The 240,186-nt window shown below is 53.2% G+C and overlaps 7 protein-coding genes and 2 long non-coding RNA genes across 24 annotated transcripts; 4 read left to right on the top strand and 5 right to left on the bottom strand.

Annotated features, from left to right (window-relative positions):
• Nucleotides 1-6,480: 6,480 nt before the first annotated feature.
• SCARA5 (scavenger receptor class A member 5) lies at nt 6,481-31,052 on the bottom strand. The gene is made up of 9 exons (XM_086875368.1): nt 30,272-31,052; nt 28,643-28,755; nt 24,831-24,959; nt 20,090-20,746; nt 16,367-16,456; nt 13,911-14,009; nt 10,265-10,318; nt 8,776-8,967; nt 6,481-8,183 (listed from the first exon to the last, which is right to left on the bottom strand). Exons 2-9 carry the CDS (start codon nt 28,752-28,754, stop codon nt 8,047-8,049), a joined length of 1,470 nt encoding a protein of 489 aa, XP_086731494.1. The 5' UTR covers nt 28,755; nt 30,272-31,052; the 3' UTR covers nt 6,481-8,046.
• A 4,998-nt stretch (nt 31,053-36,050) lies between these two features.
• OTOF (otoferlin) lies at nt 36,051-117,295 on the top strand. Of its 4 annotated transcripts, XM_086875361.1 has the most exons (51): nt 36,427-36,546; nt 40,243-40,301; nt 44,412-44,500; nt 51,341-51,440; nt 57,036-57,247; nt 63,261-63,296; nt 65,062-65,097; nt 65,660-65,680; nt 67,023-67,064; nt 69,698-69,736; nt 75,395-75,468; nt 77,015-77,141; nt 77,645-77,699; nt 78,339-78,470; nt 78,843-78,905; nt 79,701-79,785; nt 80,789-80,948; nt 82,120-82,306; nt 83,242-83,428; nt 84,559-84,782; nt 85,643-85,751; nt 86,208-86,391; nt 87,715-87,835; nt 88,916-89,016; nt 89,403-89,493; nt 90,488-90,604; nt 92,334-92,486; nt 92,923-93,112; nt 93,437-93,561; nt 94,084-94,218; nt 95,336-95,497; nt 96,420-96,539; nt 97,890-98,051; nt 98,699-98,861; nt 100,667-100,797; nt 101,497-101,526; nt 102,637-102,783; nt 103,143-103,209; nt 104,654-104,784; nt 105,555-105,689; nt 105,805-105,942; nt 107,296-107,423; nt 107,901-108,071; nt 108,609-108,769; nt 109,424-109,566; nt 110,307-110,395; nt 112,203-112,301; nt 113,806-114,047; nt 115,067-115,245; nt 115,407-115,507; nt 116,095-117,290. In XM_086875361.1, the coding sequence occupies exons 1-51, from the start codon at nt 36,468-36,470 to the stop codon at nt 116,273-116,275; spliced, it is 6,213 nt and encodes a 2,070-aa protein (XP_086731487.1). In that variant the 5' UTR covers nt 36,427-36,467; the 3' UTR covers nt 116,276-117,290. The 4 variants fall into 4 exon arrangements, with proteins under 4 accessions (XP_086731486.1, XP_086731487.1, XP_086731488.1 ...); XM_086875362.1 differs by lacking the exons at nt 63,261-63,296; nt 65,062-65,097; nt 65,660-65,680; nt 67,023-67,064 and having other exon boundaries at nt 36,428-36,546; nt 69,707-69,736; nt 100,727-100,797; XM_086875360.1 differs by lacking the exons at nt 63,261-63,296; nt 65,062-65,097; nt 65,660-65,680; nt 67,023-67,064; nt 69,698-69,736 and having other exon boundaries at nt 36,051-36,546; nt 116,095-117,295.
• A 2,003-nt stretch (nt 117,296-119,298) lies between these two features.
• LOC147654539 (interferon-induced very large GTPase 1-like) lies at nt 119,299-136,495 on the top strand. Of its 4 annotated transcripts, none has more exons than XM_086875354.1 (4): nt 119,299-119,434; nt 119,705-119,768; nt 124,162-124,345; nt 127,642-136,495. In XM_086875354.1, the coding sequence occupies exon 4, from the start codon at nt 127,644-127,646 to the stop codon at nt 134,973-134,975; it is 7,332 nt and encodes a 2,443-aa protein (XP_086731480.1). In that variant the 5' UTR covers nt 119,299-119,434; nt 119,705-119,768; nt 124,162-124,345; nt 127,642-127,643; the 3' UTR covers nt 134,976-136,495. The 4 variants fall into 4 exon arrangements, with proteins under 4 accessions (XP_086731480.1, XP_086731482.1, XP_086731481.1 ...); XM_086875355.1 differs by lacking the exons at nt 119,299-119,434; nt 119,705-119,768 and adding exons at nt 122,323-122,429; nt 123,499-123,694; XM_086875353.1 differs by lacking the exons at nt 119,299-119,434; nt 119,705-119,768 and adding an exon at nt 122,323-122,429.
• Nucleotides 136,496-145,950: 9,455 nt separating this feature from the next.
• LOC111927471 (interferon-induced very large GTPase 1-like) lies at nt 145,951-159,823 on the top strand. Of its 2 annotated transcripts, XM_086875357.1 has the most exons (3): nt 145,951-146,038; nt 147,413-147,596; nt 150,877-159,823. In XM_086875357.1, the coding sequence occupies exon 3, from the start codon at nt 150,879-150,881 to the stop codon at nt 158,181-158,183; it is 7,305 nt and encodes a 2,434-aa protein (XP_086731483.1). In that variant the 5' UTR covers nt 145,951-146,038; nt 147,413-147,596; nt 150,877-150,878; the 3' UTR covers nt 158,184-159,823. The 2 variants fall into 2 exon arrangements, with proteins under 2 accessions (XP_086731483.1, XP_086731484.1); XM_086875358.1 differs by lacking the exon at nt 147,413-147,596 and having other exon boundaries at nt 146,011-146,038.
• On the bottom strand, nt 149,527-160,864 carry LOC147654538 (uncharacterized). 2 transcript variants are annotated; one of them, XR_015282624.1, is made up of 4 exons: nt 160,705-160,864; nt 160,500-160,599; nt 157,086-157,307; nt 149,527-154,391 (listed from the first exon to the last, which is right to left on the bottom strand). It is a non-coding gene; the product is annotated as an uncharacterized LOC147654538 (long non-coding RNA). The 2 variants fall into 2 exon arrangements; XR_015282623.1 differs by having other exon boundaries at nt 149,527-156,736; nt 160,764-160,864.
• Nucleotides 160,865-162,624: 1,760 nt separating this feature from the next.
• SELENOI (selenoprotein I) lies at nt 162,625-191,527 on the bottom strand. Its single transcript, XM_086875352.1, has 10 exons — nt 191,354-191,527; nt 176,529-176,597; nt 176,152-176,260; nt 174,184-174,258; nt 173,182-173,444; nt 171,247-171,355; nt 169,776-169,824; nt 169,223-169,403; nt 168,254-168,436; nt 162,625-166,613 (listed from the first exon to the last, which is right to left on the bottom strand). Exons 1-10 carry the CDS (start codon nt 191,399-191,401, stop codon nt 166,497-166,499), a joined length of 1,203 nt encoding a protein of 400 aa, XP_086731478.1. The 5' UTR covers nt 191,402-191,527; the 3' UTR covers nt 162,625-166,496.
• LOC147654537 (uncharacterized) lies at nt 191,527-195,916 on the top strand. Its single transcript, XR_015282621.1, has 2 exons — nt 191,527-191,739; nt 192,471-195,916. It is a non-coding gene; the product is annotated as an uncharacterized LOC147654537 (long non-coding RNA).
• LOC111943246 (interferon-induced very large GTPase 1-like) lies at nt 193,289-206,620 on the bottom strand. Of its 5 annotated transcripts, XM_086875344.1 has the most exons (3): nt 206,190-206,620; nt 204,630-204,813; nt 193,289-202,376 (listed from the first exon to the last, which is right to left on the bottom strand). In XM_086875344.1, exon 3 carries the CDS (start codon nt 202,372-202,374, stop codon nt 195,106-195,108), a length of 7,269 nt encoding a protein of 2,422 aa, XP_086731470.1. In that variant the 5' UTR covers nt 202,375-202,376; nt 204,630-204,813; nt 206,190-206,620; the 3' UTR covers nt 193,289-195,105. The 5 variants fall into 5 exon arrangements, with proteins under 5 accessions (XP_086731470.1, XP_086731473.1, XP_086731471.1 ...); XM_086875347.1 differs by lacking the exon at nt 204,630-204,813 and having other exon boundaries at nt 206,190-206,260; XM_086875345.1 differs by lacking the exons at nt 204,630-204,813; nt 206,190-206,620 and adding an exon at nt 204,476-204,562.
• An 8,949-nt stretch (nt 206,621-215,569) lies between these two features.
• LOC111927333 (interferon-induced very large GTPase 1-like) lies at nt 215,570-232,110 on the bottom strand. Of its 4 annotated transcripts, none has more exons than XM_086875350.1 (4): nt 231,184-232,110; nt 229,923-230,117; nt 229,118-229,455; nt 215,570-225,404 (listed from the first exon to the last, which is right to left on the bottom strand). In XM_086875350.1, the coding sequence occupies exon 4, from the start codon at nt 225,400-225,402 to the stop codon at nt 218,101-218,103; it is 7,302 nt and encodes a 2,433-aa protein (XP_086731476.1). In that variant the 5' UTR covers nt 225,403-225,404; nt 229,118-229,455; nt 229,923-230,117; nt 231,184-232,110; the 3' UTR covers nt 215,570-218,100. The 4 variants fall into 4 exon arrangements, with proteins under 4 accessions (XP_086731476.1, XP_086731475.1, XP_086731474.1 ...); XM_086875349.1 differs by having other exon boundaries at nt 229,272-229,455; nt 231,184-231,268; XM_086875348.1 differs by lacking the exon at nt 229,923-230,117 and having other exon boundaries at nt 229,272-229,455; nt 231,184-231,340.
• Nucleotides 232,111-240,186: the final 8,076 nt, after the last annotated feature.

The following is a 240,186-nucleotide window of genomic DNA, read 5'->3' as shown; positions in this document are numbered from 1 at the left end:
TTCCCATAAAACCCATAAATCTCCATTAATCCCATAAACCCCATTAATCCCATTAACTCCCATAAAACCCCATAAACCCCATAAAACCCCATAAAACCCCATAAATCCCATGAACCCCATAAATTCCCATAAAACACATAAATCTCCATTAATCCCATAAACACCATTAATCCCATTAACTCCCATAAAACCCCATAAATCCCATAAAACCCCATAAATTCCCATAAAACCCATAAATCTCCATTAATCCCATATACCCCATTAATCCCATTAACTCCCATAAAACCCCATAAACCCCATAAAACCCCATAAATTCCTTTCAATCCTCATAAATCTCCATTAATCCCATAAATCTCCATCAATCCCATAAATCCCATAACCCCCCATCAATTCCCATAAATTCCATAAATCTCCATTAATCCCATAAACACCATTAATCCCATTAATCCCATAAAACCCCATTAATCCCATAAATCCCCATAAATCCCATTAACTCCCATGAATCCCCATAATCCCATAACCCCCGATAAATCCCCATAAACCCCATAAATGTCCATTAACCCCATAAACTCCCATAAAGTCCATAAACTCCCATGAACTCCATAAATTCCCATAAAACCCATAAATCTCCATTAATCCCATAAACACCATTAATCCCATTAATCCCATAAAACCCCATAAACTCCCATAAAACCCCATAAACCCCATAAAACCCCATAAATTCCCATAAAACCCATAAATCTCCATTAATCCCATAAACACCATTAATCCCATTAACTCCCATAAAACCCCATAAACCCCATAAAACCCCATAAATTCCTCTCAATCCTCATAAATCTCCATTAATCCCATAAATCTCCATCAATCCCATAAATCCCATAAACCCCCATCAATTCCCATAATTGATTGATTCCATAAATCTCCATTAATCCCATAAACACCATTAATCCCATTAATCCCATAAATCCCCATAAATCCCATTAACTCCCATGAATCACCATAACCCCCGATAAATCCCCATAAACCCCATAAATGTCCATTAACCCCATAAACTCCCATAAACTCCATAAATCCCATGAACCCCATAAATTCCCATAAAAACCATAAATCCCCATTAATCCCATAAACACTATTAATCCCATTAACTCCCATAAAACCCCATAAAACCTCATAAATTCCTCTCAATCCTCATAAATCTCGATTAATCCCATAAATCTCCATCAATCCCATAAATCCCATAAACCCCCATCAATTCCCATAAATTCCATAAATCTCCATTAATCCCATAAACACCATTAATCCCATTAATCCCATAAACTCCCATTAATCCCATAAATCCCCATAAATCCCATTAACTCCCATGAATCCCCATAATCCCATAACCCCCGATAAATCCCCATAAACCCCATAAATGTCCATTAACTCCATAAACTCCCATAAACTCCATAAATTCCATGGACCCCATAAATTCCCATAAAACCCATAAATCCCCATTAATCCCATAAACCCCATTAATCCCATTAACTCCCATAAAACCCCATAAACCCCATAAAACCCCATAAATTCCTTTCAATCCTCATAAATCTCGATTAATCCTGTAAATCTCCATCAATCCCATCAATCCCATAAACCCCCATCAATTCCCATAATTGATTGATTCCATGAATCTCCATTAATCCCATAAACACCATTAATCCCATTAATCCCATAAATCCCCATAAATCCCATTAACTCCCATGAATCACCATAACCCCCGATAAATCCCCATAAACCCCATAAATGTCCATTAACCCCATAAACTCCCATAAACTCCATAAATCCCATGAACCCCATAAATTCCCATAAAACCCATAAATCCCCATTAATCCCATAAACACCATTAATCCCATTAACTCCCATAAAACCCCATAAACTCCCATAAAACCCCATAAATCCCATGAACCCCATAAATTCCCATAAAACCCATAAATCCCCATTAATCCCATAAACACCATTAATCCCATTAATCCCATAAAACCCCATTAATCCCATAAATCCCTATAAATCCCATTAACTCCCATGAATCCCCATAATCCCATAACCCCCGATAAATCCCCATAAACCCCATAAATGTCCATTAACTCCATAAACTCCCATAAAGTCCATAAATCCCATGAACCCCATAAATTCCCATAAAACCCATAAATCCCCATTAATCCCATAAACACCATTAATCCCATTAATCCCATAAAACCCCATAAACTCCCATAAACTCCATAAACCACATAAAACCCCATAAATTCCCATAAAACCCATAAATCTCCATTAATCCCATAAACCCCATTAATCCCATTAACTCCCATAAAACCCCATAAAACCCCATAAATTCCTTTCAATCCTCATAAATCTCGATTAATCCCATAAATCTCCATCAATCCCATAAATCCCATAAACCCCCACAAATTCCCATAAATTCCATGAACCTCCATTAATCCCATAAACACCATTAATCCCATTAATCCCATAAACTCCCATTAATCCCATAAATCACCATAAATCCCATTAACTCGCATGAATCCCCATAACCCCCGATAAATCCCCATAAACCCCATAAATGTCCATTAACCCCATAAATTCCCATAAAAACCATAAATCCCCATTAATCCCATAAACACCATTAATCCCATTAATCCCATTAATCCCATAAAACCCAATAAACTCCCATAAAACCCCATAAACCCCATAAAACCCCATAAATTCCCATAAAACCCATAAATCTCCATTAATCCCATAAACCCCATTAATCCCATTAACTCCCATAAAACCCCATAAACCCCATAAAACCCCATAAATTCCTCTCAATCCTCATAAATCTCGATTAATCCCATAAATCTCCATCAATCCCATAAATCCCATAAACCCCCATCAATTCCCATAAATTCCATAAATCTCCATTGATCCCATAAACCCCATTAATCCCATTAACTCCCATAAAACCCCATAAATCCCATTAACTCCCATGAATCACCATAACCCCATAACCCCCAATAAATCCCCATAAACCCCATAAATGTCCATTAACCCCATAAACTCCCATAAACTCCATAAATCCCATGAACCCCATAAATTCCCATAAAAACCATAAATCCCCATTAATCCCATAAACACCATTAATCCCATTAATCCCATTAATCCCATAAAACCCCATAAACTCCCATAAAACCACATAAATTCCCATAAAACCCCATAAATTCCTTTCAATCCTCATAAATCTCGATTAATCCCATAAATCTGCATCAATCCCATAAATCCCATAAACCCCCATCAATTCCCATAAATTCCATAAATCTCCATTAATCCCATAAACACCATTAATCCCATTAATCCCATAAAACCCCATTAATCCCATAAATCCCCATAAATCCCATAAAACCCCATAAATCCCCATAATCCCATAACCCCCGATAAATCCCCATAAACCCCATAAATGTCCATTAACCCCATAAACTCCCATAAACTCCATAAATCCCATGAACCCCATAAATTCCCATAAAACCCATAAATCCCCATTAATCCCATAAACCCCATTAATCCCATTAATCCCATAAAACCCCATAAACTCCCATAAAACCCCATAAACCCCATAAAATCCCATAAAACCCATAAATCTCGATTAATCCCATAAACCCCATTAATCCCATTAACTCCCATAAAACCCCATAAACTCCCATAAAACCCCATAAACCCCATAAAACCCCATAAATTCCTGTCAATCCTCATAAATCTTGATTAATCCCATAAATCTCCATCAATCCCATAAATCCCATAAACCCCCATCAATTCCCATAATTGATTGATTCCATGAATCTCCATTAATCTCATAAACACCATTAATCCCATTAATCCCATAAATCCCCATAAATCCCATTAACTCCCATTAATCCCCATAATCCCATAACCCCCGATAAATCCCCATAAACCCCATAAATGTCCATTAACTCCATAAACTCCCATAAACTCCATAAATTCCATGAACCCCATAAATTCCCATAAAACCCATAAATCCCCATTAATCCCATAAACACCATTAATCCCATTAATCCCATAAAACCCCATAAACTCCCATAAAACCCCATAAACCCCATAAAACCCCATAAATTCCCATAAATTCCATAAATCTCCATTAATCCCATAAACACCATTAATCCCATTAATCCCATAAAACCCCATAAACTCCCATAAAACCCCATAAACCCCATAAAACCCCATAAATTCCTTTCAATCCTCATAAATCTCCATTAATCCCATAAATCTCCATCAATCCCATAAATCCCATAAACCCCCATCAATTCCCATAAATTCCATAAATCTCCATTAATCCCATAAACACCATTAATCCCATTAATCCCATAGAACCCCATTAATCCCATAAATCCCCATAAATCCCATTAACTCCCATGAATCCCCATAACCCCATAACCCCCGATAAATCCCCATAAACCCCATAAATGTCCATTAACTCCATAAACTCCCATAAACTCCATAAATTCCATGGACCCCATAAATTCCCATAAAACCCATAAATCCCCATTAATCCCATAAACCCCATTAATCCCATTAATCCCATAAAACCCCATAAACTCCCATAAAACCCCATAAACCCCATAAAATCCCATAAATTCCCATAAAACCCATAAATCTCGATTAATCCCATAAACCCCATTAATCCCATTAACTCCCATAAAACCCCATAAACCCCATAAAACCCCATAAATTCCTTTCAATCCTCATAAATCTCGATTAATCCCATAAATCTCCATCAATCCCATAAATCCCATAAACCCCCATCAATTCCCATAATTGATTGATTCCATGAATCTCCATTAATCCCATAAACACCATTAATCCCATTAATCCCATAAATCCCCATAAATCCCATTAACTCCCATTAATCCCCATAACCCCATAACCCCCGATAAATCCCCATAAACCCCATAAATGTCCATTAACCCCATAAATTCCCATAAAACCCATAAATCCCCATTAATCCCATAAACACTATTAATCCCATTAATCCCATTAATCCCATAAAACCCCATAAACCCCATAAAACCCCATAAATTCCCATAAAACCCATAAATCTCCATTAATCCCATAAACCCCATTAATCCTATTAACTCCCATAAAACCCCATAAACCCCATAAAACCCCATAAATTCCTCTCAATCATCATAAATCTCCATTAATCCCATAAATCTGCATCAATCCCATAAATCCCATAAACCCCCATCAATTCCCATAAATTCCATAAATCTCCATTAATCCCATAAACACCATTAATCCCATTAATCCCATAAATCCCCAAAAATCCCATTAACTCCCATGAATCCCCATAACCCCCGATAAATCCCCATAAACCCCATAAATGTCCATTAACCCCATAAACTCCCATAAACTCCATAAATCCCATGAACCCCATAAATTCCCATAAATCCCATAAACCCCCATCAATTCCCATAAATTCCATAAATCTCCATTAATCCCATAAACACCATTAATCCCATTAATCCCATAAATCCCCAAAAATCCCATTAACTCCCATGAATCCCCATAACCCCCGATAAATCCCCATAAACCCCATAAATGTCCATTAACCCCATAAACTCCCATAAACTCCATAAATCCCATGAACCCCATAAATTCCCATAAAACCCATAAATCCCCATTAATCCCATAAACACCATTAATCCCATTAATCCCATAAAACCCCATAAACCCCATAAAACCCCATAAACCCCATATAACCCCATAAATCCCAAAAAGCCCACAAATCACCATTAATCCCATAAATCTCCATCAATCCCATAAACGTGGTAAATCCCATTAGCTCCCATAAATCCCAACAAACCCCATAAATTCCCATCAATCCCATAAATTCCCAAAAGCCCCCATAAATTCACATAAACCCCCATAAATTCCCATAAATCCCCATTAATCCCATAAATCTCCATTAATCCCATAAACCCCATAAATGTGATAAATCCCATTAACTCTTTAAACCCCAAAAACCCCATAAATCCCATTAACTCCCATAAGACCCCGTAAATTCCCATAAAACCCATAAATCCTCATTAATCCCCAAAACGCCATAAATCCCATTAACTCCTTAAACCCAACAAACCCCATAAATCCCATGAACTCCCATAAAACCCCATAAATCCCTTTCAATCCCATAAACCCCATTAATCCCAAAACCCCATAAATCCCATTAACTCCATTAACTCCCCATAAATCCCATTAACTCCCATAAAACCCCATAAATCCCTTTCAATCCCATAAACCCCATTAATCCTAAAACCCCATAAATCCCATTAACTCCATTAACTCCACATAAATCCCATTAACTCCCATAAAACCCCATAAATTCCCATAAAACCTATAAATCCCACAAACCCCATAAATCCCATAAATCCCACAAACCCCACAGCTCTTTGGCCCAGCTGGAGAAGACCAAAATCCTTTATTTCCCTGGGAATGATCCCATTCCCGAGCCCGGCCGGGATCCCGGGATGGGAATTCCCGTTGGGATGGATTTGGGATTTTCCCTGGGGGTGGATTTGGGATTTTCCCTTTGGGATGGATTTGGGATTTTCCCTTTGGGATGGATTTGGGGTTTCCCTTAGGGATGGATTTGGGATTTCCCTGGGGGTGGATTTGGGATTTTCCCTTTGGGATGGATTTGGGATTTCCCTTTGGGATGGATTTGGGGTTTCCCTTTGGGATGGATTTGGGATTTTCCCTTTGGGATGGATTTGGGATTTTCCCTTTGGCACAGCTTTGGGGTTTTCCCTGGGGGTGGATTTGGGATTTTCCCTTTGGGATGGATTTGGGATTTCCCTTTGGGATGGATTTGGGATTTTTCCCTTTGGGATGGATTTGGGGTTTCCCTTTGGGATGGATTTGGGGTTTTTCCCTTTGGGATGGATTTGGGATTTTCCCTGGGGTGGATTTGGGGTTTCCCTTTGGGATGGATTTGGGATTTCCCTTTAGCACAGCTTTGGGGTTTCCCCTGGGGATGGATTTGGGGTCATCCCCTGGTCTTTTGGGATGGCTTTAGGATTTTCCCTTTGGGATGGCTTTGGGATTTTCCTCCCAGTCCCTTTGGGAAGGATTTGGGATTTTCCTTTGGGATGGATTTGGGGTCATTCTCTGGCCCTTTAGGATGGCTTTGGGATTTCCCCTGGGGATGGATTTGGCATTTCCCTTTAGCACAGCTTTGGGGTTCCCCGGGGACACTTTGGGGTTTCCCCTCAGATGCATTTTGGGGTCATTCCCTGGCCCTTTGGGATGGATTTGGGATTTTCCCTCAGGACAGCTTTGGGATTTCCCTTTTGGGTGGATTTGGGGTCCCCCTCAGGATGGATTTGGGATTTCCCCTCGGGATGGATTTGGGGTTTCCCTTCAGGATGGATTTGGGGTTTCCCTTGGAATGGGTTTGGGATGGGTTTGGGATTTCTCTTCGGGATGAGTTTGGGATTCCCCTCAGGTTGGATTTGGGGTTTCTCTTTGGAATGAATTTGGGATTTCCCCTCAGGTGGGATTTGGGATTCCCCTCAGGATGAATTTGGGGTTTCTCTTTGGGATGGATTTGGGATGGATTTGGGGTTTCCCCTCAGGTTTTATTTGGGGTTTCCCTTTGGGAAGAATTCGGGGTTTCTCTTTGGGATGGATTTGGGATTTCCCCTCAGGTCGGATTTGGGATTCCCCTCAGGCTGGATTTGGGGTTTCTCTTTGGGATGGATTTGGGATGGATTTGGGGTTTCCCCTCAGGTTTTATTTGGGGTTTCCCTTTGGGAAGAATTCGGGATTTCTCTTTGGGATGGATTTGGGGTTTCCCTTTGGGTTGGATTTGGGATTCCCCTCAGGCTGGATTTGGGGTTTCTCTTTGGAATGAATTTGGGATTTCCCCTCAGGTGGGATTTGGGATTCCCCTCAGGATGAATTTGGGGTTTCCCTTTGGGATGGATTTGGGATGGATTTGGGGTTTCCCTCGGGATGTCCCCGGGCTCAGTCCGTCCGGCAGCGCACTCCGGCGTCCTCGGCGTGGCCGCAGTTGGTTCTGCCCCACCCCGAGAAGCTGCAGAGCTCCAGGGAATCCTCGCTGCCCGTGCAGGACACGTCGTCCATCCAGATCTTCCCGGTGCCTGCGGACACGGAGAGAGAGCCTGGAATTCCCCGCCTCCGGAATATCCATGGATCCCCCCGGCCCTGGAGAGACCCTGGAGCCGCTCCTGGGGCTGGGAGAGCCGGGAATGTGCTGCCGGATTGGGAAAAGGGATCCCGGGAATCCTGGGAGCCGCTTCCCGAGGCTCCAGGGGCTGCGGGAGAGCTGGGATTTGGGAAAGGGCCGCAGGGCCAGGAGCCAGGGAATGGCTTCCCACTGGGAAAGGGGAGCTGGGAGCTCGGGAAGGAATTCCCGGAGAATCCCTGGGATCAATCCCCAAGGAAAGCTGGGATGGCCGGAGCACGGAGCAGCGAAGGCAGAACGCATCCCGAGGTCTCCTGAGGCGGGAACGTGGGACAGCAGCTCCGGAATTTTCCGGCCGCGCTCCTGGAGCGGCTTTTTCGGGATCCCCCATCTCCGAGAGGCCGGATCGAGGAGCTCAGAGGAACTCGGGAATCTCCAGCCAGGGAAGGGACCCCGGGGTTCACCCGCTCCCCACCCATCCCACCCCGGGAACGTCTCTGGAGCCGGACGGGGACGCCCCCGTTGGTTCCCGGAGCCGGGAGCGGCACCTTGGCCGAAGCGCGCCATGCGGAAGACGTCGGCGGCGCCGGGGAAGCCGAGCATGCGGCACGCCACGTCGCCGTCGCGCCGGTCCCAGCCGTCGTCGCACACCGAGCCCCAGCGGCGCTCGTGGAAGATCTCCAGGCGACCCTCGTGGGGGCCGGAGCCGTTCTGCAGCCGCACCGAGCCCTCGGCCGGAGCTGCGGGAACCAGAACCGACCCCGGGGGATGGCACCGGCACTGGGATGGCACCGGGATGGCACCGGGATGGCACCGGGATGGCACCCGCGGTGATGTCACCCATGGTGATGTCACCCACTGTGATGTCACCCATGGTGGATGATTGCCATCATTGTGGGTGATGGTGTCATCATCATCTGTGGTGACGTCACCCGTGGTGATGTCACCTGTGGTGATGTCACCCATGGTTGATGAGCATCGTCATCATCCGTGGTGACGTCATCCATGGTGACATTATCCACAGTGATGTCATCCATGATGATGTAACCCATGGTGATGTCTCCAGGGATGGTGACATCATCAAAGGGATGGTGATGTCATCCATGGTGACACCATCCAAGCTGGAATCTCCAGGAATGGTGACATCGTCCATGGTGACATTGTCATAATCCATTGTGGCATCATCCATGGTGATATCATCATCCATGGTGACATCATCATCATCAGCATCATCAGCATCATCATCATCATCATCATCATCATCATCATCATTGTCATCCCTGATGACATCATCACCATCCCTGGTGACATCATCGTCACCCTTGGTGACATCATCATAATCCATTGTGACATCATCCATGGTGACATTATCACCCCTGGTGACATCACCCCTGGTGACATCATCACCATCCCTGATGACATCATCACCATTCCCAGTGTCCCCATCCCTCGGTGCCCCCCCCGGAGCAGCTCCCGGCCATCCCAGCCCTGCTCCCGCCGCCGGATCCGGGTGGGAGCGGCATTCCCAAAAATCCCCGGGGATCGGCCCCGGTCACGGCCGGGCTCCGGCGGGGGCTGGGATGGGCCCGGGATTCCAGGGAATGTCCCCAGGCTGGGATGGGATGTCCCCGGTTCCATGGGATTCCAGGGAATGTCCCCAAGGATGGGATGCTCCCAAGCTGGGATTCCATGGGATTCCATGGGAATGTCCCTAGGCAGGGATGGGATGTCCCCAATTCCATGGGAATGGAATGGGCAGGGATGTCCCTGGGATGGCAGGACGGTGTCCCAAGCCTGCAGGACACCTCCGCCATTCCCGAACTCTTCCCTCCAACATTCCCGATCTCTTCCCTCCGCCATTCCCGGTCCTTTCCCGCTCCCCCCACCTCTCCCGCTTCCCGGCTCCTCCTCTCCCGGGCAGGAAAACCCCGGGAAGGTTTTCCCGGCAGCCTCTTTGTGTCAGGAATTTCCCAGCACTCCCCAGGCTCCGAATTCCCAAAGAATTCCTCGGGATGGATCCGGGATCCGGGAACTCACCGGTGCCGCCGGCAGCGCCTCGGTCGCCCTTGTCCCCCTTGGGGCCGCGCTCACCTGGGAAGGGAAGGAGCCGGAATTGTTGGGAATTCCCATCCCTGCTCCGGAAGGACGGGAAAATCCCAAAAATCCTCCGGGAGCGCGTCCCGGGGCAGAGGGAACCGAAGGCCTGGTGTTCCTGGAATTCCCGATCCCGTGAAAAGCAGCGAAACTCTGGATTTTGGGATGAAATTCCCGATTTGGGGTGGGAAATCCTCACTCGGGGCCCGGGCTCGGGGATTCCCAAATCCCTGTGGAAGCGCCGAGCCCGTGTCCATGGAAAAGGGCGATGCCGGGGAGCAGCTGGATAAACATTCCCGCCCATCCGATATCCCGGGAATGATTTCATATCCCAACGAGGCTTTAATTAACCCCGTTAATGAGCTCGCTAACGAGCTCTGTCATCCCTTGGCTCTCCCGGAGCCTCCTCCTCCCTCATTCCCAAGTTTTCCAGGACCGCGGGCTGGGATTTGCCGATCCCGGCTCGGCCCCATCCCGAGGAACGACAAACAACGCCCGGAGCGGCTCCGAAATCCGGGATCAAGGAAAACATCGGATGGAAAACGATCCCAAATCCCAGAGCTGGGCAGGAAATCCCCGCCCTTTCCCTGGGAGGCTCCGGGAGCGCGGGATGGCTCCGGGGGGATGTGTGGGATGAGGGAAAGCGGCCCGGAGCTGATGGGATCCAGATGGAAATCCCGGGAATGCGGCCAGGGATGCGGCTCCCGCCTCGGGATGCGGTCGGGATGCTGGAGCAGATCCAGCCTGGCCAGCGCAGGGAAAACGGGATTGGGAACGGGATGGGCTGGGAGAGAGGCTGGAATGATCCGGGAAAGGGCCTGGGATGATCCCAAAGTTGGGGCGGTGGGAAAAGGGGGAGCAGAGCAGCCCCGGATCCTGACACCGGATGGAGAAATTCCAGAGGAGGCCCCGGAGCTGCTCCGGGAGAGCCGGGAATGTGCGGCCGGATCAGGGAAGGATCCCGGGAATCCTGGGAGCCGCTTCCCGAGGCTCCAGGGGCTGCGGGAGAGCTGGGATTTGGGAAAGGGCTGCAGGGCCAGGAGCCAGGGAATGGCTTCCCACTGGGAAAGGGGAGCTGGGAGCTTGGGAAGGAATTCCCAGAGAATCCCTGGATCCCTGGCAGTGCCCAAGACCGAGCTGGAGGGATCCAGGGATCGCTGGGATCGCTGGGATTGGGGGATGTGGAAGAGGATTCCCATCCCTGCAGCATCCCTAAATCCCCAACTCATCCCAGTTTCCATCACCGCTCCGAGAATTCCGGGAATCCCGGGATGGGTCGGGTGTGAAGGGACCTTCAATCCCAGCCCATTCCAAGCCTGACACCTCCCGCTATCCCAGGCTGCTCCAGCCTTTCCTTGGACATTCCCAGGGATCCGGGGGCAGCCGCAGCTTCCCCGGCCTTCTCCAGATCCTCCTTTCCCCCTTTTCCCACCTCTCCCCTCTTCCCAGGGAATTCCTGCTGGGAATAACTCGGCGACTTCAGCTCCCGAAGTGTCGGGGCTGGAGAACATCCCAAAAAAATGGGATGGGATTCCCTGGGAGCCTGGAGGGAGCCTCGGGGCTGGGACAGAGCCCAGGAATTCCGGAGGAGCCTCTCCCGGTCCCTCCTGCCCCGGTGACCATCGGAGCGTTCCAGGCCGTTTTCCCGTCTTTTTTTTGGGGATTGTGGACAAATCTTAGTTCCGGACACCACGGGCTGAGACCCTCAGCTCTTCCCATGGATCCGCAGGGAATGACAGAGCCCAAAACCTTGGGAAAATCCCCAGGAGACTCCAGCAATCCCCATTTTCCCAGGTGGAATCAGGTTCCGCCTCCTGGAACATTCCCAAAAACTCCAGCCTGGGGATGTTCCGGAAGGAATCTTCTCTGATCCCCCTCCGAACTCATCCCGGAATTTCCCACCCCAGCTCGGATTTTTCCTGCTGTTTCCTCCTGGGTGTGTTTCCTTTTCCATGGAAAAGTGGGGGGGGGTGGACCTGTCCTTCCTTCCCAGGAGAATTTTTCTCGTTTGGGAATGAGGGAAAAAAATTCCTTCCCTGGGGCCACTTTGAGGGAAAACCCACGGGAAATGGGAAAACACCGAGCAGGGAAAGGACTCGGGGGAGGTTTAAACCTGGAATTTTCCACGAGGAGGCTCCTCCACACCCAAACCCCCCATCCCAGCATTCCTGGGATGCAATTCCCGGGGAACTGGGGGGGAAGGAAATCCTGGGAGAAGGATAGGACAGAAATCCGGGATTTAAGGCAAAGCCCAGCTTTGGATCCGTGCCCGGATCCGGGTCTGTTTCCCGTAAATTCCAGAGAATCCCAAAGAGCCTGAGCGCTGCCGGAGGCGTTGGATTTTCATTGGAAAAGGGGTTGGATTGAACGCCCGTCTCCGACATTCCCGATCTCCGGGAAGGGGAGGGGGATGGATTTTCGGGAGCCCTGTGGGTGACCCCATCCACTGGGACACGAGGGATGGGGATGGGATCCGGGAACGGCTTTGAGGTTTTCATGGAATTGTTGAGGTTGGAAAAGCCCTCGGAGCCCATCGAGTCTGGCGTCGGAGCCCCCATTCCCGAGGGATTGGAATCCATGGGAATGGGGCGCTGGGGGACGTGGATCGGGCTGGGAATGCTCAGAACGCGGAGAACTTTTCCAGCCTCAACAATTCCATGATTCTTTGCTGAGCAAATCCAGCACCAGGCTGGAGAATCCCAACCCAACCCGGCTGTGATTTTTGGGATTGCTTTTTGGATTTAAGGAGCCCTCAGCCAGTGGGAAAATCCCAACATTCCTGGTGCTCCAGGGGTGTATCCAGGGGTTTTCCAACCTCCTGGAGCAAGCTGGGATAGTGGAAGATGTGGAAGGACATGGAATCCAAGGATCTTTAAGGTCCCAATCCCAATCCCTATCCCAATCCCAATCCCAATCCCAATCCCAATCCAACCTTCTGGAGCAACCTAGGATAGTGGAAGATGTGGAAGGACATGTAATCCAAGGATCTTTAAGGTCCAATCCCAATCCCAATTGCTGTCCCAATCCCAATCCCAATCCCAATTGCTGTCCCAATCCCAATCCCAATCCCGATCCCAATCCCAATCCCGATCCCAATCCCAATCCCGATCACAATCCCAATCTCAGTCTCGATCCCAATCCCACTCCAGGTTTCCATTCCCTACAACTCCCAGCTCTTCCCAGCAGGAATTCTGAGGCTCAAAGGGCATTTTTTGGGATTGCAGCTTGGAATTTCCCATCCCGGGTGTCCGGGTCCAGACACTCCCGCCAAATCCCCACTTCCTACTCCCACGGTTTTCCCGGCTGTGGGAAGACCCAGGGACACCCCGGAAAAGAACCGGGAGATTATTCCCAAATCCCTGCTGGAGCCAGGCCTGGGAGGTCCCCAGGGAGCCCCATGGAATGGGAGGACATCCCAAATCCATCAGTTCCCTCTCCAGCGGGAATGGTTGGGACGGGGTCAGAACGGCAGTGTAGGAATTGTTGGGATTCCCGTTCCGCCAGGAGATCCAGAGGATCCCACGCTCTCCCTTCCCTTCATCCCGGGATCTCCTCCGCTCCCGGATCCCGGCCGGAATGGCGTCCGTACCTTTGAATCCGCGCGTTCCCGCGGGGCCGCGAGGGCCCAGCTCTCCCTGGTCCCCCTTCAATCCCTGCGGGCCGGGGGGTCCCCGCTCCCCGGGAAGGCCTGGAATGAGGATGAGGACACAAAATCAGCCGCTTCCAGCAGAATTCCACGCTCCCCATGGGCCGGAAACGCCAGGAGACCGTGGAGAGTCCGGCCCATCCTTTTCCTGTGCTTCCTCGGGATCCGGGATGGATTTATCCGGAGCTGAGGAATTTATGAGCGTCCCCAGGCTCGGATGGAGGAAATTGGGCTCCAAAGCTGGAGATTGAGGAAGGAAAACCAGGATCCATGCCAAGGAATTGGGATGTGTCCCCCAGGAGCCCCAGGTCTCCTGAATCCCTGTTGTCCCGGGGCTTGGATGTTTCTTGGAGAAGGAGGTGGATGAAAGCCCCTGGTGTGAGCATTCCTGATCTCCGGGAGGTGGGAATTGGGGCTGGAGTTTGGGAATTCCTTCACCGGGAACACATCCAAGCCTTGGAGGTGACCTTCATCCACATGGGACCTGGATCTGGATCTGGATTTGGACCTGGACCTGGACTTGGACCTGGACCTGGACCTGGACCTGGACCTGGACCTGGACCTGGACCTGGATTTGGACCTGGACCTGGATCTGGATCTGGATCTGGATCTGGATTTGGACCTGGACCTGGATCTGGACCTGGACCTGGACCTGGACCTGGACCTGGATCTGGATCTGGATCTGGACCTGGACCTGGATCTGGACCTGGATCTGGACCTGGATCTGGATCTGGAGTTGGACCTGGATCCAGGTCTGGATCCGGGATGGAGGGATGGAGCCTGCGCTGGAGGTGGGATCTGGAGGGAGCCCGGGATGATCCCACGGGAATGATCCAGCAGGGGCTCATCCCGAGCCCGAGCTGGGGTCGGATCCAAGCCTGGCTCCATCCCTGTGGATTCCCTGGGCCCTTCCTGGGCTGGGCTTTCCCAAACCTGAGCACCGTTTTCCTCTGGTTCGTGAGGAGGAATTCCCACCCCAGCTCCAGCAGGGATTATCCCAAACTCCAATTTTCCCTGCTGTGTCCATCCCAAGGAGGGGCAGGACCTGGATTTCTTTGTGGATTTTCCATGGAAAAGGGAATTTTCCTGGGATACACCTGAACCCAACCTCAGATCCAAAGGGTTGTGCCCACATCCCAAAAAACTCCAGGAGAAACCCTAAAAGCCGTGGCTGTTCCCACAGCTCTTCCCGGAGCCGAACCCTCCTGGGGTTCCTTTGTTTTTCTGTTTGAACAAGAAAAAAATGGGGAAAAAAAAAAGGAGTACCAAGGAAAAGAGCCAATGTAATTCCGAGGGTTGTTACACCCAAGGAAAACAGCCACGGATCCGTCAGCGCCAGGAATTCCAGCTGCAGGGAGAAGGAACACGGGCAGCTGGAGGGGCTGGCCGGGGCAGATCGGATTTCCAGGCTGGCTCAGTCACGCTGGGCTGGGCCCGGGAAGGAGAGATCCCAAAATCCCGGGGTTTGAGCCCAAAGCAATCCCAGCAAGTGGCTCAGAATCCTTGGAGCGGGGGATCCCAGGGATGGATCCGGATCTGGAGCTGGATCTGGAGGTGGATCGGACACCCGGAGTCCTGTGGGGTGGGTTTGGAGCAGGGGAGGACAGGGATTGGGCTGGACCTGGTCCTGGATATGGACCTGGACCTAGACCTGGTTCTGGTCCTGGTCCTGGTCCTGGTCCTGGATCTGGATCTGGTTCTGGAACTGGATCTGGATCCGGTTCCAGTCCTGGACTGGATCTAGACCTGGTCCTGGAATTGGATCTGGATCTGGATCCGGGTCTGGCTCTGGCTCCAGGGCTCCATCCTGCGGGATCCGAGCGGATCCCCGCTCCGGGCGGGATGGATCCGTCACCTCCGTGGGACCCAGTGGTTCCCAGGGGGATCCTCCGTTACACTCGGTGCCAGCATTCCCAGGATTCCCCTCAAATCCCAAACCGCCGGATCCAAGATTTCCTCAGGGTGGGAATGTGCTCTGGTGGGAATTCCTCCCAAAAACAATGGGATTAAGAAGGGGTGGTGGGAAAACCGGCATTCCCAACATTGGAAAAAACATCCCAGAAAAGTCTGGGAGCCGAGGCCCCTCTGCCGGGATCTGCCGGAGGGATCCAGCAGCAATTCCAGCCCTGTTGCCTCGGAAGGCTCCGTTTGGGAATGGGGCCGCCAATTCCTGGGAGAGCCCGGAATCTGGGAATATCAGCGTGGATTTCCTGGAGCCGGGTGGGCTGTGGCGTTTTCCCCTCCAGGATGGACATTCCAGGATCCGGGAGAGCGGATCCATCCCCGAGGGATGGGCCGGGAAGTCACCGGGAATGGTCCCACGGGCTTTGGATCAGCCCCTGGATGATGTCGGGATGGGATCGGGGGGATTTTGTGGAGGCCGGGAATGTTTTCCTCACCTCGGAGGCCGGGAAGGCCGGGAAGGCCGGGAAGGCCGGGCGGTCCCTCCATCCCTTCCGTGCCTCGGTCTCCTTTGGGTCCTGGTGGCCCTGGAAGACAACGGGAATCACATCCCGGATTCGGGAATGTGCAGCAGGACAGGGAGATCCAGGGATCCCCGAGAAACCTGGGAACAAAGCGGGGACAGAGGAGCTGCCGGAGCGGTTTTGTGATTTTAAACCTCCGGGATTTCTGGATGTTAAATCCCAAACTGGAATTCCACCGACCTGCTCCAAGTGCCAGGAAAATTCACCTGGAGGCTCCACCTTGAGCGCGACTCCGGGAATTTTCCTTTAGACCAAAAGCCGGGACACTCCCAATGAAACCATTGCAAGAAATCAGGGAAAATTTGGGAATGTTCCTAGAATCCCGGAATCCTGGGGGTTGGAAAGGATTTTAAGAATCATCCACTGGCAGGGACATTTGTCCAGCCGGGATGATCCTCTGGGAATTCTGGAGATGATCCTCGAGGAGAGGATTGGCAGTGGGATTTTGGTCAAATCCCGGGAACGAGTGGAAAATTCCAGTCCCGGGTTTTGTCCCTCATCCTGCAAAGGGTCAAATCCCAAAAGCTGGAAAGAATCGGGAGCCGAAACAATGGGAAGAAGGAATTTGAGGAGAAAAAAATAGAAGGGGGGGGGTGGGAAAGAATTCCTGGGATAAGGGAAAAGAGGGCAGGGAGAGGCTGGGAAGGGTCATTCCCACCCATCCAGGGGGAGCATCAGGAAGTGTTTTCCCAGAAATCCTAAAAGCCGGGAACTCGGGAAGCTGAGATCCAGCCAGGGCGATGGAAAAGGCTCAGGAGGAGCAGGGATGTGCAGTGGTTTTCATGGATCGGGAATTGGGCGCTGGGAATGTTCTGTTGGAATCCGTGGGATCCGGAGTGGGATCTGGAGTAGGTTCTGGAGCAGGATCCAGAGTGGGATCTGGAGCAGGATTCAGAGTGGGATCTGGAGTAGGATCTGGAACAGGATCCAGAGTGGGATCTGGAGTGGGATATGGAGTGGGATCTGGAGTGGGATCTGGAGTAGGATCTGGAGCAGGATCCAGAATGGGATCGGGAGCGGGATCTGGAGTGGGATCAGGAGCAGGATCCAGAGTGGGATCTGGAGTGGGATCTGGAGCAGGATCCAGAGTGGGATCTGGAGTGGGATCTGGAGCAGGATCCGGAGTGGGACCAGGAGTGGGATCTGGAGTGGGATCTGGAGTGGGACCAGGAGTGGGATCTGGAGCAGGATCGGGAGTAGGATCGGGAGTGGGATCCGGAATGGGATCCAGATCCATGTCAAGGCTGGGAAGCATCCTGGGCTGGCAATGGTCAAGGATGGGAAAGGATGATGGGAAATGTGGAATTCCCGGCCCTGACTGTCTCTGCCCCGGGTGGGAGCAGCTCCGGGGCTGAGGGGATGGAGGGATGGGTTAGGAATGGGAATGGACCCCGGATCGTGGGAATGGACCCTGGATCCTGGGAATGGACCCCAGATCCTGGAAAAAAATTCCAGACCCCTGAAATGGACTCCAGACCCTGGGAACAGACTCCAGACTCTGGGAACGGACCCCAGATCCTGGGAATGGAGCCCGGATCCTGGGAATGGACCCTTCCAGGGATGGGCCAGATGCAGATTTTCTGGAATTCCTGCTGGGATGGTCCCGTCCCAAGAGCAGCTCTTGGGACAGGAGCGGCCGGGCTGGAGGAAATCTGGGAAGGGTGGCTGGGAGAGGCTCCCGACCCTTCCCACAGCAGGCGGGAATTCCCATTCCTGCTGCATCCCGCCCTCCCGGCCTCCAATCCCTGAGGGATGGGATCCTCCTGTGGCCTTTGGGACCGGCTGGGATCCAGCAGATCCCACCCCGGGGTGGCGCGAGGGGATCTGGGCGGGCGGCGGATCCCAGGAATTCTCCCGAGACCCAGAACCCCTTCGTGTTCTCCTTCCCGAGGCACGGGAAGCGCTGGGAACAATCCCTGGATGCCCGAGAGGAGCCGGGGCCCTTCCTGAGCTGCCATCGGCCAAATCCGGGATCCAGGATCCAGATCCCGGGATAGCCGAGGATTCGGGGAGAAAGGGAAAGGCCGGGAATGGCTCGGCCAAATCCAGGAACACAACGGACTCACCCAAGGACATCTGGAGCTGGGATGAATCCAGCTGGGCACGAGGCCCCGGGAATTATCCATGGGATGGGAGGAGAGGGAAGTTCGGGATGCCAGGAATGTGTCAGGGCCGATAAATCCGGAGCTCGGGAAGGGATTTGGTTTGGGATAACGAGATTCCAGGGCTGGATCCCACCCTTGGTGGCTTCATCCCAGAGCGGGTGACGTCATTCCCGGGGATGGGGAGGGAAGAGCAGGATGCAGGAGTGGGGAAATAGGGAAATATTGAGGCAGAGGGATCCCAGAATCCCCAAAAAACGGGATTGGGAGCCGCTGTCCCCCAGGGATGAGGGAAAGGACCCTGGGAACTGTCCCGGGTATTCCAGGGGGATGGATCTCCTGGGGATCAACCACATCCGGCCCCTCCTGATCGGCAGCTGGAAAAGGGGAACAGCCCCGGCCTTTCCATCCAGAATTCCAGCGGGAATTCCCAGAGCTCCTGGGATTCTCCGTGGGGTTTCCCCCTCCCTGGCACAGGATTCCCAAGGAAGCTGTGGCTGCCCCTGGATTCTGGGAATGCCCAAGGCCAGGCTGGATGGGGTTTGGAGCAGCCTGGGACAGTGGGAGGTGTTGGAGTCGGAATGGGATTGAAGGGCCCTTCCCACCCAAACTCTTCCGGGATTTGGGAATGGCTGAGGCTGGAAAAGGAGGAGAAGGTGGGATGGGGGAAGTGGTTTCTTCTCTGCATCCTTGAGGGAGCCTTGGGAGCTTTCTTCCCACCCAGGGATGGGGAATGTTTGGAGACTCTGAGGGGATGGAGACACCCGAGCAGGGATGGACAGAGCTGGATCCGAGCCCAGGAGAGCCCTGGAGGGGCTGGAGCGTGTCCAGGGCAGGGAACGGAGCTGGGAAGGGGCTGGAGCCCCAGGAGAGGCTGAGGGAGCTGGGAAAGGGGCTCAGCCTGGAGAAAAGGAGGCTCCGGGGGCACCTTGTGGCTCTGCACAAGTCCCTGCCAGGAGGGGACAGCCAGGAGGGCTCGGGCTCTGCTCCCAGGGAACAGGGACAGGACAAGGGGAAATGGCCTCAGGCTGGGCCAGGGCAGGCTCAGGTGGGATATTGGGAACAATTCCTGCATGGAAAAGGCTGAGGAGAACTGGAGCAGGCCCAGGGGGGTTTTGGAGTCACCATCCTTGGAGGGATTAAAATCCATGTGGATTTGGGGGGACTCAGATCTGCAGTGGTGAATGGTTGGGGCACTGGGAGCACTGGGAGCACTGGGGCAGAGCACTGGGATCCCTCAGAGAGTTTTTCCAACCCCAACAACTCCACCGCTCCCTGACGGATTCCCCCAGCCCGGCCACACCCCAGAGATTTGGACCTCGGTGACACCACTCCATCCTCCCCGCAGGACCACAGGGAGACCCTTCCTGATCCTGACCCATTCCTGATCTCAGCCCGCTCCTGATCCCAGCCCATTCCTGATCCCGGCCTGCTCCCAATCCCGGTCCATTCCCGATCCCAGCCCACTCCTGATCCCAGCCCATTCCCGATCCCGGCCCATTCCTGCTCCCGGCCCATTCCCGATCCCGCTCACCGCGGATCACGGAGACGTTCCGGAGCGCCGCAGAATGCTCCCAGTCCTTCAGGCGCAGCTCCTCGGTGACGTTGTCGAGCAGGGCCAGCTCCAGCCTCAGCTGCCGCTCCACGGCCGCCTGCTCCATCCTCATCCTCCGCGCCTCCGCGCTGGCGTTGCCCAGGAGCCCCTGGAGATCCCGGAGCCGGGAGCGCTGCAGGCGGACGTCGTAGGAGAAGCTGCGGTTCATGGAATCCACGGCTCCTGCCAGCGCCGTCACCTGCTCGCCCAGGAGTTCCAGGCGCCCGCCCAGGTGGCCCAGGAGGTGCTGGTGGTGCTCCAGGAGCAGCCGGCTGCCGTTGGCGTCCACGGAGAGCCGGGACAGCTCCAGCTGGGCCGCGTCGCTCTGCCGGAGCAGGGAATCGCGGAGCCGGGCCACGGAGCGATCCGTCTGTCCGGCCTGGTCCCGCAGGCCGTGCAGGAACCCCTCCAGCCGCCGCAGAGAGTCCGAGTGGTTCTGCAGGAGCTCCTGGAGGCTCCAGACGTGCTCCAGGAGTTCTCCTCCCGTGGGAACGGGGAGCAGCAGCCGCAGCCGCAGGTCCCGGAAGGTCTCGTTGAGCCGCTGGACGTCACCCAGCAGAGCCTGCAGATCCTCGGGAGACGCGCAGGGTCGGGATGCTGGGATGGATGGATGGATGGATGGATGGATGATGGATGGATGGATGGATGGATGGATGATGGATGATGGATGGATGGATGGATGGATGGATGGATGGATGATGGATGGATGGATGGATGATGGATGGATGGATGATGGATGGATGGATGGATGGATGGATGGATGGATGATGGATGGATGATGGATGGATGGATGGATGGATGGATGGATGGATGGATGGATGATGGATGGATGGATGGATGATGGATGGATGGATGATGGATGGATGGATGGATGGATGGATGGATGATGGATGGATGGATGGATGGATGATGGATGGATGGATGATGGATGGATGGATGGATGATGGATGGATGGATGGATGATGGATGGATGGATGGATGGATGATGGATGGATGGATGGATGGATGGATGGATGATGGATGGATGGATGATGGATGATGGATGATGGATGATGGATGGATGGATGATGGATGATGGATGGATGATGGATGGATGGATGGATGGATGGATGGATGGATGGATGATGGATGATGGATGGATGGATGATGGATGGATGGATGGATGGATGATGGATGGATGGATGATGGATGGATGGATGATGGATGGATGGATGGATGGATGGATGGATGATGGATGGATGGATGATGGATGGATGATGGATGGATGATGGACGGACGGACAGACGGACGGATGGACGGATGGATGGATGGATGGATGGATGACGGATGGATGGAGGAGAGCGGTGGGAGGTCAGGAGGAGCTCTGGGATGTGGGATCCTGCCCCCCTCCCAGGGAATTCCCAGCTCCTCAAAGCCCAGAGGAGAAATTCCTGGCCCAAATTTTCCACTCCCAGGAGCTGAGGATGGAGAAGGGCGGCAGGATCCTGGAGTGCTCCAGGTGGGAAGGAAAAGCTCATCCCATTGGATAGGGACACTTCCCCTGATCCCAGGCTGCTCCAGCCTTTCCTTGGGCATTCCCTGGGATTCTCTGGGAATTCCTTCCCAAGCTCCCAGCTCCCCTTTCCCAGTGGGAAGCCATTCCCTGGCTCCTGGCCCTGCGGCCCTTTCCCAAATCCCAGCTCTCCCGCAGCCCCTGGAGCCTTGGGAAGCGGCTCCCAGGATTCCCTGGAGCTCAGGGTTTTCCTTGGAGCTTCATCCCACAGGATTTTCCTGCTAGGGAGGCAGAATTCAAGCCTGGAGCCATCCCAGCAGCTCCCAAGGATCCTGGAATGCTTCAGGTGGGAAGGGACCTTGGATCCCATCCCATTCCTGACCCCTCCCCTATCTCTGGCTGCTCCAAGCCCTGTCCAAGCTGGAATCCGGTCCCTCCAGGCATCTTTACAATCCCACAAATCCCAGAGTTTATCCGGAATTCCGGCTGGGATTCTTCTCCTGGGCCAGGCTGAGGTTTGGTTCCCTCTGCTCATCCCAGCTGGGCCCTGGGAGGGATCTGAGGGATTGGGATTGGGACTGGGATTGGGATTGGGATTGGGACTGGGATTGGGATTGGGTCTGGGATGGGGATTGGGATTGGGATTGGGATTGGGATTGGGATTGGGATTGGGACTGGGATGGGGATTGGGATTGGGACTGGGATTGGAATTGGGATTGGGACTGGGATTGGGATTGGGATTGGGATTGGGATTGGGATTGGGATTGGGATTGGGATTGATCCGGTGGGACAGATCCCACGGGAAGGATGGAGAAGTCCAGGGAAAGCCATTCCTTGAGGAGAAGCATGGGGATATTCGGATAAAACGTGGGGATATTTGGGATTTTGCCGTTATTTGGTAATAACAAGAGGGAACAGAGTTTTGCCAGGGGAAGTTCAGGCTGGAATTAGGAACAATTCCCTCATGGAAAAGGTGCCTCAGGGGTGGAATTCCCGTTCCTGTAGGGGTTAAATCCGTGTGGATGCGGCACTTGGGAACCTGGATCAGGGGAATGGTTGGTCTCCAGGAGATCCAAGGAGTTTTCCGACCCCAACGATCCCACAATTCCATGAAAAGGTTGGAGATCAGTCCCAGCCACAGGCTCAGAGGATTTTCAGTGGATTGTGGGGAGCAGGGATTTAGGGAATGCGAATTCCCAGGGGCCTGAGTTCCATGCGGAAAACTCCGGCTCCAGGGAGGAAAATCCCCCTTTCCCGCCACTCCCAGGCCTTTCCTTGGATTTTTGACACTTTTCCCAGCCTCTTTTCCAAGGAAGGTCCCGTGGCCCAGCTGGATCCCAAAGAATTCCCGGCCAAACCCTCTCCAGAACATTCCAGGACAGGTCGGACGGGGCTCGGAGCAAGCCGGGAGAGCGGGAAGCGTCCCATGGAATTGGAGACCCTTCCGTGTCCTTTCCCAGCGGAATCATTCCGTGATTCCCCTTCCCCTCGGACGGAGGAAATTCCCATCTCCATGTTTGTCTCCAGGAGCCCAGGAAGGGATTTTCCGTGGGAAATCCAAGCCCTCCGGCACCGAGGATGTCCGTGAACATTCCCGGTTTTCCAAGGAAGTTGAGGCTGTCTCTCCCTGCGCTTCCCAGCTGGATGTGATCCCGTTATCCCACACCGTCCCCTGCCCGTGGTTTTCCAGCTGGGATTGACCCAGCTCAGAATTCCAGGACTCGGCTGCATCCAAATCCAGAGGCTTGGCTTAAAATTCCAAACCTCTGGAAAACCACAGCCACAGAGACGATTCCCTGATTTCCCTCTCCCCTTCGCTTCCCCTTTCCAAGATTCCGGGTGACAAACCCCGGGGGGCGAAGCCGTTTTCCTGGGCTTTTCCTGGAATCCCGCCAGTCCCGCTGCTCCGGGAGGTGGGAATTGAAGGATTCCCGGTGCCGGAGGTTGTTGTTGTTGTTATTCCTGGAGCTCATCCCGAATCCCTCGCTCCGGGATCCGCCGGCCAACAACAACATCCAAACAATTCGCGGCTGGGAATCGCTGGGAGCTGCCTCGGAATTCCGGGAAAATTTTCCTCTGGCCTTTCCCAGCTCTTGGAGAGCAGCCGGGGGGATTTGGGGATGGGAAAGGGAGGAGTTCACATCCCTTCCCGCCACGGATAACGGGATAAACTCCGGGAAGGAGGGGTGGGAACAGGAAGCTGGTCCATGTTTCCTACCCGTCCGGGATGATCCTGGGATTTGGGATTCGACCGGGAATTCCCAAATTTCTGGACGAGGACGAGGGGGAAACAAGCCTGAGGCAGCAGGATCCCGTGGAATGCCAGGATGAGCCGTGGCATTCCCGAGGGGAATTCTGGGCATTCCCAAGGGGCTTTGCCATCCCTGCACTCACCAAAATTTGGGAAAGAGGAGGCGGAAGCCTTGGGAAGTGCCGGGATAACACCCTGCCCGCATCCCATCGTCCTGATCCCAGGAAATCCCGGCTGGGCACGAGCGATGGGAACAATTCCAGCTCCGGGCAGGCGCTTCCCGAACCCCTCCGGAGCCTCGGCATTCCCAGCGTTCCATCCTCAACCCCTGCGGCAATTCCAGCCTCTCCGAGATCCCAATCCCAGCCGCTCCCAGTGCTCCGTGCACAGTCGGAAGGATCCCACAGATCCCAGAAGAGATCTCAAGGATCCCAGCCTAGATCCCACGGATCCCAGCAGAGATCCCAACAATTCCAGCTGGAAGGATCCCACAGATTCCAGAAGAGATCCCAAGGATCCCAGCCTAGATCCCACGGATCCCAGCAGAGATCCCAACAATTCCAGCCGGAAGGATCCCACGGATCCCAGCAGAGATCCCAAGGATCCCAGCAGAGATCCCAGCAATTCCAGCTGGGAGGATCCCACGTATCTTAGCCTAGATCCCAAGGATTCCAACTTGGATGCCAAGGATCCCAGCAGAGATCCCACAGATCCCAGCCTAGTTCCCAACAATCCCAGCAGAGATCCCAAGGATCCCAATCTACATCCCAAATATCTCAACCTAGATCCCCACCTAGGTCCCAGCCAAGGAGCTCCTCGGAATTCTGCCGGATCCCAACTTTCCCTCCCCTGGAGGGTCTGGAAAACCCTTCCAGCAGGAATTCCAAGGAATTCCGTGGACGCTCCTGGCCCTGGGAGGATCCCAGGCCCGGCCTCACCTGCCAGGACGAAGATTCCCACCAGGATGAGGAGGACCAGGAGGTAAAGGCCCAGCACGGAATATTTCAGCGCCGCCGCCGAGCCCAGCCGGCCGCAGCATCCCGAGCTCTTCGCCTTCCGGCCGGGATCTGCAGGATAGAGCGGGAAGGGGCTCAGCGGATCCCTGGGAATGCCGTGGGAATGGTTGGGATCGGCCTGGCCGGGTGGGGAGGCACGAGGGGCTCCGGCCTTGGGAGCATCCGAGGAAAAGTTGGATGGGGTTGGAGCAGCCAGGGATAGGGGAGGGGTCAGGAATGGGATGGGATCCAAGGTCCCTTCCCACCTGAAGCATTCCAGGATCCTCGGGAGCTGCTGGGATGGCTCCAGGCTTGAATTCTGCTTCCCTGGCAGGCAAATCCCACGGGATGCAGCTCCAAGGAAAACCCTGAGCTCCAGGGAATCCTGGGAGCCGCTTCCCAAGGCTCCAGGGGCTGCGGGAGAGCTGGGATTTGGGAAAGGGCCGCAGGGCCAGGAGCCAGGGAATGGCTTCCCACTGGGAAAGGGGAGCTGGGAGCTCGGGAAGGAATTCCCAGAGAATCCCTGGGAACCTCCAAGGAAAGGCTGGGATGGGCTCGGAGCAGCCTGGGATAGGGAAAGTTGAGCTTTAAGGTCTCTTCCCACCACAACCATTCCCTGCTGGATCCTGGCAGGAGCAGCGGATTTCTGGGAGCAGCTTTTCCCAGCATTCCAGAGCCTCCCGGATTCCCCAAATCCGAGTTTCCCCCAGAAGACACCGGCAGAAGGAGGGGGAGAAGCCCAGAATTCCCAGCTGGATCCGTGGGTTCCTCCTTCCCGGTGTTTTGTGCTCCTTGGAGCTCCAGGGCTCCGATCCCACGGGAGAGGGAGAACCTCAAATCCAAACCCCCGGTGGAGACAGCGCTGATCCATGGCCGGATCCATGGAGCATTCCAGCCGGGATTTGGGATCTCATCCCATGACAATTCCCAGCTCCAGCTTCAGTCATTCCAGCCGGGATTTGGGATCTCATCCCACGCCAATTCCCAGCTCCAGCCTGGATCATTCCAGCTGGGATTTGTGATCTCATCCCACGCCAATTCCCAGCTCCAGCCTGGATCATTCCAGCCGGGATTTGGGATCTCATCCCACGCCAATTCCCAGCTCCAGCCTGGATCATTCCAGCTGGGATTTGTGATCTCATCCCAGGGCAATTCCCAGCTCCAGCTTCAGCCATTCCAGCCGGGATTTGGGATCCCATCCCATGACAATTCCAAGCTCCAGCCTGGCCCATTCCAGCCGGGATTTGGGATCCCATCCCATGGCAATTCCCAGCTCCAGCCTGGCCCATTCCAACTGGGATTTGGGATCTCATCCCAGGGCAATTCCCAGCTCCAGCTTCAGCCATTCCAGCCGGGATTTGGGATCCCATCCCATGACAATTCCCAGCTCCAGCCTGGCCCATTCCAGCCGGGATTTGTGATCTTATCCCAGGGCAATTCCCAGCTCCAGCCTGGATCAATCCAACTGGGATTTGGGATCTCATCCCACGCCAATTCCAAGCTCCAGCCTGGATCACTCCAGACGGGATTTGGGATCTTTTCCCAGGGCAATTCCCAGCTCCAGCCTGGCCCATCCCAGTGGGATGGAGCCGCTCCTTGGAATTCCGCCCTGGAACGCATGGATCGGGGGATCCCGGCATTCCCATCCCTGTCCTTCCCAAGCTCCATCCCAGGAAAACAGGGATGCTTGGAAAAGCCTCCAGCCGGGAAAGGCTCACGGTGGGCGGATCCCGAAACTCCCGAACCTTTGGAGCTGGGAATGCGCTCCGGGATCGAGGGGAGCGATCCCGAGGGAATCCGGGAAGCTCCGCCGGGATCTCCTCCCCCTCTTCCCACGCCAGAATTCCCGGAGCCATTCCCGGGATGAGGAGAGCGCCGATGTTTTCCCGACTTTCCGCCCTTCCCGCGGCTCCCGATCCAGCCGCTCCCATTCCCGGCCCCTGGAAGCGCGGCCGGGAGGGTTTGTCCACGGAAAGGGCCGGGATCCAAGGAAAAGCGAGCATTCCCTGCCCAGGCTCCGGGGAGCCGGGATTTGGAGTCCCCGAATCCCTGGAAAAGGGCCGGGAACGCCGATCCCTGGCGAGCGGAAGGTTTGGATCCCTCTCCCTGTGGATCCTCGGCTTTCCCGGCGGGAATTTCCCAGGAATTCGGGCGGGATCCGGGTGCTCCCGTGCTCAGGGATGGCTTCGCTCCCGCCCCTTCCCAGAAATCCCGCTCCAGAGGCTTCTCCCGTGGGAATGGCGCTCCCGGGAGGGTCATCCCCGCCTTGGGACCAGCCCTGAGAATTCCAGGCGGAATTCCATAAAATTCCCAAAGCCAGTTCCTCCAGCCTTTCCCAGGGACAGGGATTTGCTGGGAATTCTGGGATCGGTCCTGGACTCTTCCCTCCCGGCTTTTCCAGCTGTTTGCCGATGGGAAAGGCTGGGAAGAGCAGGGATATCAACATTTGGGAACGGGATCCACACCCAGGGGTCTCCTGGATGGGAAATTCCCGCCCTCTGGATCCAAAGGTGTCCCTACAGCCACAGAATTCCCCTTAGGATCACCTCCCTGAGCCCTTCGTGGCATTCCCAGAAGGAATTTATCCGGAGCTGGATGTTCCCAGCCCCTCCCCACCCCCCCGGCCGGGAATTCCTTCCCAAGCTCCCAGCTCCCCTTTCCCAGTGGGAAGCCATTCCCTGGCTCCTGGCCCTGCGGCCCTTTCCCAAATCCCAGCTCTCCCGCAGCCCCTGGAGCCTCGGGAAGCGGCTCCCAGGATTCCCGGGATCCTTCCCTGATCCGGCTGCACATTCCCGGCTCTCCCAGCCCGGGATTGGATCCAGCCCCATCCCGACTCCTCCTGGAGAAGGAATTTCGGGATCCAGGGGCATCACTGGGAATTCCCAACTCCAGGAAGGGTCTCCCTTCCCTTTTCCATCCCCGAATTCCATAAAAATCCCTCGGGACGGATCCTGAGTGTCCTCCGGGATGGTTTGGGTGGGAAGGGACCTCAAATCCCATCCCAGGGACACCTCCCATCATCCCAGGCTGCTCCAAGCCCCATCCCAGCTTTCCTTGGATGCTCCCGGGGCCGGGGGAGCCGCAGAATCCCTGGAAAAGCCGTGCCGGGGCCTTCCCAGGAGCATTCCAGCTGCTGCTCCCATTCCCGGGGCCGGGAATCCCGGAGCTGGAGCTCCTTCCTGAACCATCCCAGCTCCGGGAGCGCTCCCTGCTCCCATTCCCGCTGCGGGGCCGGAGAGGGAGCCAGAGGTGGAGCCAGAGGGGATCTGGAGGCAGATCCAGAGGTGGATCCAGAGGCAGATCCAGAGGTGAATCTTGAGGTGGATCCAGAGTTGAATACAAAGGTGGATCCAGAGGCAGATCTGGAGTGGATCCGGAGTGGATCCGAAGTGGATCTGGAGTGGATCCGGAGTGGATCCGAAGTGGATCGGGAGTGGATCCAGAGGTGGATCCAGAGGTGAATCTCAAGGTGGATCCAGAGTTGAATACAAAGGTGGATCCAGAGGCAGATCTGGAATGGATCCAGAAGGGGATCCAGAGGTGGATCCGAAGTAGATCTGGAGTGGATCTGGAGGTGGATCCGGAATGGATAAGGAGTGGATCCCGAGTGGATCCGGAGGTAGATCCAGAGTTGAATACAGATTCAGATCCAGAAGAAAATCAGGATCCGGAGTGGATCCTGAATGGATCCGGAGGTGGATCCTGAGCTGACCCCGAGTGGATCCCGAGTGGATCGGGAGCAGATCCGCCCTCACCGTCCTCGCAGAGGTTCAGCCTGGAGAGGCTCCTTCCCTCCAGGGGCTCCTCGGGGGCGGCTCCGCTGCGGCGCTCGGAGAAGGTGCGCAGCTGCAGCGCCTTGCTCTCCATCCTGCGGGAAAAGCGGGAATGTCCCACCGGATCCCGGCCTGGCAGGATCCCGATCCCGGCTCATCCTGCCCGCCTCAGGCTCCGGGGTGGAGCAGGTGAGGCCCCACCTGGAGAGACCCCAGAGCGGCTCCCGGGGCTGGGAGAGCCGGGAATGTGCAGCCGGATCAGGGAGGGATCCCGGGAATCCTGGGAGCCGCTTCCTGAGGCTCCAGGGGCTGCGGGAGAGCTGGGATTTGGGAAAGGGCCGCAGGGCCAGGAGCCAGGGAATGGCTTCCCACTGGGAAAGGGGAGCTGGGAGCTCGGGAAGGAATTCCCAGAGAATCCCTGGGAGCGTCCAAGGAAAGACTGGAGCAGCCTGGGATGGTGGGGTTGGAATGGGATGGGATTGAAGATCCCTGGATCTCACCCAAACCATTCCAGGATTCTGGGATCGAGGACACTCAGGATCCATCCCGAGGGATTTTTATGGAATTCAGGGATGGAAAAGAGAAGGGAGACCCTTCCTGGAGTCCCCAATTCTCAGGGAATTCCCAAAATTCCTTCTCCAGGAGGAGAATGGGAATGTCCAAGGAGCGGCTGGATGGGGTTTGGCGCAGGGACAGATCCATGGATTCTGTGTTCCCTGGGATTGTTGTCCCCCCCACCCCAGTTAAAGCATTCCCAGCTCCTGGTCCCACTTCCAAGGGGGAAACCCCATCCGTGGATTCCAGAGGGGGCTCTCAAACCCCCCCGGGAACGAGGATGGCGGGAACAGGGGCAGGAGCATCCCGGGGGAGCGGGGTACGGAGAAACCCCCGGCCGGGATTCTCCCGGGACACCGGGACGGGAACATTCCCGGGAATGCCGGGCCAAAAATCCCCACAGGGGTTTGGGGCAGGAATTCCCCTGGGGAAACGGGGACAGGGAGAAGCGGGATAGGAACCGGGATAGGAAACGGGATAGGAAACGGGACAGGGAGAACCGGGACAGGGAGAACCGGGACAGGGAGAACTGGGGTAGGAACCGGGATAGAAACCGGGACATGGAGAACCGGGATAAGAACTGGGATAGGGAGAAGCGGGATAGGAACTGGGGTAGGGAGAAGCGGGATAGGAACCTGGACAGGAACTGGGATAGGGAGAACCGGGACAGGGAGATCTGGGATAGGAACCAGGACAGGAACTGGGATCATCCCAGGGGCACCGGGACAGGGGGAACCGGGGCAGAGGAATTCGGGACTGGAGCATTCCCGGGAACTGGGGCTGGATCATCCCTGGGAGAGGCCGGAGCAGGGATTGGGGAACCGGGACAGGAACATCCCCTGGGACAGCCGGGACACGGGGACTGGGGACCGGAGCATTCCCGGGACTCAGGGACTGGGGACCGGAGCATCCCCGGGACTCGGGGACTGGGAACCGGAGCATTCCCGGGAATCAGGGATTGGGGACCGGAGCATTCCCGACATTCCCGGGGCCGCAGACCCTCCCTCCCCGCGCACCCCGGGGTTCCCCCGGCCCGGTCCCCCCGGTCCCGCTCACCCGCGGGATTTCCCGAGCTTCCCGTGGCCTCTTCCCGGGATTTCCCTCAGCGCCCGCGCTGTGTCCGGGCCGGGCCCGGGGCCCGAGGGGGGCGAGGGGAGGACCCGGGCGGCGGCGGCGGCGGCGGGGCCCGGCAGCCGCCCATGGGAGCGGGGCAGGGACCGAGCGGGGCTGGGACCGAGCGGGGCTGGGACCGAGCGGGGCTGGGGCTGAGCGGGGCTGGGGCTGAGCGGGGCTGGGACCGAGCGGGGCCGGGACCGAGCGGAGCTGGAACCGAGCAGGGCTGGGGCTGAGCGGAGTTGGAACCGAGCGGAGCTGGAACCGAGCGGGACCGGGACCGAGCGGAGCTGGAACCGAGCGGGGCTGGGACCGAGCGGGGCCGGGACCGAGCGGGGCCGGGACGGGGCCGGGACGGGGCCGGGACCGGGACCGGGACCGGGACCGAGCGGAGCTGGGACCGAGAGGGGCTGGGACCGAGTGGGGCTGGGACCGAGCGGGACCGAGCGGGGCTGGAACCGAGCGGGACCGAGCGAGACCGAGCGGGACCGAGCGGGGCTGGGACCGAGCGGGGCTGGGACCGAGCGGGGCTGGGACCGAGCGGAGTTGGAACCGAGCGGGGCTGGGGCTGAGCGGGACCGAGCGGGGCTGGAACCGAGCGGGGCCGGGACCGAGCGGGGCCGGGACCGAGCGAGGCTGGAACCGAGCGGGACCGAGCGGGGCTGGGGCTGAGCGGAGCTGGAACCGAGCGGGGCTGGAGCCGAGCGGGGCTGGGGCTGAGCGGGACCGAGCGGGGCTGGGACCGAGCGGGACCGAGCGGGGCTGGGACTGAGCGGGGCTGGGACCGAGCGGGGCTGGGGCTGGGGCTGAGCGGGGCCGCCCAGGCCGTGGCCTTTTGTAGGAACGGGAGCGGGGCTGCGCTCCCCCCGCCCCTTCCCTCCCTCCCTCCCTCCCTCCCTCCCTCCCTCCCTCCCTCCCTCCCTCCCTCCCTCCCTCCCTCCCTCCCTCCCTCCCTCCCTCCCTCCCTCCCTCCCGGCCCGCCCCGAGCCGGGAAAAACGGGGCTGGAACTCCTGGGATAACCGGGATAAGGGAAACCGGGACAGGGAGACTCTCCCGGGAAAAGCCGGACAGGGGGGACCGGGACAGGAGCGTTCCTCGGGAAAACCGGGATGGGAACATCTCCCGGGATAAACGGGACAGGGAGAAGAGGGGCAGGAGCATCCCCCGGGAAATCAGGTCATGGAGAGAGGGAATCGGGGCTGGAATATTCCCGGGAGAAGCGGGACAGGGAGAACCGAGGCAGAAATATTCCCGTGGGAACCGGGGCTGGAGTATTCCCGGGAAAATGGAAAGAGGGAATTGGGGCTGGAATATTCCCGGGAGAAGCGGGACAGGGAGAACCGAGGTTGGAATATTCCCGAGGGAATCGGGGCTGGAGTATCCCAAGGGCAGAGGAGCGGGAGCGCCCAAGAGTTCACTCCTTGGAAAAAGGCGGAGTTTCCCCTGGAATTCCTGCCCGGAGAGAAGGAGGCGGGTCCGCGTCCCAGCTCCAGGGAATTCCCATCCTTCCACTCCCAATTCCCGGCCCGCAGGAGAATCCCAAACCCCGGGAGTGGCGAGAGGAGCCGCCGGGGAAACTGAGGCACGGAGGGGGATGATCCCAAACTCCGGCCTCGCGGGAAGAGCTGGGAATGACGGTCCGGGATGAAGGGAAGGGCCCGGCTTCGTCTTTTCTCCAGGAAAGGCCAAAAATATTGGGAATTTTTGAGTGGATTTCGGGAGGTTTCGGCGGAATCGGGTTCCGGTGGCTTTTCCTCCTCCTCGCTTCCCATCCATGGATTTGTCCCGGGATTCCGGCCTGGGGGAGCCTCGCCCCTCTGGATTCTGCCGGAAAAGCGGGATGAGGTGGGGGGCGGAAAGGGATTGAAAAGAATTAAAATGGAATAAAACCCGCTCGGGAGCCGGGAATGACTCAAATCATCCCTGCGGCTCAAATCCCTTCCATGGAATTCTGGATTCCATGGAATTCTGGATTCCATGGAATTGCTGAGGCTGGGAAAGCCCTGGGCAGGGTGGGAGCAGGGAAGCGCCGGTGGATCCCAGCGGATTATTTGGGAATGTGGGGTGGGAAAAGGCCCCGATCCCAACCCTGTCCCGGCAATCCCGCGGATTCCACCGGGATCCAATCCCAAATCCTCCAGATCCTGTCTGGAAGTGCTCCAGGCCAGGCCGGAGCACGCTGGGATCAGGGAATGATTCCCAGCCCCTGGAATTTCGGGTCCCTTCCCACCAAAACCCTTCCACGCTGAGAATCCCGTGAGGAATTTCTCTTCCCGAGGATTCCCGCAGGAATTTCCTCTCTCCGAGCTCATTCCTCATTCCCGGCCCGTCCCATGGGGGGATTTTTTTTTTTTTAATGGAAAACCTTCAAGGCTGGAATTCCCAGGAATTTTCCCATGGGATTTGGATCCCGGTTGTGGCACCGAGCGAGGCTGGGTGAGAATTGGGGGCAATTCCCGCCTGGAAAGGTTTTCCAGCCCTTCCGGCTGTCCAGGGCCCCTCGGAATCCCTGGATTTGGGGGGACAGGGATGGGGGCTGGGAAGGGCTGGGTCTATGGGCTCCCAGGGATTTTCCAAGCGCAAGAATTCCATGGTTTTTCTGGCCACGCGCCCGGGAACCGCAACATTCCTTGGAGGATGATCCCAGGGAATCAGCGGATTCTGGGATGGGGTTTTTTTGGGAAGAGGATTCCAGGATCTTCCAGTCCCAGCCCCTTTTCCATGGGCAGGGGCACCTCGCGCTATCCCAGGATGCTCCAAGCCCATCCATGGGCACTCCAACCATCCAGGGATTCTCTGGGAATTCCAGCCCAGCCGGGAATTCCTTCCCAAATTCCCGCTTTGCCGTTTCCAACAGCTCCTTTCCATGATTTTCCCCGCCCCAATCCCAGCCCCAGCTGATCCCGATATTCCAGACTCGCGCCGGGATCGGGAGGGATCTCCCGGGAAAAATCCCACAGGAAACCCACAGAAATCCCACAAGGAATCACCCCTCGGGCCTGGAAAACCCCATGGATTCATGGAATTGTCCAGGCTGGAAAAGAGCTCTGAGAGCACCGAGTCTGGCGGGAGTTGGGACCTCTCCCTTTTCCCGGGAATCCTGAGGAGGAAAATTCCACCCTGGGGGCCCGGAAAGCGGGAATAGAGCTGGGATTGGGAAATTTCATGGAATTCTGGAATGGTTTGGGTGGGAGAGTGCCTAAATCCCATCCCATTCCAACCCCGACACCTCCCGCTATCCCAGGCTGGATCCATGGGATCCATGGATCTTCTATCCCATCCCATTCCAACCCCAATCCCAGGCTGCTCCAACCTTTCCTTGGATGCTGCCAGGGATTCTCTGGGAATTCCCAGCCGGGAATTCCTTCCCAAATTCCCGCTTTGCCGTTTCCAACAGTTCCTTTCCATGATTTTACCCGCCCCAATCCCAGCCCCAGCTGATCCCGATATTCCAGACTCGCGCCAGGATCGGGAGGGATCTCCCGGGAAAAATCCCACAGGAAACTCACAAAAATCCCACAAAAGAACCCCCCGGGAATGTCGGGATCCAGGGGAGGGATGGCGGGCTGGGATCTCGGGATGCAATTCCCGAGCTGCTGCCGCCCCCCAAAGGCCTCGCTCGGCACAGCCAGCCCGAGGGAGCCAAAAATCCATGGAAAAGCCGGGAAATGCCTCCCTTGGAATCGCAGCTTTGATCCCGGAGCCGTCCGAGGGCCGGAGGGAGGATTTGGGATCGCCCGTTCCAGGCGGGAACATCCCGGAAAGCCGGGAAGGAACTCGGGGATCAGATCCCGCTCCAGGGGGAGATCCCGCCCTTCCCATTAAAGATCCCGGAGAATTCCCGGATCCATCGCGCCTTTCCCTTCATTTTCCTCATTTTCCCCAAGTTTTTCTTCCTCTTTTTATTTTATTTTCCCTTTTTTTTTTCTTTCATTCCCACCTTTTCCTCCTTTTCTCCCTCTATTTTCCTCATTTCCCTTTGCTTTTCCCCCTTTTCCCCCTTTTCCCACACATTTTTACCCATTTTTCCCCTCGATTTTCCCTTTTTGTTTTTTCCTGTTTTTTTCCCCATTTTCCTGCTTTTCCCACCCATTTTACCCCCTTCCTCTCCGTTTTCCTTTTTCCTGATTTTTTCCTGGTTTTTCCTGGTTTTTTCCTGGTTTTCCCCCTTTTTCCTGCTTTTCCCACCCATTTTTACCCCTTCCCCTCAGTTTTCCCTTTTTCTGTTTTTTTTTTTCCCTAGTGTTCTGGTTTTTTCCTGGTTTTTCCCTTTTTCCTGGTTTTCCCTCCCATTTTATCCTCTTCCCGACAATTTTTCCTTTTCCTGGTTTTTTTCCCTGTTTTTGCCTCTTTTCTTGGTTTTTCCTCCCATTTTTTACCCCCTTTCCCCTCAATTTTCCCTTTCCATGTTTTTTTCCTGGTTTTTCCTGTTTTTTTCCTGTTTTTCTCTTTTTTTCCTGCTTTTCCCTCCCATTTTTACCCCCTTCCCCTCAATATTCCTTTTTCCTGATGTTTTCCTGGTGTTTTCCTGGTGTTTTTCCCGTTTTTTCCCCTCTTTTCCCGGTTTTCCCCCGTTTGAGGAGCAGCTTTGGCTGGAGCCCAGTTCTGGGGGGATTTCTCCTGATTTTGGGGTTTCTTTGGGGATTTGAGCTCGTTTTGGCTCCGGGGATGGAAACGATCCCAAAGAATCGCCGGGAATTCCGGAGGCAAAGCCGAAAATGGGGATTTTATGGGGAAAAGGGAAAAAGGGAAAGGGAAGGGAAAAGGAAAAGGGAAAAAGGAAAAAAAGGAAAAAAGGGGAAAAAGGAAAAGAAGGGAAAAGGGAAAAAAAGGGAAAAAAAAGGAAAAAAAGGGGAAAAAGGAAAAGAAGGGGAAAAGGAAAAAAAGGAAAAAAAGGAAAAAAATAAAAAAAGGAAAAAAAAGGAAAAAATAGGAAAAAATTGAAGAAAATGGAAGAAAAAAAAGGAAAAAAAAGGGGAAAAAAAGGAAAAAAAGGGAAAAAAGGGGAAAAAATAGGGAAAAAAAGGAAAAAGGGAAAAAGAAAAAAAGGAAAAAAGGGAAAAAGTGAAAAAATAGGAAAAAAAGGAAAAAGGGAAAAAGAAAAAAAGGAAAAAAGGGGAAAAAAAGGAAAAAAGGAAAAAAGAAAAGAGGAAAAAGGAAAGGAAAGGAAAGGAAAGGAAAGGAAAGGAAAGGAAAGGAAAGGAAAGGAAAGGAAAGGAAAGGAAAGGAAAGGAAAGGAAAGGAAAGGAAAGGAAAGGAAAGGAAAGGAAAGGAAAGGAAAGGAAAGGAAAGGAAAGGAAAGGAAAGGAAAGGAAAGGAAAGGAAAGGAAAGGAAAGGAAAGGAAAGGAAAGGAAAGGAAAGGAAAGGAAAGGAAAGGAAAGGAAAGGAAAGGAAAGGAAAGGAAAGGAAAGGAAAGGAAAGGAAAGGAAAGGAAAGGAAAGGAAAGGCGAATTGAGCGGGGAAGGGGAGGAGGAGGAGGAGGGAAGGTAGAGGGAGGGGAGGGGAGGAGGGAGAGGGAGGGGAGGGGAGGAGGGAGAGGGAGGGGCGGCCCCGCTGTTGAATAATTCAGCGCTGGGAGTGGGGGGAGCTCCGCGCCGGCACCGAGACCGCACCGAGCTCAGCTCCGGAGCGCCGCACCAGGACCGGCATCGGCACCGGCATCGGGATCGGGATCGGGACCGGCATCGGGCACCGGGACCGGGATCGGCATCGGCATCGGCGTCGGCATCGGCATCGGCATCGGGCACCGGGACCACCTCGGGCACCGGCACCGCATCAGGTACCGGGCTCTGCACCGGGACCGCCCCGCGCACCTCGCTCCTCGCATCGGCACCGGCACCGGCCCGGAACCAGCCCGGGCTCCGCTCCAGGACCGCGCCGGGACCACCCCGAGCTCTGCACCGAGCACCGGGACCGGCACCGCACCGAGACCGGCACCGCACCGAGACCACCCCGAGCTCTGCACCGAGCACCGGGACCGGCACCGCACCGAGACCACCCCGAGCTCTGCAGCGAGCGCCGGGACCGGCACCGGGAGCGGCACCGGGACCGCACCCAGAGCCCCGGGACGGCGCCGGGACCACCCCGAGCTCCCCGAACCGCGGCGGGCCCGGGCCCCGGCCCCATCCCGGCCCCCCATGGCTCTGGTGCTGCAGCTCCGCTCCGTCTCCGGCCTCCGCGGCAAAGGAGATCGCATCGCCAAGGCGGCGTTCCGGGGTACCGGGAATAACCGGGGAGAGGGGAGCGGGGAGAGGGGAGAGGGGAGAGGGGAGCGGGGAGAGGGGATTGGGGAGAGAGAACTGGGGAGAAGAGAGAGGGGAGAGGGGATTGGAGGAGAGGGGATTGGAGGAGAGGGATTTGGGGCATCGGGAATTTGGGATTGGGAACTGGGGATTGGGGAGAGGGATTAGGAAGAGGGAATTTGGGATCGGGAATTGGGGATTGGGAATTGGGGACTGGGGAGACGGATTAGGGAGAGGAATTGGGGATCGGGAGTTGGAGGAGAGGGATTTGGAGGATCGGGAATTGGAGGAGAGGGATTTGGGGACAGGAACTGGGGACTGGGAATGGGGGGAGAGGAATTGAGGACCGAGAATTTGGGATCAGGAATTGGAGAGGGATTTGGGGGATCGGGATTTGGAGACAGGAATTGGGGAGAGAGGGATCTGGAGCAGGAATTGAGGGGCGGGATTAAGTGGGGAGGGATGTGGGGGCAGGATTTGGGGGACAGGAACTGGGATCAAGATTTTAAGGCGGGATTTGGGGTCAGGAATTGGGGGCAGGGTTTGGAGGTGCAGGATTTTGGGAGGAGGATTGTGAAGCAGGATTTGGGGGGGGGGGGATTTGGAGGAGTGGGATTTGGGGATCAGGATTTTGGGAATCAGGATTTGGGGTCAGGATTTGGGGAGTCCCTGCATCCGTCCCTGCCTCAGTTTCCCCACACACGAGCCCAGAGCGGCGGATTTTTGGGATCCCCTCCCCCCGGGTTGATCCAGGGAAGAGGGGGTGAATTCCCGGGGTGGAATTCCCGGTTTGCGGGATCGAGGAGATCCCGAAGGAATCCTCCCCTTGTCCCGGGATCCGGGATCAGCCCGGATTTCTCCCGAGGATTCCGCAGCTTCCCGTTCCCACCGGGATCCGCGGCGGCTCCAGAGATTCCCGTGGGAAGGAGGGAAAATCCTCCCGGGATTCCCGGGAATTTCGGGAGCCGCCGGAGTTTTCCCGGGGAAAACTCGGGAAAAGCTCGGGATGGGATCGCAGCTCTTCCAGAGGCCGGGAATCCCTGGAGGCGGAGCGGGATGAGGGCAGGAGCAGCGGAATTCCAGGAATTCCATGGCCAGCCTGGATCAGCTTTCCCAGCTCTTAATGACCTTGGGATCATTAACCAGGGACAATTAACCCTCAGCTCCCCGCCGCGCTTCCAGCGCCAAGAGAATCCCTGGGAAAGGGCCGGAATTCCCGGAAAATCCACTGCAGAGCCCTGGGAGATCCCAAATTTCCAGTTCTGAACATTCCCGGTCCCGGATCCGGCCCGAATTCCCGGGGGGGGAATTTGGGAATGTCGGGATTTGGGTCTGGACAGGAGCCAGGGAATGGCTCCCACCGGGAAAGGGGAGCTCGGCCTGGGATCTTGGAATTCCCAGAGAATCCCTGGATCCCTGGCAGCGTCCAGGGAAAAGCTGGATCACCCTGGGATAGCGGGAAGTGTCGGGATTGGAATGGGATTGGATTGAAGGCCCCTTCCCACCCGAAGCATTCCGGGATGGAATTCCAAGGAATCCAGGGCAGCTGGAGCAGCGTCCTGAGGGTTTTTCCTGGTCTGTCCCTTCCATGAATTCCTGCGGAAAAGGGGGTTGAGTGTCAAGCCGGGGTGCACATTCCAGGTGGGAATTCCTTTTCCCAGGCTCCTCCAGGCCCTGGCCAGGAAAATCCGGCTGCTCCAAGGGGCTGGAAGCAGCTTGGGAAGCGATTCCGGGTGGGGTTGGATCCGGGAAGCGGATCCGGGTGGATCCATCGCTCAGATGTGCCTGGAGAGGGATTTGGGCTCGATCCAGACCTCGGATCCGCAGGGAAAAACCTTTGGCTCCAAAGGCTCCCAGCACCTTTCCCAAATTCCCAAGGGAAAGCGAGGCAGCGGCTCCATGGGAATTCCAGGGATGATGGCCGGGATCCTCTTGGGCACACAGCCGGAATGAGAGCTCTGGGCCTGGAATCCAGGCTGGAATCTGGGCTGGAATATTCCATGGGACACAGGAGCCGGTCTGGGATGAGGGGCCGGGAATAATCCGTAAGGATAAATAAATGGGATGATCCTTAGGGATCTCCCCGGCTCCCTGCGGATTCCGACAGCGGCAGGAACAGGGCATGGGGAGTTTTCCAGGCTCTTGGGATCATGGAATGGTTTGGGATGGAAGGGATCCCGGAGCTCATCCTGTTCCTCCCTGGCTCGGTTTCCCTGGGAATGTTCCGCTGTCCTCTGGGAATTCCGGGGAATTCTGGGAAATTCCATGGGAATTTGGGAATTCCAGGCAGCTCGGTGCTGCTGGCTCCTCATCCTCTCCAAGCCATTCCTCAAATCCCGGATGGAATTCTGGCTCTTGGATCAAAGCGGCGCTGCCCTGGGAATAATTCCTTGGGAATAATTCTTTGTGAATAATTCCCACCCAGGGGCAGCGGGATCCCTGTTCCCAGAGGGATTGAAATCCCTGCGGATGCGGCGCCCGGGGACGCGGATCAGGGAATGCTGGACTGGGTTTTTCCGACCGAAATCATTCCGTGTTTCCATGATTCCTTCCTCAATCCGGGCCTGGGATGGGATAGGATGGAATTCCAGGCCTGGAATGCGTCTGGTTGGAGCTCAGTCCCAAAATCCATTGGGAAAAAACGCCTCCAGAAAAGCTCTGGAGCCTCTCCCACGGAATGAGGAGCCCTCTCCCAGCTCCCAGCTGGATATTCCTCATTCCTCCGCTTTTCCCAGATCCCAGAGCCTGGAGCCGGAATTCCCTTCCCAATCCCGGCCCCGTCCGGCCTCTCCCTCCGGAGGCGCATCCCGAGGAGTGAAATCCGGGATGAAGCATTCCCGAGGCCAATGGTCCTTGGAGTGACGAGCTCCAAACCGGGGAAACTGAGGCACAAACGGAATTCCAGATCCATGGGAGCCACCGGGGTGGGTGGGCAGTGGATCCCCCTCTGGAAGTGGAGAGAAAAGATGGATTCCGTGGCCAAAATCCGCTCCCATCCTGGAATTCCGGGGGTTCCTCCCCAGCCGCAGCTCTGGATTTGACTCCGGCATTCCCAGCTTTGCCGTTGGGATTCTCCCGGTTTCCCACTGGGGATTTGGGAATGGGATTGGATCCCGGGATTGGATCCAAAGGGCTCCCGGATCCGTCGCGGATCCGTTTCTCCCCCTCCCTGATCCGCACACAGAAACGAACCAGGGATGGTTCTGGGATTTCCCAGGAATTCCGGTTTTCCAGCCTGCCTTGGGGGAAAAGGAAGGAAAACAGGGAATTTTCACCCCCCAGCCCATTCTTTGGGAAGCTCCAGCAGGATCCGAGCTCTGCTCCAGAGTCACTTTCCCATGGGAATTCCCACTTCGTTCCGGCTTAATTGTGTTTGTGTCCGGGGTTAATTAGGGAGCCGGGAATTAATAGATGGGAAGGAGCTGCCAGGAGAGGCTTCCACTCGGGAATGGGGCTGGAAAATGAGGGATACACTCATGGATACCCCTGGGGAGCAGCAGACAAAGATTCCACCGCCAGGAAAATTCGGGATTGGGAAGGGTTGGAGCAGGGATCAAAGGGGGCTCTCCCAGGGCGTGGAATTCCGGTGGAGCTTTCCCACCCGGCTCTTCCCCAAAATCCCAGCGTCTCCCAAGCTTTTATCCAGGTTTTCCCTCTTTTTCCTCTCCAGGACTTTCCTTCTACACCCGAGTGCTGGAAAACTGCGAGGACGAGGCCAAGTTTGACGAGGTAGGAGAAGTTTTCCATCCTTTTTTATCCCAGAAATCCCACTGGAATTTCCCGGGATTCCCCGTCCGGGTGAAATCCCCACTCCCAAGTTTTGTTCTTTGTCCTTTGCTCCAAGGTTTCTCCTGGATTCCTGGCTGGACACGGGCGGGAAAATCCCTAAGGAATTTTCCAAGCTGTGGATTAATGGAAAACTTAAAATTTTCCGTGTTTTCCACACTGAATTCTGGGGAAAAAATATTGTTTATCCAAGCTGGGAAAATCCTGCCGGGATTTTGGCTCCGTTTTCCCTTGTCTCAGGAGGAAAAAGTTGGGATTTTATTCCCCTCCCTGAAATTCCTTATTTTCCTTCGGGCACGGAATTCCCAGAGGAGCTGCGGCTGCCCCTGGATCCCTGGGAGTGTCCAGGAAAAAGCTGGGAATGAGCTGGGATAGGGAAACATTCCCTGCCCATGGAATGGGATTTGAGTTCCCGCCCAAACCATTCCCTGAACGCTTCCAGGCTTGGAGCATCCCAGATTTTTGGGAATTTTTCCCTTCCCTGGCTCCCTGTGGGATTTTTTCCCCCCCTGCTCCATTCACCATGAATGGTTGGGATCGCGTTGGAGCCGTGTCCGGCCCGGAATTCCAACATTTTTAGGGAAGAGAATCCCTCCTGGAGCAGCCGTTCCTGGACCCGGAGGATCCAATCCTTCCCACCGGGGGGAATATCCAGGGAATCCGTGCCGGCACAGGGAATCCCTGGGAGTATTTGAAGCTCAAACTGCTTGGATTATCCGTGGAAGATCCCAAATCCCGGGAACAGGGACAGGACAAGGGGAAACGGCTCCGGGCTGGGCCGGGGAAGCCGAGGTGGAATTTTGGGAACAATTCCCCATGGAAAAGGTGCTCAGGCCTTGGAAGGGGCTCCTGGGGAGTTTGGGGATCTCCATCCCTGGAGTTTTCCAAGGAATTCCTGGATGCGGCGCTCCGGGAATTGTCCTATTCCCGCTTCCCGCGTCTTGGATTCCATGATCCCAGAGGGGCTTTTCCAACCTCAGTAATCCCTGGATTCTGTGATCTCAGAGCTGGAGGAATCCAAGCTAATTCCCTCTTTTCCTGCCCCCTCTTCCCGACAATCGGGATCCGCCTCCGGGCAGGATTTGCCTTTCACGCTCCGCTGTTTCCCATTTATTCGGTTTCGCTCCATCTCTTTTCCAATTATTTTTCCCTTCCTTCCTTGACGGATTCCGCAAATCCTCTGCTGGATATTCCAGAGGCTGGGCACAGCTCCCCGATTAACCGGGACTGTTCTTGCTCCACGCTGCATCCCCAAGGATTTCATCCCGGAGGTCTCCCCCAGCCTGGGAGGGGAGGGAATCCCCGGGAACGGGGGAGCCCGAATTCCCAGGAGCTGAAGTTTCCTGGGATAATTTCGGACAGGCCCCGAGGGAGGAGCTGCTCCCATCGATTCCAGGGAATTCATGGAATTTTGGGTGGGAAGAGGCCTCGAAGCTCATCCCGTTCCCTTCCCTGATCCCAGGGCGCTCCGAGCCCCGTCCAGCCGGGCCTCGGGCACTTCCACAGCTTCTCTGGGAATTCTGTGCCTGGGCCTTCCCAGTTTTTTTCCCAGCACTTGGAAAATCCCTCGGATCGACCTGTGGCTCTTTTCCAGACTTGTTTTCCCCCTTTTCCTGTGGCAAACACCATCCCAGGGTTTAAGGGAATCCCTGGATTCGCGTCGCTCCCCACAATTTCTGCCTTTCCTTGGATTTGGAGCGGATTTCCTTGGATTCGGTGGATCCGGAGCCCCCAGGGCACATCCAGGATGGAGCTGGGACAGGGATGAGGGAGCCTGGCTGGAAAAATTCCCATTTTTTCCCTCCTCTCCCTGGGAAAAGGAGCCGAGGGCTGTTGGTGCAGAGCCCTGAAAAGTGGGAATGGGAGAATTCCTGGGGCCGGGGGGGTATTCCTGCAGAATTCCTGCTGGGAAAGGGCTGTCCGGAGGTGGAACCCCCATTCCTGGAGGGAATCCACGTGGATGCGGGGACACGGGTCAAAGGGCGCTGGGAATTCTTGGATTTGGCGATCTCTGAGGATTTTTCCAACCTGAGCAGCTCCTTGATTCCATAACCTTGGGATTTCCTGGGAATTTTAGCGCCAGATCCGATCCCTGGAGCATCAAAACCTTTGGAAAACCAACCAAAGAGGGGAAAAAGCAGGGGAAGGACAAAATCCCACCCCCGCAGGGAGAGCCTGGGATAAATCCCGCTGCGGGATCCGGAGCGATGCCGGATCCGGTGGCGCCGTTTCCCATTTCCTTCTCCATCCCCGCGATTTTTCCTTGGCTTCCTTGGCTCTGCAGACAAATGGAAGCCGGGAATAAATAGCTCGGGAATGAGCGTCGGGAAGTGCTGAGGAGGCACCGGCTCCTTCCTGGGAATTTGCTGGATGAGCAAATTCTCTTCCCCTGGTGCTCGATTCCGCTCTGCCGCTCCTGGGAGCGATCCCAGATCCTGGATCCGCTCCTCTGGAGCATTCCCAAGCCGGGAATGGGAAAGGAGAGGCTTGGGAAGGGGGGATGTGGGAATTCCAGAGGTCCTGGGGCTTGGAAAACCGGGAATGCAGGGGGTTGGGCGGACAGAGGGATTTGCCTTGGGAAGCAAGAAGAAAATAAGGAAGGGATTGTATTTTATGGGATCATGGAATGGTTTGGGTGTGGAGGGAATTTTAGGATCATCCCATTCCTACCCTGACACCTCCCACTACCCCAGGGTGATCCAGCCTGGCCTTGGACATTCCCAGGGATCCAGGGATTCTCTGGGAATTCCTTCCCAAGCTCCCAGCTCCCCTTTCCCAGTGGGAAGCCATTCCCTGGCTCCTGGCCCTGCGGCCCTTTCCCAAATCCCAGCTCTCCCGCAGCCCCTGGAGACTCGGGAAGCGGCTCCCAGGATTCCCGGGATCCTTCCCTGATCTGGCTGCACATTCCCAGCTCTCCCAGGCCGGCTCTGCATTCCCTGGATCCTCATCCAAAGGATGCATTTCTCTTTTCCACGTGTGTATCCATAAGAGCTGGCACTGGGCTCATCCTTAGGGACATCCCGATAAAACAGCCCCGAGCCTTTTCCTGGGAAAAGCGGCCGCTCTCCATCCTCATCCTCTCCACTGCAGCTCCTGGAACTCTCCTGCCCCATCCCGCTCCTCCTGTTCCCAAACCGCTCCTGGATCTTCCCATGCCTCATTTTCCCAGATAATCCTGGCTCATCCATCTCCTCTTTTTCCTGAAAACTCCTGGATCATCCTTGTCCTTATTTTCCTGAACACTCCTGGCTCATCCCTCTCCTTTTCCCAAAATGATCCTGGCTAATTCCAATTCCCCATTTTCCCAGCTAATCCTGGCTCTTCCCTCTCCTTTTCCCAAACCGCTCCCGGCTCTTCCCTCTCTTCCTTTCCCAAACTGCTCCCAGCTCATCCCTCTCCTCCTTTTCCCAAATAATCCTGGCTTCCATCTCTTCCTTTTCCTGAAAACTCCTGGATTATTCTTGTCCTTTTCCTGAACACTCCTGGCTCATCCCTCTCCTTTTCCCAACTAATCCTGGCTCTTCCCTCTCTTCCTTTCCCAAACTGCTCCCGGCTCATCCCTCTCCCTTTTCCCAAATAATCCTGGCTTCCATCTCCTCCTTTTCCCAAATAATCCTGGCTTCCATCTCTTCCTTTTCCTGAAAACTCCTGGATTATTCTTGTCCTTTTCCTGAACACTCCTGGCTCATCCCTCTCCTTTTCCCAACTAATCCTGGCTCTTCTCTCTCTTCCTTTCCCAAACTGCTCCCGGCTCATCCCTCTCCCTTTTCCCAAATAATCCTGGCTTCCATCTCTTCCTTTTCCTGAAAACTCCTGGATTATTCTTGTCCTTTTCCTGAACACTCCTGGCTCATCCCTCTCCTTTTCCCAACTAATCCTGGCTCATCCCTCTCCTCCTTTTCCCAAAAAACTCTTGGATCATCCTTGTCCTTCTTTTCCTGAACACTCCTGGTTCCTCTCTTTCCTTTTCCCAAAATGATCCTGGCTCATCCAATTCCTGCCATTCCCAAAATGCTCCCAGCTCATCCCGGCTCATCCCTCTTCTTTTCCCAGACTTTCCGCTGGCCAGTGGCGAGCAGCATTGATGGGAATGAGCTCCTGGAGATCCAAGTGTTCAACTACAGCAAGGTCTTCTCCAACAGGTGAGTCCCTTCTTCCCGAGGGCCCCGCCCATCCCATCCCGTTTCCCTTCGGAGCAGTTTCCTGGGAATTTCCGGGAATTCACCTCAGCATCAAGGTTTTTCCCAACTCACGCCAGGGTTTGGTGGTTTTTTTCCCCCATAAAATTTCTGTGTTTTAAAGGAAATTGGAATTTTTGGGGGTGGATAATCCGGCTGGAGGTTGATGCCGGGATGTGTTTTCCCAGATTTCCCAAATCCCGCAGGTGTTGGATTGATTGTGTCCAGGGAAATCGTGGCTGTCCCGTCCCTGGAAGTGTCCAAGGAAAGGTTGGAGGAGGCTTGGAGCTGCCTGGGATAGCGGGAGCTGTCGGGCTTGGAATCGGACAGGATTTCAGCTCCCTTCCCACATGGATCCATGGGGACACCTGGGAAAGAGGAGGATCCTGGGAATGCTGGGAGCCGCTTCCCGAGGCTCCAGGGGCTGCGGGAGAGCTGGGATTTGGGAAAGGGCCGCAGGGCCAGGAGCCAGGGAATGGCTTCCCACTGGGAAAGGGGAGCTGGGATTCTGGGAAGGAATTCCCGGATGGGAGGGTGGGGAAGAGAAGAGAGGAGCTGGTGCTGGGAACATCCCTCCGGGAATGCCGGGAATACCTGGAAAAGGAAATCCCACCAAAGTGAGGGAACATCCCTCTGGGAATACCTGGAAAAGGAAATCCCGTTAAAACAAGGCAGTGCTGGAACTCCAGGAAATCCTCCTTTTCCAGGAAAAACTGGGAGGAGAAGGAGAGTAGAGAGGAGGGAGAGAGTTAGGACCATCCCTCCAGGAATGCCGGGAATACCTGGAATGGGAAATCCCACTAAACCTCGGAATAAGTTGGATGAGTTTGGGATATTTCTGGGAAGATCCCTCCAGGAATACAACGGGAAAAAAATTACATGAAAGCAGGGCAGTGCTGGAACTCCGGCCTCTCCCCTGAATCTGCTGGGAGAGGAGGGAGAATTTTGGGAACAACCCTCTGGGAATGCCGGTAACACGTGGGAAGAGAAATCCCACGGTCCATAATTCCAGCCCGTCCTCCTTGTCCAGGAATGAGCTGGAGGAGGAGGAAGGGAGAGGACGTAGAGGATTGGGAACATCCCTCCAGGAATGATGGGAATGTCTGGAATAGGAATTCCCATAAAACCGAGGCAGGGCTGGAGCTCCGGAGGAGGAGGAGGAGGAGGAGGCTCGGGAGCTCCGGGGCTGGGAAAGCTGATCCGGGCGCTCCGTGAATAATTCACGTGCGGCTGATGAAGGCCGTTGATCAAAGGCCTGGAAAAAGGTGGGATACCTGATCCAGGACCTGATCCAGACCCTCCGGAATGACGAGGGAGTCACGTCCGAGCTGCTCCTTTTGTTCCCTGTCCCCGTGGCCGTCACCGGTGGCCAATTCCCGGGAATATGATCCTTGTTTGGTGCCTCTGGATCCCGCTGGGTTCATCCCGGCTCCGGAGGGGCCCCGGCAGCATTCCCAGGGTGCTGAGTATCCAAGGAAAAGGGCAGGGTTGGATGAGGGAGAAGCCACGTCATCCCAAAAATCCTGTCCCCAAGCTCCTGGATTGGGAATTTCCCGTCTGGGAATCTCTCCAGGACACATCCAAAGCGTCCAGGTGTGGCTGGGTGATTCCCAGGTGGAAATTCCCACTGGAAAAGCTCCACATGAGGGAATGATCAAAAACTGTGGGGCCTCCACATCCTGAAAAACATCTCAGGGGATTCCCATGGCATGAAATAATCCATCCGATCCTGGGAAATCCTGGGGTGAGCTGGGATGACCTGGGTGGGAATAGTGGGATCCTGTTGGAATTCTGTCATTTTCCACGGTCTCCTGGTCCCCTGGGAGAACTTCAGAACCCATCCAGGATGAGAGAAAATTCCTGGGATGTTTTCCCATGGGAGAGGTTGGATGGAGGGAAATTGAGATCCCAAATTTTTGGGGATTCTAGCGGGAAAAGTCACTCCAGGACACTCCCGAGGGATGCGGGAATGGGAATCACACCCAGGAGAAGGAAGCAAAGGGATGAATCCAAGAGGCAGCCGTGATCCGGTGGCTACGGAGCAGCATCCCCACGGAGCCATTCCCAAACTTTTGGGACAGCCTTTCCAAGTTTTCCTCATGCAGAAAGCAGGGATAACACCGGGCAGAGATCCCAATCCTTAGGGAATGTTTGCAAAGCCAGGGAGCTTTTTCTCCAGGGGGTTCCCTCTCCTCCTTGTCCCCGTTTTCCTCGGGATCTGTCCCGAAGCCACATTCCAAACCCGGAGCAGGGGGCACGGATGATTTCCCCCTGGAAAACCAATCCCATGGAGAAGAGGTGGGAGCTGCCCGACAGGGGAACGAAGAGCCGGATTCCCAAGGGTTTAATCCATCCCTGGAGTCTCCAGGATGAAAACGGAGCTCGGTGCCGTCCTTTGTTCTTCTCCAGCCGTGGAGATCCTGGCCTGGCTTGAGTCCTTTGTGTCTCTGGAGGGATCCTCCTTCCAGCCGCGGAAAATTATCTGGAGCAGGAGAACGGAAAGAATTGACTCTGGAGCTGGAGAATCCCTGTTGTCCGAAGCCTCCCCACGTGGATTTGGGGATGGAATTCCTGGCTGGGATGGAATTTCCTGGAGAGCTGAGGCTGCTCCATACCTGAAAATATCCAAAAAAAAATGTTGGATGGGGCTTGGAGCAATCTGGGATTGTAGAAGGTCAGGGTTGGAATGGGATCAGCCCTCAGGTCCTTCCCATCCAAACCATTCCGGGATTCCGTGCCGGAATCCTCGGTGCCCAATCCTGTGAGGCCCCTTCGGCTCCGGCCACATCAGATTTTGTGGAATTTTTCATTCCCGGATCAAAACCGGTCCAAACACGGAGCGAGAGCCTGAGCACACCCAAAGCGCCGCCTCGGAAACCTCATCCCGAATGGAATTTCCCGGCAGGATATCCCTGGTGGATTTTCCCGGCAGGATATTTCCAGGGGCTGGCTTCCCTCGTTATCCCGCTCCGCTCGCCTTCCAAAGGAAAATTCCTTCATGGAAATTTTTGCAAGAGTTTCCTGAAGAAAAAGGGGGAAGAAACTCGGCTGGAGCAGCTTTTAATTCCTGGGGGCTGCTGAGCTGGAGCTGCTGGAGTATCCCTGATTTCTCCAGGAATTCCAGGTGCAAATGGACCTTGAGTCATTACGGGCAAGCGGAGGGAAGGGGATAATTAGGGAGTTTTGGAAGCTCCGATTCCAAGGCACGAGGCAATTCCGGATGAAGCAGCAATTTGAGGAAGAAGGAAAAAGGCTCCTCATTCCAGAGGAATCTCCAGGCAGGAGCTGCAAGAGGAAGGAGCTGGAATTAATCAGGATTGCCCAAGCAGGGATCTGGACATCCATGGAAAAGCTGCAGGTTCCAAATGGGAATGGACACTTTCCAGGATCCCAAAGTGCTCCAAGTCCCGTCCAATCTGGCCTTGGACACTTCCCGGAGGGTTCAGCAGGATGATTCCATGGAAAGGGGTGGAATTCCACTGTTTTCCTTATCCCGCCTTTCCAGGGGTGTCTGGAAGTGGGGAGAAAAGCGGGATGGAGGTGCCAGGACTTGGCTCTTGTCAGTTTCCAGGGAGGGATGGATGGATGATGGATGGATTGATGATGGATGGATGGATGGATGGATGGATGGATGGATGGTGGATGATGGATGGATGGATGGATGATGGATGGATGATGGATGGATGGATGGATGATGGATGATGGATGGATGGATGATGGATGGATGATGGATGGATGGATGGATGGATGGATGGATGATGGATGGATGGATGGATGATGGATGGATGGATGGATGGATGATGGATGGATGGATGGATGATGGATGGATGGATGGATGGATGATGGATGGATGATGGATGGATGGATGGATGGATGGTGGATGATGGATGGATGGATGGATGGATGATGGATGATGGATGGATGGATGGATGGATGGATGATGGATGGATGGATGGATGATGGATGGATGGATGGATGGATGGATGATGGATGGATGGATGGATGATGGATGGATGGATGGATGATGGATGGATGGATGGATGGATGGATGGATGGATGGATGGATGAATGGATGGATGATGGATGGATGGATGATGGATGATGGATGATGGATGGATGATGGATGGATGGATGATGGATGATGGATGGATGGATGGATGGATGGATGATGGATGGATGGATGATGGATGGATGGATGGATGGATGGATGATGGATGATGGATGGATGGATGGATGGATGGATAGATGGATGGATGGATGATGGATGGATGATGGATGGATGGATGGATGGATGATGGATGGATGGATGGATGGATGGATGGATGGATGGATGATGGATGGATGGATGGATGGATGATGGATGACGGATGGATGATGGATGGATGGATGGATGGATGGATGGATGATGGATGGATGGATGGATGGATGATGGATGGATGATGGATGGATGGATGATGGATGGATGATGGATGGATGATGGATGATGATGGATGGATGATGGATGATGGATGGATGATGGATGGATGGATGGATGGATGGATGGATGGATGGATGATGGATGGATGATGGATGGATGATGGATGATGGATGGATGATGGATGGATGGATGAATGGATGGATGGATCCATGGATCCATGGATGGAGGGATGGAGATGCCATTCCCGAAAAAGAGCCTCTCCCTGGCTTCAGGAGCAGAACTCAGGATCAAACATTATCCCGAGGCTGAGGGAGCAGAGGAGGGAGAACAGGAATTCCTGGACTGGAGGATGCTCTTGGCACAGACAGCTGGAATTCTTTCCCTTGGAAAACGGCAGTGCTGGCAAAGCCTGGCAGGATTTACAGGATTCACCATCATCCCCCTCAGCGTGACCCTGGAATCACCTCAGGGATACAGGAGGCATCCTTGGAAGTTGGGATGCACCACGAGGGCAAATCCCAGGATTTGGAGCATCCCGGACCTCCCAATCCCAGGATTCCAGTGAGCTCCAGGTACGGAACCGGCCTGGCTGGGGTCGGAAAGCAGACCTGCTGCTCCGGGCTGATAAAATTACGGCTGACCCAGAAAAATTCCCTTTTTTCCATCAGCAGAAATGCCGGGGAAAGGAGGGAGCAGGGCCCCGATGAATTATGGAACGCCTGGAAGTGAACGGCTGCGCTGACAAATCCTGAATGTTTAATTCCGTCTGGCTCGGATCCTGCCGGGGGAAGCGGCTCGGGAAGGATCCGAGGGAGGACAAGGAGCTTCTCCGGGAATCTGTGCCAGGGCTCGCCACCTCCAGAGCCGGGAATTCCCTCCCGAGATCCCAGCTATCCCTGCCCTCCGCCGCAGGGCTGGGGATGGCTCCGAGTTTCCTGGTTTTGGCATGGATCCATGGAATGCTTTGGGTGGGAAGGGACCTTAAGGATCATCCCATTCCAACCTTGACACCTCCCACTGTCCCAGGCTGCTCCAAGCCCCATGCAGCCTGGATTTGGGCACTTCCAGGGATCCAGGGGCAGCTCCAGCTGCTCTGGGAATTCCAACCCAGCCCCTCCCAGCCAGGAATTCCTTCCCAAGATCCCTTTTCCCTGTGTCCTGTCCCTCCAGCCCTTGTCCCCAGTCACTCTCCTGGAGCCCCTTCAGGCCCTGGAGGGGCTCTGAGCTCTCCCTGCATCCTTCCCTTCTCCAGCTGGACATTCCCAGCTCTCCCAGCCTGGCTCCAGAGCCCTCGGAGCGGCTCCAGGGGAATATTCCAGGAGGAATTTCCCCTTCCTTCCTCAGCCCTCTCTGGGCATTGAGCACCAAAAGCACCTGGATCCACCTGGATCCAGGAGGAGCAGGGAAGCCACACCTGGGAATATTCTGGATTCCAAACAGGTTAAAAAAACACAAATCCAGGGATCCCTGCAGGAATCTGGAGCCCTGCAGGCTCTGCTCCTGAGGAATAGCTGGAATTGGCCTGGATGCTCCCGTTGGGACCCTCCCAGCTCAGGATATTCCATGGAATAAAGCCAGGATTTTCTCCAGGAATGCTTTCCAGAGCTGCTGCTGTTGCTGCTCTGGCAGGCAGGGAATGCTGCTGTTGTCCAATCCCTGAAATCCAGGTGGACACAGCCGCTTTCTCCTCGTCTTGGAGGTGAAGGAGGTTTCCATGGGATGCGCTGTTTTTTCCGGATTGGGAATCACAGAGCAAACAAAGGAGAGGTTTTCCTGTTCCACCCCCTGCAGGGCACCTCGGAGACAGAGCTCCGCCGGGAAGCCCTGGAGGGGCTGGAGTGTGTCCAGGGAAGGGCTCTGCTCCCAGGGAACGAGGGACAGGATGAGAGGGAACGGCCATGGGGAGGCTTGGGTTGGATATTGGGAAAAATTCCTTGGTGTCATTGGAGCCACCCGGGGCTGTGGAAGGAATCAGGTGGAACGGGATGAGCTCCAAGGTCCATTCCCACCCAAAGCATTCCGTGATCCCATGACGTGGTGCAGATGGATGAGGGACAGTCCCCGGTCCCTGTTTGAGTCACCGGCACGGAATCCAGCGTGGACGTTCCGTACGGAAAAGGCCACTTTGGGATCCCTCAGCTGCATCCCAGGAATTCAAGAGTGACGGTTCCCAAACCTCCTCCTCTCCTCATCCCAACAGCATTCCCTTGGAATGGCTCCTCCTTTTTCCATCATCTCCCCCGAGCCCTGAGCTGGGATCTCTCCTCTCCCTCTTCCTAAGGAAAACGGGAATCGGGGCCCCGCTCGGCTCCAGCAAAGCCCTTTTCCCACGGAAATCGGGTTCTGGCAGGGAGAATTCCCGGGATTTCCTCTCCTTTTCTCCGCAGGCTCATCGGGACCTTCCGGATGGTCCTGCAGAAGGTGGTGGCGGAAGGGCATCTGGAGGTGACGGACACGCTCATCGATGACAACAATTCCGCCATCCAGGTGGGTCCCCGAGGGGAACGGCCGGCATTCCCGGCATTCCCTGATCCGCTGGATCCGTGGGAACAGGGATTGCGGTGTTCCCACCCGGATCCCCAGCCTCCATCCCTGGAGCTCCTGCTCTGAGGGGGTGAGGTTAGGGAATGGCTGGAGGGTGCACGGAGGAGCCCGGGTTGGGAAAGCACGGGAGGTTTGGGAAGTTTGGGATGGGGGAAGAGCAGGGATGGATCCGGTCTGATCCGAGCACGGACAGGGAGAAGCCCAGGATGGAATCCCCGAATTCCAGACTGTTTTGGCTGGGAAAGGACTTTAAATCCCATCTCATTCCAAGCCTGACACCTCCCACTATCCCAGGGTGATCCAACCTCATTCCCAGGGATCCAGGGGCAGCTGCAGCTTCCCTGGGAATTCCAGCCTGGCCAGGAATTCCTTCCCAAGCTCCCAGCTCCCCTTTCCCAGTGGGAAGCCATTCCCTGGCTCCTGGCCCTGCGGCCCTTTCCCAAATCCCAGCTCTCCCGCAGCCCCTGGAGCCTCGGGAAGCGGCTCCCAGGATTCCCAGGATCCCTCCCTGATCCGGCTGCACATTCCCGGCTCTCCCAGCCTGGATCCAGATCCTGACATTGGATCCCTCCCACAGCCCAGCTCCTCTCCGAGAAGGAATTTCGGGATCAAGGGAATTCTCTCGGAATCTCGGGACTCCAGGAAGGGTCTCCCTTCCCCTCTCCTCCCTTCTACCTCCCCAACTTCCATAAAAATCCTGGATTCCGAGTGTCATTTATCATGGAAACATGGAATGCTTTGGGTTGAAAGGGACCTTAAAGCTCATCCCGTTCCACCCCCTGCCAGAGGGCAGGGCTGGGTGGGATTTTGGGAAGGAATTCCTGGCTGGGAGGGTGGGATGGGGCTGGACCGGAATTCCCAGAGCAGCTGCGGCTGCCCCTGGATCCCCGGGAATGTCCAAGGCCAGGTTGGAGCACCCTGGGATCGTGGGAAATGTCAGGGTTGGAATGAGGGGGGATTTAAGGGATTTAAGGTCTCTTCCCTCCCACAGCAGTCTGGAATTCCAGGATTCCCTCCCAAGCCCCGGCCAGGCCGGGAGGCCATCAGGAATTTCTTTGCCATCAGGAATTTGGGAGGATTCCGCCTCCACCCGCTGATTTTCCTCTCTACCCTCTGTGGCACTGAAGGATCCTAAAAATACGGGATTTTCCTCCTTTTGGGAGCCGTTTTAATCCGGCCGCTTCCCAAAAAAAAGACAGGGAGCAGCTGGAATTATTTTTTCCCAAGCACATCTGTACTCCTTGCGTTTTCCCTCCCTCCTCAGGCCTGGATTCCCGGTTTTTATTGCTTCCCTTCCCTCTCTCCACCCCCTCTCCCCGGAGAAGCCGCTTTGATGAAATCCCGCTCTCCTCCCTGCCAATTCCAAGAATTCCGCGCATCTTGCCCTGTCCTTGGTGCTGGATGAGGCGGCGGCTTCCCGGGAAAAGCTGATTTTTCATGGAAGCCCCGGGGCTGGAGATGGGGATCAGAAATAGCCGCGTTTCCAAAACTCGGTTTCCATGGGAAACGGCTCCCGGGAGATGGGAGCGCAGCGAGGGAAGCGGCGGCGGCTCCGAACGGGGGGAGCTTTTCCCTCGGGATGGGGGCTCGGGATGAGGGATGCGATCCCGGACTTGGGGGGGAGCTCATCCTGATTTTCCCAGAGGGGTGGGAATGATGGGATTCCAAGGGAATTGTCCAGGAGATCCAAGGTCTGGGGAAACAGAGTCAGAGGCCACGGAGCTGCTCCGAGGGCTGGAGAGCCGGGAATGTGCAGCCGGATCAGGGAAGGATCCCGGGAATCCTGGGAGCCGCTTCCCGAGGCTCCAGGGGCTGCGGGAGAGCTGGGATTTGGGAAAGGGCCGCAGGGCCAGGAGCCAGGGAATGGCTTCCCACTGGGAAAGGGGAGCTGGGAGCTCGGGAAGGAATTCCCGGAGAATCCCTGGGACCGTCCAAGGAAAGGCTGGAGCAGCCCGGGATCGGGGTGGGAATGGGATGGGATTGAAAATCCCTGGATCCCGTCCCAAAGCATTCTGGGTTTCTGGGATTGAGGACACTCAGGATCCATCCCAGGGGATTTTTATGGAATTCAGGGATGGAAAAGGGAAGGGAGACCCTTCCTGGAGTTCCCAATTCCCAGTGAAGCCCCTGGATCCCGAAATTCCTTCTCCAGGAGGAGTCGGGATGGGGCTGGATCCAATTCTGGGCTGGGAGAGCCGGGAATGTGCAGCCGGATCAGGGAAGGATCCCGGGAATCCTGGGAGCCGCTTCCCGAGGCTCCAGGGGCTGCGGGAGAGCTGGGATTTGGGAAAGGGCCGCAGGGCCAGGAGGCAGGGAATGGCTTCCCACTGGGAAAGGGGAGCTGGGAGCTTGGGAAGGAATTCCCGGCCGGGCTGGAATTCCCAGGGAAGCTGTGGCTGCCCCTGGATCCCTGGGAGCAAAGCCAAGTTGGATCACCCTGGGATAGCGGGAAGTGTCGGGATTGGAATGGGATGAGCTTTAAGGTCCTTTCCCATCCCGAGGATTTCCGGGAACATCCTCGTTTTCCCATCACGGAGGCCAAAGGAAAGGTTGGAAATGGTTTTCCTTTTTCCAGGCTGGCCGGGAACCGTCCCTGGCATCTCCCTCTCGACCTCATTCCCTTGGCCAGGAGATTGAAAACTCCTGGAATGCCGGAGCCGGGAGGGAAATTCCAGCTGTGTCCATTCTCCTCCAGGAGAAAAGCCAGGATGGCTCAGAAGGAATTTTTTTCTCAAGCAGCAGGGGGGGAAAATCCATAAAAAATCCATAAAAAAATCCATAAAAATCCATAAAAAATCTATTAAAAAAATCCATAAAAATCCATAAAAAATCTATTAAAAATTCCATTAAAAATCTATAAAAAATCCATAAAAATATATTAAAAATCCATTAAAAATCCATAAAAATATATATTAAAAAATCCATTAAAAATCCATAAAAATAAAAAAAATCCATAAAAAATCCATAAGAAATCCATAAAAAAAATCCATAAAAAATCCATAAAAACCCATAAAAATCCATAAAAATATATAAAAAATCCATAAAAATCCATAAAATTTAAAAAAATCCATTAAAAAAATCCATAAAAAATCCATAAGAAATCCATTAAAAAATCCATTAAAAAAATCCATAAAAATCCATTAAAAAATCTATTAAAAATCCATAAAAAAATCCATAAAAAATCCATGAAAAATCTATTTAAAATCCATAAAAATATATATATAAAAATTTTAAAAAATCCATAAAAATCCATTAAAATATATTAAAAAAATCCATACAAATTCATAAAAAATCCATTAAAATCCATTAAAAAATCCATAAAAATCCATAAAAAATCCATAAAAAATCCATAAATATCCATAAAAATCCATAAAAATATATAAAAAATTCATAAAAAAGCCATTAAAAATATAAAAAAATCCATAAAAATCCATAAAAATATATAAAAAATCCTTTAAAAATCCATTAAAAATTCCATAAAAAAATCTGTTAAAAACTCCACTTAAAATCCCCAGGGAAAAATCATCCCCTCCCCAGCTCTGCAGGGAATTTTCTCCTTCTTCATTTTCTTTCCCATTCCTTTGTTTCCAACGGGAATTTCTCCTCTTTCCAACCCACACCTCCTAATTGCACTTGCGAGGGATGATCCCACTCATCCCACAGACCTTTTGCTTCGTTAGATCCTTCTTTTTTTCCCTGCCTCAGAAGGATTTTTTAACCCCCAAATCCAGCTGGAAAAGGAGATTTTTAACCCCGCACAGCTGAAAATGTGAAAATCTGAATATTCCAACTTTTATCCCTGTTTTTTTCTCCTCTTTTCCTGGTTTTGGGGTTTTTTTTTTACATTTTCCAACAGCTTGGGGGGGGAGGATGGGAAATCAGTTGTGATTGACTCAAATTTGGATTTTTTTTCCCAAAAAAAAAAAAACCAAGAAAGAAGAGAAATCAATCCAGAGCTCCGTTCCCAGCTGGGACTGAGTCACCCTCCGGCTGTCACGTGCGGGATCCCTGTGGAATTGTCGCTCTCCTCCCAATCCTTGGATTCCCCTTCACCCCTGCACCTCCCCTTCAACAGGAACGTGGAAAAAAGGGAGAATTTCTGCAAGAAATTCCCACATCCCCCATTTTTTAACCTTTCTTTCTTTTCTTTTTCCCCCCTCTCATGTGCGTGCGTGTTTTTATCTGAAATCCATTGTTTTTGCACCCAAAATGACAGAGAATTTCTCCATGGAAGCGGAGTGGAGGTGGAAAAGTGATTTTTCCTTGGACTTCGATCTCAGCAGCAGCTGTTGGCTTTTCAAAAGAGACATTTTTTTAAGAGAGGGAATTTGGGCTTTTTGGGTGGCTTTTTCTCTCTTTTTTTTGCGATTTGCTTTGTCCAATTCTGAGCTTTTTAGAAGGATTTCAGCCACAGGAGAAAATCCCATGGATTTGATTCTGTTTGAAATGCAGGGAAAGGTTTTAGGCAGGAAAAAGAAAAAAAAAAAATTAGGGAGAAAAAGACCTGAAAGCTCCAAACCTGAATTTGCTGTTGCCTGGAGTGAATTGGGAATGGCCAGATGGAAAAGGGAGAGGAATTTATTCGGAGCTGGTCCATCCCAGGAAGTTTAGAGATTGGATATGGGATATTGGGAAGGAATTCCTGGCCTGGGGTGAGTTGGGAATGGCCAGATGGAAAAGGGACGGGAATTTATTCGGAGCTGGTCCATCCCAGGAGGTTTAGAGATTGGAGATGGGATACTGGGGAGGAATTCCTGGCTGGGAGTGTGCTGGGAATGGCCAGATGGAAAAGGGACAGGAATTTATTCGGAGCTGGTCCATCCCAGGAGGTTTAGAGATTGGATACGGGATATTGGGAAGGAATTCCTGGCTGGGAGGGTGGGGAGGGGCTGGGCTGGAATTCCCAGAGAATCCCTGAGAGTGTCCAAGGAAAGGTCGGGTGGGGCTTGGAGCAGCCTGGGATAGGGGAAGCTGGAATGGGAATTGGATGAGTTTTAAGGTCCCTTCCCACCCAAAGCATTCCAGGATTCCGTGATCCATGGAAGCTTGGGGTGACCCATCCAGTGCCAGCTCCTTCGTGTCCCCGAGTCCCACCACGGCCACACTGGGACATCCAAACCGGGACTGATCCAAGAGTTCCCAGGGATACCCATTCCCAAAAAAACCCTGCCCTGCCTGGAGACAGGACCGGGCTGGGGTAAAGCACCACAAATCCATGGATTAGCAGTATCCCAGGGGGAAATTCCCAACAAAGTGGTGGACCAGGGAGCACAGCTCCACCAGGAACTGGCTCCAGCTGCTCTTCTGGGATTTCCCTTCTCCTGGCTCTCCTGCAGCCGGTCCGGGATGCACCGGGAATTCCCGGTGAATCAGCACCGTGGTCGGATCCTCTCCAACCACGAGCTGCTCTCCATGTATCCAGGAACAGAGAAACTTTGGGATCAGCAAGGCTAAAACATCCAACAGCCGATGCTCTTCCCGATTTTTGGACTTCCCAGGATGTTCCCCGGATGCCGACGTTGTCTCCCTGTCTTTCAGACCAGCATCTCCATAGAGATCCACTACCAGGCTGTGGATGGCACCGTGGGCACCTGGAATGACAAGGAATTCCTGGAGACGCCCAGCGTGCACTCGGAAGGGGATGGAAGGTATTCCTTGGAGACCGACAGCCTCCTGTCTGGCCACCGGCACGGCTCCGACGTCTCTCCCGGGAAATCCAACCAGCAGGCCACGGAGAGGAGCTTCAGGAGGTAACGGGATGCAGAGCTCTTGGATGTGGGATTGGGAGGGCTTGGATCGTCGGGAGGTGATCCCAGTGCTGCTCCAAGGGGAATCTCCTGCCCTCGCAGGATCCATGGAACAGCTCCAGGTCAGGGTGGGATCCAGGTGGCCCCGGCAGCTGCTGGTGCTTCAGGACAGAGCTGAACTTCCAGGATTGTAGCACATGGACAGGAATTGTCATTCCATGGAGATCCCAAGGGGATAAAAGGTCTGGATGGAGGTCAGGGCTCGCCGGTGGATCCATGGAACAGCTCCATGAGGGTTGGATCCAGGTGATCTCAGCTGGATCTCCTGGTGGTCCCAGCTGGATCTCCTGGTGATCCCAGCTGGATCTCTCTCCTGGTGCTCCACGGCTGGAGCTGAGAGTTCCAGGACTGTGGCACATGGACAGGAAACATCAATCCACCCTGATCCCAAGGGGATGAAAAGGTCTGGACGGAGGTCAGGGCTCGCCGGTGGCTCCATGGAACAGCTCCATGTGATGATGGGATCCAGGTGGCCCCAGCAGCTCCTGGTGCTCCACAGCTGGAGATGAGAGTTCCAGGACTGTGGCACATGGACAGGAAGCGTCATTCCATCCTCCATCCATGATCCAGAGGGGATGGAGGGTCTGGCTCCTGGCCAGGCTTCACCGGTGGGATCTCAGGTGTCCATGGGTGCTCCCAGGATGGAGGTGGCTCCAGGGCAGCCCTTGGGATCTCAGTCACTCCCCAGGATAAGCGAAATCCCACACCCTGGGATTCCTGCTGGGAATTCCTGAGGAATCCCAGGGTGGGACAACTCCAGTTGTTCCAAGGGAAGTTCCAGTTTTCTGTTCCTTCGGGGATCCGTAGCTTTCCTTGGGAGCTGCCCCTGGATGGGAACAATCCCAGGGACTGAATCCCGACATCCCTGGACAGGAAGCTGCTGGGAGCAGTAGGAATCCCAGCCCAGTGACTGGGAATGTTGCAGGTGACTCCACTGGGATAAAGGGAGAGCTGGGATCAGTTCTCCATGAGCCTGCGGATACTCAGGGCACCATCCCTGGAGGTGTCCAAGGAATTCCTGGATGCGGCACTCAGTGCTCCAGGCTGGTGACAAGGTGGGGGTTGGGCACAGCTCAGACTCGATGATCCTGGAGGGATTTTCCAGCTTCTGGGATTCTGTAAATCCAGGAGGGATTCATGGAATGCTAAGGTGGCTTTCCAGGCAGCTTCCCACAGTTCTTGGAGTTGTGTTGTCCAGAGTGGCTTTGTCCGGGAGCTCTTGAATCCCTTGGAAAAGGGAGTACTTGGAAGAGGGGAGACATCAAAGCCCTGAACTTTCTGGAATTCTTAAGGAATGAGGAAGGGAGGCTCTGGAAGTGGGATGGGGGGGACAGTGAAGGCGGAGCTGGGTCCTGGTGTCACCCACGGCTCCCTCGGGAATGCCACATGGATCAACCGCTCCCACGGTGATGGATAAAGGCGGGCAATCCCTGTATTCCCAAACCATGGAATCACGGGATATCAGAACCGTTCCGGCTGGAAAACTCCGAGAGCACCGAGACCAAACATTCCCCCAGCACTGCCAAATCCCAAAATCCACACAGGAGCCCAGCCTGGAGCTGCGAATCCAAACAGAGCCCTTGGAATCAGCTGCTTTTTCCATCCCGTTTTTCCCTGTTTTGGAGCACATTCCATCTGGGATTAGCACTTTATTGTGGCCAAAAAAGGGGGGAAAACGGCTTTTTCCGCAGGGATGGGATGGAGAAAGAGGGAATATCCCTCTGATTGCTCACATCCCTCCCAGACAGTTCATTAACTGTGGGAACTGGGCTGAATCCAGGGAATTTTCAAGCAAATTGGAAGCACCACTTCATTTCCCGGCCCAGCGGGAATGCGCCGATGGATTAACCAGGCGGATGCCGGGCGGGGAGCCGGGAATGGCACGGCTGGAAGTGAGGGGGGGTCTGGGATGGGATATCAGGGATATCCACCTGTGCCACTGGAATTCAGGGATGCAGGGAGCACCATGGATGCTCCATCCCTGATGGAAGTGTCCGAGGAAAGGTCGGACGGGGTTTGGAGCAGCCCAGGACAGCGGGAGGTGTCCCTGCCCATGGGACAGGGTGGGATTTAAGGTCGCTTCCCACCCAGAGCAGTCTGGGATTCGAGGATTCCAGGGGATTGGAGGATGCTGCTGGGATGGCTCCAGGAGGGGTTTTCCAGTTTCTCATCAGATGAATCCTGTGGGATGCAGCTCTATGGGATCAGAGCAGAAAATGAAGGATCCAGGGAGCCGCTTCCCCACCCTGAAGGGGCTCCAGGAGAGCTGGAGAGGGACTTGGGAAAAAGGATGGAGGGCCAGGAGCCAGGGAATGGCTTCCCACTGGGAAAGGGTAGATTAGGGTGGGATCTTGGGAAGGAATTCCCAGCTGGGAGGGTGGGAAGGGCTGGAATTCCCAGGAAAGCTGCTGCTGCCCCATTTTAGGAAGTGTCATGGTATTTGCCGAGCGTGGGAGGCGCGGAGCCATGTCCTGGGTGGGGGTTCCAGGAATTTGGAACAATTCCTTCCGGGAAAGTGTTTTCCAGCCCTGGCCCAGCTGCCCAGGGCAGGGATGGATTCTCCATCCCCGGTGGGATTTCCAGTCCCTGAGGATGTGGCGCTTGGGGACGTGGATCAGGGGCAGTGCTGGGGGTGGCAGCTTTTTCCATCCATCCTGAGCCTTTCCAACCCAAAGGAGTCAGCAATTCCATGGTTTTGGAATCCCGAATCCCCGGAAGGGCAGGGCTGACACTTGTGGTGTTCCCAGCAGGATGGAAGAAGACGAGCTGTATTTCCACAGCGAGGATGAGCTCCTGGGAGAGGGGGATTCCCTGAGCCAGGGATCCCTGGACACGAGGTAGGGAGAGGCTCCGCAGTGCTGTGCTGCTCCTTGCCTTTTCCCGATGGATCTCCCACAGGAATTCTCCCTGAATTCCCATTCCTGGGCTGCTGGCGGGGAGGAGAAGCAATGGAACAGGCAGAGCAGCAGCCTTGGAATGGGATCCCGGATGGAGATCGGGATCCTGGCTGGGACAACTTCGAGGTGCCCTCCTGTCTCCATGTCCTGCTCCCAGATCCCGGGATCAGCCATTCCCATGGGAATGAGCTCCCTGTGTGTGCATGGAAGTTTGTTTGCTGTGGCTTTTCTTGGAGTGACAAAAAGAGTTTGGGGAGGAGCAGAGAAAGGGAATTTCAGGCAGAATCCCAAGGATCATCCCAAGAGGAGCTCAGCCACAGGAAGAAGCATTTTGGGAAAAGCTCCCGAATTCCTGTGGGATAAGGGATTCCAGGAAGGAATCACAAAGGGGCTCATAAAAACGGGATTTAACACTGGCTCTGCCTTGGATAGGGCAGAGTTGGACCAGGTGATCCCTGTAGGTCCCTTCCAACGGAAAATATCCTGTCCCATCCCAATCCCATCCCAATCCCATCCCAATCCCATCCCATCCTGTCTCATCCCAATCCCATCCCAATCCTGTCCCAATCCCATCCCATTATCCCATCCTATTATGCCATCCTATTATACCATCCCATTATCCCAATCCCATCCCAAGCCCATCCCAATCATGTCCCAATCCCATCCCATTATCCCATCCCAATCCCATCCCATTATCCCATCCCAATCCCATCCCATTATCCCAATCCCATCCCAGTTCCATCCCAATCCCATCCCATTATCCCATCCCAATCCCATCCCATTATCCCAATCCCATTATCCAAATCCCATTATCCCAATCCCATTATCCCAATCCCACCATTTCCCTGGCTGAGCCATGGATTCTGTTGGATACCAGGGCAGAGCCCAGACCTGGGCCTGGATCGTCCATCCCAGGATTCCCGCTCAGCCTGGATCAATCCTGGCTGGGAAGGGCAGGATTTTCCCCAACCCTTTTCCTAGGAAGTCAGGGATGAGGGAGGAAGTGGAGATAAAAGCTGGGAGAGGGAGATTCCCGAGGCAAAGCCGTTTGAATGAGGTTTTTAGGGATAACAGGAATAGGGGCATCCATTTGAGCAGCAGGAAGGGGATGACGCAGGGAATACCGGGAATCCCCTGGGATGGGAAAGGTTTATCCCCCATCCCAAACAATTCCCAGCTCTCAGCACCTCTGGGGGCATCAGTGGGGGTTTCATCCCTGTTTTCACTGAGCATCCCTGGAGGATTTTGCTCCAAGGAATGCCCGGCCTGGGACACGTGCTGGAATTTGCCAGGAATCCAAAGGGAAAAAAAAAGTGGGAATAAAAGAAAAGGAAGGTCAGGGGTTCCATATTCCCATTTTTGGGAAGGGTCCAAAGGTGCTTGGATGTGAACCATCCCTTGGAATCCAAGGAATCTGGTTAAAATTCCCTTGGGAACAAAAATGTCACAGCTCTTTGGAAGGCCTTTCCTTCTCCATACATTCCAGATCTGGGAAAAATCCGGATTGGGAGAACAAAAGTAGGAATTTCGGTGTTTCCAGACTTCCGATGGGAAGTTGAGTGGGATGGGGAGGGCGCCCGTCTCAGCCTTCCTCATCCTCATTCCCAATCCCATTCTCTGCGGAGCACCCGAGCGTGTCCCGGCACGTCCTTCCTCCGGCCCAGGGATCCCTCTGGATTCCCGGTGTTCTGCACGGATGGAAGGTTTGTGGGATACACAAGGAAAAGTGGGATAAGCAAGGCACGGAATTCCCTGTCCCGGGAATGTCCCAGGAGCAGCCTCAGGGATCACTGGCCAGGCCAGCGCACAGCCCTGGAGGCCGGGAATTGTGAAACCGTGGAATATTCATGGAATATTCATGGAATATTCAATGTTTAAAGCATGGAAGGGACCTTAAATCCCGCCCCTTTCCAATCCTGACACCTCCCACTATCCCAGGCTGCTCCAGCCCCAGGGATCCAGGACAAGCACAGCTGCCCTGGGAATTCCATCCCACCCCCTCCCAGACAGGAATTCCTTCCCAAAATCCCATTTAATCCAGCCTTTTGTTGTTTCAAACCTTTCCTGTCTATCCTGGCATTCCATCCCTTATCCAAAACCTGTTCCTGGATGCAGAGACTTGGTTGAATTTCCATCTTTTCCGATGACTAATCCCACGATCCCAGGCATTCCCTTCCCTGTCCTGAATTCCTCCCACCCAGCTCGGAGCCCCTTTTCCACCTGGAGAATTCCCGGGAATTCGGGCACAGAACCCGGAGAGGGTAAAGCCTGGAGATCCCAGATTTTGACAGCTCTGGAAGCAGAGGAAGATCCCTCTCCAGCAGGTCCAGGACATCCCTGTCCCATTCCCATGGAGCAGAGCATCCACATCAAGGACTTCGGGAATTGTGCCGATTCCAGGGGAAGCAGATCCATCTTTTCCTGTGCCGCTGCTGGATCCAGGCCGATCCCTTGCTCTGACACAGGGAATTTTGCACCTCCGTTCCCTCTTTCCCAGGGAATGTGTGACCCTCCCGTGCCCGCAGATCCATGGTGGACACCTCTGCTTGGGAATTTCCCAAAACTGGGGAATTTCCCTGTTGGCAGGACCCCCCCAGGAAGGAATCCCGCAGCTTTCCAAGGGATGGGAAGGGCTTTCCACCACTGGGATGATGGCAGAGCTTTCCAAGGGTTTCCAAAGGCTGGGAATTCCCTTTTCCTCCTTCCAGGAATCCTGGCATAGGGTACAGCACCTGCCCATTCCCACTTTTCCTTTGGGATCTGAGCAAACCCATCCCAAAGGAACGGAAGGAGCAGGGAAAGGAGATCAGGCAGGAGGGAACCGCTTGGAAAAGGTGGAATTTTGGCCAAATATCCCCCAAAATCCAGGCTGGGACAAACCTGGATCCTTTGGACAAAGTGGGAAGTGGCGTGAGGGGATCCTGGGATTCCAGCCATGCATGGAGTGCTTTGCTGTGCCGGAGTGTTCCCAAGTTTTTCCTGGATTATAAAGCAATGGAAGAGTCCTTTATCCTCACATCACAGCCAGAATTTTTCCTCTCTCCCTGTAAATTCCCAAGCCTTGGAGACGAAGCAGAAGAAGATCAGCATTCCAGGTAAATTCCCACAGCAGATCCCTCCCTTCCAGGGCTGATCCACTTCCAAAGTCCTGCTTCCCAAAGAAAATTCCTTAAATCCAGGAATACGCATCAATACGTTAGATTTCATTTTTGTGCTTCCCTGGGGGATCCCAAGTTCGGAATCTGCTCATCCCACACAGAATCCAGGGATGAAGGAGCCAGGCATGGGAGGTGGGAGCTTCCCATGTTCCAGGTCCCTGGAATGGCTTCGGCTCCTTGATCCATTGGGAGCTTTAACCAAACTCATCCATGAAAAAAATCACGGGAAGGGATCCAGAAGGGGGAAATAAAGAGTTAAAAAAATCCAACCTGGATAGAAAAAAAATCCCAGGAGATGAGAGGTCATTGGAAATGGAACAGGATCCTTCAAAAAGCTGGACTGGTGCTCCAAGGAGCGGAACAGAAAAGAACAGGAAAAATTGGATATTGGGAAGGAATTCTTCCCTGTAAGGGTGGAGAGTGGCTGGGATGGAATTCCCAGGGAAGCTGTGGCTGCCCCTGGATCCCTGGGAATGTCTAAGGCCAGGCTGGAGCCCCTGGGATAGCGGGAGTTGTCCCTGCCCATGTAATGGGATGGGATGAGGTTTTTTAAAGCCCTTTCCCACCCAAAACATTCTGGGATTCTGCAATCCCACGATTTATTCCCTGATGCAGACTCGCCCTTGGATTCCCAGGAAAAGTCAAGAGGGATGGGAACTTCCAGAGGCAGCTGAGGAATTGCCAAAACCTGGCTGAGCCCAGCTCCCAACCCCCCGGAACCTGAGATCCCGGGAAGCACCATCCGATAGGGGCCGTCTCTGAAATATTCATGGCCGGGACAGAGCTCGGAGCCGAAAGGAATCTGCTCCCGGTGAATTATTGATGGAAGCTTTTCTTCCGTGTCCCGGCGGATCCGAGCCTTGTCCGACCGCCTGTCGCTAATTATCCCTCTGGCACCTGCTCCAAAGTTGGGATCTGTGCCAGGCATGGGAGAACTTGGGCTGAAAACCCCCACAGGCTGCCCAGGGCCTTCCCATTCCCGTGTGGAGGTGGCGCTTGGGGACGTGGATCAGTGCTGGGAATGGCTGGGATTTGGGATAGTGGGAAATTCATCCGTGTCCAAATAGATAAGAAGGGGCCAAAATTCCCAAATCCGTGTGGCATTTGGGCACGGATCTTTGGGATGTCACAGTGCCACCACCAGGATGAACGGGAAATTTGGGATCCTTTCCATCCTGGGGAAAAAAAGCCCCACTCAAGGTTTTCCATCTTTTTTTCCCAACCCCTCCATTAAGTTTAATTAAATTACGTTGATCATTTAACTTGCCATTAAATTCCTTGGGGGAAAAAAAAATGCATCCCGAGGATCCTGAAAATCAGGGAAAGGTTCAAACCAATGGAGCAGGTTCTGCTCTGAGTCCCAGGACAGAGCTTCCAAAACCTGCAGATTTTTCCGGGAATGTCCAGGTGTAGGAGCTCTCCCAGATGGAGCAGGAGCAATGGATAACGTTGGAAGTGCTGGAGACAGCTCCTGTTCCTCAGGCCGGAAGCACAGATCCGGCCTCCAGCCGGGATTTTCCCGGGAATAGGGGGAGTGGAACGCCCTGGGCTGGAATCACAGCTGGAATTCCCTCCCTGGAGCAGCCGGAGCTTGGACACGGCCCCATCCTCCTGGGAAGGGGTGTCCCTGATCCCACAGGAATTCTGACACCGGGATTTGATTGGAATTTTTTTCTCTCTTTCTCTCCGGTGCCTCATCCAGGATTAAGTTTAACGATGGATACAAGGCAGTGGCAAGGTACCCAAATGTCCTGGTGGGCGGGATCCCAGATTTTGGGAGGGGCGGAATGATCTGGGATTTTGGGGGAATCCCAGTTTTGGGGGATTTCTCCCATTGCAGCCCATCCCATAAAGAGGTGCTGGTTCCGGCACAAAGCCAGGATTTGGGATACAGGTCAGCCGCATCCTGTGCTCCCTCTGCACCGGGATACCAGGAATTGTGGTGCCAGGACACAGGGAAAGGCTTCCCACCGCCAGAGGGCGGGGATAGATGGGATTTTGGGAAGGAATTCCTGTCTGGGAGGGTGAGGAGGGGCTGGGATGGAATTCTCAGAGAAGCTGTGGCTGCCCCTGGATCCCTGGGAGTGTCCAAGGCCAGGCTGGAGCAGCCTGGGATCGTGGAAAGTGTCAGGGTTGGAATGGGATGATCCTTAAGGTCCCTCCCACCCAGAGCATTCCTGGGATTTGAGGATCAGCCCCTCCCCCTGTCCCGCTCCCGTGGGCTGGGGGCGGCTGTGTCCGGTTGGGAATGTTCATTAATTCCTCACCTTCCTCCTGCTGGCTCCGTCTCCTCCCAACAGCGAAGACCCAGAAGATCCCAGGTATGGGACGTGGTGTCCCTGCTTCCCTTTGGGAATGGTGTGTGCATGGGCGGGAGCGGTCCCTGCATGGGGTTTGCATCCCAGGAAAGGGAAAGGGCCTTTTCTGGGATCACCCACCCCTGGGATTCCCTCTGTCCTTCCTAATCCCAGCAAGGAAAAAACTCCTTCCAGTCAGGGATGGCAGAAGGGGTTCCCAGAGTCATGTTTGTCTGTATTCCAAGCAATCCATGGATCCATCCTTCCTTCCCTCCTTCCATCCATGCATCATCCATCCATCCACCCAGCCATCCATCATCCATCCATCATCCATCCATCATCCATCCATCATCCATCCATCCATCATCCATCCATCCATCATTCATCCATCATCCATCCATCCATCATCCATCCATCATCCATCCATCCATCCATCATCCATCCATCATCCATCCATCCATCCATCCATCATCCATCCATCATCCATCCATCCATCATTCATCATCAATCCATCCATCCATCCATCATCCATCATCCATCCATCCATCCATCCATCCATCCATCATCCATCATCCATCCATCCATCCATCATCCATCCATCATCCATCCATCATCCATCTATCATCCATCATCCATCCATCCATCATCCATCCATCATCCATCCATCCATCCATCCATCCATCATCCATCCATCATCCATCCAGCCATCCATCCATCATCCATCCATCATCTATCCATCCATCCATCCATCCATCCATCCATCCATCCATCCATCATCCATCCATCATCCATCCATCCATCATCCATCCATCCATCATCCATCATCCATCATCCATCCATCATCCATCCATCCATCCATCCATCCATCCATCCATCATCCATCCATCCATCATCCATCCATCATCCATCCATCCATCCAGCCATCCATCATCCATCCATCCATCCAGCCAACCGTCTATCATCCATCCATCATCCATCCATCCATCATCCATCCATCCATCATCCATCCAGCCATCATCCATCCAGCCATCATCCATCCATCCATCCATCCATCATCCATCCATCATCCATCCATCCATCCATCATCCATCCATCCATCCATCCATCCATCCATCCATCCATCCATCCATCATCCCTCCATGGATCCATCCCTCATTCCAGCCCCACCAGTGCTGTCCTACCTCCGTTCCCAGTTCCCTGGGATCCTTGGGAAGCCCTGGCACAGGGAGCTCTCCCTCCGGGATGCTCCCGGATTGGCTGGGTTGGATTGCCCCGTGCATGTGGATGAGTTTGGCGTGAGAAGGTGGATGCGTGTCCATCCCTGGATCACAACTCATGGAATTGCTCCTTTGGATTGCAGAGCCAGGGCCAAAGGGAAAGAGAAAAAGCACCTGGTGTTGCCGTTCAGGTATCCTGATTCCCTGATCCCTGATTCCTGGTGTCATGCTCTGGCCCCTGGCAGCAGAATCCCCTGGGAGCAGCAGCAGGGCAGGACTGCGAGCCCATTTTCCCAAGGGAAGCGCTCCAAAGCCAGCTTGTTTGTGGGATAAAATGGGAATTCTCCAACTGTGCCCATTCCAGGCTCCCAGAGCCCGGGCTGGGGCTGTCCATGGTCACCTTTGGCTGGGAGAACAAGACTAGAAGGGCCCAGGGAAAAGGAAAGGAGGGAGAAAGAGGGATTTGGCACTGGCTGCTCCACCAGGCCCTTGGAAAAGGGTCCTGGATCCCTCAGGAAGTGCAGTCACCCACCCATATACCCGGATTCGAGTGCCAGGAATGGGGTGGATGCAGGAACTGGGAGAGGAAGGAGATGCAGGAAACACTTGGAGTAGGAGAAGGGAAACAGAGGAAAAAGAGGGACACACTTGGAATGCGCCGTGCTCCTGCATCCCTCATCCAGGCTGTTCTCCCTCCTGGAAGAGGGGAAGGACACAGGATCTGCACTTCCCTGTGCACTTCCCTCTCCCAAGGATGGATCACAAGGGTGGAACATTCCCGACCCTCTGCCTACCCTGAGATGGATCCTCAGGGATGGAATATTCCAGACCCTCTGCCCACTCTGGGATGGATCCTCAGGGATGGAACATTCCAGACCCTCTGCCCAGCCCAGGATGGATCCTCAGGGATGGGACATTCCCAGCCCTCTGCCCAGCCTGGGATGGATCCTCAGGGGTGGGACATTCCCAGCCCTCTGCCCAGCCAGGGATGGATCCCATCCCGACTCCAGGGAACATTCCATCCCTCTGTGCCCTCAGGGCAGTTTGGATCAGCAGGGAAGGTGATTTCCAGCTGGGCAGTGGGAGGGAAGGATCCCACCCAGTGAGATCTGAGGGATGCGATCCCACAGGGATCCCACCTTGAATCCCAGCCAATCCATCTCCAATCCATCTCCAGCACATCCAGCAGGAGCTGGACCAGATCCCTGAGCTCCAGGAAAAGGTGTGGGATGATTGAATTGCTCTCCTGGCAGCTTTTCCAATGCCGGGCTGGGGTTCGGTGCTCCCGGGAGGATCTCAGCTGGCAGGGGAATCATTTTTCCCGCTCTGCTCCTACAGCAGGAGTCAGGACAGGGAGAAAGCAGGAATACTTAGATGAGAGCAGGCTGATCCCTGCTGCTCTTCCCAGTTCCCCACCCGTGTCCCATTTTATGCTGGAGCTCCTCTGGAATTCTCTCAAAACCCATCCAGCAACACTTCAGTATTTGATTTTTTTTTCTCCTGGCTGGTTTTCCAGCAGCTCGGGCACAAGGAGCTGGAATTTCAGGCTCTGGAATCAGTCCCTTGTCCCCAGCCAGGCGGAGGAGCCGCTGTAATTAACTCCAGTCTCCTTAATTGCTTCCCGAGCCGCTTAATTGCTTTCTGCTCCCTAATTGCTGCGGGACAATGAGGGCGGTGAGCGGCGGAGAGGGAGGGAAAGGGGGGGAGAAGCAGGACCGGGAAAGAAAACAGGGAGGAAAAGGGGGAGGAAGGACCCGGGAGGAAAACTGGGAGGAAAATAGGGAGGAAAAGAGGGAAACAGGACCCGGGAGGAAAAGAGGGAGGAAAATAGGGAAAAGGACCGGGGAGAAAAATGGGGAGAAAAATAGGGAGGAAAACAGGGAAATAGGACCTGGGAGGAAAACTGGGAGGAAAATACAGAGGAAAACAAGGAGGAAAAGAGAAAAGCAGGAGAGGGGTGGAAAACAGAGGGAAAAATCGGGAGGCGAATCCAGGGGGGAAAATAGGGAGGAAAACAGAGAGGAGCAGGATCTGAGAGGAAAACAGGGAACAAAACTGGGGAGGAAAAAGAGGAAACAGGGAAGAAGGACCCAGGGGAGGAAAACAGGGAGGAAAACAGGGAGGCAGGACCTGCAGAGAGAAATATGGGAGAGAAGCAAAGCAGGAGCCAGGGAGCAGAGCAGGATCTCAAAGGGAAAAGGGAAGGATCGGTTGTGGAGTCGGGGCAGGAATGAGGAATTCCAGCTCCAGCCCATTCCCTGCAGCCCAGGCCCCTCTGGAGGGGGGATACAGATGCATCCCTGCGTTAGGAGAAGGAAAACCATTCCCCTCTCCAGAAAGGAGAAGCTTTGTCCCCTCCTGCCTAGGAGCTTTCCCAAACCCGGGAATGGGATCCGGGAATGCTGCATGTCTAGCACAGTGGTGCTGCATTAACAGCTCCAAACACGAATCCAGGGAATGTCCCTCGCTTCCAGCTCCAGTGCTGGGAGCTGGGCTCTCCTGAGCCACACAGGGATGTTTCCCACCTCGATTTTAAGCTGAGAGAGAGGAGGTTTGGATGGGATTTTGGGAAGGAATTCTTCCCTGGGAGGGTGGGGAGGGGCTGGGATGGAATTCCCAGAGAAGCTGTGCCTGCCCCTGGATCCCTGGAAGTGTCCAAGGCCAGGCTGGACAGGGTTTGGAGCAACCTGGGATAGTGGGGGGGTGTCCCTGCCCATGGCAGGGGTGGGATTAGGGATTTTAAAGGTCCCTTCCCACCCAAAGCATTCCATGATTCCCTGATTCCTCCGTTTGTTTGCCTTTTATTCCCTCGATATTCCACCAGCGGCTCCAGCAAGGGCAAGGAGAAGACCAAGGAGCAAAAGTAGGTTTGCTCTCCATGCTCCTCCTCCTCTCCATTCCCACTTTTCCAGCTGATCCCGTTGGTTTGCTCTCCCTGCTCCTTCTCCTCTCCATTCCCACTTTTCCCAGCTGATCCGGTTGCTGTGCTCTCCCTTCCCCTAAAGCCGGACCTGTCCACCCTGGGAAAACTTGGCTCTCTTGGATGTGTGGCCTCAGGTTTCGGAGCCTTCAGGGAATATTTATCCAAGAAAACCCCAAGGAATATTTATCTGGCAAATTCTTTGGAGGCTGGCAGTGCCTGAAGGGAACGGCTTCCTGAGGGAAGCCTGGATCCATGTGGATTGGGTGGCGGGAGTTTCCTGGCCTGGACATGGGCAGGGCAGGAGAAGTCTGGGTGCAGACAGGACTTTGATCCACCTTTTCTTTGGATATCAGGAAAAGGTTCTTCCCCCAGAGCTGGCTGGGCACTGGAACAGCTCCCCAGGGAATGGTGACATTCCCAAGGCCACCAGAGCTCTGGGAGCTCTTGGACAGGGACAGGGTGGCATTGCTGGGGTGTCCTGGGCATCCCGGTGGGTCCCTTCCCATTGGGAATTCTGTGATTCCGTGATCCGACAGCTCCTGTGCTCACATTGGACTGCCAGGTTTCTTCAGCTCCCGCCTTCCCTTTATTCCCAGCTGTTTTCATGGATACCAGACCGGGCTGTTCCCCCGGAAGCCAGATCCTCTGGCTCAAATTTAAACTCAGCTCCAGGGAATGATCCTGGAATCACCCCCGGGAACCATCCGAGAGGTCCCTCCTGTTCCTTGTTTTGTGGTTTAAGGATCAATTCACGGCACGTCCGTCCACAGACGGACCCTCCCAAATAACGGGATCAAGCAGGAGGCAGAGATGAGATGGAGAAGGAGGGAAATGTCCTCAGGGAGAGAGCAGAGTCAGGGAAAACGGGAAGAGATCTCCCAGCTCCGGGAAGAGACACAGAGGGATTGAGGGTCGGGATCTTCCCAAGGGTGGTGGGTGTAGGATGAACCCAGCAGAGGGATCTGTCCCCTGGAAGAACTGGAAGAATTCCTGACAGGTGGAATTCCTGCAAGGAAATGAGCCACGGGAATGCTGTTCCCTGCTCCCAACTCTCAGTAAAAGGCAGTGATTAAAGCATCCTTTTATCCATGGATAATTCACCAGGAATGGGATATTCATCTGGAAGCTGGCCAGGAGAGAGGCTGCTCCCAGCTCCCTGCAGTGGATCCAGAATCCCTGTGGATTCTGGAAATCCCCACGGGCAAAATCCTAGAGGACAAAGCCAAGAGGAGCAGCAGCAGGGTTTGTGGAATGGGAGATGATCCATGCTCAATCCCAGAAAATCCATGGGAAGAGCACTTCCAGAGGCTGGGTGGAGTCTCTGGTGTCTAAGATGGATTTAAACTTTGTTGGGAATTCATCCCGACTTGGGATCAGTATCAGGATGTTCCATCCTCCACCCCAAACTTGCCGGAAGCCAGGTGGGAAGCGATGGAGCGGCAGTGGCTCCTCTGGAGCTCCGGTTCTTCGGGAAAGCGGGAGAAGGATGGGTCCTGGCCTAGGAGGGCTCTCGGCGCAGTGGTGGCAGCTCAGGTTCCGCAGCTTCGCGGATCCTCATGGAATATTCATGTGGAGACGGTGTCAGCTCTCCGCCAGCCCCGGCTTCCCACCGGCGCCGTCAGGAGCGTGGCGGGAGCAGCGGAGGGATCGGGAAGATCCCACAAAACCCCCACTGTGCCCACGGAGGAAACTCGGAGGGATCCCCGATCCCTGCTCCATCCCCTCCAGCACTGGAATGGATGTGCCACCATAGAGGCTCCGCAATTCCCGCCTCAGCTCTTCCAGAACCTTCTCCTGCAGGGCCGGGTGAAGGTAGAAGCCGGGATGGGAAGGGGGAGGCGTTTGGGATTGGGCAGGGCTCACCTGGCTTGGGAAAGGGACGGGTGGGGATTGGGAAGGGGTTGGGAATTGGGATGAGCCACTGGGAAGCTGCTCCAGAACATTTAGGATGGCTCCGTCCGTCTTCATCCTCATCCTGCTCCTTCCCTTCTTCCCAGCACCTGCTGAGTGCTGCCAAAATCCACCAAAATCCACCAAAATCCACCAAAATCCGCCAAAATCCGCCGCTCCAGAATTTATTCCTTTGTCTCTTTTTTTCCTCTTATTCTTTTTTTCCTCCTCTTATTTTTCCTGTTGTTTTTTTTCCTTTTTTCCTCCCCTTGTTTTTTTTCCTGGTACTTTTTTCTCCTTTGGAGTTTTTTCCCCATTTTATTGTCAGCACTTTTTTTTATCCCAGCTGTTTTCTTTGCCCACATTTTTTCTTTCCTCTATTTTTTTCCTTTTTTTTTTAATTCCCTGCTGATTCCTCCTGGGGTTTCTTTCCCAAATTTTCCTGTCAATTTTTCTGGTTTTTTTGTTTTTTTTTTTTTGGGGGGGGGGGTTTTGTTTTTTTTTTTTCTATTTTCCCCCTGCTTTTCCCTCAGGTTTTTTCCCTCTTCACATTTTATTTTCCCTCACATTTTTCCCCCCCTTTTTTTTTCTTTTTTTCCCCTGCTTATTCCTCTTAGGGTTTTTCCCTAAATTTTTCTGGTTTTCCCTTTTTCTTTTCTAATTTTCCCCCCTCATTCCTCCATCCCTATTTTCCCATCTCCATTTTTCCCTCTCCATTTTTTCCTCCCCGTTCCCTCCCGTTTTCCCCCCAGTTTCTTTTCTTCCCAATTTTCCACTCCATTTTTCCATTTGCTTTTTCCTTTTCTCTCTCCTCATTTTACCTTTTCTCTTTTTTTCCTTTCCCCCCCTCTTTTCTTTATTTCCCCCTTTTCCTCCTTTTCTCTTTTTTGTTGCTTTTTCCAATTTTTCTTTATTTTCCCTTTTTTGTTTTAACCCTTTTCCCCCCTCTTCTTTTTCCCTTTTTTTTCCTCTTTCTCCCTTCTTTCCCCCTTTTTTGTTTCCGTTTTTTTCCCTTCCTCCATCACCCTCCAAACTCCGTTATTCCCTCCCATTCCCTTCCCAAGCCAGGATGGGCACGGATGCAGCATCTGGAATTCTGTTCCATGGAGGCACCTGGAGCCCTCTGGATTTTTCCCTCCCATCCACCTCACCCTGTGGATTTTCCAGAGGCTTTTCCCCATCTCCAGGTCCTTTAGGAACACCTGGAGCTGCAGATCCCAATCCCTTCCCTGCGTCCCCGCTCCAGCAGGGATGAGAGGCGTGATCCCGGCTCCCACATGGATCTCTTGGGAAGGGGCTGGGTTGGGATGGGCCTCAGCACACATTCCTGGATTCTGGATTGGATCAGGTGCTTAATCCCAGATTTTCTGATCTGAGGTATCCAAATCCTGGGTGTCTATGGATTTGGCAGCTGGGAGAGGACCCTGACAGGGTTTTCCCTGCGGAGTCCATCTCCAGCTGCTCCTCACTTTGGCTTTCCTTCCCATGGAGCCTCAGAAATTCCCAGGACAGGGATTTTATCCCTGAGCATCCACGAGCAAACGGCAGCTCTGGGACTGGAGGGATTTTTTTGCTCTCAAATTTTAAGAATTTCGTGGAAAAGACAGGAATGTAATCCAACCAACAGGGAGGTGTGGCTGGAAGGAATCTCCATGGCAGAGAGAGCAGTCTGGGAGCAGAATTCCAGAGCCTGAGCCGTGATTCCAACATTTCCTCATTAAATAAAATTAATTCATTAAATAAATAAGTTTGAGAAAAGCTCCCAAGGATCCCATCCCCTGGGTGCTTCCTGGTGGGATTACAGATCCAGAATCTTCATCCCTACCTTTTCTCCATGGAAAACTGCACCATCCTGGAGCATCCTGGGAATAAATCACAGCTCCCAGAGGCCGGAGTGTTGCTTTAGTCCCAGGTTTAAATAATTCCTGGATCTTATCCCAGTTGGATTCTCCTCCCTCAGATACGTTATTTTGCCATTCTCCTTAATTTTCTCCCCGCCTGCTCCGGCTCTCTCTGCAGAATTCCAGGGGTTGTTTCCAACCAGGATGCACCACAGTTGCAATTCCAGGGTTTCTTTGGCCTTGGGAAAAAATTCCCAAGGGTAAAACTTGACCCTTTGGCCCGATCCAGCGGTGGGACTGGGAAATCCCACAGGTTCCGTGGTGTTCCCTTGTGGGCAGCACATCCCAGTCCTGCAGAATCCAGGAGCTCTGGATCCCCTGGCAGCCAGCTGGAGGTCAGGTCTTGGTGAGAGGTGAGGTCCTGGCTGGAGGTGAGGTTATGGTTGGAGGTGAGGTCCGGGTTGGAGGTGAGGTCCTGGTTGGAGGTGAGGTTATGGTTGGAGGTGAGGTCCGGGTTGGAGGTGAGGTCCTGGTTGGAGGTGAGGTCCTGGTTGGAGGTGAGGTCCTGGTGAGAGGTGAGGTCCTGGCTGGAGGTGAGGTCCTGGTTGGAGGTGAGGTCCTGGTGAGAGGTGAGGTCCTGGCTGGAGGTGAGGTCCTGGTGAGAGGTGAGGTCATGGTGAGAGGTGAGGTCCTGGTTGGAGGTGAGGTCCTGGTTGGAGGTGAGGTCCTGGTTGGAGGTGAGGTCCTGGCTGGAGGTGAGGTCCTGGCTGGAGGTGAGGTCCTGGCTGGAGGTGAGGTCATGGTTGGAGGTGAGGTCCTGGTGAGAGGTGAGGTCCTGGTTGGAGGTGAGGCCATGGTGAGAGGTGAGGTCCCAGTTTGGAGCTGAGGTCCCAGTTTGGAGGTGATGTCCTGGCTGGAGGTGAGGTCTGAGTTTGGAGGTGAGGTCCCAGTTTGGAGCTGAGGTCCTGACTGGAGGTGAGGTCCAGACCGGAGGTGATGTCCTGGCTGGAGGTGAGGTCATGGTTGGAGGGGAGGTCTGAGTTTGGAGGTGAGGTCCCAGTTTGGAGGGCAGGTCCTGACTGGAGCTGAGGTCCAGTTTGGAGCCCCCGTTACTTCCAAGCTGCCCCAAGAACATCTCCAGCAAACTGGGAAAGGTTCCTGCCCTCCCACTGATGGGAATTAGAAATTAAAATTTATTAAAATTAAATCTCCAATTAAATTAATCTCCAATTAAAAACATTCCCCTTTCAGGGGTGGGGAAAGTTTGGGGTGGTTGAATTTTGGGTGTCTCAATTTTGGGGTGTTTGAATTTTGGGGTGTTTGGGTTTTGGGTGTTATTTGAATTTTGGGTCTTTGAATTTTTGGGTGTCTGAATTTTTGGGTGTGAATTTTGGGGTGTTTGGATTTTAGGGTGTCTGAATTCTTGGGTGTGAATTTTGGGGTGTCTGAATTATTGGAGTGTCCAAATTTTAGGGTGTCTGAATTTTAGGGTGTCTGAATTTTAGGATGTTTGAATTTTAGGGTGTTTAATTTTCAGTAGTTTCATTTTCCGGTGTCTCGGAGAGAAATTCCATGGACTGGGCGGGAGAGATGAGGAGTGGGAACACAACCAGGACTCCCAGCTAGGACTCTGCTGATGGGGAAGCAGAGTTATCCCAAACCGAGGCATTCCCAGAGACAAAAATGGGATCCAAGATTCCAGAGCCGTGAATTCCACTGCTCTCCTGACTGCCTCTGGAATATTCCCTGTTTTCAGCTGACATTTCCTCTTTTCCTTCTGGAAAAAATCTGTCCCGCCTCCCACGTCATGGAAAACACTAAAACACAGGAATTAATGGGAATTCTTGTTCTCCCTCTCTTCACCCAGAGCTGGAAAAGGAGTTTTTTCAGCCATGAAGCTTGGGAAGACACGTCCATCCAAGGATGAGCATCGGAAGCAAGGTACACTCATGGAATGATGGTGGATTCCTGGAAGTGGGAGAGGAAGGGCGGGCTGTTCCCCGGCTGGGGCTGGAATTGGATACCTCTGGAAAGGCAGGAGAGGGCAGCGATTGGAAATTCACTGCTCTTTCCATTCAGACCCCAGGATCAGTTTTCCACTGCAAGGAAAAGCAGGAATGTGCATCTACAGGCTGGGAAAAGCCTCGGTGTGGGTCGTGGTTCTGGGAAAAACTTCCCCTCTTTTCCAGCCAGGTTTGAGGACAGAAAAAGGGAATTTTGCCTGGGATGCTGGCATGGAAACCTGGGTGCTCTTCCCAGAACCTGGGTGTTCCCCTCGTGCTGAAAGCTCCCAGCAGGACCACGGGAAAACATCTGGGATGCAAAGGCAATTGGTCCTCCAGAAGTGTTTCCACAGGCTGGATTTATCCGTGGTCATGGAATGGTCACTGTGTGGTGTCTGCATGGCCGGGAGGCTCCTGATCCCACTCTTCCCAGGAACTTCCAGCTGTCCCACACCTTCCCTGGGCTGGGATTGTGATTCCGACCCTCGGCCGCTGGATAAGGGATGGGTGGATGTCCTGGACCTGCTGGCCAAGCCAGCATTCCCAATGTTCCATGGGTGCTTCCCCCTCCCATCTAGACTCCTCCTTTGGGTTAGATCAGGACCAGCCTGGCCTTGGAGCAGCCACAGCTGCTCTGGGAATTCCAGCCCAGCCCCTCCACACCTTTCCAGACTGGAATTCCTTCCCAAGATCCCACCCAATCTCCCTTTTTCCAGTGGGAGCCATTCCTTGTGTCCTTCCCCTCCAGGCCTTGTCCCCAATCTCTCTCCAGCTCTCCTGGAGCCCCTTTGGGTCCTGGAAGGGGCTCCAAGGATTCCCTGGATCCTTCCCTTCTCCAGGTGAACAGCCCCAGCTCTCCAAGCCTGGCTCCATGGCAGAGGGGCTCTGTGGTCACCTCTGGAGCGGCTCCAGCAGCTCCATGACCATCCTATGCTGAGGATCCAGAGCTGGAGGCAGCAATTCCCAGCTCCTGTGGCTCTGGCTCAGTCTCAACCTCCTGGCTGAGTCAAGGACACTCTTTCCCTCAGGAAAGGAACATTCCAGCAGCTCCTTCCAACAGGAACCCAGGAGTGGGGATGTGCCGGTGGGATCTGCGCTCCTGCAGTATTTCCTGTTGGGAATGACCCATTTCTCCCATTTTTTCACCCCTCTCTCTTCCAAGCCAAGGAATTGTTTGTCTTTGCAGCACCTCTTGTGCTCCTCAGATCTCCAGCTCAAATTCTCTCTCACCCCCTGAATTCAGGGCATTGTCATTATTCCTTATTTTTCCTTCCCAAAACCCTCTGCAGTAATTCTGCCCGGATGGAATTCCATGACATCTCTTTGATAACCCCTTCTCCGAGCAGCTTGTCCGAGACCCGACCCGGTTCCCATTGTTTTTGTCTTCCCGGCCGAGGGCATGGATTGGTTTCCTTTCTCTCAGCCTTGAATTATTCACTGATGGAAATTCAAACCGGAGCCATTCCTTTGTCCCCTTCCCGCAGACGATCTGGCTGTTCTGGAAACAGAAGACCTGGATAGAAAGGCCATGAGATACGGAGCAGGCCTGGAGCCAGACACCATCTCCCTGGCCTCTGTCACCGCTGTCACCACCAATGTCTCCAACAAAAGGTGAGATCCAAGGATTGTGCCAGTGGGAGGTGAGGACAGACATCCCAAAAATTCCCTGACACGGGGAATGTTGGAAATCGCTGTCTCCTGGAGTCTGTAGGCTGGTTTTTTTTGGAATATCTGACCTGCAGCAATGATCATCAGGGTTCTGTGGAGCCTCCCAGGGCTGAAGGAGCGTTGAGGGTGACCCTGCTCTTGTAGTGAGAGGGGTTTGGGACAAGGACCTGGAGGGGCAGGACACAGGGAATGGCTCCCCACTGCCAGAGGGCAGGGATGGATGGGATATTGGGAAGGAATTGTTCCCTGGGAGGGTCTGGGATGGAATTCCCAGAGAAGCTGTGGCTGATCCATCTCTGGAAGCGTCCCAGGCCAGGCTGGACAGGAGCAGCCTGGGATGGTGGTAGGTGTCAGGCTCCGGATGATCTTTTTCCTACCCAAACCATCCCATGATTCCATGAATTCCATCCGTGGTTTGACCAAGGGTTTCTACTGCCTCTCCCAAGGTCCAAGCCGGACATCAGGATGGAGCCGAGTGCTGGGAGGCCCATGGATTACCAGGTAGGTGACACCAACCTGCGCCCTCAGGGTCACAACCTGGGCTTGGGGACATGGTTTGCAGGGACTGAGTTCCTGGGGGTGGCTCTCAACTCACTTGGCTTGGGACCAGGACATCCCAAGAGCTGGAATTTCACTGGTGGAGCCATAAACTCGGGATTAAGTAATTGAGTAGGTTTTCTGTCCAGCATGTGAAACCCAGAGAGCCCAAACTAAGCCCAAATTAGGCTCCCCTGGAGGGTGTCTCCATGGAATTTCTCCTCCGAGCAACCTGGGATAGCAGGATGTGTGCCTGCCCCTGGCAGGGAGTGGAATGGAATGAGCTGTAAGGTCCCTCCCAATTCCCATTATGATCCCATTGTGTTTTCCAGCAGAAGTGAAGCCAGTGGGATCGCTCCCTCTGATCCCACAGCTTGCTTAAATCCATTGGACTTTCCACGTTGTGCCTGCACCCTGGGGCTGGAACATCTGGGGATTCCTGGGATCTCCTGCATCCCACACCCTGCCAGCCCCTCTTCCTCCTCCTCTGTGTCCCAGTGGGAATTGCACTGGGAATTCCCCTCAGTCAGAGGTGGGGGGGATGGGTGAAGGCAGCCTGGAGCTGTTCCCGGGACGCGGAATTTTGGGAATTTCTCTCCCCAGGTCAGCGTCACCATCATCGAGGCCCGGCAGCTGGTGGGGCTCAACATGGACCCCGTGGTGTGCGTGGAGGTGGGCGAGGAGAAGAAATACACGTCCATGAAGGAATCCACCAATTGTCCGTACTACAACGAGGTGGGTCCGGCCCCAGTGCTGCTCCAACTCCTCCGGGCAACTCCGCCCTTGATCCGCTGATTTCTCTCTTATCCATGGGGTTTTTTTGGGGGGTGAAATTCCTGTTGGAACCAGGTGAAATCTCAAAGCACGCAGGAGGAACGAAGCCTTTGCCCTCTAGAATTTTCTGATGGATGATTCCCAGGTTTTCCAAGAAATCTGCGCTTCCGTTGGCTCCCCACGCTCAGCAGGGGATCAGCGATCCATGTGGTCCCACGGATGCATCCCTGCTGGGCCAGGGGGTCCCGGAGCTCCCCCAGGCAGCCGCAGCTTCTCCGGGGGGTTCCCAATCCCGAGGGATCCCACCCCTCAGCATTCCTCTTTCCCTTCCAGTATTTCGTCTTCGATTTCCACGTCCCCCCAGATGTCATGTTCGACAAGATCATCAAGCTCTCCGTAAGTGTCCCCGATGGCCTCGTCCTTGTCCTGTCTGGGGGGCTCTGGAAACAAACAGCCCAATTTTGGGGCGGATTTAAGGTTCTTGATGATTCCCAACAGGAATTCTTTTCTGCCGAACCCCCGAATCCCATTTTTTCTGTTCCAACCTTCACTCCAGGTTCCGCACAGCTCCTGCTCTCCCTGCATCCCTTCGTGGGTGATCTCTGGTATTCCGGAGCCAGGCAAAACCAAACCTTGGAATTCATTTATTCCTGTGGAGAAGAAAGACCTTCCTGAACCTGCCAGGGAAATTCCTGGGCCATCAGAGCTGGGAATGCTGAGAGCAAAGCTGAGATTTCAGTCCACCCAAAACCTGGAGAAGATTTCCAGATCCCCTGCCCAATTAGGGAACATTAATTAGGACCATCCATATCCATCCTGATGCCAACTGGCTCTACAATTCTTCCCAATTTTCCTCAAATTCCGAGCATTCTAAAGGCTCTTCCCTCAGTTAAATTTCCCAGCGTTTGCTGCTGTAGAGGCTGGAAAAGGGATCTTGCTCCAAAAATTCATTTCTTTGCATTTTTTTGCTCATTCCAAATATAAACTTCATGGCAATTCCACCAATCAGGAGCTGCCAACCCCATTGGGCCTCTTGGTGTCCTCAGAATCCTCCCCAGACCAAGGAAAACTCCTCAGCTCCTTTCCCATCCGGCAGCGAAGACCTCTGGAATGGCTTTGTGGCTCCCAGGGAATTTTCCAGGAAATTTTCCAGGGAAAATTCCTGAGTGGTTTTCCCCTCTTGATTCCCAGGTGATCCACTCCAAGAACCTCCTGCGGAGCGGGACGTTGGTGGGGTCCTTCAAGATGGATGTTGGGACTGTTTATACCCAGCCTGGTGAGTGAGTGTTGTTTATAACAACAGAATTCCCGCGCAGAGTCTGTGCCGGCTCAGTGGGGTGAAATTCCTGGAAAAGGAATCAGGCAGGGGCTGGTTTCCTTGGAAAACACTTTCCCCAAAGTCCCCTGGACTCGCTTGTAGCTCAGGGAAGAGCACCCGGCTCCTCTGGACAAGGGTCTATATCCCATCCTGGAATCATGGAATCACGGGATGGTTTGGGAGTGGTGGGACTTTAAAGATAATTTAATTCCACCCCTGCCTTGGGCATTCCCACTATCCCAGAGAACTCCAGGCTCTGTCCAGCCTGGCCTTGGACACTGCCAGGGATCCAGGGGCTGCCACAGATGCTCTGGGAATTCCAGAGGAGCTCCCCACCCTCCCAGCCAGAAATTCCTTCCCAAGATCCCAGCCCCAGCTCCCCTTTCCCAGTGGAAGCCATTCCCTGGCTCCTTGCCCTCCAGCCCTTTCCCAAATCCCAGCTCTCCTTGAGCCCCTTGAGGCTTGGGAAGCAGCTCCGAGGATTCCCTGGATCCAGCTCTTCTCCAGCTCTCCTGAGTGCCACTGAGATCCCTCCTGGGTGCACTGCCTTGCCAGGGAAGAAGCCCCAGGTGACATTCCCAGGCAGGACATCAACATTCCAGACAGGAATTTCCAGGGCTGGATCCTTTGCCTGCATTTCATCCGAGCCAGGAACACACCTGGAAAAGGGAGAGGGGTGGATTAGAGCTGCTGATCATGGAGTCCAACCATCCCCAGTACTGCCAAGGCCACCACCGAGATGTCCCCAAGTGCCACATCCACACGGCCTTCAATCCCTCCGGTTTATCCCGGCGTTTCTCCACCTTCAATCTCACCAGAGACCCATTGGAAAACAAATTTCCCAGGGGTTTATTTGGATCCCTCAGGCTCAGGGCTGGTCCCACACCTTGCAAGGCCATGTCCTGGTGGCGTTGGCCGTGTCTGGTGGTGACAAAGGTCTCTCTTGTCCCCTGGGTTGCAGAGCACCAGTTCTACCACAAATGGGCCATCCTGTCTGACCCCGAGGACCTCACGGCCAGCCTCAAGGGCTACCTCAAGTGTGACATCGCCGTGGTGGGCAAAGGGGACAACATCAAGACCCCGCACAAGGCCAACGAGACGGACGAGGATGACATTGAGGGGTAGGAACCTGCTGGGATCTGCGTCTCCCCGGCTCCCTTGGGAATGGCTTTCCACCTCTCTTTCCCTTGGGTGGGATAGCAGGACCCAAACCTGGGGCTGGTGGCAAACGCCGAGCCGTGAGAGCAGAGGGACCGATTCGGGGCTTTTCTGAGAGGGAATGAGTGGTGCAGGTGCAGTTCCAGGTGATCTCCAGCACCCAGCTGTCCTTCCTGTGGGGTCAGAACTTCTGCTGCTGGTGGAACTCTATAGCAACACCAGCCTGGTGTCACCCAGCCTGATGTCCCCAGTCTTTACCTAACACTCCTGATGGATCCGGGGTGGGAAGATGGGATGGGATGGGATCTCATAATCCAAGGCAGAGCATAGAAGCCTGGATGAGGTTCCCCAGGCTGTGGACAGGGCTCCTGGACTTCCCAGAACATCCCAAAGGTCACAGAACAGAAATCAGGAGCTTTAAGGCTTGATTCCAACCCCAAAACTTTTCCAGCTAAATAAAATATCTCCATTTCAAATCTGCCTCTCAGGCACATCCCCACATGGAATCATGGAATGGTTTAGGTTGGAAAACACCTCTGGGATTGAGTCCATCCAGTCAGAAACCACCAGCACAGCACTCCTCACTTGCTGGGGTCTGAGGAGCCACCTCCAGAACTTTGGGCTTCATTCCATGCTGTAGTTGTGATGTTCTCCTAGTTGTTCCTAAAATCCTGGAATGGTTTGTTTTGGAAGGGATCTTCAAGATCACCTTGTTCCCACCCTCCTGCCATGGCCAGCGACACCTTCCACCAGACACTCACAACTCCAAGAATTCCTAGAATTCCCCTAGGAATATTTTGTTCACAGCATCCCCATGGGCTCATCTCTTCCTGCAGAGGAGGAAAGCCACATATCAAAAAAAACAAATGGAAAGAGCTCATTTCATCCCCAAAATCATACCCCCCAGCTCCCCTTGATAAGGAACAAACAACTCTTCCAGGATCCCATTCATTCCATTTCTGCGGAATGCAGTGGAAGTGGAAGGAGCTCGGAAAATGGAACAGCTTCTCTTTGGTCTTTTATGGGATCTCAGAGGTCGGAAAAGATCATCTGAGATCATCCCATCCAACCTTCAGTCTTCCCTGGCCACCCCACCCCAGCAGCTGTTCCCAACTCCACCCCCTGACATTCCAGGAACCTCCTGCTCCCGGACGGGGTCCCCCCAGAGCGGCAGTGGGCTCGGTTCTACATCAAGATCTACCGTGCCGAGGGGCTGCCGCGGATGAACACCAGCATCATGGCCAACGTCAAGAAGGCCCTCATCGGGGAGAACAAGGACCTGGTGGACCCCTATGTGCAGGTGGCCTTCGCGGGGCAGAAGGTGAGTGGGCAGGTCCCAGGGTGGCCACAGGAGGTGACACAGGAGGTGACACCAGCAGGGCCACCAGGAGGCCAGAGATGGTCTCGGTCATCCTTGCACAAGTCAGGATGGGCGTGGCATCACCTGGCACATCGGGATGGGTGTTGTGTGGTGTCACCTGGCACATCAAGATGGGCGTGGTGTCACCTGCCACATCAGGATGGGTGTGGTGTGGTGTCACCTGGCACATTGGGATGGGTGTGGTGTCACCTGGCACATCAAAATGGGTGTGGTGTCACTTGGCACATCAAAATGGGTGTGGTGTGGTGTCACCTGGCTCATCGGGATGGGCGTGGTGTCACATAGGGATAGATATGGTGTCATCTGGCACATCGGGATGGGTGTGGTGTCACCTGGCGCATCGGGATGGGTGTGGTGTGGTGTCCCCTGGTGCATCAGGATGGGCGTGGCATCACATGGGGATGGGCATGGTGTCACCTGGCACATCAAAATGGGTGTGGTGTCACCTGCCACATTGGGATGGGCATGGTGCCACCTGGCACATCAAAATGGGTGTGGCATCAAACGGGGATGGGCATGGTGTCACCTGCTACATCAGGATGGGCGTGGCATCACCTGACACATCAAAATGGGTGTGGCATCAAACGGGGATGGGCATGGTGTCACCTGGCACATCAGGATGGGTGTGGCATCACCTGGCACATCAGGATGGGTGTGGTGTCACCTGGCACATCAAAATGGGCGTGGTGTCACCTGCCACATTGGGATGGGCATGGCATCACCTTGTTTTCACTCTCCAGGATGGGTTTGATCCCTCTCCAGTTGAGGAAGGGGATTCCTTACTCAGGAATGGCTGGAAGGGAGCAGCTCAGGTGGCGAGGGATAGTTTGGAAGATCCAACCCTTGTCTGATATCCGTCGCTTCTCAATTCCCAGGGAAAGACATCCATACAAAAGAGCAGCTACGAGCCCCTCTGGAATGAACAAATCATCTTCACAGAGATGTTTCCCCCACTGTGCAAACGGATCAAGGTCCAGATCCGGGACTCGGACAAGGTCAACGACGTGGCCATCGGGACCCATTTCATCGATCTGAGGAAGATCTCCAATGAAGGGGACAAAGGTAAAATTGAAGTGGGGGCATTCCTTTAGCAGAGCTCCCAAAGTTTTCCAGGCTCCTCCCCACCCCTGGAATTCCTTGTTGCTCATCTGGAGAGACCCTGATGTCCTGAAATGTGAGAAGTTCCTGGACCAACACCCTGAAAACCAAGACCCATCACAGGACCTTCAGCCAATGCCTGAAAGCAGAGACACCCCAGAACAATTTGCTCTTCTGAAAATTCCATGGATGGGATGAGTGTTTTTCAGGCTCCCCATTCCCACACGTGGGCAAAGACGGGAAACCAGACATGGGACTGGAAAGGGGATAATGGGGGATTCTCCTTCCCCAGCCCTCGAAATGGGGAATTGCTGAAGACCTGCCCAGTTCCCATCACTGCCTTCCTGCAAATTTCCCTGGAAATAAAAACCCAGGAGGCTCCGGGGGGAGCTTTGGGTTCTGCACAACATCCTGAAATGAGAGGGCAGCTGAGGGGGAGCAGGGACAGGATGAGAAGGAACAGGGGAGGGTCAGGTTGGATTTTAGGAAAATTCCTTCCTGGAAGCAGCTGTTCATCCCTGGCATGGGTGGAGTTTCCATCCCTGGAGGGATTTAAAAGCCATTTGGATGTGGCACTTGGGGACATGGGTTAGTGGTGGCCTTGGCAATGCTGGGATCCGACGGAAAAACTGCTGGAAAAATCTGCAAATGCATTAGGCAGCAGATGGAGGTAAAAGACTTAAATCCTTCCACTCACCCTGGCTGGGCCAGGGCAGGCTCAGCTTGGCCAGCAGCAGGAATTTCTGCCTGGAAAGGGAGCTCAGGCCTTGGCAGGGGCTGCCCAGGGAGCTGCTGCAGTCTCATCCCTGGAGGTGTGCAGGGAATGTGTCCTGGATGTGGCACTCAGAGCTCTGGGCTGGGGACAAGGTGGGGATCAGGCACAGCTGGGGCTCCATGGGCTGGGAGGGATTTTCCAGCCTCAGGGATCCTGGGATTCCCTGAAAATTGTCTCCATGGATGGCGCAACCGCACTTCCATGGACACGCAAGAGCATAGCCCAGCCTGCGCCACCACACAGAGACCACGAGCCAACCACGAGCACCAAGATGTTCCCTTCTCCGTCCCCTTCCCACCTGCCCATTCCGTCCCTGCAGGTTTCCTGCCCACCTTCGGCCCCGCCTGGGTGAACATGTACGGCTCCACCCGGAACTACACCCTCATGGATGAGCACCAGGAACTCAACGAGGGCCTGGGCGAGGGCGTCTCCTTCCGCGCCCGGCTCCTGCTGGGCCTGGCCGTGGAGATCCTGGACACCACCAACCCCGAGATCAACAGCTCCACCGAGGTGCAGGTGGAGCAGGCCACGGCGGTGGCTGACGTAAGTGACCCCACAGATGTCCCCGTGACCCCGCAGCATCCCAGGGGGCAGTTTGGGGTCTCGGGAATATCGTACTGTTACCTTTGGTCTCACAAATCGAGGATTTCAAGTGTTGTCCCAGATATTCTGCATCCCACAGAGCAATGGAAGGAAATCTCACAGGACTCCAGGTTTTAGGATCATTCCAGTGCTCACTTCCCTTAGGAGAGCTGGGAATGTCAGCGACATTGTTTGTCTGGCACTGGCACAGCATTCCCAGAGAAGCTGTGGATGATCCATCCCTGGAAGTGTCCAAGGCCAGGCTGGACAGGGCTTGGAGCACCCTGGGATAGAGGAAGATGACCCTGCCCATGAAACCAGATGATCTTTAAGGTCCCTTCCCACCCAAGCCATTCCACGATTTCTATCAGCTCCTGAACTTAGGGATGTTTTTCCGTGTGGGAAATACACGCGGACAGTGACTCATCCCCTAATTCCAGTTGTTCCGCTCATATCCTGATGGGTTTCAATCAGAAACCAAGGATCTCACTGATTTACCAGCCAGGGGGAATGAAACCACCTGGAAACAGAACCATTCCGATTCCATGGGAGCATCCAGGCACCTGGATTTGTGTGCTTCGATCAGTTCGGTGGGGGTGAACTCAGGCTTGTATTCCTGAATTTCCCTGAGAGCCCCTCCTGGGCAAGGGGTGATGGGTCCCAACACAGTCCAAGGTTTAATTAAAAGATATTAAAATGAAACCTTTAATTAAACACTCCCTACAACGAGCCAAGAAATGGGAGTCAGAACCCTCCTGGTCCCTTTGGAAATGGCATCCCGAGGGATGGACCCTCAGCCCTGGGATCTCTTTCTCCTGCAGAACTGCAGCGGGAAGATGGAGGAATTCTTCCTCTTCGGAGCCTTCCTGGAGGCCACCATGATCGACAGGAAGATCGGGGACAAACCCATTAACTTTGAGGTCACCATAGGTTGGTTGTTGGTTCGGGGACTGTGATGGGTTGTGAAAATCAGAATCTGAAGCTGGGAGTGGGGTTTATTCCCAATTTTTCATTCCAACCCCTGCTAGAGCGGGTCTGGGGAGCGGGGAATGGCTCCTCCGTGGGCATGAGGGATGTGGGACCCCACGTCCCGTATTTTGTGCCTGATGGGCTGTGGCCAGGGGACCCGATCCCTCTCCCATCCTGGCTTTGTGCTCTGGAGACAGCAGCTCCAGGAGGGAATGTATTCCCAAAGGGATTGAGAGGGGACAGGAGCAGGGCACAGACACCTCTCCCTAATTTCCAGCTCCTGGATGTGGTTCCAGGAAGTCAAACTCTGACATTCTCTGTGATTCCAGCAGAGAAAACTTCTGACAACCCAAATTCAGTCCCAGAGCTGGGAGTTCCAACCCTGTGAACCGATTCCGTCTTTTTTTTCCCCTTGAGGTAACTATGGCAACCAGGTGGATGGCTCCAGCAAACCCCTCCTGCGGAGAAAGAAGGAGGGAGGGGATGGGGACGAGGAGGAGTCGGAGCTGCTCCAGAATTCCAGTGAGGATGAAGGTGGTGAGGATGGAGAGCTGGTCTCCGTTTCTTCATCCCAGCCCATGAAGCCTCTGGTCACGGACAGGTCAGTGTGTCCACCTGGGCACTGGGTCAGTGTGTCCACCTGGATTTGTGTGGTCAGTGTCATGGACAGGTCAGTGTGTCCACCTGGACACAGACAGGTCAGTGTGTCCACCTGGATTTGTGTGGTCACTGTGTCCACCTGTTCATGGACAGGTCAGTGTGTCCACCTGGAATTTTGTGGTCAGTGTGTCCACCTGGACACAGACAGGTCAGTGTGTCCACCTGGATTTGTGTGGTCAGTGTGTCCACCTGGTCACAGACAGGTCACTGTGTCCACCTGGATTTGTGTGGTCAGTGTGTCCACCTGGTGTGGCACTTGCGGACACGGGTCAGTGGTGGCCTGGGCAGTGAAATCTCAGATGGAAAAACTGCTGGAAAGATCTGCGAATGGATCAGGCAGGAGATTGGGACAATAATGCTCAAATCCTCTGCCTGTTGAGATGTGCCCAGGGAGGCCTGGATTTGCATCCCAAGGACTGGGATAAGAAAGATAATTGGATTTAAGATTATGAGATGCACTTCAAGTGGATTTCTATCAAGTTTTAGCAGTAGATTGGCATTAATTGAATTCACCATCGGATTAAATCAATTGGGAAAAGAAAACCCAGTGAAGTGTCTCCCTGGAATTCCCTCCCTGTTTCCATAAATATCCAGCAGAGTTAAGTCCCTCTGGAATTCCCTCCTCTGTTCCTCAGCTCTTTGTCCAGCTGAATCCCAAGGGGAGATGAGAAGTTCCGATGCTTTGGGGCCTCTCCCACCCCGTTTTCCCAAAAATCTCCAGCCTCTGGGAGCTGGGGGCCTCCCGCTCAACCACGGGGCACTGCTGACATCTGGTGGGAATACCCGGCAAGAGCTGGATTTGACTCCTGGTGATTCCAGGTGCAGCAGGATTCCCGTTTCCAGGTGGTGGATGCCGGCTCATGGCCAGCGCTCCAAGAGTGTGGATCGCCCTTCCTTTGGCAGTGCCGCCACCATTCCAAGGACAGGTTGGGCAGGGGTGGGAGCAGCTGGGAGAATCCCAGGATGGCCTGGGTGGGAAGGGATCTTAAAGATCACCCAGTTCCAGCCCCGACAGGTCCCAGTGTCCCAGGCTGCTCCAAGCCCCGTCCAGCCTGGCCTTGGCCATTCCCAGGGATGGGGCACTGCGCCCATCCATCCTGGGCCTGGCACCGGGAATGGCTTCGGGAGAAACGGAGCCTCTGCTCTCCAGGATGCAGCTCCTGAGCTCCTGTACCCCCTTTCCCAGAACGGCACATCCTGGGAGAGCACCGGGATGGGGTCCAGGTCAGGACCCCACGGAGTGTCCCTCCTGCCTCCCTTGCAGGAATTACTTCCACCTGCCCTACCTGGAGAAGAAGCCCTGCATCTACATCCGGAGCTGGTGGCAGGACCAGCGGCGCCGGCTCTACAACGCCAACATCATGGACAAGATCGCGGACAAACTGGTCAGGGGCAGACAGGGGTGGACAGGGATGGACAGGGATGGACAGGGATGGATGGGGTGGACAGGGATGGACAGGGAGGGACAGGGGTGGACAGAGATGGACAGGGGTGGACAGGGAGGGACAGGGGTGGATGGGGTGGTCAGGGAGGGACAGGGATGGACAGAGATGGACAGGGGTGGACAGGGATGAACAGTGGTAGTCAGGGATGTACAGGGACAGGGGCAGACAGGGAGGGTCAGGGGTGGACAGGGAGGGACAGAGGGGACACAGCAGGGATGTGGGACTGGCACAAGACACAGCCACATCCAGGCTCCCTGCACCTTGGTGCAAAGCAAGGACAGGCAGTACCTGGAAAGGGGGAAATTCCCAGGGAGGAATCACCAAATTCCAGCAGCTCCTTGGGAATTCTGTGGGTCAGATCCAAACATTCCCACAAAAGGGAACAGGAATGGGGAGGCTTTGTCACCTGGGCTGGAGGGGTGAAGCACTCATGTGGCAGACCCAGGGAAGGAAAAGCTCCAGTGATACCTTGGAGCCCCTTCCAGAGCTTAAAGGAGCTCTGGGAGAGCTGCAGAGGGACTTGGGACAAGCCTGGAGGGACAGAAGAAGGGGGAATGTGTATGAACTGGAAGAGGGGAGATTTGGGCAGGACATTGGGATGGAATTCTCCTCTGTGAGAGTGGGGAGGCCCTGCACAGGCTCCAAGGGATGGGGTTTGGAGCATCCTGGGATAGTGGAAGGTGTCTCTGCCCGTGGCAATGGAGTTGGAATTCAGTGATTCCCACCCAAACCATTCCATGGTTTCATGATTAAGTCTCAGTACATTCGCAAGGAGCCTTCGGGAGAGCTCCACATGAGCAGGACCATGGCAGGATCTGGGAAAGGTCCCCCTGACAGGTCCCTCCAAGAGGGTTTGGATCTTGGCCAGCTCAGTCCTTGAGGGCACCAGAGCCATTCCCAGCACCCAGAGCTGGGTCCCCAACCGTGTCCAGGGAAGCAGCTGGAGTTTCCCTCAGTGTGGGGTTGGATCAGGGGGTCCCTGGCCCCCCACCCCTCACACTGTCCCCATTGGTGCTGCAGGAGGAGGGGCTCAACGACGTGCAGGAGATGATCAAGACAGAGAAACCGCACCCAGAGCGCCGGCTCCGAGGGGTCCTGGAGGAGCTGAGCAGCGGCTGCCTGTGAGTGGCACGTGGGAAGGGTGGGAATGTCACCTCACCGTGCCCTGTCCTCGGGATGATGGAACAACATTCCATGACACTGGCACAGGACCGGATCTTTTGGGCTGGAGCACAGTGCTTCCGTCTGCACCCCAAAGCAGCGGTGAAAACATCAATCCTGTGGCCTCCACAGGCTGGTGGCTCCTGGCGGCACCTGATGACACCTCCTGTCCCTTCCTGACTCTGAGTCCACACTCTGAACCGGCCTCTCATCCACAGTTTTGTTGGAGATTGGAGGGAATGAGAGCGTTTCCCTCCAGGGACGTGGCTAGGCTGGCAGAGAGTTCCCTGGGAAGGGAATTCCCTGGGAATTCTCATGGGAATCACCGGGCGGCCTTTCCCCGCAGGCGCTTCCTGACCCTGGCTGACAAGGACCAGCATCACTCGTCCCGCACGAGGCTGGACCGGGAGAGGCTCAAATCCTGCATGCGGGAGCTGGTGAGTGGGATCTGGTCCCTAAAGGGGCTCCAGGAGAGCTGGAGAGGGACTGGGGACAAGGTCTGGAGGCCCAGGAGCCAGGGAATGGCTGCCAGTGCCAGAGGGCAGGGCTGGATGGGATTTGGGGCAGGAATTGTTCCCTGGCAGGGTGGGCAGGCCCTGGCACGGGTTGTTCAGGGAAGCTTTGGGAAGCGTGGAGGAGGATTCCTGAGCAGGAGCTGGAATTTGGTCCATGGACACTCCAGTTTCCAGTCCCTGGGGGTCGAGGGCTTGGGGTTTAATTCTGAGCAGAGGAGCCCAAAGCCCACTCAGGTCTCATCCAAGCCCCAGGTGTCACCGGGACCTCTCCTGCATCCCCTCCACCAGACTCTGGAAAGAAATTTGGGAGCACAGAGGAGCTGGAAAGGGGAATTTTGGGAATCCTGCAGAGCAGAGCTGCCCCAGAGACAGAAGTTTGGGGGTGATTTTGGGAACCCCACAGAGCACCCCAGGGACAGAGGTTTGGGGTGATTTTGGGAACCCCACAGAGCAGACATGGACAGAAGTTTAGGGGTGATTTTAGGAACCCCACAGAGCAGAGCTGCCCCAGGGACAGAGGTTTGGGGGTGGTGGCCCCACTCCTTGCCAAGGATGTGCAGGAGAGATGGACGAGGAGCTGGTGGCTTCTCCAGCTGGCACAGCAAAGGACACCAGCTTCAGTGGCCAGCTGCATCCTCAAGAGCCAGGAATTGTTAAATTCCATGCATTCCCATGGAAGTTCCAAGGATCAGGAGCTCGGTGACAGCAGGAGAGGCATCTTCCTTAAGCCACCCCAAAATTCTCCAAGCTCAGGTGACACCTTTGGGGTGACATCTTCTCCTGAGCTGTCTCTGCCCTCTCCAGGGCTCTCCCATGCCAAGGTCAACAAAAATGTGTCTGACAGTGTCCACCCTGGCGTGGTGAGATTGATTTCCTTTGTCCAAGCTGTGTCCTGATGTCCCGGCTGTCCCCACAGGAGAACATGGCCCAGCAGGCCACGGCCCTGCGCTCCCAGGTCAAGAGGAACACCATGAAGGACAAGCTGAAGTTGGTGCAGAACTTCCTGCAGAAACTGCGGTTCCTGGCAGACGAGGTGGGTCCTTCAAGGGCAGATGGGGCTCTGGCTGGGGCAGCTCATGGAGACAGAAAGCTGGGATGGATGGATGGATGGATGGATGGATGGATGGATGATGGATGGATAATGGATGATGGATGATGGATGGATGATGGATGGATGGATGATGGATGGATGATGGATGGATGGATGATGGATGGATGATGGATGGATGGATGATGGATGGATGGATGGATGATGGATGGATGGATGATGGATGATGGATGGATAGATGGATGGATGGATGGATGATGGATGGATGATGGATGGATGATGGATGGATGATGGATGGATGATGGATGAAGGATGGATGGATGATGGATGGATGATGGATGGATGATGGATGGATGGATGATGGATGGATGATGGATGGATGATGGATGGATGATGGATGGATGATGGATGGATGATGGATGGATGATGGATGGATGATGGATGGATGGATGGATGATGGATGGATGATGGATGGATGATGGATGGATGGATGGATGATGGATGGATGATGGATGAATGATGGATGATGGATGGATGGATGGATGGATGGATGGATGGATGATGAATGATGGATTGATGGATGGATTGATGGATGGATGGATGGATGGATGGATGGATGGATGGATGGATGGATGGATGATGGATGGATACCTCCAAGGGCAGGTGAGGTCTCTGCAAGGAGCCATTCCAAGTCCATGAGCTGCCCCATGACCCCTGTGTGCTCCTGGGTGGGAATGATCTCATGTAAAAGAAATTAAAGAGTTTCCCAGGCAGGGACAGAGCTGGGTCCTCCTGCAGCAGAGCTGGAGATGTTTCAGCAGGTCTCTGCCATGGAGGGATCCTGTGGATCCCTGGGAAATCAGGAAGTGGAAGATGAGACATCAAATCCCAGACTGGTTTGGGTGGGAAGAGATTTGAAATCCCATCCAGCTCCAACTCTGGCACCTTCCACCATCCCAGGTTGCTCCAAGCCCCATCCAGCCTGGCCTGGGATCCAGGGACAGCCACAGCTGCTCTGGGAATTCCAGCCCAGCCCCTCCACACCTTCCCAGCCAGGAATTCCTTCCCAATATCCCATCCAGCCCTGCCCTCTGGCACTGGGAGCCATTCCCTGGGTCCTGCCCCTCCAGGCCTTGTCCCCAGTCCCGCTCCCACTCTCCTGGAGCTCCTTTAGGTTCCGGAATGATTCCATGACATTTTTCCGGTTTAGGAGTGGCTCAGAGGGGGTTCTTGGCTCTCCCTGGAGCTGCAGCTGTTCCACCTCCTGCTTCCATTTCCCAGGGAAGGCTCCCAGCTCCATCCTTGGTTACAGCCAGGCCCTCCTTGGTCCTGACCCAATCCAGATTTGAGGAGTGATGGGCCCTGTCCAAACTGGGAACCTTTCCCTAGAAAGGGATAAAGGAATGGCCACTGCCTTCTCCTCCCCAAGGTCAGGGGAGGAGAGAAGGAAAACCTTCAGTCTTCCATGCCCAAATTTTTATTTTTTTTAAACTTTAACCAACATAAATCCCAGTTTCTTTCCTGACGGGCTTAGCTCTGAGCAGCTTTTTTGGAGTGGGAATCTCAAAACAGTTCCGGTCCCCCCCAGTGTGGCACCAGCCACACCCATCTTCCATGGAATCTGTTGGATTTGCCTCCAGCAGGTCTCCAGCCCCGCCTGTGCCTCCGTGGTCGGAGCTGGGGCACTGACAGGGCTCTCCTGTGGCATTCCCAGCCCCAGCACACGATTCCCGACGTTTTCATCTGGATGATGAGCAACAACAAGCGCATCGCCTACGCCCGCATCCCTTCCAAGGACATCCTGTACTCCATCGTGGACGAGGAGATGGGCAAGGACTGCGCCAAAGTGAAGACGGTTTTCCTCAAGGTGAGGATCCACCTGTCCCAGGGAAGCTGCAGCCAAGGGGAGGGAAAAGGAGGGAATTTGGGAGACGAGGATGAGAGTTTTGTATCCATTTTTGCTGGGCTTGAACATTGCAAGAATATGATTCATGCTTTGCTGCTAGGGGTGCAAATCTGCCCCTAGGGAGGTTGAAGCACCGACCTTACCCAGTCCACTAAGTGGGAAATGTTTGGGAAGAGGGAGATGTTTGATCCAGCTGGAGATCCAGAGAATTTCTGGCTTAGGAAAAGGAAACGACGGTGGGCAGAGGACAATGCACGAGCCAGAGCAGTGTCGTGATCCCAAAGGACTCTTGGGTTTAAACAACAGCAGCACAATGCCCCAAAGAGATTGGGTTCTCCAAGAGGGGTCTGTCCATATTCCCCATATCCACGTGAACTCTCCCATTCCTTGTGCCCAGCTCCCTGGGAAGAGGGGGTTCGGCCCGGCTGGATGGACAGTCCAGGCCAAGATGGAGATCTACCTGTGGCTGGGCCTCAACAAGCAGCGCAAGGACTACCTGAGCGGCCTCCCCTGCGGGTTTGAGGAGAAGAAAGTGCCCCGAGGCCAAAACCTGCCCTCCTTCCCACCCATCAGCCTCCTGTACACCAGTAAGGAGCTCCCATGGGATGGGGCATGGAGAGGGCGAGAGGGAGGGAGCCTGGCTGGACACCCCCTGGTCCAAGGGTTTCCAGGAGTTAAGGGGGAAATCGTTCCAGTTGCCTCAAGAGAGTTGTGGGGTGGGAATTGTGTCCCCTCATGACAATCCTATTCAGAGTTGTTGCCCACGCAACAAGGATGCCAAGGAAATCCCTATTTATTTGGGATTTACACTTTGAGTTGCGATCCTTCACCCATGAGCAAAACCAGGCTCCTGAGATGTCCCTTGGGCGGGCTCCCAGAGGCCATCCCATCCCATTCCCTCTCTCTTCCAGAGAAACAGGTGTTCCAGCTGCGAGCCCACATGTACCAAGCCAGGAGTCTGTTCGCAGCCGACAGCAGCGGCCTCTCGGATCCCTTTGCACGGGTCTTCTTCATCTCCCAGAGCCAGTGCACCGAGGTGAACATTTCTGGGATGCAGGCATGGAGGGATGCGGCTCTGCAGGCTCCACACTGCTCCCGTGGCACAGATCCCATGAACAAGGATTAGGCTGATCCCGTGCTCCTGTGGGGGGAGAGCAGCTCTGGAATTGGGCATTGACTCTTTCCAGGAGATCTCTCCCCAGGAGTCCATTCCCAATATATGTCCCACATCCCACTGGCTGTGATTCCCCATGATTCCCCGTGATTCCCTGTGATTCCCTGTGATTCCCTGTGATTCCCTGCCGGTTTAGGCAGAACTGGGTCATGCTAAAGTGATTTTTAGTCTTCCCAGTCCAAGGGTCTCCAAGCTTTATGAAGCCTGGACACTGGGAATAATCCAGCTCTGCTCATCTGCTATTGGATTGCTTCCCTCAGAAGAATCCTTGGGAAATTCCCAATGTCTCCCTGATCCAAAAAACACACAGCAGCCCCACCTGCCACCCTTTCCCAGGACCCTGGTCCATTCCTGCAGCAGTAGGAATCCCTCCCATTTTCCCAGGTTCTCAACGAGACCCTTTGCCCAACCTGGGACCAGCTCCTGGTGTTCGACAACGTGGAGCTGTACGGGGAAGCTCACGAGATGCGGGATGACCCCCCCATCATCGTCATCGAGATCTACGACCAGGACACCGTGGTAAGAAAATCCCACGGAATTGTGCGTGGTTTGGATGCCGGGATCTCTCCAGATTTGGAGGCAGAGGATTTGGGGAGCTTTTTTTCTCTCCTGATTCTTGGAAAATGGTCCTGTCACATCTACCATGGAGCTTCTGCTCATAAATCTCAGATGTGGCTTGATGTATCTTATTTTTGGAGAGGGAAGAAAGAGACTGCAGCCAAGGAGCCTTTCCATTTGGGAAAAGTGCTCATCCCTGGCCTCCTTGGTGTCCCAACCTTCAGCTGTCCCAAACCTCCTTCAAGGAGTCATGACTGAAAGTTTTCCCTGGGCTTTGGCAGACCAAAACCAGAGCACTGATGTCATTCCTGGTCTGACCATGATGGGGAGAATCGCAGGGGTAATTTGGGAATTCCCATGCTGGATCCCCAACCCTAAGTGCTCCTAGGGAGAACCGCAGGGCTAATCTTGGAATTCCCGTGTTGGATCCCCAACCCCAAGCACTCTTGTGGAGAACCGCAGGGCTAATCTTGGAATTCCTGTGTTGGATCTCCAAACCCAAGCGCTCCTGGGGAGAACCATGGAGCTAATTTTGGAATTCCTGTGTTGGATCCCCAACCCTAAGTTCTCCTGGAGAGAATCACAGGGATAATTTTAGAATTCCCATGTTGAATCCCCAACCCCAAGCACTCTTGTGGAGAACCACGGGGATAATCTTGGAATTCCCGTGTTGGATCTCCAACCACAGCGGCTCTTGCGGAGAACCACAGGGTAGTTTTGGAATTCCCATGTTGGATCTCCAACCCCAAGTGCTCCTGGGGAGAGAATCACAGGGATAATTTTAGAATTCCCATGTTGGATCCCCAACCCCAAGCACTCTCTTGGAGAACCACGGGGCTAATCTTGGAATTCCTGTATTGGATCTCCAACCCCAAGGGCTCCTGGGGAGAACCACAGGGCTAATCTTGGAATTCCTGTGTTGGATCTCCAACCACAGCGGCTCTTGTGAAGAACCACAGGGGTAATTTTGGAATTCCTATGTTGGATTTCCAACCCCAAGTGCTCCTGGGGAGACCCGCAACCTGTGTTGGATTGGCAACCTGTGTGGGATGCCCAACCCCAAGCACTCTTTCCGTAGGGAAAAGCCGATTTCATGGGCCGAACATTCGCCAAGCCGGTGGTGAAGATGTCGGATGAGCAGTACTGCCCCCCGCGCTTCCCGCCGCAGCTGGAATATTACCAGATCTACCGTGGCAACGCCACAGCTGGGGACCTGCTGGCCGCCTTCGAGCTGCTCCAGGTGCCAGCCGGACAAAGGGATGGGGAGAATGGATGCAGGGTTGGAAGAGAGAGGGACAACTGGGAATGACCAGGAATAACTGCCCCTTCACCTGGTTGTTGGTCTGCTGAGCCCTTGTAGTCTCTCTTGGATGGATCAACCACTTGTTCATCAAAGACACCTGCAAGTGTCCGAGGCCAGGCTGGATGAGGCTTGGAGCAGCCTGGAAAGGCAGAAGGTGCCCCTGCCTGTGGAATTCAGTGGTCTGCAAAGTCCCTCCCAGCCCAAACCATTCCATGATTCCTGGTCTGGGGCAATGCCAGAGTTATATTCTCCCACTTTTTTTTGTGCCTCCTGTTCTGAAAAAGCTGAAATGCTTTTCCTGTCTCCTTTTCCTGCCAGGGCAGGTGCTCATCCAAGCCCCTTTTCTCCTGATTTTCCTTGGACTGGGGGAATTGCTCACATGGAATATTTTATCTTTCCCAAGCCCTGGACTGGAAATGGGACCTTAAAGCTGCTCCTGGGCTGAGCTCCGGGACCACATCTCCATTTCCTACTACAGCTCAGCAGATGCAATTCCAGGATGGAGCAGCTCTGGGATGGGATACATTGGTGGGCTGAGAAGTTTGGGTTGCTCTGGGACTGTTCTGTGTGGAAGGACAGCAATTCCCAGCACCTTCTGCTCCTGTGTTTTCCTCTTCCCAGAGCACCTGCCCTGGGCTCTCAGCCCTCTGAGACACCCCAGATCCAACAACTGGGACCAGTTCCAGTTGGGACACAGCCCAGGTCCCTCCGGAATTCACCCCTGCCCATGGCAGGGGTTGATCATTGAGGTCCCTCCCAAGCCAAACCAATTGCGATTCCACAATTCTGTGAGAAGGACAAAAACCACTTCCCAGCATCTCAGAGTAGCAGATCCTAACCCGTGATCCATCTCCTGCAGATCGGCCCTGGGGGTAAATCAGACCTGCCCCCAATCGACGGCCCCACGGACATGGACCGAGGTCCCATCCTGCCGGTGCCTCTGGGAATTCGGCCGGTGCTGAGCAGATACAGAGTGGAGGTAACCAGTGTCCATGTGGAGGGCTGCCCGGGGCAGGAGAGCATCTCCAAGGGTGCTGGAAGGGCAGGAGGGAACTGGGAGTCAAGGATCTGTCCATGGTGGCCAGACTGGGAACCAGGCTGCAGCATCCCTAAAAAAACCAGGGAATTGGATCATTCCTTGCTGTCATACCTGGGAAGGACAGTGAGTGAGCAGTACCTGGGCTGAGATGAAGCCCAGGGAACGTTTGAGATGGACACAGAGCTGGATCATCTGCTCCCAAAGCAATCCCATATCTCAGATGTTCTGTACCCCATCAACCTCAGACAACAAGGATGGGATGCTTCTCATCTACCCATGGCAGGGAACGGAGCTGGGAAGGGGCTGGAGCCCCAGGAGAGGCTGAGGAAGCTGGGAAAGGGGCTCAGCCTGGAGAAAAGGAGGCTCCGGGGGCACCTTGTGGCTCTGCACAAGTCCCTGCCAGGAGGGGACAGCCAGGAGGGCTCGGGCTCTGCTCCCAGGGCACAGGGACAGGACAAGGGGAAATGGCCTCAGGCTGGGCCAGGGCAGGCTCAGCTTGGCCAGCAGCAGGAATTTCTCCCTGGAAAGGGAGCTCAGGCCTTGGCAGGGGCTGCCCAGGGAGCTGCTGCAGTCTCATCCCTGGAGGTGTGCAGGGAATTCCTGGATGTGGCACTCAGAGCTCTGGGCTGGGGACAAGGTGGGGATCAGGCACAGCTGGGGCTCCATGGGCTGGGAGGGATTTTCCAAACGATTCCATGGTTCCGTGATGTGTCCCATGAGGGCCCGTGTCCCTTGGAGGTCCCGGTGGACATCCATGACCCAGGCAACGCCCACAGGGATGTTCAGGGCACATCTCGGCCCCACATAAAGGTGTCTCTGCTCAGGTGAGGTGCCACTGACCAGGTCTCCAAAGGGATCTTGGCTCCTGGTTTTCCACACATTTGTGATAAATGAGTTGTTCTCCTCTCAATTTCAGTTGAGCCATGGGGAATGAGGAGGAGGGAAAAATCTCCATTTTGGGGAATTTTGGATGGTGGATGGTGGGACAGTGAAGTTTCCCCAGTGACACTGATTCCACTGGGACAAAGCGATGGCAGTGCTGCATCCAGAGCCACCACAGATGGACAGAGCTGCTCTGTGGATTCCCAGGGCAGGAAAAAGCCAGGAAGGGAGAAAAGCAGGAAAAAGGGTGTTGAGGGCAGCAGGCTGTCAGGAGGAGATGCCTCAGGGATCCACCACTGCCCTGTAATGACATCGACAGTGGGATCCCTCTCCATGGAGAACCAGCTCCCAGGGATTGTCCCTCTCACGTTCACATGCTCCCTTCTCCTCCTCCTCCTCCTGCCCTAGATCTTGTTCTGGGGGCTCAGGGACCTGAAGAGAGTGAACCTGGCCCAGGTGGACCGGCCCCGCGTGGACATTGAGTGTGCTGGGAAGGGTGTCCAGTCTGCCCTGATCCAGAACTACAAGAAAAACCCCAACTTCAGCACTTTGGTCAAGTGGTTCGAGGTGGTGAGTGTGGTCCCTTCCCTCTGATCCCTCAGCTGGAACCCACCAGAATTTCTGGACCCCACCGTGGCTCTGAACCTTTTACTCCAGTTTTCCCAAAACAATGGAACACATTGGACACCATTCCTTTCTTTACCTGAGGGCTCCCAAGCCATATTTTGCTGGAACAGCTCTGCCCTAATCCCTACTGCCTTTCCCAGCACGATCCCATTCCCAATCCCTACTGCCGTTCCCAGCACGATCCCATTCCCAATCCCTACTGCCTTTCCCAGCATGATCCCATTCCCAATCCCTACTGCCCTTCCCAGCGTAATCCCATTCCCAATCCCTACTGCCTTTCCCAGCATGATCCCATTCCTAATCCCTACTGCCCTTCCCAGCATGATCCCATTCCTAATCCCAGCTGTCCTTCCCAGCATGATCCCATTCCCAATCCCTACTGCCTTTCCCAGCATGATCCCATTCCCAATCCCTACTGCCCTTCCCAGTGTAATCCCATTCCCAATCCCTACTGCCCTTCCCAGCATGATCCCATTCCCAATCCCAACTGTCCTTCCCATCATGACCCCATTCCTAACCCCAGCTGTCCTTCCCAACCACCAAACCAGGTGCTCCCAGTCCGTGATAACCATCCCTCCTCTGCCTCCCAGGACCTCCCGGAGAACGAGCTGCTGCACCCGCCCCTGAACATCCGCGTGGTGGACTGCCGGGCCTTCGGGCGCTACACCCTGGTGGGCTCCCACACCGTCAGCTCCCTCCGCAAGTTCATCTACCGCCCACCCGATAAGAAAGCTCAGCACTGGAACATGGCAGGTACCAGGACTGGGACATGGGGACCTGGTCTGGGACATCCCTGGGGAGAAGAGGGAGGTGGGATGGGCTGTGAGGACCATGAGATGGTTGGCTAACCCACAGAACTTCTGGGTTTGTGTCCAGTCTCATCCAGAACTGCAGGACACACCCCAGCTTCAGCACTTTGGTGGTTCCAGGTGGTGAATCTCCACTTCCCTCTGAGTCCTCAGCTGGAACCCAGAATTCCTGGAGCCCAAGCTGTGGCTCTGAGCCCTTTGCTGTGGTTTCCTCACCAGGGTGAGGAGCCACAGGGTACAATCCACGATTTCCTGTTGATTTTTTGACCTCTGAGTCTTGCCTGCTCCCCAGTTCCTGTAAGACAAGAAAGGTTCACCTCCGACATCTCTGCAGCTTCAGGACTTGAGTCCCCAGATGCTCCTCAGGACTGGGACAGGATTTGGCCACACTCAGTCCCCGTGGGGGCTGTAAAGAGCAGAGGTCCAGGCCCCTCTCAACCCCAATCCATCATCTTCTGCAGCAAAACCTGGCCCAGACCCACTTCCCACCCATCCCAGTGGCCGAGGGCTTGGGAGCCATGGGAATTACTCCTCTCCTCCCAGCTTTGGGGCTGGAGGCTGGGCGAGATTCCCAAGTACATGTTTGGTTCTGTCCAGCTGGACCAGGGGTTGTGTCCAAGCCAACGGAATCTTTCAGGACAATTTTCCCTGCCTCTTCTCTGGACATTTCCTGCTTATCCTCTACCTTCCTTTGCTGTTTGTGGGATTTTGGTCCTGCCAAAGGCTCTGTGCTCATTTCCACTGCTCCAAACAAGGTGGTCCCACAGTGCTCCGGCCTAAATCCTGCGTGATCTCACCTGAGCTCAGTTTCTAGCCTGAATCCTGTAGGATCTTGTAACTTTTCTCTATAAAATTATTTTTAGTTTCTTTTTTCTCTTTCTCTGATTCTGCTGCACTTCTGTATTTTTCTTTCTCTTCTTGGATTTCTCAGTCTCCTCTGAGCCAAGCTCCTTTGGGATCCTCCCTCATGGGGAGTCCCGCTTATCTCAGTTCTTTAGGTTTAAAGAAAACTCCCGAACTCGTTAGAATCTTGTTTCTCATGTTTGTTAGAAGGTCATCACAAACCTGGCAGGTCTCTCCAGACTGGCTGCACAATTTAAATCACTGCAGTCTGGTACATTTCTTTCTTCTGATGGTACAAACAAGGCCTTGTGGCTCACTTTGGCTTTGAAAGCACAAAATGGCCTCAAACTACGCAGTTCTTTTATCTTTATACTTATTTTACCCAATTAACAACAGACACGTATATTATTTTTCTTAATGATCCAATGACCCATCACCTCTGTGCTGCACTGCAGCATTTTCTGTCCAATCATTCACTATCACCCCAAAACCTCTAGGAGAAGAACATGAAGGAGAAAGAAGAAGGAAAAGAAACAACATTCTAAATCCTCCATCTTGCCTTCTGCTTTCTAAACTAACTTTAAACTAACTTTTTCACCCAGTGACTTAAGAAATTCTCTAATCTACACACTCACACTTTTAGCTTTTCTATCTAACTTTGTTTTCATGTATCACCATGAAAACATGCTCATGAATTTTATATTGTATGAAATTCAGTGTTTTTCTGGATCTTAGAACTAAGTATAAGAAACAAAGGCACACACTCTGCGTCTCAGACTCCAACAGGTCTCACCTGAACTCTCTCATTTTCTGGCCTGAATCCTGTAGGATCTCGCCTGAACTATCGGTTTCTCCTCTCCACTGTCCCTCTCCCTTGTTCTTTCTCCTTTTCTGTCCTCTGTCCAGCCAAACACCTCAACGGCTGCCTGGCCATGACCAGCAGGGCCCATCGCTCTCGCCCCACAGGGGAGATCGTTGTCAACATGGAGCCCGAGGTTCCCATCAAGAAGATGGACACGATGGTGAAGCTGGAAGCTGTGAGTATCCGTGTGGCAGCACCTTTCCCCTCATGGAATTGCCAATTTCTGAGGGATTTCAACCTGAACTGGGTAGGCAGTGTGTCCCAGGGCTGTCGGGCTGTGTCACACTGAATGTCCCTGTGACTGTCTTTGTGCCCAGAATGGGAATTTCAACTCCTTTTCCCACCCTTCTGCTCCAGAGCTTCCTCCACAAAAACAGATTCCTGCCAAGCTGCTCCAGGGCTGGAGCCCCTCTGCCATGGAGCCAGGCTGGCAGAGCTGGGGGTGCTCACCTGGAGAAGGATCCAGGGAGAGCTCAGAGCCCCTTGCAGGGCCCAAAGGGGCTCCAGGAGAGCTGGAGAGGGACTGGGGACAAGGAATGGAGGGCCAGGAGCCAGGGAATGGCTTCCAGTGGCAGAGGGCAGGGCTGGATGGGATAATGGGAAGGAATTCCCAGCTGGGAGGATGGGAAGGGGCTGGGCTGGAATTCCCAGAGAAGCTGGGTTGCCATTTGTGTCCCCAAAAGTGTCCAAGGCCAGTTTGGACATGGGGGTTTGGAGCAGCCTGGGATGGTGGAATGGATGTCCCTGCCCATGAGAGGAGCTTTAGGGTCCCTTCCCACCCAAACCATTCTGGGGTTTGATGATTTGCGCTCAGCTGAGGGTGTGTCCTGAACCTGCTCTCCCTCTCCCTGTTCCCTTCCATCCCGGGCGGCAGAATTCTGATGCAGTGGTGAAGGTGGATGTGGTAAGTGATGGATCTTCTCTGCATCCCTGCTCCCAACTCTCTTGCTCCCTCCCCAACCCCTCCGTGACACTTCCAGCAGACCAGGCACCCTTCCCAGCCTGATCCAGGCAGGGACATCACCCCTCTGTCCCACGATGACACACACCAGCACTGTCCCCTCAAGAGATGTGGCAGTGGCCTCCTTCCTGCAGTCTGGGAAGCTCTTTTGGGCCAGGACTTCTCATCCCAGCTGTCCCAGGAGGAGCCGGACGGGCAGCGCCCTGTGGGAGGGATGCTGGGTATTCCCAGGTACCAGCTGGAAAAGGTTCCCTTGCTCCACTAAGTGGTCCCAAGGTGCTTTGGTGGGCACAGTTTGACTCTTGCCATGGAAGATTCCAGAGATGCAGCCCGGGAAATGCATGGAAAAATAGGGTGATGGAAATGTGGAGGTGTTGTGGGACTGCCCCATCTCTGGGTGTATCCAAGGCCAGGTTAGATGAGGCTTAGAATAACCTGGAACAGTGAAAAGTGTCAGGATTGGAATTGGATGAGTTTTACGGTCCCTTCCCACCCAAACCATTCCATGATTCTGGCACTGTCTCCATAGCCTCGGTCATCCTTGGCTGTTTTGTGCCTCAGTGGCTGTAAAAGGGAGAAAGTTCATGAAGCCCCCGAGCTCGGGGGGTTCTCTCTCCTCAGGTGCTTCAACCCCCACCTTCGTGCTTCCAGAAATTATTCCCTTTCACCTGATCCCTCCCCTTCCCTGCCTGTCACTAGAGGACAAGAAGTATAGAGCAAGCACACAAAGCAACCAGAGGTTTTTTCATGAGGCAAAAAACCTTTATTTTGGGGTTTTTCAACCCTTTTATAAGGTGTTCCGGTACAGGTTATCCTGATTGGTAGAGGGGACAACACCTCCCTCATCCCATTGGTGGGACAAGAGAGAAAACACTCTCAGAACATCTGTGTCTTGTTTTGGGAAACCAAAACAAGATTTTCACAACAGTCCTTGAGAGAGAAAAAGTTCCCAAAAGACTTGCCCTTGGTAACAATCAGCCCCTGAGAGCTTAAAATTCTCTCAGGTTCAGAAAATCATGTCCACACCTGTCTGTGCTTCCCTTGTCCCTCCAGACCGAGGAGGAGAAGGAGAAAAAGAAGAAGAAGAAGAAAGGAGGAGGAGGAGGAGGAGGTGGGGAGGAAGCGGAGGAGGAAGAACCGGATGAAAGCATGTTGGACTGGTGGTCCAAGTACTTTGCCTCCATTGAGACGATGAAGGAGGTGGGTGAGGAGCAGCAGTGAGGGGTACCTGGGGGAGATTGTTCCCTTCCTGCGAGGTCCCCCCTAATTCCAGCTCCTTCCAAAGCCCTGGGGCTGTGCTTCATCCCGTGACTCCTATGGAATCCCAAAATTGCTCAGTCTGGAAAAGCCCTTGGAGACCATTGAGTCCAACCATGCCCTGGCACTGCCAAGGCCACCACTGATCGTGTCCCCAAGTGCCACATCCATGTGGCTTCAAAATCCCTCTAGGGATGGGAACTCCATCACTGCCCTGGGCAGCTTTTCCAGGAAAATAATAATAATAAAAACTAATAAATAAAAATAAAAACTAATACCCCATGGCTTCCCTTCTTCCCCAGCAACTCCGGCAGCAGGAAGCAGCCGCGGCCGAAGCAGAGGAGAAGGAAGAGACGGAGATTGGAGAGGGTAAGGCTGGGAGAGAGAGAGGAAACACAGCAGGGAAAGGTGGGATCAGGATTCCTCTTGGTGCTTGGGCATCCCTTTGGGAATCTGGCACAGCAGACACTCCCAGCGTGTTGTGTTTTCCCAAAAAGGGTCAATTTTTGCGGGTGTTTTTCCCTGCGTGTTGAACTCTTTGTCTGCTGTCCTAAAGTGAGCAGTGAAGACAAATGCAATTTAGAGCACGTTCTCTCACCTAATTTATCAATTTTTATAATTTTATATGTCATGTATTATTTTTCACTTGTTATCCTTTTATAAAATCATGAGATGAATGATGCCCTGCGTTTTCCTCTGAAGGAAGTCGGGTTTGTAGGTCAGGTGGGCTTCTGACCTTGCCTAAATTTGGGGGAGACTAATTTTGTCCCAGAAATGATGCCGGGCAAGAGTCCTGGGACTGGTTAGTCAAGGGTGACTTTGTCCATCTGGTCATGCCACCAGCAGGGCTGGGAGAGGTATCCCTGAGGAATTCCACCCTTTCTCTCTGTATGCTCCATGTCCCCATGGCAGGGGGTTGTGTCCAGGTGACACAAAATCCTTCAGCTGAGTAAAATTCTGAGCCTGGTTTCTTTTGGAAGATTAATCTTCATATCCCGGGAAAAAATGAGGTCTTGTCTTGCTGAGCTTGGAGACAGCTCTGAGCAGGTTCTTCTGGGCTTGCACTGGTGTCCTCCGTGGTTTTCTTTCTGTCTCTTTTGAATGATCCATTTCCCTTGGCTCTCCCACTCCTTCCCCCTTTCCTTGTCCACGTGAGGTTTTCCCATCTGTCCACCCCCATGGATACCATCCAGCCCTCATGGAAGCTGGCAGAGGCACCAAGGGACAGGGGTTGCAGAGAGGGGAAGGAGCTCCCTTTGAATCCACCTTTTCCAGCAGCCTCTTCCCAGCTCTCCACGGCTGGTGGTTGTTCCAAGTGAGACTCCGGTGACCTGTGGCTACAGCTGGTCCTGGACAATCTGAGGGCAGCGGCGTCAAGCACTGTCCCCTCTGTATTCCCAGGCCGGGGTTCCACTCCCCAGGCTCCATAAATCAGGAGAAGTCTCTGGTAGGAGGAAGAAAAGGAGCTGCTGTGGGCGGGACGGGGTTTTCTCACCACTGTCAAAGTGCTCTGTCCATGTTTTGTATTCCTCGAAGTGATTCCTGCTCAGGTCAGCCCTGGAATTCCCTGCACAGAGATCTCTGGGCTCTGGGAGACGCTGAGATCCAGAGCCAAGGAAAGACAGGAGAGGGCTGGGATGGGACTTGCAGGCAGTGGCAGCTTTCATGCTCCTCTTCTTTGAAGGACCTTGTCCAATCCCTGCCACACCTCCCCCACCTCTCCTCACCCTCATTTCCATCCCCTCCCTCCCTTCCCTCCCTCAGAGGGAGGGGACTCAGAGTGATGCCAAACTTGGTGACTCTCCCCCGAAAGGCTCCAAGGCTCAGGTGAAGAACAAGGACAAGGACAAGTCCAAGGCACCCAAAGACGACAAGAAAAAGAAGCAGCAGCCTGTCCCCGAGCTCCCCGAGAAGAAGAACAAGCAGAAGATAGATGAACTCAAGGTACTGGGGGTGCTTCCAAGGAAATACCTCATTGTAGGGATGACATGCCTTGGGACATCTCTCCTAGGGATATATCCTGGGACAAGGCTTCCCAGCCTCTCTCCAAAGCTGGAAGGAGTCTGAGGTCACGAGAAAAGGGCTTATCCTGGGATGGGCTGATCCCAGGAGCAGCTTGGAGCTGTCCCAGCTCGGCGGGAGAGTTTTCCTGCCTGAATACAGGATTCTGGATGGGGGTGGGCTCTGGTACCGTGATCCCAAAGATTTCTCAGGATTGGTGTTGCTGGGGTTCAGACAAGGTTTAGACCTGGATCTTGCACAGAGATCCCACATTCCCTTTTTCCAGCTCAGTAATGCTGGAGATCCTTCTCCTTCCTAGAAAAATTAGGCACTGGGAGCTGAGGTGTCCATGCTTGCAGAATCCCAGGATCACTGAGGCTGGAAAAACCCTTCCAGACCATCAGGTCCAACCTGTGCCCAATCCCCACCTTGTCACCAGCCCAGGGCACTGAGTGCCACATCCTTGGACACCTTGGACACCTCCAGGGATGGGGACTCCAAACGTCCCTGGGCAGCCCCTGCCAAGGCCTGACCACACTTTCCATGAAGAAATTATTCCCAATATCCAATCTGACCCTCCCTGGCACAGCTTGAGGCCGTTTCCTCTTGCCCTGTCCCTTGTTCCTTCTGCGCTGATTTGAGTACTCACCACACCTTTTGATCACCTTTGTTTTTATCCCAAATTCCCTCCTTTTAACTCCCTGTCATCTCAGGTCTTCAACAAAGAGCTGGAAGCAGAGTTTGACAACTTTGAGGATTGGCTGCACACCTTCAACCTGCTCCGGGGGAAGATTGGGGACAACGACGACAACGCCACGGAGGAGGAGCGGATCGTGGGGAGGTTCAAAGTGAGTGGTTAGGAATGCCGGCCTGGACTTTGGCGAGGGTGTTTTGGGATGGGTTTACTTCCCTGGAGGCCCTGGGCAGCAGGACTCAGCCGGGCCGTGCCCTCCCTCGCACCAGGGCTCCATGTGTGTCTACAAAGTGCCGCTCCCCGATGACATCACCAAGGAGGCAGGATACGACCCCACCTTCGGGATGTTCCAGGGGATTCCCAGCAATGACCCCATCAATGTGCTGGTCCGAGTCTACATCGTGCGGGTGAGTGGGAATTGGGGGTGGGACAGGCGGGATCTGGCACTCCCTCCCACCTGGAGCTGGTCCTGGAGCCGTAGCGATGGTGGGATTCACCTGCAGTGCCTCGGGACCCAGGATGCAGCTCAAGGACTGAAGCAGCTCCTTGGTTATGGAATGGTTTGGGTTGGAAGGGACCTTAAAGTCCATCCTGCTCCACTCCCTGCTGTGGGAAGGGACACCTCCCACCATCCCAAGTTGTTCAGGGATATCCCAGGATATCCAGACCCTGAACGGTGTCTCCCAAGCTGTGTGCTCCCAGCACTAGGAACAGGACAGATCCAAGTTCCTGCCAGATCCAGAGGCCTCTCTCCAGCAGGTGGGATGGACCGGCGTGTCCTAGTGCCCAATTCCCATGGATAGTTTGGATCAGCCTGTACTGTGAGCTGTTGGTTCATTCCACAGCCACATCACCACCCCAGTGATGGTTCGGGATGGGAGAGAATGGGAGAAAAGAGAGTGGAATGGGATCTGGCAGGACTGAGGAGATCCATGTGAAGGTCATGGCACCTCCGTGATCATTGATGTGATCCAGCCCATGCACGGTTTTCCTTTATATATGGAAAAAGTCACTTCCTGACCCCTGAACTGGTCATTGCCCTGTCCCCAGGCATGGGGTTCTGCAGCCAGGCTCTTGTTGGGGAGCTTCCATGCTGCTGGAAGCACCTGGGCTGCCCTTTGCCACCACCTTGTCCCAGTGTATTACAAATGAACCACCTCTGGCTCCCTCTCCACCCAGAGGTGCTTCACACTGGGATAAGGAGTATCCCATCCATGACCAGGTTGGAAGAATGGACACCAACTTGGGGATGGGGGAGGTATGGCAGAACTTGGACAACTTTTTGGGGGTTTTTGGTCAACCCAAAACAACCAGCCGTGACTGGGTGGATGTGCTCTTGTTGCTGGGCCATACTTGGAGGTGGGACTGGAGAGTTTGGGGGTCCTCACCCCCTCTCTGGGGAGAATCCAGCATGGAGAGGACACAAGGAGAAGTGGATGGATGTCTTGGCATCCCCAGGTTCTTGCTGGGGGTGTTTCCTTAGAGTCTTTTTCTTGCCTGTGATGAGATTCCAGCGGTCACTGTGGTGACATCTCAGGACAAAGCCAGTTCCAACCTCTCCCTAAACTAGCACAGGGATTTACATGAGGCAGGAATACCCCCAGTTTAATCCAAGACATCCTGTTTCATCCCTGTTTGCATCCAAGACACTCAGTTTAGGAACTGAAGTGGCCGGGTGATCTCGGGGATGGAGAACAGGCCCATCCCGGAATCCTTGGCTGCTGTGGACAGCGCTGACCCACCCCATCCGTTCCCTCCAGGCCACGGACCTCCACCCGGCTGACATCAACGGGAAAGCCGATCCCTACATCGCCATCAAGCTGGGCAAGACGGACATCAAGGACAAGGAGAACTACATCTCCAAGCAGCTGAACCCCGTCTTTGGGAAGTGAGTCTGTGCCTGGAACTGCCGAGCTGAGCCTGAGCCCACCAGCCCTCAGGCCTGCAGCTGAGGTGTCCCATGGCTGCTCCTTCAGCTGGAACAATGGGATTTATCCCACAGTGTGGATGTCCTTCCAGGATGTCCTTCTTGGCCAGCGTGTGGTCAGTGTAGCACCAAGTGTTTTAGAGATGCACCTGGAGTTTATCAGATCAAGGTGAAACACACATTTAGGAATCATTAGACGCGAATTTGAGTGAGAATAATTCACAAACTCAGTTTCAGGGCTGTTGGGACACCCAGGTCAAGGACTTTCCCCGCCATCAAGGGCTGGTGGTTGAGTTAAACCCCACCTCAGATGTCCTGCGGTGATGGATGCAAATTGAACACCGTCCGTGGACTGGAGCAGACAGAGCTTCCCCACGGGTCTGTCCTGAGTGGCAGCCGGACCCTGCAGCAGCTTTTCTCTGCTTCCCCCAATCCCAGATCCTTCGACATCGAGGCCACCTTCCCCATGGAGTCCATGCTGACCGTGGCTGTGTACGACTGGGACTTGGTGGGCACTGACGACCTCATCGGGGAGACCAAGATAGACCTGGAGAATCGCTTCTACAGCAAGCACCGGGCCACCTGTGGCGTGTCCCAGACTTACTCCATGTACGGGAAAAGCCTTCCCTGCCCCACCTCCCACACAGAGCTCCCACGGGAATCTCCCCCCTTCACTGCCTGCTGGTCCTGGAATGACTTGGTTTGGGAAAAACCTTCATGCCGTCCAATCCCGCCAGGGGCAGTGATAAATGGAGGAGTCCGTGCTATCCCTGGTTTTGTGACCAGCCTTAGGGAGCAGTGGAATGGGTCATCAGGAGCCCAGGGCAGGAGGGAGGGACTGGGGGGACTGGTGGGAAGAGGGGTGAGGTCAGGGCTGAAATAGGAGCAGAGCAAACGGGGCGATGCCGAGCACCAGGAATCAAGCACCGGGAATTCCAGGTCTGAGACAAAGTGGGGTGGAAGGAGTTTGCAAAAGGGGCACAGAGGGATCAAGTCTGCTTTGAAGTTTCACCTTTGCTGCCTCAAATTCCTTCCCTGGGAATTCCGAGTGCTTCATGGTGGAGTGGGGTTTTTTCCTGGCAAAAGGGAAAAAAATTCCTTTGTCCTCCCAACCTTTTTTGGCTGATCTTGCCCTCCTGTTCCCAGCCACGGGTACAACACCTGGCGTGACCCCATGAAGCCCTCCCAAATCCTGTCCAAGCTGTGCAAAGAGGGAAAAGTGGACGGGCCGCACTTTGGGCCAGGGGGAAGAGTGAAAGTTGCCAACAGGGTCTTCACCGGCCCCACGGAGATCGAGGATGAAAATGGTATGGTCCTGTGGGATGGAGGTTCTGGAGGGTCTGGGGGGTCTCCTCATCATCCAGGGTTGGAATCTCAGGGGAGTTTGAATCATGGAGTGGTTTGAAATGGACTTTTGAAGGTCCAACCCCCCCAGACAGATGTGGTGGGCCCAGCCCTGCAGTCCCCATCCCAGTACGGGACCAGTTACAGAGTCCCACAGACCCTCCAGACCAGCGGGTTCCTCTTGGAACCAAGGACACCCATGGACACCCAAGCCTGCCTCTGGAAATGCCCTCCCAGCAGTGCATGGAGACACCTCCAGCATTTAGGGAATTGTTTTCCATGGGAATGCATCCCCAAACTGTGGGAGATGAGGGTTGTGTCCCAACACACTCAACGTGTGCCCAAGGAAGGGGGACACAGGCCAGGAGGGCTGAAGGAGAGAATGAAAACGTGGCCAGGGGACACAGGATTGGTTCCGACAGCGAAAACCGAACAGGGATCTGAACCTTCCACAGGGATTGGAGAGAGGAAGGAGGAGTTAGGAAGCGCCAGCTGAGGAACAGAGTGTTCCCAAGGGAAGGAGAGGATGAGGCAGTTGGAGGATGGGTGGAGGCCCCAGGTGCTTTGCTGTCCCCATGTCCCTGTCCCAGGTGTCCAAGCTCTCCTTTGTCCTCCAGGCCAGAAGAAGCCGACGGACGAGCACCTGGCGCTGGCCGTGCTGCGGCACTGGGAGGACATCCCGCGGGCCGGCTGCCGCCTCGTCCCCGAGCACGTGGAGACACGGCCACTGCTCAACCCTGACAAGCCGGGCATCGAGCAGGTCTCGCATTCCAACGGGAACGGGGGCGGCCCACGGGGGCCAAAATGGCCCCAACCCACCTCGGGATGGGCGGGTCACCCTGGGATACCAGCAGAGACCTCCAGTGCCCCCTGAGCCATCCTCGTCCATTTCACATCCCACAGTCCCTCCTGATTGCCCACGTATGGGCACCTGGGAGCAAAATTCCCAACAGATTCCCAAGCAGAAGGGATGGGAAGGCCCCCAGGCTGCTCCACAGTGCTGGGAATTCCCTGGAGACCCCGAACCTCCTGGAGTCCCCAGGAGGACTCTTGGCCCTTTTTGGGGGGAGGTCACAGCCCTGCTGAGTAAAGGGGGAGAGCAGGAACAGTTTGGCTCTGGTTGTTTCGCAGACCCCAATTTTGGTCAGAAATCTCCCAAAATCCAAGCCTAGGCTCTCTCTTTGGCAAGTTCCTGGAAGAGGTTTGGAGCAGAGGAGGGAAAGCTCCCCTTGGTGTTCAGCTCACCTGATTCAAGCTCACAGGGAGATCATGGAATCATGGAATGGTTTGGGTGGGAAGAGACCTTAAACCCCATCCAGCTCCACCCCCTGCCCTGAGACATTCCTGCAGGGGTGGAGAAGGATTCATGGCATGGGAAAAGCTTGTCCCGCTCCACATCTGGCATGGCCGGAGCGATGGCTGTGGGAAGAGGGGGACGCTGGTGGACAGGAGGGGACAGGAGGGACAAGGGGAGCTGACCGTGCCTCTCGCACCCCGCAGGGCCGCCTGGAGATGTGGGTGGACATGTTCCCCATGGATATGCCAGCGCCCGGCCCTGCCATCGACATTTCTCCCAGGAAACCAAAGAAGTAAGGAACAGCCCAGCCAACTGACCCCAGTGAAAACGTGAGGCTGGGGATGGAGCCTGGCTTCTCCTGCCTCCTGCTGCTGCTCCATGGTCAGCCCAGCCCTCTGCTTGGGCTCCTCAGCCATGCTGGCATTCCCAGAGATCCCAACAGGGGCAGCAGTTCCAGAGCTGCTCCTGAGGGTGGTATCCCACGCCTTCCATCCCCTGCAGCTCCCAATCTTTCTTGCCTGTGTGAACTGGGAAATTCCATCGTTCCCAGGCCTTGGTGCAGAGTGCCCAGCCCTGAGCCTCTCCTGGGTGGGGGCAGGGTTATCCCGGGGAAGTTTGGATGGGCTTTTCCAGGAGGTGATGGATGGAAGGGACGGGTGGCGGAGGCTACTGGGACTGCCGATGGTTCCAAGCAGGAAAGAGCAGGCACGGACTGCACATGGAGAGGGAAGAAGAAGGTTTCTTCCCTCAATATCCCTTCTAGTACTTTCTCAGCCTGCTGGCCTTGGTCCTCAGGCCCCTTTTCCTGCCCCCAGGGCTGGGATACAGGGATGGCACTGGGAATCCTGATGGGAGCCTCTTGTGCAGCCCAGGCAGCCGACACCTTGGGTGGAAAGAACATCCCTGGATCCCAGCTGGGAGAGGGAGCATGGGACAGGCAGGCACAGGCAGGAGGGGCTGGGAAAGGTGAAGGGATCCCATGGATGGGCTCAGCCAGGGCATTGCCAGAGGAAGATCCCAAAGGAGGGGGTTTCAGGAAGCTGTAAATCTGCTTCCCTCATCTGGAGACTCCCTGGTGCTTCCAGTGAGGTTCTGCAGCTGTGGCCATGTGTCCTGAGCCTCCCTCCAGCCTCCCCTCGCTGCGGGAGCCAGGATTCTGCTCCTCCTCCAATCATCTCCCACTGCAGGAGCCACTCCCCCCATCACCAAAATTCCCAAGCAGAAGGGATGGGAAAGTCCCCAGGCTGCTGCACAGTGCTGGGAATTCTCTGGAGACCCCGAACCTCCTGGAGTCCCCAGGAGGAGTCTGGGCCTGTTTTGGGGAGAGGTCACAGCCCTGTTGAGTAAAGGGGGACAGCAGGAAGAGTTGGGCTCTGGTTGTTTTGCAGACCCCAATTTTTGTCAGAAATCTCCCCAAATCCAAGCCCAGGCTGCCCCATTGAGCCTTTGGCAAGTTCCTGGCAGAGGAGGGAAAGCTTCCCTTGGTGCTCAGCTCACTTGGAGAGTCTGATCCAAGCTCACGTGGAGATTGTGGAATCATGGAATGGTTTGGGTGGGAAGAGACCTTAAAGCTCATCTTGTTCCACCCCCTGCCATGGGCAGGGAACCTCCCAGCATCCCAGGCTGCTCCAAGCCCCATCCCAGCCTTGGGCACTGCCAGGGATCCAGGGGCAGCCACAGCTGCTCTGGGAATTCCAGCCCAGCCCCTCCCCACCCTCCCAGAGAGGAATTCCTTCCCAATATCCCACCCCAATCTGCCTTTTTCCAGTGGGAGCCATTCCTTGTGTCCTGTCCCTCCATCCCTTGTCCCAAGTCCCTCTCCAGCTCTCCTGGAGCCCTGGTAAGGGGCTCTGAGATCTCCCTGGATCCTTCCCTTCTCCAGGTGAGCATTCCCAGCTCTCCCAGCCAGGAAGAGTCCCATCCCTGTAATCATCTCCATGGCTGAGATCCCCTCCTGATCCCTGGGATGGATCCCTGTGCGCAGTTCCCTGTTCCTGGCAGCCGGCTCTGCTTTCTGGCAGCATCACCCCATCCCCTCTTACCCCATTCCCCGTTTGTTCCCGTGCCTCACCTGCCTTTCCCTCCCTTCCCTCGGGCAGGTACGAGCTCAGGGTGATCGTGTGGAACACCGACGAGGTCATCCTGGAGGATGACGACTACTTCACCGGAGAGAAATCCAGCGACATTTTCGTCAGGGGGTAGGTACAGCCTGGAATTCCACCGGCGCCTCCTCCACCTCTCCCAGGGCGGGTGACAGGACTCACTGGGGTTGGAGCAGGGAGAAGGGCAGGACACGGGTGGTGCTGGTGGGCATCAGACCCTGATGCCTGGAGAAGCTGACCTGGAACAGAGTCTGGACAGAGTTAAAGGAATGAAGTATTTATTCCTCTGGTATTCCTACGGGTGTTATTAAAAGGCCTCCCAAGGATACACCTTGGGCAGTGCAAGAGCCCGGCCGTGGCTCCACCAAGATGGACTCTGAGCCACGAGTCTTCACACTTTTCTAAGTTTTGGTCCATTTCCATCTTGGGGTTAATTGTCCAATTCCAGCTGCAGGTGATGCAGTCCCATCCTCCCAGACTGCTCTCCTCAATTCTCTGCTGTTTACGCTTTTTGGGCCCGAGGCTGTATCGGTGTCCTTGGTTCTGGGGCTGGAAAAGGATTGTTTTGTCTGCCTGAGCTGTGAGGAGAGCGTGCTAATGCTTTGTATGAAGTTCAGAGTCACACTAAAGCAGTACAGAATCTAAAAAATATGAAAGCCGAAACTTCAGGCATCATTCGGTCCCCTCTGCCCCTCTCTGAACTCGTCCTGATGTCCCCTCATGGCACTTCCAGCCTGCCACCTCCACCTCCAGTCTGGAGCTTGTTCTGGTGGTTTGTTCCCGTCTCTGCTTCACCCTCCTTCAGCAGGAAGGGAAACCCCCTTCCAGAACTTCACCACCTCAGAGAGTCACAGAATCACGGAATGCTGAGGGTGGGAAAGGACTTGAAACCTCATCCCAGCCCTTGCCATGGGCAGGGACATCTTCCACTATCCCAGACTGCTCCAGGCCCTGGTCCTCACTCAACAGACAAATCCCATGGGATGCAGCTCCAAGGAACCCAAGCAAAACCCTGGCCTCTGAGGAGACCTTGGGGCCATCCCAGCAGCTCCATCCCTCTGGAATTTGAGGACCTTCCATCCCTAGACGTTTCCAAAGCCAGGCTGGACCAGTCTTGGGCACTGCCAGGGATCCAGGGGCAGCCACAGCTTCTCTGTGAACCTGTGCCAGGGCCTGCCCACCCTCCGAGGGAACAATTCCTGCCAAATATCCCAGCCAAATATTCCCTTTTCCAGGGGGAAGCCATTCCCTGTGTCCTGTCCCTCCAGGCCCTTGTCCAAAGTCCCTCTCCAGCTCTGTTCTGATCCCTTTCCATCCTGCTCTGCTCCCAGCTCCTGTACAATTCCTTAACATCTCCTGGTCCAGGGTAAACCCCCAGACAACCCCCTTGAATCTCCTTCTCCTCAAGTTCTCTGTCCCACCTGGGATCCTCCTGCCCCTTGGATTTTCTGCTGCAGCCACTGGAGCAGCCCCAGCCCCTTGGTCATAACTTTTAGGTCCTTCCAGTCCCGGAGGCACCCTGGCTGCCTGGACAGGGTGTCCCTGTCCCCTCTCCTGCCCCACCTAACCCTCTGACCCCTCTGACCCCCGGGCCCTGCAGGTGGCTGAAGGGGCAGCAGGAGGACAAGCAGGACACGGATGTCCACTACCACTCCCTCACCGGTGAAGGCAACTTCAACTGGCGCTACATCTTCCCCTTCGACTACCTGATGGCCGAGGAGAAGATTGTCATCTCCAAGAAGGAGTCCATGTTCTCCTGGGATGAGACCGAGTACAAGATCCCAGCCCGCCTCACCCTGCAGGTCTGGGACGCCGACCACTTCTCGGCCGATGATTTCCTGGGTACGTGGACGGTCCAGAGCATCCCAGAAACCCCATGAGCTGCTGCTGGATGGAGCAGGTGGGATGAGAGAGCAGGAAGGGTCTGCAGAGGGTTCTGGACAGGCTGGATCCATGGGCCAAGGCCAAGATCCAGGTCCTGAACTGGGGTCACACCAACCCCACCGAGCACTCCAGCCTGGGAAAAGTGGCTGGGAAGGGCCTGGGGGTGCTGTGCCAGCAGCTGGACAGGAGCCCAGGTGTGCCCAGGTGGGCAAGAGGCCACTGGCCCTGGGCTGGGCCAGCTCTGGGGTGGCAGCAGGGCCAGGGCAGTGCCCGTCCCCTGTGCTGGCACTGCTGGGGCACCTCCAGTGCTGGGGGCAGCTCTGGGCCCCTCCTGACACGAGAGCCCTGGAGGGGCTGGAGCGTGTCCAGGGCAGGGAACGGAGCTGGGAAGGGGCTGGAGCCCCAGGAGAGGCTGAGGGAGCTGGGAAAGGGGCTCAGCCTGGAGAAAAGGAGGCTCCAGGGGCACCTTGTGGCTCTGCACAAGTCCCTGCCAGGAGGGGACAGCCAGGAGGGCTCGGGCTCTGCTCCCAGGGCACAGGGACAGGACAAGGGGAAATGGCCTCAGGCTGGGCCAGGGCAGGCTCAGCTTGGCCAGCAGCAGGAATTTCTGCCTGGAAAGGGAGCTCAGGCCTTGGCAGGGGCTGCCCAGGGAGCTGCTGGAGTCTCATCCCTGGAGGTGTGCAGGGAATTCCTGGATGTGGCACTCAGAGCTCTGGGCTGGGGACAAGGTGGGGATCAGACACAGGTTGGACTCCAGGCTGGAAAAGCTGGGAGGGCTTTTCCAATGTTGATGTTTCCATGATTCTGAGATCCCTTTTCTCCACTGTTCTTGTAGCCAAGAACCCCCATGTTTCCTTGTCGGAGCTGGCTCAATCCAGCAGGATCTCCAGGGCAGGAGATGCTGGTCCAGCCCATCTCCAGCCAAGGTGTCAGCCTTTTCGGTGTGCCAACCTCTGTCGTCCCCTTTGTCCTGCCAGGAGCCATCGAGCTGGATCTGAACCGCTTCCCCCGGGGGGCCAAGACGTCCAAGCAGTGCAGCCTGGAGATGGTGACCAACGAGGCCGAGCTGCCCATGATCTCCATCTTCAAGCAGAAGCGGGTCAAGGGCTGGTGGCCCTTCGTGGCCAGGGACGAGAACGATGAGCTGGAGATCACCGTAAGGACGGGGAAGAGGGAGGGTTTGCTCCCCGGGGACCGCACTCTTTGTGGACACCCTACATCCCCCCACATGGCTTTGTTCCCTTGGGACCCTTCTGGCCTGGGGGGTGGAGGTGGGAGCACCTCCCAGGCCTCAGCACAGCTCTCTGCTCACTGCAGGGCAAAGTCGAGGCCGAGCTGCACCTTCTGACGGCAGAGGAGGCCGAGAAATCCCCCGCTGGGCTGGCTCGAAATGAGCCTGATCCCCTGGAGAAACCCAAGTGAGAAGAAGAAGCCTCTCTGCAGCAGGGACCTGGGGTTGTGGGCTTCTACTCCCGCCTGGAGTGCTGCATCCAGCTCCGAGCCCCAAAACAGGAATGACATGGACCTGTTGGAAAGGGGCTAGAGGAGGCCCCAGAGCTGCTCCAGGGCTGGAGCCCCTCTGCCATGGAACCAGGCTGGGAGAGCTGGGGGTGCTCACCTGGAGAAGGATCCAGGGAGAGCTCAGAGCCCCTTGCAGGGCCCAAAGGGGCTCCAGGAGAGCTGGAGAGGGACTGGGGACAAGGGCTGGAGGGCCAGGAGCCAGGGAATGGCTGCCAGTGGCAGAGGGCAGGGCTGGATGGGATTTTGGGCAGGAATTGTTCCCTGGCAGGGTGGGCAGGCCCTGGCACAGGGTGCCCAGAGCAGCTGGGGCTGCCCCTGGATCCCTGGCAGTGCCCAAGGCCAGGCTGGACACTGGGGCTTGGAGCAGCCTGGGACAGTGGGAGGTTCCTGTCCATGCCAGGGGGTGGAACAAGATGAGTTTCAAAGTGTGTGAACCCCTTTTCCGCGCTGATGAACTAACGATGGGTGTTTGGTTCCCCTGCAGCCGCCCAGACACATCGTTCATCTGGTTCCTGAACCCTCTCAAGTCCATCAAATACCTCATCTGCACCCGCTACAAGTGGCTCATCATCAAGATCGTGCTGGCCCTGCTGCTCCTCATCATGGTGGCCCTGTTCCTCTACAGCATGCCGGGATACATGGTCAAGAAGCTGCTGGGAGCATGAGGGGCGGGAGTCTCTCCTGCATCCCCAGCCCTTTGCACAACCTTCCCAGCTCCATGTCCCCATGTCTTCTCCTCCCCGTGACCTCTGGGCAGCCCTGGGGGGCATCTCCTCCCTGCTGCTGCCGCTGCCGGGTCTCCTCTTTGCATTCCCTCTCTGTGGGTCCCATTCAGGCTTTAATCCCAGGGAAATGGGGCGGGAGCAGGGCACAGATCTCCAGACCCTGCATCCCGCACCGGCGCTGGGAGAGGCGCCCAGCTGGCTCCTGTGGGAGCCTCCGAGGCCTCTGCCCACTGGGGTCATGGTTGGTGCCTTCCTGGGAATCAGGGGAAGGAGAGGGGAGCTGGGGCTGCATCACTTGGATGATTGTGGGAGTGCTCCAGAAAGGTTCCTTGGAGGGATGTTCAGGATCCAGCAGGGAGCTGGGATGGAGCAGCTGAGGACGTGCCAGCCCCACCAGAGTGAGGGCACAGAGCATCCCCAGTGCCTGTCCCCCGCTGCCAGCACCGTCCCTGCTCCGCTCAGAGCTCTGGAGGTCACATTCCCTGGCACGGGGGTCTGTCCCACCTCAGGAATGCTGGGCACGGTGCCCCAGCAGGCCCCGCAGAGAGCCCTGGGGTGGGCCAGGGGCAGACCCTGCCCTTTCCTCCCACGGCTCCAGCGGAGACCGGGACATGTCCCACAGCTCAGATGTCTTCCCAAGGTCGCCCACCCAGAGGTGGCTGTGGCTGGACATCCCCAGGGCTCACAGCTCCCCTGGCACTGTGCGAGCTCCTGGTGTCCCTCTGGATTCTCCGTGTATTTTGTTTGGCTTGGTGATTCTTGTGGCCGGAGTCCTTCTGGCCGTGTGTCCTCGGGAAGGGCTCTTTCCTCGGCTCTCCGCGATCTCCAGCTGCTGCAGAGCCGCCTTTCTCAGCTCCCGGTGTGCAAGACCCCCACTGAAGAACTGAGGACATCTCAGAGATGTTTTAATGAGGATATTACTATTCCGATCAGTCAATAAAAACCAGCTTTAACATCCGGGCTCTCGTGGTAGTGGGTGTCGTGGTTTGACACTGACCAAACGCCGGGCACCTACAAAAGCTGTTCCTTCAGGAAAAAAAATTAACAAAGGGTTTATGGGCTGAGATGAGGAGTGGGAGAAAAACACTCTAAGGGCAAAACAGGTTAAAATTTAAAGGTATGAAGAAAATTTGTTATAAACAGAGTCAGAGGAGGGTAACGAGAAATCAAAAAAGCTTTTAAAACACTCTCTTTCCCCATCAGGCCCTTCCTCTTTCCTGTGAACGGCTAATGCAGGGACTCAGATCCTTGGGGATACTGAGACATTTGTTGTGAGAAACGAGCTGGTTTTACACGCCTCTTCAAGACACGGTATTTCCTTGTGGGGTGTTTCTTCACCGAGCAGCTTCCCACACACGGCCACATGTGTAACTTTGCCCTAAAAAATCTTTTTCCTGTTTCTCTGATTTTGCTGTATTTCTTCTGTATTCTTCTTTCTCTTCCTGGATTTCTCAATCTCCTTTGGACTCAATTCTTTTGGGATCCTCCCTCGCGGGGAGCCCTGCTTATCTCAGTTCTTATGATTTGAAGAAAACTCCCGAGCGAGTTAGAATCTTGTTTCTCATGTTTATTAAAAGGTCATCACAAAATTTGACAGGTTTTTCTAGGCTGGCTGCACAAGTTTAAATCACTGTAATCTGGTACACTTCTTTCTTCTGATGGTACAAACAAGGCCTTGTGGCTCACTTTGGCTTTGAAAGCACAAAATGGCCTTGAACCACACAGTGCTTTTATCTTTATACCTATTTTTACCCAATTAACAACAGACACGTATATTATTTTTCTTAATGACCCAATGACCCATCACCTCTGTGCTGCACTGCGGCATTTTCTGACCAATCACTCACTATCACCCAAAAACCTCCAGGAGAAGAAGATGAAGAAGAAAGAAGAAGGGACAAGAGACAACGCCCTAAATCCTCAATCTTGTCTCCTGTTCTTTAAACTAACGTTTTCACCCAGTGACTTAAGAAAACTTTCTAATCTACACACTCACACTTTTAGCTTTTTCTATCTAACTTTAACAGTTGTTCTCATGTATCACCATGAAAACATGCTCGTGAATTTCATGTTATATGAAATTCAGTGTTCTTCTGGATCTTAGAACTAAGTATCAGAAACAAGGGCACACACTCTGTATCCCAGACTCCAACAACACGGCCACATGGCCAGCAGCACGCCTCAGTGTCCTTGTACGCGGGCAACCGCGTGCTGCTCGCTCGTCTGGCGGGCTCCTCTCCGGGATGCCTGTGGAGGCTGACCTGGAACAGAGTATGGGCAGAGCTAAAGGAATAAAGTGGATATTTATCAAAAAGACCTTCAAAAAATACACCTCGGGCAGTGCAAGAACCTGGCTGTGGCTCCACCCAAGGTGGACTCAAGATGGACCCAAGATGGATACAAGATCCGCAACAAGATGGACAACCGGTCACGAGTTTCACATTTTTATAAGTTTTGGTCCATATCTCCATATTTGGGTAAATTGTCCAATTACATCTTCAGATTGGGAAGTCCCCTACTCCCAGACTGCTCTCCTCAACTCGCTGCTGTTTACGCTTTTTTATGGTCCAGCCATCATCCCTAGGGTGTCTGCCACATTTTTTCTCCCAAGGTCAGGCGGAGACAAGCGTCTCTGAGCCGCCACGGCGCTCTGCAGGCGTATCCCAACACCAAATTCCTTCTCCCTCTCCAGTTTCCCACTCCGGTTTTGGTCAGCTCGTTACTCGAGATCTCCTTCTGTTGGCTCAGGGAGAGGAAGCTTTTCTCTGCTATTCCATGGGATCCTTCCCACAGGAAAAACAGTTTTCCCAGAACTGCTGTAGCCTGGGTCACCAGCCCAAGGGTTTAAGGATAGGCTGCTCCAGTTTGGAAGCAAGGGCTCTTCCTCTCTGCCTCCGGAAGCTAAATAGGGTTTGGTTTCCTCCAGCTAAACAAACACACCACAAATATTCAGTTTCAGTTTCACCTGGCTTAGGGTCACGGCATTCTTGTGACTCAGCCGTCTGAATCGGATCCTACGGGGCTGTCTTTTGGGGTCCCACCCCGAGGTCCAGCGGTTGCCTCAGTTTTCGTAACGGGTCTGGCTTCATTCACAGAATTGTAAGTCTGTACTAGCTTCAACTTTTACTCACAGCTTTTTTTTTTCTCTCTCTCTGTTCCTCCTGTAGCTGCTTCCTCATCTGTTCTATTTGCAAAGACAACAAAAACTCATTTGCTTCCCCACTTCCACTTCAGTCTTCACACCTTGTTTCTCTTTGACACTTTTTGGTACCAGTGAGCAGCTTCCAGACTAGAACATTTCACAAATAATTCCTTTATCTTTGTCGTCCTTTGAACGGCCTCTAGCACAGTTTGAATATTTTTCCACAGCTTCCTGGTCATGCCAATTATCCTGACGCCGAGAAACTGAGGCTTGGATTTATCCCGTGCCTTTGTGAGTAGTTAAGTGATATTTCTTGCCATCCTGAGGGCTACGCCAAATTGTCACGGACAGGTGTGTTCGAGATTGCTTAAAAAATCACTGGCAAAGGTATGAGAAAAAGTCAGATTTAATATTAACCAACAAAGCACAAGGGGTTCGTTGGCAAGATTCTCTCACAGCTAGGGCACAACAAGGGAAAGCAAAACCAAAACCAAAGAAAATGCAGACAATCAAAACAGATATTAATTGGGAATTATCTGGGGGGAGTGTGTGTGTGTGTGTGTGTGTGTAAAGACAAGGATAAAAAGGACTATGGTGGGCCTAAAAGCTTAACAACACTCAAATCTAACAGTACTTTAACTAAAGTTATACCTCAAGTCTAGTAATTTACCATAGGAAAACATTTAACTTAGACTCAACTTAAATTACAACTCAATTTATAGAATTATAAAATTCAATTATTTATTAAATATTATATAATTATACAATTGTATTACATTACATTATATATTATTTATAGTATATTATAGTATATTATAATTATACAATAATCATTAATATAATATATTATATATTATTATATAATATTATTATATAATATATAATTACATATTATATTATTATATATCATTAATATATAATTATATATAATTATATTATATAATCAATACATAATTATATATTATATATTATATATTAATATATAATTATACAATAATTATTATATATTATTATATTATGGTATATATTACATTAATTAAATATTATTAAATATTTATCATTATTAAATAAAAGTATGAAATAAATTTATTATACATTATATTGTACCATATCATATATTACATTGTCTTACATTGTATTATATTATATTATATTATATTATATTATATTATATTATATTATATTATATTATATTATATTATATTATATTATATTATATTATATTATATTATATTATATTATATTATATTATATTATATTATATTATATTATATTATTATATTACAAAACTCAATTATTTCTTAAAGTTAACAACCCCACAGAGCAATAACACTCAACATTTAACCTAAATTATAACTATAACTTTGACGTCAAATTTAGCAACTTAACAAAAGCACACCCTAGCAACAATTAGTTAATGTTTAACCACTTACCAGAAGACCAACACTTAGTAGCTTTTAAGTAACTATAACTATAGTTATATAACTATAACCTATAACTTAACCTTACAGACCTAGCTTACTTAGATATCTGAGGGTATTAAACATCTGTGAAAGCCTTCTATAGATGATATATTTCTATTTGTATATTATACATAAATATGTGTATATTATATGCATAATATTTTATATTATCTAGCCACAGAATATATTAATTTAATTCTTATTTAATTAAATATTAACAACTTAATATTAACAATTAGATAATAAAAATTAGTCATTTACTATTAACAATTTCATTTAATTAAATATTCAATTAACTAGTCCATTAATTAAATAAAAGTTAAATAATAGGGTTATTTATTTATTTATTTATTTAGCCAAACTAATGCCACAAAAGAACGTTTCTACTTTCATACCAATACTTAATTATTTTGTTTTATACTTCTTTGCCATACTGCAGACTTTTTTAGACAATCATATAGTGACACACAAAACTATTTATTCTGCTTTAAACTTCTCACTGCCTTTGTAACTACTTCTGTAGCTTAACTTTAAAACTTTACACTGCTTACCTTAATGTCTTTCCACTGGTGAACTCCAATTCTTCCTTACAGCTTTAAACCTGCAAGCCTTTTCCAAGGTCTCAGGTTGAACCCTGTGTCCACGCCTATGCTGGAGTTTGTGTACTCAAGATATTGAGATTTCTGCGCTTGAAATTCCCAAAACTGTGGTTTTGGGACAGCTCAGAAGGGTCTCATTTTGGACTGCAAGGGAGCGGGCTTCAGGCATGAGAGTGTTTCACCTGGCCAGAGTCTGGGTCGGCATTTTCTCTGAAAGGGTGAGAACAGGGATGCTTTGCCATTCAGGCCAGAGGAATATTTCCAAGGCGGGTCCTAAGAAAAGCAGGAGCTTGTTAGCAGCCCCTGGGAGCAGAGAGTGTTTCTGACAAGCTCAGGAAGAGCTGAGCCTAGGTGCTGTTTCCAGGGCCTAAGAGGCATTTTCTGAGCTCACACTGCAGCCTGGAAAGGAGGGAAGTGGGGGAACGCACCACCACAATCACTGCACTTTTATCACTGCTGAAGCAAACTGATAGATGATGCAACAGGAGAGAAAGTTATGGAGCACTCTCACTCCCTGAGAGTGGTGCTGTGCTCCCCCTGCTCCTTTTCCTGATGGAGCACCAGCCCCAGGAAGGGCTGAGAGCCTCACCTGCCCTCCAGGTACCAGCACAGCAGTCAAAAGGTCTGTGCAAAGAGCTGAGAGTTCTCTGAGAAGCAGCTCAAACCACGGCTGGTGAGGAAATCGGGCTCGAACTCAAATAATCGGACTCCAAAGGAGTGGTTTCGTTTTCACACTCGGCTTCTGTCAGAAGCCTGATTTCCTGGAATTGCCCCACTGCCTCTAGAAGAGGAAGCCGCACCCACCGGAGAGCCGGGGCTGCTTAAAGTGGGGCTGGGATCGGCTTCTGGCATCCCGGGAGCTGCGGGGCTCGGAGGGAGAAGGAGAGAAGGTAGGGCCCTGGGGAGGAGCTGTGCGGCCGGGAGCAGCGGGGAGCGGGATCTTGTTGCTCTCGTGGCTCCTGTTGCGGTGTTTTGGCACGGCCGGGGAGATGGCAGGGCAGGGGAAGAGCGCTGGGAGGGCAGCGGGCGGGCGGTGTCCGCTCCTCCGGGGGCTGCAGGAAGCCGCCGCTGCTGCAGCCGCTTTGGGGGGCTCGGGGGAGCCGTGTGCGCTGCGGGGCTGAGCTGCGAGGGGGCCGGGCTCAGAGGTGGCGCCGGATGGCTGCTGTGCCCCCCGGAGGGCAGGAGCCGTGGCACTGATGCCGGGGGCAGTGCTGGCCCCGAGCCGCTCCTTCGGCCGCTGGGCAGCTCCGTGGGGATGAGCGGCAGGCACGGCTCCTCCTGCCCTGTCCCCAAGCGCAGGGGCTCAGTTCTTCCTTTTGCTCCCCATGCAGGCCGGGTGGCATTCTCCTCTCTTCCAGTCGGAGCGTCACCGCGCAGAGCGCTCTGGGCTCTGGGCCAGCCCCACCAAGGGAGCGCTGTTCCCAGAGCCCCTTTCTTTCCCTGGGACACGGCTGGGGAAAACACTCTCGGGGGCTGTGCTGTGAAACGGCTGCACGCATTCCCATGGCCGCTCCTGCTGCCAGCCTTGCTGCTTCCCTCGTTTGCTTCCAAGGAGGAGCTCGATCCCGAGTTATGTCCTGAATGTGCTCAGTGCCTCTCTGTGGGCACGGACACAGTCGCATGGGCCTTTTTCCTATTCCTGCAGCAATGGGAAACCGTGCAGGGACTGCCAAGGGTGCCTGGGGGCGGCTTCAGGGCTGGAGTTATTGTTGTCCAGGGCAGCCTCTGGCTCCTGAGACTGAACCAGCGCTGGCAGCGCTCTGGTGGGAGAGAATTTGGGAGGGGACAGGGCTGGGACAAGTGGCCCGAGTGGACGAGCTTCAGCAGTGACCCTGAGGCATCAGCTCCCTTCCTGAGCAACTGTCCTGCCCTGAGGCTCTGCTGCGCAGGGAGCAGCTGGACATGTGCCCAAAGCAAACAATTGGTGTCTAAAGTTTCTCCTGTGCTTTGCCTGCACAGCTTTCCTCTTTCCTCTGCTGCTGAACTGCCCTTATCTGGAGCCAGAGGCTTTTCCTGCTTCTGCCTTCTCCATCGTGTCCCCATCCTGCTGGTGGGAGTGCACGGGCTCCTGCTGGGGGCTCAGTGCTTGGTGGGACCCAAGCCCAGCGCTGCTTCTCCCCCCTATTTGGGATCCTGAGCTTCCCCCCAGCAGCAGGTGCGTGATGTGGGCAGTGGTGGGACGGGGCCCGTGCTGCCCCACTGTCAGTGCTGTTCCCCTGGCTCTGCCCCCTCCACAGCTTGTGTGCTGCCTGAGAGCACAGATGTTCCCTGGACAGCCTCTCACCCAGCAGCGCCCACCAGTCCTTCTCCTCAGGGCTGCTCTCAATCCATTCTCTTCCCAGCTTGTGTCTGTGCCTGGAATTGCCTGCACCCAGGGGCAGCACCTGCACTTGGCCTTGTTGAGCTTCAGGGGCTTTGCTCCAGCTTCCTTCTGGTGGGGGAGCATGGATGTAGGTCCCAGGTGAAAGCCTGCTCTGCTCACCTCCCCACAAGAGCCCTGAGGAGTCTTTGCTGCCTGGGCAGTGTCCAGTGGAGGAGAAGGGTTGGCCTCCAGTGCTCCCTGGAATGAATCCTGTGTGCTCATGGCTTGCCTTCTCCTGACTGTCTGCTCTTCTCCTCTAGGATTTCAGGCCTTTCCTTCCTGATTCCTCCTGAGTTCTCCAGGGCTTCCCATCACCTTCTCCACACCCCACCATGTGCCCCAGGCGTGCCGCTGTGCTGTGCTGTGTCCCCTGAGCTGGGGCCCTCGGCTGCCGGTGTCTGCTGGGAAGCCAGGGCTGGGAGCAAGGGGAGCATCTGCTGAGAGGTGGGTGAGGGGAATCAGAGCCCACAGGCCTTGCACAGATTGCCCAAATCGGCAGGAACTCCCCAGGGAAAGCTGCCCCTGAAGGCTCTGGAAGGCTGCAGGGGCCCTTGGATCTACCCCCGAGTCCAAGCCCCTGAGATCAATACCTGTGTTGGTAAGGGAGTTGTGGCCTTGGTGGGACAGAAGCTGAATGGTCAGAAGAATTTTTTGCACTGAATAAATCGCTAGAGTATCCAAGTGAACGGAGACTGGGAGAGTTTTCAGGATTGTGTGACGGTGTCAAAAACCCCAAAGGCTGAAAGGCAGGTGAAAAGAACAGGCAAGGAGACCGGCTCCTTTTTAATGCCTTTATTGAGGTCAGCTCTAGCTGTAGACCCGAGGGGGTGCGCACACCACCACTGCTCAGGATGGATGACACAGAGGAGGAGGTGCTCAGCTTTGCCACATGGCACAGCTGGGGCTTCCATCCTCACAAGAGTCCCTGGGAAGACACTGGCTCGTTGAAAACCTAGGGTAGCCATGCATAGAGAGTGTTGGTTTACTTATGGTGGTGAGGTCCGGAACATCCATAAGTGGCTCAACATTCCCGTCATTTAAAGTTCAGTTTGAGCCATGGCTCTGGGGGTCTTTAGATGTTAATTCCACTTCCCCTGGGTGCAAACCCCCATGGGAGTTCGGTCATTTACATACTGGCTGGTGTCATCAGTTGCCATTAGGGGGTGCCAGGAGCAGCAGAGGCAAGACAAGGTAAGGTGGCATTTAACAAAGAAGGCTGTCACAACAACATCGGGCATAAGGTATTTAACAAAGGAGGTACCTTATGGTGACAACATTCAACTGGGTTAACATCTTTGTAGACAGATCATGACATCACATTTTGCTCTTTACACAGGTATCCAGTAAAAGGACCAGGTCTGTTAGGGTGAGAATCATGGAATGATGGAATGGCCTGAGTTGGGAGGGACACACCAGGGTCCTGGGAGAAGCAGGATTGAAAGCTTTACTGAAATCCAAAAAGCGCAAATTAACTGCCTCTCCTTAACTAAGTCCATTGGTTAATGTGCTGTGAAAGGAAATTTAGGGTTGGGTGCTGGACCTTCCCTCCTGAGTCAGTAGTGGCAGTGACTCATGACTGCCTGGTCCTTTGGGGGGTTTTCTATCAAAAGTGACCAGCACTGAGGGACCTGGTTTAAGAGACAGGTGTCTGCCAAGGAAGGCGGAGACCACCCTGGAATGGAGAATATGACCCTCTTCTCTCCATATTATTTTAATTTTGAAATGATGTGGCTTTCATGCAAAGCTAGGGGAAAGGGAACAATAGGAATTTCCTAGACTATATCTGTATACATCAAGGGCAGCAAACAACAGCAACAACCAAAAGCAGAAAGGCAAAGCCAGCCTTGTGTCCCTGCCGAGCCCGCGCCGCTGGGCTGCAGTTCCGGGCACGGCCAGCAGGGGCGCTGGTGGCTCCCGGCCGGGCCGGGCGGGTGCGATGATTCCCCCGCGGCTGCAGGGGGCGCTGTGGCGCGGGCTCGGCCGCCTCTCCGCTGCCAATGGCGGCTGGGGCGCCGCGCAGAGGAGAGTTGGCTTCCCCTGCACAGCCCGCGGGGAGCAGCCGCTCTCAGTGCCGCTGCAGGCCCGGGCCGGCGAATCCAAGGGTAGCAGAACAGCCGGAGCAGCGGGGGCTGGCCGGGGGAATCGCTCCTTTGTGCGCCTCACCGGCGATGGCCGGGCCTGAGGCCGGGCCTGCTGGGGCTGGGGGTGCTCCCAGCTCTCGGCACAGCTCGCAGCGGCTCCGGGCTCCCAAGCAGCAGAGGAGCAGAGAAGCAAGCTGGCAAGCCCTGGTCATGGTGCTGAAGCAAGAAAAAACCAAGAGGGGAGAAGAAGGAAAAAACCAAAAGGCAACAGGAGCTCATGACAGACCCACTGTGCCGCATGGCCCCTGTGTTGATCGCCCCTGATGGAAGGAAGAGCAGCCCCTGGCCCCAGCCCCACCCAGAGTCCTGGGCCACCCTTCACCCTTCGTCATATTCCTGAGTCGGGGGGCTACAGTGACAGCTCCCGACACAAACCAAAACTGAACTGGCTCTGGGTAAGAACCATCCCCAAGGCAGGACCCCAGCACCTTCCAGAGCCACTTCCCAGGGGCCCTTTGTAATTCACCCCTGAGCAGCCTGAAGCCTGCTCCCCTCAAGGCCAGGGTTGAAGGTTTGCTGGCACTTTTCATCCTGTCACCAGAGATTTGAAGTTCAGTGGCCATGTGGTGGCCGTGGCTGAGATGGCCACCAATGGGCGCTGGGCTGGAGAGACCCTCTGTGGTAACGAGCAAGAGATCGCAGAGGGCACCTGTCCAAGTTGGCTTCCAAAATCTCCAGTCCCCCTTGAAGGGCCACCAGGATACCCCAGGCACAGCTGTGGGCAGGGACAAGGTGGATTTTCCCCCTGATCTGGGGTGGGTCCCGAGTGTGCAGGGAAGCAGCTCCTGGGAAGAAGCATGAGTGGGGCGAGGAGGGGCTGCACTGGCAGCTGGAGCAGGAGCACAGCTCAGAGCCCGTGTGGCCGTGCCGGGCGTGGGGGGATGTGTCTGGGGAGTGTGGGGTGCCCTGGGGGGAGCGTGTGAGCGCTGCCTCCAGGTGCTGGGAGCAGCAGGCTGTGCCAGACAGTGAGCAGGGCAGCCGTGGGACTGGGCAGAGGGTGCAGGATGCAGGCTGGGGTGTTGGATGGGAAGGGAGGCTGTGCCAGTACTCGAGGGAGCCAGGAGTGCTCCTTGCTGTCTCCTCTTGTGTCGTGAGGGGTTCTGCTGGGAGGATGTGGGCAATGGTGAAGGCAGCAGCTTGTCCAGGGCAGGTTGTGTGGCTGAGTGAATCAGAGTGTACCTGTGTGTGTGAGAGTCTGTATGTATGCCTGTGTGTTTGTCTGTTTCTGTGTGTGTGTGTTTGTGTTTTTGTCTCTATGTCTCTCTCTGTGTATCTGTGTGTGTGTGTCTCTGTGTCTGTGTTTGTGTCTTTGTGCCTGTGTGTCTATTTCTGTGTGTGTCTCTGCGTATCTCTGTGTTTGTGTCTCTGTCTGTGTCATCTCTGAGATAAAGACTGAGCTTCAGGGTTGATCCTGCACACAGGAAAGCCACAGGCACATCCAGTGTGCTGGGAAGGGGACCCTGGCTCTTGTGCCAACCCAGGCCTGGCTCCAGCAGCCGGGTGGGAGCAATCCCCAGGGCCGCAGCTGCTGCAGAGCCTCTGCCAGAGGCTGGGGCCTCTGCCTGCACCTTAGGGAAAGTCTCTTTTCTTCTTCCACAGCCATGGCTTCGCAGGAGGACACACAGGAGGGGGATACAAAGGCACAGCTCTTGGCAAAGGCATTTCAGGATGAAGGGCTGGATGCTGGATACTGGCTGCCCAAAGTGTCACAGATCCTGGGAATCGAGTGCAGAGAAGCCCTGCAACATCTGGTGTACGAAGATTACCTCAAGCTGGAGTGTGAGGTAAGGCACCCCTGGGAGAAGAAGGCACTCCAGAAACTCCTGAAAATAAGAGATGACAAAAGAACCAGTAAAGATGTGCAGAAGGAGCACTTGGAGAAGAGAAAGGAGAAACAAGAATTGGCCAAAGAAGCCCTGAATGATCTGACAGAAATGCTCAACAGCCGCACCCACACCCAGGATGCTCTGAGGGAGAAAGCAGAGACTGTGTGGCAAGCCATGGAGATTCCCAAAGAGTTCTGGCCAGCACCAAAGGAACCCTTGGCGGATATGCTGGAGAGTATCCAGAAGCAGCTGGAGCAGCAGGAGTTGCCAGCAGGCAGGAGAGAGAACATCCCTGACGCGGAGGTGCTGAGGCGGGCATCAGGGGGACTGGCCCTGCAGGGCATCTACAGAACCAGCAGACCTGGAGATGCGTTGGCAAAGCGAGATCAGCTCCTCAGGGTTCCTGAGGGATTCCAGCTCACCGGTCCAGAGCAAGGATCGCTCCTTGAGAGGAAGGACTTCTCCTCCTCTGCAGCAGAATCCTCTTTCACCAAGTCCATGGAGCAGCTGGGGTTCAGCATGAGTGTTTCTGCCAAATTCAAGTTCTGGGGAATTAATCTGGGAACGGGTGTAGATGGAAGCAGCTCCTCACAGTCACAAGACAGCCACCAGTCCCGCTCTGAGCAGAGCTACTTTTGCAGCACCAGGTACCAGTACCTCCCTCTGGCCTCCTGCTACTTCCAAAGGCATCAGCTTTGCCTCACAGATGCAGCTCTGCGGGAGCTGCAAGACATGGAGCAGCTTTTGAGCTCCACTCAGGAAGAAGACAACCCTACCTTGCTGAATAGCATGTGTGAGAGGTTCTTCAGCAGGTTTGGGTCCCACGTAAACCAGGGTCCCCTCCACTTTGGGGGGATATTCTGGTGGAAGGCGTCTACGGAGGGATTCCGAGAGGAGCAGAGGGAAGAGATGAAGCGACAAACGTCTGAAGCTCTGAACAGCTTTGTCAGGGCCAGCTGGGGTGACTTCCTGGCCAGTGCTGCGGGGGCCCTGGATGTTTCTAAATCCAGCTCAAAGGCTTCTGTCCTGGGAAGAGCCGGAGAGGGTTCCCATACAGCGATTCAGCTCTACGTGGTCAACACAGGGGGCCCACCAGACACCGCTTCTCTTCCTCAGTGGAGAACGGGGCTCGTGTCTGATAACACAATGTGGTGCGTTATTGACCGTGGGTTTGAGCTGATCCCAGTGTGGGACGTCATCCTGTACAATCACAGCAGGGATTTTAAGTCCGTGGGCCAGATGAGCAGAGCCCTCAGGGCTGCGTACAAAGCGCTGACGAATCTGAGCGTTGGCAGCATTTTTGGAGAGGAACTGGGCAGTGCAGTGCAAGAGGCCAGAGATTTCATGAGGACTCTGAAGGCCTGGGAGGTGCCGGTGGATGAAAGGAAGCTTCTCATGCTGATGGAGCTAAAAGATGATCTGAATGCAAAAACCAGGAACCCCAGTGTGTGGATCAACATGTGCCTGTCAGACAAAGCCCTGCAGGACTTCCTGGTGAACACCGTGCGGATTTGCCAGGAGTCACCTCCAGAAAACACCACCTTTATCAAGGTAATATTGAAAAGCCTCCTGACTCCACATATCTACTCTGTCAAGGACTTCCCTGAGGCTTCCTTCATTATGCAATGGATCTTCCAGACGGAGCACCCACTTCCCAAATCTCCCAAAGTCTCTGAGCTTGAAGACCTCATCAAAACACTGCAGCAAATGAAGGAGCACATCCATGCTGTCTCCTACGCACCAGGAAGCTCTGCTTCCGCCATTCATGAAGCAAAGCGAGAAGCGACCCAGACCAGCAGCCTCGCCATTTATTCCTTACTCCAGTGTCTCCAGGAAAAGGCTCAGAAGGACATGGAACTGTTGGTGCTCTTGATTGTGAGCAGCACAGGGTACCAGGTGGAAAGCAGCACTTTTCAGCACCTCCTTGGACACCCAGAAATTGAGTACATGGCCAAGGAAATGGAAGCGGCGCACAAGGAGTACGTGAACCTGAAGGAGCAGGATGCTGACAGAGCTGAGGCCTCTCTTCTGCTGAAGGGTCTGACAGTGACACCAGAAAGTCAAGGGCTGTCCCCTGAGCAGAAGAGGGAGCGTTTAATTTTCATGGAAGATCACATGAAAGGCTTGTGGTCCACACGGATAAAGAATCTGCTCCAAAAGCACAGTGAAGACTGGGAGAGGCTGGAACAGGACTTGCATTCCTTGATCAGTGGGTGCTTGGATGACAACTGGGATGAAGAGAAGATGCAGAACATAATCAGAGACCTGGAAGACACTTTTCCATCACCTGAGCCTCCCAGTCACTCTCAAACCACCTCAGACAGCAGCCAATCCAAAGCAAATGAAGCCATCGCAAACCAGGAGTTCCTCCAGCTGCTCAAGCGCCTGGGACTGGAAAGTCACTATCCAAGAAGAATGGGGATGGGAGATTTCCACACCATCTGCAGGACATGTCTGCAGGACAGCCAGCCCAGCCAGGACACAGAACTGCCAGGTTACTTCCTGCAAAAGCTGTTAACCGTGGATTACCAAAAGATGAGGGACCTGACTTGCTGGGATGAGATCAACCCAGGCCTTGCACCTGTACCACAAATCAGAAAGCAAGAGGATGAAGAATCAGATTCCTTTGAAAAGTTTCTTGATAATCTGATGGGAACAGTGCCTGCACGTGCAAGCAGGGACAGCCATGTGCACCCCATGGACCTGCAGATGGCCATTTTCCACTGCGCTGATGACTTCCTGAGACAAACCCTTGCAACCAAGCTGGCCTTCTGCCAACTGGCGCTGCCTCTGCTGGTGCCCAACCCGTGCACTTCACGCATCGAGTTCCCACTCTACGCCCTCAGCCAAATCCAAAGGAGCTGGAAAGAGGTTGAGAAGTCAGGAGAGCAGGCCCAAACAAAGAGTTACAACAACAAACTCATCTTTCAGACACACACACCCATCGTGTCCTTCATCCGCATTGGCAGCTCGGCCTCCTCTTCCAAGTCTCAGCTCCTGAACGCTCTGCTGAGCGAACGCAAACACAACACTTTCTTCCACCGCCACTGCAGAGGCAGCACCAGGGAGCGTTTGCTGATGGAAGGGGTGGTGGAGATTGCCTGGTACTGCCCCCGTGGAAGCCCCGATGACACCTTTGAGCGCTGCGTGGCTTTCTGCAACCTGCATGGAGATGCCAGGAATCATGGAGCACAGCTGCAGTTCCTGCAGGAGATATCTGCTGTCAACGTGGCTCTGGTGTCTGATTCGGAGCACATGGACAGCAGGGGGAAAAAGCTTCTGCAGGACCTGTGGCAGTCACAAAGGCCGTTGCTTTGTCTTCTCACGGAAAAAGAGAACGCTGTAGAGGGCAAATCTGGCAAAATCATGACAATAGGGACCAGGAACAGAAACGAAGCAGAACTGGTGATCCAGCTGAGCAAAACAATTGGGAATCTCCTGGCAGGGTCTAATACACGTTTCAGCCTGGACGCCTGTGCAGACAAAGCTCGCCAGCAAGGATTCATAGTGGATGCAGATCAACCCGGGTGTGTGGCAGCCAAAGCAAAGGCAAAGGAGCTGGTGGAGCTTCTGAAGAAAGAGAAGCTATCAGAGATCAAATCCCAGCTGCTGCCGCTTCAAGGAAAACTGTGGTACCAGTGGTGCAAAAAGGACAAAGAACTCACTCGCTTGCAGGAGAAGGGGAACAAGAGCATTGAGCATCATCGCAGTCAAATTGAAAATGAGAAGAAATCACTAAGAAGAAAGCAACTTGAGCAAGCTTTCCCCCTCAACCCACTGATGAAATCATTCCTTAGCTTTCTCAAGGGCCAACCAGCAGATACCAAGAAATATTTCCTGCAGTGGATGAAGGTCTTCATGGATGAGATGTCCTGTGGTCGCCTTGAAGAACTGAGGAGAGTCTCTCATGAGTTATGGACTGAAATCTCAACAGGAAAGAAATACAAGAAAAATCCCAGTGTGAATGCTGAGTTCCTGAGTTACTTGGATGCTCTCTCTAGTGAAATCAACAATTCATCCATTGGCCTGGAGCACCTTCTGAGAGAGGTGGGGCAGATTTATGAAGCTCTGCAATTAATGGAGACAAATAATAGCAATTTTGCCAAACTGCCAGAAATTGCAGCAGAACTGATGGTTTTGGGTTACCCTGTGGAGCTGATGGATGGGGATGCTTCTTACCTGCCCTTACGCTGGGTGGGAGCCATCTTTGACAGCTTAATGGAGAGGCTGGGGGACAAACGAGTGTTTGTGCTCTCCGTGCTGGGCATCCAGAGCACAGGCAAGTCCACCCTGCTGAATGCCATGTTTGGTCTGCAGTTCAGCGTCAGCGCGGGGAGATGCACCCGCGGAGCCTTCATGCAGCTCATCCCAGTGGGCGAGGAGCTGCAGCAAGACTTGGGCTTTGATTTTGTGCTGGTGGTTGACACCGAGGGGCTCCGTGCCATTGAGATAGCCAATAAACAGTCCCTGAACCATGACAATGAGTTGGCCACCTTTGTCATTGGTGTTGGCAACATGACTGTGATCAATGTGTTTGGAGAGAACCCATCAGAAATGCAAGATGTTCTCCAGATCGCTGTGCAGGCTTTCCTGAGGATGAAGAAAGTCAATCTTTCCCCCAGCTGCCTCTTTGTCCACCAAAATGTGGGAGAAGCAACTGCCAAGGAGCAGAACATGGAAGGCCAAAGGCGTTTGCAAGTAAAGCTGGATGAAATGACCGTGATAGCTGCTCAGCAGGAATTCTGTGACATCTTGTCCTTCAGTGATGTCATTGGCTTTGATGTGAACACCCACATTCACTACTTTGCTCACCTGTGGGAAGGAAACCCCCCAATGGCACCACCCAACCCCACCTACAGCCAGAACGTCCAGCAACTAAAGAGCAAAATCCTCCAGGCTGCCAAGAAGCAGTCGCAGCGCAGCATATTGAGGCTCTCGAGCCTGAAAGATCGTATTGGTGACCTCTGGAATGCTTTGCTGAATGAAAACTTTGTTTTCAGCTTCAAGAATTCCCTGGAGATTGCTGTGTACAGGAAACTGGAAAGTGCCTTTAGTCGGTGGACCTGGAAGCTGAGGAGTCACATCTTAGACATACAGATGAGACTGGACAATCGAATTCGGAATGGGGACTTGCAGAATGTCACCAGAGAGCACCTTGAAAAGCTGGTGCAAGAGACAAGTGATGCCATTGAGAAAGAAGTGGAGAAGTATTTCAGTGAAGACAAAGACCATGAGACACTGATCCAGTGGAAATCAGGCACAGAGCTGAAGCTGAAAGAACTAAAAGAGACTCTTCTCCATGAAATGAAGAAGAAATGTGAGAGTCTTATAGAGCTACAGAAGGAGCAGAGGAAACTGGATGCAAGGAAGTTGGAATATGAAGATGAGCTCCTGAGAAGGAGTAGGGAGCTGGCTGTGACTCTGAAAGGGAAGAGCCTGAGTGAGAGAGAACTGAGAGACAACTTCACTCTTGTCTGGAACAAGTGGATTGCCGAAGTCTCCAGTGCTGCTCGTTCTCTGGAACGGGTGAATATCGATGCAGACATCGAAGAAGTCCTTCTAGAGCACTTTAAGGAGCCAGGTTTCCATGCATGGATCAGGTCATTTCCCAAAGGCAGTGGATTTTCTTTCGACTTAGAGAAACATGTCATGAAAAAAGAGAATTTTCGCTTTACCTCAGATCCCAGGAGCATTTCCAGTGATGATGCTATCAACTTTCAGCACATCACAGACAACATCATAGCGTGTGTCAAGGCAAACATTGATAAGAAGGAACAGGAGAAACGGGATTACAGTCGAAATTTTATCCATGAAATACTCAATGAAGTACAGAACGGTGTGAACTCCGTCCCCAGCCATGCCAAATGTACTTTTAACAGAGAGTACAGCATAGCTTTGTCTCTGTATCTGTGCAAAATGGCAGGGGAAAGGTTTAAAGCCATGCATGAAGCATTCCAAAAGGCAAATGACCCAGTTGTGTACCTGAGCAGCAAGAGAGAAGAGTTCTTCAAGTATTTCCAGATGTCCTGCCAAGGAGCCACTTCAATCACAACTTTTGCTGTTTTCCTTTGTGACAAGATTGAAGCAGCTCTTCGCTGGGCGGTCTATGAGAGGACATCTAAAGCCATCGCTGAGCATATGCAGGGCAAATTCCCAGATTTCAGGGGCAACAGAGCTGATCTGGAAATTTGCATCCTGAGATACCTGGCAGAACAAGAAAATTTTGAGTATTTCATAGAATACATTTTTTTCCCAAAAGAATTTTTTCAGAAATACATTGAGACACGAGTTACGAATTACTGTTTAGGTAAGAGTGGGAGACTGGAGAAGTTTTTAGGTTCCTCCCTCAATCTTCTGTACGGAAACATCCTGTCAGCTGTTTCTTTATCAACCCAAATTGTCAAAGACAGAAAAGACAGAGAGGACAAAGTCTCTCTTTGGCTGGATGAATTTTGCAGGGAACTGACAGAGGTGATCAACTTGCCCAGAAGTGACCTGAAGGGCATCGAGCACCAAGAGGTCAAAGATACTGAGTTCCTGAGCAGTGCCATGGCAGAAGCTCTGGATGACCTGAAGGACAGGCTCAGGAAAGAATTTGCTGGTGCTGATATGAGCTCGTTGGCAACGCAGCCTCACACCATCCTGGTGGAGCAGTTTTCGGGGTGCTGGGAGAAGTGTCCCTTTTGTAAGGCTGTCTGCACAAACACCATGCAGGGACATGATGGAGACCATCAAGCAGTCTTCCATCGCCCACGAGCGTTAGTGGGAGCCACGTTGTTTATACCGGTATTTCCTGGCTTCGATTTTAATACACGCAGACTTAGCATTGATATTTGTTCAAGCGCTGTTGCAAGTGACATGGAATTCAAATTAGATGATGGCCGATGGATTCGTTACCAATTATATCGTAATGCAGGACCTCCTTATTCCAATTGGAACATTCTTCCTGATTCATCTATGCTGGCGTACTGGAAATGGTTTGTTTGTCGTTTCAGGGCACAGCTGGAAGCTTTGTTCAAGAGAAAATTTCAGGCTGAAGGAAAAATTCCTGAGGCATGGCAGAGAATTACCAAGCAGGAAGCACTGGCCGAGCTGGACAGGCGTTAGGCCGCATCCCTGCGAAGGAAGAAACACAAGGACTTTGCAGTTTTGGAGAACTTTGCAGCAGGCTCTCCACAAATTCAGTTACAATGGTGACGCTCTCAAGCCAAATGAAGAGAATGGTATCCAACTGCTCCCAGGTTTGGTGAAATTAGGCGTGTTAATGTGGCTGTCACTCAGGAACTCCCTTGCTTGATGAGAAAGTCAGAATCCTCTTGCCTTCTTGCCATAAACATTTCCCTCTGCTTTGTCCTAGAGCTAAACCAAAGCCCCTCCTTGCAGTGATCGGTCTCATGGCCAAGCAAGGGCCATGGGCAAGGGCAGAGGCAGCACTCAGAGCACCCCTTGGATCAGGTGCTGTGAGACAGGAAGTGACAGTGCCCCCAAGGCATTTTTCCTGCAGCAAGGAGGTGTCCTGCTCTGAGAAAGAGCTGCAGGACCTGAGGTCATCTCCACACTGGCTGCAAGATGGGCTGCTTGGCTTTTGGGCATCATCCTTCCCTCCCTCACTGCAGCCTCCTGGATCAACTGAGGCCCTTCTCCCAGCAGGAGCCGTTGTGTCTCCAGGCTCAGGAAAGCAGGGACACGATGGCCCCGGGGCTCAGGCAGTGCTTTCACTCCCAGTCTCAGAGGTGCTGTGTCTCTGTCCAGGGCAGCCGCTCCTGCTCAGCTGCCTGGGGCTGCTGCCCTTCCCTGCAGCCCTCAGGCCTGCAAGGAGCTGCTCCTGCCCTTGGCCTCACTGCTGAGCAAAAGCCTTGGGAATGCCCCATGTGGAGAATCCTGCCTGCCAGCACCTTCCACAGCAGCCCTCGGGGCAGTGCTGGTGCTGTCCAGGCAGGCTGGTGGCACTGGAGCCGTGCTCTGGAGAAGGTGGCACCAGCTGGCTCTGGCCCAGGCAGGCGTGGAGGCTTTTGCTGTGCAGGTGCTGCAGCCCCGCTGGCAATGCGAGGGCCAAGCCCTGCTGGAGAGCTGGCTGAAGGGCTGCTTCAGCCTCATGCCCTGCAGGCTCTGCTAATAAAGGAGTTGATTTGGACCTCCCTGCTCTGTGTCCCCTTTGTGTTCAGGGCAGCCACAGCTGGGGGTGACTCGAGACAGGCAGGGGACAGGGGGTGGCACTGGGTGAATTACTGAGGCCTGAACAACGGGCCTTGCCTTAGGCCTGAACATTCGGCCCTGAGCCAAAGTTTCCCAGTGGGTGAACCTTTCCACCAAAAGTGATGTGTATCCACTCATTAGGGATGCATTATTAGCCATATGATAAATGTATCTGCTCATTAACAAAGCATCATTAACAATATGATCTCGTCCAGTTACCGAGACGGGCTCTCTGTTCCTTCACTGTGACAGGGGCTCCCCAGCTGATGTGTGGAGCTGGAGGATGGTAAAGTCTTGGGGTAACTGGAGATGTAATGTGTGTCATCTCACTGTATGCAATCTTTTGTAGTAACGATGATGTGCCTTGCTGAGCTCATCCTTTTGTGATTCCTGGCAGTTTTGCACTACAGTAAATTACACCTCTTCCTTAAGTTGGTGCCTGTTTCTTTTGTGCTGAGCCTGCTGCCTGGCAAACACTGGGTGAGGGTCTGGGAGCTGGGGTGTGGCAGCAGAGGCTCTGCTCCATTCAGGGCCTCTGCTCCAGGAGCAGCTTCACTGTCTGCAGGGACAGCAGAGAGGGCAGGAAGCCCCAAACCACAACACCCAGGGAAACCAATGTCTGTGGTAGGTGCCAAGGGAGGCAGCGCTGGGAAGCAGGGCTGGCCTGTCACACACAGGGAGGGCTGAGAAGGTTGATCCCAGCAAGGGTCTGTGCTCTGGAGCTGCTCAGCTGGGAACGAGCAGGACAGAAGGGGAAGGGGCCCAAACTCTGCCAAGCCCTGCCCTGGTCCAGCTGACCCAGAGCCAGTGACAGGAGCCAAAGCTGGGCCATGTCTGCGTGTGCTGCAAGGGCTGAGTGCCAGGGACTGGGGACACCTGGGCTGGGAGGGGATTTGGGTGGCTCCTGGAGCCAGACTGGGAGTGGAGGTGACCCTGGCCATGGTGTCACCTCCTGGGCTGAGTGGGGAATGTCCCAGTGCAGCTCCTGGAGTGAGTGGGGGGGACCCAGTGCCACAGCTGGGTGCAGAGGAGAGGACCCAGTGCAGCAAGGGGGGATGGCCTCAGGCCTGGGCTGGTGTCCCCAAGGCATCTAGCTCAAAACGGCCAAATAAATTTGGCCATATCAGACCCTCAAATTCAACCAGCTTAGAAAGAACACAAATCCCTGGATGGGGCAGGGATGGGTTGGATTCAGACCCAAGCACGGACCTCAGCCAGTGATGTTCAATCCAGAAAGCAGACACAGCACTGGTCAGGGAGCTGGGTGGTGCTAAAACCTTGGCCAATGAATTGTGTAGACCTGGGAGTTAAGAACAGACTATATAAGGAGGTTCTGAACAATAAAACATGCTGTTTGTCTGATGATCAAGAGAGAACTTGAGTCATGATTTCTGTCTCCAACCCACAATTTCATGTAACACCTTTACGTGCCATATATGCCTATGGAATATTAACCTTTATACCTATGCCTATGGAATATTAACCTTTACACTATGGGATATTAACCAAAATTAATAGCTGCAATTCATAAACACAATATATATGTTTCACCAGCAAGTAAATTGTCGCTCTATTATGGAACGGCTGGAAAGAGATGACACAGACTCTCATGGAGTCAGAACAGGAGAATTCCTTAGTTTATTGCTTCAGCTTTGTTTTATAGACTGGTTCATGGAAAATACAGAAAGGAAACTCTTATTGGTTAGTAAACTGCTACTTCACCATCATTGGTCAGTGGTGAACAACACCCTCTGACTTTCTCTTGCAAAGGCAACAAGAGACAGGAAAACAGCATCTGGCAGTTGTTTTCTGTCTCCAAGAATTGTTTTGATTCCTCCTTAAAACTTCCCAGGCTACTTTCTCAGGCTGGACTTGAGAAAGCTATGGGGCCTGCAGCTTTCTGCAGGTTCCCTGCAGCCTGCTCCAAAGCTAGCATCCACAGTAAATAGATTGAACTGAATAATAGAGTGACTCTGTCTCCAGCTCCCATTGCTGGTTTCATAAATTTTCTTGTTCCTTTTTCAGGTTTTGTTGCTCTTGTCTTCTACAATTTCAGTTCTTCTACCTGCTGAAGCAACATCCCTGCTTGCTGCTTCTCTCCCTCTTGTCTTGTTCTTTTCAATGCTTCCCTTAGTGCAGTTTTGTACTCATTTTCATAACTTTTCTTCTCTCTGAGTTGGGTCACCTGTTTTTGTTCTGTTGTGTTAGTTGATCACTCCAAGCCTCTCTTACGTGCCACTTGTGCAGCTCTGACTCCGCCTCACAGAGACTCACGTCGTTTTTTTTCCAGCGCTCCTCGTGCAACTTCCAGCAGCGACTTGAAAAAATTCCTTCTGCACTCTCTGGGGGCCGCACCACCAAATCTCTATCCATCTGTACCTTCTGCCCTAAACCAGGACACTTTTTTGCAGGTGTTTCTCTCTCCTCACTTAGCAGCTGCTCCTGCCATGTGTTCAGGGGGAACCCGGCACCGGTCCGGGACCTGGCCAGACTGCGGCCGTCCCTTGGCAGGGGGACACAGGGCTCGCTCTGCCACCCCTGCAGGGAGCTGCAGGCAGCACGAGCAGAAGCACGGCTGCTGTTCTCCCACACTCTAGCAAAAAAGGGCAGATGGCATGTTTGCTCCTGAGCGACCTCCTCCATGCCAAATAAGCAAAGTGCACAGCCTCACTCATGCTCTTTCATACCAAATAAGCAAAGTGCACTGAACAGCCACAAAGCTGTGAAACAGAGAAATTAACAAGAATCAAGCATCAAGAAATGCTTTGACTAAAAAGGGGGGGCCGACAAAACCGTGTGAAATGCCTAAAACATTTACTGTTCTCACAAAAACAGGATGAGAGCAAGACTACAAGGTAAGAAAAAGGGCTAGGGTGTGCAAACAGGACAAAGGGACCACAAGGTACGGGGTTCTTGGGACTCCTAAGCCAGGAAAAATGGTATCAAATTCTGGAAGAGTGCCAGAGGACAAAAAAGGAGCATGCATAAGGCGACAAAGTGAAAAGTTCAAATAAGATGAAAATTGCTTACCTCAGCCCCAAAGACACCCAGATGACCACCAGAGTGACCAACAAGGAGCAGTGTGCAGCCACAAAGAGGTGTGCAGCTAATTTTCATACGAAGCAGGGACAGGTGGGTTTAGGAGATGAGTAAGTATTAGGCGCATTGTCTAGTCCAAGTTTGTAGAGAATAAAAAGAGAGGGGCAAATCTCCGAGGGGGTGCATGGTTTTGGAGGAGATATTTACCATGTACTTCAATGCTGAATAAATACCTACCAGCTCTTATAACTTACTTTGTGCGTGTCGTGGTTTTAAAACAGTAACTAAAAAAATTACTTATTTCTTGCTGTGAGATATGGATTAGAGCAAGAGCAAAACAGGCTTAAAACTTAAAAAGGAATAAAGAATGTTTCTTAACAAACTACAAGAATAAGATCATCTGAATAAACTTCCAGAAAACCCTTTTTATCCCCTACTACCCACCATTCCATTGTTCACATGACAACAGAGACAAAAACTTTGGAACTTTGGTGTTTAAAACAGTCTCAATTCTTGCTAGAGTCTTTTCATCAGTCTTTGTAGAGAAACAGAAGTCTTCTTCTGCTAACCTATGGAGTTTCTCACAAGAAAACTATTTCTATTATAGCTTTCTATTTTTCTGATGCCATTTGCCTGGAAATCCTGTCATCAGTTCACTCCTCCCATTTCACATCACTCTGAGGTGTGTATGGGCCATGAGTCTAGGGATGTCATTTTAAGGATGAGTTATTCAAAGGCAAAAATCTTCTTCATCTGTCTCTGTGAGCTTTCCTGGAAACAGTTTTCTCATTGACCCCCAAGGCTTCAAATTTTCGCTTCACTCTGTTCCAGCACCTCACTGTATCACAATTACTCTACTTTTTACTCAAAATCCATACTTTGAACACTCCATTCCTCCCAATATACTCTGTCATGAATTAAAGGAGTTTTTTTCCAAGACCTTATTGTCCATCTCCATAGCTTTAACAGAAAAATATTTCAGCTTATAAAGCATCTCCTTATTCTCCACCTTTTCTGAAGCTTAATTCTTTTCTTTACTGTCTCTGATAGTTTATAAAGTCTCTTTACATGTTGATTACTCTCTTTTTTCTCTCTCTGGATAAAAGGATTAATCTGCAAGTCTCATCTGGGTAATGAAAGGGTTAAAATCTTTCCCAGGCTTTCTAGATGGTTCTGTGATCTCTGCCGGAGCAGCGGCTGGAGCTGTCTGTGATGGAAGATTCTTCATGGCTGCTCTGGAGAGTGTGGTCGCTGTCTCAGCCCGCCGCAGGTCAAGAGCTTTTTTTTCCTTTCCTTACTCGGCAGTCTCTGGTGAATTCCATCACGGCAAAAACTGCAGCCGAGCCAGGGACCGGCCTGGCCCGGCCAGAGCCCGGGGCAAGCCCTGCAGGCCCTCATCTCCTGGCCGGGAGCCGCGGCAGGCCCAGCCCAGCCCCTGCCTGGGCCGCATGGGCTGGGCAGGGAACAGGAGGCCAGCCAGAGCTCTGTTACCTTTCACAGCCAGAAAACAAAAAGACCAAGAGTGCTCTGACTTTACATCTTAAGGAGGTGTTTACAAGTTGACTTCACTTTTTTAATGGTCAAAACTGCTGTCAATTCTTAGAAATGACTGATAATTGGTCAGGAGGAAAGACTCCCATCAGCCACCAGCAGCTTCAATTTCCTTAGCTCCCAAAACCACCTTAAAGGTAAAGCCACCCCAAGACAGTGGGCTATAGAGAGTTTTCCTTCTGCATATCAGCTGGGCAGGGCAGCCCCCATCACAGCACCCTGCCCGATGATGCTGGCACAGCCTCCCTGGCTCTCCCCAGGGCGCAGCAACACCAGCCCCGTTGGCAGCAGCAGCGCTCGGAATGAACCCTCAGTCAGCCCCGCACCACCCTCGTAAAGAGGGAGGCGGCTGCCTGCCAAGGGAAACCGCGGCAGCGCATCCCCAGCAACCTGTCGCAGTCCACAACTGCAGGATCATGTCCAGGGAAGCTACAGTTACTGAGAACCAGCACGGAACAAGAACGAGGCAAGCCTCTGTTCATGAAATCATTTATTCAGCACAGGAACAAACTCCTTCAGAGACAGAGAGCCTCATACAAAGGCAGGGTGATGGGTTTTGAGTGACAGAACTAGGATGGAGTTCAGGGTCAGGGGCAACTAGGAACACAGCAAGGGAGAAACCCCCAGCGACTCAAACTCAATCAGAACTCCTGGGCTACCTCTCCTGGGTCCCTGTTTCCCATCTTCCTTCTTCTGGCCTTGCTCCAGCCCAGGGAATCTCCCCGGCCTGCACGAGCTCAGGGGCTGAGGGCTCTGGAGGTTGTCTCTGGGGTCCCTGGGTTGTTCAGAGCACAGAGCTGATGGGATGGCACCAACAGGCATCTCCTCCCATCCCTCCTCTCCTCAGAGCTGGGGGTGTTCACCTGGAGAAGGACCCAGGGAAACCTGAGAGACCCTTCCAGGGCCTGAAGGGGTTCCAGGAGAGCTGAAGAGTGAGATAAATGGGCCAGGAGACCAACTCCTTTTAAAAAGGCCTTTATTAAACAGGACAGCTCTGGGGTGGGGGCCCGAGGGGTTGCGCACACCACCACTGCTCCCACTGGACACCGCAGAAGAGGAGGATCCGTGCAGCTTTGTCACTAGGGCAGAGCTGGGCCTTCCTTCCTGTCGTGGTTTTAAACCAGTAACTAAAAAACTACTTATTTTTTTGTTGTGAGATATGGATTAAAACAAGAGCAAAACAGGCTTAAGACTTAAAGGAATAAAGACAGTTTATTAACAAACTACAAGAATGAGAATACCAGAATAAACTTTCAGAAAACCTCCTTATCTTCTACATCTTAACTATTGTACACATGACAACATAGAGACAAATAACTTTAGGACTTTGGTGGTTAAAAACAGTCTTAATTCTTGCTACAGTCTTTCATCAGTCTTTGTAGAGAAACAGAAGTCTCTTTCTGTTAGCTTACGGAGTTTCTCACGAGAAAACTATTTTTCATCATAGTTTTCTATTTCTCTAATGCCAGCTGCCCGGAAATCTGTCATTAGATCTTCTCCTCCCATTTCACATCTCCAAGGTGTGTATGGGTCACAGAGTTTAGGAATCTTATTTTTAAGGATAAGTTATTCAAAGGCAGAAGTCTTCTTCATTTGTCTCTGTGAGCCTTCCTGGAAAACAGTTTTCTCTTTGCCCTCAAAGCTTCAAAATCTTCACTTAACTCAATTCCAGCAACTCACAGTATCACAAGCACTCTCTCTGTCTCTCTTCTGCTCAAAAGTTACACTTTGAATATCTCATTCCTCCTAATACTCTTATCATGAATTAAAGGAGTCTTTTTATACTATTATTGTCCATCTCCATAGCTTTAACAGAAAGATATTTCAGCTGTAAAGCATCTCCTTATTCTCTCTTTCTTATTTAAACTTAACTCTTTTCTTCACTGTTTTTGGTGGTTCTATGATGTCTCCTCTATGTTGATTGTCTCTCTCTCTGTCTTTCTGAGAAAAGGAGTAATCTGTATGTTTATCCAGGTAGTAAAAGAATTAAAAGCTTTAGGAAAACTGCAAGAGTTCATGGTGTTAAGTTTCAGTCTAGCAGCAAAAACTGAAAACCAAGCTCGGCTGGCCAGCGCTGCTTCTCTTCCCCCTCCCCCCCTCCTCCACCCCGCGGCCTTGTAGGCCTGGAGAGGGGGGGGAGGAGGCCAAGACAGAGCCTGCTACCTTGTCCGAAGCCGGAAACCAAAGAGAGCAAGAGAATTCTGTCTGTACTTCTTAAGGGGGTGTTTACAAGTTGAATTCACTTTTTAATGGTCAGATCTGCTGTCAATTCTTGAAAATGACCGATAATTGGTCAGGAGGGAAAAACTCCCATCAGCCACCAGCAGCTTCAACTTCCTCTCCCTCCAAGCTGTCTTAAAGGTAAACCTACCCCATGACATTCCACCCCTTCAACTTGTGAACACCTACTCAAAAATTATCAATTATATTCAATATACAACTTAAAAAACTAATAAATTGACAGAAAAGAAGAAACAAATATTTACTACTTTCTACCCCTAGATTTTACTATCACTGCTATATAAACTTAAGACAATCATGCTTTGCTCTTACTTAATCTTTTATCTCACAGTAACACTATTAATATACTAATTTAGATTTGCTAATGTTCGATTTCCCGGCCAACGCACCAATTAAATGTCGTGGTTTTAAACCAGTAACTAAAAAACTACTTATTTTTTTGTTGTGAGATATGGATTAAAACAAGAGCAAAACAGGCTTAAGACTTAAAGGAATAAAGACAGTTTATTAACAAACTACAAGAATGAGAATACCAGAATAAACTTTCAGAAAACCTCCTTATCTTCTACATCTTAACTATTGTACACATGACAACATAGAGACAAATAACTTTAGGACTTTGGTGGTTAAAAACAGTCTTAATTCTTGCTACAGTCTTTCATCAGTCTTTGTAGAGAAACAGAAGTCTCTTTCTGTTAGCTTACGGAGTTTCTCACGAGAAAACTATTTTTCATCATAGTTTTCTATTTCTCTAATGCCAGCTGCCCGGAAATCTGTCATTAGATCTTCTCCTCCCATTTCACATCTCCAAGGTGTGTATGGGTCACAGAGTTTAGGAATCTTATTTTTAAGGATAAGTTATTCAAAGGCAGAAGTCTTCTTCATTTGTCTCTGTGAGCCTTCCTGGAAAACAGTTTTCTCTTTGCCCTCAAAGCTTCAAAATCTTCACTTAACTCAATTCCAGCAACTCACAGTATCACAAGCACTCTCTCTGTCTCTCTTCTGCTCAAAAGTTACACTTTGAATATCTCATTCCTCCTAATACTCTTATCATGAATTAAAGGAGTCTTTTTATACTATTATTGTCCATCTCCATAGCTTTAACAGAAAGATATTTCAGCTGTAAAGCATCTCCTTATTCTCTCTTTCTTATTTAAACTTAACTCTTTTCTTCACTGTTTTTGGTGGTTCTATGATGTCTCCTCTATGTTGATTGTCTCTCTCTCTGTCTTTCTGAGAAAAGGAGTAATCTGTATGTTTATCCAGGTAGTAAAAGAATTAAAAGCTTTAGGAAAACTGCAAGAGTTCATGGTGTTAAGTTTCAGTCTAGCAGCAAAAACTGAAAACCAAGCTCGGCTGGCCAGCGCTGCTTCTCTTCCCCCTCCCCCCCTCCTCCACCCCGCGGCCTTGTAGGCCTGGAGAGGGGGGGGAGGAGGCCAAGACAGAGCCTGCTACCTTGTCCGAAGCCGGAAACCAAAGAGAGCAAGAGAATTCTGTCTGTACTTCTTAAGGGGGTGTTTACAAGTTGAATTCACTTTTTAATGGTCAGATCTGCTGTCAATTCTTGAAAATGACCGATAATTGGTCAGGAGGGAAAAACTCCCATCAGCCACCAGCAGCTTCAACTTCCTCTCCCTCCAAGCTGTCTTAAAGGTAAACCTACCCCATGACACTTCCTCACAGGAGTCCCCGGGAAGACTCGTTCTTTTGGACTCGTAGTCTAGGCTGTCATCCCAGTCGAGTCTCCTCGAGGTGATGTCGGCCTCTGGAAAGAAGTCAGGCGACTCCTCTGGGTCTTCCTTGTTAGATGGTGCTGGTTTTATTCCTTCCCTTTTGCGTGGCTCGTTGTTTCGGGGTTTTTTCCAGTCTGGGTGCGTCCCATAAGTCTCTGGTCTCTCTTGTTTGCATAAAAGTCCTTATGTCATCTTCCTCCTCAGGGCTGTACAGCAACTTGGGGCAGGGGTACAGTGTTGCCATGTGGGAGTCTAGGAGCAGTGGGGGCAGTGCCTGGCTGAACACGAACAAGAAACACAGGGTACAGCAACTTGGGAGAGGGGGCAGGGCCTGGCTGAACAAGGAACAAGAAATATGGGGTACAGCAACTTGGGAGAGGGGGCAGGGCCTGGCTGAACAAGGAACAAGAAATATGGGGTACAGCAATTTGCGACAGGGGTACAAGGTAAGTAAACCTGGGACAGGGGTACAAGGTAAGTAAGGGGTTTACAAACAGCAACTGTAACATATTATACTTAACAAAGAGGGACTGGGAACAAGGGCTGGAGGGACAGGACACAGGGAAAGGCTTCCCACAGCCAGAGGACAGGGCTGGATGGGATACTGGGAAAGAATTGTTCCCTAGGAGGGTGGGCAGGCCTTGGCACAGGATGTCCAGTTCTGGGATTGCATGATCCAGGCTAAGGGGAGCAGGGCTGGTGGTTTCCAGGCAGGAGCCCCAGACTCTGCCCAGCTCCTGCTGCCTTTCATGCAAGCATAGAATAATTAAGGTTGGAAAAGACCTCAAACATCCTCAAGTTCCACCTCTCACCCAAAAACTTTTTCAGCCCAAACTAGGCAGCAGCAGCTTCACTTTCACACTGCTGCAGGAAAATAGGACCTATGGGAAAGCAGTAGCTGCTGCCCCACGGCCCCCCGAAAAGAGGAAGCATCTCCCTCCAAAAGAGCCGGGGCTGGGGGGGCTGTGCTGAACTGATAGGTGATGTAACAGGAGAGAAAGTTATGGAGGATGAATTTCTGCATAAATTCATCCCTGAGACTGGTGCTCTGCTCCCCCTGCTCCTTTTCCTGATGGAGCACCAGCCCCAGGAATGGCTGAGAGCCTCACCTGCCCTCCCGGTACCAGCACAGCAGCTAAAAGGTCTGTGCAAAGAGCTGAGAGTTCTCTGAGAAGCAGCTCAAACCGGGGCTGGGGAGGAAATCGGGCTCGAACTCAAATAATCGGACTCCAAAGGAGTTGATTCGTTTTCACACTCGGCTGATGACAGAAGCCTGATTTCCTGGAATTGCCCCACTGACTCCAGAAGAGGAAGCCGCACCCACCGGAGAGCCGGGGCTGCTTAAAGTGGGGCTGGGATCGGCTTCTGGCATCCCGGGAGCTGCGGGGCTCGGAGGGAGAAGGAGAGAAGGTAGGGCCCTGGGGAGGAGCTGTGCGGCCGGGAGCAGCGGGGAGCGGGATCTTGTTGCTCTCGTGGCTCCTGTTGCGGTGTTTTGGCACGGCCGGGGAGATGGCAGGGCAGGGGAAGAGCGCTGGGAGGGCAGCGGGCGGGCGGTGTCCGCTCCTCCGGGGGCTGCAGGAAGCCGCCGCTGCTGCAGCCGCTTTGGGGGGCTCGGGGGAGCCGTGTGCGCTGCGGGGCTGAGCTGCGAGGGGGCCGGGCTCAGAGGTGGCGCCGGATGGCTGCTGTGCCCCCCGGAGGGCAGGAGCCGTGGCACTGATGCCGGGGGCAGTGCTGGCCCCGAGCCGCTCCTTCGGCCGCTGGGCAGCTCCGTGGGGATGAGCGGCAGGCACGGCTCCTCCTGCCCTGTCCCCAAGCGCAGGGGCTCAGTTCTTCCTTTTGCTCCCCATGCAGGCCGGGTGGCATTCTCCTCTCTTCCAGTCGGAGCGTCACCGCGCAGAGCGCTCTGGGCTCTGGGCCAGCCCCACCAAGGGAGCGCTGTTCCCAGAGCCCCTTTCTTTCCCTGGGACACGGCTGGGGAAAACTCTCGGGGGCTGTGCTGTGAAACGGCTGCACGCATTCCCATGGCCGCTCCTGCTGCCAGCCTTGCTGCTTCCCTCGTTTGCTTCCACGGAGGAGCTCGATCCCGAGTTATGTCCTGAATGTGCTCAGTGCCTCTCTCTGGGCACGGACACAGTCGCATGGGCCTTTTTCCTATTCCTGCAGCAATGGGAAACCGTGCAGGGACTGCCAAGGGTGCCTGGGGGCGGCTTCAGGGCTGGAGTTATTGTTGTCCAGGGCAGCCTCTGGCTCCTGAGACTGAACCAGCGCTGGCAGCGCTCTGGTGGGAGAGAATTTGGGAGGGGACAGGGCTGGGACAAGTGGCCCGAGTGGACGAGCTGCAGCAGTGACCCTGAGACAGCATCTCCCTTCCTATTCCCCTGGCTCTGCCCCCTCCACAGCTTGTGTGCTGCCTGAGAGCACAGATGTTCCCTGGACAGCCTCTCACCCAGCAGCACCCACCAGTCCTTCTCCTCAGGGCTGCTCTCAATCCATTCTCTTCCCAGCTTGTGTCTGTGCCTGGAATTGCCTGCACCCAGGGGCAGCACCTGCACTTGGCCTTGTTGAGCTTCAGGGGCTTTGCTCCAGCTTCCTTCTGGTGGGGGAGCATGGATGTAGGTCCCAGGTGAAAGCCTGCTCTGCTCACCTCCCCACAAGAGCCCTGAGGAGTCTTTGCTCCCTGGGCAGTGTCCAGTGGAGGAGAAGGGTTGGCCTCCAGTGCTCCCTGGAATGAATCCTGTGTGCTCATGGCTTGCCTTCTCCTGACTGTCTGCTCTTCTCCTCTAGGATTTCAGGCCTTTCCTTCCTGATTCCTCCTGCGTTCTCCAGGGCTTCCCATCACCTTCTCCACACCCCACCGTGTGCCCCAGGCGTGCCGCTGTGCTGTGCTGTGTCCCCTGAGCTGGGGCCCTCGGCTGCCGGTGTCTGCTGGGAAGCCAAGGCTGGGAGCAAGGGGAGCATCTGCTGAGAGGTGGGTGAGGGGAATCAGAGCCCACAGGCCTTGCACAGATTGCCCAAATCGGCAGGAACTCCCCAGGGAAAGCTGCCCCTGAAGGCTCTGGAAGGCTGCAGGGGCCCTTGGATCTATCCCTGAGTCCAAGCCCCTGAGATCGATACCTTTTCTGGTAAGGGAGTTGTGGCCTTGGTGGGACAGAAGCTGAATGGTCAGAAGAGTTTTTTGCAGTGAATAAATCTCTCCAGTATCCAAGTGAACTGAGACTGGGAGTGTTTTCAGGATTGTGCAACAGTGTCAAAAACACCAAAGGCTGAAAGGCAGGTATCCAATGAAAGGGCCAGGTCAGTTAGGGTGAGAATCATGGAATGATGGAATGGCCTGAGTTGGAAGGGACACACCAGGGTCCTGGGAGAAGCAGGATCAAAAGCTTTAATGAAAACCAAATTGCTCTGATTAACTGTCTGTCCATGACGAACTCCATGGGTTAATGTGCAGTGAGTAATGAGTAAGTGAATGAGTGAGTAATGTGCAGTGAGTGAGTGAATAGTGAGCAATGAGTAAGTATGTGGTGCCCTGGGGGGGAGCATGTGAGGACTGCTTCTCATTACTGGGTGCAGCAGGCTGGGCCAGGCAGTGGAAATTTAGGGTGAGGAGCAAAACTTTCCCTCCTGAGTCCGTAGTGGTAGTTACTCATGACTGCCTGGTCCTTTGGGCAGTTTTCTATCAAAAGTGACCAACAGTGATGGACCTGGTTTAAGAGACAGGTGTCTTCCGAGGAAGGCAGAGACCACCCTGGAATAGAGAATATGACCCTCTGCTCTCCATATTATTTTAACTTTGAATTTATGGGGCTTTCAAGCAAAGCTAGGGGAAAGGGAACAACAGGAATTTCCTAGAGTGTATCTGTATACATCAAGGGCAGCAAACAACAGCAACAACCAAAAGCAGAAGGGCAAAGCCAGCCTTATGTCCCTGCCGAGCCCGTGCCGCTGGGCTGCAGTTCCGGGTACGGCCGGCAGGGGCGCTGGTGGCTCCCGGCCGGGCCGGGCGGGTGCGATGATTCCCCCGCGGCTGCAGGGGGCGCTGTGGCGCGGGCTCGGCCGCCTCTCCGCTGCCAATGGCGGCTGGGGCGCCGCGCAGAGGAGAGTTGGCTTCCCCTGCACAGCCCGCGGGGAGCAGCCGCTCTCAGTGCCGCTGCAGGCCCGGGCCGGCGAATCCAAGGGTAGCAGAACAGCCGGAGCAGCGGGGGCTGGCCGGGGGAATCGCTCCTTTGCGCGCCTCACCGGCGATGGCCGGGCCTGAGGCCGGGCCTGCTGGGGCTGGGGGTGCTCCCAGCTCTCAGCACAGCTCGCAGCGGCTCCGGGCTCCCAAGCAGCAGAGGAGCAGAGAAGCAAGCTGGCAAGCCCTGGTCATGGTGCTGAAGCAAGAAAAATCCAAGAGGGGAGAAGAAGGAAAAAACCATAGGGGAACAGGAGCTCAGGACAGACCCAGTGTGCCGCATGGCCCCTGTGTTGATCACCCCTGATGGAAGGAAGAGCAGCCCCTGGCCCCAGCCCCACCCAGAGTCCTGGGCCACCCTTCACCCATTGTTGTAGTCCTCAATCTCAGGTTCACGTCCAGAGAAACCGTAGGGTTCTGGGGACCAGTATGGAACACCAACGAGACAGGCCTTTGTTCATGAAACCATTTATTCAGCATGGGAATAAACTCAGATCCAGAACAGATCCCAAACAGACGAGCAGGGGTTTTTGGGGGACAGAACTCTTCAGGGTTTCCGCCTTTGAGGGTGGAGTTCAGGGTCAGGGACCACTGGAAACACAGCAAGGGAGAAACCGCCCAGGGACTCAAACCCAATCAGAACTCCTGGGCTGCCCTTGACAAGAGGTTTGGGGTGGGACAATGCCTATCTGAAACTAAGTCTTTGCCTCCCTGAGGCACCTGATAACACCTGCACCTTTTTTTTTTTATTTTTTTTTTCTTTCAAATTTTAATTAGGAGCTTAAAATGTTTCCAAAACTTATACGATTAAATCTCACTTCCTCCACAAAGCACCTGCTTTGCTTTGTGGGACAATAAAACCTCAACAACAAAACACATTAAGGATACAAAAAAACAGAACTAAAAAGAAGCACTTAAATCTCGGATAACAGCCAGGCAAATTAAACAGTAATAGTACTTAATACAAACACAATGTTTTTTTAGTTCAGTCTCTTCCAGTTCTGGATTTTCTTTTAGGAACAGTGCAGTTCTTAGATCTCCAGCTTCGGCTCTGATTCTGAAGGTGTGGAAGATGTTTAGATGTTCTTGGTGAAATGCTGGCTTTCAGAGCTCGGTTACAGTTTCGATTTCCCCGGAGGGAGTGTTGCCCACGATGGAAAAGGCACAGCCCCCAGGAGTGGAGCAGACAGAAAAGGGGGTGGGGTGTGCAGGGAAGCAGCTCCTGGGAAGAGGCGTGAGTGGGGCAGGGAGGGGCTGCACTGGTAGCTGGAGCAGGAGCACAGCTCAGAGCCCGTGTGGCCGTGCCGGGCGTGGGGGGATGTGAGGAGTTGGGGGGATGTGTCTGGGGAGTGTGGGGTGCCCTGGGGGGAGTGTGTGAGCGCTGCCTCCGGGTGCTGAGAGCAGCAGGCTGGGCCAGACAGTGAGCAGGGCAGCCGTGGGACTGGGCAGAGGGCGCAGGATGCAGGCAGGGGTGTCGGATGGGCAGAGGGGCTGTGCCAGGAGTGCTCCTCGCTCTTGTGGAGTGAAGGGTTCGTCTGGGAAGATGTGAGCAATGGTGAAGGCAGCAGCTTTTCTAGGGCAGGTTGTGTGGCTGAGTGAGTCTCGGTGTACCACGGTGTTTGTGTGTACGCGTGCCTGTCTGTGGCTGTGTCTCTATGTCTGCAATGTCTCTGTGTATCTCTGTTTCTGTGTATCTACCTGTCCCTCTGTGTGCTTCTGTCTCTGTGTCTCTGTGTTGTGTGTTTGGCTCTATGTTTGTGGGTGTCTCTGTGTCTGTGTTTGTGTCTTTGTGCCTGTGTGTCTATTTCTGTGTGTGTCTCTGTGTATCTCTGTGTTTGTGTCTCTGTCTGCCTTGTCTCTGGGATAAAGACTGAGCTTCAGGGTTGCCCCTGCACACAGGAAAGCCACAGGCACATCCAGTGTGCTGGGAAGGGGACCCTGGCTCTTGTGCCATCCCAGGCCTGGCTCCAGCAGCCGGGTGGGAGCAATCCCCAGGGCCACAGCTGCTGCAGAGCCTCTGCCAGAGGCTGGGGCCTCTGCCTGCACCTTAGGGAAAGTCTCTTTTCTTCTTCCACAGCCATGGCTTCGCAGGAGGACACACAGGAGGGGGATACAAAGGCACAGCTCCTGGCAAAGGCATTTCAGGATGAAGGGCTGGATGCTGGACACTGGCTGCCCAAAGTGTCACAGATCCTGGGAATTGAGTGCAGAGAAGCCCTGCAACATCTGGAGTACCAAGACTACCTCAAGCTGGAGTGTGAGGTAAGGCACCCCTGGGAGAAGAAGGCACTCCAGAAACTCCTGAAAATAAGAGATGACAAAAGAACCAGTAAAGATGTGCAGAAGGAGCACTTGGAGAAGAGAAAGGAGAAACAAGAATTGGCCAAAGAAGCCCTGAATGATCTGACAGAAATGCTCAACAGCCGCACCCACACCCAGGATGCTCTGAGGGAGAAAGCAGAGACTGTGTGGCAAGCCATGGAGATTCCCAAAGAGTTCTGGCCAGCACCAAAGAAACCCTTGGCGGATATGCTGGAGAGCATCCAGAAGCAGCTGGAGCAGCAGGAGTTGCCAGCAGGCAGGAGAGAGAACATCCCTGATACAGAGGTGCTGAGGCGGGCATCAGGGGGACTGGCCCTGCAGGGCATCTACAGAACCAGCAGACCTGGAGATGCGCTGGCAAAGCGAGATCAGCTCCTCAGGGTTCCTGAGGGATTCCAGCTCACCGGTCCAGAGCAAGGATCGCTCCTTGAGAGGAAGGACTTCTCCTCCTCTGCAGCAGAATCCTCTTTCACCAAGTCCATGGAGCAGCTGGGGTTCAGCATGAGTGTTTCTGCCAAATTCAAGTTCTGGGGAATTAATCTGGGAGCAGGTGTAGATGGCAGCAGCTCCTCGCAGTCACAGGACACCCACCAGTCTCGCTCTGAGCAGAGCTACTTTTGCAGCACCAGGTACCAGTACCTCCCTCTGGCCTCCTGCTACTTCCAAAGGCATCAGCTTTGCCTCACGGATGAGGCTCTGAAGAAGCTGAAAAAGATAGAGCCACTTTTGAGCTCCACTCAGGAAGAAGACAACCCTACCTTGCTGAATAGCATGTGTGAGAATTTCTTCAGCAGGTTTGGGTCCCACGTAAACCAGGGTCCCCTCCACTTTGGGGGGATATTCTGGTGGAAGGCATCTACTGAGGGATTCCGAGAGGAGCAGAGGGAAGAGATGAAGCGACAAACATCTGAAGCTCTGAACAGCTTTGTCAGGGCCAGCTGGGGTGACTTCCTGGCAAGTGCTGCGGGGGCCCTGGATGTTTCTAAATCCAGCTCAAAGGCTTCTGTCCTGGGAAGAGCCGGAGAGGGTTCCCATACAGTGATTCAGCTCTACATGGTCAACACAGGGGGCCGACCAGACACAGAATCCCCTTCTCAGTGGAGAACGGGGCTCGTGTCTGATAACACAAGGTGGTGCGTTATTGACCGTGGGTTTGAGCTGATCCCAGTGTGGGACGTCATCCTGTACAATCACAGCAGGGATTTTAAGTCCGTGGGTCAGATGAGCAGAGCCCTCAGGGCTGCGTACAAAGCGCTGACGAATCTGAGTGTTGGCAGCATTTTTGGAGAGGAACTGGGCAGTGCAGTGCAAGAGGCCAGAGATTTCATGAGGACTCTGAAGGCCTGGGAGGTGCCGGTGGATGAAAGGAAGCTTCTCATGCTGATGGAGCTAAAAGATGATCTGAATGCAAAAACCAGGAACCCCAGTGTGTGGATCAACATGTGCCTGTCAGACAAAGCCCTGCAGGACTTCCTGGTGAACACCGTGCGGAGTTGCCAGGAGTCACCTCCAGAAAACACCACCTTTATCAAGGTAATATTGAAAAGCCTCCTGACTCCACATATCTACTCTGTCAAGGACTTCCCTGAGGCTTCCTTCATTATGCAATGGATCTTCCAGACGGAGCACCCACTTCCCAAATCTCCCAAAGTCTCTGAGCTTGAAGACCTCATCAAAACACTGCAGCAAATGAAAGAGCACATCCATGCTGTCTCTTACGCACCAGGAAGCTCTGCTTCCGCCATTCATGAAGCAAAGCGAGAAGCGACCCAGACCAGCAGCCTCGCCATTTATTCATTACTCCAGTGTCTCCAGGAAAAGGCTCAGAAGGACATGGAACTGTTGGTGCTCTTGATTGTGAGCAGCACAGGGTACCAGGCGGAAAGCAGCACTTTTCAGCACCTCCTTGGACACCCGGAAATTGAGTACATGGCCAAGGAAATGGAAGTGGCACATGAGGAGTACGTGAACCTGAAGGAGCAGGATGCCGACAGAGCTGAGGCCTATCTTCTGCTGAAGGGTCTGACTGTGACACCAGAAAGTCAAGGGCTGTCCCCTGAGCAGAAGAGGGAGCATTTAATTTTCATGGATGATCACATGAAGGGCTTGTGGTCCACACGGATAAAGAATCTGCTCCAAAAGCACAGTGAAGACTGGGAGAGGCTGGAACAGGACTTGCATTCCTTGATCAGTGGGTGCTTGAATGACAACAGGGATGAAGAGAGGATGCAGAACATACTTAGAGACCTGGATGACACTTTTCCATCACCTGAGCCTCCCAGTCACTCTCAATCCACCTCTGACAGCAGCCAATCCAAAGCAAATGAAGCTGTTCCAAAGAAGGAGTTCCTCCAGCTGCTCAAGCGCCTGGGACTGGAAAGTCACTATCCAAGAAGAATGGGGTTGGGAGATTTCCACACCATCTGCAGGACATGTCTGCAGGACAGCCAGCCCAGCCAGGACACAGAACTGCCAGGTTACTTCCTGCAAAAGCTGTTAACCATGGATTACCACAAGGTGAGGTACCTGACTTGCTGGGATGAGATCAACGCAAACCTCGCACCTGTACCACAAATCAGAAAGCAAGAGCACCAAGAATCAAATTCCTTTGAAAAGTTTCTTGGTAATCTGATGGGAACAGTGCCTGCACGTGCAAGCAGGGACAGCCATGTGCACCCCATGGACCTGCAGATGGCCATTTTCCACTGCGCTGATGACTTCCTGAGACAAACCCTTGCAACCAAGCTGGCCTTCTGCCAACTGGCGCTGCCTCTGCTGGTGCCCAACCCGTGCACTTCACACATCGAGTTCCCGCTCTACGCCCTCAGCCAAATCCAAAGGAGCTGGAAAGAGGTTGAGAAGTCAGGAGAGCAGGCCCAAACAAAGAGTTACAACAACAAACTCATCTTTCAGACACACACACCCATCGTGTCCTTCATCCGCATTGGCAGCTCAGCCTCCTCTTCCAAGTCTCAGCTCCTGAATGCTCTGCTGAGCGAACGCAAACACAACACTTTCTTCCACCGCCACTGCAGAGGCAGCACCAGGGAGCGTTTGCTGATGGATGGGGTGGTGGAGATTGCCTGGTACTGCCCCCGTGGAAGCCCGGATGACACCTTTGAGCACTGTGTGGCTTTCTGCAACCTGCACGGAGATGCCGGGAAGTACAAAGCACAGCGGAAGTTCCTGCAGGAGATATCTGCTGTCAACGTGGCTCTGGTGTCTGATTTGGAGCACATGGACAGCACAGGGAAAAATCTTCTGCAGGACCTGTGGAAGTCACAAAGGCCGTTGGTTTGTCTTCTCACGGAAAAAGAGAATGTTGTAGAGGAACAATCTGACAAAATCATGACAATAGGGATCAGGAACAGAAACGAAGCAGAACTGGTGATCCAGCTGAGCAAAACAATTGGGAATCTCCTGGCAGGGTCTAATACACGTTTCAGTCTGGATGCCTGTGCAGACAAAGCTCGCCAGCAAGGATTCATAGTGGATGCAGATCAACCCGGGTGTGTGGCAGCCAAAGCAAAGGCAAAGGAGCTGGTGGAGCTTCTGAAGAAAGAGAAGCTATCAGAGATCAAATCCCAGCTGCTGCCGCTTCAAGGAAAACTGTGGTACCAGTGGTGCAAAAAGGACAAAGAACTCACTCGCTTGCAGGAGAAGGGGAACAAGAGCATTGAGCATCATCGCAGCCAAATTGAAAATGAGAAGAAAGCACTAAGAAGAAAGCAACTTGAGCAAGCTTTCCCCCTCAACCCACTGATGAAGTCATTCCTTGGCTTTCTCAAGGGCCAACCAGCAGATACCAAGAAATATTTCCTGCAGTGGATGAAGGTCTTCATGGATGAGATGTCCTGTGGTCGCCTTGAAAAACTGAGGAGAGACTATCACAAGTTATGGATTGAAATTGCGTCCAGAAAGGAGTACAAGAAAAATCCCAGCATGAATGCTGAGTTCCTGAGTCACTTGGATGCCCTCTCTGGTGAAATCAATAATTCATCCATCGGCCTGGAGCACCTTCTGAGAGAGGTAGGGCAGATTTATGAAGCTCTGCAATTAATGGAGACAAATAATAGCAATTTTGCCAAACTGCCAGAAATTGCAGCAGAACTGATGGTTTTGGGTTATCCCGTGGAGCTGATGGATGGGGATGCTTCTTACCTGCCCTTACGCTGGGTGGGAGCCATCTTTGACAGCTTAATGGAGAGGCTGGGGGACAAACGAGTGTTTGTGCTCTCCGTGCTGGGCATCCAGAGCACAGGCAAGTCCACCCTGCTGAATGCCATGTTTGGTCTGCAGTTCAGCGTCAGCGCGGGGAGATGCACCCGCGGAGCCTTCATGCAGCTCATCCCAGTGGGCGAGGAGCTGCAGCAAGACTTGGGCTTTGATTTTGTGCTGGTGGTTGACACTGAGGGGCTCCGTGCTATTGAGATAGCCAATAAACAGTCCCTGAACCATGACAATGAGCTGGCCACCTTTGTCATTGGTGTTGGCAACATGACTGTGATCAATGTGTTTGGAGAGAACCCATCGGAAATGCAAGATGTTCTCCAGATCGCTGTGCAGGCTTTCCTGAGGATGAAGAAAGTCAATCTTTCCCCCAGCTGCCTCTTTGTCCACCAAAATGTGGGAGAAGCAACTGCCAAGGAGCAGAACATGGAAGGCCAAAGGCGTTTGCAAGAAAAGCTGGATGAAATGACCGTGATAGCTGCTCAGCAGGAATTCTGTGACATCTTGTCCTTCAGTGATGTCATTGGCTTTGATGTGAACACCCACATTCACTACTTTGCTCACCTGTGGGAAGGAAACCCCCCAATGGCACCACCCAACCCCACCTACAGCCAGAACGTCCAGCAACTAAAGAGCAAAATCCTCCAGGCTGCCAAGAAGCAGTCGCAGCACAGCATTTTGAGGCTCTCGAGCCTGAAAGATCGTATTGGTGACCTCTGGAATGCTTTGCTGAATGAAAACTTTGTTTTCAGCTTCAAGAATTCCCTGGAGATTGCTGTGTACAGGAAACTGGAAAGTGCCTTTAGTCGGTGGACTTGGAAGCTGAGGAGTCACATCTTAGACATACAGATGAGACTGGACAACCGAATTCGGAATGGGGACTTGCAGAATGTCACCAGAAAAGACCTTGAAGGGCTGGTGCAAGAGACAAGTGATGCCATTGAGAAAGAAGTGGAGAAGTATTTCGGGGAAGACAAAGACCATGAGACACTGGTCCAGTGGAAATCAGGCACAGAGCTGAAGCTGAAAGAACTAAAAGAGACTCTTCTCAATGAAATGAAGAAGAAATGTGAGAGTCTTATAGAGCTACAGAAGGAGCAGAGGAAACTGGATGCAAGGAAGTTGGAATATGAAGATGAGCTCCTGAGAAGGAGTAGGAAGCTGGCTGTGACTCTGAAACGGAAGAGCCTGAGTGAGAGCGAACTGAGGGACAACTTCACTTTTGTCTGGAACAAGTGGATTGCCGAAGTCTCCAGTGCTGCTCGTCCTCTGGAACGGGTGAATATCGATGCAGAGATTGAAGAAGTCCTTCTAGAGCACTTTAAGGAGCCAGGTTTCCATGCACGGATCATGTCATTTCCCAAAAGCAGTGGATTTTCTTTCGACTTAGAGAAACATGTCATGAAAAAAGAGAATTTTCGCTTTACCTCAGATCCCAGGAACATTCCTTATGCTGATGCGATCAACTTTCAGCACATCACAGACAACATCATAGCGTGTGTCAAGGCAAACATTGATAAGAAGGAACAGGAGAAACGGGATTACAGTCAAAATTTTATCCATGAAATACTCAATGAAGTACAGAACGGTGTGAACTCCGTCCCCAGCCATGCCAAATGTACTTTTAACAGAGAGTACAGCATAGCTTTGTCTCTGTATCTGTGCAAAATGGCAGGGGAAAGGTTTAAAGCCATGCACAAAGCATTCCAAAAGGCAAATGACCCAGTTGTGTACCTGAGCAGCAAGAGAGAAGAGTTCTTCCAATGTTTCCAGATGTCCTGCCAAGGAGCCACTTCAATCACAACTTTTGCTGTTTTCCTTTGTGACAAGATTGAAGCGGCTCTTCGCCGGGCGGTCTATGAGAGGACGTCTAAAGCCATCGCTGAGGACATGCAGGGCAAATTCCCAGATTTCAGGGGCAACAGAGCCAGTCTGGAAGTTTGCATCCTGAGATACCTGGCAAAAAAAGAAAATTTTGAGTATTTCATGCAATACCTTCATTCCCCAAAAAAATTTTTTTGGAGGTATCTTGAGACACGAGTTAAGCGTTACTGTTTAGGTAAGGGTAAGAGACTGGAGAAATTTTTAGATTGCTCCCTTAATCTTCTCTATCGAAACATCCTGTCAGCTGTTTCTTTATCAACCCAAATTGTCAAAGACAGAAAAGACAGAGAGGACAAAGTCTCTCTTTGGCTGGATGAATTTTGCAGGGAACTGACAGAAGTGATCAACTTGCCCAGAAGTGACTTGAAGGGCATCGAGCACCAAGAGGTCAAAGATACTGAGTTCCTGAGGAGTGCCATGGCAGAAGCTCTGGATGACCTGAGGGACAGGCTCAGGAAAGAATTTGCTGGTGCTGATATGAGCTCGTTTGCAACGCAGCCTCACACCATCCTGGTGGAGCAGTTTTCGGGGTGCTGGGAGAAGTGTCCCTTTTGTGGGGCTGTCTGCACAAACACCATGCAGGGACATGATGGAGACCATCAGCTGGTCTTCCATCGCCCACAAGCTTTGGTGGGTGTTCAGTATTACAAGACAAAAGAGCTGGTCATTGATATTTGTTCCAGCCTTGTTGCAAGTGATGTCTTATTCAGAGTTGGTGACAATGAATGTATCCACTGCAAGACATACCGTGATGCTGGACCTCCTTTTTCCAATTGGAACATTCTTCCTGATTCATCTATGCAGGCGTACTGGAAATGGTTTGTGTCTCATTTCAGGACACAGCTGGAAGCTTTGTACAATGGTAAATTTCAGGGCAAAGGAGAAATCCCTGAGGCATGGCAGAGAATTACCAAGCAGGAAGCCTTGGCTGAGCTGGACAGGCATTAGGCCACATCCATGGGAAGGAAGAACCACAGGGGCTTTGCAGTTCAGGAGAACTTTGTACCAGGCTCTCCACAAATTCAGTTACAATGATGATGTTCTCAAGCCCAATAAAGACAATGGTATCCAACTGCTCCTGATTTTTGTGAAAAAAGGCGTTTTACTGTGGCTGTCGCTCAGGAACTCCCTTGCTTGATGAGAAAGCCAGAATCCTCTTGCCTTCCTGCTATAAACATTTCCCTCTGCTTTGTCCTAGAGCCAAACCAAAGCCCCTCCTTGTGGCGATCGGCCTCGTGGCAAGGAATTTAACAGGAAAGTTTTACAGATATGAATGCTTAGTAGAAGGTTCTCTTGAAACAAAAGCAAGCTTTGATAGATAAAAATATGCTTTTAGAGCCAGTTGTTTCTGAAACAGCTGAGAGAACAAAGGTTTAGTTGAGTTGGAAGGTCTAGAACCACGGTTTAGTCACGTAGAAGGAGGTTTTATTGCTAAAGTCCAATAGCTTAAGTTGTCTTCAAACAAAGCGTATTTTCTCCCAAATAAAAAAAGCATTGGTAGTCAGAAAGATGTTTTTTTACCAAAGCAAAAAGAATTTTCCACTGCAAAACAAGATTCAAAGTTTAACATGTAATTACGGACTCAGATGATTGGTTAGTCACTAACATAGTGTGGTAGTTCTAACAGTTTTGATAGGATATGTGTAAATGTAAAGGTACTGTGTATGATGCTGATTGGTTGTTAGGTAATTATACCACAGCAAAAGAAAGAGATATACTACATTGTAACCAGAACTAAAGGGGCTCCAGGACACAGGGCTTGCCTATAGCCAACAGCAGTAGGCTGACCTACAATCCCCTGCTGTAACCTGGTCTATGGATTAAAGAGCATTTATAAAGAAGAGTCATCTGTAGTCCCCATCTCTCCACCAGCTTTTACAGGCAGCACTCGGAGCACCCCTTGGATCAGGTGCTGTGAGACAGGAAGTGACAGTGCCCCCAAGGCATTTTTCCTGCAGCAAGGAGGTGTCCTGCTCGGAGAAAGGGCTGCAGGACCTGAGGCCAGCTCCACGCTGGCTGCAAGATGGGCTGCTTGGCTTTTGGGCATCATCCTTCCCTCCCTCACTGCAGCCTCCTGGATCAACTGAGGCCCTTCTCCCAGCAGGAGCCGTTGTGCCTCTGGGCTCAGGAAAGCAGGGACACGATGGCCCTGGGGCTCAGGCAGTGCTTTCACTCCCAGTCTCGGAGGCGCTGTGTCTCTGTCCAGGGCAGCCGCTCCTGCTCAGCTGCCTGGGGCTGCTGCCCTTCCCTGCAGCCCTCAGGCCTGCAAGGAGCTGCTCCTGCCCTTGGCCTCACTGCTGAACAAAAGCCTTGGGAATGCCCCATGTGGAGAATCCTGCCTGCCAGCACCTTCCACAGCAGCCCTTGGGGCAGTGCTGGTGCTGTCCAGGCAGGCTGGTGGCACTGGAGCCGTGCTCTGGAGAAGGTGGCACCAGCTGGCCCTGGCCCAGGCAGGTATGGAGGCTTTTGCTGTGCAGGTGCTGCAGCCCCGCTGGCAATGCGAGGGCCAAGCCCTGCTGGAGAGCTGGCTGAAGGGCTGCTTCAGCCTCATGCCCTGCAGGCTCTGCTAATAAAGGAGTTGATTTGGACCTCCCTGCTCTGTGTCCCCTTTGTGTTCAGGGCAGCCACAGCTGGGGGTGACTCAAGACATGCAGGGGACAGATGGAAACACCATGGCGTCTTTAGCTACAACACCACCATCCTTCTGCTGTACTGGATGATGGCACAGTGAGAAATAAATCGGTACACGATACTTCATCCCATTTTCTGTCCCAGTGACAAAAAACATTAATTATAATAAGGTGTTATATATGAAAGTACCATTCTTTGGCTATTTTCCTTCATTGTCTAGTGCATACACTGGCCACCAATGGTTACAGTATTCTACCAACCATTTTCTTGTCAAGGAGTCTCCATCCACCCCCCTTCCCCAGTATTTCAATATACAGCCAAACAGGAAGTTCTTCAGAATTCCTCCTTCAGCAAATCCACCTGATCTCATGATACAAAACTACAACAATAGTAAAATTTACCACTCACACCACAGAGCTTGAAACAAGGCACCTGTGTAAGCTCCTGACAAAACAGCCAGCACAGCTTTCAGCACCATGGGAGTGAGACTACTGCAACCCACAGTGTACCTTACCTTTACTTTCCCTTTTAACCCAGTCCTGGGAGGATTTGCCACCATGACTTAAGGACAAGTGCACCCTTCATCCCGTTTAGTAATCCTGCAAATTCCCAGGGGCCTTGCCTTGAACTCACCAGATCCAGAGAACAGAGGATCTCCCTGAAAAAGCCTTTGTCGAGTGCCGGAGTCCTCTCAAAACAGCGAAACCATGGAGTGTCAGAAGCACTGTCCCATCTGGAACACCAGAAGCTGTCACCAAAATGAAGCCCCTAAACCCTAGAGAGTCTTAAGAAGTTTCATCACTTTATCACAGCGCTGGGTGCACGGGGATAACCCCACCTACAGTGCCTGCCTGGCTCAGGGGCTTACAGGTGTTTATTAACCAGAAGGATTCATACTCATTACACAGCCAGTTACGGAAGATTCCAGGATCTTCCTAATATGTTCGGGGCTTATTTTCCTTCTGGCTTAGCATTTTCCTGGGGCGCTTGTCAAAGACAAGAGGTGGGTGGAGGGTCCAGAATTATATATGGGGTAAGGGGGGGGGCGGATCTGAGGGTCAGGATCCAATGGGAACGGGGAAAAGTGGTGCAGAGGCAGGGTTAGGGACAGGAACAACCAATAGGAAAGCAGGGGCGGAGATTGCAGGAAAACTGGGGCCAATGGGGATCGGGAGAAGGGAGAACATTCTAGTGAATATACATAAATGGTAAAGGAGGGCTGAGCAGGATGACATAAACTTAACAGGCCAATGAGGGAACAGATATTAACATATAACTGGAGAGATCTAGGGAAGAGCGGCTTTTCTTACCCCAGCTTCAAGGGGTGGTTACTTGTTCCCACCTTTCCAGGGTCAAGGACTGGGGATTTTAGTCATTGGTTCTTGGGCCTTCACACCTGCCTGTGGCAGGGAGTGGGATGAGATGAGCTTTCAGCCCTTTTCACCCCTGCCACCGTATTGATTGGTGATTCAGTGACATTAAGGAGGTGCAGAGGATCAGCTCCTTGTCTCCCGCAGAGCTGCAACATCCCTGCCCTGGGTAGGGTTGGAATCCAGGTCTCACCTTCAGGTACCTCGGTTCCCACAACAGGATTTTTCCAGTGTTCCTGCAGCCCTGGGTCTGTTTCAGCAGGAAGATGGGAACAGCCCCGGGAAGATGGGAACAGCCTCGGGAAGATGGGACATTCCTGAGAGGGTGGGAGCAGCCCTAGGAAGGTGGGGACAGCCCCGGGAAGGTGGGATATTCCCGAGAGGATGGGAGCAGCCTCAGGAAGGTGGGAACAGCCCCGGGAAGGTGGGAACAGCCCCGGGAAGGTGGGAGCAGCCCCGGGAAGGTGGAATATTCCCGAGAGGATGGGAACAGCCCCGGGAAGTTGGGAGCAGCCCCGGGAAGGTGGAATATTCCCGAGAGGATGGGAACAGCCCCGGGAAGGTGGGAGCAGCCCGCACCGCCGGCACCCGGTGCACTGCCAAAACCTATTGTCGGTAGCAATCCCTTAATTCCATTACACCTACCGCAACAATCCGCTTAGGGGAAGCTGTGGAGAGGCTGAGAAAGGAGGAGGCATCGTTTAAATACACCTAGGCTTTATCCCGGGGCACGGGAGGGGCCGCAGGGCTCTTGGGCTCTGGTCAGGGTGTGCCGCAGCCTGGAGCCTCCTCCACTGCTCCTGGGACAGCTCCAGCCGCAGCCCTGGCACTGCTGTCACCTGTCCCTTGTGCTGCTCTGAGCTCCCCCAGCCCAGCTGCTCCCCCACATCCTGCAGACGTGTTCCGAGGGCTGGAGCCCCTCTGCTCTGCAGCCAGGCTGGGAGAGCTGGGGGTGCCTACCTGGAGAAAAGAAGAATCTGCAGAGAGCCTTCCAGGGCCTAAAGGGCCTCCAGGAGAGTGGAGAGGGACTGGGAGGAAGGGGCTGGAGGGATGAGAAAAGAAGGAATGGCTTCCTGCTGCCACAGGGCAAGGATAGATGGGATATTGGGAAGAAATGGTTCCCTGTGAGGATGGGGAGGCCATGGCACAAGGTGCCCAGAGCAGCTGTGGTGCCTCATCCCTGGAAGTGTTCCAGCCAGGTTGGACAAGGCTCGGAGCAGCCTGGAATGGTGGAAGGTGTCCCAGCCCATGGAGTGAGATGGTTTTGAGTGTCCCTTCCCACCCAAATCACTCTGTCACTTGATGAATCCATCTCTGCCCACTGCCCTCCAGCTCATCCCAGCTCCACCTTTTCATCATGTTCATCAGAAAGAAAAGACAAACATCAGTAAAAGGTGTGGAAAATTTTATTCTTTACTGAACTTTATTAATTTTCTGTTTGGCTTAAACACAATAAATATTTCAGCAGTAGCATTGAACAGACTGGAATTCACACCCCCTGCAGTACCTGAACCCCCAGACTCTGGACTCAGGGAAAGCCATCGGGGTCCCTGGGATCACAGCACCTCAGTGTGGGCCACTGCCAGCATCAGTGTCCCACTCAGCCCAAGGGACAGGAGCCGTGTCCCTGCTGCCAGGGAGGGATGGGGGCAGATTTTGAGGTCTCCAACCAGCTCTGACCGAACGGGGGCTGTGGCCTGAGGCGATCGGCACCTTGGATGGTGAGCAGGATATTACCCCGAGAACTTCTGCTCCTGGGGCAGGGATGGCCCAGCCACTTCCTTGGAGACCAGCCTAGGGATTTCTCCAGCCAGGGCTGACCACACCTGGATGGGCCAGAGGGTCTTTTCCACAAGCAGAGAGGTCAGCAGCATAGCTCCCATTGTCACCATGGAATCATTTGGGTTGGAAAAGCCCTCTGAGCCCAAGTCCAAACATTCCCAGCACTATCAAGGCCAAAGTGCTGTCCCATGTCCCCAAGTGTTGCTCCACCCCTGCTCTGGGCAGCTGTGCCATGGCTGGACAAACCTTTCCATGCAGGAATTGTTCCCGGTATTCAACCTGAACCTGCTCTGGCCCAGCCTGAGGCCATTTCCTCTGGTCCTGTCCTTGTCCCACCAAGAGCAGCCTCTGTGTCACCTCAAACACTGTTTTGATGTAGCTCAGAGGTAGAGTGGGCAGAACCAGGAGGAGCCCAGGCTGGTTTCCCAAGGGTCCCCATCTCTGGGGACTTCCCAGCTCTATCAGAAGCAGGCATGGCTGCTCTCAGAGGAGACTTTAGGGGCCTCACTGGAGCCGACATCAAACCAGCTGTGACTCCCAGCTGCAGATCCTTGATAGGCCAGGAGGTGACACCAGGCCAGCTCTATTTAAGGAGCTTAAAGATGTTCCCAGAGCTGGGAGCTCCCACTTCCAGTACACTGCTCCTGGCTCTGGCAAAGCCTTGGGGCAGGTGGATGATGGGTTACAAGGAAAGGCGGCTGCCAAACCCCACTGTGACCAACCAGGGGCTCCAGGAGAGCTGGAGAGAGCCTGGAGGGACAGGACACAAGGAATGGCTTCCCATTGCCAGGGTTGGATGGGATTTTAGGAAGGAATTGTTCCCTAGGAGGGTGGGCAGGCCTTGGCACGGGGTGCCAGAGAAGCTGTGGCTGTTCCATCCCTGGAAGTGTCCCAGGCTTGGAGCAACCTGACCTAAGAGTATCCCTGGAAGAAGACAACAGAGATCAGCTCTGGGGCACCAGGCAGGCGGAGCTGAGGAGCCAGGACCTTCCCTCTCCATCCCCAGGAGCAGAGTCCAGCCAGTGACCACCAGCATGGAACATCCCCTCAGGGGCTGTTTCCCAGAACACTTTAATTCATAAGGACCTAAACCCAGAGTGGGCAATAGAAGGGTTGGTTCTCAGCTGCCACACAGGGTTTGGTCTCTGTTTCTGTTCCTCTCTCAGAATCCAGGAGCAGAAACCACTGGATTTCTTAGAGCCCAAGGAAAACCCCACTCCTCAGCAGCTGCCTGAGCACTGGGATGGGCTCTGCTCCATCCCTGTCCCCACCAGGCAAAAGCCAGCCCAAACCCCAGCACTGATTTAAGGAGATTTTTTTTCTACTTTCAAGGTGCAATAAATTAAGGCACCAAAGAGCCAGAACTCCCCCAAGAAAACCTGTGCAGAGGAAGCAGTTCCAGTTTTGGACAGGGATGTTTTTTCTACACATCGAGACTTAAGCTCAGACAACCCCACCCAGCCTCAGCAGCATCCCAGCCCTCAGGGACCCATGGGAAGAGACAGAACAAGGCAAGTGCCAGGTTTGGGAGCCCAGAGTTCAGCTGGAAGCCTGAGGGAACAGCTCAGCTCTTCCCTGGTTGGGCAAACACAAAACTAGACAGAAAATCATCCAACATCCACATTTTTCAGTGTTGCCAGCCCAGCTCTGCTATCTGAACAAGTCCCACAGGAAGTTGTGTCCCAGTTGAAGATTCCCTCTAATTCCTGTGCAAGCAGGACTTAAAATTTATCTCCATAATTCTATTTCATGAAATAGCAGGAGTCAAAAACTCAGGTGCAGCCCAAGTCGTTTGTCCACTGAGGTTTTTTTTTTGCTGTACAACATCAGTAAAATAGATTGGAGGAAGCCACTTTATTAAATAAACTCCAAAAACCATCGGCCCCCTCTCCCAGCCCCGCTGCAGCCATACAGACACATGAGCACACGGAGATCCAGAGCCTCCCACGACGGATGGCAGCTCTGGGAAGGGCCCAGTTTGCTCCTCACAGGCTGTACCGTGACCAGGGGCTGACCAGGGGCTGACCATGAGCTGCCCAAGCAACCCACAAGCTCACGAGCTCAACCTCGGGGTTTCCAGTCTCGTCGCCGGCATGACAGTGATTCAAATTTCCAAAAGAAAAAGCATTAAATAGCAGTCACACATTGAAGGTTTCCCACGGCAGGACGAGGCTTTCCCGGCAGAAGGAAATCGCTCTGACCAAGCTGTGATACCCCACGTTGCACAACAATCAGTGTCTGAAAATTTGTTCCCATGGGAGTTCCACCTGCACGATCGGCTGTGCTTGTTCACTTCCGGATGCAGCCTTTCCAGAGCCTGGCTTTAAGCTACACTCTTCATTCAAGCACAGGTCTTCATTGAATCAAGCCAGCAGGAAAAAAAATCAGCATTCAGTCTTCACCACCCCACTCCAACTCAATTATAAAAACAAATTAAAAAATGAAATCAATGCAAACACATCTTTGACAAGTGGACAGTAAACGGAAGAGATGCCTGGATGAGACACGCGGGTGCTGGGGACAGAGGGAGATCTGGAAAGGTTCCCACCCCTGGGAGCATCCTGCAGGTGCACAACACGGGGCTTCAGCTGCTTCTCCCAGCAGTGGAATTGCAATTGGGAAGGGCCAGGCTGTTCCTGGCTGTGGAAAAGGGGCTCAGGCAGCAGGAAAGGAGCCACGGAGCCAACCCACAACAGCAAATCCATGCTGGTAGGAATGGGGAGAGCTTGGCTCTGTATTCTCAGCCACCTTCCACAGCCCAGACCCCACTCCCAGACTGGGAACACACATGGACACACAGGAACACGTTGAGATGTGGTCCCAGCTACCACACAATGTACCACATTCCCATTCCCATGGGGAACTGAGCCCTGATTTTCCAAGCCCTGCCAGGGAGGACTGAACTATAAGCTTTGAGTGTCTTCTCCTTTTTTTCCCCCCTAAAAAAAAAAAAAAAAAAAAAAAAAAAGACAACAGAGGTGTTAGCAAGTGTTTGCCCAAAAGCAGGAAGGCAGGACAGAATGTGGGAGAACTGTCACCATCTGCTCCCAAAGTACCAGCCCAGCACAGGGGCTGTCCAGACAGCAGCACTGGGGACAGTCAGGAGCCACCCCGACCACCAGGATGTCCCCCTGCCCTTGGAGGAATCAGCTGTGTTGGTTTTGGCGTCAGGCCAAGGTGCCTTGCTCAGGTAAAGCATTTGCATCCCCAAGCAGCTTTCCCTGAGCAAGGGCCGGAGTCAGAGGCTTCTCTGGGAACATTCAGCTGGTCTAAGGTACAGTAGCAGCGACCTGAAAGGCTCCTCCTCCTCCAGCTCCACCCAAAACCCGAAGCTCGCAGGGATGGAAGAGCAGCAGGAGCCGCCCCGGCCCAGCCCCGCCCCGGCTGCAGCGGATCCCGCGTGTCCTTGGCCCTGTCCAGAGGATAGTTTGGATCTGTGGTGATGGCTGAAGTATTTACAGGTATTTGCAGCAGGTATTTACAGTCCTTCTGCAGCCCGCAGGCCGATTTTCTCCTCCTCTGCTCCCAGTCAGTCCGGAGTGGGCTTCCGTAGGGAGAAGGGCCGGATGTTGAAGTGCCTGCTCAGCTGGCTCACCTGGGGATGAGACAGACATAGGATTGGTTTATCCCGGATCCCATGGGGTTATCCCAGCTCCCAGGCACGAGCAGCAGAGCAGGCAGAGCCCCAGACCTGTTCCCACCAAGCTCTTGCCACCCACTCTCCCCACAGCCCCATCCCCAGGCACAGGCTCCACAGGGAACAGCCCTGCTCCCTTCCCAGCCTTCCCAAACAACAGCCTGGTCTCTCTGGGAGGGGGCTCACCCTCCATTCTCGCCCTCTGCAGGGACAGGAGTTGGGAATGCTCAGTCCAGACCTGCAGGATTTTACCCTCCTCCTTTATTATTCTGATTAAATTAATTTGATCATCTCAGCTATCTATATAAAATATTCCTGAATCCATTCAAAGTGGGAGCTGGATAATTTACTTGCTGCAAAAGGAGGCTGAGCTTGACACAGTCAGGGCAGAGGCTTTATTCCTAATCATTCCTCCCAAATTCAGAGCAGTTTGGGATTAGGCCTCAATCCCAAAGCCTTTAAAGGCTCTTCAGCTCAAAGTGACTTTCCTCCTGGAAGAGGAGCTGGCACAGATGGGCCCTTGGAAAGCCAGAGGGAGGGAAAGAGGGAGCAGAGGGAGCAGAGCACAGGGAATCTCCCAGGAGGGGATGGCCAGGAGGATTACACCACCCGCTCAGCCCCATCTCCAGTGGTGATTCCAAGACCAAATTTATTTAAGCTTCTTAGTAATTCAAATCCTTCTTTCACAGAAGCCTCATTAGACTAATTGTAAAGACAAGGCAACCTGGCTGTTACTCCTTGGCTGTAATTACAACTGGGACTCGGCTCCATAGGCTCTGGGGTAGAACCGGGGCTCCCCAGGGAGGGTGTCCTCACTTCAGCTGGGACATGTGGTCCCCTGTCCTCTTTCCTCAGCAGCTTCCCAGGGGAACTCTGGGCTTCTCCAAGTCTGTTCTCCCTGTTAAAACTGAGGGAGCCAGGCAGGGTAGGAGGAGGAAACCAATCCCTGGATCTGTGCACAGCCCTTGCAGCAGGGGAGGCCCCGGAGCTGCTGTGTTCCCACTTTACCCAGCAGGAAAATCCCCACTCCAGCCTGGTTCTCCCAGCAGCTTGGAGACCTCGGTGGCAGATCTCAGAGCCCCTTCCAGGGCCTGAAAGGGCTCCAGGAGAGTGGAGAGAAAGATTTTGGACAAGGCCTGGAGGGACAGGAGCCAGGGAATGGCTCCCAGTGGCAGAGGGCAGGGCTGGATGGGATTTGGGGCAGGAATTGTTCCCTGGCAGGGTGGGCAGGCCCTGGCACAGGGTGCCCAGAGCAGCTGGGGCTGCCCCTGGATCCCTGGCAGTGCCCAAGGCCAGGCTGGACAGTGGGACAGTGGGAGGTGTCCCTGCCATGGCAGGGGTGACACTGGAAGGGTTTCAGGTCCCTCTCAACCCAAACCACTCCAGGATTTTGTGCTTGGTTTCTAAATCAGCCAACACACCCCAGAAGAAGGACAGCCCATCACATCCTGTGCAAGTTCCTTTCAATCCCGTGCAACCCTCCCAAGCCAGCCCACATTCCACAGGCTCACAGAACCATTCCCAGCGATATTCCCAGTTTTACGTGGAGCATTCCCTGCCCCAAGCAGCAGCACTCCAGGCCAGGAGCTGTCACCTACCACGACCACTCCGTAGTGGATGTGTGCCAGGGTGAGGAAGGCAGTCAGCAGGTACAGCAGGAGCGTTTCGCTGCCGGGAGCCAGCCCGGACAGCACCAGGAGCAGCACGGCCGCGATGGGGAGCAGCATCCAGTTGAGGGGCTGGCACCGCGTGCTGCTCATCTGGCACACGATCAGCTGGCACTGAGGGAACAGGGACAGAGCCTGAGCCTGGTGTGGGCTCCAGGAGCCACAGCTGGTTGTCCCCAGAGCAGAAGGGATGGTCACTCGTGATCTGTCACTCTGTCCCTGTGCTGGCACTGCTGGGGCACCTCCAATGCTGGGGGCAGCTCTGGGCCCCTCCTGACACGAGAGCCCTGGAGGGGCTGGAGCGTGTCCAGGGCAGGGAACGGAGCTGGGAAGGGGCTGGAGCCCCAGGAGAGGCTGAGGGAGCTGGGAAAGGGGCTCAGCCTGGAGAAAAGGAGGCTCCGGGGGCACCTTGTGGCTCTGCACAAGTCCCTGCCAGGAGGGGACAGCCAGGAGGGCTCGGGCTCTGCTCCCAGGGCACAGGGACAGGACAAGGGGAAATGGCCTCAGGCTGGGCCAGGGCAGGCTCAGCTTGGCCAGCAGCAGGAATTTCTCCCTAGAAAGGCCTTGGCAGGGGCTGCCCAAGGTGATGAAGTCACATCCTTGGAGGGATTTCAAAGCCCTGTGAATGTGGCACTTGGGGACACTAAGCAGGGATGACCTTGGCAGGGCTGGGGGACAGCTGGATTCGGTGGTCTCAGAATGCTTTTCCAACCTTAACAATCCCATGATTCTACCACTATGCAGCTAAACTATATTTTGACCAAAAATTTAGTCCTCCCATTTTATCCCCAAAAGGAGGCAGGAACTCCCTTCCCATCAGCACTTTGTTCCTCACAGCACACGTGAAAACTCAATTTAACCAATTCTCCAGTTCATCAAGCATAAAGCAGAAGCTCTTACAGAGATGTTGGCGAAGGCTGTTCCAACCATGAAATAGAAGAGTCTGGGCTGGACCTCCAGGATGTCAGTGGGGGACAGGAAGATCCAGGTGGTGCAGAGCAGGAACAGCAACACTGGGGACACGAGGGGCAGCAGGATTTCGTACACAGAGTGGTGCTTCAAGGTGTTATTTTTATAGGCCCTGAAACACAAGCAATGAAATGAAAATACATGGCATCACTGAGAAATCCCTGGTGCTGCCTGCAGTAAGTACCTGAAGGGGCTCCAGGAGAGCTGGAGAGGGACTGGAGGGACAGGACAAAGGGGAATGAGTTTCTACTGCCAGAGGGGCAGAACTGGATGGGATTTTGGGGCAGGAATTGTTCCCTGGCAGGGTGGGCAGGCCAGAGCAGCTGGGGCTGCCCCTGGATTCCTGGCAGTGCCCAAGGCCAGGCTGGACAAGGCTTGGAGTAACCTGGGATAAAGGAAGTGTCCCTGCCCACAGCAGGGTTGGCACTGGGTGGGCTTTCGGGTCCCTTCCCACCCCAACACTCCTGGGATTCTACAAACTCACTTGTAGAAGTTGTACAGGCTCATGGGCAGGGTCACAGTGAGGGCACAGGCTGGAAGAGAAAAGTGCTGCGTTAGTGCCCCAGGGCACAGGGGCCGCCCCATGCACCCCAAACAGGAGGCTGTGGCTGGGCTCTGCTTTAAGTTCCCTGCACCAAAAATAGCTCCGAGGGTGCCCCAGGAATAGCTCAGCACGTTTGGAAGTAGCTGCTCCCAAGTCTGGCCCAAGAGCTGTAATTAAAAGTCGAGGTCTGCTCTAAGCTGAAGACATTTCCATTTGAAAGGGCTGCATTAAGGAGCTCGTGCTTTAAACAGTGACAAAGCTTAATTATAATACAACTCTAATGTGACACGAGTGCACACTCCTCAAATGACACAGCTGGGCACAAGAGCTTTCACAATAAAGGCAATTTGCTGTTTCTCTGGCTGTGTGCAAACATTTCCAGTGGTCACACTGCCAGAAAGTTGTCATTTAACTGGATAAATGATACAAAGCACCCAAACAACTGAAAAATCCTGACCTCAATCAGAACCATCAGCACTATCCATGATATTCCAGGACAACTCCTTCCCTGTTTATCCAGCAGAAGGTGTGTGAACAGAGCTGGAAATACTCCTGCTCCTCTCCCCCATGTGGGAATTGGGCTCAGTTTCTCATATAGGAAAAGCACGTTCATTATTCATGTTAAGTCACACAGCTGTCAAAGGAAAGCTGGGAACATCCACCCGATAAAAGTGCAAGAAGTAGATTCAACACACCAATTAACTCAAAATTGAGCAATTACAAAGAACACCTGAAGGGACACAGAAAATAAACTGAGCAGAACTTGTGAATTAGGAAAAGCACTGAACATCAGCTCAGCTCTACCCTTCGCAGTGGTTTATTGCAACTGACCACAGGAGAGCGAGGCTGGGCCTTTATTTCAATTTTATTAAGACAAGGATGATGATGATGCAATGTTCAGGTGGGTGGATGGAGGGCAGGATCCCCAAACAGCAGAGCTCCCACCCCTCCATGGCTGCAACCTCCCTCCCACACCGTGTTTGGGCTCTGGGGCGAGAGGGAGCCCCGGAGCAGCAAAACAAAAGTGTCCTGACCCCCTCAAACCAGCCCAAGGCTGGGGAGGCTCCACGGAGAGCCAGGTCCCACCACCCCCTGCACACTGGGCTTTATCCCCTGGAAACTCTGGGTTTATCACACTGGTTTTACCCCTGGGCTCTCACTGAGGACAAACTAAGCTGCTCTGGAGTGAAGTCAACCCAGGCAGAGCGGGAGTTAAGTTCCCCAAAATAACTGCAGGAGACAACCCTGTTTTGAAATCCTAGGAAAGGTTTTCAGGCTGTGAGAACACCTTCAATTAGTCACTTCAACAACAGCCCGGGGCAGCAAACAGAGCAGTGTTAGCAGGTCATTAGCAGGGGGTTTGGGAAAAAGGTGCAGTTTAAAAGACAAGCTTCAACATGGAGTTTCTTACCAATAATCATTGCAGTGAATAGGTCTCTATATAAGAAATTAAACAGGAAAGGTGCATACCAGGCCTCAACTCCCACAAAGGCTGTCACTATGTAGACAATTGAAATGGTCTGAAAGAAAGCACAGGACAAGCAGGGGTGAGAAATGTGATGGGCAAGTCTGGCAGCACCTGGGCTGGCAGCACCTTGCGTGTGCCAGGCAGCTCCGGGGAAAGGCAGCTCTAAGCTATGATATGTTCAGTCCTACCCACCAGCAGGAAGGAGAAAAATAAAACAAATCCACAAATATCCCACGTTACCAGGTGTAGGAAGGGTGAGCTGCTCAGCAGGGATTGGATTGGGAAGTACCTGTCCCCTGTGCTGGCACTACTGGAGCACCTCCAGTGCTGGGGGCAGTTCTGGGCCCCTCCTGACACGAGAGCCCTGGAGGGGCTGGAGCGTGTCCAGGGCAGGGAACGGAGCTGGGAAGGGGCTGGAGCCCCAGGAGAGGCTGAGGGAGCTGGGAAAGGGGCTCAGCCTGGAGAAAAGGAGGCTCTGGGGGCACCTTGTGGCTCTGCACAAGTCCCTGGCAGGAGGGGACAGCCAGGAGGGCTCGGGCTCTGCTCCCAGGGAACAGGGACAGGACAAGGGGAAATGGCCTCAGGCTGGGCCAGGGCAGGCTCAGCTTGGCCAGCAGCAGGAATTTCTGCCTGGAAAGGGAGCTCAGGCCTTGGCAGGGGCTGCCCAGGGAGCTGCTGGAGTCACATCCTTGGAGGAATATAAAAACCACATAGAAGTGGCACTTGGGGACTTGGGCCAGTGGTGGCCTTGGCAGTGCTGAGGACATGGCTGGACTCGATGGTCTCAGACGGCTTTTCCAACCTCAATGATTCCATGAGAAGGATATGACCAGGAGCTGCAGGAGAGATGCCCTGGCACAGCCTTGAACTCTTGAGGTGACCAAAGCACAGGTTTTACACAAGTTGCAGTGACCCTGAAGGGGTCATCCAAGGACTCTTCCTTATCCATCTGCTGCTGGATTACAGGGAGAAGCTCACCAGGGCTATTTCAGCTTTAATAGTCCCCTGAAGCTGGGTGGAACACGTTGCTCTGCCCTCCACCCCTGCCTTTCTCCAGCAGGCAGCTCAAAGACCTGGGTTAAGCAACATTTTGGGAGAAAGGATCAGAGTATAGACAGGGACCAGCTCTGGTCTCCTGAGAGAGAGGAGAGAGGACTATTCCAATTAATACAGCTGCATTAATTGAACTCTCCTCCCAGCTCACTGCATTTCCCACCCAGCATCTGACAAGCCAGAAGATAAATAAATGGACATAAGATAAGGAGTTATAACGAAGAAGGTTTTTGACAATGAGGGTGGTTGCCCAGAGAAGCTGTGTCTCCCCTATCCTTAAAAGTGCCTGAGGCCAGGCAGGACAAAGCTTGGAGCAACCTGGAGGAGGCACTGCCAGCAATCCAGGTGAGCTGCCTCATCCTCATGTCCCAGTTCTCTTCAGGAAGAGCTTCCTGCAGAGAATTCCTTAAGGAGGGATGGACACACCAACACCCCAAAGGGTCCATCACCACCAGTCTCAACACCCACTGCCCACAGACCATGGTCTGGAGGGGCACCTCCCCAGCAATCTTTGCTCCAGGAACAGCAATTAACAAGGCAGTTACCACTGCTGAATTTTTGACCCAGATCCTGGGAGTGTCAAAAGGCATCCCAAACTTCCAGGCTTCAATTTACCCACCCTGGCACCATGTAGGGAACTACATAAAGCAACAATCCCGGTGGGCAAAGGAACCAGGGAAAGGAGAGCCAAGGCAATGTCCATCCTTCAAGCCTTGTTTGTCATGGAGAGCCCATCTCCATGGACTGATTCCATGATTTACAAGGCTCTGGATCCACAGCAGAAGACCCCTCAGTGGGCAGCAGGTTCTCAGGGTGTGTACTTACCACCTGGCTGACGTCATATCCCCAGGGCAGGAAGAGAATCCCTGTGTTATACTTCTCCCAGTGGGAAAGGATGAAGGAAAACAAGACCACCCACAGCAGGAGGTAGAGGACGAAGACACTGACGCCGGTGGAACCTCGGCCAAAGGTGGAGTACACGGTGACCACAAAGTAGACGCAGGCCCAGCTGTCCAGGCCGTGGTCAAAGAGCTCTCCCAGGGGGGTGCTGGAGTTGGTCCGGCGTGCCTGCTTCCCATCAACACCGTCTGGGAAAAGGGAAAGAAACATGGAGCTTTCCTGGACATTCCACACCAAGCAATGGGCCAGGGAACAGCAGCTTTCCCCACCTCCATCCTCAATCAAAGAATGGGCTCCCCACCCCCTGCTCCATGGGAGGCTGAAAAATGCAACAGTCTGATGAGATGATATTTATTTCCTTGTGTTTCCTTCATATTCCTTAAAGCAGCCTCTTCCTGTGCCTAAAGGAAGTCCAAGAGAGCGACTGGGGACAAGGGAGGGAGGGACAGCAGGAATGGCTCCAAACTGGAAAAGGGGGAATTTGGGTGAGATATTGGGAAGGAATTCCTAGCTGTGAGTGTGGGCAGGCCCTGGCACAGAGAAGCTGTGGCTGCCCCTGGATCCCTGGAAGTGCCCAAGGCCAGGTTGGACATTGGGGCTTGGAGCAATCTGGGATAGTGGAAGGTGCCCCTGCCCGTGGCAGGGGGTAGAACTAGAGGATTTTGCAGGTCCCTTCCAACCCAAACCATTCTGGGATTCTCTGATTATTTAAAGCAGACCCAAGACAGAGTTTCACAGCTCATCTCAAAGCCAGTTCCAGTATCCTTTTTTCCCATCAGATGCTCTGGGATAACTTCCTTGTCTCCACATTGCAAAGCAGCTCCCAGAAACTGCTCTTGACAAGAGCACAGAATGTAATACTTCCCATGGGCTCAGAGAGGGGACAACACAACCACAGCACCAGTGGGTGACCCTGAAAACTCTTACCTAATGTGTAGGCCATGAAGTTGAGGAGCCCCACCACGATCCACACGCCGTTTGGAACGTGCTGGTGATCAGGAGCTGCAGGGATCAGACAGACCCGTGTCAGGACAGTTCAGGATGTGCTTCCAGAGGGTTTGTTTTGGCCCAAGAGGCACAGCCACGAGGACTCAAACAGTGAATCTGGGATGTGAGCTATGCAGGGTGTGATGGCAGAGCTGCCCCACAACAGCTCATGAAACCAGGTCAGTGAGGACTTTGCCTTCCAGGATGTATTTGTCCTTTGTTCCCAGCTCTCCAAAATCATGGGATCTGAGAACTGGGGCCAGTTCTGTAGTGCCACTGCAGGCTGTGGCAGTGTGTGCAAAGGACACTCCCCAGTCACTGGCTCACAGAGCATCAAGTGGAGCCTCTTTGATGTGGCAACTCCCTGCCCCCGCAGGAACATGCCAGGATTCCCCGCCCAGTCTCCAGTCCCATCCTGCCAATGGAAACGAGCTCTTCCCTAATGGCACCTCCACCTCCTCTGCACGGCTCGGGCAGCGAGCCAGCCGAGCTGGCTGCAATCAGGGAGCCCAAAGGGACACTGGAGAAGGGCAGGAAGAGGCATGGATCCTTGGCAGCAGGAGGGCACAGGGAGGTCTCCTGGGGGGACAATGAGCCCGTGAAATGCCACCTCCTGTTTCCTCAGGGCAGCAGGATGGGGCCTTTCTAGCAGCAAAGGGAAGGAGGGTATCACATCTGCAAAGCCATCCAAGGAGGAGGGAAGGCACAAAATTTTGGAGGCCTCAGCAGCACCAGGAAAAGTTCTCTGTCCAAGCAGGACGTGCAAAACATGTATGTGAAAGGGTCCCAAGCCATGAGCTTCTCCATCCTTCCAAAGCCAATTTCTGAGAAGCTGGCAGAGTCGGGGATATCCAGCTTGGAGAAGAAAAGGCTCCAGGGAGAGCTCAGAGCCCCTTCCAGGGCCTAAAGGGCCTCCAGGAGAGCTGGAGAGGGTGGGACAGGACAAGGGGGAATGGCTTCCCACTGCCAGAAGGGTTAGATGGGACTTGAAGCAGCCTGGGACAGCAGAAGGTGTCCCTGTCCCTGGCAGGGGGTGGGACTGGATGGGTTTAAGGTCTCTTCAACTCAAAACATTCTGGGATTCCATGATTCTGGATGCCTGACATCCTAGGGGTTTTCACCTTGAGCTACTGGCAGCTTTTCTTCTCGTGGCTCATGGACCATAACAGCCCAAATCCTGGCCAGCAGCCACAGGATGCCACCTGAGCCTTCAACAAACTTGACTTGTTTACCAATAAAGGCAATCCCAAGAAACCCGGATTTCTGCCACATAACCCTGCTTTGATGATGGGTCCAGTTTAGAAGAACTACACAAACTCTCCTGAGCAACCTAAACCAAACCTGGCAGGGTCTAAGGGAGAGAAAAGCACGGAGAAGCAGCTCCTGAGAATTATCATACTGCATTAATCCTTTCTCTGGGTACTCTTCCATGTGCAAAGGGACAGAACCACTGGATTCACAGACAGATGAACTTGGGTCTGTTAGAAAGTTTAAAGCTCTAAGTGATGAAGCTCAGAAAGAGGATTTGGCCTTGTTAGTCTGATGTGGTGGTGGTTCTGCCAAGAGGGGAATGAGCTGGGATGTGAAAAACAAGGCTCTTCCTTGATTTCCTGTTAGATTTTCAAACGAGGGCACTGGGTTGTTTGCTCTGCAGGCAGAGCCAATTCCAACCCAAGATTCCAGCTGTCTCCTCCTCCCTCTCCCAGCCAGGAGCACCTTTCCCTGGCAGCCAGAGGGAAGGTGTCACACCCAGACAAGTCCTTATCACAAAACCCAGCGAGTTCAATCCCCTCCTCTGTCCCAGTCCCTTTGGGAAGGCCCAGACCCACAGGCCTACCCAGCAAGCACTGGAATTCCCAACAGAGGAGGTGACAGATTTCCCATCTGACCAGGAACATGCAGCCTTACCAGAAGCATAAAAGTCAGGGTCGAAGTATGCCATGAGGAAGAAGTTGAAGACAAGCAGCAGGAAGCCAGAAAACGTTATCAAATTTGGGGCCAGCCAGGTAGGGAAGATCTATGGGAAAGCAGCAAAAGAACAGATGAACTCATTAAAATATGGACTGAGGAGGAGGCGCTGCTCCAGCCACGGCTGCACCGCTCGGGGTTAGACAGTACTGCCAGGAGCACCCGGAGCAGCCCGGGGCAGCAGGAAGCGCTGGGCTGGGATGCAGGCATTCAGGGATTCGGGGCAGGCTGCAGGCAGCCCCTCACTCATTAGTGGCACCACAAAAGAAGCAGCTGATGGTGTTACAGAGGTGACCTGGGCTGTGATGGGGACTCACCTTCACGATGGCGTTCCAGAAGGGATGCATGACATACAGGGACAGGGGGTTGCTGTCCACGGCGCTGTACTGGGAAAGGGAAACAAAACCCAACAGTTAGAGCTCCAGCAACTTGCAGGAAAAGCCAGAGATCTGGAACCTTCTGAGCCCCATCCTGTGTGGAACCCCCACAGGACTCCTGCTGTAGCCCCCACCAATCCTCCACCCTTTGGAAATGCCAACTCCAGCTCTCCGAGTGGATGCAGGCAAGGAGCAAGATGCTGATCCTTTCAACTGCTTCCAACTGCTCTGCCCCACCTGGATGAGGAGAAATGCTGTGGGTCCTGCCCTCCAACAGTGCCATCTGTCACCTGCTCTGCTGTGACCCCTTTGTTCTCTTGCTGGTCCCAGTCTCCATCCCCACTTCCAGCAGTGGAACTGGGAACCCCTTGAGCAGGATGGGTCTCAGAGGGCCCTCTCCACTGAGGAGCTGAGATTTCACCACAGGCAGCTTTGGGAATGGGGAGGGAGAGCTCTTATCCCTCATCCCATCACTTTTATTTTTGAGGTGCTCAGAGTGTGTTTGTGGTGGGGGAAATAAAAATAGAAATAAAAATCAAAAATATAGACAAGACATGAAACAACTTCCAGCTAGAAAGTTCAAAATTGACATCATTTGGCTCTTGAGAGCAGCATGAGCTGTTACCTGCTCTCACAGCTCCTTCCAAACACAGATTACCCTGGCTGAAATCCTCTTCTCCCAGGAACACTTGAATAAGAACTGCAAGAACAATTCCATAGACTACCAAACTCCTGGGCTCAGATGCTCGGTGCTGCGCTGGGCAGAACCTGCTGCTCATCCCCAGCTCCAGCACAGGCATCTGCCCAAGTCCAGTCCCAACCACAGAATCCCAGACCGGTGTGGTTGGGATGGGACCTTCCAGAAACTCCAGTGCCACCCCTGCCATGGCAGGGACACCTCCCACTGTCCCATTGTCCAGCCTGGCCTTGGGCACTGCCAGGGATCCAGGGGCAGCCCCAGCTGCTCTGGGCACCCTGTGCCAGGGCCTGCCCACCCTGCCAGGGAACAATTCCTTGCCCCAAATCCCATCCAGCCCTGCCCTCTGGCACTGGCAGCCATTCCCTGGCTCCTGGCCCTCCAGCCCTTGTCCCCAGTCCCTCTCCAGCTCTCCTGGAGCCCCTTTTGGCCTTGGAAGGGGCTCTGAGCTCTCCCTGGATCCTTCTCCAGGTGAGCACCCCCAGCTCTGCCAGCCTGGCTGCAGAGCAGAGGGGCTCCAGCCCTGGAGCAGCTCCGGGGCCTCCTCTGGGCTGATTCCAACAGGTACCAAATTTGGTTTGGTTGGTAAAAGGAAACCCCTCAGCAAAGAGCAGCTCCAGGTCCCCCTCCCAGCCCATGGCTTTGAACCAGCCCCTGTCACTGCACCCATGGATTGCTCCAACCTGTTCCTCTCCTTGTCTGCATACCCCACTTTTCCCTGGAAGTGACAAGTGGTGGGAAAGGGCAAAGCACCATCCCCCCAAGACGGGCTACAGGACCAAGAAGGGGCACCAGGTCTCGCTGGGGCCCCATCTCACAGCATTTGTTCCCACCTGAGTGAATCCCATCCCTGGCAAGGATTTCTGTACCCTCTCCCAGTCCTTCCCTGCCCTCCCTGTGCAGGGCCAGTCCATCTCCCAGGGATTCAGCACCAGAAGTTGCATGCCCACACCAGCAAAGCCACAGGAGCTGCAGAACAAGAAGCAACAAACCCCATACGGAGGCGACTCTAAGCTGCAAGGAATTTCCATCTCAGCTTAATGCAATTTTGGGGGACAGAATTCCAAATGCTTTACAAGATAATAGGATTTGAAGCACCAGTTAGAGGAGGAGGAGAGACTGATTTAATCTCATTATCCCTAAAACAGCCTGGAACAAGAAAACAGATGCAAGGCTTGAAGCAAGGCAGGGAAAGCACTCCAGAGCCTCTGTGCCCATGCTTGGAAGGTACCTGAGGGAAGTTTCACCAGGCTCACGGCTCGGGAAGCTTTCCCCTCTCTGTGCAAGGACTGGGGATAATACTCAATAGACAGCTTTTCCCCATGGCCACACATATTCCCACTCTGCTTGTAGAACTCAAAGACCTGGGAAGAGCCGTTTCTCGGATAAAGGGCAGCTGCTCTGCAGAGGTTTGCTGATACAACTATGGAATTATGGAATATCCTGGGTTGGAAGGGACCATGGAATCATGGAGTTCAACTGCTGGCCCTGCACAGACCCCCAGCAATCCCACCCTGGGCATCCCAGAGTGTCCAAAGGCTCCTGAAGCTCTGACAGCTTTGGGGCCATGCCCATTCCCTGGGGAGCCTGGGCAGTGCCAGCACCCTCTGGGGGAAAAACCTTTCCCTGAGATCCACCCTAAGCCTCCCTGGCACAGCTCCAGTGGTTCCTTTGGGTCCTGTCCCCGTCAGAGATCGGAGCTGCCCCTCAGGAGGAACTTGCTGACATCTATGAGCTCTCCTCTCAGTCTCTTCTCCAGCTGAACAAGCCAAGTGCCCTGAGCTGCTCCTTGTGTAGCCCCTCCAGACCCTTCCCTATGTGTGTGCCCCTTTGGATGCTCTCCCACAGTTTGAGATCCTTCCTGTGCCCCCCAGCTCCTGCCAGGCTCCAGCCAGGGCACTTCTTTGTGGCCAGCCCCGCTGTGCCCACTCTGGGGATGCCCTGGGGCACAGGGACACAACCAGGGCTGACTCTGGTGCCAGGCTGGCTGCCACTCTTGGGGACAACGCTCTGGACAGCCAGGACACGGCTGCCTGCCCAGGACAGCCGCTCCCAGAATACCAATGAGTTGCCAGGCATCTTCAGGAACAAATCCCAAGAGCATCTTGGCCATGCTCAGCCTCCTCCAGCTGCTTTTCCTTGTTGGGGTCTTCCTTACAAACATTACTGAAGTTTTCCCTTCCATCTCCTCACTTGTGAAGCCTCAAACCCAGCAGCGTTTCAGCCTGGCACTGGTTCCATCATTCCCTCACCTCATCCTCACTGGAAATCAGCATCACTTTCTGCATTTTGGATCTCTACACACTGGTCTAGTGACTCACATCCTTATAAAAGTTGTTTTTCTATCACAACCAATGACTCCTACTAGCCTCTGGACTTCTGCCCCTTTTTCAGGGAAAGAAGGTTAAAGGAAAAGGAGAAATGTTCAGAAGGAATTTCATCCATCCCAGAGTCTCCTTCCCACAGCAGCCAGGCATTTGAAAAGGGTGCCCTAAAATAGCTCTGTGTTCACAGTCACAGCTTCTCCTCACGGCTGCAGGGAGGGGCCAATCCAGCCCAGGATTGGGGTCAGAACTCCTCAGGGAAAGAGCAAAACCGGCAGCCACAGTCTTCTACCACTGGCACCACAAAGGAGCCTCCTGTCCGTGCCAGGATGGCTCCAGGGAGCCACAGGCACCCCAGGAGCTGGGGACGGGCCTGGTGGCTGTGGTGCCATCGCAGACGAGCTGGCTGGCGTTGTTATGGGATTTACAGACACAAATGGCTTGTATGGCTTCAACCCAACATTAATCGTGCAACCAGGATGCCTCTGGGAGATCCAATTATGTGTCCAAAGAGGAAAAAAATACAGATTTATAGTCCAGATTCTACTAACGGTCTTCCTGTCCCAGAAAAAACACAATTCTGCTTTGAAGTGATCTGGTTACCTGGAGCCAGCAGCAGACCAAGCACTACCATAGAATCCTAGAGTATCCTGAGCTGGGAGGGACCCACATGGGTCATCAAGGCCAGCTCCTGGCCCTGCAGAGGACATGCCAAGAATGCCACCACGTGCCTGGTGTGATTCACACCATCACCACTGTCTGGTCCTGGTGGTGTTGGCGTGTGACACCCAGGTGGGCTGGGGAAGCACAGCACTGGTGGCACCTGTGCTCAGGACAGCAAAGATAGATTTGCACATCCCATCTTGCTCACAGGTGCTCCAGGCAAAATGAGGAAACTCAGCAGAGCTGCTCCAGCAAGTCCTCGAGGCTGCTCCCTACAAATCTCCTTAAATATGAAGAGGGCACAAGGCTAAGAACCTTCTTCCCTCAGGCTCAAGATAAACCAGGAGGCAGAAAACTCAACCAATCCCAGCAAATGGAAGTGAGCAGAGCCCTGCCAGGAAAAACAAGGCACGTTTGCCCTATGCCCACCCTCAGCCAGTGTGTGAGGAGTCACCTCGCCCTGTAATGGCACTGATTAACTCGAGCCCTGTTTGTCTTTCCCAAGGTCACTTCTCAGCTGGCACCAGAACACAGCATGTTGGCAGCGGACAGCTGCACCCACCACGTGAGCCCATGGCTTTGGCTCCCACCAGGAAGCTGCAGGAAGGATGTGGATGTCCTGGCTGTGTGTTCCAGCTGCAGCGTGTCCCTCCTCCTACCTGGGTTTCACTGTGCAGGTTTTAGACATCCAGCAATGAAAGATGCTCCAAAACACAGCATAAAGTCAAAGAATCACTGAGCATCTTCAAGCATCGAGTCCAACCATCCTCTGGCACCACCAAGGCCACCACTGTCCCATGTCCCCAAGTGCCACACCCACAGGGCTTCAAAATCCCTCTAGGGATGGGGACTTCAGCACTGCCCTGGGCAGCTGTGCTAGGGCTGGAGAGCCCTCTCCATACAGGAATGATTCTCAATATCCAGCCTGAACCTGCCCTGGCCCAGCCTGAGGCCATTTCCCCTTGTCCTGTCCCTGTTCCCTGGGAGCAGAGCCCGAGCCCTCCTGGCTGTCCCCTCCTGGCAGGGACTTGAGCAGAGCCACAAGGTGCCCCCGGAGCCTCCTTTTCTCCAGGCTGAGCCCCTTTCCCAGCTCCCTCAGCCTCTCCTGGGGCTCCAGCCCCTTCCCAGCTCCGTTCCCTGCCCTGGACACGCTCCAGCCCCTCCAGGGCTCTCTTGTCAGGAGAGGCCCAGGACTGAACACCTGCAGGGTCCCCGCAAGGCCAGAGCCCCACTCCTTAACAAGGAACATGAGTGAATGCCACACAGAGCAGAAGCCTCCCTCCTGCTCCCCAATCCCTGCAGCATGTGCCAATTCATTGGGAAAACCACATTCCTGCCCAGCCAACACACTCTGAAATTCACAGCCTTGGTTCTCAGTTACCAACTGGGAGGTTCACAGAATTCCAGATTGCTTTGGATTGAATGGACCTTAAAGCTCATCCAGCCATGGACAGGGACACCCTCCCACTATCCCAGGTCACTCCAATCCCCAATGTCCAGCCTGGCCTGGAACACTTCCAGGGATGGAACAGCCACAGCTTCTCTGGGCACTGTGTGCCAGGGCCTGCCCACCCTCCCAGAGCAGAATCCAGTGCAGCCCCTCTCTCCAGCACAGCAGCTTCAGGTGGGACACTCAGCAGGCTGTGGCTCTGTCCTCACACTGGAATCACCCCAGGGAGGGGAGTTGGCCCCACCACCGTGGTGCCAAGTCCTGACCCCATCCCACTGATGTGTTGGTGCAAGGGAAGTCATTTCCCCACTGATCCATAATGTGGAGCAACACTTGACGTTGATGGCAGGCTCTGGCAAGCAGCCAGCCAATTCCAGCTGCATCCAGGAGCTCTCCCTGTTTGGAAGCATCAAACATCCATGAATATGGGTCACCTCACAGTGCAAGGTGATCAGCTGCACAGGGGTGCATGGATGGTGAGCCCAGGGCTGGGAATGATGAACCCTCAGGGATGCAGAGTTAGGAGAGGATCAGTCAGCAATGAACCTCTGGGGTGGCTGATCAAGGGATCAGAGCAGTCACTGGGGGAGGGGGGAAAAAGGCAGAGTCAAAAATGCAGGAACAGGAAGCTTGTTAAAATAACACTGGGACAGCCAGAAGAATTTCCTATGTTGCCAGAGCTGGTTCGGGCTTCAAAAAATAGGGGAGATATGCTTGAGAGGCAGATCAGACAAGCTCTGTGTGCCCAAGGAGAACAGGAGGGACCAGGAGAGCAAGGCAGTAATAGCAGAGAAGGCAGCAGTCTCTCACCAGCCCCGAATTTCCACACCCCTGTGCTGTCCCCAAGGGCAGATCCCAAATCTACTACCTGCTGGGACAGTGAGCTGCTCTGGCACCTCCAGGTTGGGAAGCCCCTCATGGAGGCCATGAGCCACCAGGAGATCAAACTGGCAAGACCTCAGCCCCTCTGGAGAACTGGATTCAATCCCAACCACCAACCATGAGAACAGGACAGGGGGAATGGCCTTAAGGTGAAGGAGGGTGGGTTTAGATTAGACTTTAGGAAGGGATTATTCCCTTTGAGGGTGGGCAGGCCCTGGCACAGGGTGCCCAGAGCAGCTGGGGCTGGCCCTGGATCCCTGGCAGTGCCCAAGGCCAGGCTGGACATTGGGGCTAGGAGCAGCCTGGGACAGTGGGAGGTGTCCCTGCCCCTGGCAGGGGGTTGGAATTAAATGATCTTTAAGTCACTTCCCAACCAAACCAGTCTGGGATTCTGTGATAATGCACAAGTCAGTGGAAGGAAAGAGAATTTCTTACAATCCCTAGAAAAAGAAATCAAGTTGAACTTTTCCACTCAAGGAAGCCACAAGCCCACACACATCAGGAGATGATTTCAGGTAAAGCAAGGCACTGCAGGGAAGGAGGAGCAATGCTACCCCCAAGTTTCAACAGAGCCTTTGTGAAGGGCACAAATAAAACCTTCTCTTCCAAAGCACATTTCTGCCTCTCTCTCACCCCGCCTCTTCACAAAGAAATTTACAATTAAAAGGAAAAAACTCACACTTGACATCCAGCTTTATGTGAGGCAGAGCGAGTCAGGTCACTGACACAAACCCTTGTAACATGGCCACTTTTGGAGCCAGCCACGGGAAGTGATACTCGAATTTCCACAATGCACTCCCAGTTCTCTTCCAAACCCTCTGGACAGCCAAAGACTTGCTGTTCATTAGCAATGAGTAACTTTTCTGATGGAATTCCCTGTAGCCAAGACTCAACAGACACCAATAAACATTGCAGCAAACTTTCAGTGCAATTAAAGAGCCTCAGGATGGGCTGACAAGCAGCCCACGCTCTGTTTAAGTGATGGCTCTGCACACCTTGCAACACTCAAGCCACGAGCTGGGACCCAGCTCTGCTTTGCATGCCAAGGAGAGAAGTTTTTCCAGCACATGGAAAAGCCACACAGCCAAAGGCACCAGCAGGCTTAGCACTCTCACCACTTCAACTACTATTTCCCCTCCACAGGCCTGTGGCTGCTCATCATGGCACCTCTGTGCCCACACTGACAGCTGGGACTGGGAATGCAGCTTCCTGTTGCTCCGCTGTGCTCACATCCATGAGAAAGGCACCTGCTTTTAGCAGATGTCCCCAGCCACCAGCTGGGAACAGCAACCTCCTGCTCCAGGTGGGCCTGAGGATGCAGGATGTGTGCAGCAGGCAGATGGGCCCAGCAGGAGTTGTGTTCTTCACCTGCAGTGCAAGACAAGAGCCCAGAGGGCTCCTGCTGTGGGACAGGACAAGGAAAACCCAGGAAGAAGGACAGGACCTGGCTGTGTGTGCTGACACCTGAAAACCCTCAGTCCTGGGCTGATCCCCCAGTGTGGGCAGCAGGAAGGGGGGATTCTGCCCCTGTGCTCAGGTGAGACCCCACCTGCAGAGCTGCCCCAATCCTGGGGATCCCAACAGCACAAGGAGCTGGAGCTGCTGGAGAGAGCCCAGAGGAGGCCCCGGAGCTGCTCCAGGGCTGGAGCCCCTCTGCCATGGAGCCAGGCTGGGAGAGCTGGGGGTGCTCACCTGGAGAAGGATCCAGGGAGAGCTCAGAGCCCCTTGCAGGGCCCAAAGGGGCTCCAGGAGAGCTGGAGAGGGACTGGGGACAAGGGCTGTAGGGACAGGCAAGGTGGATGGCTTTCCATGGCAGAGAGCAGGGATAGATGGGACATTGGGCAGGAATTGTTCCCTGTGAGGATGGTGAGGCCCTGGCACAGGGTGCCCAGAGCAGCTGTGGCTGTTCCATCCATTGAAGTGTCCAGGGGAGGTGTGGCAGCCAATACAGCCACAAGCTCCCTGTCCCTGGGTGAGTCATTGTCTCATACAAAAACCCACAGAAGTTGAAATTCCTCCTGGAAACCCTGCAGGAGCCACTGGGGACTGAAGCTGCAGTAGGTCCTGACCACAAAGAGCTTCATCCCCACCACTGTGTGGCTAAAACAAGTGAGTTTGGGAATCCCCCACTAAAACATGGCTCAAGACCTTTGACACCCTGTAGAGCAGAGGCTCAGAAACCAGCAGCACTTCAGCAGCAGTTTCAGGGTTGTTCTGGATGAAGAGACACAAACACAGCCAGACCATGTCCCAGGAGTGGCACCAGCTCCTCACTCATCAAAACCCTCCAGCATGTCAGAAGTGTCTCTAGAAAGCAGCATAAATCCCTTCCCCTCATCTCATCGCTTAGCACAGGGGAAAAGCTCAGCCAAGGCTCGTGAGCTGAGTCGCTTCCAGTTAATCCATGAGCACTGCTGCTGTCTCCTCCAGCCACGGCGCTTTTCAGACCACAAGAGCTGCAAGGGACATGCTAAGCTGGGCAGTGATTCAAACCCCTGAATTTAATCACAGAAAAGGAGAAGGAAGAAGAAAAAAAAACTCTGTTTTGGAAATCACAGAGTCTAGGAGGTGCTCAGCAGGTGCCAGGCAGCGCCTTGGGAAGCTGCCGTGTGTTTGAAGGCAGACACACACCCGGATGTCTCACAGCAATTAAAAGAGCCCTTGGGGAAGGAGTTAAGTGATTCCAGAGCTGGGCTCAAAGGCTTTCCCTCCTTCTCACCCTTCCTGCTACAGAGAAGCCAAGCTGCCAGGCTGGAGGGAGGCACTGGCCTTTAATCACTGTGGCCTTGAGCCTCACAGCCACAGACCAGCAGCAAAACACTTCCCTTCATGCTTCCCTTGCTCCCAGTGCTGTTCCATTGGTCTGAGCTGCCATCGGTGTTTCTGAACACCCTGCAGAGATCTCTTCAGGGCTCCTGTTTGCAGAGCAGCCTAAAGAATGCTGTCAGGAACAGCTTCCAGCCATCTGCTTCCTCTGGTGCAGCATGTGCAGCCCAGCTCCCCGTGGCACTCCAAGGCTGGAGGCAATGGGGGTTCTGGTTGAGGGGCAGAGGACCCTCTTCTTCAGGGCACAGATGGGACCAGCAGCTGGGTTCCCACCTGGGAGAAGGGTGCACAAAACGGCAAGAGCGCATCCAGAAGGAAAATGCTTTCCACAATTAATGGAAATCCCTGAAGCCTGACCCTTGGGTGCATCCAGTGCCCCAGGTTCTCCGAGCTCTCCTGTGAACATCCTTTCCATCTAACACTGGAAATAAGGAATAGAGTTGTCTTCCTGTAAGAAAACCCTTTAAGAACTTGAATAATCAAAAGTGGGAAGGATCTAGATTTTCTAAAGATGAGGCCTGCCAATCACATGGATCACAGGCCCATTTGCTGCTCCCCCACCTGGAATTCCCACCATCCAAATGGATTTAGTGTCCATACTCTTCCCTCCTTCGAGTGTCAGCTCTAATAAACAGCATTTCAAAGGGCACCCTTAGGTCCCTTAAGGCCACCACCAGTTCCTGCTCAGACACAAGGGCACAAAATGGAAGGGTTTCAGGGTTTTTGGAGCAGCAGTTTTGCTACAAAGGTCCTTCCAAAGCCTCATTTGAGTTTTCTCTTGCTGAAGTCACACTGGTTCCAGAAGGTTCTGGGGTGAGCCACCAGCCTGGTCCACCTTTGGATTCAAACATGACACGTGTCATCACCTTCCCTCTCCATTCCTCTTGTGCCTCAGGTAAGGAGTGGCATTCCCACTTCTCCCTTCACTGGAATTTGCCCCAGACCAAGATCCCTGAGGACAAGATCCCAGGAATGTCTGAGGCCCATGTGGCATCATGACAGAGCCTTGTACTTGTGCTTCCAGCCAGTTCACACCGGGAGGAAATCAGGGCAGCAGACACTCACATGCAGCCAGAGCCTCCTGCACAACACTTGTCACTCAAGCACCTTCCCAGCTCCTGGGATCAAAGAGCCACACGGATCACAGCCCCAGGAACAGTCATCAGCAGGGACACCAGAAGGGGATAGGATCCTTCGGGGTAGAGCAGGACAACACAGAATCACAATCAGCTCAGACAAGGCTGGGTGAGAAGAGGCTATGGAGAGGGCAGGGTGTGTGACTGGAATGGGGAAAGACAGGGACAAACCATCAGAGCTGGTTGCAACTGCCAAAGACATGGGAAGCTGCAGATCTGTGTCCTCACTTAGAATCACCCAATCCCAGAATGGTTTGGTTGGGAAGGGACCTCAGAGCCCCTCCAGTGCCACCTCTGCCACAGCAGGGACACCTCCCACTGTCCCAGGCTGCTCCAAGCCCCGATGTCCAGCCTGGCCTTGGGCACTGCCAGGGATCCAGGGGCAGCCCCAGCTGCTCTGGGCACCCTGTGCCAGGGCCTGCCCACCCTGCCAGGGAACAATTCCTGCCCCAAATCCCATCCAGCCCTGCCCTCTGGCACTGGCAGCCATTCCCTGGCTCCTGGCCCTCCAGACCCATGTCCAAAGTCCCTCTCCTGCAGAGGAAGCAAAGCAGAACAGACACCTCAGTGAACACTCCCAAGGGCCCCATTTCCCCCTCTCCCACAAATTCACAGGAGGTTGCCCAGAAGCTTGCCACAAGGCCATCTGCAGACATTTATTAAGCACCTGACCACTGGCATCCAAGTGCAAGTTTCCACTCAGAAATAGCAGTGCCTGGCTGCAGTTTTCCTGGCAGAGGACATCCCACACCTGACAGTAACAGTGCTGGGGTTTGGCAGAGGACATTCAACACCCAGCCAGAGCAGGGTGCCTTGATCACTTTTCCCTTGCGATGTGGACACAAGTCCTGCTCAGCGGCCTCAAAATCAGCACTGCAGTTTGGATATCCAGACCTCCAGCCTACAAGGATCAGCCTTCACCTGCTCCAGGCTGGTAAGTCACACCTGGCATTTGTCTGGCCTTAGGGGAAGCCTCAGCACCTGCCAGGCAGGGCTGGGACACATCACCTGCAAAGCATGGATTTGGTTCCTCCCTTCCCAGATTCGCTTAGCCTGTCTCCACAGGGATATTTCCTATTCCCAAAGAATTCCCTGCTGCAGGAGTGCTACAGGCATAGAATCCTGGGATCAGTGAGGTTGGAAAAGGCCTCCCAGACCATCCAATCCAACCTGTGACAGATCCCCACCTTGTCCCCAGCCCAGAGCTCTGAGTGCCACATCCAGGCCTTCCCTGGACATCTCCACCTCCCTGGGCAGCCCCTGCCAAGGCCTGAGCTCCCTTTCCAGGCAGAAATTCCTGCTGCTGGCCAAGCTGAGCCTGCCCTGGCCCAGCCTGAGGCCATTTCCCCTTGTCCTGTCCCTGTTCCCTGGCAGCAGAGCCCGAGCCCTCCTGGCTGTCCCCTCCTGGCAGGGACTTGTGCAGAGCCACAAGGTGCCCCCAGAGCCTCCTTTTCTCCAGGCTGAGCCCCTTTCCCAGCTCCCTCAGCCTCTCCTGGGGCTCCAGCCCCATCCCAGCTCCGTTCCCTGCCCTGGACACGCTCCAGCCCCTTCCCAGCTCCATTCCCTGCCCTGGACACGCTCCAGCCCCTCCAGGGCTCTCGTGTCAGGAGGGGCCCAGAGCTGCCCCCAGCACTGGAGGTGCCCCAGCAGTGCCAGCACAGGGGACGGGCACTGCCCTGGCCCTGCTGCCACCCCAGAGCTGGCAGAGCCCAGGGCCAGTGGCCTCTTGCCCACCTGGGCACACCTGGGCTCCTGTCCAGCTGCTGGCACAGCACCCCCAGGGAAAACATCTCCAGCACCATGAAACCCTGACACCCGCTACACATTGTGCTGCACTCTTTCCTCAGGCTCAGGAGCTTCTCAGTGTCAAGAGCTGCCAGAGAACCCTTCCCTATCTGCCCCTGCCAGCCTGGGACAGCAGGAACACACTCCTGCCTCGCCCCCAGCCAGCAGGAACGTGCACGCTGGAAACTGAAACCTTCTGGACTCCTAGCTCCATGGCAGGAGTGACCCAGCCATGGCTGGAGAAGGCTCTGGATCATCCTGCATGAAGCTCCTCTGCTCCTGCTCTGTCAGCTACAGGAACACCAGCTCTTCTCCAAGGACAGGCTCCTTCCCTGTGGCACATTTTCTCCTCCACATCCCCCCAAATCCACTTGCTCTCCTCCAAATCGATGGTGTGTGGCCAGAGAGCTTCTGCCAGGCACAGCTCAAAGGCTGAGGCACAGCCAGGCCCTGGCACAGACTGCCCAGAGCAGCTGTGGCTGCCCCATCCTTGGAACTGTCCCAGTCCAGGCTGGATGGGACTTACAGACACCTGGGATAGTGGAAGGTGTCCCTGTCCGTGGCATGGGGTGGCACTGGATGAGTTCTAAGGTCCCTTCCAGCCCCATTTTTGAGTCTGACAAGGTAACCCAGCTTTGGAAGATGCAAAGGGCATAGCACGCCAAGCCTTGATGCCTAAATCAAGGCTGGAATACGTGGAATCACTGCAGAGATTTCTGCTCAATCAGCCACTTTCCCAAGGCTAAAATAGCCAAGGACAAAGCTCCCCTAGGAAACAAGACACGAAGGAAACAAGGAAGGCAGCAGGGTAGAGACACGAGTGGGGCACAGACGGTGCTCTTGGAGCACTAAGTGAACCCACCCACTCCTGTCAAAGTCGTTTGACTTGGAAAAACCACCGGCTCTGAGCCAAAGCTCCTCCAGTCCTCAGGACACAGCTCCATCACAGCCCTGCTCCCACATTCCAGCCCTGTGTACCCAAAGCTAGGCCAGGGAGCATCCCACCAGTGCCTAACTGGGGACAGCGAGCGGCTGATGCTTCCTGTGCTGCGTGGGACCTTCCTCCTCACCCCACACACCTTTCAGGGCTCTGCTCCCAGATTTAACTGCAGCAGCATTTCTGTCAGAGGTGTCTTCAGGAAAAAAACTGGGAGCAGTTTTGGTCCCTGCCACACAGTCCAGAAGGGCTGAAGTTGGAGACCCACCTGTCCCTGCACACATGCTGAGAGGGATGGCAACAATCCCTCCAGCACAACAGGAAACAGGCTGAACATCCAACAGCCTCCCTCTTGGAGCAAAAGGATTGTCTTTGCAGGAGCCAAACCAGTCCCTCTGGGCGGCCTGGCTCACAGCTGAGTATTTTGATTACCTTTCTCCAGCACCCACACAAACCCACAGTTGTTCATTGCCTTTCTAAACACGCGGATACTTTCCTGATAAATCCCCACACAGCCAGCCTCCCACAGGGAATCTCATGCACCCAGACACATCGTTCCAAGTCGCTCTCCCAAGTCCATTTCCCTCCACCTCACCAGGGTGCAAGAGAAGTGTGAGCAAGCCCTGGCTGCCCCAGCCCCCACAGACAGCTCCAGGAGGAGATCTGCTCCCTGAGGACCTCAGACTTGTCCTGATTGTCCCTCACTCTTAAGTGACACCCCACGAGCCACCCTGGAAGGACAACTGGAACATGGACCCACATGATGGGTCCCACAACAAGAACAAAGCAATGAAGGTGAGGTGCAGCCTTTTAAATCACTGCTGGTGTGGGAGAAGAAACAAATATGGAAAACACCCTCCTCTCCACATAAACACAGGATCCACTGTTGCCCCGCGTTAAGGACGTCCCCTACTTTGGCCCAAAATCAGCCCCTGGGGATTTAAATGCCATGGCAGAGCCTGTTGGCACTTCCAGCGCTTCCTTCCAAGGTTCCCAGCACTTTGAACAAGACACAGCCTGGCACCAGCAGACGGGAACGACAGGGGTTCCATGGCTGTGACTGCACGGAACAGCCACAGAGCAGGAGTGTGGCAGTCCTGAGCTCCATGGGGGCAGTTCCTGGGCCAGCCCTGCTCCCGGGAAACCCACAGTCCCCTCTGCGATCCCTTCATGGTGGGGACAGCCCCAGAGCTCGCTGTGTGTGGGAACAGGTCACCACTGCCGCCCTGGGCCCCAGCCCAAGAGGAGGAGAAGCTCCTTGTCACACCCTGATCATCCCAGCAAGGAGGGTCCTGTCCTGCACACAGTCCCACCTTCACCACACTCATCCTCGCTACATCCACAGCCTCCCTAACACCAGCTCTCACTCACTGCAATTCCTCTGCCACAAAACCTCGGTCTCACTGTAGCCATTCCCCCAAACCCTGCGTTTCCCTGCAACCACCCCCAAACCGGGCTCTTACTGCAGAGCTCCCGCTACTCTGAAACCCCAACGTCTCACTGAAGCCTCGCCCCAAAACCCAGGTTTCCCTGTCACGTCCCGTCCCCAAAGCCCAGGCTCCCCTGCAGCTCCGCCATCCCAGGTCTCACTGCAGCCCCAAAGCCCGTCCCCAAACCCCAGTGCGTCCCTGCAAACCCACCCAACCCTGGCGCTCACTGCACCTCCCACCCCTTCCAAACCCGGGTTTCGGCTCCCACCGCAGTGCCCCAAAACCCCACACATCGCTGCAAACCCCCTTACCCCAAACCCCCTGATCTCACTGCAGACCCTCACAAAACTCGGACCGCCCTACCCTTCCCCCTCGCTCCCTTTAAATCTCGGCATTCACTGCGGCCGCTCCCTCCGCTCCAAACCACGGCACTCCCTCCACATCCCCTCCCCACACCCCTGTAGGGTCTCCCTACAGCACCTCCGAAGATCCCAGCCCGGCCCCCAGGCCCCGATGGAGCCTCCCCTCCTCCAAGCACCCCAACCTCTCCCAGCCGCCGCTCCCAGGCGCGGCCGCCCCTCAGCGCCCCCCTCACGGCGCCAGGCCCCGAGCCCGGCCCCCGTCAGCGCCGCTACCTTGTACTTGCTGAAGCCGGCGAGCTGCTCGGGGCTCACGTACTCCATGGTGCCGCTCCCGCTGTTCCCGCTGTCGCCCTTCGCAGTGCTACCGGCGCTCTCGGTGCCGCTGTTCCCGGTGCCGTTCCCGCTGTTCCCGGTGCCGCCGCCGCCGCCGCATCGGCCCACCCGGCGTGGCCGTGACGTCACCGCGCCCCGCCCCGCCGCCATGGCGCCGCCTGGCGGCCGGGAGGGCCCCGCGCATGAGGGGAGCGGGAAAAGCGGGAAAAAAAGATCCCGAGAAACGCGTCTAGCCCTGCCCTGGGTCAGCGGGCAGCGATTGCCCGTGTCCCGGCACTCCAGCTCTGCTAAGAAGTCTCTCTCCGTCTCTCTTGGAAGGCTCAAAGGTATCCCTGTACCATTCTTATCTCCCTAAATCCTCATGGATTCCGTGTGGCAAGACACCCTAAAGACCATCCAGTGCCACCCCCTGCCATGGCCAGGAACAACCTTCCACTATCCCAGGGTGCTCCAAGTCCCGTCCAACCTGCCCTCGGGCACTGCCAGCGATGGGGCAGACACAGCTTCTCTGTGGGGGGGGAAGAGCAGGAAGGGAAACTAAGAGCAAAATTGGTCTTCTCAGACCTGCCCAGCTAGCCCTCCATCCTGAACCCAGCTCCCCACGCCAGGCACCCCAGCCATGTCCTACTCCTTCGCCAGGCCCGTCTTTCCCAGCGTGTGCAGCCGACAGATCCCGCTGGACAGCTCCTGCTCCGCTCCACGACCCACCCCAACACCATCAGCTCTCCTCATAACCCAGGCACGGCATCAGAGACCGGAAAGGTCAATCAAACACCTTGATTTTGTATCTTTTGCCACCAAAGTCCTGTGTAATTTTGACCTCTTGAGAATATCTGCTCGGTATTTCTCCTGTGTGCCAAGCCAGCGTGAAGGAATCTCAGTCTAGCGCCTTCCATTTCAATGTTCTGGGGTGTTACACAGGGTCACCACACCCTTGGTCCCAACTGCTGCAGCCTGGCAGAGCTGTTGCACCCCAGTGGCACTGGAAGGCACAAAATACAAGGATTGTTGAGGTTGGAAAATACTTTTAAGCTGTTTGTGCTCCTCCCCACAACAGGGCCTGCAAGGAAGGAGGGGTCAGACGATCCCACTGAGGGAGCCTTTGGCCAAGGGGTCCTGGCAGAGACAAGGAAAGGTGCAGAGGACACTCTGGCTGTCCTGGAGAGGGAGCTGAGAAAGCTAGCACAGGTGAGGGTAGCAGGTGAGGGACCCAGCACCCTACGAGTACCCCAGCCCAGGCCTGAGGCCATCCCCCCTTGCTGCACTGGGTCCTCTCCTCTGCACCCAGCTGTGGCACTGGGTCCCCCCGACTCACTCCAGGAGCTGCACTGGGACATTCCCCACTCAGCCCAGGAGGTGACACCATGGCCAGGGTCACCTCCACTCCCAGTCTGGATCCAGGAGCCACCCAAATCCCCTCCCAGCCCAGGTGCCCCCAGTCCCTGGCACTCAGCCCTTGCAGAACACGCACACACAGCCCAGCTCTGGCTCCTGCCACTGGCTCTGGGTCAGCTGGACCAGGGCAGGGCTTGGCAGAGTTTGGGCCCCTTCCCCTTTTGTCCCACACGTTTCCAGCTGAGCAGCTCCAGAGCACAGACCCTTGCTGGGATCAACCTTCTCAGCCCTCCCTGTGTGTGACAGGCCAGCCCTGCTTCCCAGCGCTGCCTCCCTTGGCACCTGCCACTGACATTGGTTCCCCTGGGTGTTGTGGTTTGGGGCTTCCTGCCCTCTCTGCTGTCCCTGCAGACAGTGAAGCTGCTCCTGGAGCAGAGGCCCTGAATGGAGCAGAGCCTCTGCTGCAACACCCCAGCTCCCAGACCCTCACCCAGTGTTTTGCCAGGCAGCAGGCTCAGCACAAAAGAAACAGGCACCAACTTAAGGAAGAGATGTCATTTACTGTAGTGCAAAACTGCCAGGAATCACAAAAGGATGGCAATCTCAACAAGGCACATCATCATTACTACAAAAGATTGCATACAGTGAGATGACACACATTACATCTCCAGTTACCCCAAGACTTTACCATCCTCCAGCTCCACACATCAGCTGGGGAGCCCCTGTCACAGTGAAGGAACAGAGAGCCCCTCGGTAACTGGGAATTACTGTGGGGTGTCCACCTGCAGGTAACAAGGCTTCCAGCTGCACTGTGAGAGGGTCTTGTTCTTACATTGTTCAATAACCAAGCTGACATCACTTCTAGGGCAGGAACATCTCCTTTCTTTTTCCTCTTGGGTTCCTCCCAAAGCCTGGCCTGGCCTAAAGCAGGAACCAGGGGACTTGTCTTTGATCCAACACCCCCAAACAAGGACAGATGGCAGATTACATGGATCGTGTCCCATTTGTAAATATGGAGAGATAAATGCACGTTTCACTAATGAGCACATTCATAGATCATATTGTTAATGATGCTTCGTCAATGAGCAGATACATTTATCATATGGCTAATAAAGCTTCCCTAATGAGTGGATACACATCACTTTTGGTGGAAAGGTTCACCCACTGGGCAACTTTAGCTCAGGGCCAAATGTTCAGGCCTAAGGCAGGGCCCGTTGTTCAGGCCTCAGTAATTCACCCAGTGCCACCCCCTGTCCCCTGCCTGTCTCGAGTCACCCCCAGCTGTGGCTGCCCTGAACACAAAGGGGACACAGAGCAGGGAGGTCCAAATCAACTCCTTTATTAGCAGAGCCTGCAGGGCATGAGGCTGAAGCAGCCCCTCAGCCAGCTCTCCAGCAGGGCTTGGCCCTCGCATTGCCAGCGGGGCTGCAGCACCTGCACAGCAAAAGCCTCCACGCCTGCCTGGGCCAGAGCCAGCTGGTGCCACCTTCTCCAGAGCACGGCTCCAGTGCCACCAGCCTGCCTGGACAGCACCAGCACTGCCCCAAGGGCTGCTGTGGAAAGTGCTGGCTGGCAGGATTCTCCACATGGGGCATTCCCAAGGCTTTTGTTCAGCAGTGAGGCCAAGGGCAGGAGCAGCTCCTTGCAGGCCTGAGGGCTGCAGGGAAGGGCAGCAGCCCCAGGCACCTGAGCAGGAGCGGCTGCCCTGGACAGAGACACAGCACCTCCGAGACTGGGAGTGAAAGCACTGCCTGAGCCCCAGCGCCATCGTGTCCCTGCTTTCCTGAGCCCAGAGGCACAACGGCTCCTGCTGGGAGAACGGCCTCAGTTGATCCAGGAGGCTGCAGTGAGGGAGGGAAGGATGACGCCCAAAAGCCAAGCAGCCCAGCTTGCAGCCAGCGTGGAGCTGACCTCAGGTCCTGCAGCCCTTTCTCTGAGCAGGACACCTCCTTGCTGCAGGAAAGCTGCCTTGGGGGCACTGTCTCTTCCTGTGTCACAGCACCTAATCCAAGGGGTGCTCTGAGTGCTGCCTCTGCCCTTGCCCTGGCCCTCAAGCTCAGGCTTGGCCACGAGGCTGATCGCCATAAGGAGGGGCTTTGGTTTAGCTCTAGGACAAAGCAGAGGGAAATGTTTATGGCAAGAAGGCAAGAGGATTCTGGCTTTCTCATCAAGCAAGGGAGTTCCTGAGCGACAGCCACATTAACACGCCTAATTTCACCAAACCTGGGAGCAGTTGGATACCATTCTCTTCATTTGCCTTGAGAGCGTCACCATTGTAACTGAATTTGTGGAGAACCTGCTACAAAGTTCTCCTAAACTGCAAAGCTCCTGTGGTTCTTCCTTCGCATGGATGCGGCCTAACGCCTGTCCAGCTCGGCCAATGCTTCCTGCTTGGAAATTCTCTGCCACGCCTCAGGGATTTCTCCTTTGCCCTGAAATTTACCATTGTGCAAATCTTCCAGCTGTGCCCTGAAATGACAAACAAACCATTTCCAGTACGCCTGCATGGATGAATCGGGAAGAATATTCCAATTGGAAAAAGGAGGTCCAGCATCACGGTATGTCTTATAAAGGATCCATTCATTACCATCAACTCTGAAAATAGCATCACTTGCAACAAGGCTGGAACAAATATCAATGACCAGCTCGTCTGTCTCACAATATTTGTCTCCCACCAAAGCTTCTGGGCGATGGAAGACCAGCTGATGGTCTCCATCATGTCCCTGCATGGTGTTTGTGCAGACAGCCCCACAAAAGGGACACTTCTCCCAGCACCCCGAAAACTGCTCCACCAGGATGGTGTGAGGCTGCGTTGCAAACGAGCTCATATCAGCACCAGCAAATTCTTTCCTGAGCCTGTCCCTCAGGTCATCCAGAGCTTCTGCCATGGCACTGCTCAGGAACTCAGTATCTTTGACCTCTTGGTGCTCGATGCCCTTCAAGTCACTTCTGGGCAAGTTGATCACTTCTGTCAGTTCCCTGCAAAATTCATCCAGCCAAAGAGAGACTTTGCCCTCTCCGTCTTTTCTGTCTTTGACAATTTGGGTTGATAAAGAAACAGCTGACAGGATGTTTCGATAGAGAAGATTAAGCGAGCAATCTAAAAATTTCTCCAGTCTCCCACTCTTACCTAAACAGTAATTCTTAACTCGTGTTTCAATGTATTTCTGAAAAAATTCCTTTGGGAAAAAAATATACTGCATGAAATACTGAAAATTTTCTTGTTCTGCCAGGTATCTCAGGATGCAAACTTCCAGATTGGCTCTGTTGCCCCTGAAATCTGGGAATTTGCCCTGCATGTCCTCAGCGATGGCTTTAGATGTCCTCTCATAGACCGCCCAGCGAAGAGCCGCTTCAATCTTGTCACAAAGGAAAACAGCAAAAGTTGTGATTGAAGTGGCTCCTTGGCAGGACATCTGGAAACATTGGAAGAACTCTTCTCTCTTACTGCTCAGGTACACAACTGGGTCATTTGCCTTTTGGAATGCTTCGTGCATGGCTTTAAACCTTTCCCCTGCCATTTTGCACAGATACAGAGACAAAGCTATGCTGTACTCTCTGTTAAAAGTACATTTGGCATGGCTGGGGACGGAGTTCACACCGTTCTGTACTTCATTGAGTATTTCATGAATAAAATTTCGACTGTAATCCCATTTCTCCTGTTCCTTCTTATCAATGTTTGCCTTCACACACGCTATGATGTTGTCTGTGATGTGCTGCAAGTTGATTGCATCAGCATAAGAAATGCTCTTAGTGAAGACACCAAAATACTTCTTTTTCATGATATGTTTCTCTAAGTCAAAAGAAAATCCACTGCTTTTGGGAAATGATGTGATCCGTGCATGGAAACCTGGCTCCTTAAAGTGCTCTAGAAGGACTTCTTCAATGTCTGCATCAATATTCACCTGTTCCTGAGGACGAGCAGCACTGGAGACATCGGCAATCCACTTGTTCCAGACAAGAGTGAAGTTGTCCCTCAGTTCGCTCTCACTCAGGCTCTTCCCTTTCAGAGTCACAGCCAGCTCCCTACTCCTTCTCAGGAGCTCATCTTCATATTCCAACTTCCTTGCATCCAGTTTCCTCTGCTCCTTCTGTAGCTCTATAAGACTCTCACATTTCCTCTTAGTTTCATGGAGAAGAGTCTCTTTTAGTTCTTTCAGCTTCAGCTCTGTGCCTGATTTCCACTGGACCAGTGTCTCATGGTCTTCGTCTTCCCCGAAATACTTCTCCACTTCTTTCTCAATGGCATCACTTGTCTCGTGCACCAGCCCTTCAAGGTCTTTTCTGGTGACATTCTGCAAGTCCCCATTCCGAATTCGATTGTCCAGTCTCATCTGTATGTCTAAGATGTGACTCCTCAGCTTCCAGGTCCACCAACTAAAGGCACTTTCCAGTTTCCTGTACACAGCAATCTCCAGGGAATTCTTGAAGCTGAAAACAAAGTTTTCATTCAGCAAAGCATTCCAGAGGTCACCAATACGATCCTTCAGGCTCGAGAGCCTCAAAATGCTGTGCTGCGACTGCTTCCTGGCAGCCTGGAGGATTTTGCTCTTTAGTTGCTGGACATTCTGGCTGTAGGTGGGGTTGGGTGGTGCCATTGGGGGGTTTCCTTCCCACAGGTGAGCAAAGTAGTGAATGTGGGTGTTCACATCAAAGCCAATGACATCACTGAAGGAGGAGATGTCACAGAATTCCTGCTGGGCAGCTATCATGGTCATTTCATCCAGCTTTTCTTGCAAACGCCTTTGGCCTTCCATGTTCTGCTCCTTGGCAGTTGCTTCTCCCACATTTTGGTGGACAAAGAGGCAGCTGGGGGAAAGATTGACTTTCTTCATCCTCAGGAAAGCCTGCACAGCGATCTGGAGAACATCTTGCATTTCCGATGGGTTCTCTCCAAACACATTGATCACAGTCATGTTGCCAACACCAATGACAAAGGTGGCCAGCTCATTGTCATGGTTCAGGGACTGTTTATTGGCTATCTCAATAGCATGGAGCCCCTCAGTGTCAACCACCAGCACAAAATCAAAGCCCAAGTCTTGCTGCAGCTCCTCGCCCACTGGGATGAGCTGCATGAAGGCTCCGCGGGTGCATCTCCCCGCGCTGACGCTGAACTGCAGACCAAACATGGCATTCAGCAGGGTGGACTTGCCTGTGCTCTGGATGCCCAGCACGGAGAGCACAAACACTCGTTTGTCCCCCAGCCTCTCCATTAAGCTGTCAAAGATGGCTCCCACCCAGCGCAAGGGCAGGTAAGAAGCGTCCCCATCCATCAGCTCCATGGGATAACCCAAAACCATCAGTTCTGCTGCAATTTCTGGCAGTTTAACATAAAGCTCATCCTTGGGGTTCATTAATTGCAGAGCTTCATAAATCTGCCCTACCTCTCTCAGAAGGTGCTCCAGGCCGATGGATGAATCGTTGATTTCATCAGATATGGTATCCAGCTGATTCAGCAGCTGATTTTTCTTTCCTGTCGAGATTTCAATCCATAACTCATGATAGTCTCTCCTCAGTTTTTCAAGGCGACCACAGGACAGCTCATCCATGAAGACCTTCATCCACTGCAGGAAATATTTCTTGGTATCTGCTGGCTGGCCCTTGAGAAAGCCAAGGAATGACTTCATCAGTGAGTTGAGCGGGAAAGCTTGCTCAAGTTGCTTTCTTCTTAGTGCTTTCTTCTCATTTTCAATTTGGCTGCGATGATGCTCAATGCTCTTGTTCCCCTTCTCCTGCAAGCGAGTGAGTTCTTTGTCCTTTTTGCACCACTGGTACCACAGTTCTCCTTGAAGCGGCAGCAGCTGGGATTTGATCTCCGACAGCTTCTCTTTCTTCAGAAGCTCCACCAACTCCTTTGCCTTTGCTTTGGCTGCCACACACCCGGGTTGATCTGCATCCACTATGAATCCGTGCTGGCGAGCTTTGTCCATGCAGGCGTCCAGGCTGAAACATGGATTAGATCCTGCCAGGAGATTCCCAATTGTTTTGCTCAGCTGGATCACCAGTTCTGCTTCGTTTCTATTCCTGATCCCAATTTTTATTTTTGCGCTTGATCGCCCAGGTGCAACGTTCTCCTTTTCTGTGAGAAGACAAACCAAAGGCCTTTGTGACTGCCACAGGTCCTGCAGAAGATTTTTCCCCCTGCTGTCCATGTGCTTTGAATCGGACACCAGAGCCACGTTGACAGCAGATATCTCCTGCAGGAACTTCAGCTGTGCTCCGTGATTCCTGGCATCTCCATGCAGGTTGCAGAAAGCCACACAGCGCTCAAAAGTGTCATCGGGGCTTCCACGGGGGCAGTACCAGGCAATCTCCACCACCCCTTCCATCAGCAAACACTCCCTGGTGCTGCCTCTACAATGGCGGTGGAAGAAAGTGTTGTGTTTGCGTTCACTCAGCAGAGCGTTCAGGAGCTGAGACTTGGAAGAGGAGGCTGAGCTGCCAATGCGGATGAAGGACACGATGGGTATCTGTGTCTGAAAGATGAGTTTGTTGTTGTAACTCTTTGTTTGGGCCTGCTCTCCTGACTTCTCAACCTCTTTCCAGCTCCTTTGGATTTGGCTGAGGGCGTAGAGCGGGAACTCAATGCATGAAGTGCATGGGTTGGGCACCAGCAGAGGCAGCGCCAGTTGGCAGAAGGCCAGCTTGGTTGCAAGGGTTTGTCTCAGGAAGTCATCAGCGCAGTGGAAAATGGCCATCTGCAGGTCCATGGGGTGCACATGGCTGTCCCTGCTCACACATTCAGGTGCAGCTTCCTCCAAATCATCAAGAAAGTTATCAAAGCAGTCTGACAGTTCATCCTCTTGCTTTGTAGTTACTGGCACAGATGCAAGGCCAGGGATGCTCTCATCCAAGCAAGTCAGGTACCTCACCTTGTGGTAATCCACGGTTAACAGCTTTTGCAGGAAGTAACCTGGCAGCTCCATGTCCTGGCTGGGCTGGCTGTCCTGCAGACATGACCTGCAGATGGTGTGGAAATCTCCCATCCCCATTCTTCTTGGATAGTGACTTTCCAGTCCCAGGCGCTTGAGCAGCTGGAGGAACTCCTGCTTTGGAACGGCTTCATTTGCTTTGGATTGGCTGCTGTCTGAGGTGGTTTGAGAGTGGCTAGGGTGTTCAGATGTTGGAAAAGTGTCTTTCAGGTCTCTGATTATGTTCTGCATCCTCTCTTCATCCCTGTTGTCATCCAAGCACCCACTGATCAAGGAATGCAAGTCCTGTTCCAGCCTCTCCCAGTCTTCACTGTGTTTTTGGAGCAGATTCTTTATCCGTGTGGACCACAAGCCTTTCATGTGATCTTCCATGAAAATTAAACGCTCCCTCTTCTGCTCAGGGGACAGCCCTTGATTTTCTGGTGTCACAGTCAGACCCTTCAGCAGAAGAGAGGCCTCAGCTCTGTCAGCATCCTGCTCCTTCAGGTTCACGTACTCCTTGTGTGCCGCTTCCATTTCCTTGGCCATGTACTCAATTTCTGGGTGTCCAAGGAGGTGCTGAAAAGTGCTGCTTTCCACCTGGTACCCTGTGCTGCTCACAATCAAGAGCACCAACAGTTCCATATCCTTCTGAGCCTTTTCCTGGAGACACTGGAGTAATGAATAAATGGCGAGGCTGCTGGTCTGGGTCGCTACTCGCTTTGCTTCATGAATGGCGGAAGCAGAGCTTCCTGGTGCGTAAGAGACAGCATGGATGTGCTCTTTCATTTGCTGCAGTGTTTTGATGAGGTCTTCAAGCTCAGAGACTTTGGGAGATTTGGGAAGTGGGTGCTCCGTCTGGAAGATCCATTGCATAATGAAGGAAGCCTCAGGGAAGTCCTTGACAGAGTAGATATGTGGAGTCAGGAGGCTTTTCAATATTACCTTGATAAAGGTGGTGTTTTCTGGAGGTGACTCCTGGCAACTCCGCACGGTGTTCACTAGGAAGTCCTGCAGGGCTTTGTCTGACAGGCACATGTTGATCCACACACTGGGGTTCCTGGTTTTTGCATTCAGATCATCTTTTAGCTCCATCAGCATGAGAAGCTTCCTTTCATCCACCGGCACCTCCCAGGCCTTCAGAGTCCTCATGAATTCTCTGGCCTCTTGCACTGCACTGCCCAGTTCCTCTCCAAAAATGCTGCCAACGCTCAGATTCGTCAGCACTTTGTACGCAGCCCTGAGGGCTCTGCTCATCTGACCCACGGACTTAAAATCCCTGCTGTGATTGTACAGGATGACGTCCCACACTGGGATCAGCTCAAACCCACGGTCGATAACGCACCACGTTGTGTTATCAGACACGAGCCCCGTTCTCCACTGAGGAAGAGAAGCTGTGTCTGGTGGGCCCCCTGTGTTGACTACGTAGAGCTGAATCGCTGTATGGGAACCCTCTCCGGCTCTTCCCAGGACAGAAGCCTTTGAGCTGGATTTAGAAACATCCAGGGCCCCCGCAGCACTTGCCAGGAAGCCACCCCAGCTGGCCCTGACAAAGCTGTTCAGAGCTTCAGACGTTTGTCGCTTCATCTCTTCCCTCTGCTCCTCTCGGAATCCCTCCGTAGACGCCTTCCACCAGAATATCCCCCCAAAGTGGAGGGGACCCTGGTTTACGTGGGACCCAAACCTGCTGAAGAACCTCTCACACATATTTAGCAGGAGGGTCTTGTCTTCCGGAGTGAAACTCAAAAGCTGCTCCATGTCTTGCAGCTCCCACAGAGCCGCATCCGAGAGGCAAAGCTGATGCCTTTGGAAGTAGCAGGAGGCCAGAGGGAGGTACTGGTACCTGGTGCTGCAAAGGTAGCTCTGCTCAGAGCGGGACTGGTGGGTGTCCTGTGACCACAAGGAGCTGCTGCCATCTACACCTGCTCCCAGATTAATTCCCCAGAACTTGAATTTGGCAGAAACACTCATGCTGAACCCCAGCTGCTCCATGGACTTGGTGAAAGAGGATTCTGCTGCAGAGGAGGAGAAGTCCTTCCTCTCAAGGAGCGATCCTTGCTCTGGACCGGTGAGCTGGAATCCCTCAGGAACCCTGAGGAGCTGATCTCGCTTTGCCAACGCATCTCCAGGTCTGCTGGTTCTGTAGATGCCCTGCAGGGCCAGTCCCCCTGACGCCCGCCTCAGCACCTCTGTATCAGGGATGTTCTCTCTCCTGCCTGCTGACAACTCTTGCTGCTCCAGCTGCTTCTGGATGCTCTCCAGCATATCCGCCAAGGGTTCCTTTGGTGCTGGCCAGAACTCTTTGGGAATCTCCATGGCTTGCCACACAGTCTCTGCTTTCTCCCTCAGAGCATCCTGGCTGTGGCTGCGTCTGTTGAGCATTTCTGTCAGATCATTCAGGGCTTCTTTGGCCAATTCTTGTTTCTCCTTTCTCTTCTCCCAGTGCTTCTTCTGCATATCTTTACTGGTTCTTTTGTCATCTCTTATTTTCAGGAGTTTCTGGAGTGCCTTCTTCTCCCAGGGGTGCCTTACCTCACACTCCAGCTTGAGGTAGTCTTGGTACTCCAGATGTTGCAGGGCTTCTCTGCACTCAATTCCCAGGATCTGCGACACTTTGGGCAGCCAGTGTCCAGCATCCAGCCCTTCATCCTGAAATGCCTTTGCCAGGAGCTGTGCCTTTGTATCCCCCTCCTGTGTGTCCTCCTGCGAAGCCATGGCTGTGGAGGAAGAAAAGAGACTTTCCCTAAGGTGCAGGCAGAGGCCCCAGCCTCTGGCAGAGGCTCTGCAGCAGCTGCGGCCCTGGGGATTGCTCCCACCCGGCTGCTGGAGCCAGGCCTGGGATGGCACAAGAGCCAGGGTCCCCTTCCCAGCACACTGAATGTGCCTGTGGCTTTCCTGTGTGCAGGATCAACCCTGAAGCTCAGTCTTTATCCCACAGACAAGGCAGACAGACAGAGACACAAACACAGACACAGAGACACACACAGAGACACATGAATCACACAGAGACATATAGACACAGAAAGAGAGACATAAACACAGACTTACACTCAGACACACAAACATACAGGCACACTCAGCTACACAACCTGCCCTGGACAAGCTGCTGTCTTCACCATTGCCCATATCCTCCCAGCAGAACCCCTCACGACACAAGAGCAAGGAGCACTCCCGGCTCCCTCGAGCACTGCACAGCCCTTCTGCCCATCCAACACCCCTGCCTGCATCCTGCGCCCTCTGCCCAGTCCCACGGCTGCCCTGCTCGCTGTCTGGCCCAGCCTGCTGCTCTCAGCACCTGGAGGCAGCGCTCACACACTCCCCCCAGGGCACCCCACACTCCCCAGACACACTCCCCCAACTCCTCACATGCCCCCACGCCCGGCACGGCCACACGGGCTCTGAGCTGTGCTCCTGCTCCAGCTGCCAGTGCAGCCCCTCCTCGCCCCACTCACGCCTCTTCCCAGGAGCTGCTTCCCTGCACACTCGGGACCCACCCCAGATCAGGGGGAAAATCCACCTTGTCCCTACCCACAGCTGCGCCCGGGTGTCCTGGTGGCCCTTCAGGAGAGACTGGAGATTTTGGAAGCCAACTTGGACAGGTGCCCTCCGCGATCTCTTGCTCGTTACCACAGAGGGTCTCTCCAGCCCAGCACCCATTGGTAGACATCTCAGCCACGGCCACCACATGGCCACTGAACTTAAAATCTCTGGTGACAGGACGAAAAGTGTCAGCAAACCTTCAACCCTGGCCTTGAGGGAAGCAGGCTTCAGGCTGCTCAGGGGTGAATTACAGAGGGCCCCTGGGAAATGGCTCTGGAAGGTGCTGGGGTCCTGCCTTGGGGATGGTTCTTACCCAGAGCCAGTTCAGTTTTGGTTTGTGTCGGGAGCTGTCACTGTAGCCCCCCGACTCAGGAATATGACGAAGGGTGAAGGGTGGCCCAGGACTCTGGGTGGGGCTGGGGCCAGGGGCTGCTCTTCCTTCCATCAGGGGTGATCAACACAGGGGCCATGCAGCACAGTGGGTCTGTCATGAGCTCCTGTTGCCTTTTGGTTTTTTCCTTCTTCTCCCCTCTTGGTTTTTTCTTGCTTCAGCACCATGACCAGGGCTTGCCAGCTTGCTTCTCTGCTCCTCTGCTGCTTGGGAGCCCGGAGCCGCTGCGAGCTGGGCTGAGAGCTGGTAGCACCCCCAGCCCCAGCAGGCCCGGCCTCAGGCCCGGCCATCGCCGGTGAGGCGCGCAAAGGAGCGATTCCCCCGGCCAGCCCCCGCTGCTCCGGCTGTTCTGCTACCCTTGGATTCGCCGGCCCGGGCCTGCAGCGGCACTGAGAGCGGCTGCTCCCCGCGGGCTGTGCAGGGGAAGCCAACTCTCCTCTGCGCGGCGCCCCAGCCGCCATTGGCAGCGGAGAGGCGGCCGAGCCCGCGCCACAGCGCCCCCTGCAGCCGCGGGGGAATCATCGCACCCGCCCGGCCCGGCCGGGAGCCACCAGCGCCCCTCAACATTCACCCATGGGGGAGCTCAAGGACGGCCAGGTAATCGGAGCTTTCTGGATTTCAGTAAAGCTTCCGATCCTGCTTCTCCCAGGACCGAGGTGTGTCCCTTCCAACTCAGGCCATTCCATCATTCCATGATTCTCACCCTAACTGACCAGGCCCTTTCACAAGATATCTGCCTTTCAGCCTTTGGGGTTCTTGACACTGTCGCACAATCCTGAAAACTCTCCCAGTCTCAGTTCACTTGGATACTGGAGAGATTTATTCACTGCAAAAAATTCTTCTGACCATTCAGCTTCTGTCCCACCAAGGCCACAATTCCCTTACCAGCACAGGTATTGATCTCAGGGGCTTGGACTCAGGGATAGATCCAAGGGTCCCTGCAGCCTTCCAGAGCCTTCAGGGGCAGCTTTCCCTGGGGAGTTCCTGCCGATTTGGGCAATCTGTGCAAGGCCTGTGGGCTCTGATTCCCCTCACCCACCTCTCAGCAGATGCTCCCCTTGCTCCCAGCCTTGGCTTCCCAGCAGACACCGGCAGCCGAGGGCCCCAGCTCAGGGGACACAGCACAGCACAGCGGCAGGCCTGGGGCACACGGTGGGGTGTGGAGAAGGTGATGGGAAGCCCTGGAGAACTCAGGAGGAATCAGGAAGGAAAGGCCTGAAATCCTAGAGGAGAAGAGCAGACAGTCAGGAGAAGGCAAGCCATGAGCACACAGGATTCATTCCAGGGAGCACTGGAGGCCAACCCTTCTCCTCCACTGGACACTGCCCAGGCAGCAAAGACTCCTCAGGGCTCTTGTGGGGAGGTGAGCAGAGCAGGCTTTCACCTGGGACCTACATCCATGCTCCCCCACCAGAAGGAAGCTGGAGCAAAGCCCCTGAAGCTCAACAAGGCCAAGTGCAGGTGCTGCCCCTGGGTGCAGTCAATTCCAGGCACAGACACAAGCTGGGAAGAGAATGGATTGAGAGCAGCCCTGAGGAGAAGGACTGGTGGGTGCTGCTGGGTGAGAGGCTGTCTAGGGAACATCGGTGCTCTCAGGCAGCACACAAGCTGTGGAGGGGGCAGAGCCAGGGGAATAGAAAGGGAGATGCTGGCTCAGGGTCACTGCTGCAGCTCGTCCACTCTGGCCACTTGTCCCAGCCCTGTCCCCTCCCAAATTCTCTCCCACCAGAGCGATGCCAGCGCTGGTTCAGTCTCAGGAGCCAGAGGCTGCCCTGGACAACAATAACTCCAGCCCTGAAGCCGCCCCCAGGCACCCTTGGCAGTCCCTGCACGGTTTCCCATTGCTGCAGGAATAGGAAAAAGGCCCATGCGACTGTGTCCGTGCCCACAGAGAGGCACTGAGCACATTCAGGACATAACTCGGGATCGAGTTCCTCCTTGGAAGCAAACGAGGGAAGCAGCAAGGCTGGCAGCAGGAGCGGCCATGGGAATGCGTGCAGCCGTTTCACAGCACAGCCCCCGAGAGTGTTTTCCCCAGCCGTGTCGCAGGGAAAGAAAGGGGCTCTGGGAACAGCGCTCCCTTGGTGGGGCTGGCCCAGAGCCCAGAGCGCTCTGCGCGGTGACGCTCCGACTGGAAGAGAGGAGAATGCCACCCGGCCTGCATGGGGAGCAAAAGGAAGAACTGAGCCCCTGCGCTTGGGGACAGGGCAGGAGGAGCCGTGCCTGCCGCTCATCCCCACGGAGCTGCCCAGCGGCCGAAGGAGCGGCTCGGGGCCAGCACTGCCCCCGGCATCAGTGCCACGGCTCCTGCCCTCCGGGGGGCACAGCAGCCATCCGGCGCCACCTCTGAGCCCGGCCCCCTCGCAGCTCAGCCCCGCAGCGCACACGGCTCCCCCGAGCCCCCCAAAGCGGCTGCAGCAGCGGCGGCTTCCTGCAGCCCCCGGAGGAGCGGACACCGCCCGCCCGCTGCCCTCCCAGCGCTCTTCCCCTGCCCTGCCATCTCCCCGGCCGTGCCAAAACACCGCAACAGGAGCCACGAGAGCAACAAGATCCCGCTCCCCGCTGCTCCCGGCCGCACAGCTCCTCCCCAGGGCCCTACCTTCTCTCCTTCTCCCTCCGAGCCCCGCAGCTCCCGGGATGCCAGAAGCCGAACCCAGCCCCACTTTAAGCAGCCCCTCCTCTCCGATGGGTGCGGCTTCCTCTTTTGGAGGCAGTGAAGTAATTCTAGGAAATCAGGCTTCTGACAGAAGCCGAATGTGAAAACGAAACCACTCTTTTGGAGTCCGATTATTTGAGTTCGAGCCCGATTTCCTCACCAGCCGTGGTTTGAGCTGCTTCTCAGAGAACTCTCAGCTCTTTGCACAGACCTTTTGACTGCTGTGCTGGTACCTGGAGGGCAGGTGAGGCTCTCAGCCCTTCCTGGGGCTGGTGCTCCATCAGGAAAAGGAGCAGGGGGAGCACAGCACCACTCTCGGGGATGAATTTATGCAGAAATTCATCCTCCATAACTTTCTCTCCTGTTGCATCATCTATCAGTTTGCTTCAGCAGTGATAAAAGTGCAGTGACTGTGGTGGTGCGTTCCCCCACTTCCCTCCTTTCCAGGCTGCAGTGTGAGCTCAGAAAATGCCTCTTAGGCCCTGGAAACAGCACCTAGGCTCAGCTCTTCCTGAGCTTGTCAGAAACACTCTCTGCTCCCAGGGGCTGCTAACAAGCTCCTGCTTTTCTTAGGACCCGCCTTGGAAATATTCCTCTGGCCTGAATGGCAAAGCATCCCTGTTCTCACACTTTCAGAGAAAATGCCGACCCAGACTCTGGCCAGGTGAAACACTCTCATGCCTGAAGCCTGCTCTCTTGCAGTCCAAAATGAGACCCTTCTGAGCTGTCCCAAAACCACGGTGGGCTGTGACCAGCCTGCTCCCAGCCCCACAGCTCATCCCCATGGCCCCACCTTCTCCCTCCATGCCCCACAGCTCCCAGGCTGGGAGAAGTCCAGCACAGCCCCCCCAGCCCCAGCTCTTTCAGAGGGAGATGCTTCCTCTTTTACGGGGGAGCACTGGGGCGGCAACTGGTGTTTTCCTGTAAGTCATATGTTTTCCTGCAGGAGTGTGAAAGTGAAGCTGCTGCTGCTTGGTTTGGGCTGTGTCCTGGTTTAAGGCTAATTTGGGAGAGAACCTCCAAATGGGGTTCTCTCAGGAAAGCACATTCAAACAGCCTCTCCCCACAACTGGTTCAGGAAAAGAGATTTCTTTGGAGAGAAGTGGGAAAAAATGTTTATTTAACAGAAATTGAATTATATTAAACAACAAAACTTCTCACTGTTTGATGAGATGGCAAATCCGGGGGGAAAAAAAACAAAAAAACAACAAAAATCTTTTTCATGTGGTGTAGCTCAGCCTGCTCAGATTCTTATCAGTCTGTCCAGTACCAGAAAGTGCTGATGCCCAGGCCTCTGTGGGCCACAGGCATGAGATCCCAGGGCTTGGCTGGGTTTTTAGTCCAAAGCAGGTTTGAACAGATTCAAGACAAAAGGAAAAAAAAGTCCAGGGAACTCTTCTACCTCAGCTAGCTAAAAACCAATAAAAAGCGAAAGAGAATCTCTGTCCCACTTCCTGTCCGTGCTGCAGACAGCACAGTCCAGCAGCAGGATGCAGGGGAGTGATGTTTTCCTTCAGCATGAACTACATGCTTCTTCTTCCCCCCTTTACTCTGAGAGCCAGTCTTAAAGGTGCAGAACTTAATATGTAACATAAACAAGGTGAGTAGGAATACAAACATCATAAAGTCACCCCAGGACATTCTACCCCTTATCCTCATATCATCAACTTATTACCAAAACTAATATATATATTCTAACTCCACAACACATACATTATATACAGATAAGGGCAGTGATATTAATTCATGGTTTTCACCTAACAATCGGATTTCTTTGAGGTACACATTGTGTTCTATTTTTCTGCATTATCTACTATGTGCAACTTGGTTCTTGAGCAAAGACAACTCCACGAATGGGTTTGTCTGTACTCAAGGCAGAATTGATCCAAACTGTCTGTCTTAACAAACTTCTGAAATGTACCACTGGGACTTTGTCTCTATTTACTGTATGCAGGGGTTCAAACTGGGCAGGGTCTTCTCAGTTTGTGGAACTTCAGGTGTTAACTATCTAGGTGGTTTTTGTTAGATGCTGCTCTTAATTTTTGAAAGATCCCCCACCCAATGCTTTCAAGGTGGTTCATTGTACTTCTCTACTTTCCCAGTAGCTGGTGCATGATAAGGGATATGGTACACCTACTCAATGCCATGTTCCCTAGCCCAGGTGTTTATAAGGCTGTTCTTGAAATGAGTCTCACTGTCTGACTCAATCCTCTCAGGGGTGCCATGCCTCCAAAGGACTTGCTTTTCAAGTCCCAGGATGGTGTTACGGGCAGTGGCATGAGGCACAGGGTAGGTTTCTAATCATCCAGTGGTGGCTTCTACCATTGTGAGCATGTAGCACTTGCCTTGGCGGGTTTGGGGCAGTGTGATGTAGTCAATCTGCCAGGCCTCCCCATACTTATATTTGGACCAATGCCCACCATACCATAGTGGCTTCAACCGCTTGGCCTGCTTGATCGTGGCACATGTCTCACAGTCATGGATAACTTGGGAAATACTGTCCATGGTTAGATCCACCCCTCGGTCTCGTGCCCACTTTTAGGTGGCATCTCTACCCTGATGACCTGAGGCATCATGGGCTCATCGAGCTAGGAACAACTCTCCCTTGTGTTGCCAATCTAAGTCTATCTTTGACACCTCTATCTTTGCAGCCTGATCTACCTGCTCATTGTTTCGGTGCTCTTCATTAGCCCTACTCTTGGGGACATGGGCATCTACATGACGGACCCTCACAGACAGTTTCTCTACCCTGGTAGCGATGTCTTTCCATTCATCAGCAGCCCAGATTGGCTTTCCTCTGCGCTGCCAATTGGCCCTTTTCCACTTCTCCCCACAGAGCATTGGCCACCATCCATGAATCAGTGTAGAGGTAGAGCTTTGGCCACTTCTCTCTTTCAGCAATGTCCAGGGCCAGTTGAACAGCTTTGAGTTCAGCAAGTTGGCTTGATCCAACTTCTCCTTCAGCAGCTTCTGCAACCTGTCGTGTGGGGCTCCATGCAGCTGCTTTTCACTTCTGGTTCATCCCTATGATGAACTATCAGTTCACTATCAGTTTTACTATCAGTGAAAAGAGCATAACGTGTTTCTTCTGCTGGCAGTTGGTTGTACGGTAGAGCTTCTTCAGCCAGTGTCACTTGTTCCTGCTCCTCTTCATCCAAAGTGAGACCAAAGTTCTGACCTTCCAGCCAGTTTGTAATTCTCTCCAAAATTTCAGGGCGATGCAGGTTTCCAATACGGGTGCGCTGCGTGATGAGGGCAATCCACTTGTTCCATGTGGCATTGGTGACATGGTGTATAGAGGGAACCTTTCCTTTGAACATCTACCCCAGCACTGGCAGTCGGGGTGCCAGGAGGAGTTGTGTTTTTATGCCAATCACCTCTGAGGCAGCTTGGACTCCTTCATAGGCGGCTAAAATTTCCTTTTCTGTGGGAGTGCAGTTGGCTTCGGACCCTCTGTAGCTCCGACTCCAAAATCCCAGTGATCGGCCTTGAGTCTCACCAGACTCCAGGCCTTCTGCCAAAGGCTCCAGGACAGACCATGGCTCCTGGCTGCAGAGTAGAGCATATTCTTCACATCTGGTCCTATCCTGACTGGGCCAAGGGCTACTGCATGAGTGATCTCCTGCTTGATCTGGGCAAAGGCTTGTTGTTGTTGTTCAGGGCCCCAGTGCAAAGTGTTCTTTTTGTGGGTGATCAGGTAGAGAGGGGTCACAATCTGACTGTACTCAGGAATGTGCATTCTCCAAAAACCTATGGCACCTAGGAAAGCTTGTGTTTCCTTCATGCTGGCTGGTGGAGACATTGCTGTGATCTTGTTGATGACATCAGTAGGAACCCGATGCCGTCCATCTTGCCACTTTACTTGCAGGAACTGGATCTCTCCAGCAGGTCCCTTAACTTTGTTCTTCTTGATGGCGAAACCAGCTTTCGGGAGAATCTGGATGATTTTCTCTCATTTCTCAAAGACCTCTGCAGCCGTGTTTCCCCACACAATGATGTCACCAATGTACTGCAGATGTTCTGGAGCCTCACCCTTTTCCAGTGCAGTGTGGATTAGTCCATGGCAGATGGTGGGACTGTGTTTCTACCCCTGGGGCAGTCGGTTCTAAATGTACTGCACTCCCCTCCACGTGAAGGCAAACTGAGGCCTGCATTCTGCTGCCAGGGGAATGGAGAAAAATGCATTGGCAATGTCAGTAGTGGCGTACCACTTCGCTGCCTTGGACTCCAGCTCATATTGGAACTTTAACGTGTCCGGCACAGCAGTGCTCAGCGGTGGAGTCACTTCACGATATGCATGATATGCACGTGCACATATGCACGATAGTCCACAGTCAATCTCCATTCTCCTTCAGATTTGCGCACAGGCCAGATGGGGCTGTTGAAGGGTGAGTGGGTTTTGCTGACCGCCCCTTGGCTCTACAGCTCAAGGATCATCTTCTGGATGGGGATCACAGCATTTCAAATCATCTGATACTGTCGGTGGTGCACCATCGAGGTGGCAATTGGTACTCGATATTCATCTACTTTCAGGAGTCCTACTGCAGATGGGTTTTTTGATAGTCTAGGCAAGGTTTTCAATTGCTTGACACCTTCTGTCTTTACAGCTGCTATCTTAAATGCTCACTTGAGTCTTTTTGGGTCTTCAAAATATCTGCTTCAGAGGAAGTTTATGCTCAAAATGCATGGGGCCTCTGGGCCAGTCACATTTGGTAGTTTTTTACTTATTTTTAGTCAGGCCCACATCAGCTTTTACTGAAGTAAAGTCTTGTGATCCCCTGTCACACCAACAATAGAAACAGATTTTGCCCTCACATGTCTTGATGAGATTAATGTGCACTGTGCACCAGTGTCAACTAAGGCCTCATATTTTCATGGTTCTTGCTGCAGCGGGGTGGATGTCAGGGGTGCCATGACCTTCCTTTAAACGTAACCTAAGAAGGACGGCTCTCAGTGGCACAGGCACGTCCCTCTCTTGGCCCGGCGAGCGATGACCAGCTCAGCAGCAGCTCCTTCCCAGGTGACGCAGGGAGAAAAAGGACTAGAGCTCTGGCCAGCATTTCCACAGAGAAATCAGCCTTTATTAGTGCAGGGCCCTCTGCAAAGGGGGCTAGCACAGAAGCTCCACTCAACTGGGGAAAAACCAGGGTGTATATATAGGGAAGGAGAGGGGTGGGGGAAACTTGGATACAAGTAGCAGGGTGGAATGGCAGGGAAGAATACCAATGAGGTACAACAGTTTAATGTATAACACGAAAGGGTATCTAGGAGAGACACTTTGCTCACTGTGAGGGAAGTGACTCACCTATGATGAAGCTTTCCAGGGGAGCACCAGCACTCCTCTGTTTGCCGATTCCTCGGCCTCCACAGTTCTGATGTGCAAGGCTAACAAATCCACACGGTTCAAAAGACAAGGTTTTCCCTAGCTTCTACCTGGCTAGATGCAGGGCCCCTCGAAGCCTGGTTATCCTTCTTTCTCTGCATATTTGTCTTGGAGATTCTTTTAAGGGCATCAGACATGTTGCCATCATCATTATACTTTGGTAGTTTGGTTACAGGATACTGGAGCTGCTTTTTTTTTTGTGGAACTTTTTCTGAGCTTTGCTGTCTTCTAATTTATGCACCTGTTTTGCCAAAGAAGCAGTAGATTTTCTATTCTATTCCTTCATGTTTTCTCCATAGTCACGCAGGAAGATGTACAGCTCAGCTCATAGTTTTTTCTCTTTATCTGGAGAACTTTTGTGTTGAGTATGAGGACTCTTGATTTTTATTGCCGAAATTTGGAGAAGGTCTTCTTTAATTTCTTCCTTGAGTTTCTTGTGGTTTTCTTCTATCTTGTCTTTTAATGTCTGTAGACGTGTTTCTACAGCTGAGAGTCTTGCTTGTGTGGGGCCATGCACAGTATTTGCATATGCTCAGAGCGTCTTTGCTGTATCAAGCACAGTCTTTTCTTTGTCATCCTGCTTCATCATTATTACAGCAGAAGCGTATTCTTGTGGCCTGAGTCGAGTGAGTTTTTGCTACATTACGGATGTACATAGTACTAAGTCTGGATTTCTAGAGTTTAGGTCATCTACAAAGACAATTTTTACTACTGCTATTTTTCTCAAGTATTGAATCCCTTGTTCTATGGTCTTCCAATGAGTTTGCTGTATATAGAGATCATCTGCACACAGATATTTTTGTGCCACACCTCCTAGGACCTGTTCCTAGAGATTATAAGGGTCAGACACCTTTATTATTCTTTGCTCGATAACCGGATCATATGACAGGGATCTCAAATGCTTTGCTTCAGTACTGTCTAGAACTGTAGCTTCACTTGCAGTGTCTCACAGATGGACTAACTAACTAATTATAGATTCATCAGCTCATTGAGTGTAATCTTCTCTCAGGCTACGAAAGTCTTTCTGGGAGAAGGGCTCACTAGTGTTTTTTGAGTTTGGATCAGTGTAAGAGACAGTTCGAAGATTCTCTCATCTGTCTCACAACCATCTCAAGGACAGAGACTGAGACCCTGAATATCACAAGGGACTTGGTTTAGGGGTTTGGGCCTAGCTGAGGTGGATATTTGCTAAGTGATTGTTTGCAGGTGGTTGCATGGTACACTGCTTTCGTTCCTGCTGGTGAGCAGAGGCTTGTGTGTGGTACCCTGTGCAATGGGTTTTCCACGACACATTGCCCTCGTTCCTGCTGGTGAGCAAAGGCTTGCAAGACATGGTTTGCTCTCTACCCTACACCTGCCCCCTGCACAATGGAATTCATCACAATGATCATCAGTCTCCTCAGGTTTTGGCCCTATGCCCCTTGCTTTCTAAAAGACTATAAAATTACACCCCAAACTTACCTTCCTTTGAGATCTCCCCAGTAAACAGAAGACTGCGTCGTTGGACGGCTGAGTGGACTTGGACGTTGGTAGCTATAATCCCCTTACTCTCTTTTCTTATGCTTTGCTTTCTCCTCTTTTCCCTCTATCGCATATTAGTGCTGATGAGCACTCAATAAAATGTTTTGCTCTTTGAGTCTCTGGTTTGCTGATAACCTTTTGTACTCTACGATCAAATGAAAGAACCACATCACAAATCCCACCTTGCAGATCGTGACAGTCAGTTGCTGGTCCTGAGGGGTTTTCTCTCCCATCACCATTATCATTTACTGGTCAATTGGTTTCGGTTGAGAATTTCATGCTTCTCGTGGTAGGAGCAACAGACATTGGCTTAGGCTCACTGTCTGGTTTAGTTGCTGATTAGAGTGATTTATCTCCCTGCCCTACAGTATCTAGCACCGTGCAATAAGCATACGCTAGGGCCCAGCTTATTGCAATGAGATTTTTTATTTTAGAATCATCATGGCAATTTTCTTCCAGATGTTTCTTCTCTTTGTTTGAGTTCTGAATTTGTTCAAGTGAAAATTCCCAGGCTGGGGGATCAGGAAATTTCTGCAGGGTCTGGCTCATTCTCTCTCATTCTCTCTCATTCTCTACACTACTTGGGATTTTCTACAACGGGGTTTACTTTTGGGGTAGGGTTCTCATTGGTTCTTCTGGATATCTCAGCCCTCATTCTAGAGAAATTGAGGATGTTGGAGGTCTTTTCCAACCTTAATGATTCTATGCTTGCATGAAAGGCAGCAGGAGCTGGGCAGAGCCTGGGGTTCCTGCCTGGAAACCACTCACCCTGCTCCCCTTAGCCTGGATCATGGAATCCCAGAACTGGACATCCTGTGCCAAGGCCTGCCCACCCTCCTAGGGAACAATTCCTTCCCAATATCCCATCTAGCCCTGCCTCTGAGAGGCAGAGACCGAGATGCACAACTGGCACGTAAGAGATGCTTAGAGTGACCAACTAACACAGCAGCACACGGGTGACCCAACTCAGAGAGAAGAAACATAATGAAAAAGAGTACAAAACTGCATGAAGGGAAACACTGAAAAGAACAAGACAAGAGGGAGAGAAGCAGCAAGCAGGGACGTTGCTTCAGCAGATAGAAGAACTGAAATTGAAGACGACAAGAGCAACAAAAACTGAAAACGGAACAAGAAAATTTACGAAACCAGCAGTGGGAGCTGGAGACAGAGGGTTATTATTATTATTATTATTATTATTATTATTATTATTATTATTATTATTAACTATTATTAAGAACTATTATTAAGAACTATTATTCAGTTCTATCTATTTACTTGCTGGTGAAACATATATATTGTCTTTATGAATTGTAGCTATTAATTTTTTATAATATCCCATAGTGTAAAGGTTAATATTCCATAGGCATAGGTATAAAGGTTAATATTCCATAGGCATATATGGCATGTAAAGGTGTTACATGCAATTGTGGGTTGGAGACAGAAATCACAACTCAAATTCTCTCTTGATCATCAGACAAACAGCATGTTTTATTGTTCAGAACCTCCTTATATAGCCTGTTCTTAACTCCCAGGTCTACACAATTCATTGGCCAAGGTTTTAGCACCACTCAGCTCCCTGACCAGTGCTCTGTCTGCTTTCTGGGTTGAACATCACTGGCTGAGGTCCGTACTTGGGTCTGAATCCAACCCATCCCTGCCCCATCCAGGGATTTGTTTTATTTCTAAGCTGGTTGAATTTGAGGGTCTGATATGGCCAAATTTATTTGGCAGTTTTGAGCTAGATGCCTTGGGGACACCAGCCCAGGCCCGAGGCCATCCCCCCTTGCTGCACTGGGTCCTCTCCACTGCACCCAGCTGTGGCACTGGGTCCCCCCCAAACACTCCAGGAGCTGCACTGGGACATTCCCCACTCAGCCCAGGAGGTGACACCATGGCCAGGGTCACCTCCACTCCCAGACTGGCTCCAGGAGCCACCCAAATCCCCTCCCGGCCCAGGCGTCCCCAGTCCCTGGCACTCAGCCCTTGCAGCACACGCACACACAGCCCAGCTCTGGCTCCTGCCACTGGCTCTGGGTCAGCTGGACCAGGGCAGGGCTTGGCAGAATTTGGGCCCCTTCCCCTTCTGTCCTGCTCGTTCCCAGCTGAGCAGCTCCAGAGCACAGACCCTTGCTGGGATCAACCTTCTCAGCCCTCCCTGTGTGTGACAGGCCAGCCCTGGTTCCCAGCGCTGCCTCCCTTGGCACCTGCCACTGACATTGGTTTCCCTGGGTGTTGTGGTTTGGGGCTTCCTGCCCTCTCTGCTGTCCCTGCAGACAGTGAAGCTGCTCCTGGAGCAGAGCCCCTGAATGGAGCAGAGCCCCTGAATGGAGCAGAGCCTCTGCTGCCACACCCCAGCTCCCAGACCCTCACCCAGTGTTTGCCAGGCAGCAGGCTCAGCACAAAAGAAACAGGCACCAACTTAAGGAAGAGGTGTCATTTACTATAGTGCAAAACTGCCAGGAATCACAAAAGGATGGCAATCTCAACAAGGCACATCATCATTACTACAAAAGATTGCATACAGAGATGACACACAATACATCTCCAGTTATCCCAAGACTTTACCATCCTCCAGCTCCACACATCAGCTGGGGAGCCCCTGTCACAGTGAAGGAACGGAGAGCCCCTCTCGGTAACTGGGAATTACTGTGGGGTGTCCACCTGCAGGTAACGAGGCTTCCAACTGCACTGTGAGAGGGTCCTGTTCTTATATTGTTCAATAACCAAGCTGACATCACTTCTAGTGCAGGAACATCTCCTTTCTTTTTCCTCTTGGGTTCCTCCCAAAGCCTGGCCTGGGCTAAAGCAGGAACCAAGGGAGTTGTCTTTGATCTACCTACACACCCAAACAAGGACAGATGTCAGATTACATGGATCTTGTCCCATTTGTAAATATGGAGAGATAAATGCATGTTTCACTAATGAGCACATTCATAGATCATATTGTTAATGATGCTTCGTTAATGAGCAGATACATTTATCATATGGCTGTGAAAAATGCAATAACGCTGCAGAATTTTTAAAGTGCAGTAGGGAACAAAATCGGAGACAAAAGTCTAGTGCCGGTTGCTCCTGGCAAACAGCAAAAGAAAACACGAGTAGTCACTGATATTGTTATCTTTATACTAATAACTTACTGAGGAACATGCATATTCATAAAGTCTATACATTATTTACACTTTCTTGTGAAAAGTTTGATGTTACAGAAATTCTTCTGTTTGGTTTCTTCATACTCTACTTTATCTACATGACATTCTGTGTGCCAAATTAATATATTTTATTCATTCTTGTGTCTCCATCATGGTCTTTAACGTCCTCTATTAAGGGTTTAGTATGTCCACTTCAGATTTAACACAGTATTTTCTAATTGCCCTCTTGTGCTCTGATTTGTGTCACGGTTATCACCTGGAAAATTTAGTCTGCAGAGAAGGGGGAGCAACATGATTGCCTTACACTATTTCTTTTGGTTACACAGAGGTATTCTAACACCCAGTGTTTATTTAAGGCCTATAATACCGTGTATTCACCACACTACTGTCTCTATAAGATATGCAACACATATTTAAACTTGTAGATTACATTATATTAACAGCTAAATAAAGGTATATATGAAACTATTTTCTAAATATTGTGTACAATGCAGAAACTAATATATATATACAAAACCCAGTATCATATTGCAGTCTTTTTTTAACATAGCTAATAATGCTTCCCTAATGAGTGGATACACATCACTTTTGGTGGAAAGGTTCATCCACTGGGCAGCTTTGGCTCAGGGCCTAACGTTCAGGCCTAAGGCAGGGCCCATTGTTCAGGCCTCAGTAATTCACCCAGTGCCACCCCCTGTCCCCTGCCTGTCTCGAGTCACCCCCAGCTGTGGCTGCCCTGAACACAAAGGGGACACAGAGCAGGGAGGTCCAAATCAACTCCTTTATTAGCAGAGCCTGCAGGGCATGAGGCTGAAGCAGCCCTTCAGCCAGCTCTCCAGCAGGGCTTGGCCCTCGCATTGCCAGCGGGGCTGCAGCACCTGCACAGCAAAAGCCTCCATACCTGCCTGGGCCAGAGCCAGCTGGTGCCACCTTCTCCAGAGCACGGCTCCAGTGCCACCAGCCTGCCTGGACAGCACCAGCACTGCCCCAAGGGCTGCTGTGGAAGGTGCTGGCAGGCAGGATTCTCCACATGGGGCATTCCCAAGGCTTTTGTTCAGCAGTGAGGCCAAGGGCAGGAGCAGCTCCTTGCAGGCCTGAGGGCTGCAGGGAAGGGCAGCAGCCCCAGGCACCTGAGCAGGAGCGGCTGCCCTGGACAGAGACACAGCACCTCCGAGACTGGGAGTGAAAGCACTGCCTGAGCCCCAGGGCCATCGTGTCCCTGCTTTCCTGAGCCTGGAGACACAACAGCTCCTGCTGGGAGAAGGGCCTCAGTTGATCCAGGAGGCTTCAGTGAGGGAGGGAAGGATGACACCCAAAAATCAAGCAGCCCAGCTTGCAGCCAGCGTGGAGCTGACCTCAGGTCCTGCAGCTCTTTCTCCGAGCAGGACACCTCCTTGCTGCAGGAAAACTGCCTTGGGGGCACTGTCTCTTCCTGTGTCACAGCACCTGACCCAAGGGGTGCTCTGAGTGCTGCCTCTGCCCTTGCCCTGGCCCTCAGGCTCAGGCTTGGCCATGAGGCCGATCGCTGCATGGAGTGGCTTTGGTTTAGCTCTAGGACAAAGCAGAGGGAAATGTTTATGGCAAGAAGGCAAGAGGATTCTGGCTTTCTCATCAAGCAAGGGAGTTCCTGAGCAACGGCCACAGTAACACTCCTTATTTCACCAAACCTGGGAGCAGTTGGATACCATTCTCTTCATTAGGCTTGAGAACATCATCATTGTAACTGAATTTGTGGAGAGCCTGGTACAAAGTTCTCCTGAACTGCAAAGCCCTTGTGGTTCTTCCTTCGCATGGATGTGCCCTAATGCCTGTCCAGCTCGGCCAGTGCTTCCTGCTTGGTAATTCTCTGCCATGCCTCAGGAATTTTTCCTCTGCCCTGAAATTTACCATTGTACAAAGCTTCCAGCTGTGTCCTGAAATGAGACACAAACCATTTCCAGTACGCCTGCATAGATGAATCAGGAAGAATGTTCCAACTGGAGAAAGGAGGTCCTGCATTACGATATAATTTGTAACGGACACATGGGCGGCCACAAAAATTGAATTCACAGTCACTTGCAACAAGGCTGGAACAAATATCAATGTTCAGTTCTTGTGTATCATAATCAGCACCATGTAATGCCTGTACCCGCCATGTGGTTCCCATCAAAGCTTCTGGGCGATGGAAGACCAGCTGATGGTCTCCATCATGTCCCTGCATGGTGTTTGTGCAGACAGCCCCACAAAAGGGACACTGCTCCCAGCACCCCGAAAACTGCTCCACCAGGATGGTGTGAGGCTGTGTTGCAAACGAGCTCATATCAGCACCAGCAAATTCTTTCCTGAGCCTGTCCCTCAGGTCATCCAGAGCTTCTGCCATGGCACTGCTCAGGAACTCAGTATCTTTGACCTCTTGGTGCTCGATGCCCTTCAGGTCACTTCTGGGCAAGTTGATCACTTCTGTCAGTTCCCTGCAAAATTCATCCAGCCAAAGAGAGACTTTGCCCTCTCCGTCTTTTCTGTCTTTGACAATTTGGGTTGATAAAGAAACAGCTGACAGGATGTTTCGATAGAGAAGATTAAGGGAGCAATCTAAAAAGTTCTCCAGTCTCCCACTCTTACCTAAACAGTAACTCTTAACTTGTGTTTCAATGTATTTCTGAAAAAATTCCTTTGGGAAATTAAGGTAATCCTTGAAATACTCAAAATTTTCTTGTTCTGCCAGGTATCTCAGGATGCAAACTTCCAGATTGGCTCTGTTGCCCCTGAAATCTGGGAATTTGCCCTGCATGTCCTCAGCGATGGCTTTAGACGTCCTCTCATAGACCGCCCGGCGAAGAGCCGCTTCAATCTTGTCACAAAGGAAAACAGCAAAAGTTGTGATTGAAGTGGCTCCTTGGCAGGACATCTGGAAACATTGGAAGAACTCTTCTCTCTTGCTGCTCAGGTACACAACTGGGTCATTTGCCTTTTGGAATGCTTCGTGCATGGCTTTAAACCTTTCCCCTGCCATTTTGCACAGATACAGAGACAAAGCTATGCTGTACTCTCTGTTAAAAGTACATTCGGCATGGCTGGGGACAGAGTTCACACCGTTCTGTACTTCATTGAGTATTTCATGGATAAAATTTCGACTGTAATCCCGTTTCTCCTGTTCCTTCTTATCAATGTTTGCCTTGACACACGCTATGATGTTGTCTGTGATGTGCTGCAAGTTGATAGCATTATCACTGGAAAGGCTCCTGGGATCTGAGATAAAGCAAAAATGCTCATTTTTCATGACATGTTTCTCTAAGTCAAAAGAAAATCCACTGCTTTTGGGAAATGACATGATCCGTGCATGGAAACCTGGCTCCTTAAAGTGCTCTAGAAGGACTTCTTCAATGTCTGCATCAATATTCACCTGTTCCTGAGGACGAGCAGCACTGGAGACATCGGCAATCCACTTGTTCCAGACAAGAGTGAAGTTGTCCCTCAGTTCGCTCTCACTCAAGCTCTTCCCTTTCAGAGTCACAGCCAGCTCCCTACTCCTTCTCAGCAGCTCATCTTCATATTCCAACTTCCTTGCATCCAGTTTCCTCTGCTCCTTCTGTAGCTCTATAAGACTCTCACATTTCTTCTTTGTTTCATGGAGAAGAGTCTCTTTTAGTTCTTTCAGCTTCAGCTCTGTGCCTGATTTCCACTGGATCAGTGTCTCATGGTCTTTGTCTTCACTGAAATACTTCTCCACTTCTTTCTCAATGGCATCACTTGTCTCTTGCACCAGCTTTTCAAGGTGCTCTCTGGTGACATTCTGCAAGTCCCCATTCCGAATTCGATTGTCCAGTCTCATCTGTATGTCTAAGATGTGACTCCTCAGCTTCCAGGTCCACCGACTAAAGGCACTTTCCAGTTTCCTGTACACAGCAATCTCCAGGGAATTCTTGAAGCTGAAAACAAAGTTTTCATTCAGCAAAGCATTCCAGAGGTCACCAATACGATCTTTCAGGCTCGAGAACCTCAAAATGCTGCGCTGCGACATCTTCTTGGCAGCCTGGAGGATTTTGCTCTTTAGTTGCTGGACATTCTGGCTGTAGGTGGGGTTGGGTGGTGCCATTGGGGGGTTTCCTTCCCACAGGTGAGCAAAGTAGTGAATGTGGGTGTTCACATCAAAGCCAATGACATCACTGAAGGAGGAGATGTCACAGAATTCCTGCTGAGCAGCTATAACGGTCATTTCATCCAGCTTTTCTTTCAAACGCCTTTGGCCTTCCATGTTCTGCTCCTTGGCAGTTGCTTCTCCCACATTTTGGTGGACAAAGAGGCAGCTGGGGGAAAGATTGACTTTCTTCATCCTCAGGAAAGCCTGCACAGCGATCTGGAGAACATCTTGCATTTCCGATGGGTTCTCTCCAAACACATTGATCACAGTCATGTTGCCAACACCAATGACAAAGGTGGCCAGCTCATTGTCATGGTTCAGGGACTGTTTATTGGCTATCTCAATAGCACGGAGCCCCTCGGTGTCAACCACCAGCACAAAATCAAAGCCCAAGTCTTGCTGCAGCTCCTCGCCCACTGGGATGAGCTGCATGAAGGCTCCGCGGGTGCATCTCCCCGCGCTGACGCTGAACTGCAGACCAAACATGGCATTCAGCAGGGTGGACTTGCCTGTGCTCTGGATGCCCAGCACGGAGAGCACAAACACTCGTTTGTCCCCCAGCCTCTCCATTAAGCTGTCAAAGATGGCTCCCACCCAGCGCAAGGGCAGGTAAGAAGCGTCCCCATCCATCAGCTCCACAGGGTAACCCAAAACCATCAGTTCTGCTGCAATTTCTGGCAGTTTAACATAAAGCTCATCCTTGGGGTTCATTAATTGCAGAGCTTCATAAATCTGCCCTACCTCTCTCAGAAGGTGCTCTAGGCCGATGGATGAATTATTGATTTCATCAGAGATGGTATCCAGCTGATTCAGCAACTGATTTTTCTTTCCTGTTGAGATTTCAGTCCATACCTCTTCTCTTCTCAGTTTTTCAAGGCGACCACAGGACAGCTCATCCATGAAGACCTTCATCCACTGCAGGAAATATTTCTTGGTATCTGCTGGCTGGCCCTCAAGAAAGACAAGGAATGACTTCATCAGTGGGTTGAGGGGGAAAGCTTGCTCAAGTTGCTTTCTTCTTAGTGCTTTCTTCTCTTTTTCAATTTGGCTGCGATGATGCTCAATGCTCTTGTTCCCCTTCTCCTGCAAGCGAGTGAGTTCTTTGTCCTTTTTGCACCACTGGTACCACAGTTTTCCTTGAAGCGGCAGCAGCTGGGATTTGATCTCTGATAGCTTCTCTTTCTTCAGAAGCTCCACCAGCTCCTTTGCCTTTGCTTTGGCTGCCACACACCCGGGTTGATCTGCATCCACTATGAATCCTTGCTGGCGAGCTTTGTCCGCACAGGCGTCCAGGCTGAAACGTGTATTAGATCCTGCCAGGAGATTCCCAATTGTTTTGCTCAGCTGGATCACCAGTTCTGCTTCGTTTCTGTTCCTGATCCCGATTTTTATTTTTGTACATGATCGTCCAGGTGCAACATTCTCTTTTTCTGTGAGAAGACAAACCAAAGGCCTTTGTGACTGCCACAGGTCCTGCAGAAGCTTTTTCCCTGTGCTGTCCATGTGCTTTGAATCGGACACCAGAGCCACGTTGACAGCAGATATCTCCTGCAGGAACTGCAGCTGTGCTCCGTGAATCCTGGCATCTCCATGCAGGTTGCAGAAAGCCACACAGCGCTCAAAGGTGTCATCGGGGCTTCCACAGGGGCAGTACCAAGCGATCTCCACCACCCCTTCCATCAGCAAACGCTCCCTGGTGCTGCCTCTGCAGTGGCGGTGGAAGAAAGTGTTGTGTTTGCGTTCGCTCAGCAGAGCATTCAGGAGCTGAGACTTGGAAGAGGAGGCCGAGCTGCCAATGCGGATGAAGGACACGATGGGTGCGTGTGTCTGAAAGATGAGTTTGTTGTTGCAACTCTTTGTTTGGACCTGCTCTCCTGACTTCTCAACATCTTTCCAGCTCCTTTGGATTTGGCTGAGGGCGTAGAGCGGGAACTCGATGCGTGAAGTGCACGGGTTGGGCACCAGCAGAGGCAGCGCCAGTTGGCAGAAGGCCAGCTTGGTTGCAAGGGTTTGTCTCAGGAAGTCATCAGCGCAGTGGAAAATGGCCATCTGTAGGTCCATGGGGTGCACATGGCTGTCCCTGCTCACACATTCAGGGGCTGCTTCGTCCAAATCATCAAGAAAGTTATCAAAGGAATCTGACAGTTCATCCTCTTCTTTTGTAGTTACTGGCACAGATGCAAGGCCAGGGATGCTCTCATCCCAGCAAGTCAGGTACCTCACCTTGTGGTAATCCACAGTTAACAGCTTTTGCAGGAAGTAACCTGGCAGCTCCGTGTCCTGGCTGGGCTGGCTGTCCTGCAGACATGACCTGCAGATGGTGTGGAAATCTCCCAACCCCATTCTTCTTGGATAGTGACTTTCCAGTCCCAGGCGCTTGAGCAGCTGGAGGAACTCCTGCTTTGGAACGGCTTCATTTGCTTTGGATTGGCTGCTGTCTGAGGTGGTTTGAGAGTGGCTAGGGTGTTCAGATGTTGGAAAAGTGTCTTTCAGGTCTCTGATTATGTTCTGCATCCTCTCTTCATCCCTGTTGTCATCCAAGCACCCACTGATCAAGGAATGCAAGTCCTGTTCCAGCCTCTCCCAGTCTTCACTGTGCTTTTGGAGCAGATTCTTTATCCGTGTGGACCACAAGCCTTTCATGTGATCTTCCATGAAAATTAAACGCTCCCTCTTCTGCTCAGGGGACAGCCCTTGACTTTCTGGTGTCACAGTCAGACCCTTCAGCAGAAGAGAGGCCTCAGCTCTGTCAGCATCCTGCTCCTTCAGGTTCACGTACTCCTTGTGTGCCGCTTCCATTTCCTTGGCCATGTACTCAATTTCTGGGTGTCCAAGGAGGTGCTGAAAAGTGCTGCTTTCCACCTGGTACCCTGTGCTGCTCACAATCAAGAGCACCAACAGTTCCATATCCTTCTGAGCCTTTTCCTGGAGACACTGGAGTAATGAATAAATGGCGAGGCTGCTGGTCTGGGTCGCTACTCGCTTTGCTTCATGAATGGCGGAAGCAGAGCTTCCTGGTGCGTAAGAGACAGCATGGATGTGCTCTTTCATTTGCTGCAGTGTTTTGATGAGGTCTTCAAGCTCAGAGACTTTGGGAGATTTGGGAAGTGGGTGCTCCGTCTGGAAGATCCATTGCATAATGAAGGAAGCCTCAGGGAAGTCCTTGACAGAGTAGATATGTGGAGTCAGGAGGCTTTTCAATATTACCTTGATAAAGGTGGTGTTTTCTGGAGGTGACTCCTGGCAACTCCGCACGGTGTTCACCAGGAAGTCCTGCAGGGCTTTGTCTGACAGGCACACGTTGATCCACACACTGGGGTTCCTGGTTTTTGCATTCAGATCATCTTTTAGCTCCATCAGCATGAGAAGCTTCCTTTCATCCACCGGCACCTCCCAGGCCTTCAGAGTCCTCATGAATTCTCTGGCCTCTTGCACTGCACTGCCCAGTTCCTCTCCAAAAATGCTGCCAATGCTCAGATTCGTCAGCGCTTTGTATGCAGCCCTGAGGGCTCTGCTCATCTGACCCACAGACTTAAAATCCCTGCTGTGATTGTACAGGATGATGTCCCACACTGGGATCAGCTCAAACCCACGGTCAATAACGCACCACGTTGTGTTATCAGACACGAGCCCCGTTCTCCACTGATGAAGAGAAGCGGTGTCTGGTGGGCCCCCTGTGTTGACCACGTAGAGCTGAATCGCTGTATGGGAACCCTCTCCAGCTCTTCCCAGGAAAGAAGCCTTTGAGCTGGATTTAGAAACATCCAGGGCCCCCGCAGCACTTGCCAGGAAGCCACCCCAGCTGGCCCTGACAAAGCTGTTCAGAGCTTCAGACGTTTGTCGCTTCATCTCTTCCCTCTGCTCCTCTCGGAATCCCTCCGTAGACGCCTTCCACCAGAATATCCCCCCAAAGTGGAGGGGACCCTGGTTTACATGGGACCCAAACCTGCTGAAGAACCTCTCACACATGCTATTCAGCAAGGTGGGGTTGTCTTCTTCCTGAGTGGAGCTCAAAAGTGGCTCTATCTTTTTCAGCTTCTTCAGAGCCTCATCCGAGAGGCAAAGCTGATGCATTTGGAAGTAGCAGGAGGCCAGAGGGAGGTACTGGTACCTGGTGCTGCAAAAGTAGCTCTGCTCAGAGCGGGACTGGTGGCTGTCCTGTGACTGCGAGGAGCTGCTGCCATCTACACCTGCTCCCAGATTAATTCCCCAGAACTTGAATTTAGTAGAAACACTCATGCTGAACCCCAGCTGCTCCATGGACTTGGTGAAAGAGAATTCTGCTGCAGAGGAGGAGAAGTCCTTCCTCTCAAGGAGCGATCTTTGCTCTGGACCGGTGAGCTGGAATCCCTCAGGAACCCTGAGGAGCTGATCTCGCTTTGCCAGCGCATCTCCAGGTCTGCTGGTTCTGTAGATGCCCTGCAGGGCCAGTCCCCCTGACGCCCGCCTCAGCACCTCTGTATCAGGGATGTTCTCTCTCTTGCCTGCTGACAACTCCTGCTTCTCCAGCTGCTTCTGGATGCTCTCCAGCATATCCGCCAAGGGTTTCTTTGGTGCTGGCCAGAACTCTTTGGGAATCTCCATGGCTTGCCACACAGTCTCTGCTTTCTCCCTCAGAGCATCCTGGCTTTGGCTGCGGCTGTTGAGCATTTCTGTCAGATCATTCAGGGCTTCTTTGGCCAATTCTTGTTTCTCCTTTCTCTTCTCCAAGTGCTCCTTCTGCACATCTTTACTGGTTCTTTTGTCATCTCTTATTTTCAGGAGTTTCTGGAGTGCCTTCTTCTCCCAGGGGTGCCTTACCTCACACTCCAGCTTGAGGTAATCTTCGTACACCAGATGTTGCAGGGCTTCTCTGCACTCAATTCCCAGGATCTGCGACACTTTGGGCAGCCAGTATCCAGCATCCAGCCCTTCATCCTGAAATACCTTTGCCAGGAGCTTTGCCTTTGTATCCCCCTCCTGTGTGTCCTCCTGCGAAGCCATGGCTGTGGAAGAAGAAAAGAGACTTTCCCTAAGGTGCAGGCAGAGGCCCCAGCCTCTGGCAGAGGCTCTGCAGCAGCTGTGGCCATGGGGATTGCTCCCACCCGGCTGCTGGAGCCAGGCCTGGGTTGGCACAAGAGCCAGGGTCCCCTTCCCAGCACACTGGATGTGCCTGTGGCTTTCCTTTGTGCAGGATCAACCCTGAAGCTCAGTCTTTATCCCAGACACAAAGCAGACAGACAGAGACACAAACACAGACACAGAGACAGAGAGACACACACACAGAACCAGAAACACGGGCACAGAGACACACACACAGACACAGAGACACACACACACAGGCAGACAGAGAGACACATAGAGACGAAAACACAAACACACACACAGAAACAGACACACGCACAGGCATACACACAGAGACACTCTTAGACACACACACAGGCACACACATAGACTCTTACACACACATGTATGTTCAGCCACACAACCTGCCCTGGACAAGCTGCTGCCTTCACCATTGCCCACATCCTCCCAGCAGAACCCCTCACGACACAAGAGCAGACAGCAAGGAGCACTCCTGTCTCCCTCAAGCACTGGCACAGCCCCTCTGCCCATCCACCACCCCTACCTGCATCCTGCATCCTCTGCCCAGTCCCACGGCTGCCCTGCTCACTGTCTGGCCCAGCCTGCTGCTCCCAGCACCCGGAGGCAGCGCTCACACGCTCCCCCCAGGGCACCCCACACTCCCCAGACACACTCCCCCAACTCCTCACATGCCCCCACGCCCGGCACGGCCACACGGGCTCTGAGCTGTGCTCCTGCTCCAGCTGCCAGTGCAGCCCCTCCTCACCCCACTCATGCTTCTTCCCAGGAGCTGCTTCCCTGCACACTCGGGACCCACCCCAAATCAGGGGGAAAATCCACCTTGTCCCTGCCCACAGCTGTGCCTGGGGTATCCTGGTGGCCCTTCAAGGGGGACTGGAGATTTTGGTTGCCAACTTGGACAGGTGCCCTCCGCGATCTCTTGCTCATTACCACAGAGGGTCTCTCCAGCCCAGCACCCATTGGCGGTCATCTCACCCACATGGCCACTGAACTTCAAATCTCTGGTGACAGGAGGAAAAGTGTCAGCAAACCTTCAACCCTGGCCTTGAGGGGAGCAGGCTTCAGGCTGCTCAGGGGTGAATTACAGAGGGCCCCTGGGAAGTGGCTCTGGAAGGTGCTGGGGTCCTGCCTTGGGGATGGTTATTACCCAGAGCCAGTTCAGTTTTGGTTTGTGTCGGGAGCTGCAGCCCAGCGGCGCGGGCTCGGCAGGGACACAAGGCTGGCTTCGTCTTTCTGATTTTGGTTGTTTTCTGCCCTTGGTGTATATAGATACACTCTAGGAAATTCCTATTGTTCCCTTTCCCCTAGCTTTGCATGAAAGCCCCATAAATTTAAAGTTAAAATAATATGGAGAGAAGAGGGTCGTATTCTCCATTCCAGGGTGGTCTCCGCCTTCCTTGGCAGACACCTGTCTTTTAAACCAGGTCCATCACTGCTGGTCACTTTTGATTGAAAACCCCCCAAAGGACCAGGCAGTCACGAGTCACTGCCACTACGGACTCAGGAGGGAAAGTCCAGCACCCAACCCTAAATTTCCTTTCACAGCACATTAACCAATGGACTTAGTTAAGGAGAGGCAGTTAATTTGTGCTTTTTGGATTTCAGTAAAGCTTTCGATCCTGCTTCTCGCAGGACCCTGGTGTGTCCCTCCCAACTCAGGCCATTCCATCATTCCATGATTCTCACCCTAACAGACCTTGCCCTTTCACTGGATACCTGTGTAAAGAGCAAAATGTGATGTCATGATCTGTCTACAAAGATGTTAACCCACTTGAATGTTGTCTCCTTTGTTAAGGTGCCTCCTTTGTTAAATACCTTATGCCCGATGTTGTTGTGACAGCCTTCTTTGTTAAATGCCACCTTACCTTGTCTTGCCTCTGCTGCTCCTGGCACCCCCTAATGGCAACTGATGACACCAGCCAGTATGTAAATGAGTGAACTCCCATGGGGGTTTGCACCCAGGGGAAGTGGAATTAACATCTAAAGATCCCCAGAGCCATGGCTCAAACTGAACTTTAAACGACATCGAGGAGTAAGGGACAATGTTGAGCCACTTACAGATGTTCCAGGCCTCGCTGCCATAAGTAAACCAACACTCTCTATGCATGGCTACCCTAGATTTTCAACGAACCCCAGGACTCTTGTGAGGATGTAAGCCCCAGCTCTGCTGTGTGGCAAAGCTGAGCACCTCCTCCTCTGTGTCATCTACCTGGAGCAGTGGTGGTGTGCGCAACCCCCCTCGGTCCCCAGCTAGAGCTGACCTCAATAAAGGCATTAAAAAGGAGCCGGTCTCCTTGCCTGTTCTTTTCCACTGGGGGCTCGTCCGGGACTGCCACGCCTGAAGAGGCCCAGAGAGGGGATGGCTGCCCACCCTTGGGACGCCCAGCCTCCAGGGACAGCTGGCTTCACCGGACCTTAGGTCAGCCTAGGACCAGCGATGCAGAGGAGCACCGGGTTCAGTAAGTGACTGGTGGCGGGAGAAGGAGGCAAACGGATGGTGTGTGAGTGAGACGGGGGCCTGCAGCTTGGACTCCTGGAGCAAGTGAGGACCACCTAGTCCTGCGGTTCTGGACTCTTGCGAGGGGGCCAGCTGGGAACAGGGAGAAATGAAAGGAACAGTGAACCAAGTGTTTCCTGGGGGATAGTGGCCCCGCTTTGGGCATATGGAGGAAACCAAAGTGTAAGGGATATGCAAGGGGTAGGCCCCCCTAGGGCTAGGCGGACTGGACTGCTCTGGGCGTGTGGAGGGCCTAGGTGTGGTGTGGGTCACGCGCATACCAGGTTGCCATTGGGAGTCTGCAGGCCCTACCGGTACCGAGTGCCCAGGAAGACCCCTGCTTCTCAGGATGAGGCCAGATGTACTGAGATATGGTGGCTGTAGCAGTCCAGTCCCGAGGAGGGAGACTGTAACCTACTACCTAGAGCACAGGAATAGGGAGTCCGGGAGGGCAAGGCGATAATCATACAAACTGTACACACATCCCTTACGCTAAAGCCATTTCATGGTGGGAGGAGTGGCTAGGAGGCAAGGGGAAATAGTCCCACCAACACATGCGTGCATCCCTTGAGCTGAAGCTATTTCCTCTGGGGAAGGGATAGCCAGGGAGCAGAGGGGCAGGAGGTTTGGCTGCAGGTCAACCTTGCTGGAATCACTTTTTTGATGGCACTAGGGACAGGATGGTTCTAACCTGGGAGGAGGCTAGTCAGGTAAGGTCCTGAGGACCCATGGATGTGCTCTCAACTAAATCAACATTTGAAGGCTCTAGAAGACTTTGATTTAGAACAACTATCTGATGTGGCTTGTTGGTGCAGGGACACGACAGAAGGTGGTGATGCTGTAAGGATTTGTAAACTACAGTCGATCCTGCTTCTCCCAGGACCCTGGTGTGTCCCTTCCAACTCAGGCCATTCCATCATTCCATGATTCTCACCCTAAATGACCAGGCCTTTTCACTGGAAACCTGCCTTTCAGCCTTTGCGGGTTTTGACACTGTCACATAATCCTGAAAACTCTCCCAGTCTCAGTTCACTTGGATACTCTAGCGATTTATTCACTGCAAAAAATTCTTCTGACCATTCAGCTTCTGTCCCACCAAGGCCACAATTCCCTTACCAGCACAGGTATTGATCTCAGGGGCTTGGACTCGGGGGTAGATCCAAGGGCACCTGCAGCCTTCCAGAGCCTTCAGGGGCAGCTTTCCCTGGGGAGTTCCTGCCGATTTGGGCAATCTGTGCAAGGCCTGTGGGCTCTGATTCCCCTCACCCACCTCTCAGCAGATGCTCCCCTTGCTCCCAGCCTTGGCTTCCCAGCAGACACCGGCAGCCGAGGGCCCCAGCTCAGGGGACACAGCACAGCACAGCAGCAGGCCTGGGGCACATGGTGGGGTGTGGAGAAGGTGATGGGAAGCCCTGGAGAACTCAGGAGGAATCAGGAAGGAAAGGCCTGAAATCCTAGAGGAGAAGAGCAGACAGTCAGGAGAAGGCAAGCCATGAGCACAGAGGATTCATTCCAGGGAGCACTGGAGGCCAACCCTTCTCCTCCACTGGACACTGCCCAGGCAGCAAAGACTCCTCAGGGCTCTTGTGGGGAGGTGAGCAGAGCAGGCTTTCACCTGGGACCTACATCCATGCTCCCCCACCAGAAGGAAGCTGGAGCAAAGCCCCTGAAGCTCAACAAGGCCAAGTGCAGGTGCTGCCCCTGGGTGCAGGCAATTCCAGGCACAGACACGAGCTGGGAAGAGAATGGATTGAGAGCAGCCCTGAGGAGAAGGACTGGTGGGCGCTGCTGGGTGAGAGGCTGTCCAGGGAACATCTGTGCTCTCAGGCAGCACACAAGCTGTGGAGGGGGCAGAGCCAGGGGAACAGCACTGACAGTGGGGCAGCACGGGCCCTGTCCCACCACTGCCCACATCACGCACCTGCTGCTGGGGGGAAGCTCAGGACCCCGGAGAGGGGGGAGAAGCAGCGCTGGGCTTGGGTCCCACCAAGCACTGAGCCCCCAGCAGGAGCCCGTGCACTCCCACCAGCAGGATGGGGACACGATGGAGAAGGCAGAAGCAGGAAAAGCATCTGGCTCGAGATAAGGGCAGTTCAGCAGCAGAGGAAAGCTTGGCCTGCAGACAAAGCACAGGAGAAACTTTAGACACCAATTGTTTGCTTTGGGCACATGTCCAGCTGCTCCCTGCGCAGCAGAGCCTCAGGGCAGGACAGTTGCTCAGGAAGGGAGCTGATGCCTCAGGGTCACTGCTGAAGCTCGTCCACTCGGGCCACTTGTCCCAGCCCTGTCCCCTCCCAAATTCTCTCCCACCAGAGCACTGCCAGCGTGGTTCAGTCTCAGGAGCCAGAGGCTGCCCTGGACAACAATAACTCCAGCCCTGAAGCCGCCCCCAGGCACCCTTGGCAGTCCCTGCACGGTTTCCCATTGCTGCAGGAATAGGAAAAAGGCCCATGCGACTGTGTCCGTGCCCAGAGAGAGGCACTGAGCACATTCAGGACAGAACTCGGGATCGAGCTCCTCCTTGGAAGCAAACGAGGGAAGCAGCAAGGCTGGCAGCAGGAGCGGCCATGGGAATGCGTGCAGCCGTTTCACAGCACAGCCCCCGAGAGTGTTTTCCCCAGCCGTGTCGCAGGGAAAGAAAGGGGCTCTGGGAACAGCGCTCCCTTGGTGGGGCTGGCCCAGAGCCCAGAGCGCTCTGCGCGGTGACGCTCCGACTGGAAGAGAGGAGAATGCCACCCGGCCTGCATGGGGAGCAAAAGGAAGAACTGAGCCCCTGCGCTTGGGGACAGGGCAGCAGGAGCCGTGCCTGCCGCTCATCCCCACGGAGCTGCCCAGCGGCCGAAGGAGCGGCTCGGGGCCAGCACTGCCCCCGGCATCAGTGCCACGGCTCCTGCCCTCCGGGGGGCACAGCAGCCATCCGGCGCCACCTCTGAGCCCGGCCCCCTCGCAGCTCAGCCCCGCAGCGCACACGGCTCCCCCGAGCCCCCCAAAGCGGCTGCAGCAGCGGCGGCTTCCTGCAGCCCCCGGAGGACCGGACACCGCCCGCCCGCTGCCCTCCCAGCGCTCTTCCCCTGCCCTGCCATCTCCCCGGCCGTGCCAAAACACCGCAACAGGAGCCACGAGAGCAACAAGATCCCGCTCCCCGCTGCTCCCGGCCGCACAGCTCCTCCCCAGGACCCTACCTTCTCTCCTTCTCCCTCCGAGCCCCGCAGCTCCCGGGATGCCAGAAGCCGAACCCAGCCCCACTTTAAGCAGCCCCGGCTCTCCGGTGGGTGCGGCTTCCTCTTCTAGAGGCAGTGGGGCAATTCCAGGAAATCAGGCTTCTGACAAGTGTGAAAACGAAACAACTCTTTTGGAGTCCGATTATTTGAGTTCGAGCCCGATTTCCTCACCAGCCGTGGTTTGAGCTGCTTCTCAGAGAACTCTCAGCTCTTTGCACAGACCTTTTGACTGCTGTGCTGGTACCTGGAGGGCAGGTGAGGCTCTCAGCCCTTCCTGGGGCTGGTGCTCCATCAGGAAAAGGAGCAGGGGGAGCAGAGCACCACTCTCGGGGATGAATTTATGCAGAAATTCATCCTCCATAACTTTCTCTCCTGTTTCATCATCTATCAGTTTGCTTCAGCAGTGATAAAAGTGCAGTGATTGTGGTGGTGCGTTCCCCCACTTCCCTCCTTTCCAGGCTGCAGTGTGAGCTCAGAAAATGCCTCTTAGGCCCTGGAAACAGCACCTAGGCTCAGCTCTTCCTGAGCTTGTCAGAAACACTCTCTGCTCCCAGGGGCTGCTAACAAGCTCCTGCTTTTCTTAGGACCCGCCTTGGAAATATTCCTCTGGCCTGAATGGCAAAGCATCCCTGTTCTCACACTTTCAGAGAAAATGCCGACCCAGACTCTGGCCAGGTGAAACACTCTCATGCCTGAAGCCTGCTCTCTTGCAGTCCTAAATGAGACCCTTCTGAGCTGTCCCAAAACCACGGTGGGCTGTGACCAGCCTGCTCCCAGCCCCACAGCTCATCCCCATGGCCCCACCTTCTCCCTCCATGCCCCACAGCTCCCGGGCTGGGAGAAGTCCAGCACAGCCCCCCCAGCCCCGGCTCTTTCAGAGGGAGATGCTTCCTCTTTTCGGGGGGCCGTGGGGCAGCAACTGCTCTTTTCTTGTAAGTCATATGTTTTCCTGCAGCAGTGTGAAAGTGAAGCTGCTGCTGCCTGGTTTGGGCTGAAAAAGCTTTTTTGTGAGAGGTGGAACTTGAGGATGTTCGAGGTCTTTTCCAACCTTAATGATTCTATGCTTCCATGAAAGGCAGCAGGAGCTGGGCAGAGCCTGGGGCTCCTGCCTGGAGACCACCAGCCCTGCTCCCCTTAGCCTGGATCATGCAATCCCAGAACTGGACATCCTGTGCCAAGGCCTGCCCACCCTCCTAGGGAACAATTCCTTCCCAATATCCCATCCAGCCCTGTCCTCTGGCTGTGGGAAGCCTTTCCCTGTGTCCTGTCCCTCCAGCCCTCGTTCCCAGTCCCTCTCCAGCACTCCTGGAACCCCTTCAGGCCCTGGAAGGGGCTCTCAGGTTTCCCTGGCTCCTTCTCCAGGTGAACACTCCCAGCTCTGAGGAGAGGAAGGATGGGAGGAGATGCCTGTTGGTGCCATCCCATCAGCTCTGTGCTCTGAACAACCCAGGGACCCCAGAGACAACCTCAGGAGCCCTCAGCCCCTGAGCTCGTGCAGGCCGGGGAGATTCCCCGGGCTGGAGCAAGGCCAGAAGAAGGAAGATGAGAAACAGGGACCCTCAGCACAGCTCCTGCAGCCAGAGCCATCCTGGCAAACCCACAGAGGATCCATTAATAATACCTAGGGGACAAGAAGGTCAAGTCCCTGGGCTCAGGGGAATAGACTGTGAGAAATCAGGAACGGGGCTGTGGCTGAGCTCATCCCTAATGGGCTGCAGCTGTGTAAGACAGGGGACCATCGTTAAAGGAAAAGGAGCACAGAATGCTGAGGGGCACTGACCAGTAACAAAAGGGTGAAAGGGCACACAGGTGTTATGCAAAAGGAAAAGGTTATAAAAGGTTATGCCAGGGAACAATAGAGTGCTGATGCTTGAAACCATTTGTGGTGTTAGTCGTGTGTCCTCTGTCAAGTGGTGATCCTGTGGTGATTCGGGCAGGGAACTGAAGACCAGAGAGCTGCCGGCGCGGGAGCCCAGTCTAGCAAAGCAGGCCGAAAGCAAGAGCCTGAACATCTGGACAACTTATGAAAATAGAGATGCTGGTGGCTAGGGGAGCAACTGGGAAGCGTAATGATGGGGGCTGAAACAGCAGCAGAAGAGGAATCTGTTTTGGGCATTCTGCTGTGAATTTTACAGAGAAAGGTGTTAAGTGTGAGGAGCGGGCAGTACGTGCCTTGCTCCTGTGGTGTAAAAAGGATATTGTGAGAGTGAGCACGTGGACTGTCTTTTTTGTTGGAACATGGGAGGAAGCAGCAGGGCACGTGTTGTGGTAGGCAGAGACGACAGGAGATGAAATAGCTACAGGGTTGCTTACGACGTGCCGGTTACTTTGGGACTCTTTGCTACGAGTACGAACTGGCAGAGAAGCAGAAGTCGCCGTCACCACTTCCCCAGTGCGGGCCGTGGCTTCTGCTCCAGCAGCCGACCCTCCCACTGCGGCCATGTCCCCTTTGTCTCCTCCTCCCTCTGTGACTGCTCCTTCTGTGAAGGGGCCTATCCTGCCAGTATCACCTGAGGCTTGCCTTTTTCTTCCGAACGTTGGTGATGAAATTCCACTGTCTCAGGAAGCCGCACTGACCTGGCCATGGCAGAGCCACTGTGACCCCCTCTTTTTACTCTGTCGTAGTTTTAAAACAGTAACTAAAATAATTACTTTTTTCTTGCTCTGAGATATGGATTAGAGCAAGAGCAAAACTGGCTTAAAACTTAAAAAGGAATAAAGTTTATTAACAAACTACAAGAATAAGATCACCTGAATAAACTTCCAGAAAACCCTTTTTATCCCCTACTACCCACCATTCCATTGTTCACATGACAACATAGAGACAAAAACTTTAGAACTTTGATGTTTAAAACAGTCCCAATTCCTGCTAGAGTCTTTTCATCAGTCTTTGTAGAGAAACAGAAGTCTTCTTCTGCTAGTCTATGGAGTTTTCCACAAGAAAGCTATTTCTGTTATACCTTTCTATTTTTCTGATGCCAGCTATCCAGAAATCTTGTCATCAGTTCACTCCTCCCATTTCACATCACTCTGAGGTGTGTATGGGCCATGAGTCTAGGGATGTCATTTTAAGGATGAGTTATTCAAAGGCAAAAGTCTTCTTCGTCTGTCTCTGTGAGCTTTCCTGGAAACAGTTTTCTCATTGGCTCTCAAGGCCTCAAATCTTCAACTATTACTCTATCTCACTCTGTTCCAGCACTGTATTACAATTACTCCACCTTTTGCTCAAAATGCAAACTTTGAACACTCCATTCCTCCCTATATACTCTGTCATGAATTAAAGGCGTTTTTTCAAGACCCTATTGTCCATCTCCATAGCTTTAACAGAAAAATATTTCAGCTTATAAAGCATCTCTTTATTCTCTACCTTTTCTGAAGCTTAATTCTTTTCTTTACTGTCTCTGATAGTTTATAAAGTCTCTTTAAATGTTAATTACTCTTTTTCTCTCTCTGGAAAAAAGGATTAATCTGCAAGTCTCATCTGGGTAATGAAAGGGTTAAAATCTTTCCCAGGCTTTCTAGATGGTTCTGTGATCTCTGCCGGAGCAGCAGCTGGAGTTGTCTGCAATGGAAGATTCTTCATGGCTGCTCTGGAGAGTGTGGTCACTGTCTCAGCCCGCCGCAGGTCAAGAGCTTTTTTCCCCTTTCTTCACTTGGCAGTCTCTGATGAACTTTGTCACGGCAAAAACTGCAGCCGAGCCAGGGAGCGGCCTGGCCCGGCCAGAGCCCGGAGCAAGCCTCGCAGGCCCTCATCTCTGGGCCGGGAGCCGCGGCAGGCCCAGCCCAGCCCCTGCCTGGGCCGCATGGGCTGGGCAGGGAACAGGAGGCCAGCCGGAGCTCTGTTACCTTTCACAGCCAGAAAACAAAAAGACCAAGAGTGCTCTGACTTTACATCTTATGGAGGTGTTTACAAGTTGACTTCACTTTTTAATGGTCAAAACTGCTGTCAATTCTTAGAAATGACTGATAATTGGTCAGGAGAAAAGACTCCCATCAGCCACCAGCAGCTTCAACTTTCCTACCTCCCAAAACCTCCTTAAAGGTAAAGCCACCCCATGACACTTAAATAATTTCTTGAAGCTTGATTCTTACTTCTTAATTTCTCTGTTTCACAGCTTTACTTTTCTTTGAAATTCCCAGCTCAGTGCACTTTGCTTATTCGGTATGAAAGAGCATGATTGAGGCTGTGGACTTTGCTTATTTGGCATGGAGGAGCTGTAAGCCAGCTGCCACAGTGACAAATCACCTTTTTGGTTATATTAAAAAAAATGTAAAAATGTTCTCTGTTACCTTTCCTGCAGGTGCCTTGCAGACAAGAACACAAAGATAGCATGAGTCTAATTTAAAAGAGGCTTTTCTACTCAATTGGACAAACCTAGCTCCTCCAAACTGTGGTGTGCTCCATGTATCACTGGAGCTGCAGCATTCAGGTCTAGGAGCTCTCAGGTAACACCACCAATATCACAATCCCTCAGGCTAGCATGTCACAGCTTAATTGCTTGGAAGTTACAAGTTGCAACTTTACACTATAAACAATTCCACTCAAAACTATTTCAATTAAAAATAAACATATTTCTACCACTGATGTCTTCTAGATATTTGACTTTTGGAGTCTGAGTTGGGCAGACTGTCCCATCATCAATCTTCTGTTTCCAATCAGCTGTCTACCTTCTAGATTATGTTGTGAATTGACTGAAAAACATGAGAATATAAGAGCACCCATGACATTTGGTGGGGGGGGGGTACATCCACCCCATACCTTATTCCCCTTCCCTGTTTCAACAACCAAAACAGGAACAAAACATGGACCTTGGAACAAAATTAACAAGGTGAAACTTACAACTGCCTAAATGCTTTACTGTCACCCAGTGTCTGCCATCGCTGAGGAGCCTCCTTTTCACACTGAGGACTTGAAAGACTTCTTCCGGACAAAGCCTCCTTGTTTACCTCAAAGGAAATAGGTTCAGCTTTTGCAAAGCCAAATCAGCTAGTCAGAGTGACTTGCTTTCATTTTTAGCCCAGGAACACCTGGGTTTGATAGGATATTTTCCCTTGCCAATTAAGGCCACAGCTTGGCCAGAACTAAGACCTAGACTGGGAAGGCTTCCCTATCATATCTTTAAAAGAAATCTTCCAGTATTAACTCACAGAGCAGCTGACTTTGTTATTGTGACTTTTCTCTAAAAAATCCTTTTTCTCTTTCTCTGATTCTGCTGCATTTCTTCTGTATTTTTCTTTCTCTTCTTGTTTTTCTCAGTCTCCTTTGGGCTGAATTCTTTTGGGATCCTCCTTCATGGGGAGCCCTGCTTATCTCAGTTCTTTAGGTTTGAAGAAAATTCCCGAGCTTGTTAGAATCTTGTTTCTCGTGTTTATTAGAAGGTCATCACAAACCTGGCAGGTCTCTCCAGACTAGCTGCACAAGCTTAATATTTGCAATCTGGTACATTTCTTTCTTCTGATGGTACAAACAAGGCCTTGTGGCTCACTTCGTATTTGATAGCAGAAAATGGCCTTGAATTACGCAGTGCTTTTATCTTTATACTTATTCTTACTCAATTAACAATAAACATGTATATTATTTTTCTTAATGACCTAATGACCCATCACCTGTGTGCTGCACTGTGGCATTTTCTGACCAATCACTCACTATTACTCAAAAACTTTTAGAAGAAGAACATGAAGAAGAAAGAAGAAGGACAAGAGACAACGCCCTAAATCCTCAATCTTGTCTTCTGTTCTTTAAACTAACTTTTTCATCCAATGACTTAAGAAAACTTTCTAATCTACACACTCACACTTTTAGCTTTTTCTATCTAACTTTAACAGTTGTTTTCATGTATCACATGAAAACATGCTCATTAATTTCATGTTACAAGAAATTCAGTGTTTTTCTGGATCTTAGAACTAAGTATCAGAAACAAGGGCACACACTCTATCCCAGACTCCAACAGTTATCTATCCTTGGCTAAATAACTAATGATATATAAATAACTTGTAAATAACTCTAACTTTATACACATATATATGCAATTCCTTTGAGACTACTATTTACCTTTTTGTTATAAACAAGGCAATTAAAACTACCAAAGGAAACATTTGTTTCACTTAGGTTTTACAGGTTATGTCTTGGCATACAATTACAAATGATACGTCTTTGTGTTAGCAATGTCTCATAGATGTTTTAAGGTGTGTATTTGGAGCTTTTGGATTTCTCTTGTGAAGGCTTTTTTGCTTGGTTACGATCTGAACTACACCATTCAGTTGCATTAGTTAATTTCTATTTGAAAGAATAGCTTACAATTTAAAATTCTATTTACCAACAGCAATTAAAGCAAAGTAGGGGGTCACAACAGTGGTGTGGTAAGAGGGTTTGGAGTAGTGGTAACATGGGCATAACATCAGTATGGACTCTTTAAATCATGTAGCAATTGCTATTTGAATAACAAAGAAACAGAAGAGTTCCAGGGACTAGCCGGAGAAACAATGGGCTTCGCTCGCACTTGTTTTTTGCACAGGGCTTCCTGAGGAAGGGCTTACCTGTCCAGCCAGGTGTCAGTGTGTTGGAGTCTGAGATACAGACTGTGTGCCCTTGTTTTTAATATTCAGTTTTAAGATTCAAGGAAACACTGAATTTCATATAATATGAAATTCATGTGAATGTTTTCATGGTGATACATGAAAACAAATGTTAAAGTTAGATAGAAAAAGTGTAAATGTGTAGATTAGAAAGTTTCTTAAATCACTGAGTGAAAAAGTAGTTTAGAGAACAGGAGACAAGATGGAGGATTTAGAGTGTTGTCTCTTGTCCTTCTTCTTTCTTCTTCATGTTCTTCTCCTAGGGGTTTTTAGGTAGTAGTAGGTGATTGGGTAGAAAATGTCGCAGTGCAGCACACAGGTGTTGAGTCATTGGGTCACTAAGGAAAATAGCTTGGTTGGCATCTGTTAATTAGGTAAACAGACATCTAAAAGACCTTGAAGAAGATCTTTGTTAGCCATTTTACTCCTTTTCTATCATAGTGCACATAGCTCCTTGTACCTTGTAATACTGATAAGAAAAAATAAACAACTGAGACCGAACGAGAGACAACTAGCCTCCCTCTCATCAATCTTCAGTTCAAAGGGAGAAAGAACCCAAATCCAAAAATCCCTAAAGAGACTTCAGTGTTAGCTCACAAGGGTTTGTAGCAGATGGGAACTTTGGCTGCCGTAGGAGCAGTGGAAGCAGCGAGGGTTGGGGGTAGTGCCAGGCGGCTCCGTAGGCTTTCCCAGCTCCCAAGGCATGGCCGCACCTTCTCTGCTGGCGCTGCCTCAGCTGGCACTGCCAAGTTCCTTGGTTTGCCCCTTCACTGCCCACACGCAGGGAGCTGCTGGAATGGGCCCCCGGCTCCAGCCAATGCCACACAGCAAACAGTGGCACGGGCTCTCCCATGATACTTTTAGGGCTGACCTCTAGATAACCGAATTGGGGTATCGGGGGCCATCTTTCAGTTCTCCTCCCACTGCCCTGGTAAACTTAATAATTTTTGGCTGGAGAAGTAGAAAGGGTCGATATTGTTGCTGCTGTGTTTGCCAGGCAACGCAGCTTCAGTTTGTTGATGGTGGCGGGCGGTCTGCTTCACTCTGACAGAGTCCCAGGCTGTTTTCAGCTAGCACGATGTGTTGTCCCACAGTCCCAGGCATCGCTGGCACTGGCTGGGTCTCGCAGTCCTTGGGTGCTGATTGCAGGCTGGTTGTCTTGGTTTTTCCAGGTTTTTTGAGTCTTGACTGCAGATGTGGTGGTATGCAGCAGGCTTCATCGCAGGGCGCCAACAGCTCCACAAATGGCACAGGCGAGTGCGGCACTGGGACTGCTCTGGGAATGGGGCTGACAGCTTCTCTTCTGCTTTTTTTGTGTTGCGATGTTTCCGGGATTTGATGGGCGAACTGGATTAAGTCCCAGGCTCCACGATGGGAGTGACTCCGACCCCTGTCTCCACTTGGGTGGGTGTGGCAGCTCTCCACTCGCGGGCTGCCTCATGCACTCTGCCATCTTGGGTGAGTGTGATGGATTGACATTTAAGAAAACAAAGGGAAACACCTAAGGAAGTTAAGACTGCTGGAGGCTGATGGGAGTTTTTCTCCTGGCAAATAAATGGCCATTTCTGAGAATTGACAGTAGTTTTGACCATTGAAAAGTGAGATCAACCTGTGAACACCACCTTAAGTCATAAGGCTGGGAATTTCTTTTTCTCTTTGTTTCTGGCTGTGAAAGGTAACAGAGCTCTAGCTGGCTCCATCTCCTGCCCGGGCCATGCAGCCTGGTGGGAGCTGGGCTGGGCCTGCCATGGCTCCCAGCTGGGAGATGGAGCCTGCAGGAATTCTCCCCGGCACAGGCCAGGCTGAGCTCTGCTGCAGCTTCCCTGGAAGCTTCCGGAGTGGTGAAGCTTTTCCCAGGGGGTCCCCGTCTCTGAGCACCGCTGAGCTGAAACCTGGCACCATAAATACCTGTTGCGGCTTGAGCAAGATTTTAGCCCTTTTACTACCCAGATGAGACTTGCAGATTTATTCCTTTTTCCAGGAAGAGAGCAAGAGAGAGCAATCAACAGGTAAAGAGACAACATAAACTATCAAAGACAGTGAAGAAAGGAATTAAGCTTCAGATGGAGAGAGAAATAAGGAGATGCTTTAATAAGCTGAAATATTCTTTTGTTAAAGCTATGGAGATGAACAAAAATGTTCTGAAAAACTCCTTTAATTCATGAGAGAGTACTTTGGGGGGAATAGAGTATTTCAAAGTGTGGATTGGAGCAAAAGTAATTAATTGATAAAGCTGAGTAAAATGGTGAAGTAGTTGTGATCTTATGTGATGATGGAACAGAAATGGAGAAGTAAGAGTTCTTGAAAATTTGTCGCCCATAAGAGGCAAAGAGAGAACTTCTGTTTCCAAAGATGCTCACAGAGACAAAAACCAAAGGAGGTATATTT

Source organism: Cyanistes caeruleus, chromosome 2 (genome assembly GCF_971803275.1).
Source record: "Cyanistes caeruleus chromosome 2, bCyaCae1.hap1.1, whole genome shotgun sequence".
NCBI classification, from domain to species: Eukaryota; Metazoa; Chordata; class Aves; order Passeriformes; family Paridae; genus Cyanistes; species Cyanistes caeruleus.
The sequence above is the reverse complement of the archived record's forward strand: the minus strand, read 5'-3'. Positions and strand labels throughout refer to the sequence as shown.

Excerpts from the sequence above, each read along its gene's own strand:
- SCARA5 (XM_086875368.1), bottom strand. The coding sequence starts at position 28,754 with ATGGAGAGCAAGGCGCTGCAGCTGCGCACCTTCTCCGAGCGCCGCAGC. Across the intron at positions 20,747-24,830 it reads GGGAATCTTCGTCCTGGCAG|CATCCCGACCCTGCGCGTCT; the intron begins GTGAGGCCGGGC and ends CATCCATCCCAG. Across the intron at positions 8,968-10,264 it reads AGGCGCTGCCGGCGGCACCG|CTCCGGCCGAGGGCTCGGTG; the intron begins GTGAGTTCCCGG and ends TGGTTCCCGCAG.
- LOC147654539 (XM_086875354.1), top strand. The coding sequence starts at position 127,644 with ATGGCTTCGCAGGAGGACACACAGGAGGGGGATACAAAGGCACAGCTC.
- OTOF (XM_086875361.1), top strand. The coding sequence starts at position 36,468 with ATGGCTCTGGTGCTGCAGCTCCGCTCCGTCTCCGGCCTCCGCGGCAAA. Across the intron at positions 80,949-82,119 it reads GACGAGGATGACATTGAGGG|GAACCTCCTGCTCCCGGACG; the intron begins GTAGGAACCTGC and ends CTGACATTCCAG. Across the intron at positions 102,784-103,142 it reads CCATTGAGACGATGAAGGAG|CAACTCCGGCAGCAGGAAGC; the intron begins GTGGGTGAGGAG and ends CTTCTTCCCCAG.
- LOC111943246 (XM_086875343.1), bottom strand. The coding sequence starts at position 203,326 with ATGTCTACCAATGGGTGCTGGGCTGGAGAGACCCTCTGTGGTAACGAG. Across the intron at positions 202,377-203,187 it reads ACACCCGGGCGCAGCTGTGG|CCATGGCTTCGCAGGAGGAC; the intron begins GTAGGGACAAGG and ends CTTCCTCCACAG.
- LOC111927333 (XM_086875350.1), bottom strand. The coding sequence starts at position 225,402 with ATGGCTTCGCAGGAGGACACACAGGAGGGGGATACAAAGGCAAAGCTC.
- LOC111927471 (XM_086875357.1), top strand. The coding sequence starts at position 150,879 with ATGGCTTCGCAGGAGGACACACAGGAGGGGGATACAAAGGCACAGCTC.